The sequence below is a fragment of the Salvia hispanica genome, chromosome 4 (genome assembly GCF_029641045.1).
Source record: "Salvia hispanica isolate PSC_SH4W2 chromosome 4, Shi_PSC_v1, whole genome shotgun sequence".
Classification (NCBI taxonomy): Eukaryota; Viridiplantae; Streptophyta; class Magnoliopsida; order Lamiales; family Lamiaceae; genus Salvia; species Salvia hispanica.
The window spans coordinates 44,800,623-45,087,026 of NC_142695.1; the positions used below are offsets into that span (position 1 = coordinate 44,800,623).

At 35.5% G+C, this 286,404-nt stretch overlaps 29 protein-coding genes and 4 pseudogenes across 48 annotated transcripts; 18 read left to right on the forward strand and 15 right to left on the reverse strand.

Annotated features, from left to right (window-relative positions):
* Nucleotides 1–8,618: 8,618 nt before the first annotated feature.
* LOC148929265 (uncharacterized) lies at nt 8,619–11,821 on the forward strand. The gene is made up of 8 exons (XM_089070015.1): nt 8,619–8,699; nt 8,785–8,868; nt 9,741–9,875; nt 10,001–10,167; nt 10,254–10,434; nt 10,504–10,626; nt 11,214–11,357; nt 11,444–11,821. The coding sequence occupies exons 1-8, from the start codon at nt 8,619–8,621 to the stop codon at nt 11,819–11,821; spliced, it is 1,293 nt and encodes a 430-aa protein (XP_088926141.1).
* A 4,823-nt stretch (nt 11,822–16,644) lies between these two features.
* Nucleotides 16,645–21,666, forward strand: LOC125196444 (ubiquinol-cytochrome C chaperone family protein). Its single transcript, XM_048094959.2, has 8 exons — nt 16,645–16,739; nt 16,866–17,049; nt 17,672–17,885; nt 18,141–18,307; nt 18,595–18,710; nt 18,979–19,039; nt 20,556–20,604; nt 21,433–21,666. Exons 2-8 carry the CDS (start codon nt 16,882–16,884, stop codon nt 21,498–21,500), a joined length of 843 nt encoding a protein of 280 aa, XP_047950916.1. The 5' UTR covers nt 16,645–16,739; nt 16,866–16,881; the 3' UTR covers nt 21,501–21,666.
* A 1,317-nt stretch (nt 21,667–22,983) lies between these two features.
* Nucleotides 22,984–23,635, forward strand: LOC125196737 (receptor-interacting protein). The gene is made up of 2 exons (XM_048095350.2): nt 22,984–23,307; nt 23,371–23,635. Exons 1-2 carry the CDS (start codon nt 23,062–23,064, stop codon nt 23,533–23,535), a joined length of 411 nt encoding a protein of 136 aa, XP_047951307.1. The 5' UTR covers nt 22,984–23,061; the 3' UTR covers nt 23,536–23,635.
* Nucleotides 23,636–24,465: 830 nt separating this feature from the next.
* LOC125192298 (PapD-like superfamily protein) lies at nt 24,466–27,108 on the forward strand. Its single transcript, XM_048089835.2, has 7 exons — nt 24,466–24,874; nt 25,636–25,706; nt 25,844–25,925; nt 26,020–26,141; nt 26,459–26,536; nt 26,624–26,743; nt 26,829–27,108. The coding sequence occupies exons 1-7, from the start codon at nt 24,595–24,597 to the stop codon at nt 26,886–26,888; spliced, it is 813 nt and encodes a 270-aa protein (XP_047945792.1). The 5' UTR covers nt 24,466–24,594; the 3' UTR covers nt 26,889–27,108.
* A 1,150-nt stretch (nt 27,109–28,258) lies between these two features.
* Nucleotides 28,259–31,036, reverse strand: LOC125192297 (sugar carrier protein C-like). The gene is made up of 3 exons (XM_048089834.2): nt 30,493–31,036; nt 29,061–29,690; nt 28,259–28,938 (listed from the first exon to the last, which is right to left on the reverse strand). The coding sequence occupies exons 1-3, from the start codon at nt 30,949–30,951 to the stop codon at nt 28,447–28,449; spliced, it is 1,581 nt and encodes a 526-aa protein (XP_047945791.2). The 5' UTR covers nt 30,952–31,036; the 3' UTR covers nt 28,259–28,446.
* Nucleotides 31,037–48,985: 17,949 nt separating this feature from the next.
* On the reverse strand, nt 48,986–50,285 carry LOC148929266 (uncharacterized; annotated as a pseudogene).
* A 15,917-nt stretch (nt 50,286–66,202) lies between these two features.
* LOC125196552 (uncharacterized) lies at nt 66,203–68,070 on the reverse strand. The gene has a single exon (XM_048095114.2). It carries the CDS (start codon nt 67,966–67,968, stop codon nt 66,235–66,237), a length of 1,734 nt encoding a protein of 577 aa, XP_047951071.2. The 5' UTR covers nt 67,969–68,070; the 3' UTR covers nt 66,203–66,234.
* Nucleotides 68,071–73,738: 5,668 nt separating this feature from the next.
* LOC125193293 (sugar carrier protein C-like) lies at nt 73,739–76,699 on the reverse strand. Its single transcript, XM_048091065.2, has 4 exons — nt 76,459–76,699; nt 75,949–76,277; nt 74,984–75,595; nt 73,739–74,277 (listed from the first exon to the last, which is right to left on the reverse strand). The coding sequence occupies exons 1-4, from the start codon at nt 76,634–76,636 to the stop codon at nt 73,858–73,860; spliced, it is 1,539 nt and encodes a 512-aa protein (XP_047947022.2). The 5' UTR covers nt 76,637–76,699; the 3' UTR covers nt 73,739–73,857.
* A 1,282-nt stretch (nt 76,700–77,981) lies between these two features.
* Nucleotides 77,982–79,616, reverse strand: LOC125195209 (heat stress transcription factor A-7a-like). Its single transcript, XM_089056775.1, has 3 exons — nt 79,350–79,616; nt 78,369–79,006; nt 77,982–78,241 (listed from the first exon to the last, which is right to left on the reverse strand). Exons 1-2 carry the CDS (start codon nt 79,614–79,616, stop codon nt 78,377–78,379), a joined length of 897 nt encoding a protein of 298 aa, XP_088912901.1. The 3' UTR covers nt 77,982–78,241; nt 78,369–78,376.
* Nucleotides 79,617–80,696: 1,080 nt separating this feature from the next.
* LOC125196202 (external alternative NAD(P)H-ubiquinone oxidoreductase B2, mitochondrial-like) lies at nt 80,697–85,967 on the reverse strand. Its single transcript, XM_048094619.2, has 11 exons — nt 85,807–85,967; nt 85,586–85,699; nt 84,633–84,915; nt 84,163–84,369; nt 83,647–83,897; nt 82,857–83,079; nt 82,636–82,740; nt 81,773–82,045; nt 81,555–81,676; nt 81,207–81,326; nt 80,697–81,104 (listed from the first exon to the last, which is right to left on the reverse strand). The coding sequence occupies exons 2-11, from the start codon at nt 85,672–85,674 to the stop codon at nt 81,017–81,019; spliced, it is 1,761 nt and encodes a 586-aa protein (XP_047950576.2). The 5' UTR covers nt 85,675–85,699; nt 85,807–85,967; the 3' UTR covers nt 80,697–81,016.
* A 2,858-nt stretch (nt 85,968–88,825) lies between these two features.
* On the forward strand, nt 88,826–97,739 carry APC4 (Transducin/WD40 repeat-like superfamily protein). Its single transcript, XM_048089743.2, has 19 exons — nt 88,826–88,986; nt 89,068–89,179; nt 89,414–89,505; nt 89,591–89,674; nt 89,869–90,108; nt 90,217–90,297; nt 90,953–91,104; nt 91,848–92,008; nt 92,093–92,193; nt 92,390–92,464; nt 92,847–93,026; nt 93,691–93,773; nt 93,856–93,954; nt 94,609–94,713; nt 95,057–95,195; nt 96,065–96,271; nt 96,343–96,489; nt 97,322–97,403; nt 97,549–97,739. The coding sequence occupies exons 1-19, from the start codon at nt 88,918–88,920 to the stop codon at nt 97,644–97,646; spliced, it is 2,307 nt and encodes a 768-aa protein (XP_047945700.2). The 5' UTR covers nt 88,826–88,917; the 3' UTR covers nt 97,647–97,739.
* Nucleotides 97,740–98,185: 446 nt separating this feature from the next.
* LOC125192729 (ribosomal RNA-processing protein) lies at nt 98,186–100,166 on the reverse strand. Its single transcript, XM_048090358.2, has 4 exons — nt 99,940–100,166; nt 99,730–99,835; nt 99,052–99,184; nt 98,186–98,626 (listed from the first exon to the last, which is right to left on the reverse strand). Exons 1-4 carry the CDS (start codon nt 100,056–100,058, stop codon nt 98,373–98,375), a joined length of 612 nt encoding a protein of 203 aa, XP_047946315.2. The 5' UTR covers nt 100,059–100,166; the 3' UTR covers nt 98,186–98,372.
* Nucleotides 100,167–102,900: 2,734 nt separating this feature from the next.
* Nucleotides 102,901–103,353, forward strand: LOC125195210 (uncharacterized). Its single transcript, XM_048093393.2, has one exon. The coding sequence runs from the start codon at nt 102,901–102,903 to the stop codon at nt 103,351–103,353; it is 453 nt and encodes a 150-aa protein (XP_047949350.2).
* An 11,620-nt stretch (nt 103,354–114,973) lies between these two features.
* Nucleotides 114,974–118,671, forward strand: LOC125192035 (GDSL esterase/lipase WDL1-like). 2 transcript variants are annotated; one of them, XM_048089488.2, is made up of 7 exons: nt 114,974–115,148; nt 115,695–116,548; nt 116,811–116,888; nt 117,184–117,324; nt 117,883–117,959; nt 118,050–118,199; nt 118,290–118,671. In XM_048089488.2, the coding sequence occupies exons 2-7, from the start codon at nt 116,438–116,440 to the stop codon at nt 118,528–118,530; spliced, it is 798 nt and encodes a 265-aa protein (XP_047945445.1). In that variant the 5' UTR covers nt 114,974–115,148; nt 115,695–116,437; the 3' UTR covers nt 118,531–118,671. The 2 variants fall into 2 exon arrangements, with proteins under 2 accessions (XP_047945445.1, XP_047945446.1); XM_048089489.2 differs by having other exon boundaries at nt 114,975–115,148; nt 116,400–116,548.
* A 700-nt stretch (nt 118,672–119,371) lies between these two features.
* LOC125196706 (uncharacterized) lies at nt 119,372–121,747 on the reverse strand. Of its 2 annotated transcripts, none has more exons than XM_048095318.2 (3): nt 121,201–121,747; nt 120,408–120,599; nt 119,372–119,891 (listed from the first exon to the last, which is right to left on the reverse strand). In XM_048095318.2, exons 1-3 carry the CDS (start codon nt 121,694–121,696, stop codon nt 119,650–119,652), a joined length of 930 nt encoding a protein of 309 aa, XP_047951275.1. In that variant the 5' UTR covers nt 121,697–121,747; the 3' UTR covers nt 119,372–119,649. The 2 variants fall into 2 exon arrangements, with proteins under 2 accessions (XP_047951275.1, XP_047951274.1); XM_048095317.2 differs by having other exon boundaries at nt 119,372–119,894.
* A 10,820-nt stretch (nt 121,748–132,567) lies between these two features.
* LOC125196771 (E3 ubiquitin-protein ligase AIRP2-like) lies at nt 132,568–135,461 on the reverse strand. 4 transcript variants are annotated; one of them, XM_089070236.1, is made up of 7 exons: nt 135,115–135,461; nt 134,238–134,388; nt 134,046–134,112; nt 133,735–133,969; nt 133,013–133,219; nt 132,886–132,922; nt 132,568–132,789 (listed from the first exon to the last, which is right to left on the reverse strand). In XM_089070236.1, exons 1-7 carry the CDS (start codon nt 135,207–135,209, stop codon nt 132,739–132,741), a joined length of 843 nt encoding a protein of 280 aa, XP_088926362.1. In that variant the 5' UTR covers nt 135,210–135,461; the 3' UTR covers nt 132,568–132,738. The 4 variants fall into 4 exon arrangements, 3 of the variants coding, with proteins under 3 accessions (XP_088926362.1, XP_047951348.2, XP_088926363.1); XM_048095391.2 differs by having other exon boundaries at nt 132,568–132,922; nt 135,115–135,459; XR_016137835.1 differs by having other exon boundaries at nt 132,676–132,789; nt 132,886–133,219; nt 135,115–135,459.
* Nucleotides 135,462–136,134: 673 nt separating this feature from the next.
* LOC125196769 (splicing factor U2af large subunit A-like) lies at nt 136,135–144,835 on the forward strand. 4 transcript variants are annotated; one of them, XM_048095387.2, is made up of 18 exons: nt 136,137–136,326; nt 137,010–137,179; nt 137,333–137,410; nt 137,840–137,901; nt 139,557–139,636; nt 139,749–139,784; nt 139,871–139,930; nt 140,176–140,236; nt 140,324–140,436; nt 141,272–141,387; nt 141,792–141,890; nt 142,020–142,095; nt 142,365–142,453; nt 142,908–142,977; nt 143,081–143,179; nt 143,253–143,334; nt 143,900–143,967; nt 144,527–144,835. In XM_048095387.2, the coding sequence occupies exons 1-18, from the start codon at nt 136,240–136,242 to the stop codon at nt 144,662–144,664; spliced, it is 1,584 nt and encodes a 527-aa protein (XP_047951344.1). In that variant the 5' UTR covers nt 136,137–136,239; the 3' UTR covers nt 144,665–144,835. The 4 variants fall into 4 exon arrangements, 2 of the variants coding, with proteins under 2 accessions (XP_047951344.1, XP_047951345.1); XM_048095388.2 differs by having other exon boundaries at nt 142,908–142,971; XR_007171943.2 differs by lacking the exon at nt 143,253–143,334 and having other exon boundaries at nt 136,135–136,326; nt 144,527–144,607.
* A 1,283-nt stretch (nt 144,836–146,118) lies between these two features.
* On the reverse strand, nt 146,119–151,995 carry LOC125196770 (trafficking protein particle complex subunit-like protein). Its single transcript, XM_048095390.2, has 12 exons — nt 151,577–151,995; nt 151,308–151,392; nt 150,333–150,463; nt 150,126–150,228; nt 149,561–149,575; nt 148,944–149,089; nt 148,618–148,813; nt 148,218–148,292; nt 147,597–147,713; nt 147,264–147,308; nt 146,828–146,926; nt 146,119–146,443 (listed from the first exon to the last, which is right to left on the reverse strand). The coding sequence occupies exons 1-12, from the start codon at nt 151,891–151,893 to the stop codon at nt 146,423–146,425; spliced, it is 1,350 nt and encodes a 449-aa protein (XP_047951347.1). The 5' UTR covers nt 151,894–151,995; the 3' UTR covers nt 146,119–146,422.
* Nucleotides 151,996–160,308: 8,313 nt separating this feature from the next.
* Nucleotides 160,309–163,553, forward strand: LOC125193109 (cold-responsive protein kinase 1-like). Of its 2 annotated transcripts, XM_048090851.2 has the most exons (7): nt 160,311–160,598; nt 161,012–161,216; nt 161,697–161,809; nt 161,959–162,169; nt 162,251–162,485; nt 162,701–162,851; nt 162,994–163,553. In XM_048090851.2, exons 2-7 carry the CDS (start codon nt 161,123–161,125, stop codon nt 163,318–163,320), a joined length of 1,131 nt encoding a protein of 376 aa, XP_047946808.1. In that variant the 5' UTR covers nt 160,311–160,598; nt 161,012–161,122; the 3' UTR covers nt 163,321–163,553. The 2 variants fall into 2 exon arrangements, with proteins under 2 accessions (XP_088925873.1, XP_047946808.1); XM_089069747.1 differs by lacking the exon at nt 161,697–161,809 and having other exon boundaries at nt 160,309–160,598; nt 161,035–161,216.
* Nucleotides 163,554–163,886: 333 nt separating this feature from the next.
* LOC125196121 (clathrin light chain 2-like) lies at nt 163,887–166,766 on the reverse strand. The gene is made up of 3 exons (XM_048094501.2): nt 166,318–166,766; nt 164,653–164,806; nt 163,887–164,551 (listed from the first exon to the last, which is right to left on the reverse strand). Exons 1-3 carry the CDS (start codon nt 166,680–166,682, stop codon nt 164,117–164,119), a joined length of 954 nt encoding a protein of 317 aa, XP_047950458.2. The 5' UTR covers nt 166,683–166,766; the 3' UTR covers nt 163,887–164,116.
* Nucleotides 166,767–167,342: 576 nt separating this feature from the next.
* LOC148929267 (wings apart-like protein 2) lies at nt 167,343–187,630 on the forward strand (annotated as a pseudogene).
* On the reverse strand, nt 170,083–171,011 carry LOC148929268 (uncharacterized protein At2g29880-like). Its single transcript, XM_089070145.1, has 2 exons — nt 170,667–171,011; nt 170,083–170,568 (listed from the first exon to the last, which is right to left on the reverse strand). The coding sequence occupies exons 1-2, from the start codon at nt 171,009–171,011 to the stop codon at nt 170,083–170,085; spliced, it is 831 nt and encodes a 276-aa protein (XP_088926271.1).
* Nucleotides 184,989–186,636, reverse strand: LOC125192969 (uncharacterized). Its single transcript, XM_048090654.2, has one exon. The coding sequence runs from the start codon at nt 186,478–186,480 to the stop codon at nt 185,221–185,223; it is 1,260 nt and encodes a 419-aa protein (XP_047946611.1). The 5' UTR covers nt 186,481–186,636; the 3' UTR covers nt 184,989–185,220.
* A 22,601-nt stretch (nt 187,631–210,231) lies between the features above and the next one.
* LOC125193669 (uncharacterized) lies at nt 210,232–211,150 on the forward strand. The gene has a single exon (XM_048091510.2). The coding sequence runs from the start codon at nt 210,376–210,378 to the stop codon at nt 211,000–211,002; it is 627 nt and encodes a 208-aa protein (XP_047947467.1). The 5' UTR covers nt 210,232–210,375; the 3' UTR covers nt 211,003–211,150.
* Nucleotides 211,151–217,672: 6,522 nt separating this feature from the next.
* ATNUG2 (GTP-binding family protein) lies at nt 217,673–222,708 on the reverse strand. Its single transcript, XM_048093891.2, has 11 exons — nt 222,403–222,708; nt 221,748–221,881; nt 221,490–221,619; nt 221,201–221,358; nt 220,545–220,646; nt 220,333–220,437; nt 219,843–219,971; nt 219,474–219,614; nt 218,741–218,841; nt 218,536–218,593; nt 217,673–218,118 (listed from the first exon to the last, which is right to left on the reverse strand). The coding sequence occupies exons 1-11, from the start codon at nt 222,641–222,643 to the stop codon at nt 217,843–217,845; spliced, it is 1,575 nt and encodes a 524-aa protein (XP_047949848.1). The 5' UTR covers nt 222,644–222,708; the 3' UTR covers nt 217,673–217,842.
* Nucleotides 222,709–224,776: 2,068 nt separating this feature from the next.
* On the reverse strand, nt 224,777–233,648 carry LOC125193905 (helicase-like transcription factor CHR28). Of its 3 annotated transcripts, none has more exons than XM_048091842.2 (11): nt 233,115–233,648; nt 232,432–232,474; nt 230,857–232,175; nt 229,461–229,532; nt 228,623–228,700; nt 227,634–228,534; nt 227,223–227,353; nt 226,914–227,135; nt 225,766–226,368; nt 225,477–225,686; nt 224,777–225,185 (listed from the first exon to the last, which is right to left on the reverse strand). In XM_048091842.2, the coding sequence occupies exons 1-11, from the start codon at nt 233,253–233,255 to the stop codon at nt 225,078–225,080; spliced, it is 3,828 nt and encodes a 1,275-aa protein (XP_047947799.1). In that variant the 5' UTR covers nt 233,256–233,648; the 3' UTR covers nt 224,777–225,077. The 3 variants fall into 3 exon arrangements, with proteins under 3 accessions (XP_047947799.1, XP_047947802.1, XP_047947801.1); XM_048091845.2 differs by having other exon boundaries at nt 230,857–232,167; nt 233,115–233,200; XM_048091844.2 differs by having other exon boundaries at nt 232,428–232,474; nt 233,115–233,188.
* A 1,638-nt stretch (nt 233,649–235,286) lies between these two features.
* Nucleotides 235,287–237,820, forward strand: LOC125192817 (pentatricopeptide repeat-containing protein At4g21190-like). 3 transcript variants are annotated; one of them, XM_048090475.2, is made up of 6 exons: nt 235,287–235,304; nt 235,390–235,441; nt 235,565–235,655; nt 236,780–236,878; nt 236,961–237,317; nt 237,437–237,820. In XM_048090475.2, the coding sequence occupies exons 3-6, from the start codon at nt 235,566–235,568 to the stop codon at nt 237,773–237,775; spliced, it is 885 nt and encodes a 294-aa protein (XP_047946432.2). In that variant the 5' UTR covers nt 235,287–235,304; nt 235,390–235,441; nt 235,565; the 3' UTR covers nt 237,776–237,820. The 3 variants fall into 3 exon arrangements, with proteins under 3 accessions (XP_047946432.2, XP_047946434.1, XP_088926140.1); XM_048090477.2 differs by lacking the exon at nt 235,390–235,441 and having other exon boundaries at nt 235,559–235,655; XM_089070014.1 differs by lacking the exon at nt 235,287–235,304 and having other exon boundaries at nt 235,311–235,441; nt 235,559–235,655.
* A 9,309-nt stretch (nt 237,821–247,129) lies between these two features.
* Nucleotides 247,130–248,723, forward strand: LOC125197317 (uncharacterized). The gene is made up of 2 exons (XM_048096052.2): nt 247,130–247,604; nt 248,415–248,723. Exons 1-2 carry the CDS (start codon nt 247,332–247,334, stop codon nt 248,529–248,531), a joined length of 390 nt encoding a protein of 129 aa, XP_047952009.1. The 5' UTR covers nt 247,130–247,331; the 3' UTR covers nt 248,532–248,723.
* Nucleotides 248,724–255,434: 6,711 nt separating this feature from the next.
* Nucleotides 255,435–259,605, forward strand: LOC125196348 (putative hexosyltransferase MUCI70). 3 transcript variants are annotated; one of them, XM_048094841.2, is made up of 10 exons: nt 255,435–255,655; nt 255,916–256,325; nt 256,868–257,119; nt 257,220–257,430; nt 257,551–257,660; nt 257,740–257,939; nt 258,251–258,354; nt 258,433–258,620; nt 258,716–258,915; nt 259,135–259,605. In XM_048094841.2, exons 2-10 carry the CDS (start codon nt 256,076–256,078, stop codon nt 259,393–259,395), a joined length of 1,776 nt encoding a protein of 591 aa, XP_047950798.2. In that variant the 5' UTR covers nt 255,435–255,655; nt 255,916–256,075; the 3' UTR covers nt 259,396–259,605. The 3 variants fall into 3 exon arrangements, with proteins under 3 accessions (XP_047950798.2, XP_047950799.2, XP_047950797.2); XM_048094842.2 differs by having other exon boundaries at nt 255,991–256,325; XM_048094840.2 differs by having other exon boundaries at nt 255,435–256,325.
* Nucleotides 259,606–261,156: 1,551 nt separating this feature from the next.
* On the forward strand, nt 261,157–267,756 carry LOC125193484 (uncharacterized). The gene is made up of 4 exons (XM_048091278.2): nt 261,157–261,237; nt 261,784–261,940; nt 262,131–262,181; nt 267,138–267,756. Exons 2-4 carry the CDS (start codon nt 261,837–261,839, stop codon nt 267,550–267,552), a joined length of 570 nt encoding a protein of 189 aa, XP_047947235.2. The 5' UTR covers nt 261,157–261,237; nt 261,784–261,836; the 3' UTR covers nt 267,553–267,756.
* An 876-nt stretch (nt 267,757–268,632) lies between these two features.
* On the forward strand, nt 268,633–269,283 carry LOC148929269 (uncharacterized; annotated as a pseudogene).
* A 962-nt stretch (nt 269,284–270,245) lies between these two features.
* Nucleotides 270,246–270,891, forward strand: LOC148929270 (uncharacterized; annotated as a pseudogene).
* Nucleotides 270,892–276,571: 5,680 nt separating this feature from the next.
* On the forward strand, nt 276,572–280,825 carry LOC125196778 (pentatricopeptide repeat-containing protein At1g77170, mitochondrial-like). 5 transcript variants are annotated; one of them, XM_048095401.2, is made up of 5 exons: nt 276,572–278,955; nt 279,616–279,797; nt 279,955–279,993; nt 280,082–280,172; nt 280,574–280,825. In XM_048095401.2, the coding sequence occupies exon 1, from the start codon at nt 276,757–276,759 to the stop codon at nt 278,143–278,145; it is 1,389 nt and encodes a 462-aa protein (XP_047951358.2). In that variant the 5' UTR covers nt 276,572–276,756; the 3' UTR covers nt 278,146–278,955; nt 279,616–279,797; nt 279,955–279,993; nt 280,082–280,172; nt 280,574–280,825. The 5 variants fall into 5 exon arrangements, with proteins under 5 accessions (XP_047951358.2, XP_047951357.2, XP_047951354.2 ...); XM_048095400.2 differs by having other exon boundaries at nt 279,616–279,794; XM_048095397.2 differs by having other exon boundaries at nt 279,955–280,172.
* The last annotated feature ends 5,579 nt before the right edge of the window (nt 280,826–286,404 follow it).

The following is a 286,404-nucleotide window of genomic DNA, read 5'->3' on the forward strand; positions in this document are numbered from 1 at the left end:
AACTTCACCGCCAACGACTGTTTCTCTCCACCACGATATCATCTCCCGTCTCCTCCCCCATTACATCCTCTGGTCCAAAACATACAGTATATATATATGTACCACATCATTCATTCATTCATTCATTTATTCATTTAGAAAAACGCTTCATATTTTGGAACGGAGTGTAGCCACGACTGTGCCTCACCGAATCACACATCATCAAAGAGCTTCTGTCCAAATATAGCAGCCTCTCCGTGAAATCCTGGCTCCAGCAGCAGGGCTCCAAGCATTTCACCGGCCGCGGCCTCTTGATGACTAACGGCAATGACTGGTACCACCAGCGCCATATCAACAGCCAACAATCAATTAGTGAAATCGATCATGTTTATAATGTGAATATAACTATGTCAACGGTCATTCAAACAAGCATACACTATGTCAATATCCTGTTTATAATGCACAGTCTAATTAGTGAAATTGATCCTGTTTATAATGTGAATATAACTATGTCAACAGCCATTCAAACAAACATACACTATGTCAACAATATACAATATCATGTTAAAAGATGTATACTTTTATAGCTATGTCAATAGCTATTGAATAAAATGTCAATAATCTTAAAAATTTAAACAAATCCTTAACTGGAAGGTGATGCTTGATGTTCTCTGATGTTCAATTGCGCTTCTTCAATTGCTAATCAACAAAAAAAAATCATCAGAAATTGAATTCATAAGAAAACTGATTATTCTAGTATTAATCACATCAAAATCATAATACTAATGAAATCGAAGAAGGAAAATCCCCCCAAAATCAAGGAAAATCAGAGAAATCATCCACAATTCCACATCAATGTCACAACCAGATCGGCCCCAAATTCTGGGAGGTAAATTGTGACGAATTTATTTTTGTCAAATTTAGCAGGAATGTCAAATTCTCAATCATCCACAACTTCCGATTCTACTATCACTAATCAACAAAAAAATTAGCAGGATTCGAATTCATAAAAAACGAAATTCAGATGTGTTTTAATACACCAAAATCGAAGCAATATACTTAAAATTTGAATCAATTTCTTAACATGAAGAAGTCGCTTCAACCGTCGCCGATTTGGAATGCCTATTCTCTTCAATCGCTGCTTCAGCCAATTCAGCTTCAATCGACGTTTCAACCGATTCTTTTCGATTTTGCTCTTCTATCGTCATTGTAGAAAACTCTGTTTGAATGTTTACAGTTTGAATTTTGAAGATCAGCGAGATTTTGCAGATTTTGAAGGGGTTCGAATTGTATGAATTGTATGAAGATTTGAAGATTTTTCAGCAGAGAGGTTTTAAGAAATTGGATTGAAATACGTTTTTATGTTTTAAGTTTTTTTATTAATGAAATTACTATTATACCCCCTTGTTGACATAATGTGGTATTTGTTGACATTTTGTTAATCTTGTGGATTAGTGGCCCATATTGCATCTCATTTCTCAATTTAGCTAAATAATCTCAACCTAACAAGACCCTATATATATATATATATATATAGGGATGTGATCATATCATAACCCATATTTATGGTGATAACCTAATAACTCTCATTTTATGGACGAAAAATATCATTTTATGGTACAGAATATCATTTTATGGAATAAAAGTATCATTTTATGTTTGCTGAAAAAATATCATTTTATCGTGTATAAATATCATTTTTAGTAAAAATGATACTTTTGACCCATAAAATGATAGGGTTATTAGGTTATCACATAAATATGAGTTATGATATGATCGCACCCCTATATATATATATATAGAGTTGTGATAATTGTCGAACCAATTTTAAAGACCGAACTAGAGACCAAATCTGGGCTATTAGATCTAGTTTTTTTGATGAGATGTGTTGCTGTGAAAAAAATTTCGGCTCATTACAAGCCCATTTTACTTCATTATATAGGTTTATTACTTCATTCTGTACGTAATACCTTGAAACTACAACATGTTTTTACTTGCTTCCAGTAGGTTTTAAAATAATTCAACATATGCTTCATTCAAATTCATTGACGTGGGTTTTTGCTTGATTAACATTTAAAAATGTAATTTATTCAAGTGAGTTTATTACTTCATTCAGAAACATTATTACTTCATTGGATAAGATTTTTACTTCATTCCAGTAGGACTTCAAATGCTTCTACACATACTTCATTCCAATAATTTATTACATTATTCCATGTGTTTATTAAACCATATTAGCGCCATGGCGTTGGTGATAGATATTGTAGAGAGAAAGAACGGCACGCGACGGCGAAACCACATTTACGTACTGGAATGAAGTAAAAACCTACTGGAATGAAGTAAAATGAAGTAAAAACCTACTGGAATGAAGTAAAAACCTACTAGAATGAAGTAATATATTCTGGAACGAATTTAAATCTTCGTAACATGTTAGTATGACTTATTTACCTTCAGATGAATTAAAATAGGCTCGTGATGAAGGCGAAAATAATTTGTAAATTTCTATATCTTATCCATAAAAAACTAGATCTAAAAGCCTTAATTTGGTAGGGTTCGGTGGTTCGGTCTTTAAGAGTGGATTTGTGGATAATGGGACTCTATATAGATATATATAGAGTCCTATTAACCACAACTCCACTCTTAAAGACCGAACTAGAGACCGAATCTTGACCACATAATCTTGAATTTGATGGAGTAGATTAGATAATCAAAGGTTAATTTTCGCACTTCATTATATACTCAATTTACTACAACTCGGGGGGCATTTTTGTAATCATAATTAGGGTAAAAATTCAAAAATTTACCATATCTCCTCTCACGCGTTTTTCGCCGCATCTTCTTCTCTCCTCTCAAAACTTCTCTGAAAAGATAGTTCATCTTCATCTTCCATCGATCATCGATCATCGCCGGCAATATACGATTTCATCGCCGGCAATATACCACTGAAATCGACTATAAGTTCAACATTTAATCGGTAGATTAAGTTGCAAAATGGTCGATACTCGGAAAACTTCTACTGATACTTCTGGACGCCAGTTGAGTTCTGGCCATATTTCTGATGAAGGTAATACACTTTGAAGGTTTGAAAACTTCTTACTCTTAAGTTAATTCATCTAATTTCTGACCTAGATTCTTATTTTCGTCAAAATAGTAAGGAAATATAGTCGCAAGCAGCCGGCTAAATCAGAGACGATCAAAAAATCAAATCGGAAGCCGAATGCAGATCCTGGAAAAAAAGTTACAGATACAGAAGGTAAAACCTAGGAATGCTTGTTGACTGTTGGATTCTTGTTGCTAGAGGATCTGTTCATTAGTATTCGAACATGAAGTTTCATCAGAGAATGTAGGATTAAACTTAACTGTTATAGGTAAATCTTCCTTGAATGAGTTTAGGATTTTAGAATAAAAATTAACTGCTGCATTGTTTGATGTTTTTGAAATAAGAATTGGTTATAACTGAGATCGAGCTTGTTTTTATTTGATTCTGTTGCTTATGATTGTTCTTGATCATGAACCAGTTGGAGTTGTAAAAGTTTGAGTTCTTTTTTATGTTGGGATTTGGAGCAAATTGCTTGAATATTTTGATCTATGTCTAGGTTTGCTCTGTATTTGACTTTGCCTAAAATGCTTTTGATTATGAATATCTGATGTTATCATGTAAATGAAGTAATAAAACCTTATACTGAAGTAAATTCCTGAGGAAGAAGGTGTAAAAAATATTTGTTATGAATTACTCCCTGCGTCCACGAAAATTCGTCCCGGTTTGACCGGGCACGGGTTTTAAGAAATGTAATGGAAAGTGAGTTGAAATCCTACTTTCATATATTAGTTTTATAATAAAATGTGAGTAGGAATGAGTTAGTGGAATATGGGGTCCACTACCAAAAATGGTAAAAGTGAAATGGGACAAATTTTGGGGGACGGACGGAAATGAAAAACTGAGACAAATTTTCGTGGACGGAGGGAGTAGTAATTTGATAAAATGAAGTTAAAGCCCTAATATAAAAACTATCTTGCTTAGAATGTGTGGCTGGGTATGTTGAGATGCATCTAGTTTTTCCAACATCCAACTGTAGCATGTGTCATCTCTTGCTAAAATGATCTATTACTAAAATGAAGTAATAAAACATTATAATGAAGTAAATGACACTAAAAATGAAGTAACGGAACATTATAATGAATTAACATCTTTTACTGATGTGTTGTTTGTACATTAAAATAAACTACATATTCTTTTTTATGAAGTAGTAAATTGATATAATGAAGTTAGTTTTGTCTTTAATGAAGTAATATAAATTGAAAATCACATTAAATGAAGTAACATAGTATTCTAAGTGAACTATATGTTGTAAATTTATTCTATATTCTTATGTATAGGTGAAAATACGTCTCAAAAGAAGAAGAATGCAAGAATTTCTTTAGACATCCTCTCAATGTTCATATGCAAGTACTTCATTCATACACTTAATTACTTAATTCATGTTAATGCACACATTAATGAAAATAGAAACTGTGCTATATGCAACCGACAATAAATTGAAGCCTCCAGAGCAGAGTATTATAACCACAGAGAAACTTAAAGGTTTAATTCATAAACTCACATTATATTTTGATTTAATACAACATGTCATTTAATAAATTGAAAAGATGAAGTAATAAATTAATATAATGAAGTTATCAATCTACTAAATGAAGTAATATACACTGACTTGATGTATGTAATTAGAAATAATCTAAGCTATTGTCTATTTACTGTGTTGCATGGGTTTAGGGTTTTAGGATTAAACTCAGCTACTGTGTTGTTTGCACATTTAAATGAGCTATATGTTCTAATAGTTGCAGTAGTAAATTGGTAAGGTGAAGTAATAAATTGATATAATGAAGTAATCTATCTACTAAATGAAGTTATCATGTAAAAGACTTAGAAATAATTCTGTGCCAGAAAGTAAAAAGTGAAATCTAAGCTATATAATGAAGTTAATTGTGTATTTAATGAAGTAACATAGTGTTCATTGAGAACTATCTGTAATAGTGGATGATATGTATATTTATTCTGTAATCTTGTGTATAGGTGAAAGTTCCTTACAAAAGAAGAAGAATGCAAGTATTTCTCTACAAATCCTCTCTAAATACTTATACAAGTACCTCATTCATACACTTTATTACTTCATTAATGTTGTCTGTTACTTCATTTATACACTTTATTACTACATTCATGTTAATGCACACATCAATAAACATACAAACTGCTATATGCAGCTGACAATAAATTGAAGGCTCTAGAGAAGAGTATTACACCAACAGAAAAACTACAAGGTTTAATTCATAAACTCATATTATATTTTGATTTAATACAACATGTCATTTTATCCATTGACTAAAATAGTCCTCTTTTTTTTCCAGAAATGTTGAATATGAAGAATGTAGCTGGTGGTGATAATACTTCAAAACAGCTTGCTAATGAAGAATATGAAATCAATGATGAACATGACAAGCATCCAGCAGAAGGCCATAAAAACAGAGGTATATCAAATGAATATTGGATTTTTGTTTCATATTTAATACTCCCTCCGTCCCATTTTAGGAGTCCCGGTCACTTTTACACACCCATTTTGTAAAAATCATAATAAATAGTTAAAGTGGAGAAATGGTAAAGTAAGAGAGAGAATAATGTAGATAAGAGTCTTATTTACATTATTCTCTCTCTTACTTTACCATTTCTCCACTTTAACTATTTATTATGCTTTTTACAAAACGGGTGTGCAAAAGTGACCGGGACTCCCAAAGTGGGACGGAGGGAGTATCTCATTTGATGTTCTATTAAAATTAACTGATAAATCTATAATGGAATTGTGTAATACCATATTGAAGTTCTATAGTGCTCTCTTTTTTTCCAGAAATGTTGAATATGAAGAAATTATCTGGTGGTAATAGCTCTTCAAAACAGCTTGCTACTGAAAATCCGGATAAAACAAAACAACCATCAGGTTTGCAGCATATGTAAACAAGTTTTAATTATTCAATAAAAAATAATAATATAGGTGACTAACATAGATAAACTGACATGTTTTAATGAAGTTATTGATGAATTGAGAACGAAGAAAAGACATGACAAACAACCAGTAGAAGAACCTCAAAACAGAGGTACTATACAAGTGTTTTCAAATATGATGTTATAAACTATGATCTACTACCCTTCTGTGTGCTTCACTTCCTTGTATCTGGAATTTCTTTACTCGACACTGATTATATTGTAGTGCAGAAAGAGCATTTAAAAATGTGCATTATTGGCATCTCTTTTGACATCATTATTGGATACTATTGAACTATACTCACTAAATATGAACTAAATTAAGTATGTTATGAAGTATTTTTGACATGTTATTGAAATAGCTTAATGATACAACAAATTTTAGTGTTAAACCTTAAGCGGTAGTAATGAACTATATTTAATAAATAATGAACCAAATGACCATCAGTAATGAAGTAAATATCATATTTTATTGAAATATAATGTTAACTTACTTCATTAAGTCATGTGATTGCTTCATTACATTAGTTTATTACTTCATTTAGTCATGTTATTACTTCATTCAGTCATGCAATTTAGTATCAAATATGATGTTAACTTTTATACATTTTATATCATTATCATTATTAATTATAAACATATGTTAGGTATGAAGAGGAGAAGGGGAAGTGAACCAACTTCACCTAGTGGGAAAGATGGTAAAGAATGCTAAGAAAGCGTCTAAGAATGTTGATAAAGTTGCTGCAATTAAGGGCACAGGAGTTTCTGACAGAGTTCTGTGTCTTAAAAGAGGTCCCACAAAGTTTGTTGAAGCAATAAAATCTCTTAATGAGGAACAACGAAAGGCAGTAGAAGATATGGGTTTTGGGAGTCTTCTTCATTTCAATTTGACCTTTATTCCAGTAAAACTTGCATATGAGATACTAGATAATTTTGATAAAGATACATGCGGAGTAAAGTTCAAACGAGGAATACTACATATCGGCGATGATGATGTCCATGCCACGCTTGGTTTACCAAATGGTCATTTGAAATTTGAAAGGAATGGACATCAAAAGTTGGACAAATTCATCAACGAGATTGTTGAATCTTGTAACCGAGCTAGAAAAAATATGGGCCCTGATATGTTTATGAAAAAAATGTTAAGTGATGCTGAAGGTGGGGAAATGTTCAGGAAGATATTCTTGATTTTATTCGACACAATCTTGATTAACCCCTCTGGAGACGGATACTTGACAACACAGATTGAAGAGGTAATCGATGACATTGATAATGTCAAAGATTATAATTGGTGCGGTTATGTGATTGATTCTCTCCTTCATGCCCACAAGGTTTGGGCTAAAGACAAGAGCAAACCATTCATTGGGCCAGTTTCATTTCTGGTGGTAAGTAACTAAAATATATGGCCTTGAATTAATCTGTTTTAAATATGAAGTATTATTTAGAAGTGATGAACTAATGCTAAGTTTCATCTTGTAGCCATGTTATGTTGATAGGATTGTTCTTCAATCACGGCTCGTCACAAGAACATTCCCAACAATCAAGGGCTGGACAAGCAAACTGCTAAACAAAAGACAGAAAATGGAGCTTGAGCCTGGGCCATTTGGAAGAGGCATTAAGGAGGGTACTTTCAATCATCAAAGAAGTAATCTGTTTCAAGGGGGTATAAAGCATGACATTGGCACCTTATCTTGCATAAAAGGAAGTGATATCTCTGCTGCTGCAAAACGTAGAAAGCACTTTATCAAAGTTATGGGAATTGCAGCTGATGCACTAAGTGAACTTATGAAGAATATAGAAGAAGAAGCAGAAGAGGTCAAGAAAGATGGCTGCTCTAAAGTTGCAGCTAAATGCTCATTGAAAATGATGGGCGTGCAAGAGATGGGACAAGAAGAAGATGGCACTGAAATCCAAAACATGTCTCAAACAATGTCTCAAGCAATGCAAGATGACGACATTGATGATCCAGAATTTATCGCTGTAGTTGAGAAAGTAATGAAGGTGGCAGAGCAAAGAAAAAGATGGGAAACTGAAGGTCCTTCGTTTGATTTAGGATTTGAGGTTGGTGGAAGGAACGTAAGTGGATGAATGGCTTCTTGGTTGAAAACTTGGATGTTGTAGTATGAGAACTTTGTTGTGTTGTAATTCATATAAACAATGGCATGTAACTAACTGACTTATTTTGATTTGTATTTGGGGATGAACTAAACTTATTTTGTTGTAAAATATGAAATGGTTTTTGGAACTAACTTGTTGTATTTAGGCAATGGAGAACATTTGTTCATTGGGTTTTGTTTGTATTGCTGTTTATAATTGAAAAGTTGATAGTACACCGTCAAGGGACATATATCCCGGGAACTATATCTTCGAGGCTGTACAATCCATGCATGTAGATGATGTGAATAAGGTAAAATATTACCTTGCTTTTTATTAAGTCTGTTTGAAGTAATATTTCAGTATAATGAAGTAAATATCGTACTGAATGAACTATTTATTACCTTGCCCTTTATTAACTCAATTTGAAGTAATATTTCAATATAATGAAGTAACTATCATACTGAATGAACTGTTTGTTATATAATACTACTGGCAGAGTCTTAATGTACAAATGACAGATGTTACATTGCCATCAAACTTCAATGCTGACGCATGCCTTATGGATAACTTAAATGCTAATATAATGGAAAAGGTAAAATCTGAATTTTCATAAGTATACATCTCAAACAATGAAATAGCTTGTCCTTGGAATAAATAATTTTCTAAATCAATACTAGAATTTGAATACATTATGTGTTGTTCAACATGGATCAAATGTGAGATTGCATATAGATGATGAGCCAAAGGATGATGGAACCAAGGTATAAATCTAAATACATGATTAAAAATCTTTATCACCCTACTACACACAACATACAACAATGTGACATGATCCCTTTACTTGTTTGATCCATGTTTACAAATGGCAAATCTAACAAGCACTGATATTTTTTTACTTCATTATATTAATAATTTGATTCATTATGTAGAAGATCCAGTTCATTATAAATTAACTATCTTATTTAATGAAGTATTTTGTTATGTTATTCTACTTCCAGTATCTTAGTATACAAATGGCAGATGTTACACAGCCATCAAAGTTCAGTGTTACCTTGCCTTTTATTAACTCTATTTGAAGTAATATTTCGTTATTATGAAGTAATTGTCGTACTGAATGAACTATTTTCTACCTTGCATTTTATTAACTCTGTTTGAAGTAATATTTCAGTATGATGAAGTAACTGTCATACTGAATGAACTATTTTTTATATAATACTACTGGCAGGGTCTTAATGTACAAATGGCAGATGTTACACACCCATCAAACTTCAGTGTTGATGCTAGACTTATGGAAAACTTAAGAGTTAATCTAACGGAGAAGGTAAAATAACAATTTTAGAAGTATACATCTTAAATAATGAAGTATATTGTCCCTAAAATGGATCATTTTCTGAACCACTACCAGGATTTGAATACACCGTGTGTTGATCAGCATAGATTCAATGTGAGGTTTCATAGAGACGATGGAACCAAGGTACAAATATAATTTACATAATTCAAAATATTTATCCCTCTACACACAACATAAAACTATTGAAATGATCTTTTTTCTTTATTAATCTATGTTTATGAATATCAAACAACAGTGCATACTTTGTACTTCATTATATTTACAATTTAGTTTATTATGTAGAATATTAATGTAGATGCGGAAATTGAGTCAGTGTTGAATGCTTATAAGGATATAGACATGGATGATGATTTCATGGAAAGTGGTTTGGTTGGTAAGCCAGTGTCAACTGAGCTCATTGTTTACAACGCCAATAAGGTATAATAATTGATTTATTTATTTCATTAATTATTGCATCCATTAATTGGTTGGTAAGCCAGTGTCAACTGAGCTCATTGTTTACTGGAAGCTATAATAATTGATTTATTTATTGTAAACAATAGATCAAAACTTTGAAGGAACGAATGGATGTACGTACTAGAAATGAGAAAACTGTGTCTCATGCATTGAGATCTCCATTCAATGAACGACCAGTTAAGATTACAAACAAGCTCAGTAAAGATGAAAAAGAATCATATTACTGGATTCTTACAACACATAAAACAGAAAAGTATGATTTCTAAATTGTTTTCTAACAGTGTATCACATTATTTTTACTGGTATGTGAAATTCTAACATATATTAAAAAATATGCAGACTTGAACTTGTTTATGACGATGACGTTGTAAAAGTTACAAAGATGGAAATGTGTTCCTTGATACTTAGGGGATTAATTGTGGTTGGCGTTATAGATGCATGGGCTTCCTACCTCAACAATATGGAAGAATTCAGATCACTGTACTCATCAAGATGCCTATTTTTCACCACTTATCCATGTGTAAGTACATATTATTTAAATTTAAATAATATTAATTGTTGTGAAAATCCTAACTATGTTAATATACAGTTGTATACAATTGTTACAAAGCCTCAAAACATGGATGTCAGCAAAATCATTGCAAACTTCTGCAGCAACTTGGATAGAGAGTTGAAGGAAATACCAAATTTCAAACGGGAACATGTGGACACGGTGCAAGCATCATTCTGCTGCATCTTAATTTTTTATGATGTATTAATTTGAAAAAATGAAGTTAAAGCTATACTGTATAAACCTATGAAGTAATTAATTGGCAAAATGAAGTAATAAATCTTAATAGTGAAGTAATACACTCTAAATATGAACTATCTATTTACTGTTTTGTATGAGTTTAGGGTTTTAGAAATAAACTAAGCTGTTGTGTTTTTTCATATTCTTCAGATATTTAACAATACTTCATTCTCCCAGTTTTTTACTTCATTCGTGTGATCTTTTACTTCATTACATAGGTCTTTTTCCCCATAGGTCTTAATTTTTTATGATGTATTAATTTGAAAAAATGAAGTTAAAGATATACTGTATAAACCTATGAAGTAATTAATTGGCAAAATGAAGTAATAAATCTTAATAGTGAAGTAATACACTTTAAATATGAACTATCTATTTACTGTTTTGTATGAGTTTAGGGTTTTAGAAATAAACTAAACTGCTGTGTTTTTTCATATTCTTCAGATATTTAACAATACTTCATTCTCCCAGTTTTTTACTTCATTCGTGTGATCTTTTACTTCATTACATAGGTCTTTTTCCCCATATGTGCGAATGAGCATTATTATGGTATTTGTTTTTGCTTCAAAAGAAATGGAATTGTTGTACTAGATAACTCTGAAAATGGCGATGACAATGATCTCACAACCAATTATAGTGACATTCCGGAGACGCTGGTTTGTATTCTTCACATATTATTTAATTTTATTACACTTATATATGATACACAACTAAAATAACATATATATTATTATAAATGCAGAGATCATATTTTTGTCACTTTCTCACCAACATTGGTCTTCACAAACAGTGCAAGACAATATCCAATGCTAAAATACAGAGATTCAAAATGCCATGGAGAACTTCTGAAAATGTTGAAGACTGTGGAGTATTTCTAATGCGCCACATGGAAACATACAAGGGTGAGCGCGAAGGTTGCTGGAACTGTGGCTTAAAAAAATCAAGTTCAGGTGTGCTCCAGAGCTTGAGGGCCAAATATTGCTCAGCGTTGATGTTAGCAAATAACAGCCATACAAACTTCAGCAACAAACAAGTTACAGTAGCATACTATGAGAAGGAAAGCAATAGCCATGACATAGATGTTGAGAAAATGATTGCAACATATTTAAAGAAAAAATAAAGATCTTAGCAGATTAAGTTTTGAAATATACATATATCTGTTTTGAGCAATTCAAAATAAAGTACTTCGCCTTTTAATATTGTTCTATATTAGATTTAAATGTCGCATTGAATAATAGATATAGTTCATTGGGTAGTTAATTTGTAGAATGAAGTAATAAATTGTAATAATGAAGTGGAAATCTATAATAATGAAGTATCAGACTTTTATTATGAAGTATCTATTTACTGCGTTGTATGGGTTTATGTTTTAAATTTAACTGTTGTGTTATTTGAAGATAAAAATGAACTAAATATAGCCATTGAATGATATAATAACCTAATGTCAATTAATAAGCTAATGATGTGTTTTCATAATAAGCTAAACTATAAAATTATAAAATATTTTCAGCATAAAAGAATATATATATCACAATAAAGAATAACATAAGCCATTATAAAAAACAATTCAGTCTATACTCTTTAAGATTGCAAAAAGTTTAAACTAATTCAAATTCAAAGTGTAAATGAAATAAGAAACTAATGGTCTGAAGTACAGAACTTAAAAACTGAAGAAAAAAACATATACCACTGAAGTAATAAACTACGGAACAGAACTACTGTTAGAGAACGGAACAACAAGCATCAACATTGTTGTTTCCTCTTTTCCTTCTTCTTCAACTCTTGTATCTTGTCACAATTCCTTGAATCATGCTGACCAATCTCGCCACATTTGCCACATTTCCTTCCAGGCTTCGACAACTCTCTTATTTCTTTCTCAAGGCGTGAAAGACGTCGACCAGAACCCTTGGTGCTGACAACATCAGGTGGATGAACTTCTATTTCACTAGGGACTTCTGAGCCATCAAAATTCTCAATCATCTGTCTCTTTTCACTTATAGACAATACATTTCCCTCACCAAGTACTTCTTTTTTCCCTTCAGCCATAATATGTCTAAATGCACGAATTTTATCACCATCTCCCTCTATACGCCGTGCGATATCATACAAATTTGCATGCATATCCCTATATTCTTGCTTCGTCTCAATTGGAAAAAGTCATGAACCTTCAACTGTGGTATTATCTGATTCTGGCTCTAAATCTGAATCAGAATCCGTATCAAAAAGAGATCCTCCTGGATTAGTAAGATCATCCATAATCGATCCATCATTGATCGATGTAGATCCAGTTGAAGTAGATCCTAATCCGTCTTCAACCGCGGAATTTGTTGATGTAGATCCTAATCTGTCGATATTCTCCATGAGAGTCAGAATATTGCCAAATTGAAGCAAAACGCGATGGTGAATCAAAGGCAGATCGTGAATTAAAGTAAAACGCGATCGTGAATTGAAGATTTGTAGAAGGAGGATCGTGAATTGAAGAATCGTGGAAGGAAGATTGAGGAAGATTGTAGAAGAACTTGATTGAAGAATTGAACGCGATCGACGAATTGAAGAACTTGATTGAAGATCGTGGATGGCAGATCGTGAATTGAACGAGAATTGAAGGAGAACGACGAATTGCGATTGAGATGAAGAGAATAGGTTTTGCATGTTAAAAATTAATTTCCTAAAATACCCCTCATCAAGTTTTAATTGAATAAAATTAAAAATAAATTGTAAATTAATCCTAGCCACAAGATTAAGAAAATGGAAGGCCCTAATTTGGTCTCTAGTTCGGCCCTTAAGAATGGTTCGACATTGATCACAACTCTCTCTCTCTCTCTCTCTCTATATATATATATATATATATATAGGGATGTATTCAAATCCTTTTCATATCTTTTGTCCTTTTTCCTTCTTAATCCTAGCCCCATGATTTTATCATCTGACGGTTAGATTAATGCCACGTGTCATTTAATAATGCACATTTTCATTCTAATAATGCACAGCGGCTAATAATGCAACATTATAGACTAATAATGCACATTTTCATTCTAATAATGCACAACGGCTAATAATGCAACATTATAGACTAATAATGCATTGATCACAACCATCCAATTCAAGGATCCAAGGGCTGAGATTAAGAAGGAAATATGATACTTAGGGTGCAAAGGAGCCTAACGCACCCCTAACGCACCCCTATATTATATATATATATATATATATATATATATAGGGGAGTGATCAATTGCTAACTACAACTAATTTAAGGCCATAGGATTTTAGAAAACGTGTGGTCTACAATTTGCCACGTGTAATTTTCGTTTTTATTAATAAAATAAAAAAAGATAAAAAAAGCCAAATTAGGGTTTTAGATGAAAATGTCAATATAGTGTTTCGGAAATATCAACACAATCCTTTGAGAATGTTAACACGATGCTTTAAGAATGTTAACCCATTGCTTATATTGACATTCTACATGTATTATATTGACATATTTTATATAGTATGTTGACATTTCTGCTTTACGAAAAAATTGAAAAATTTTTGAATTTTTTTTCAAATTTTGACGTCGGAACATATGCATATATGTTATCGTTGGAATCCTTATAAAATTATCTTTGATTTGATTTATGTTATATGAATTTAAAGTTTTGGGATTTCTTTTAGAAGTTAGTTATAACTAAACATGTAGTTAATTGACATTAATACCCCTATTGATATTTTATGGAATTAATCCTATGGTTTTATTGACGTTTTTTGTTGATCGTATTGATATTTCTTGGTTGATGATCTAGACCCTTAATTTGAATATCTAATGGCTATTATTTAGTTGTAGTTAGCAATTAGGTATTGAGTTAGCAATATAACACTCCCCTATATATATATATATATATATATATATATATATATATATAAGAATGTGATCAAATGAAAACTCTAAATATTGCACAAACTCAAAACTATAATCTTGACCATTGAAAAATGTCAACAGATCACAAAAAACATCAACAAGAAAAATGTTAACAGAATTTCAACGATAGTTCTGTGTTGATATTGTGTTGACATTAAATCTTGAAATTTTATACTGTGTATTGAAACCGTGTTGAAGCTGTGTTGAGGAGTTTTGAGTTCGTACAATATATAAGTTTTTATTTTATTACTATCCGGCATTGCAATATACGAATATGTGGCCCATAACAAATCATTAGCCCACAGCCCCACACTTTATAAAGAAGTGTTGGTTTTAGAAAAAAGAGTGAAATGCAAAAACTATTACCCAATATTACGCTTATAATTTTTTCAGTGATATACTAAGAGAGTTATCAGATTTGAGGTTTATTTTGTATTATATGTGACTTTTTGTTCATTTTGAAAAATTTAATTAAGTTCAGATCCATTTTTGTCTATTGGCTAGATCCATTAAGAGCATCTGTAATAGTGCCAACAATTCAGCCTTGCCGGTGCTATTGTAAGAGGAAAGTAGGTGGGGGCGCCGGGCGGATGCGCTCGCCCGTGCGGCGGGTATCGACGGATTCCGCAACGCTTTTGTGTGCAGTTTCCGCCACAAGATTTCAAATTTTAAAATAATTTATTTATAAATACTGACATTCTTCTCCTCATTTTAGCATCCCTATTTCCATTTTTTCTATCTTTCCACTCTCTACCACTACAAATGAATTGTGAAGATGATTTTTCAAATTTCGAAGATGAGTTCATGTTGAACTATGGTCAGCAATATCACGAGAAAGTCCTACATCAATGGCAACAACCTGTACCTAGGGAAATCCAACATCGGGAGCCGGTGTTCCGAGAGCATGTCGTGGCTGGTCGAACGGCTAGTTGCGGACTTTGCTGGCAAACCACGGTGGGGTGTAACATTTTTTCGCTGTTGTTTCATAATGTGTCGTCGTGTTTTCTTACGCATAGCAAACATGTTAGCGGGACATGATGCTTACTTCTAGGAACGTCCCAATGCATCCGACAGATCAAGTTTTGCAGAAGTGCATGGCTGCAATTTGGCAGTTGGCGTATGGAGGTAGGACATATCAATTTGATGAGTCTCCACATCAAGCGAGAAAGAGCGGTAAGGATCACCTACGGCAAACCCTAATCCATCTCCGAGAAAGAGATGTTTAGTGTGTTAAGAAGATGAAGAAAAATGTAAGAGAGTTAAAAAAAATTAGAAAGAATAGAGTAGAAAGTGAATAAAAATTTGTTAATTATTACTCCCTCCATCCCTAAAAAGTAGAGAGAATAAAGTAGAAAGCAAAGTAAGAGTGAGAAAAAGTGTTTTACTCTCTCCGTCTCTCAAAATTTGTCACTTGTTTTCATATTCATCCGCCCTAAAAATTTGTCACTGTTCACTTTTATCATTTTTGGTAACGGACCCCATATTCCACTAACTCATTCACACTTACGTTTTATTATGAAATTAATATACAAAAACATGATCATTCACTTTCTATTACATTTCTTAAAACTCATGTCGGGTCAAATGATAACAAAATTATAAGGGACGGAGGAAGTACTACAAATGAAAATGACTCAACTATGAGAGAAATTTCTAAAATAGAAAAATAATTCAATTATGACAGAACTCGAGTTTAAGTAATTGATTATACGAAGAAATACAATTAAGACCGTCTACAAGAATACACTAAAATCTAAAATAGAATAGGCAAATAGCTCCCATAGTACTCCAAAACAATTCCCATTTAGTTTTTGGAAAAAAAAATATTTTATCTTTTGGTTTATTATTAAAACCAAACCCAATTTTTAAAAAAATTTGTGATTAATAAAAATATACTATTATATTAAAACCAAACACAATTTTTTAAAAAATTTGTGATTAATAAAAATATATTATAGAGAATATGTTTTTAAATTTAAGTTTAACTTAAATAATTGTAGTAAAATTATATAAATAAGTGAAAATGAAGAAAAAATGAGCTTAAATCATCCACTGAGAAACCAAAACATAACGTCGCGCAATTTTCGAGTTGTGAATCAGACGACGATTTTCGGCACTTGCAAATCACATCATTTGTGAGGTATTCTGCATAAATTGCTACTATTACTTTTTCTTTTTACTAGGGTTTATGAAACTTAATTCATCCCCATATTTTTCTTCTCCATTTTTTGCTCTTTTTTTTTCTTTTCTGAATACATCACATCAGATAAGCCCAAACGAAAATGTTGCCGAGGTGGGGAAGAGTTTTGAGCCGTATAAACAGTATTAATAGATTCCAGAAAAACAGTGAATTTGTGAAGAGAGAATCATCACTTTTTCTATTTCGAGATTATGCAAAGGTTGCTGCCGCTGTTGAGCCAGATGCTAAGACCGACATCAGTAAGCCCGAGGTATGGGGATCGCTTATTGATTTAGCTCCTTCAGTCATATGCTAAAAATTAGTAATAGAGTAGTACATGATTTATTTTTATTTTTTTTCTATTTTGGCAAGCATTTGTTTGGATCGGTTGAATTATTTTGGGATTGGGATAGTTTGGGGCACTGTCAGTTAATGGATTGTTATTATATAAAGGGAAATTCTTCTAACAGTTTGGTAGATTTAGGGGTTTAAAGTATTAGTGAGAAATGAATCAAATGATGAAATGTATGTATTGCTTCTGTCTGGATGTGCCTAAATTTTTTTAGAGAATTGGAGTGCCACCCAACAAAGTGAAACGTGCTCATAAAAAGCATCTGCTTTTCTTTTGAGGACTTCTAAACTTATTGTGTGTAATACTACTTGTTTGTAAGCTGAAAGATGAAGGATATAATTGGCACCTCTGTCATGGTGGATGGGTTTGATTCATTACAGAAAGTTTTCATTGGGTGAAGGCTGGTGTGGTAGAAAGCAAATTAAAGTGAAGTGATAATGTAAATATAGTTTATGTGAATTCATGTTGGCTTGGCTAATAGTATGAGATTTTGTTGCTATTCAGATTTCCTTGCCTGACTTACAATTACGTGCATCAATAGGTGAATCTTAACAACTTGTTTTGGTCGAAGCCACGTTCATTGGCATTGGCAGCTGACTCACCATATAGAATTGATGAACCCCAGTATGTGGGTATTAAACGATTTATTATGAAGTTGATGCTGTTCTACAGCAAGCAGAGTCAGTTCATCCGTCGGGCTAATGCTATTTACACTCGTGTACGATATCAAGTTGATAGGCCTGCTATATACGATGGTCAGTTTTTTTGTTTTTGTAGCTTGTTAGACACTTTAATGCGATCTATTTGTTCTTTCTGCTTGACATTTGTTGAGTTCATGTAAAACTAGATGTGATAGAATATGTCCAGTCCCTGTTGTCCGTATTAGTTGCTAGTTTTTGTGATGAGATGTCATTTAAGTTCCATGTATACAAGAACAAGATTTGTTTTGTGATTTTTTAACTATCGTCTCATTGTTACTTTAATTATATATTTACCATATTGTCATGCAGTGTTTTGCTTGGAGCAGACTTTCAAAACAACTTTTTCCTTGCTTGTACTCCATATGTGGCTTTGTCTGCGTCGTTTAAAGGAGGAGGGGAAGGACGGTGTTGAGTTGGGTCAATACTTATCTGAGATTTACAATCATGATCTTGAACTGAGGGTCTCCAAGGCTGGGGTGAGTTACCTTCAAGTTCTGTTGGTAGTAACCTGCTATTGGTTATTTCTACATCGTCTTTCACGATTTGATAGGTTAATACTTAAGATTATATTTACTAGTATATTAGTTGATCAGTTACTGCATTGTAGATTATTGTTAGCATGATAGGGTTCATAATTCAATAGGATGTTGTCAGAGTTCAATTGAGCAACTTTATGTAAAAACCCTGGAAGTGATTTGGGAACTATATCTCTTGACACTACAGTTTTCTGATGCTGTTATTTTAAATTATCCTTTATATGCAGGTAAATTTACTGTTATCCAAGTGGATGAAAGAATTGGAGAAAATATTTTACGGAAATATTGTTGCGTACGATGCTGCAATTGGAAAACATGATGAGCTGCAAAATGTTATCTGGAGGTATGGGATTTTCACAAAATACACAACTACACAGTGGTTGTGCATGCTTTCCCTTCTTTCATCTGTATATAGAATATTACAGTAGCTAGCTAGCTTTTGGCGTCAAGCCGGCAATTTTTCCTAAGCTAGAGCCTTGATGAATCTGAATAACTTATCATATGTGGCGAAATTGGTGGAGGCCAAGGTTATGCTGAATTATCCACCATGAAGGATTGAGATGTAGAATGTATTGATGTTTAATGCCTTTGGTCTTTTGACTACAATGCAGGAATGTGTATTCAGATGATGGTAAATCAAAACCAACCGAAGGTGCCTTACTTTCTGTCCAGGCAAGTTCCCATATCTTACTTAGTTGCATAGATTGGCTTAGTAATTTCTTTTCATACAAATTTATATCTTGAGTGAATTGCACATGGGTTTTATGGCTATCATTGAATATCTATTGATCAAACAATTGTACTTTTTAAATACCAACTGTTTTGTTTTACATACAAGATTCTCACAATAAGAAAAGGAGAATAAAACAGGAAAAAGCATTAGAAAAGAGCAGTTTTCTGAGAAGAGGCACAGTTTTTTTTTGGGGTGGGGGGGTGTCTGTGGGGTGGGGGTGGGGGGGTGTAGAAGGGTTACGCAAGATTTGGAATGTGTAGAATTTCACTTGTTTGGATGAATGATGTAATTATTAATTGTTTGAGTTCCTCACTGAATTATGACTGCAGTAAGGTATACTGTTTCTTCTTTTCTTATACATTTGTGGTGCTTCTGTTTTTCTTCTTATATATTTCTTCAGCTTCAGATTCTTGTTAGAACATGAAATTTACCTCCATAGTCATGTGGACGATATTTGCACCAAATTCCTACTTCAGTAACTTCAGTTGGGTTTATGTTACCATAGTTTCAATCATTATTTCCTTTTAAAGAAGGAAATCACAAAAAGGGATAATTGTCATTTGAAGCATAACTCTTCGTTGAATTCTGGTCAATCCCATAACTTTTGAAAATGGAATTTAAAATCATAACTCTTTAATTTTTCACAGTTGTCCCACAATGGTCAGAATTGAAACTAATATGACAAATTCAAATATGATGTGACAACAAAACAACATTATTTTTGGACAACGACGCCATTTTATTTTGAGTGTTGCTTAATCCAATGTAAATTCATCAGAAAAGATGTGGTTTTGTTGCTACATCGTATTTTATTTTGGCCCATCAGTTTTGACTTCGACTGCCATTGAAAAATTGGAACAAATTGAAAATTATGATTTTATATTCCAATTAAAACTTATGGGATTGACCGGGAGTCAACGAAAAGGTGTAATTTAAATGGCAATCACCCCTTCCAAAAATATCATTTTATTGAGCATTAGAGACCCCCCCCTATGGTTCATAGATGGGAAACCATAGGCTGATTAGATTGTCACTTCGTTTGCTATACATATTCCCATTTTCAGGCATGAAATAGAACCTTACAGTTAATGCAAAGTCCAAATATTTGCCTTTCTTTCTAGCCAAAGTCCTTAGAAAACAAATCATGTGTTGAGTGATTCATATGCTTGATTATAGGAGGCAACATATTATTTGGATCATGTGATACTTCTTATGTGATAGGTGCAATGTATCTCTGTACTTGCAGCATGCTTTTGATCTCTTTGCTTGTTTGTTACCTCTGGTAAAATTTTGATGTCTCTGACTAGTTACGGCTCAGCTTTTTTTTTCTTGTATTTGATTCAGTCTGTCGTGTTCTTGAGTTACACTTTTTTCCCTGATGCAATGCTTGAATTACATTGTAGCTGAAGTTCAATAATTAGGCTGCCATATTCATCTTTTCTTTACTGCTTTTAGGCATTCACAAGATATGTTCGCCATGAAGCAAGTGCTCTCTCATTAACAGGTATGTCCAGTTCGCATGTGTGTGAAAGACATTAAGCATTGCTACTTGCTTGGATTGCACTTTCAGATTATCTTCCCATCTGTCCAGGAATTCATAATTTGATGGGAGAAAGTAATTAAGTGAAGACATTATGCCTATAGTAGTATTATATAAAAGCCTATAGTAGAAGATTTAGACATTTAGTAGTATTATAAAAAAGCCTACAGTATTAACAACTAATGAGGTGAAGGCTAGGGTTCATACCCCATGTTCCCCAACATCCAAGTCAATAAAAATTTATACTGCTATATATTGATTCATTTTAAGAAGCTTGGATCTTCTAGTAAATCGAGAGACTTTTCAAGTCAAATGGCGTAGTATTTTTATTTAATACTTAGTACATTGATTTGAGTACACCCAAGTCCTTACCACATGATTTAGCCGTCCCCAACTCATGACTTATGTTCTACCGAACTGTCTCCATTTAGCATTATGGAGTATTTTTTTTATCTGGGTACTATGTGAAGGCACTCACATACCATATATAAACAGAATAGGTTTGGGTTGTGTGAGTTGGCCAAGCACTAGAGAGGTTAATGCCAAAGGTCTCAGGTTCAAGTCCTCCGTGGTGTGACCTTTAAATTTAAATTTATTCACTTCACAAAAAAAAAAGGTTTGGGTTGATAGAACCCCTCAGTGCAGTGGAAAATGTGATCCTCTACATATCATAGTCTTCCATATACCTTTCGTTGAAACCTTTTTATTAGTGTTGGCTTGTGGAATCAAAACTTGTACATCTTGTGCTTTTAAGAATTTTCAAGTGACTAATTGTGGGAACTTTTTGTGTAGACAAAGAAGCCGTACTTACAGGCAACTTCAAATTCACATCGTTGGAGGATGGAGGGAGGAGGGACTGATGATAGTGATAAAGTAGGGAAATAGTGCAGATGATTATAAGAATAATCTATGTATTGTACCAAAACAAATTTCAGAGTCAATTTTTCCCTCCTAAATTGGAGTCCAAAATCTCCAGTGACTGTTCAGCATTTCAGATTCAGTTAAAGAGACCGATTTGTTTCTTAATTTTTGCTTTTCTTTTTCCTTTTCTTATAGTAATAAGCAGAGAGTCAAAAGGCAGTTGGTTATTTATTTTTCCTTTAGCTCGTATACACTTCAATTCGGTCGTGATAATATTGTTCGCAATTGATACTTATATACTCCCTTGAGTTCTAGTATTTACGTTTGTCGTAATTGTAAACTTGTTTTTTGGGTTGATGTATGTAAACTTTGTAAATTTGGACCTCTTTCATTCTCTTTAATGCTACAAGGTGAGTTAGTTGAGTGGATTATTGTTATTATTGTTTTATTAACATTAATTAACATAATCGATATTATGCCTTATAGTAGGAAAAATTAAACATACTTATAAATAGAATATGTGAGAGTGAGACCAAGTTTTGACCAATGAGCCCCTGGTTTTCATCGAAACCTACAAACCTTTCTCTTTCAGAGCCTCTTGTTTTCTCAAAATCCATCAAACTTAATCTATATATATTGTGGTTTTATGGAAAGAAAGTTGTAAAAGAGAGTTTTGGATATAGTGTGGCGTAGATGAGGTCGATGAAAGAAGTTACCGTGAAACCTCTCAAGGATTCTGCTTTGCCTTTGCAACTTTCCGGCAAGTTTTCCGGCGCGGAGTCGATGGCTGTTGCCGTGAAATCTGATAAATTCAGACAGGCTGAAGACTCTCTCCGCATTGTCATGTACTTGAGCTGCTGGGGTCCCAATTGACATCTCCCACTCGCTCTCTCCATGTATATACACAATTACTACTAGGAAATCGAAACATACGAGTATTTTACATGATTTAGTTGTTTATATAGTCTCATTTTAAGTTTTCCGTTTGGTAATATCGCATACATGATTCTGTTCCACGGTTTGTTATTTCCCTCCCACTATCTGTTTTATAATCCTAAAATCATTTAATATGAAAATTGAAATGAAAAAGTGATAACCCTTAATCAGATTATCTTAATAGCTAAATTGAAACTAAAACTAAACTAACACAAGAATGATGCTCCCTCCTTATCAAGATAAATGAGCATAAACTTTTCGGCACGAGATTTAAGGAAAGGGGTTTGGTTAGTAAAGTGGAAAGTGAATAAAGTAATAGAGTTAATAAAGTAGAGAGAAAAGGCAAGAGAGAGAATACCAAAAAAAAGGAAATGACACGTGAGTCGCTTATCTTGGGACGGAGGGAATATTAGAAACTTACAAGGAGTTCATAAAATAAGAAAGGGCTAAAGCCCAATTATCTGAAGACAATAAAAAGCCCAAGAGCAAGCCCAATGCAGAAAGGATAATAGTAGTAGGAGTACTAGTAAAGTATGAATTGGATTTTTAACCACACAACCACAAAAACTTATCATGATCATATAATCATATCAATAGCTGCACCTCTTGAATTCCATGTAAACGATGAATGCAATCAAACCACACGCCCTACGCTGCTGCCAATCAACTCCACCCTTCAAATCTGGCATTTTCACCGAAATTAATGGGATTAACATCTCCGGCGGCAGGGGGCGGAGGCTTGCGGTGAAAGCCAGCGGCGACGGCGCAGAGAAGAAAACCGAAAGGCGGAGTTTCCTGACGCTGGAAGAGGCTGGTTTGGTCGAGATCTCGGGCCTCAGCACGCACGAGCGCTTTCTATGCCGATTAACGGTACAATCCGACTATCCAATCTCTCTAAATTATAAATTGAATTGTATTTGTATGTGGTTTCAGATATCATCGTTGAATCTGCTTCGAGTGATTTCGGAGCAGGAAGGGTGCGAAATGGAGGAGCTGAATGCGGGGAAGGTATGCGATTGGTTCATCAAAGATAAGCTCAAAAGAGAGCAAAATTTGGATGCAGTTCTGCAATGGGATGATTCTGAATTCATGTTATGATTTTTCACTCTTAATTTTGTTGTATACTTACATTTCATCTTCTCCTTATACTTCTTTATCCACATACATCTCCTTAATTTGTTACTCCACTTTATGTGCATCGTGTTGCAATCTTGTTATTACAGTATTTGTTTGGTTTAGGATTAACAAATTTTAATTGTTTAGCACAATCAAACAATTATTTGAATTATTTTGATAACAACCACTACATACATAAAACAACGTGTGGACTTATAAAGAATTTAAATGCATAATACTCTTGACAGTATTTGAATTATTTTGATATTTAATGATGCAATCAGATCCGAAATGACTACAGGAGTAGGAGTATAACTTATCACGGCCAGCGGATCCAACTCTAGATTAAAAATAAATAAAGTCGAAAATACTTTTCATAGAGCTATCACGTGCATAAATTAATTCCACCATTCAAAATGAGTCGTTTAACCAATCTAACCACGCTACACATTATTGGGAATAATTTATTCCTCTAACTTTTTTTCATATTGTTCATTAATTTATTCTCATCCCCACGGCCCCTCCATGAACTTAATTTTGTCGATATCAACACTAAAAAATATTAATACTACTTTCTTAATAATATTTTTATACCAAACCACAAGAGTCTATTGCCTTTCTATAAGCCCTAAAAAATATTTAACTCACCATCCTTGGTAATATGAGTCAAATAAATCATCCTTCCTCTGCAGTTTTTTAATCATACAAAGAAACTTCGCATTCAATTTCAGCCCAACTCATTTCTTTTCAACCACTGCGGTCTACGGTGGTTACAATTTTCAATTAAAAAATAATAAATAATGAGTATTAATAATTTTATAATGTTAGTTAGCAATCACGTAGTATCTTTTTATTCTGTATTTAGAAAACTCAATTATTAGTAAATAAAAAGCAGGGCGAAAAAAGAGAGTAAATATAGTGTTGTGAAGTTTCCAAAAGCACAAGTTGCAGGAGGCACCATTCCAACACCACCTGTTCAAAAAGTAACTCTTCCAACTCCAAAACCCAAAGTGACGTCGACGCTCACCGGCGGAATCGGCCATGGCGCTCGTCGAGGAGCGATCGTCTTCCTCCGATGGCAAAGTCTGGGGGCTCTTCAAGCTCCCTTTCCGTAATTCGCATCATACGACGTCCTCCTCCTCTTCCGCCTCCGCAAATTTCGCTCATTATCAGCAGAATTACGGCCACGGAAACGGCAACGCCCAGTTTCCGGTTGAAGGATCAGCTGCGCAGGCCACCTCGGTCTCTTCAGTTGCCAGATCGCTGCTCCCCGGACGCCGTCGTCTCAAGCTCGATCCCTCTAAGAAGCTTTATTTCCCCTGTATGGACGACCTCTGCTCTCGCTAATTTGCTTGATTTTTGGATTTTTTGTTTGTTTGTTTGGATAATTGGTAATTTTGTTTGATTGTTACGTTTTGCTTGCGCAATTGATTGATTGATGGTAATTCTTTCGGTATGAGTTTGTTTTTTCTTTATTTAGTTTGGTTGAGCTTGATCTGCGATCATGTAGTCTGAATTTCTACTTTAATTGATTTATATGGCTGACACAATTGAAAATTTGGTTTTAGGGAGGATTGGCGAAAATTATCATATTGCTTTACTTGGAACCCCTTTTATCCTTATCTTATGTTTGAAAACTGTAATTCGATACTCAGAGTTCTGTGAAAATTGACAAATCAGTTATGTGAGATTTCTCCAATGGCAGAAGTTGTGAGTTTGACATTAATATTTCTTAGTGTCGTGCTACATTTTTTTTGTGCTTTGAGGGGAGATTGATCTTCTGTGATAACTACATATTGCTTGCTATCTGACTTGATGAAGGCTTACTAGAACAGAAGTTTGGTTAGCTTCGTTTCTTGTCTTCCATATATCCATTGTGCTGTCAATGTTTTCACATCTTACTTGTTGGGGTTCATTTGAGAGGAGCCTTACTTGTTTGGTTTGGACATGCATGGAAGTGCCTTATCTGAATATCGGTCTTTGTATAGCTTGTGTGTCGGGACAAGCAAGAGCTAATTGAATCGGTTGGACGCAAGGATGTCATATATTCATTGATTTACATCAATTTTGATATTCCTGCAGATGAACCAGGTAAGCAAGTCCGAAGTGCTATCAAAATAAAAAATACAAGCAAGTCTCATGTAGCTTTCAAGGTATGCCGAGTTGCATTTTCTTTTTGATTCTCTCTTAGCAGTAGTTTTTAAGCTCTGTACTGACTTTTTTTATTTTCATTTTTAAATTTCATATTTATATTTCTCTTTCTGATTAATGTACGAATGTTGTTACTTAGTTTCAAACGACTGCGCCAAAGAGCTGTTTCATGCGTCCACCTGGCTCCATTCTTGCTCCTGGCGAGAGTATCATAGCAACTGGTAACCAATTGTTGCAATCCCTAGATGAATTTGGTGCTCTTAATATTTGCTTCCTGATTGAAATTTTGCCTTTTATCCTTCTTGGTCATGTCAGTATTCAAGTTTGTCGAGCCTCCAGAGAACAATGAGAAGCCGATGGATCAGAAAAGCACAGTGAAGTTTAAAATCATGAGCCTAAAAGTGAAAGGGCCACCAACTGACTACATACCTGAACTGGCATGTCTCATTCTAATTTCATTCCTAATCAAAATATCTGTTCTTAAGTTCGTTAAGCACGTTTCGAGTATTGTTATAGTCTTAACTCAGATGAAGCTTGTAACTATCTTTATAACAATCTCGGTATACTATCGTTAGAAGAATAAGCTATAATTGTTTTAAAATATTAGCATAACTCACCCTACACTGGACCTTATCGCATGTGCTAGTTATAGAGGTCATGCTATTTATTGATTCTAGACTTACGAATCACTAAAGAAATAAATTCTGTGTTTGTTTCTTTGCATTCTGATCTCTTCCATCTTTTCTTGAATCAGTTTGATGAGCAAAAGGATGAAGTGGCTGTGGAGCAGATACTTCGGGTTGTTTTTCTAGATGCAGAACGTCCTAGCCCTGTAAGTGGATATTTCACCGTTTCTTTATCCGTATGTATTTCTTATAGAAATGATCGCATCTGATCCATGTGCATGTGATCGTTGAAGGCACTAGACAAATTAAAGCGCCAGTTGGCTGAAGCAGAGGCTGAGCTCGAGGCTCGCAAGAAGCCTTCAGAAGACACGGGACCAAAGTTTATCGGAGAAGGACTTGTGATCGATGAATGGGTAAGCCGCCCGACCTTCAAATTTCCTTTTCTTGAGCGGTTCTATGCATTTCGTCATTACTATCTCTGCCCTCGACATTTTGCAGAAAGAAAGAAGAGAGAGATACTTGGCTCGTCAACAAGTGGAAGGGGTAGACTCCATATGACTGGAGTTTTTTTTGTGAGTTTTCTGCACTATGGTTTGATGAATGTATTTAAATGACGTTTAATGAATATGCTAAGTTGTGGACTTTGTTGTATTCTGTCAATATGAGTTGTCAGTTGTATCTGTGACATGTTGTAATACTGATTATTGGCTTAACGCCATATGTACCTGTAGATATGTTACTTTTCTTCTTCAAATGAGAGAAACCATTTCCCATTGCATGCTCTCCTTTCTCTCTCTATAGTCTAAAACAGAGGCAGTTCTATTTTATTTTTCTTAGCGTGGATGGCATCACTTTTCCTTATGAAGACCGTTATTGAATTGATGATACATATTCATTTTTATTTTAGTATTTCTCTTTTCCGTAAAGAATACTAGGAGTAAAAGATATGGATAATGTTTCATTATCATGAAAAAGGTTGGTCTCATTATTTTTTGAGATTATGTTAGAGTTGACATTGGGGCAGCATGTGAATTGGATTCTTTCTTCTACTAAAGGAGTGAATATTAAGGTTGGTCTGTGTTAAAATGACAACCCCTCTTCAAGTGATACAGTGACTCACTTATGCAGCAATATTATAAACGCTACACAACAATATTATAAATGCTACACAACAATCTATAGATTGCTGTATAGCGTGTTGGATATTGCTGGCCAAGAAAAATTGTTGTATAGTGTACAAAATATTGCTGGCCGTCTTTTTCTGAATTTTTTTTGCCACGTGGCATAAGCATTATTCGTCCACGTGTACAAATGATTGGCTAGGAATGGGGTATGGTGTTATTTTAAGAAGTGGTGACACCCTAACACTTCCCTATTAAGGTTTTCTTATTTATTAATGCCAACAAGAAAAATCTAAAGTTCCTTTAATTTGCGAGGTTTACTTAATAAAAATATTAATGACCAAAAAAAAAACATTTTAGTTATGATCTGGAATAAGTAGCCCGTTGCCCGCTTTTGTGTATATCTCAATATTAAGTAAAGTAACTGTACAGAAATTACATACTAGTACTTATATTGTCACACTTTTGTGTATATCTCATTATTAATTTAATCATTGTGTTTAGTTCGGTTTGCAGATCAGCTCCCTAGTGCAAATTATCAGAATTTTTACTCCTTTTTTTAATTTACTAATGACTCTCTGCTTTGAAAACGCCGATTTAATAATTTATACTCCACTTCTTTAAATCAAACATAATCCACATGCCACACACAACATAGTTTAGTCGTGTCGCATAAATATGTACATTACAAATTCTATTCGATTTCTCCTTATCTTCTCTAATTTGATCTGTATTAAAATTATATTCAGTTTTAAGTTTATAACCAATTAATCAAATACTTTTCGTAATTCGAAATTCATCTCTCGATTATAACATAAACCAAAATATAATTCATGAATTACTTCAGACAGACAGTAGATTAAATTACATCAACAACACATCTTCTGGTATAAAAAACCTCTAGGCACAAGAGTAATCTACAACATTGCCTTTTGAAACGTGTTACTATTTTTTTGTTGATAAATAAGCAAACTAAATTGAAAGCCCTCCAATCATCATACTTTATTATAGGTATCTCCTCTCCCATTCTTCAACTCAACACTTCTTCCATGACCATTCCCATACTCAACATCAGTCATAAACCTAGACCAGAACCAATGCTGCTTCCACACGATCACCATCTCCTCGATCGGAATGTTCTTTGTCTCTGGCAGGAAGAAGTATATGAAGATCGTCATCACCATCACAAAGAAGCCGAAGAACAGAAACAGCCCGAACTTGAGGTGGCAGAGCATATTCAAGAAGACCTGCGCCACGATGAAGGTGAACACCATGTTCACCGACACGTTCAGGCTCTGCGCGGCCGACCTTATCTCCAAGGGGAAGATCTCACTCGGCACAAGCCACCCCAGTGGGCCCCACGACCACGCGAACCCAGCCACATAGATGCATATGAAGAGCACCACCACGATGGCATACCACTTGGGCAGATCGCCGGGATGCCCGTCCACCCCAAACTTGATGGCAATGAAGATCGCCACACACACCTGTCCAAACAACAAGATAGTTACATCTGTTAGGATCGCCGACTACACATTAATTTGATCTTGAATTACTTCAAAAAGACCTTAAACTAATTGAGGTTGGACAACACTTATATATGACGTACCTGACAAATAAGCATCTGAATGCCACCCTGGATGAAAAGGAACCGCCTCCCCAACTTATCGACGTAATAAATGGAGACGACAGTGGCGAGGACATTGACACCACCGGTGATGACAGCAGACATCAAGGCGGCATCGTCCCCAAACCCGATGGTCTTAAACAAGACAGGGGCGTAGAACATGATGACATTGATGCCGGTGAGCTGCTGGAAGAAGGGGATGGCGATGGCCATCGTCAAATGGGGGCGGTACTTCCTCTGAAGGAGGTTACGCCACGGGTGCTCCACCTTGCTCGAGGCCTCGCTGGCTGCCACAAGGTCGTTGAACTCCTCGTCCACGTTGTCTATGCCGCGGATCCTCATGAGCTTATGGCGGGCCTTCTCGCTCTGCCCCCGCTCGATCATCGAGTTGGGAGTCTCAGGGAGGATCAGGGAGCCCACCGTGATGATCAGCGCCGGCACCATTGCGCCGCCCAAGCTCAGGCGCCAGCCCCACCCGCCCTTGATCTTGGAGAACCCGTAGTTGAGCACATTGGCTGCTAAGATGCCTATTGTGATTGAGAGTTGGAAGCCAATGTTGAGAGCTCCTCTGTATTTGTATGGCGCCATTTCAGATAGGTATAGTGGCACTGACTGCAATGCAATCAAACAACAAACGCATTTTACATCTTTAACTATTATTTTGAGATTGTGTAACTCCAAAGTTAAAAGGTAAATATGACAAATATTGGTGGATGATTGAAAAGAAAACTTGAGATAATTGTTAAAAGATTAGATATTAATTGAATTAAAGGAGGATAGTTATTAAGTGGGGTAGTGATGTTTGGGAATTTCACGTCATTGTAACAATTTCGTCAATCAATGGATAACGATAGTATAGTGGAAATTAAATAAAGGAGGGGAGCTATTAAGTCAATGTCTCCGGCTTTGTTTGTATTCAACGCCGTAGTTTTTGGAGTGCCAACCAAAGAAAAATTGGGTATTTAATATTGAAGAATTGTCATACACTTGATTTCTATCACACAAAAAGGTAGATCTATAGAGTTTTTAAAACACTTGATGAACTACTACAAAGCGTTGACCCACAACTTGAGTATATTTTAAACTTATGAAAATAACAAGGGATGGAATAACCAAGAAACAGAGACGAAACAAAAAATTTACTCACGAAGAGACAAACCAAAATTCAAGAAAAAAAAAAAGCATTTTGGCATTGTTCTTGTGAGGGTTTGTTGCTTTAACCCCATAATCATAGGTCAGGTCATGATCTTGATCGAACTCACACAGAGCCCGACCCAAATCACCAGAGTGAGGGTTCAGTAGTGCACACACGAATTCTACATTAATATACTAATGAAATATGGATTGCAGTTGCATATTTTGTAATTAACACTAACAATTTCTTGGCAAAAATAAAAGAAAATGTAAAGGAAACCTGATTGGCGAATCCGATTCCGAAACCGAGGAAAATCCGGCCGACGATGAGCATCCAAACAGCCTTAGCGAAGCCGTTGATCAAGGCGCCGACGCAGAAGAGCACGCCTCCGCACAGCATCGAGAGCTTCCGGCCCAGCTTCCTGGTGACGGTGGACGCCACCAGCGAGGAGCAGAGCGCCGCCAAGTAGAGCGACGACGTGAAGAGCGTGAGCGTCTCGCTGTCGAACTTGCAGTACTGGTTGGTCGATTTATCGGCCTCCTGCTTCCTAAAAACCGACGGGAAGAACTTCTCCAGAAACGAATCCATCGACGTCACTCCGCCTGAGATTCCAATGTCGTAGCCGAAGATCAGCCCGCCCATGGCCGCGATGACGCACGTCATAACCACGTACGGCGTCAGGTTGCCGGGATATTGCTTTCCGCCGCCGGGGCCGGGCCCGAAACCGCCTCCCGCCATTGTTTTTGTTGTTGCTCGAGAGCTTAAATGATGGAAAGTTAGATAGAATTAGATGGAGAATGGGAACGATGGAGAGTATATATACATACAAAATTGTTGACTTGCTATATAATGAGTAGATTTTAGCTGTCAATACTCCCATAATGGACAAGATTATGTAGTTTAAGCTAGCCTTCTTTTCACATAATAGTACTGTATGAATCAATATTTAATTAATTAATTACAAACCAATGATTTCTTATCTCAAACCATGATTTATTGCTAATATTATGGGCTGCATACATTTTTTGACATCAGTACAATTATATTCATATATAGGTCGGTGTTCGCTATCTGTGTCCATATTTTTATATACAATGAATTAAACGCTGGTATTTATGTTTTACTATATAGTACTACTACATGTTTATGTATGGCTAATATGCCTTACTAAAACCTATGAAATCTGCTATACTTATTTAGATAATCGTATGCACCAACAGTTAATTGGATATATAGCATTAAATTGATCTAATACACAATTGGAAAATATCTTTGTGAACAAATTTAATGATCTTAACTACCGCTTTATCTTTATTATTAATTATTCATTATTAGTTCTCGAAAAATTGTACAGAAGCAATAATGCAACGTATTTTTAAAGTAATATACAAATGAACTGGACCTTGTAGTCAACACCGATAAAATGATGATATACTATCAAGTGATATAAATAATTTGGCAATTATAATAACTTTATAATTATTTCATACGTCTTCACATGTTAATTTGACCTCAAGTGGGAGGTATGCATTTAATACATATTGGTGGAATATATTACATTCAATCCCAAAAGTCTTTTTCATTCATATTTACTACTCAATAACGGCTATGATAGACCGTGGGAAACAAATTCGAGTTTCAAAGTAGTTTGACGACTAAAGTCGATATCTTTGGATAGATAGTCACTCTTGGTAATTCATAAAGAATAAATTAAAATCGAATACTTTTGGATAATTAGTCAACTTTGGAAACCAGCCATCTACTTAAATTTTGTGTTAATAATTAAAGGCCCAATAATCCCATCTAAAAGCATTACAATTTATAACTGAAGTTTTGTACTATTAAGATTCCACAACCGCGCCTAATAGGTCTCAATGTGTGAATCAGAGTAAAGTTGTTGTTGCAGTAGGGATTTTTTTGGAACTATCCAGAAAAATGAAAGCAATAGTTTACCTAAGAAAATGATAGCAATAGTTTACCTTACAAATTATATAATCACATGATGCATGGTGTAAAAAACAAATGCGCCGCAGATAATCAAACCCATCTTGTGTGCCATGATAAAATAGCATTTTATTACTTCACTAGACTATTGATATGTCTTTGTTAAAAAAGAATTTAAATATATTTTAGTCGATTCATGAGCTACGGCCTACGATGAATCACGAATAGTTAGTTAAATTTTGTAGGGAAGGTTTACTTTTTAGGACTAATAGAAATCTATAAAATATATAAAAAGGGAGTTTCGGGTATTTAGGAAAATAAAATAAATTTTAGGAGTATTTAGGTAAATAATTTATAATTCAATCATAATCCATTTTAAAGAATAATAATGGTAATATTTTTAAATAATTCATTATAAAGCATTATTCATGCTTGGTACGAAAGTAATTAACATGTAATCTAAAATAAGATATATTAATAGTTCAACCAATATTTATAAATTACTATGAATATATTAATCTGAAAGAATTTTGAAGATAACAAAAGTAAAGTATTTTTATTAGCTTTTTTTTTTTTTTTTACATCAAACTCAAATTCATTTTTGAGTATACGTCACACCAAAAAGTAGTTTTACTCCAACCATTTACACCAAATTTAAAATTTACACCATTTTTGGGTTTTTGTCTCACAAAATTTTTACAGTAACACCATATTTGGTGTTATTTCACAAAAAACACCAAAAATGAGTTTGAGTTTAGTGTATGATTTAAGAAGATTTCTACACCAAAACTCATTTATGGAGTACAGTTGGAGATGGTCTAAGCGGAATTCATCGGCTTATTACTTACATCAGTGAAAACACAAAAATACAATTTATGTAAATCAATTTACGCAACTTCTATTTTAGTGGGAGTAGTGGCTCTTAATTAGTGGGAGTAGTGATTCTTAATTAGTTGGCATCCCACATTTACTTAGTTTTATTCAATCCAAAGTCATTTTTTTCAAAACTCAATGGAAAGTTTGCTACCATCTACACAGTCGAAGACGGGCTTTGGCTATGACGAACTTGCAATGTCGATATTGTTGTGATCCGGGAGAATACGGAGGGAGAGTATGCTGGCCTCGAGCATGAGGTTGTTCCTGGGGTCGTTGAGAGCTTGAAGGTGTTTTTTTTTATTGAATTGTTTGCTATGTTCATTTCTTTTGTTGATGCAATTTACTGAATTTAGGAAATAGCTTTGAAATGTTTAATTTTACTTGGCAGAAGACGGATCGGATTGGATTTCATGATAATATGAATAATTTGGTAATATATGTTCCCTTTAGTGAATGTAGAAATTAAAATTTTCCTGAGTTCTGCAGTTGCTCACATAGTGTTAGAATCAATCTTGTGCTACATAGTACTTGCACAAGTAACACTTATTTTCTTGAAAAAAAGATTTTTAAGTAATTAAATTAAAATTATTGCACAAGTAACACTTATTTTCTAGAAAAAAAAGGATTTTTAAGTAATTAAACTAAAATTATTTCTCTTTCATTTCATCATTGCACACCTATAAATGTAGCGTGTTCATTATGCTTATGTAAGCTTACACTTATCCTATTTCTAAATAGTGTATCACATATTCACATTTAACATATTGTTCAATACTATCATTGTTTAAATGAATAATTGTCATGAGACATTGTTTGACCATATACACATTTTTTTAGATGAAGATCTTGGGGATAAATATTTCACATGCTTTATTTAAAAAAAAAACCTCAAGATATTATGTTATCTATTATGAATCACATTATTTTTTCTACGTATTGGCAATGCTGATGTAGAGTTTGAACTAGACATTTGTGATAGATTTAGAGTAATGTGATTATTAAATTAATATTGAATGATAACAAATGGAGTACCTTTTTCCATTAGAAACTAAATTTTTTAAAACTTCGATAGCTATGATTATTGTTTAAGTATTTTATCTAATTATTGATTTTATATATTGCAAATTAATCTTGTTACTTTTTTTAGTTATGGTATGACATTTTTATTAATTACATATATTTATTTATTGTAGTTTTAGGTGGAATGACTTTAAACAAGACAAATGAGTTATTATACCTTTGGGTTTTGTTTGGAGAGTGACAAGTTGTGTAGAAAAGTGAAGGTTTTAGTTTATAATGATGAAGTTAATGATTTTTTTTTTATTTTAAAATTAATGTAGTGTATAAATAATATTTTTTAAAATAATTATGAGTAATCACAAAAATTTGTTACTCATTTTTTTTCATAGTACATTTTTGTTTACAACTTTAATATAATAGATTAATATTAATTCTAATTTTATTTAATTAAATTATAGTAATTGGAAATTAATGTGTTAAAATATTATAGTCTGTGTATAGTATACGTGTGATAATAGTAAATAAATAAAATGTGACTTAGTCCTTGTTCAGTTGAAGGATTATAGTTTTGCATTATGTCAAGACCAGTGATAATGCCTATCATTAAAATTAATTTCGTTCAGACCTAGCTAGTAAGTAGTTAATCTGTTTGCGGATGTTATATAATTTTTGTAGAAATCCTAATTAATGGGGATAAAATTAGTCAATCTTTTTCTATATCTTATCAATCTTGAGAATTGATCTTGACATAGTCGGATTAGTCTTGATTCTGGCATTAATTCAGTTAAACATGAATCAGGTCCAAATAGCCTCATACTTATAAATGTGAATATGTGATCTTCAAACCTATAGAAATACTTCGTGGGCTTAAGAGCACTCCCAATGGTGCCGGCTAAAAGTCGGCGTTTTTTCGCCGTCTATCGTCGAGTTATCGCCGACCAATGGGAGAGGTCGGCGATAATTCGACGATTTTTCCTCCCGTTTTATCGCTAACCGGCGAAAAATCGCCGGATTATCGCCGAATTATCACCGACCACTGTGGGCGATAATTCGGCGATAAATATATTTTTTGTTTTTTTTTTAATTTCCCCCCTATAAATACACACCTTCTCTTCATTCTCTCCCCATCATCATCCCTTTTCTCTCTTCATTCTCTCCTCATTCTCATCCCTTTTCTCTCTTCATTTATTTTCTCTCTCTCCATCTATATTTAATGAATTCTGAATCGTTTTCTCATTCTCGGTCCGACGAGGAGATATACACAAATAAAACAATTAAATTAGTGATGATGTAAAAATGAAATGTTGAGTTAGGGAGAAATAAGGGAGAAACCATTGGAGCAGTTGGCTAAAAGTTGATTAAAAACTGGGGATAAATTATGGTGCTGATGTGGCGCTGATGTGGCAGAAGTTAGGGAGAAATAAGGGAGGTTTTAGGGAAACTGTTGGGAATGCTCTAAGCATTGTTTTGAATATCAGTGTCCACATATGTTGTATTAAGGCAATTAATGTAGGATTTTATAGACTAAATGTGATCTTTCCTAAGTACTACTTATTAGATTAGTTTTTTGGGATGAAAGCTCAAGTTCGGTTTGTAATATCTGTGTATTTGTTGAGTGGAGCCCAACGATCCAAATCAATGACCTAGGAAAGAAGCCAACCAGTACCAGTGTGGTTGTGACCTGAGAGTAAACTCAGGGCATGATTGGTAGCAATCTTGGGCTTATATTCATTTCCCAGATAACGTCATTTCCCTCAAATATAGATAGTTATTATGGGCTTTAATGGTGTTTGGTAGCAACCTTTTTAGGCTTAATCCATTGTTTGGTAGTTCAAAGTCAGTTTACTGGATCCTCACACTAAACATTGTGATGCCCAATTTGGCCTTCCTTTTACAAGACAAATGACCCCCTTGTCCTCCTTCAACCTTGCGTTTCTGCACAATTGGCGCAGAGTATTTGCCCATTTCGCAGTTATAGAACCACATAGAATGCAATCGCAGTTACAGAATCACATCAGATCGCAGGAGTGAACTATCAATATTCATCACCTAACCCTCCATCATCCTCTACAAAATCAGAAAATGGCGCCGACCCTCCATCATCCTCGACAAAATCAGAAAATGGCGCCTACTTTACTCTGATTCGCGCCAGCTTCCTTTTCATCTAAACTAACGCCAATTTCTCTATCCATAACAGTCAAATCTTGCAATCTCCATCGAATTTTGACTCTCCAATTCAACAAGAGCAGCAAACAACCCCCAACCAATCAATATTCCAATTTCTATCCCTTTTTTTTTCTACGATGACGACTAAACTAGAATGAAATGCTTCCACTTCACCACCGCCGGAGGGGACGACGACGAGCAGGTCTCGTGGGCGCGCTCCCTCAGCGTGGCGTCCACCAGGCGATCCGAGTTCGACACTGAGTCGCGCCGCGACTGGGCCGACTCGTCCGACTTGTTCCAGGATTTCCTAACTCAGGGCCGCGCTAATCATCTGCAGGTATTCTCCTTCGCCGACCTCAAATCGGCTACCCGTGGCTTGAGCCTCTCTCTCGTCATCAGCAAGGGCGGCTTCGGCAGCGTCTACCGGGGCCTTCTGGGCTTGTTGTTTCTGGCTAGCTGCGTCTACAGAGTGGAGTCGTTGGAGGGCAAAATAGGTACACATATGCATTTCACTTTATCGGAGATCTTGGCAAAAACTAATACCACAAATCTTTGAAGATAAGGAATTGCCAATATCGCAGAAATCAGTACGAATTTGTCGAAGATCCAACATTTTTCTTCCGGGTTTGCTGACTAATTGAAGATCTACCAAACATGAGAGAAGTTAGTAAAAAAGGATGTCTTTTTGGGCTTTTTTGGAGTTTTATGGCTTAATAAGAGCTACCAATCATGCCCTCAAAGTAAATAGCCTGGTAAAAAGTTTGATCAACGTGGTCATGTCCAATGAAGACATTAGTCCTTAACGGGAGTTGATTACTACGGACCATAGTGTCCCACATCGGTTAAGTAAGGGAACTGATGTGTGATTTATCGATCACATGAACTCTCTAGTATGTCGAGATTATATATGGAAATTGGTGTCTTTTGATTCACCAATTTTGAAATGTGTTTTCTTATTTGGTTTGTAACAAACATTAAAAAAATTCTGCATTTCGTCCGTGAAAAAATGTCTCATTTTATCATTTCGGATGTCCACGATTTAAAAGTCTTATTTACTTTTTTCAATTTTAGGATTATAAGTGGACCTCGTCGTCATTCAACTAAATCATTAAACTTGCATTTTATTCTAAAACTAATACTCTACGGTCTACATAAAAGTGAGGTCTATATTTCACTAACTTATTTTTCCAATTTTTTACAAAGTTAAACAATTTTTTAAAACTCATATTGAGTTAAAATGAGGCTATAACTAACGGGCGTGCGGAGTATCTGCGTGCGGAGTATCTGTTTGTCGTTGGCAGTACATTTAGTCGTTTATTGTTTTCCTTATATAAATACCGATGTATACGAAACTTAGGGAGATTTTCAGCAATACGAAATCTAAATTACTGAAATGAATCACACGTGTTTCTGTGAGAAACGACTCAAAATTTATGGATAAGGAAGGATAGGCAATACATGGATATGGGTGATTCAACAACTACGTGTTTCTTCCATTGGCGCCAATAATAATTAAAACGGTTTACGCAACTTGATTTCTAAGTTCTTTCTAATCCCATTAAACACAAATAAAATATCATCAAAGTTATAAATTGTACTCAAAAGAGGAAATCACATAGGATAATTTAAAGGAAGAAAAATAATGTGAACGTAGTTTTTGTCGATGGTGTATTAAATTTCAATACGTCTTCGCTACATAGAAATGCAATTTGACGATGACAAAGTCTTTCAACGCCTATCTCATTTTTTGTGGAAATTTTAGAAATATTTAATATAGCATGACTTTGAGTAAACGTTGTTGCTATGTTAACATTAATTTTGAAAGTGATAATTAATGGATAATCTTTATCTGATCAACTTAAGAAATGTAGCACGAACTCATTCAGTTCAACTTAATCTTGATTCAATAAGTACTTATTTCTAAAGAATAATACACTATGGAAAAAGAAATGCTACGACGACATAATATATTTCACCAAAGAAATTGATGATCCCCAAATCAACATCTTAATCGTACTTTAACTTATAAAAAGTACTCCAGATATCTGTATTAAATGAATAAATACACGAATTGTATTACTCTATTAATCACAAAATGAAAATTTTATGCATTTTGAAAGTTCAAACAAGAGGGCTTGACTGAAAACAACCAAAATTCGACAACTGGAGTTATGACCCGCCCCCGGCCCACATACTACTTGACCCGATGAAAGCGGCTTGCAAGTTGGAATGTGATATTTTACGTTGAGGAATATAAATATTCAATTGTGAATGGGTGGATTTAAAAATAATTAAAAAAAAAAAAACTGGTTTCCAAAAATGGGTATTTTTTTTAAAGTATAGTTTTAATATCTTCAATTTTACTCTAATTGTATCAATTTAATAAATAATGATAATATGAATTGCGATTTGCGGCCCATATTTATGGGAGGTTGCCTAGTTTTCAAGAGTCAAGCCTACATATATCATTTAGCTTAAGTCAACTCCTCCATGAAACTTTACTAATCAAATTGACAGCCGACCCTATTATTTCCCAATAAGTGAGCATTAATTAAATAAAAGAATCATACAAGACCAATTGTTTTGCAGAATAAAATAGATAAATAATTGATAAACAACCAAACAAATTTTATAATGTTATGCCGGTAATAGACCGGAAATTTGGACCGATATTCAAGCCCTGTGAGTCCAACATTTTGAGAAACAATTTTTGGTTATAGACTTATAGAGAGTGACCATTTTCCAGCAAGGTGCCTCACAATTTAGGAAAGCATGGTCCATTCGATCAATGAAAATTTATATTTAGATATAAAAAATTGTGTCTTGTGCTATATAATAGTAGCTTCAAATAGAACAACATAATAAGATTTCGAATCATTATATTAACCACAAATTCATCTACTATACCTTTAAAGGTCGAAAGGAGATAAAAAAAAAAGAGTATCTAAAATTCTAAATTACAAGTAATCCTACTACTTAAGTGGCTAGTTTTGATTCAAATCATATTAGGCATTTTACCGTACCACAGCTTAACCAAATCATATTTTTATGGTTGAGTTTTTCATTAACTCTCCACAACTTAGTTAGGAAGCTATCTAATATATAAAAAGGTTGAATGAAAATGTTTGTGTCTTTTATTAGATAAAATGTGAAAGTTAAAGCAAAAAAGCAAAAGAAAAAGCCATTTCTAAAACATTTGTTGGTATTCATATGATCAAGGGTTCACACTTGACACAGTGTATAGTTTCGCAGTCAATCAATTAAAGCGCGTGGAAAAATGGGGTGGGACTGTGGGATAAAATGACAAAAAAATAATAAAAATAAAATAATAATAATAATAATAATAACAATAATAATAATAATAATAATAATAATAATAATAATAATAATAATAATAATAATAATGCATTAGAAAACTGCATATCATTATTACTGCTAGATTAAAATTAAAGACTAGAACATATAGTAATTGTTTTCTTTTTTATTTACAATTAATTTTAGATGTCTTATACTTTTCTCATCTCAATTTTACCGATTAATTCGTATTTTTCAATGTTTTTTCTACAATTTTATTTTATGTGCTCCTTATTTTGGTCAAAACCAGTAGTTGACTTGATGAAAAGCTCAAAAATATTGAAACCATAATTGAACGGTTAGAACCAAATATAAGTTGATTCTGACTGAGCCCGTGTCATGGGCTTGTTTTGGTTCGAAAAGCAAAAACCATTGATTCGTTTATGGATGAACCAATTATTCTGATCTAAGCATGCTCATCACTAAGATACTGCAAAGAAAAAGAACATAAGAAGTTAAGGATCTAAGAAAAATTTATGACAATTTAGATCCTTTTGTGCCATGTTTAAATAACTTATCATTGTTTTTCAAATGTGGGGTGATAAACATAATCGATAATGTAGATGAGGTAATTATGTTGTTTTATTCAAACATCAATTTAAGATTACGTAGAAGCCAATAGTCTGTTTTAATAGACATGGTATTGCGTAGTGACAGGAATTAATTACTCCGACATTAAATCCTTTTACACTGGAAAATAAAGACCTCGTGATAAATATTAAAGGGCCATAAAATAGACTAAAGTAGGACCCAGTTTCCAAATTTCCACACTAGACAATGAATGATGAACCGTAATAAACATTAGTAAACAGAGTGGTAATTGATTAGGTAACGAAAGCAACATTTTTCTTCTTTATGTTTTTTTATTAATATATATTCACTATTCAGGAATCACTATCAGTATTCAGGACCATGAAAGCATGTTCCAGTGTGAGCAAATATCTTCAATTATAGTATAGTATTTAAGACTAATGTTCTACCATATATTACTACAGTAGTAGTGAGATTGAGACAGTGAAGAAATAATGATTTTGACATTATCGGAAGCTTAGTTAAATTGTGGTTGCATCAGCCATCAAACATGGGCAGAAAACTCAATTACTACTTAGCTAGCTTGATAATACTTCAAAATACGCCATTGTGTTTGCAGGCACAATAAAGGGGGAAATAATACTCAAATTTTAATTGAAATAAAATTGCAGAGAGTGACAGCTGAGATATTGCGGAAAAAGTAGTGATGATGAAGAAGCATCCATTTTTCTTAGACTTACGATTGAGAGAGACTGATCATTTCTTTATGCTTTTATACGCACAAGATGGTGATATAACATCGGTGAAATGGGCTTAAAATGTTGAGAATTTAATGTTGTTCATTAATATATGTCAGTTATAATTTTTTACTATCTTTATTTATGTTGCACTATTTGTTGAGCTGTAGCAATCGCAGTAAAGACTTGGATAGTTTAAGGATCTTTCCGGGAATATCTTGGAAATTTAATTAAGTTTTTCTCTAGAGGATAGATGTTTTACATATACTTTTATAATAAAATAAAACGTGAATGCAATTATTTAGTATATTATAAAATGTAAATAAGATTTTAAAATTTGAATATCATACAAAATGCGACTTATGATATGGGCTCTGAGTCGAGCCTTTTAACAATAGTAGTATCCATTCCCATGTCATCTGGGTAGGCCCATTTCAAATTGTAAATCATCACATAGTACTCCCTCCGTCCATTAATAGGAGTCCCATTTTTCTATTTTGGTCTGTCCATGAATAGGAGTCCCGGTTCATAATTACCATAAATAGTAAAAAGACCCCACATTCCACTAACTCTTTTCACTCACATATCATTTAAAACTAATATATACAAGTGGACCCATATTCCACTAACTTTCTTCCACTCACTTTTCCTAACATTTCTTAAAATCCGTGCCAGATAGAAATGAGACTCTTATTCGTGGACGGAGGGAGTATTATATTGTGGGTTATATTATTTGAATAAAGTGGAACACAAAAGATTTAACGTATAGCCCTTATTATTCACAAAACTTCAACAAAGTATAATATAACAAACCCATAAATCAATTCTCGTCGTTACTCCATGAAGCTCCTATTTTGGTTTGACTGTATGCACAGTAAGGAATAACAAGTCTCCTAGGTCCAGTGAATCTACTAGATCACAAGGTCTAGGAACTCACGAATCGTTGGAAGATTTCGATCGTCGGACACACAAAATACCTCTTCAAAAACCCTCAACCACATACTAAAATTTAGCACAGGGAAATAGGGATCGATCCCACAGAGACAGATGCGAAATGAACATGCTCAAGGATTCGGGAACTATTTTTTGGGTTGGCTGCTGGCACGCATTTTTTTTGGGTTGAGAAAATTAGACTAAACTTGGAATTGAAATCTGCTACGCTAACAGGTAGATCTAGGCAAAACGAAAATCATGCATGTAAACTGGAAACTGAGACTATTCTAAATTACCTAGACCTGGGAAATAAACTGACGGTGGGGACCATGGCTGAAAAAGCAGAGTACGGACGAAAAGCCGGAAAACAACTAACTAAATTACTAACTAACAGCGACATCATTTTCTTCAAATCAAATTGCATAAAAACTCAGTAGAAACAGAGATGAAACGTGACCGGAAAATAAAACAGACTGGATTTAAGCAATTTAACGAAGAACAATAAAAAAAACTAACCAGATCTACGGCTACTAGACGGAGTAAATTGCAAAAAGAGCGAAAGAGTCTGAAATCCATGCACAACATGAATCCCCTGTTCAGATCCAACCTCAGATACTAAATCCACTTCGGATCCAAGCATCCGACACAAACCCACGGCCAAAAAACATACCCATAGCTACAGAATCGCCAAACAACCTTCGATCAACAACAACAACACAGATCCACAGCCGAATTCCCCAGATCAAGCACAAAATTGTCCAAAACAGAGATTAACATGTAACTGCCGAAATAAAACTTCAATACAGAATCAACGTAGATCAACACAAGATAAACACCATCATGACAGAAGCTAAATGCATAGATAAATCGGTAAGTAGCAACAACCAAATCGACTTCCAGAACGTGAAGTTCGACGAAATAAAGTGCTAAAACAGAATGTAAAATAGATTGTATCTTCGCCCTTCGCAAGGACGGTGTTACGACTGACTTCCCTCGAAGACGAAACCCTTAGAACCCTAAACTACCCCAGAACTCCCATTTCCCAAGTGTGTGTTTTTTGTATGTGAGCTAAGAGCAAAATCGTATATGGCGTGTGATGCATGCTCATTTATTTATAGGCGTTGAAGTGGGCCCAGCGAGGTATAGATAGTCTTTGTTGCCCTCAGCTATTGACTCCCTTCTTCTAGCCATTCTTTTCCCTTCAGTTCTTCTCACTTTCCTTTATTTCCTTCGCTAGTCCATTTCCTCCGGCTTTTCCTGGATCTAGCGATTTCGTCACACACCTGGCTTAAAAACTGTGTTAGACCCAGTAAAATATAGTGTTTTTCACCACATAACCGATGCATGAAATTAGTCTTATCACTCCAGCTTTTTTAACTAATAAAATGGAACTATCGAATTCGACAATTAACTTAAACTCAATTACTTAATGGAGAAATAATTATTAGGTGACTATGCAGGCTGTTTCTTTATTGTTATTTTATTGGTATTTTGTGAAAATATAAAAACATGTGGTTATAAAGATTAATGAGTAAGCATTTTCGTATCTGATAAATCTCCAATCCATCAACTGCAATAATGGTATGTAGTTGCAAAGCCTGTTTATTCCAACACACTAGGCCCATTTAATTGTTTCCTAAACCAAATTATTTGAATAATTTTGGCCCAATTAGACGAGAAATATCTTATTTTTGCAATATTAATAACTTTTCATTAAATCTAGTTATTCTTGTTTTTTTGTTAATGTTTGAGAATTTTGAATCACGGAACTTATGGACTTTGATCTTTGTCCTAATTATAAATATGGAATATATTTTTTGAGAAATAAATTAAGTGCTACCTCCGGTCGCCATTAGCTGTCTCATATTTGAGAGTGCACGGTTTAAAAAATTATTTGACTTAAAGGAAAATGAGTTGAAAAAGTTAGTGGAGAGACCTAGTTTGAAAGGAAGTGATTAGAATATATTAATGGGATACGAGACTCACTTACTAGAAATAATAAAAGTGTATTTATTAACTTTGTCTAAACAAGGAAAGATGAGACATTTAATGAGAATTAGATGAGATAGAAGTTACGAACAAATAAAAAGAAGATCGTTGAAAGTGACCTAATTTTGGAGATGAATAATAGAGCAACTTTAAGATACAAATTAGAAACACGGTCCAATGCTACAATTTCGTTATTTAGTTGAGTAGTTAGCTTCATACAAATTTCTTGAGTTGCTTTTGTAAACATACTAAACAATTTTCACACCTGTTAAATTAAAATATTATTTCATTCTCAATTTTATTTTTGGAATTCAAATTAAAATTTTGTTCTTACTCCATTTCTACTTTGTGGAGACCTATGCTACATACATTCTACCAATACAGTTTGCACCTCTCAATTCAATTCATTATTCTAAATGAAGTTCATTTTCAGTGCAGAATTATTCTAAGGGTGTGTTTGATAGTCTGACAGTTTTCGTGGCCCGCATACATACGATCCAGACTTTGACCAAGAAAATGCAATTAATATTCCCAATGTCTTATGTTTGATAGGTCAATTTCATAGTCCATTTTTTCGTCAAGTGTTTGATACGCAGACCACACTCCTACAGATTCATTAAGGTTATGGAATTTTTGCCCTCGGTTTGAATTTTATTTACAACCCGTGCCCCTGCTGAAACCCTAATTTTGAAGATGTATCTATTAGCTCAGCCAAAAATATTTGGTCTCCCGCCTACCTTTTCCCGCTCCAGCAGTAGAGGTGTTGTTATTATCTATGAGGCCCCCGCTCATATTTGAGCATCTGAGTTGAAGAAGAAGATCTCCAAGTAAGCCACTATTCAGTAATTGAATGTTTTTTTTATTTGTAGTGGGTTTTATTATTTTTTCGATTAGTACTTATTTCTTGACATAAACCGAAGAGTATTTCCGACATTGTGATCTACCATAATTATTCAATACTTTAATCGTTTGGTTATGAAGTTGCAGCTATGTTTAGGTCCACATTTATAAGCAAATTTTGGTAGCATTAAGAAAAAAGAGTGTTCGAAATTAACTCCTCATTTGTGTTTCCAATATTTAATTTCATATTGGGGCCAGATTATTGTTTTCTTTGTTTCACAGCTTGGATGTGCTATTAATTTGCTGCATTTTATAAAACATTTGTCTGTGTATTATTCTCTTCAGTAGCTTGAACCATGACCGACAACTACCACTCAATGAACTCCTTCGAGATGAACATAGGTTCCCAAGGTCAGTAAACTTAACATCGTTGGAAGTATTTTATGGTAAATACATTTATGCGTTCATTGGATTTGTTGTAACTAATACATATTCTCATACTCAGCCAGCAGTGGCCTAGGCCGTGGCCCAAGGCCCCAGGTTGATCGCACAAGAAGAAGTTGGACAGCTTGCAAAGAGGAAATACTTTTGTCTACTCTGAAGGATCTTGTCACAAATGGCTGGAAAAGTGACAATGGGTTTCGCGGGGGATATCTGCAGCGGATCGAAGAGGCTCTGAATCTGGAGTTCCCAAGATGCGGCTTGAAGGTTGCTCCTCATATCAATTCGAAGATTAGCCAGTGGAAGAAGAGCTACTCTTCTCTAAGTATGATACTCGATCGAAGTGGTGTAGGTTTCAATATGAATGGAGATTACAAAATTGATTGTAACGACAACCAATGGGATCAGATTGTTAAGGTTCGACATGTCAAACTCTGTATAGTTCTTGAATTGCTATGTATTTTGTGTTTTGTTGTGTTGGTAAATGCTTTTTTACATGAAAATATAACTACAGAGTTGGTTGTTTAATGCTTCTTCTGTATAGCGTGATGGCAATGCTCGCGATATGAGACACAAGACATGGCCTCTATGGGATGATTGGAAGGTGCTGCTTGGAAAAGATCGTGTTGTTGGGACCGTTGCAAAAGACACCTATGATGATATGCCAGTTATGGTAGGCGAACTCAATCATATCAACAAGATGTCGGACTGGATTCCCCCGTTGATGTTGGTGATTATTCAGCAGCCAACCCAAGCCCTCAGCAGAGGCCTGTGGCCACTCCGGATGAAAGCACCGACCAGTGCATAGGAGACTCACTACAAACAAATAAATCTGGATAAAAAAGAAAGGCCTCCAATACACCAGTGGGTTTGATTGAGATGCTTGGACGGATGCAAGATGATACCAATGACCGGCTTGACAAACTGACCAATTAGATTGATTTTGAGTTCGATCTTAGCGAAGCACGTAAGGAAGTTATCGATATACTGAATGGTATACCGGATCTAACGTTTGTGCAACAAATTGATGCCTCCGAGATCATCATCGACAAGGTGGAGCGTGTTGAGTTGTTTATGCATCTTTCGAAGGAATCACGTCTTACCTACGTGATGCGCGTTTTGCGCACCTTGTAGACGTGTTCTACATCTTGCTTTGGTGCTTTTATATATTAATGTGTCAAACTCTATTCTACAGATGATTACTTTTTGTCGCACTCTTGTGGTTGTATGAATTGGGGCAAACTCTTGAACTTAGTCGGCAAATACCCCTTATTTGTTTTTGGGTAATGTTCATGATACATGGGGATTGTATTTCGGAAATGTGTACAACTCCATCTCATAACGTTACATAACATACATTTGCTACATTTTCAACAAACAAAGAGTTATAGACGACTAATAAAGGAAATTGTATAACCTTGTTGTTAACGCGGCCGACACACTCGCTTTAGCAAAATGTGAACCTGCAATCTACCATCAAAATAACAAAAGTTTTTTTTTTAACCTTATTGCCTCTATATGATAATTTTGGAAATGTCAGATTCATATAACCACAGCCAACCTCCACATTTTGAATCAGAATCAAAAGAAATGAATGCTCTAGGTGCAAAATTTCCTTCTTCCACCTTCTCTTCTATGTGAAGGCTGCCGACGAGAAATCAATGGAAAAGAAGTACAAACATGGGAGATACAAGTGCAAGAATTTGGAATGTCCACTATATCTCTGATGCCACAACGCACATCCAATAAAAATTCACTGGAAGAAGATTCATGGAGTCGTGAGCAACAACGACCATGATTTTTGCCAGCATTGTGGAAATTATAAGCATTCAGATGATCCTTGCAATTTCCTCAACCCATGTCCACTGAGAGAAATCAGTCGAAAGATGAAGTTTTAGAAAGATTGAAGGCACTATACTATGAAGAACAGGAAGCAAAAGAGAAGGATTGGAATGAGAAGGCGAAGAATGGGAAGAAAAAAAAGTAACTGATATGTTTAGACCTCGTTTTTTTAGCTTCTAATTTGATGTTCTTTGTTAATTTCTACCTATTTGGATACTTAGGGCTCGCTCACTTACCCATTTTTGAAAATGCGTGAAACAAAAACGGCTGTAATTAAATGTTGGTGGTCCCACCACCTGTTATTTAATTTTTGGTGTTTGGTTAATACACAATTGAGGTCCGGCTGGAGATAGAAATGAGTGTACTTTGACCATATTGTCCTCCATGTTTGAGTTTAGTACCTAATATACCCTCATGCTTCAAGCGGCAAAATCGAAACGGATTGATTGCAACCAGTGGGACAGTTTTGTCTGAGATGACTATGACCTCGTTCCCCTATTCTTGCCTCACCTCCTTCGCCCAAACATGTTGTATAATAGGTAGTAGGCTGGCTCTCCAGCTAGTAGGCTGGATTTCCAGTTTTAACCTAAATATGGAGAGTAGGAACTCACTGCTTGCTTGGTTGACAAATTAAGAGAACTCGACGCCGATTGACTGAGATCCAAGACATAGAAAAAGAGTGAGATTTAGAAGAATAGCAAGAAAAGTCGACGGAGAAACAAAAATGAAAAAAGAGCTACCTGCCACTTGACGAAGAGCAAGAAATGAGGAAGAAGAAGATAATATAGAGAGAGTGAGTTTTAAAAGAAGAGCAAGAAAAATTGACGGAGAAACAAAAATTGAAAAAAGAGCTACCTGCCACTTGACGAAGAGCAAGAAATGAGGAAGACGAAGATAATGGAGAGTGTCTACTTCATTTTACGTGCTTCATTCCTAAAGAAATTCAAACTTTGGTCTCATGGCACTGTTATTTCTCTCTCTTGAAAATTTTTAAGTTTGACTATGGTCTATGAGATGACTACTAAGGAATTATAATTGTAATTTGTTTTCCTGTAATAGATACCTTTTGGGTGTGAATCATTACACAACTGAGGTCAAAAAATGGAAATTGGAAATTGACTCTCCATTTACTAGAGTAAGGTTAAAGCCAATTCAAACTCACCCTTGTTTTTTAAGTAATATCTAACTAGGATTTGGGTTTAAGAACATCTCTACAATTTAGAATCACGATTAAAACTTAAAAAGACTTCACCATGAGGATTCACCCATACCATATTCAATGCTTCCATAAAAAAGGTCATGAAAAAGCGCATCAAATCCATGTTTCAATTGTATCTTTGTATGGCTTTTCTCTATTAATATTTTCGTGTATGGTACATTCCACAGTCTACTATTTGAATTGCGTATGAATCATGTCAACTATAAGTTACAATCCCCTCAACTACCTGCAATTAATGAAACTGTAATGGAGTTTAAAATTAATGAGTGCATATGTTGAGATTATTATACCGATGCACGACCTCAACAAACCAAATCAGCGATTTATGGAGGTAATTAGCTGGAAATAACTACTTTGAGCACATTAACAATTATGCACATCAACATACCTATCACAACACTAAAAATATGAGTTATGGAGGTAATTAGCTGGAAATAACTACTTTGAGCACATTAACAATTATGCACATCAACATACCTATCACAACACTAAAAATATGAGTTTGTCAGAAGGGTAGGTTTTTGGAAATTTTGATGACCAATTAATACAAAATTTATACCATTCTATACATAACACCATTGTAATGTTCCGCATTATAAATGCAAACTTATGACAACTAAACGAAGTAATAATTTAGTTAAAACTAAGTAATCAATTTGACTTTTTATATCCACTGAACAAAAATCTAAATTAACACAACACATTGTTACACTTGTGATACGTTATAACATCACACAATTCGATAAACAAACACCAAACCACAATACTTGCATAATTTGAATACATTACAAAACAAACATACAATTTAAATACATCATCTTCATCAGCTTCGACATTCAAATCCATTTGCAGTAGCTATTGTATCCCAAGGGCCTCGGCTTCAATCTGAAATGAAGCAAAATGGCATGTTGAAAACCAAAGAAGACTTAAGACAAGTACGTCTGTGTAAATGAAAACATTGTAATTTAGTACCTTCATGAAGCCACATAGCTTCGGCTAGTTGATCACGTTTATTATTCCACGCCGGCGTTGCCTCAGCCGTGTCGACATAAACATTTTCCTCTGCCAGCTCCTTCTACAAACCTATGTCAATGTGATCACCATCCAACTCTATCTCTATTCGATCCACTGTCATTTGGCCTCGTATAAATTTGTGAAGGAGAAAGCAAGACATGATCAACTCGACTTGTGTGTTGAGTGGGTAGTACGACGCGCTACGCAATATACCCCATCTCATCTTCACAAAGGCAGACACACGCTCTATTACATTTATCGCTTTAGTGTGACGCATGTTGTACATTTTTCGTGGATTATGAGGCATCAACGCATGAGGGCCCCATTCCTTGAGATGATAACGGACGCCCTTGAACAGTGTAAGGAATTCTTCACTATTTGCATAGTTGTGTCGCATAAGTAATATTGGCCTAAAACAAACAATTTGATTACATAAAACCTTATTCAGACCCCGATAAACCATGAACATGCTTACAACAATTGACTCACCTCTAGGTATTTTGAAACCATGTTCATGTGTGACTGCATCACGTAACACCCTAGCGTCTCCGGCAGATCCCTCCTAACCTGTGAGTACGTAAACAAAGTGCATGTCCCTAGTACAAACAACCATTGTATTTGTTGCAATCTAGCCCTTCTTACTCCGGTAGCATGGTTTATCTTCGGTATCAACTAATACGTTGATATATGTCCCGTCCAATGCTCCTAAGCAACCCTACAACATCTCAGCAACCACAAACACAAGATCAAACATGATATGCCATTCTTGTAGGTCACACAAAAACAAATTGGATATCAAAATATGTGAGGATGCGTTCGGTAACACATAATTGGGGCTGCGGAATTGGAATTGGAGCCTTCAATTCCAATTCCACCGTTCGGCAATACAACAATATGTAAAATTGGAATTGAATTATAATTCCACCAATTTCAATTCCACCAATTTCAATTCCATATTTTAAGAAAAGAATTCGAAATCAATTCCACATGAAAGCGGGTCAGAATTGAAAAAAGGCGCGGATCCTTACCGGGTCAAAAGTTAAACGGGTCATATAAAAGGTAAAATATTTTGCGCTTTTCATTTTCCCCTTCTCTCTCTTCGCGTGCCCTAGCTTTCTCTCCGCAAATGTGTAGCTTTCTCTCTGCAAATCTGTTTTGCGCTTCATCTCTACGATTATTTGATGGATAATCAGGTATGATCCAAACTTTTTACTATCAATGCGATCTGTTGTGTTACTGCTGTTAGTTTTCCTTTACTCATCTTTTAATTTTTACTTTATTTTTGATTTATTTGTTGTGTTTGTATTCTGTAGCTAAAGAGAGTTTATTTGAATGAAAAGAGTTCAACATTTTTTATGATTATGTATGTGAATTACCAAAGGATTTGAATCTTCTTAACCCTATATCTTTAATCAAAAGTCCTCAGCTTCAAAATTAGTTTTTGGCGTTCTGTATTCTTTCAATCCTACAAATAAATTATATTTATAAAAATATTAAAATAATCCAACTAAAAGTTTTCATAGTTTAAGATTTGATACCTGTCACGCCCGTATTTTCTAAGGATAGAAAACACGATTTATCTCGACTAGGGGAGGGTTTAAGAAGCGGGAAAGAAACAAACATATTGGTCCAAAATATTTTAATAACTGAAAACTTAGAAAAACAAAGTACTATCATTTCAACAAAGTACCAACTCTAAGGAAATAAAGACCGGAACGTAAACAATTTGAAAAGTGGTTGACTCTCAATGCTAAAAGAATTTTAAAGAAAAGACACACTGCGGAAGCGTTCAAGACACGGAAAATGCCGAGTATGAAGATACGACATATCCAACGATACTAAGCAAGCCATAAATAATCCATGAATTCTGTTCAACATCCTCCCCGTCCGTCGCCGCTCAATCTGCACATTTAGAAAACAAATATCCAGGGCTGAGTACTTGATGCACTCAGTGGACACATACCAAATCAGTTTGTCAAGCCATACCCGAGAGATCTTTGGGGTTTTAAATGAAAAGAACCCAAATCACTAAAAGCATTTTCACATAAATTTCGGTTGCAACCATTTTCCATCCACATCACCATCACCATATCTGAACATACATGACAAGGAACGTGGCCACGAACCAAGTCACTAGACCGGCCAACTCCAAAGAGATAGCGCACGATCTACTGGGTGTACACTAGTCCGAGCAGGGTTTGCGGCCCTACTGGGACCCGAATTCGATTAAACATACTTGGCATAGCCACTTCAAATAGGTTCATTCAAACACAAAACATGGCAAGACAAACAATTTTCACCTCCTTTCACATAAAAATAGTATTTAGGACATAGTCCTTATTTAAAACAAAAGTCCACCTCAAAGCTTAGCTCCTCCACAAACTTCCTGTCCAAACCTCAACAACGCCTCAACAACGTGCACAATTTCACCCTTTTCGAAATAACATGATATGCAAAAATCAGACTTTGCAAAATAATTTACTAATTTAAAAAAAAAAATGCATGCATCCTATGTGTGTGCACAATTTATCTTTTTATCTTATCTTAGAAACACCTCACATAAAGCAACTTGGTCCAACAACAAATGTGGAATTAGTAAATCAAATTAATTACAACAATCCCAACCAATACGTATTTTCTCGGTTCCAACTAAACTAGAATAGGCCAAGAGATTCAATTCTAAACACCATGAATTCGATTAATAAGTAAACTGGTTCAGCCCGAATTAAACAAACACTAAAGAGAAAAGAGTCAGTAGACAAAAATATGCTCCCAGCCACGATACATGTACATACAAATAAAAACTCCCTCAACATACATATACCTATTAAAAGTAAAAGTGAAGTATTTAAAACTATACTCTCATCCATCACAAAATGTACAAAATTACAATTCAATGAGATTGTCCTACACAATACTCCCAGCCCAACTCACGTACACACACATATATATTTATTAGGCCCACATACTAAATTTCATATTGGGTCCATTAGTTAAAATAAAAATAGTAGTGGCAAACAACAATTTAAATACCCAACACTTAACAAAAAAAAAAAAAAAAAAAACAGCCGCCTATATACTCCCAAATCCCAAACATCACACGCCTCTCTCTCTCAAATTTTTTTTTTTTTTTTAAACAACATCGTTCTCTCTCTGTCTAACTCCTATAATACAGTAGCTCCCATTTCCTTTCAAAGATCAAACACAGAAGAAAAATTTGTTAAATTTCTCTCGTCCCTAATGCGTCTACTTTCCCAAAATCGACTATATTATTTTTATTTATTTATTCCTTTTCTGAAGCAGTTTCTCTCTCTCGCCATTTTTTTTAAATTCTCAACACAGCAACCTCGTCTCCCTCGTTCCAAAATCGGCGCCGCTACTCCGACAACAGGTCCGTCCTTCTCCCTTGATCCCCATTCTAAACTTTTATTAAGTTATCTAATTATTCAAATTTCAAATATTAATGGGCAGACAAAAATATAGAGAAAACAAAAATATAAAGAAAACAAAGTGAAGATCTACATTTCTTCCCATACAATGCTTCATACGGGGCCATGTTAATAGTCGCCTGATAACTATTGTTGTAAGCGAACTCTATTAGTGGCAATACTTCCTCCCAACTTACCCCTCGATCTAGCACTACGGCTCTTAACATGTCCTCCAAAGTCTGTATCGTCCTCTATGTTTGTCCATCAGTCTATGGGTGGAATGCAGTACTGAAATTCAACTTAGTGCCTAACTCTCGCTGCAGGCTCATCCAAAATCTAGATGTAAACTTCGAATCACGATCGCATGTGATGGTCACTGTTACTCCATGTAAACGTATGATCTCTCGCACATACATCTTAGACAACTTATTAGCTCCATAGGTATCACGAATCGACACAAAGTGGACAGATTTGGTGAGACGATCAATAATCACCCAAATAACCGTGTTCCCTCGTTGAGATCTCGGTAATCCTGTCATGAAGTCCATTGCGATGTGCTCTCATTTCCATTCCGGAATCTCAAGTGGTTGCAGTCTTCCATAGGGTCGTTGATGTAGGGCTTTCACTTGTTGACATGCTAGACACCTATCCACAAATGCCGCAACATGCTTTTTCATGCCATTCCACCAAAACTGTCTCTTCAAATCTTGATACATCTTGGTACTCTCCGGATGCGCAGTATATGGTGTTTCATGCGCTTCCCTCATGGTTTCATTTCTAAGTCCTTCGTCTTTAGGCACACTCAACCTTCCCTTGTAGGTGAGAGCATTATCCGCCTCCTTGTGAAAATTTTCTTGCTCTCCTGCCCTCACTCCCGAACGGATTTTCTCTAGTAAAGTATCGCGTCTTTGAGCCTCGAAAATTCTAGCTCTTAGGTCAGGTTCCATCACCAAGGTGGCAATCCTTCCTTGCACTGTCTCGGGCCCCCTCACGACTTCCAATCGCATCCTGCCAAACTCTCGTATCAAGTGCTCTTCATTTGTGAGAAAAGTGGCTAATTGAGGTTGAGACTTTCTACTTAGAGCATCAGCCACTACGTTCGCCTTTCCTGGGTGGTAGTTTATGCTACAATCGTAATCCTTCACTAACTTGAGCCATCTACGTTGGCGCATGTTCAAATCCTTCTGTTCGAAGAAGTACTTGAAGCTTTTGTGGTCCATGTATATCTCACTGCGAACTCCATAAAGATGATGTCTCCAAATCTTCAAGGCATGTACTACTGCTGCCAACTTCAAGTCATGCGTCGGGTAGTTCAACTCATGTGGCCTCAACTGCCTTGATGCGTACGCGATCACTTTCCCATTCTGCATAAGTACACATCTCAGTCCAACCTTCGATGCATCAGTACACCACATAGTTAGTGTCCGGCTCTGGCACAACGAGAATCGGTGCGGTGGTCAACTTCTTCTTCCACAACTGGAAACTCGCATCACATTCCGGTGTCCAATCCACTTTGACTCCTTTCTTCAATTGTTGGGTCATTGGCCTTGCTATCTTTGAAAATCCCTCGATGAATCTCCGATAATATCCCGCCAGTCCTAAGAAACTCCGAATCTCATTTGGTGTAGTCGGTGACTTCCATTGTTGTACCGCTTCCACCTTTGCAGGGTCCACTCGAATTCCATCCGCGGTTACTATGTGTCCAAGGAAATTCACTTCCTTAAGCCAAAATTTGCAATTGCTGAACTTAGCATAGAGTATCTCGGCCCTTAGCATCTCCAAGGTGGTCCTCAAATGTTCTTCATGTTCCTCCTCGTTCTTTGAGTAGATAAGTACATTGTCTATGAAGACTAGGACGAACTTGTCCAAGTATGGATAGAACACGTGATTCATAAGGTCCATAAATACAACCAGAGCATTTGTTAATCCGAAAGGCATCACTATAAACTCATAGTGGCCGTACCTAGTTCGGAAAGCCGTCTTGGGTACATTTTCTTGCTGGACTCTTAGTTGATGGTAGATCTCAAATCCATTTTCGAGAATACTCCAGCTCCTCGGAGTTGATCAAACAAATCATCTATCCTTGGTAGTGGGTACTTGTTCTTGAGTGTTAACTTGTTCAACTCTCGATATATATATGCACATCCTCAATGTTCCATCCTTCTTTTTCACGAATAACACTGGCACTCCCCACGGCGACACACTGGGTCTAATGAAACCCAAGTTGAGCAATTCTTGCAGTTGTATCTTAAGCTCTTCCAATTCCTTAGGTGCCATGCGGTATGGTGCCTTAGATATTGATGCTGATCCTAGCTCCAAATCAGTTGTAAACTACGACTTTCCATAACGATCCTAAAGATAAACTTATTTTGTCATTTCCACTTTCGGTCTACTTCATCTGGTTGTGAACATATCATTGAATACTTCTCCCAACATTCCATCCATTTTCTTCCTATGCGAAAATTCTTATAATAATATTCATAACTCTCTACTTTGGTTGAGGAGGTGATGGGGCTACCACGCGTTCTTTCTTTCGATTGCTTTTCCTACTTGACATATCTCGTCCCCAACGTTCCTCTTTTTGTTGATGGTGTTGCTACCTTGTTAACACACTCGTATTTTCTCTGCAATTGTCGTATTGTAGCAGTGATCTTTAAATACTCCATTCCTTGTGGTTCACCTAGTTTTATTTATCATCCTCGTATCGATCGAGCAACTATTTTTACATATATCTCTACACCATAAAAGACAATTAGGCCTATGTGCCTAAAATTTTTTCATAATATTTCTTTTCTTCAATCTCATTATCTATGTCCATAACACGACATTCAATTTCTTAGCAACTCGTTACAAGCGGTTCGTAAATGCGATATATTCTAGATCTTGTTCTATTGGTCATGTCTACACTTCTGGTTGGTGTATCATTTCGGCGCGTGTCCATCTGTTAGATTTATTTCTCATGTGTATCTTAAAAGATCAAGCTTTTGCCTTGCATTAAAACTCACAATATGTATCAAGAACTCAAAAATTAATCAAACAGTCTTAACTTGGATACGGGCCAATTTTCAAATTATAACAACACTACAAAAATGTCTTTAAATTGGAAGAGTTCCAACATCACTCAAGGGAACAAGAATCACAATTTCAGCTTGAGTTTTGTTTTGAATCTCAACACTATCTCGCAACAATTGGTTTGGATCATCAAGACAAAGCTTAAAAGAAAATAAGATAGGTCATGAAAACAGGATGGAATTCAATTAAATCTCAATTCCCATAGTAGGCTACCAAACAAGATAATTTAGTTGTCCGACCAAATTTAAAAGGTCCAGACATCATTGGATAATTATTCAAACATGTCATGGCCAGAAATGATCATTTGCACGAGGATTTAGAAACATAGGCAGTTGCCAAGAAGCAGCACTAATTATGGTTCAGTGAAAATGGAACAATGACATCACACCAATGAGCTCATAAGTTTGTGAAGGACAACCAAAGTCAAGGGGACTAATGAAAAAAAAAATCAAATGGATTAAATATGTTAAGGAAAGTACAAAATGTAGGCCTTAACTTCGTTTTGTAGAAAGAAGTATTCTAATATGGAAACGATACATGTAGTGGAACTGAACAAAAAGGATTCCACTTCTACAAGAAAGAACTTGCCACATACACCAAAAAAAATGCAAAGCTGAACAAAAGTTCGAAGAGGAATATTCCATAGAAAACATGTCTAGGAGACATGCTTATGTTGAAGGACAATACTGCAAGAAACTTTAGGAATGAAGATCAATGGCGAAGGCTCACAAAGTAAAAATATTGTTCTTACGAATGATGAGTCAAAGAGGATTACAACCAATCAAGGTGTCCGAAGCTATAAGGGCAAACCCCAATTTCCGAGAACTAAAAGTGAGTCATGACTTGATGTTGGAAAAAGAAATAATGGGAATTACTTGCAAAGTGTGAATCAAGTTGTAAATAGAGAAAGTCTCGCATTTGGTCCAGAAAAAGAATTCCTTAAAATCTAAGTAAGTACTGTTGATTAAAATTGTCCATTCTAGCAAATAAAATGATACTTTCTCGTTCGCCTTTCGCGAGCTCAAACATGGTAAGATCGCTCTAGGAAACTCTAGGTTCCCCATTGAGATTTCCTAAATTGTTACAATCAATAACCGTAGTAGATGGCCATATCTGCATAGTGTTCCCGCACATTATAACAATCATTATCATAAAAGATTGTAATCATCCCCGTGTTCTCAACATGTTATAACAGTCGTTTTCGTCACATCACCACATTTGACATAAGATTGGGTTTAACTTATTAGATCGCGGACATGATCTATCGTCGTTGAGGGTACATAATACATCTCTTCTTGTCTCGAATCATTTGTCGTTTGAAACTTCTTTTCGTTTTGCACCTCTTCTCTTCATAATATATGTTTTTTTTTATTCACCACGTTTTTTTTTGTATCCTCATTGCCTCATATTTTTGTTTGTCCAATCACTTGAGAAAGTGATATTGCAGTCATCATCTTACAACTAAGTTCAAGCGCGTTCAACCTAGTCTACTTCTTAGGCACTCTATATCCGCAAACATAGCTCATAGTCTCATACCGCAACGTCTATCAATCATTACCTAAATGTCATTCGGAGTACATAGGCCTTCTATATTCTCACACAATTCATTCCCTCTTACTTCAACTTTCATAAACAACGTCGTTATATACCTCATACCTCAACATCTATAAACTATCACTTAAAACGTCATTCATATCTCACATAATTAAACTTGCATAAACATGTAACACTAGACATATCATAACAATGTCATATTTCTCATTCATTGCAAAAATCTCAATTTCCCAAAAGAATTGAACTAGCATGCTTTCATTTAAAGTTCAAATATTTCCAAAATTTTCAACTATTTTTCCACAACATCAATATTTCTGCCAATCAAACCTCATCATGCACATATAGTCATTTTCATTTCCAAGACATTTACCTCAAAACCACTTACAAATATTTTCGGGTTACCTCTTTTCAGGTTGAGCGCGGCGGTCGGATGTTGAGTCTTAGACACTTTTAAAAAAAATTATTTATTTATCCACTTATTTATTTATTTTGATCCAGGGATACAAATCTAGATCAAGACAGAAAAAGACTCTTGGGTCCAGAGCGGAAGGAAAAATTGCTCTGATACCACTTTGTCATGCCCGTATTTTCTAAGGATAGAAAACACGGTTTATCGCGACTAGGGGAGGGTTTAAGAAGTGGGAAAGAAAAGGGGAAACAAATATATTGGTCCAAAATATTTTAATAACTGAAAACATAGAAAAACAAAGTACTATCATTTCAACAAAGTACCAACTCTAAGGAAATAAAGACCGGAACGTAAACAATTTGAAAAGTGGTTGACTCTCAATGCTAAAAGAATTTTAAAGAAAAGACACACTGCGGAAGCGTTCAAGACACGGAAAATGCCGAGTATGAAGACACGACATATCCAACGATACTAAGCAAGCCATAAATAATCCATGAATTCTGTTCAACATCCTCCCCGTCCGTCGCCACTCAATCTGCACATTTAGAAAACAAATATGCAGGGCTGAGGACTTGATGCACTAAGTGGACACATACCAAATCAGTTTGTCAAGCCATACCCGAGTGATATTGGGGGTTTTAAATGAAAAGAACCCAAATCACTAAAAGCATTTTCACATAAATTTCGGTTGCAACCATTTTCCATCCACATCACCATCACCATATCTGAACATACATGACAAGGAACGTGGCCACGAACCAAGTCACTAGACCGGCCAACTCCAAAGAGATAGCGCACGATCTACTGGGTGTACACTAGTCCGAGCAGGGTTTGCGGCCCTACTGGGACCCGAATTCGATTAAACATACATGGCATAATCACTTCAGATAGGTTCATTCAAACACAAAACATGGCAAGACAAACAATTTTCACCTCCTTTCACATAAAAGTAGTATTTAGGACATAGTCCTTATTTAAAACGAAAGTCCACCTCAAAGCTTAGCTCCTCCACAAACTTCCTGTCCCAACCTCAACAACGCCTCAACAACGTGCACAATTTCACCCTTTTTGAAATAACATGATATGCAAAAAGCAGACTTTGCAAAATAATTTATTAATTTTTAAAAAAAAGTGCATGCATCCTATGTGTGTGCACAATTTATCCTTTTATCTTATCTTAGAAACACCTCACATAAAGCAACTTGGTCCAACAACAAATCTGGAATTAGTAGATCAAATTAATTACAACAATCCCAACCAATACGTATTTTCTCGGTTCCAACTAAACTAGAATAGGCCAAGAGATTCAATTCTAAACACCATGAATTCGATTAATAAGTAAACTGGTTCAGCCCGAATTAAACAAACACTAAAGAGAAAAGAGTCAGTAGACAAAAATATGCTCCCAGCCACGATACATGTACATACAAATAAAAACTCCCTCAACATTCATATACCTATCTATACTAATATAAAATGCGAGTTTTGGGCCATATTTAAATATTTAAAAGTTTTTGGTATGATATAAGGTGTGTCCAATATATAAAATTTGTGATTGATATCATAAGCTAAGCTGCCGTTACACTCAAGATTATGCATTTGTGTATAAATGTAGATCTTATATGTAAATATTGATGAGGCCGTTTTCTATCTAAAAATTGATGACATTTATTATTTGCTAGAAATTTATGTTATATTTCAATAGATATAATGAAGGATTATAAATTTTCTCACATCATGAGCATGTTATCCACCACAATAATATGATCCAGTCGAAAGCTATATTCATGCACATTATTGAATTTCAATCATTGTGTCATTACATTAAAACTAAAAGGTTTTAAAAATTTATTATACATAATTGGAGAAATGAAAGGTTTTTTTTCAACTATAAATATATGATATGTGTTGGCTCTAAATCCACAAACTCATTACGTTATTTCTTATTTCTATGGTATTTGTCACTGAATTTCTAATAAACTTTATTATATTTGGTTTCATTTTCCTATAAACTTTATTCTACGGTCTCCTATAAATGTGATTTGATTAGCTCTCATTGTTTATATAATTGCAGGAATTATATACACTACGTGAATTGTGCTGTTGGAGGCAATTGCTTATGCATAAAATTAAAACTTTTTTATTTAAGTATGAGATTCGTAGTTTACATCCTCTCACTCACTACGTTATTTCGTATTTCTATGGCATTTATCACTGAATGTCTAATAAACATTATTCTTTGGTTTCATCTTCCGATAATCTTTATTCTTTATTCTATGGTTTTCTATAAATGTGATTGCATAAATTTGATCCAACTCATTGTAGGAATTATAATACACTACGTGAGTTGTGGTGTTGAAAACAATAGTTTAAGCAAAAAATTAGGACTTTTTTTTATGAAAGTATGAGATTTGTAGTTTATTTCGAGAATTGATATTGAAATGTAACCTTTCCTTCATTCAATTACAAATGTAAATATTAATATAATATGCCTCTAATACAATAAAATTGGATGTCGAATTATCAGTTGACCGCAAATAAGGAGGAAATGGGTTGAGGCATGTAAATATTAATATAATATGCCTCTAATATAATAAAATTGGATGTCGAATTATCAGTTGACCGCAAATAAGGAGGAAATGGGTTGAGGCGTAAGTATATTTATTTAATGTGTAATTATTTTTAGACTTTGCCTTGGAAATAATTACATGCACAATTATTGTAACAAATATATCTTTTTTCCAAAACATAATTGTGTGACATTTTTTGAAAATTTTAATTTGTATCAACGAGGTTGATTGTACTTGTGATTCCACGGTTGATAATGTATACAATTTTTTTTTTCAAAACTTATAAACTAATATGTTATTTATAAAAATTTTATATGTACCACGTACTTAATTACTCATCTTTACATTTTAAAGTCTCCTTAGTATTGATGATTATTGCTGTGTATTAATTTTTTTATGTGAATGGTATTCAAGTGTTTATGTTCCATTGATAAAATACAAAATTATGATTGTTGTTTTGTGATAGAGATAAAAAATTGGTCATTGGAACTTTGAATAATTTTATAAATAATGCAGATTCCATATCGTTATCTTAAATATGTGTATGCACTTGGTTGATTTCTAAATTTGTTGGAATGTTTTTGGGGTTGTACATTTTAAATTATTTTATGTGTTTGTGATTTTTAATCCTTAAATAAATAGTTGTATCGGATTTAAAAATAATTAATTTCAAATATAAATTTATTTTTCGAAATTAAATTGATTCGTGCATCGCACGGGTGTGATACTAGTTAAAAGTAAAAGTGAAGTATTTAAAACTATACTCTCATCCATCACAAAATGTACAAAATAACAATTCAATGAGATTGTCCTACACAAATACTCCCAGCCCAACTCACGTACACACACATATATATTTATTAGGCCCACATACTAAATTTCATATTGGGTCCATTAGTTAAAATAAAAATAGTAGTGGCACACAACCATTTAAATACCCAACACTTAACAAAAAAAAAAAAAAAAAAAAAAAAAACAGCCGCCTATATACTCCCAAATCCCAAACATCACACGCCTCCCTCTTTCAAATTTCTTTTTTTTTTTAAACAGCATCATTCTCTCTCTGTCTAACTCCTATAATACAGTAGCTCCCATTTCCGTTCAAAGATCAAACACAGAAGAAAAATTTGTTAAATTTCTCTCGTCCCTAATGCGTCTACTTTTCCAAAATCGACTCTATTATTTTTATTTATTTATTCCTTTTCTGAAGCAGTTTCTCTCTCTCGCCATTTTTTTTAAATTCTCAACACAGCAACCTCGTCTCCCTCGTTCCAAAATCGGCGCCGCTACTCCGACAACAGGTCCGTCCTCTCCCTTGATCCCCATTCTAAACTTTTATTAAGTTATCTAATTATTCGACTTTCAAATATTAATGGGCAGACAAAAATATAGAGAAAACAAAATGGCAATTTCTAATTGCAATAAAAAGATCGAGGCTTTATGAAATCGCTAATTTTTCAGGAGTTTTTTAATCGAAGGAGCTACTGTGAACATGTGAACTATGTCATGAAATTGAATGCAGAAACTTTCAGAATTTGTGTGTATACCTTCAGGAAGAAGCCAAACTTGCAGAAGAGAAGGTATTGAAACAAAAGATCACAACTCTTGGTTTCTCTTTCAAACTGTGATATTGAGAATTTGAAATCAACAAATAGGGAGATTTTCGTATACATGAACTTGAGGAGAAAAGAAAATACCTCTTTGCTGGAAGGAATAAGATAACGACAGCTTCATAAAAAGATGATGAAGTTGCGTTGGGGAGAAATATATATATGAAAGGGAATGGATTTTGGTTGGAGATTTTTAAGGGAGATGGGGATATGGAAGAAACCGTATGGTTATGGGATTGGAAGAGATTTATTTGAGTAAGATTTGACTGCAGGAATTAAATAGGGATTATGAATTAATGGCTATATTAAAGTATCCCAATTGAATTAGGATAAATGGCGTAGGAGAGAACTCACTTAAACCTTTGCTATGATTCTGAACTCACTTAAACTCAGCAATAATAAGAGAGTGGTGGTAGTTGTGGCTCCCACATTGTGTTGCTAGTATGGATTTTCTAATCCACGTATATTGAACTGAATCTCTGCTTCCTTTGTCAAAGAACAGAATTTTTTTTGACATGATTTAGAGTAGAACAAATTTAGAAACTGAATTATCTATGAGGTAATGATATGGAATAATGGAATATGGAATGAGATCATGATTGTCCGATACTAGTATTTGTTTTGATATGTGACGAATACACATTTCACCGATAGGATCACAATAACAGAGAATGAAGAAATTAGTTCGAATTTTAAAACCAAGATCTTCCTACAAATGGAGTTATTTGCTTGGGACACTAGCCTCATATAGATAGATGTTTACTGCTTAATTACAAGTCTTTCATACCAAATTGGACCGTAGCTTTGCTTATGCACAACTTTACTCAAATTTGACATCTCTATGTTATTATAATTAGTCACTTATTTGGACTAGTTGAATTTGATACACCATAATATTTGTGTGTTAAACTGAAAGTGTATGTCTAATACTCATCATTTTTAATGTTGTTTTTCTAGTGGATGTCTTTGGAAAATTTTCAATTAGTTGCTGATTTTTTGTTTTGGTTTTGGTTTTGGTTTTGGTTTTGCAGAAGTATATACTATATAGCAAGAGGAGATTCTGAAGTATCTAACCAAGTGATAAATATATAAAGATAGTGATATGGGCATGGACAAAAAGAACTCTGGTTTAATGGAGTGAAGACTCTAAAGATGGAGAAAGTTAGGACTATATTCATGTATAAGTAGATGGAGTGTCTTTTATTTAAATTATAGTGTAGGTTGAGTAGAAATTAATTATCATTGCTTATTATTTTATTAATAGGATTTATTTTTATGATATAATTGTAATTAATGAAAAATATTGAATTTTATAGCATGAGAAAAAGTAAAAATGTGATAGTTATTAGTAATTATTTTACAAAAATGAATTTTGAATTGAATTCTAATTCAATTCCAAAATCTTTATTTTGAGCTACCAAACAAAGGATTTGGAATTATAATGCAATTCCATACCAATTCTATAATTATACCAAACAAAGGATTTGGAATTGAATTATAATTCAATTCCTTCTAATTCAATTCCATAATTCAATTCCTTCTAATTCAATTCCATAAAATTCCAATTCCAATTCCGGGTACCGAACGAACCCTGAGTATCATTGTTAGAATCAATTACTTAATGGAGAAATAATACTTAGGGGACTATGCAGGCTTTCAGCCATCGCAACGACAGTGCGCCTTCTCTTTATTGTTATATTATATGGAGTACTACTATTTTGTAAAAATATGCATGTGGTAATTAATGATTAATGAGAGAACATTTTCGCAGCTGATAATTTTCCAATCAACCAAGTGCAATAATGGAAAGTAGATGCAAGGCCTGTTTATTCCAACATATTATGCCCATTTAATTACCATTATCCTACACCAAATTATTTGAATCATTTAGGCTGACGAGAAATGCACTTTTACTACAATAGCCAATAGCACATTTACTTCTCTGATTGATTCATCATATGGTCTTGTATTTGCAATATTAATAACATTTCATTAAATCTATTCTTGTTTTATTATTGTTTCAGAATTTATGAACTTCGATATTTGTCCTAATTATAAATATGGAATATATTTTTCGAGGAATAAATTATGTACAGGTCCCTATTAAATTTTCGTTAAAAACTGTTTGACTTTATGAAAGAAAATAGGTGAAAAAAATTAATGGCGTATGAGACCTACTTCATGAATGAAAGTAAGTAGAATAAGGTAGTGAAATTCACTTACTAAAAATTACTCTCTCTGTTTCATAAAAATAAGTCATTTAGGGTTGATACAAGTTTTAATGCGTAATTGGTAAAGTAAGAGAGAAGGAAATAGTTGAAATTATGTAATGATGACCCATAAATGATCAAGTAAAAGAGAATGAGAAAAAAATTGCTCTAAATAGATATGAACTATTTTTATGGGGCAAATGAAAGAGGAAATATGGTCATTTCTATGGTCTAGGTGGAGTATAAAAGTGAAATGGATATTTATCGAGGTTTTTCAAATGAGAAAATATGAGACATTTGATGGGTGGGACTCGATGGAGTAGAAGTTACAACAAGTAAAAAGAACGGTGGAATATAGCACTTCCTCCATCCCACAATATGAATCATATTTGGTGTGAGCACGAATTTTAAGAAATGTAAAGAATAGTAGGTTGAAAAAGTTAGTGGAATATGAGACTCACTTATTTATATTAATTTTGTAATAAATATGAATGAAGTAAGTTAGTAGAATGTGAGACCTATTTATCGTTTATATTTTGAGACAAAATAAAATAATAAACTGTGACTCTGTAGGAGTAAAGCGTAACTTTTTTGGAGACGAAGAATAAGCTACTTTAAATAGTACGGAGTACAAATCAATGCTTCAATTTGGTTATTCATACCAATTTCTTGAGTTGCTTTTGTAAATATAGTAAACAATTTTCTCACCTGTAAGAATAAAATATTATTTCATTCTTAATTTTATTTTTGGAGCTCATAATAAAATTTAATCTCACTCCGTTTCTACTTGTGTAGACCTATGCTACTGTCTACCAATCAAGTTTGCACCTTTCACCTAATACATTATGCTAAATGGAGTTCATTTTTAGGGCAGTATTGTGCTATAGAAACAAATATGCCCAATACATATTTTAACCTTATTTCTAATTCATACAAAACCTGCCGAGGTCATATTTTAGGCAGAGCACATTTAACCCAAATTTATACTTAAAAGACAAAATAATGCAGAAGCAACAAAAAAATGAAAAGTGGCCAAGAGAGGAAGAGTGAAAGACAAAAAGGGGCAGATCATCCATCACATTATTCATTTGTATATGTCTATCGCTAATACAGTATATACTTCACATGACCTTCTCCCAACTTCATATAATTATCATGTGCATATGCTCACACACTAGCTAATTGTTCACATGCCTCGCTTAGTTTAGCCAACAAACGCCCACACCTATACACCGGATCCTCTAATATACTTAGAAGGATATATACGACGTATAATATGTTTCGATAGGATCTGAATAATTTATAGTATAGTATATTTCGTATTCCAAAGGGGCATGTTAGGGTGTCACCACCCCTTAAAATAACACCATACCACCATTCTTAGCCAATCATTTGTACACGTGGGCGGATAATAAACTGCCACGTGGCAAAAAAAATCTGAAAAAAGACGGTCAACAATTTGTTGTTCTTTATACAGCAATTTTTCTTATCCAGCAATATCCGACACACTATACAGTAATCTATAGATTGTTGTGTAGTGTTTGTAATATTGCTGTGTAGCGTTTATAATATTGTTTTATAAGTGGTGTCACGATGTCACTTTAAAAGGAGTTGTCATTTTAACACAAACCGTATTCCAAACGTTGAAAGGAGCATTTTCTTATTAATCAATATAAAAATACTACTATCAAGGAGTATATTTTTTGAACATTTTTTCGTAGAGACTTAAGTCTCTTGTGGAGCTCACTTTGTTTTCAACATTAATCCATCATATATATATGTAACATAAACGGTCTCAAATGAAAAATGAAATTTATTCAAAACTTGAAAAAAGAAGTAAGACTAAAATAAATAAATTAAATAACTAAAAACAAATTTCTGAACTAGAGAATTTATTTAGGCTCGAAAATCCATATAACACTTTGAGAGTTAGTTGACAAAACAACCACTTGATTCATATACGACTTGTACTAGACCACATTCAAATATCACGTGACTTCTCACGAGCAGCGATGGATGACAACACACTGTACAACCAACAAACACAATTACACAAAAGCAATGAATATGAAGTTACGGACGTCCCAAACAAGCTATTATAATCAGTAGTAGTATTGATATTGATGGTAAAGATGGATTTTGAAAGGCCATTGCCACTACTAATAATCAACAAACTCTCTAATAATATGGATTTACAGAACAAAAATCTTGAACCAAACATTAATACAAATAAAACAAAAGGTGAAGTGTAATGTAGAATTTTCAAGATTGCCGGAAAACATTGAATACATTACGAAATCTAGAGGAACACAATTTCCTGACAATCTTCTTCGCATCCGAAGTCTCATCCTCACCCTCGTCCTCGGCTAGCTTCTCGATGTTTTTAAGGTATCCCGAACTCAACATTTTCTTCCTCGCACTATTACTCCTTGCCAACGACATCAAAATCGAAAGCAGAAGCTTCTTATTCCCCGAGCCCCCTTGCTCGGGGTCAAGCATTTGCATCAAAACGACGACGTTTTTATTATCCTGCACGAACCTCTTTCTATTCTTAGGCACCACTAGCATGCTCGACAGCGTCTCGGCTGCAATTTCCCTTATCTCGAACGACTTGGAATCGAGAAACTTTACGATTACAGGCATGAACCCTGCGTCCCCCATCGCCTTTTTGGCGTACTCGGACGCTCCACACAGCCAGAAACTGGCCTTTAAGGCCAGTTCCTGGACTGGACCCTCCCCGAACCGGAGGAAATGTAGTATGTGATCCGCTAAACCCGAGCTCAACATCGACCTCTCGCACGACAAGCATATCATCGCCATGCTTCGAAACGCAACCTCTCTCGTTTTCGTGGAAACTGCCCGAGCCGGATCCATGATCCCGACAAGCATCGGAATTCCACCGTGTGTAATGATCGTTTCTCGAATTGATTCATCTCTATAAGCCATTGTCTGCAAAAGATCAAGAGCGCTGATCTGCGCGGCCTCGTCTCCCCTGCTTCCGGCCAGGTCGACGAGGCCAGCTACAGCGCCGTCTTCCACCATGAACCGCTTGATCTCCTCCACCGCCGCGAGGTTTTTCAGCACTCCACAAGCCAAGCAAACCAGCTCACTCCCACTGGCGCCGTTGCCGCAACAGATTTTTAACAGAGCAGGGACGCCGCCGTGGGCGGAAACCGCCCACACGTTATCGGAATTCTCCGTCATTTTGATCAAGCACCTCGCCGCGAACTCCTTGCTCAGCTCGGTGCCGCTCTCCACCACTCTGATCAGCGGCGCAATCGCGCCGGCGGCGATGAGCGCGGATTTCCCCGGCGGGAATCCGGTGATGGAGGAGACCGCCGCGGCGGCCTCCTCCACCACCTCCTCCTCGTGAAAATCAAACAAATTGACAAGTAGGTTAACGAAGCCATCAATCTCTATAGCGATCTTGACGAATCTATCATCTTCTCGAATCACTTCGTTGAAGGCGATTAGGGCTTCCAATTTCATAATTTTACCCCCAATTTTGAGCCTGGAAACGACGTCGTTGAGGTAGAAACGCACGTCGTCCTTGGAGGCGGAGGAGCAGCTCGGCCTCGACACGACGAGCGCGTGGCTCTGCTCGAGCAGCCCCGCGGCGTAGATATCGCGGAGGCTGCCGGTGTGGGCGTCGAGCCTGGCCGTGAGCATGTCGAGATCGCTCTGCATGAGGAGCTTCCCGCTGTAGGAGGATTCCGAGCACCGCCGCGCTAGCTCGCCGTAATTTGCCAGCGTGGCGAGAATCTCCTCCACCGCCGCGGACAGCGGCTCATTTTGGCCGCCCAATCCGCAGTTCTCGATGGCGGCGAGGTGAGAGAAGAGCTCCTCGAGCTTGATCCTCGCCGCCTGCCATTTCGCGGTGAAGACCTTGATTGAATGGGAAACTGAAATTAAAGAGGAAATTTGAAGAATTGCTTGCTTTAATTGTTGTTTCTCTGTTACAGATGAGGACGAGGGGGCGGTTTCTTCCTCTCCCATTTCTTTATTGGATTTGGAAGGAACCCATTGCAGCGGAGATTCAAGATTCCGGCGGGCGGTGAGATTGAGAGGTGTGGGTTTTTGTGGGAATCTTATCTGTTGTGAAGAAATGGTCTATTAAAATTTGTAATACAGTTTGCGACAGAACCGCAATTTTGTGTGGAGTTACAAAAATAGGCATGGCTGTATGCGAATAATGACGCCGAGGGTAGGGGTACCTTGGTAATTGCGGTCGGCTACAGGTCTAGTCAGTTGGGACGTCGCACATTTTTTCGTATTTCATTTTCATATAGTTAGATGATTTACTTTAATTTTTTAACGTTTTCAATAATTTTAATAAAAAAATGAAATTGTTTTGAGCACAATCGTATTCATTTCTTGACTTTGTGGGCTCATATTACGCGGTTAACTGTAGTTTTAAATCTTGCGGTTTTAAGTAATTTATTTACCTATATTTTGAGTTTACTTTCTATACTATCATCAGAGTTCATCCTAATATATTCCTATGCCCAATTTGATCAATTAGAGCGAATTCACGAGACATGCTAGTAAAGCAAATTTATTTTAATCCAGTATAACGTGCATTTTGGCAAAGTATATTTTTCCAACCCTTTAGATAGAGCTCAAAGAGCCAATTCAACTTAACAAAAAACTCCAAAAAAGTAGTCACATAAAATGTTGTCTTTTCAGATAATATAGTGTCTTATTCGAAGATAAGCTGAGTCATTATACTGACATGCATAATATGTTTTTGTCACATCTCATAGAATAAAAACTACGCTGCATTTGTTAAAAAGTGAGCTCGTTTTGACTTTTTTTTTATTTGTATGTTTCTACTCATTAACTTGTGTAGCATAGTGGTGCAGTAAATTGTGAGCATGGTAATTAAGAGGGATGCAGATACAGTGGGTTAAATATATGGAAAATGGACCACAGAATATAGCCTTTTTTTAAAATAAGGTGAAATGGATACAACAGATAAAAGAGTAGCTTTCGATATGCATTCTCCTCAACCCCCACCACCACGTGTGAGATTCTTGCTTTTGAGGTCAGTCTTTTCTATACTACAATAAAATTCAGTTAACATTATTTATCACTTTTATTAATGACAAAAAATAAATAATGTCACAGTCCTTTGGCTGAAATAGTATAGTACTCCACCTATTTAATTATTATGCGTCTTAGCTGCGAAAATAGAACTAGGGGGTTTAAATGATTTGGAAATCACAAGATTGAAAGTCGATCCCTTCAATCATGTTGATTGCATTTGCACTCTTTTAATTCTTGGGATTGTTATTTGTTCCTGACTCTCCAAAATGTAATAAATCTTTAATTATGATCTAGGAAGGTCATCTTATAGAGTAGAGGACGCTGAGTTGGGATTAGAATCCAAAAATATTATGTTGGCCAATAAATCATGGGTCTCATAGTTTGATGTGTTACGCACCACATGACCGCGTGGCGTGTCCTAGCTCGATGAACTCGATTATGTGACTTATCCTACAATCAATGCAACCAAGTATAGCTCTATGGTACAAGAGATAGCGCTTGGCGCGGATTGCATGAATCGTCCTACAAACCACGTAGCCACGTCATTTATTCTATTTTGGAGGACGACGGTATGCCCAGGTCGTATCCCTTGCCAACCAAGTGCACGATCCACACTTCTAGTACAAGTCCTTGTCTCATCATCTTTTTTCTTCGAACTTTGTCTTTTTTTATATATATTTTAGTCTTGAGTCACGACCTACGTATTTATTTATCAAATTATCGCAGTAAAAGTGAATCTAAAAACAATGGTCTCATGACAGATTTATGCTCCATATAATAGCGGAAGGTGAAGTATGACTGTTTTGTAAATCAAATTTTGAAATAATGCATTTTCGAAAAGCAATATTCCTACATACGATATTTCGACACGAAGCAACTCCTTTATGTAGCTAGGTGTTACTGGTTGTTAAATAGAAAACGATTTTGTAACAATGAATTTAACGGAAAATGGGGAAACATGGCATCAAAGGCAAATATTTTCTTATCAAGATTTTGGAAAGTTGGGAAACAAAATTTAGTAAAATAAAAGGGACCACAAAAAAGTAGGCTAAATGTCTAAGTAAGGCCAATCCGTTTCATAACAAGACAAAAATGACCATAATTTGGTTTGTGGCGGTTTCTTATTTAATATTTCCACTTTGTTGTAATGCCAGCCTTTAGATTATTATTATAAATATGCGTCAGCTTTGTAGTTTATAAAATTAACTATGAGTTAAAAATTATGTTCATATTTTAGAGTTAACATTTTTAAATTTTTAAAGTGATATTGAATGGGGGCGGTGCCTTGTAGTAATATTTTGGAGTGTACATGTATAGATAATTAGATATGGACTCGAAGCCGAGAGGCTAAATAAATTCATCACATTATTAGTAGAGCAAATGTCACCAACACCTAGAATTAATTAATATATAGACGATTATTCGGCATGAGGGATAATATCATTGTAATGGTGAATTATGTATATGGACTTGTTTGCTTGACAACAGTGTATGGAATCATGAGACTTGACAATTTGGCTAAAATGATTTAAATTATACTAGTACTAAAAAATATGCTCCCTCACTCTTTCTCACAATTCTATATAGCTATATCTACATACAATTTCCATACTATTATCACATATATTAATACAAAATAATGATGAATTGAAGTTCTAGAAATATTAAGATAATTAACATAGACGGAAGTATATTTGTTTCATATATGTATGCTGTATTGTTAAGCCCCAAAAGTTTGTTTCGTCCAGGAATACTTTTCCCTTCACTGGCATGCACTATTTATCAGTAATACACTCATTTCGTTAACCATACTATATTATTGCTATTAATAAATAAATAAATACTAGCTAGGAAACCAAGAATCACTTCTACTCCAATCAATTTTAGTTTTCCTTTTTCCATATATATATGTTTAGCTAGCTATCTGTGTCACGAAATCACTTATAAAATCTTATTATTCTAACAGACTTGCGTATGTTGATAGGCAGGATCGAATTGGTAAAGACTTGCAAAGAATTTCATCAAATAAACACCAACACTCAAGTATATGTTATATTTACGATTCAAATAGATAGTATAATTATATAAACAGTATATTTAAAAAATCCATTTAGTACTTTTAAAAAAAAATTAAAGGTTTAAGTATATAGTGAACTTAAATCTTTTTCATTAAAATCCTTAAATCCCTTCGTAATAATATTGCTTTAAGCTGCTCAAAACGACTTCATATGATCTGGAAAGGAAAAATAAATCCCCTGGGGCTAGAATTAATTAAATAAATAAAATCTCTAGCAACGCTCCAAAATAGCCAACTAATTATTTCAAATCCGTACAATCAAGTGGAGTAGTTAATTAATTTCTAAGATTCCAATAGTTTTGCTTTAAAACGGATAATCCCTTTCCTGTTTAAATTTCTATCACTAGGAGTTAACATATACTATCATCATCATCATAATAATCTCATTCAAACAAAAAACCTATTAATAGGTAATTGTTGATTAATTATGAATAGATTAATTAGATACTCTATACCAATAATTAGAACTGATTATCAATTACATTTTAAATAATTTATGTATGTCTATTATCAAGATAGGGACTACGAAAGGAAGAAACACAAAGACAAAATAATGGTTTGTTGGAATATAGTTTGTAGAGTGAAATGGCTGCCACATGCCTATAAAAGAAGCATATAGATAAGTAAGTGGTGTGTAATTGTTTTAAGGTTTAGTCTAATGTTTGGTAGAAAGGAAAAATTGCTCAAAAATGTTCATCATAATATTTGATTATTTGAAAAGACTTTGAGTGAGGAGCAAGTGAAATTTCAAACATGAACTAGACTTAGCTTCCAAGTGAATAGGTCCAATGTAATAAGATCATATGTATATCACTAAGGTTTATCATAATTTGCAAGATATTCTAATCATATTCATACATTTGCAATCAAAATGATTGTTATTGTGTCTTTCCTCAAACCATTATTTTTTGATTTATTGTGTCAACAATGATTTCGGCATAATGATACAAATGCGAGTTAGCTATATATAGTGCCCTAAAGAAGCAAATTGATGCTCTAATAATGGAATTAAATCTATTATAGTTGGCTATGTCTTGGTTAAGTCATGTTAAATACTAATAGCTAGAATCCAATGTGTAAATAATCGAAAATCTCCACTAACTAGTTGTTCTAGGACTTCAAAACTTAAAAAAAAAAAAAAAAAAAAAAAAAAAAAGACATATATTTGGACCTAATTTTATCGGTGTGACTTATAGGCATGCCGCATGCATGCCACATTTGAATTTCTAAATGTGATTTACCCCTTATTTGTGGTTTGCGCGACATACATAATAACATAAATTGGTTTACCACATCCAAAAAAAATTGTGTCGAATTTTACTTAATTAAAAAAAGATACCAAACTAATAAATAATAGTACTCGGTAGGATTGATTTCAGAGCAACCTTAAATTCTTGAAATAGTTATTCCACAATTCAAGTTGCTTATAAATTAGCATGAGAAATAATCAATGATTTTGCCAAAGCATAACTTTGGTCTAATAAAATTTAAAAAAGTATTATGTGTGCATTAACAATAGTATTATGTGTGCATTAACAATAATTACATATATCAAATAAAGATTCTACACATCAAGAATAAAATCAAAAGAGTGAATGTATCAACGTTATAGCAGTCTGCATTACACGTAATTTTATCACAAAAGTAAAGGCTGAATCTATATATAGCGAGTCAAGTTTATTGTTCAATAAATTAATACGTCCAGAGCTCGAGTTTGGAGTGGTACATAAAAAGTACCTTGATTTTCAATCATTGGAATCGGAAAATTAATGTTTAAAAATTTCAAATGCGAAATGTCAAATAAGAAAACTAGCTCGATTTTCAATCATCGGAACATTAATGTTATATTTTTATGAAATTTAGGTATCGATATGTGATCATAATTAGACTTGACGGGTATATGTATGGGGCTATGGGCTATATGGCTAATATTTGATAGTAGTACTTAACTTTTCAAAATTCTAGCTCGGTGATATGTTGAATTCGATAAAATTTCAAATGTTCAGCAATTTTCACATACGTTCTATATGTTAGCTATTGACAAATGACAAGGCATCATAATAATTTTGATGGTGTATGAGTAAAGCTTTGTTGTTGGTGTATGAGTAAAGCTTTGTTGTTGTTTTTTCATATGAAATTTTATACTCCTTCTTTCCCTTAAAAATATTATTCCGTATCTATTTTCTTTTTAGTCTATCCCTTAAAATTATAAACTTTCTATTTTAGATAACTTTTTACTCACTTATGGGGTATAAGTTCATTCTTAAGTAACAATACTTTAATCACTATTTTCTCAACTTTGTTAATGCTTTCTTACTTTACCAATCATACATTAAAACACGTACATTTTTAAAAGCTCATATTTTTAAAGGACGGAGGAAGTAAATTAAATTACTATATTCAATATTGTACTAAAAGATATAGTCGTATAAATGAAATTAATGAATGACTATAACTCATATGGGCCTATATATGGGCTGGGCACCCAAGCCCAAAACATGATTCGTGTGCATAAGCATAATTAGTCATTACGTTGATTGGTCTCTTTAATTAGAAAAAACTTGATGATTATATGTAAAAGAAATAATTTGATCTTTTGTATTCATCCCATGAAATTAAATTGCCTGAAAATTAAAACCAAAATAGAAAATGACGTGACATAAGTTTTGATTGAAGTCTATAATGTAAAACAAAAATAATTTTTAGACTATAGCTCATTTGGTGTAGCAAAGGAATTGTAAAGAGAAAATAATTAGACACAATTAAGACCTGACAGATGACAGAACTCGGACAATAGCAATTTGCATAGGCATTTCTTGGATGGGAATATTGTTGGTCTCTGGCAAGACCAAGTATATGAAGATAGTCATAGCCAAGGTAAAGAAGCCAAAGAGGAAGAAGAAGCCAGATTTAAAGTGACAAAGCATGGTGAAGAAGGTTTGAGCGATAAGAAAGGTGCAGCCCATGTTGACCGAGACATTCAAGCTCTGAGCCGCAGACCGAATTTCGAGTGGAAATATTTCACTAGGCACCAGCCAAGCTAGAGGCCCCCATGACCAGGCAAATCCACCCACGAATATGCATATAAACACCACTATCACAATTGCATACCACTTGGGTATCTCCCCTCTTACCGCTCCATCCACCCCGAATATCACGCCGATGCATATTCCCACCACAATCTGATCAATATTCATCAAAGTAACATGTCATGACCAAAATAGAGCTGTCAAACATGCCAAACTAGGTTGGCCCGACTGTTTGACATTTGCAATCAAAAGACTTACGTATATAGTATGGTCAATCGCTGATAAATACATCAACCATATCCAATTAAGGTATTGTTTGGTTCTATTTTCTTGGTCAAAAGAACATGAGCTTTTAATTTTAAAGAATTTTGTACTAGTCCAAATGTTTGAAGTTTTGATTGGCAAGAGTTAGTGTTGAAAATATCTCGACTAGCTTCCTAATGATGATACCCATAGACCATAGTGTTGTGTTTTGGCACTATGAATGAACATAAGATCGCCTTAAAATATACTCTCCTAGTCCAACATTTAAAGAGACATTTTGACTCAGCACAAGTTTTAAAAAATTGTTTGATTTCGAGTCAAAGTAAATGGAGAAATTAAGTGGAATGTGAGACTCATTTTTTTATATTAATTTTATAATAGGTTATGAGTATAAAAAGTAAGTGGAATGTGAAGTCTGTATACCAAAAGTGGAAAAAAAAGTTAATGCTTCTTTAAATGATGGACAACCAAAAATGGCAAATGGAAAAAAAAGTTAATGCTTCTTTAAATGATGGACAACCAAAAATGGCAAATGGTTCTTTAAATGTGGACAGAGGATTACATCTGGGTGAGACATGAGAGAGGAGTTATTTACCTGAGAAATGAGCATTTGGATGCCTCCTTCAATGAAAAGGAACCTTCTTCCCCACCTATCCACTCCATAAATGGAGACCACAGTGGCCAAGACATTCACCCCACCGGTGATCACGGCCGACATCAACGCTGCGTTGTAGTTAAAGCCAACGGAGTGGAGCAGGACGGGCATGTAAAATATGATGATATTGATTCCAGTAAGCCCTTGAAACAGGGGAATGGAAAACCTATACTTCTTCTTGAAAAGGTTCCTCCATGGATTTTCCACCTTCTTGGACGCCTCGCACGCTGAAACGATGTCGTTGAACTCCTGATCCACATCATCTACGCCGCGAAGCCTCCTGAGCTTGGCTCTGGCCTCGTCGTGCTTGCCTCGCTCGATCATGAAATTCGGTGTCTCCGGAAGGGCTAAGGCGCCTATGGTAACGATAGCGGCAGGGACGGCGGCGCCTCCTAGGCTCAGCCGCCACCCGAAGCCATCGTTGATTTTGGAAAATCCATAGTTTAATACATTAGCCGCTAAGATGCCTAGAGTGATGCATAATTGAAATCCAATGTTGAGTCCACCTCTGTACTTGTAAGGAGCCATCTCAGAAAGGTATAATGGAACAGACTGCACAAACACAAGTTATTTTTAATCACTATTATAAACGCTTATTTTCTTACGAAATTTACTTTGAAATTGATCGATCTCTGCCTATTTTAACCAAATTTATCCAATTATTGTCAGTGAAGATGAAGCCCACTATATAAGAGATAAAAACTTACTAAAAATGGAAGATAACTATTTTTGTGGTACAAATATGAAAATATTGGGCTATCATATGGTTGTGATTAAATCCATAGATTGTCACATCTAAAGTTCAGATTATACTATATAAAGATATGATTAAGTTGATAACAACACTATATAAAGTTGTGATTAAGTTGATAACAATACTGATCAAGTTGGGATAGCAAAAAAACCTGGATAGAAAATCCAACTCCAAATCCCTGAAGAATACGGCCAAGAATGAGCATCCATAGAGCATGAGAAGGGGCCAACGCATTGATCAAAGCTCCGACGAAGAAGAGCACACCACCGCCCACCATCGTTGTCTTTCTGCCCACTTTTCTTGTCAACGTCGATGCGACGACTGACGAGGAAAGTGCAGCTAAATACAAGGACGATGTAAACATAGAGAGCAAATGGCTATCAAATAGGCAATATTGATTCACACTCGATGCCTCCATCAACTTCTTCAGCACTGACGGGAAATAACTCTTCAAGAATGCATCCATCGACGTAACTCCACCTATTATATGTTTTTAATTTATTACTATATAAATAAATTTTGGTAACAATTCAACAATTCATAGCTTATGGAGTACAAATATGAATTGCGAATAACTTCTCAAAATTAAGATTTTAATCATTTAAAGTAAAAAATCCTAATCCTTCAAAGAAATAGGAAATGTACATTAAAAAAGAAATACCTGAAATTCCAATATCATAACCGAAAGTGAGACCGCCTGTGGCTGCAATAACGCAGGTTATAATAGCGTAAGGTGTCAAGTTGCCTGGATATTCTTTCTCTTCGCCCATTATCTCTCTCTCCTTCAAAAATCCACCATTATTATTTAATACTGAAAATCGAGGAAATAGTATTATCATCTACAAAGACTAATAGAAACAAAACAAACACGGAAATTTCTGACGAATTCCGAGTCGTGAACAGTTTTTGGGTCCCAACCAAAGATATTTTTCTCCCAAATGGAGTATTAATCAATTAGAATTTTGAGTGATAAGTCATTACATTTACCTCCACTCAACGGCACCATGGTGATGGTGTGCATTAATCACATTCATGCTACTTCATCCGACCCATGATAGATGTTACGTAACAGCACGCAAGATTTGTTTTATGTGTTAAGTCTAATGTGAAATTCATAGTATTAATGTGTAAGATATAACTTTTTTCGAAAAAGGAAATGTAATACTATCTTTTATGGAACAAATTAGAAAGGAAAGTATGATACTCTATTATGGGATGGATGAATGAGAGTCTCGTTTTTTTCATTTTGGCCCGTCAGCGAATAGTAGTCCCAATTCATTTTTATTATAAATGGTAATAAGTTTCACATTCCATTCACATTTCATTTAAAACTAATATATATAATTAGTGGGACTCATGTACTACTAACTTTTTTTCACTTACTTTTCTTAATATTTTTTATAATCCGTTTTGAAAAAAATTGAGACTCATGTTCGCGGATGGATGGAGTATAATATTAGTAGTATTACTCTACCAATGTCGTGGCCCGATCATCACCGTTAGTCATTTCAGGTTTAATTTCATATAACCACCGTTTACTTGACACTATTACATACTACTCCATGGCACTAGCTATTTTCACAAATTTGACTAACTTTTGCTGCTTGAATTTGACGAAAATATAAAATTTACATTATTATACGATTTTCACGACATGTAAATCTTGTAAAATCGTATAAAATCATGTAAGAGTACATTGTTATTTTTTTTATTGAAATTCCGATTTTCAACCCACAAGCAAATCTTGAAATGATGGCTATTAGTTCCACGTTTTATGCAGATGGAACGAGGGAGTATGTAATATAATTGAATTTCAAATAGTATGATGTATGTTTCTCTCGAGTTAATTGATTACCAATTGTTTTTCTTAAGTACAATAACATACGACTCCCTTCATCTCCCATTCTGTATCCCATCTTAATCTGATACGGGTTTTAAGAAATATAAAAAATTGGATAAAAAAAGTTAGTAAAAATGTGGATCATCCATTTATATACTATCATTAATTTCAAAATAAAATGTAAGTAAAATAAGTTAGTGGAGTGTGAGATCCATTACCAAAAATATAAAAAGAGAAAATAGGACAGTTAATAAGGAACATGTCAAGATGAAAAAATAGGACACATAATTGGGAACAGAACATAGAATACATCTATTTGGATTAAAATGCTAGTGATATTTCGAGAAATTATGCCGTAATATATTGAGAAATTAAGCACCGCCGGTTCAGTATCGAAGTTAGCAATAACATGATTAAACTACCATGAAGATCAGTAACTAATCATAATCAAATGTACCTTAACTCACATAACCATAACCACAACGCATATATAGATATACTAATTAATGCACCAAACAAAGCTTAAATTATGGATATCATAATTTCCTCCTTGGGTTCTTCCATTCCAGTAACAGATCAATCCAGCATCTACTCCTTCGAAACACTCAAGAAAATAAAAATATAAACCTCATCAAATAACAAGAAAACCATATATGTAAATGTGCAAGATTGATTGAAATATCCAATCTTTAAATAAATAGTACTAGTATATGTGAAAAAAGGGCACTTACCATTTTGATTACCAAAGATCAGTAGTAGAACTCTGGATGAGCCATTCTTCAAAATCTTGAGCCATAGCATTCCTATTTGCAGCTTCATCTTCACACACCTCATCATCTTCAAACAGCCTCTTCTTCACATTTTCAAACACAACGGAGTACTCTCCGATCATGGCTGCTGATTCTGATTCATGATCACCCGAAGATAAAACTACCGGCTGCTTTTCCGCCTCTTCTTTCACCACCTCATTTGCATGATCCTCTTCATTTTCTTGAGGTGGGATTTCTTCAATGACGGCGGGATTCTCGCTCCTCTCCTTCTCTCTCATGACGATGATCTCGCATGCTTTGGCCCATTGCGCCACGAGTTTGTTGGACGTGGCCTCAAGGGTGGTGGCCTTTTGTCTGACCGTGGCGATGTGGAGCTCTATGTCTGATTGATGCTTCTTTAGCTTCTTGATTTCTTGTGTCGATTCGTCGATGGATTTGTTTAGGGCATCGAGGGTGCGGGAGAGGGTGTCTTTTTGGCGCCGAGGAGTTGAGCTTTGGAGTGATCGTCTCTTCATGTTGTAGAGGAGATGGGGTTTCCCTTCTTGAAAATCTGGACTTATATACTCCCATTGATTCTCCACTCCAATTTTACGAAAACCCTATATTAAATCATCATCATCAAATAAAAAATTAGCTTTGATACCTTACTATATTAGTCAACTAAGTTATATATGGGCAATAAATTAAAAGTTAAGGAAGAAGGGGAAAATCTAGATCATACACATAAACATATCTGTATAAATAAATGAGGTAGGAGTATAAAGCATCATCATCATCAAATCAAACACTTATTAGTTAGCTACTACAAAAAATTCTTATTGATCAACCAATAACCATAATCAGTGAAAATTGCATATCTTGATCATCATCATCGTCATCTAAATAAACACTATTTTTAATTAACTAAAAAAGACATGATTGTGTGTAAGTATGTATACTTACGTAGTTGTTGAGCTGGTAGACAAAGCTAGAAAAATTGTTGTGTCTGAAATAGTTGGGAAGTATTTCAACAGAGAACTTGATGTGATCCCAAATAATGAAGCTGTCACCTAATTTACCCCAAGAAATTATGGAATTTGAGCTTGGATCATTGACCATGTGGAAGGTCTTGGTCAAGAAGGCAGGAGGTGGCCCAAACCCCTTCCCCGCATTTCTACGGCTGTCGCTGCTGCCATCTCCACTGCTCGGACCACCGATCTCTATAGTCATTTTCTTCTGTTACTTGAAACTGATTTTTAAATCAATTCTTTCTTGTTTCTTCCCTTAATACTTTTCTTAAGTACTCATGCATGCATATATATTATTGTCTGTGAGCACCTTTTTCAGATAAATCAAGGCTGTTGATTTTTTCTGTGAAACTTACACCTGTGATTAGAATATTCTCAAGCATAATTGATTAGTTGATCTGTACTAATTATTTGGCGTGATCCTTGTGCTTCACTAAATTGTACAGCGAGGTACCATTTCATGCTACGGATGTGCTAAAATGTATAATGCCGTTATTTTAGAATAAAATCAAATTCATGATTATAAACTATATTATGGTAAACATTTAGAATATCTCCGGTACCTTTTTTAGAAGGTAATATTTGTGTTGGTACTTTTTTTAGGGAAATTGTGTTGTACTGCTACTTAAAATTATGAATGCAGTTTTTTTTCAACAAACTATGTGCTTTCGCGTTTTCCGTTGTGAAATTTGCTAAATGAAGTTCTTTCTTGAGATACTATTTTAGTTCAACGAACAGATACATCAGTCATTAAGTCCGAGTCGGTCGTTAATTATAAGTCACAATCGTCTATTCTATGACCGCTCATTTAGTTATCGTAATATGCATGGAGTATAAATTAACGACTAATGATAGTTTTGAAGCAGCCGAGTATATTACGGCCGTTATTCCAATGGGTTTTTCTAGTGTTGGGACTACAAATACTTATTCCTAAGTGGAAAGTATTCTTTAATATAGGTTTAACAGAACTTTCCATTTTTTTAAAACATAATTAAATGCATGCAAAACTCATAAATTTAACAAGCTAATAGTCATTCGCAAATTCAATGATGTGATCAAAGCATAAAAAATTATATTTATGTTACATACAAGAAGAAATATAAATGATCTCAAGTTGAGACTGAATTTTGGATCCGGAAAAATCTGAATTGTGACAATTGATAAGTTAATTAATCGTCTCAAGTGTAGACTATTACTAATATTCAATCAGGGAATTTTTCTCTAAAATCATCGAAAATGGAAATTTCGCCATATAAAGCCATTGAATAAAGCTACCCCAAAATCACCCAAAACGTAATTTCGCCATATAAAGTCGTGGAATATTGTTCAAATAACTGCTGGTATACAACACCAGAAAATTCACATATATATGCATATATGGACGGAGTACAACCGTTATTTCTCAAGCAAAAAAGCCAAGCCATTGTATCTCACATCTAGCTGCAAAATTTGGCATGGTGGATTTATGTAAATCAGCTGCAAAGGTATTCATCGTCATCTGCCTAGACGATAGAAACGACTCAAGATGTAGGTATGTACCATTAACCAAATAAAGAGATGTAGCACCATTTATTGTGAGAAGAGTTAGATCATTCTGAATGATTAGATGCCGCTAGAGTCCCTGCCAAAGATGAAACGCCTACCCCAGTCGGATATCACCAGCGCTCTAGTACGCCAACTTACTAGCTTGCTGAAACACACACAAATGCAAAGCAATCAAATAAATGCATGAAAAGAAGGGCTGCTGCTAAACCAATCAATCCAACAGAAGAAATGAATAATCCAAACACACCTTGCATATACAGAATACCAAAGCCACTGAGTGCTGTGACCAATTGAAACCCAATCTCCAGGAAGCTGTGCTGCCGTTTGCTCCCCTCCCAAAGGAGCAAATTGCCCGAGATGCTTGTACCTAGAAGACCATATTATATAGGTACACCTTACATTAGAATGAAACTCATATCTTCTGCCCCTACACTCTGATTTTTAATTACTGTTGCTGCTGAATGGTTTTGATTTTTTGTTGGATTAACTAAATTTAAGGAAAGTGAAGGAGTGTTCGGCTATCTGGTTTATATTATAGGAAATATCTAGGGAGCAGGGGTATGGAGCATTAGAATATAAGGACATGAGCTCAGACCTGAAAGGACGAAACCTGTGACGTCCTTCACCCCTGAACCGCAGAGGGCCTTCTGGATTTTCCTCGCAGTATTCCATGCGGTTGAAACAGTCAGCTAGATAGGAACCTTGCTGTGCTGCAACCTGAAATGTCATCAATTGAGTGTTGGAATGCCGTCATAATTTTTGCAATAGAGGGAGAGATTAAATTCACCATGATGTATCATTGGAGAGACGAACCTGGGCAGTTGCTGGAAGATTCTTCATCTGAGAATCGACCTGAGAAAGAGCTGCCTTGAACTCTTCCAGATTCACTTCAACTGATTCCTTAGCAGAATCCCCTTTTGAATCTTTCAGAAGATCAACAAGGCTACTCAACTGTTTATTTTTCAAATATAGTTCAACTTGGGGGTATCTTTCACAGATATCCTTGAGTGTTTCTTGAAATTCCTTGACAGTAAGTGTCTTGGAGTCGTCTTTATCTGCCTTTTGAAATATAGCCCAAATATCTTCCTGGCGTGATAAAAAAATAGGGTTTTACTTTGTCAGAAACTAAACTGAAACAGAACCATATCTAAAACTGATTGCAAGATATGACTATCACAACTTAACAAACGTGAAAATAGCCTTGAAAACATCATTCGGAGAAAGAGTTTCAAATAGTCAATGTGGCTTGTTTTCTTTAGACAAACATCTACAACTTAACCTCAATGTCTGTGCATGCAAGTATATGGTATTTTAAGTATAAAACAAGAACAGAGACTAGCGCGGTACTTAAGATACAAGACCTGAGCTCAAAATCAGGTAACGAGATCTGAAGCAACATGAATCATAAATTTGCAGCAAGTTACTCTTTCAGTAGTAAAACTATTTAGGAAAAGATTTTGTAAGCCTGCATATAATAGTCCTGTGTATCTACATATGATGCTGGTTCATTTTGACTAATCTAGTAGCATACTGGAAGACAAAAATCATTTTCCTACCACCCAGTGAAGCAGAAAGAAAATGAAAGGATATTATGACAAACTAACAAGCCAAGGTTCTTATTAAGGATGAGAAGTAAGAGTCTTTATGACAAAATTAGGTCTATAAGGCAATAATACCATGACTTTGCGCTGATTGATTGTGGCACAGTCTCCCAGTGCATAAATGTCACTCGTCCCTTCTACTCGTAGCCACTCATCAGTTGCTAGTACACGTCTATTACCCTGGATAACAAAAAAGACCAAGTCTTAAAACAACTACGTTTGGATTCATAAACCATGAAAAAACAGCAAATATAACAATAGATAAAACGTAAATAAAGCCCCCATTGCGTTTCTACCTGACCAACTTGCTTCATGAATTCCATTATAACAGGGCGAGTTCCAATTCCAGTTGACCACACAACCATGCCATATGGCATATTGGATATTTCACCACCATTCTTTACTTGTTTAGTGGAAATTTCTTTATCTGTTACCTTCACAACCATTGCCCCGGTTTTTAAATCAATTCCATCTCTCTGAAATTTTTCCTCAGCAAAAGTAGTAATTCTTTTGTCAAACCTGCACAGATCATTGTGCATGAAACAATAGGTCATCAGTAAGTGGTCAAACATGAAATATTTCATCTTGAGTCCATGATTCATCTCCACTAGAAGTAAACTATGCATATGAGAAACCCAGATACTAAGAAAGAAACCTAAGTGTGGGTGGCACAAAAAAAAAAAACAAAGTCAATGAACCTGAAGAAGACATGCCCTGTTACCCATCTCTGCCAAAAGTACTGTTATAGGCAAGCATGTTATAGAATAAAAATGCTATTTCTATCAAGAAAATGATAATGCATGGTCTATTTATGAGCCAATACAAGGGAAGCATAGTGAACATGTCTATTAGGACATCATAAATATCTCGAATAATGATGTTCCAAGGTTGTGATACCTATATCAATGTACTACAAGTTGAAAAGACTACAGTACTTTTCAGATTTATGTTACAATATGCCCAATACATACATATTTAGATGGCTAACAGCAGCGACAGAAGGATAGTTTAAAACGTTTCTAATCAAAATATTGAAGCAGAGTAGCTTAATCATAAGAAATTAGAGTCAAACAAGTAATTACTTACATGTTCAGAATATGGTCTGTAGCTTCAAGAAGTGTTATCTTAACAGCATCTTTCACCTTGGGATATAGTTTTACTAGATCTTCAGTCACATAATCATGAAGCTCTGCTGCAAACTCCACACCAGTTGGACCTCCACCAACAACAACAAAATGAAGAATTTTTTTCCTTTCTTCATCACTTAGATTAGGCAAGCTCGCCCTCTCAAAACAATCAACAATCTTCCTGCGGATCTTCTGAGCATCTTCTATTTCCTGCAGATCATACAGTATCAAATCCAAGTCAAAAATAACAAGAAGAGAATAACAACTTTCATGCCAACAAACCTACAAAAATAGGATATATAGGTATGAAGTTCATGCACCAAAATTCTGTGATCATATTTTTACTCTGATCAATGGTTAATGGAATCACTCACTTTTAGCAATGTTGGGAGAAGCTATTGATCCAGTCCAAGAAGTTTATAGTATGCAACAAAGAATCCCAAATTTCTATGGTAAGACAAGTTTTCAATGTTACCTTCAGGAAATGGCAATTTTCTGCCACACCAGGGATATTGAATGTATTAGAACGGGCCCCGACAGAAACCACAAGGTAGTCATAATCTACAACAATCTCCTCTATCTGATTCGGATCACCAGCCAGATTAGATCGACAGTAGACTTTCTTATTTTTTGCATCAATCCTGTAGCACTCTGCTTCCCAGTAGTGAACATTTACATTTTTCTGCACAAACCTTCCACTAAGTAAGCAATAAAATAATAGCAACCACAATGCAAAAATAAAAGTCATGCTGACAATTGTTTCATAGGAAAAAAAAAACTGCATAACTTCAGTAAGATGGCTTTACAAAGCTCAATAGAGTATAAAAAGAATCATGTAAATTGTAAAGTACTGATGAAGTGTGCAAAGTTAAATAAAATGACAGATAAGTTGTACAGTATTCAAGAATAGAACAGGATTGCAACTCAATTGCTAAAACTGAATACCTTTCTGACAATATTGCGGATGGGTTCAACAATGCTGCGAGCTTCCACAGTGCCAACTGTCACACTTGGTAGCAATGGGGTGAATGCAAAAAAATTACGTGGTGATATCACCTGGACATCATAGGATGGATCTTTCAGGTTTTTCAAGAAACTTGTTCCAGCCCAACCAGTTCCAAGTACCACTACTCTCTTTTTCTTGTTCTTGTCATCAGCCTCGGATGGATTGACAATACTTATTCCATCGTCTGATTTAGCATCAGAAAATGCCACAAGTCCCCCACCACTGCCATCAATGCGCAAAAAGTTTGGAGTTCAGTAAGGTTTTCAAATCGTGTAGAGACAATGATGAGTCCAACATATTTCTCTCCCAAATGAGAACTGAATTCTCGAAAATTATGCAAAGTCACACATCAAACACTCTACCTAGAATATGGTTCGACTATCAAACATTTGTACGGAATTAAGCAAACCAACAAGGAAATGCATTATTTGTTACTACAGCTTATCTTACTGCACACATCTATTGTTACAAAAACATGAGAAATACAGAGAAAGTCTCCAAAACTAACATTCATGCAGTTCAGATCTTCAGAATCTATCCATCTAATCGTTGCGCAATAATCATGAATTCATATCATATAATCATATTAACAGCCGTTCTTAACCGATGCTAAAAACACAAACCAAAATAAAATGAAACTCAGCTTTCCGTACACACCACAGTTAAGGCATCTTAAAACCGAGGGCCATAATTTTCATCAATCAATCAATCAATCACTCTCCGCCAACAATACTCCACGGAGACGTCGTGCAACGGTAAAACCGCGCAGAAATGTACAAATAAGACACAATTTCCATGCCAACTCTCCAAGCACAAATGTTCCAACTAAACAGAAATAGCAGAGAATTCCAACAGCGAAATAAAAGTCTAGCAAAACGCAAAAGTGAATTACCCGACGGTGAAAACAATCAGCATTTTAGCAAGCGACGATTTCTCTCGGAAAGTTCTCGAAAGCCTCTGAATCGCCGTCATGTTTTGCATTTGTTAAACTTCAACGGGAGATCACCTGAAAACAAATCATAACAGAAGCAAATCAATGAAACTAAGCCATACATACACAAAGCCTGCGGAGCTAAAAGGAAAAGGTAAAGAGAAGTGTCGTCCAAGGCTCACTTGTAGAGAGAGAAACGACGGAGATGGAGAGTCTTAGCTGGTCACAATAGTCAGTTATGATGTAGGGCGAATCAAAACTAGAGCCCAAAAAGGTTGGAGGAGGGAGCACGGAAACGTGGTGCGGTGCAGTTGAACCTTCCTCCGCTGGCTTTGCGCACAAGAAAATTAGGACACGTGTCGCCCGGAATTCGGTGACGGTCAAGGTAGGTGAGAAACGCGTGTGGGTGCCCACATGCCAACTTGCGTCTTCACCATTGTACAAATTCGGATTCCCATGGTACAATACAACAAGGCATGCATGTGGTGATACGGACGTCTTTCCGTTGAAAATTAATTAACAAATGGAGTACTATATTTTTATCATTTTAAATTTTTTGTTGATCCGATCCGACATGCTGTTGCTCTCTAATTACTCTTCTCATTTGAAGTTTTGACTTTCCAACGTGTCTAACGTCACGAGAATATTCATTTATTTGTAGGTGGCATAAATTGATGTCATCAAAGATTTGAAGTTTATGCTTCGTGATTTAGGGTGTAAAATTAGAATTTTGGAATCGAAACGTTTTCTTGTTTTTGATATCACTACTAGTGGGAAATAAAAACATACAAAAGCATATGAGAAAGGAAAAGGGAAAAGCATTTCGAGTTGTCATCTAGCATTGCTTCAACGGCGGCTAATTTAATTCAAGAAATACAGAGGTCCATTGCCTGGTCTGTTTTTATTATTGTCATGGACTTATGATAGATGGGAAGGGGCATTTCGTGCTTCTAGCCTTTTGAATTTATGAAGTTTTTCCGCTTATACATAATGTCAACATTCTCAAGAATGATAAATTAAATGTAGTTTTACTTCGACTTAGCTTAAAGAGATTATCAATATTCAAACAGAGTTCAACTAGTTCGAACCCAATTTTATACTACTACCACTCAAAATATTAGCCATTTGTACAAAGTTTAGAATATCACACTTCCGCTAAAGATGATAAAACTAAATATTGGAACTCGAATAACTAAAGTTAATAAATTGAATTCAAATGAGTTAGTTTGATGTATTTTTCACTTTTATATAAAAAATGACCCAATTCTTGTGTTCCTATACTATATAGGCGTACTATTTAAATGGCAGATGGAATGTATATTGACACTCAGTTCATTAATTGACTAGAAATTGGGTCAAATCATGGCAATAAAGTTGGTTCGGTGTTCATTTGATGTTTGTGCATGGCCCTCGATTTTCGCTCCAGCCCGCACTGTTCATGGAGACTTTTCGCACGAGATGTTTCACAATTCCCACTTGATATTGGAATTCTCTCCCGCGCTACAGTGGACAAGAATTGGTGGGCAGTTTACCAAAGTATCCCTCAAAATTTTGGGTTTCCCCTCATTCACACATTGCGTCTGCATTTTGAGTTTGCCTTTTCGGGATACTCTCTCTCACTACACTGCACTCCTTGGAAGCTGTTGAAGAGGCGGTGGCGAAGATCCACATATTTATGCCGCTTACAACAACGTTTACGCATACAAAAGTTGATTGGTATCCTTGATTCTGCGTGTATACCCCTTCTACTATTATTGAATAAGCTTGGATCTAACAAGTGCAATTTGTCTGTGCAGTCTCAGATCCGGCTGCTAAGCGGAGGGGCCATACTCCGGCGAGGACATAATCTTGGGTAGTCGAATTTTTTCGAAAGGGATTGAAGAAAGAATTACGAATAAATGATAGGGACATATTCATCTGAATGCATGGAAGGGGCTTGCGTGTTGTCAGCCAAATATAGAACACCAAACTCCCTAAACTATTTCCTGCTTGGTGGGACCTGTTTTAATTAAGTCAACATTCATTTCTTACATTTCCAAATAGGAAGAAGCAAACGAGCCCTTATATTATTCGGCTCGACTTTAAGAAACAATTAAGCTTTTCGGGCGGTTCGGAAGGCCTGTAAAAGATGGACCTCACCCTCCCTAAATCTCCCGGTGTCCGCCATTGAACACATATCTGTTTCTTTTCTAAATAATGGACAAGAACATCTTTCCAATTAGTTAACCTTTTTTTAGTCAAATAGGAGGATTGTGTTTTTAAAAAAGCTAATTTGAAAGAAGGATCTAGCAACGCTAAGTGTGATAGAGCGGGCTGGGCTATATACGGGCCCTTGACCCAGACGAGGATCAAAAAACCTGACCCTTTTTCTCCGATTCGGAGTCAATGATTCAATTCGAATAAATCATAAGAGAAGAGGGGAAGGATCCCCTGCTCTGGGAAAAACACAACACTTGGTGTTGTGGTACGAAGCGGCGTAGTTTTACTTTCAATTACATCAATGTCCGTCACCAATAATTTCATACTCTTGACTTAATTCATGCGATTTTTGTAATTATTAATTTTTCCCCTTTCCTTCATCTTATCTGGACATATTAGGAGTACGTGAAATATCTTTTTCTTCATATTTAGCTACTACTCCGACGACCAACTCAACATGTTCCATCAGATTAAAAATGAAAGTTCAAAAACAGTACTATTACCCAATTAATAGTTGACACTAAATATAAAATAATACTCGTAATTCAATTAGTGCCTAAATTAAAAAAAAATTACAATTGAAGCACAATTAAAATATGCCCCATCAATAAAATACTTTTTCGTCCCATTAAAAATGAAATATTTGATTTTGACACAAAATTTTATATAGTAATATTATTTTGTGAGATGACGAGGAGATAATAAAATAAAAGAGATGAAAAAGTAGACATGCTTTTGTTTTCATTTTACTAATATTTCATTTTTAAATGGAACAATGCAAAAAGAGGATAAAATTTGATCAAATGGTACCTAGAAAAGAAAAATATAAATCATAATTAATTACAAATAATTTCAACAAGATTTACTAAATTTGTTTCTTTAACAAAGTAAATTAGGTGGAAAAGGTTATAAAAGAGTAAAACTATAATACTAATAGAAAAAGTTAATTATGATAAAATCGCACCAATTGAGAACAAAATTGTTAACTATACGATGTTTCATAGCACAGCAGATCCTCCCCAAAGAGAAAAGCCCGCCTCTCAACTCTTCACCTCACTCCCAAAACTCCGCTATTCTTTGCCTCACACCAATCCATGGAAACTGACGAATCTCAAAGAGTGGTTCCATTTCAACTTCAATTCGACAAACCTATCGCCTCGCAGGTCTCTCTCTCTCCCTCTCAAGTGGAGAAGGTATATTGTATGCTTGTTTTTGGCGTAATTGGCGCCATTTTACTTTTGCAGATTAAGATTGCCGAATGGAACCCGGAGAAGGATTTACTTGCGATGGTGACCGAGGATTCGAAGCTTCTTCTCCATCGCTTCAATTGGCAGCGACTGTGGACGACATCCCCTGGTCAGCAGCATTTTCACTACTATATTTTTCGAAACTGATGCTTACTTTTAGGCCTACTTTTTCTGGTTCGAATATGAGTAGTTGGTGGCGAAATATTGAGTTACACATTTGTGTTCAAATTGCTTTGTTGATTCCTTCCTGTCAGCATTGAGACACTGTCAATTTTGAGCTCTAGTGGCAGTGTGTTTTTGTTTTGATGTTTCATTAGGTTAAATTTTTCAATACTATGTCCAGGGAAATGCATAACATCCATATGCTGGCGCCCTGACGGCAAAGCAATTGCAGTGGGACTTGAAGACGGGACTATGTCCCTGCATGATGTTGAAGTGAGTTAGTTTAAACATTTCTGTTTGCTGAATTTTGAATATCATGTGACAGTTGACCCCAGGCTTGGTGTGTTTATGAGAGCAGAATGGGAAGCTACTAAGAAGTATGAAGTTCCATTGTGCTTCTATTGTCTGTCTCAACTGGGTGGAAGATACGAAAAAGACAATGGTTTGTAACCTTTTAAACTTTCCTGTATGAGGTTATTAGAGACTAGAGAGCTTACATCTGTATAATTTGGCTGTAGAATGTGATGTAAAAGTATACCACTTGAGATTAGATTGTGTGTTTGGGAAAGTCAAATGCTCTGGAGTGTTCTCAATGATATTCATATTAAACTCATAACTTTCATCCTTTGGATTTAGGATGTTAACAATGGAAATTCACCATATGAAGATAGGACTGCTCGCTTTTTTCCACCTGCTCCACGAGTTCCTAGGACCGCTGGACTTGTCCCTGGAGATAGTAGTGGCACAGATGAAAGTGACGATTCTTTCCGGGAACTATTTGATTCATCACGCCAACAGTTTGACATCCTATGCAGTGGGGACAAAGATGGAAATATTTATTTTAATATATTTGGCATATTCCCAATAGGAAAAGTTGTAAGTCCAATTTTCATATTTGTATGGTTGTTGTAAGTTTATCTTCGCCAGTCTGACATATCCTAATGCTATTTCACATGTGACTTTGATGATGCATGGATGTTCCAGAACCTACGCGAAATTGCTTTCCATAGTCCACTACTTGCGAACCATGGCTCCTTTCGGCTCATGGATGCTTCTATTTGTAAGGTAGATGCACTATTATACTGATTAATTTGGCATCGATACATGAACATAGAACAGTCCAATTGTGACATGCTATGTCTGGTTATGTTACACATACAATGGTACATTAAGCAGTTACACCAATTTCAGATACAGTCGATATATATGAAAAAAGCAATGGTACTTCCTCCTCCATGTTTGTTTTGATTCATTGTCGGATTTGCCTTATATACACTAGAATGCTGCTAAGTAGGTCCTTATCCACTTCATTCCCATAATACTCCTAATATAATAATGTCTGAGTTAAGCTTCTTGTCTCTATATCTGATGTGATTCCAGATGGAATATAGAATGTGGTGTATACAGAGTCCCTGTCTCACTATGATAACTATGATTTGGACAAGGGTTTTGATGCTATAGATAAGATTAGGCAATCACATGGGAGCCTGAGATAAATTGAAATTGAAATTGAATAACACTTTGTGAATTAGCATAATGGGAGCTCCAATACTGTATAAAAATACTTGAAAGTCAACATTTAAGGATGAACAGATATTTGCGAATAAAGATCCTTTTTTGCGAAAGCATGTGAATCCACGATTTGTTCTGACCGTCATCTACTTCATGATTGAATTAATCCCTCTGAGGAATCTAACCTTTATTATTTGCGCCTCTTCAGATGGCATTGTCTAGCGATCTCTGTCATATCACAGTGCTGTGCTCTGGCATGCTCACTGAAACTGGATTGGGATCATGTGATAATCAGTTATCTGGATGCCATTTAGATGGGCTCCACTGCTTAGTCCTAGACAGCACAATGTTTCAGAAAAGGTAATTGTAATTTGATGAAATATACGATAATAGATCCCAGACTCTATGATTGTATCTGGTTGATTTGTTATCCAAAAATTCCATTTTTCTCCATAAACTATTTGGTGATTTTCATTAACTTAAGGGATTATTAGGATTGGCCTATCCAGGGCACTAGTCCACCAGATTGCTAATCAGTGGTAAATGAAAAAGATTCTACATGATGGGTCTGTATCCTGATAAAACATCAATGCTTATGTTGATTATGGAAAGCTAGACTACCTATGTTGTAAAGCTATTTTATAACACATTATTATTCCTCCTCATTATATTTTTCCACCTTTGTATTATTAATTTCATACTTTTTAAGATGTCCCGTGACTACAAAATAAAGTTTTTTTTTTCTAGTGACTTCTGAATGACCTGCATCTTTGGTGCCAAAAACTGCTGGCCATTTATTTGTTTGCTTTTATAGTGGAATACATTGCCAATTTTCTGGTAGCTAGTTTTGGTGGAGAGGTGGTTATAAATTTTGATATAAGGGTTCATGATGGATGATATGTATGTTTGACAATGTTGATCAAGTTAATACTTCAAAAAACAAGAGATTTTGTGATCACTTTCACTGTGATTTGGAGTAGATTGTATTTAACTATTAGTTTATCTATTTGGCACGATGCGTATTTCCTAAGAATCAGCATAATTTCAATTTGCCGCAGTGACTGATTGTTCATATTTCCTGTACTTTTCACCATCTATGATAGGAAAAATGAACTTCATCAGGTGGCTCTGCAAGCTTCCAATGTGGAGCATCTTATTGAAGTCATTCGCAAATCAATAGCTATCATGTATAAGCAGTGGTCAGATGCAATGCACGTGTACCAGGAAAAGTTCAATGCTTTATCCTCCCTGATTGTTGACCATGGTAACTATTAAGAAGAAAACAACAATTCTGTAATAAGCATTATTTTATCTTTCTATTTAAATCTTTATACCATAAAAACTGCAGGACTTGACTCCAGTCCTCAAGAAGAGTTTCTAAGCCTGTTGGGTGGTGCAAGGACAAGTCCGCCGGTTCATCAATTTTTAGTTAGCTCCCTTGGTGAAGCAGTATGTTCTACCTCTAAAGTGTTGAATAATTAAGTCACCGAATTGTTTGAATATGGCTTGTATGTGACCCTAGTTGCCCCTAGGGGTCCCACCTAAGGCTGTTTGTGGGTCTTGCACAGTTAATACTTTCCCATTTATTTGATTATGAATTATATGTACAAATTTTTTGCAAGTAACTTGGCCTATTGGTTCTTAGGGGCTCAAACGGGTAGCGAAGTCTGTTTCTGGGGCTGGCAAGGAGCTCCAAACAATTGTGCTTGACCATCTGCAGGTGCGTCTTATGCTTAACAGCAACATATCACCAAATCACTGATAGATCTTTTTTCAAATGCATTTACTAGACTGAAATAGTTTATGATAGAATATATTGTTCTGACTCCAAAAACTGCTATGAACTTGGATATTATTCTACTATCTGAATTACAAAGGTGCTATTCATCTAATGCGGTTGTGTGTTCGTCTAATTGATAATTTTTTTGGTAATATCTTGCAGCATTCACAAAGTTTCCCTTACCCTGGTTTACTTCATATTAAATTTCTTTCACGAATCATAATATCTCTATATTAGTATCAGTGTGTTTATATGTTACTTGGAGATTGTTTATTAGGAACATAGTTTCCTTAAAAGCTGAATCTAAACATCTGATTCTCAGCCTGCTGCAGAAATTATTGGATTTAGAATGGGAGAACTAAGAGGGCTTTCCAAGTGGCGTGCACGGTTTCAGGGTATTGGATTGGAGGAGAGGTTAATTGATAATGCTACAGAAAAAGCTGGAATGTTGCTTGTTCAGATTGAAAGATTCATTAGGATTTTATCTTCAGTGGTGCAGCAGGTATGGTACAATTAGATGAAACTGTTGTACCCCTTCAATAAAATTACTTTAGCTGTATGATTTTGAAACGTGTCCTCCCTTGATAATAAACATACATGATGTTTCTGTAGTAGGGATACTTAAACTGAAGGAAACCTTAAAACTCTGTTGGATCAAAAACTTTGAAATTGTGATTATTTATTGGATACTAGTTTGTGGCTGGTAAATAATGGGATCTTCAACTTGATTTTGAACATGAAATAAATAAAATAACTTATTTGTACTTTGTAAGTTGATGCAAACATGCACATAGAAATGTGTTCCTTATTAATCTTTTGCTCGTGTATGATTGACCTTGGGTGACATGTGAATTTAGATTCAATATCTTCAACTAAAATGTTGTCTTAATTACGTATGTTTCAAGAAAGTGCAATCATTTTTTATTTGGAACCAGTGCCTAGTTCTAATTCTAGTATCTCAAGTCCGTTCTTTGTTTTTTTTTTTCTAATGTTAAATGACTGGTGTTTCGTGAAAATTATTGTATGAAGAAACTAGCTATACAACGACATCTATATGGAGCAAATAGGCATGCCAGTGTTACAATTTCTCGAATTTTTGGCTATGCAAGCAATCCTTATTTTCTTCTCATCTGACAATGCAATTCTATTACTTGCTTCTGTTGCAGTTTTCAAATTTTTTCAACTGGCTTCTCAAATGTGTGAAGGTTCTAATGTCCGAACCAAGCGATCAACTTCTCCCGTTTAGTAGGTTTGGCAACTAGCTTTTCTTTGCTGTTCTTGCAAATTTGTGGGATTCTTCAAAACCCAGCTGATATTTCCATCTCTGGCAGTGAACTTGTTATCCTTTTCCTAAAGTTTTTATACGACCAAGATCCTGTTGGTATGTTGCTGCAGGATACCCAGCTTGATCATAACGTTGAAGTTGACTTGTAAGTATATTTGATGAATTGACTCTGTGACCTAAACTTGGTTTCATGGCTGTTATTGATGTAAATGGATTAGGTTTACCATAATTGTCAAATTGTACGTCTTTTAGAGTTTAATATATTTCGCAATACATGTATACTATGGAAAGGGACTAGTAAGTAGTAACTGACATTCATTATGAAAGAGTTCACTAATCCCCATGCAGGTATCGTCAATTCTATATATGGAACTAGCTTTCATTGTTAGTTACGTACTCAGGTATATTAATTAACTAAAAAAAGCTAGCATCTGTGTGAACTGGAAGCTTACTTTCTGATGATGTAAGGTTTAACTTCAAGTTCACTATATAATCTGAGCTGGTATTTCAGTAAATGGGTGCGTGATATCCATGCAAATAGTTCAGTTTTGGAACTTTTGTTATAATAGTCAAGAGATCCACAGGACAATGAACAGCTATGAGTAATATGGTGTAAATTGTAATGAACATTTAACGACAGAAGCTATTGATAAAATGCTGTATTTTCTGAAGTATGATAAAATGCTATATTTTCTGAAGTATGATAAAATGCTGTATCTTCTGAAGTAAACTTAGCCAGTTGTCTTAAGTGGATATCTGTGAACATCAATTCCAACATTAATTTTTTTTGTACTGCAAGGGAAACTAAGCAACGAGTCACAGAATTAGCTCATTTTGGAGGTTTCTCGGAATCTGAATACTTGAAAAGAACATTGGCGAAAGAATTTCAACAAATGGAATCCTGGTATGCAATACACCTCAGTGCTTATTTACATATGATGCATATGATGTAGGTACAACCTTTTTTTGGTATAGGGCTAGTAAGTGATTTTATTTTGAACCAGCATCTTCTTAAGAGACTAATCTGTTAAATTTAGGCCAAGGCTCTGTAGCTTGCCCTCTACCTATTGCTTTTAGAAAAAGAAGAAATTGATGGCATGGTGAATATAGTTTCTGGGTTTATCTGAATTTGTGCAGAAAAGCTTACTCCATACAATACTTTTTTTATACTAATATAATAATATCAATGCCTTGAATTTCGTAAATGTAAATCCTCAATTGCTGGATCTAATGAGACAAAATTGTAGTTTCAAGGAGGCTCTAGGGATGCCACTGACCACAGTTTCCAGAAGGATACTTTGTAAAGACATTTTGCCACTTTTCCCAGTTTTATCTGTACCGAATTTGAAGTCAGCTTATTTTCCAGTATCGATATCATACTACCAGGTAAATTTTGTTTCTCTTGCTAACTGACTAACTGTTAATACACCCTACAAACATATTGGTTTATGATGCGCTTGTTTGTGGTTTTGTCCAATTCTGTTTGCATCAGCGATATCAATAGTCATGTGTTCAGTATGTTAATTTAATGCCTAAAATGCTTCAAATTAGTGCTCCTTGTAACTATACACCTGTAATAATATTAATGTATTCATCACAATCATGAATATCAGGTCCAATAGCATATAAGCATTTTGCATTGGTATCTCATCTGTTTCTAGAGAGACTCAGGACAACCTAGATAATTCTACTAAAGATTTTAAAGCTCACTCAGATTAAAGATCCATGGTGGTTATGCAGAATGCCTAACCTATCTTGCAGTAATATTGATAAATTCGTCAAACACTTCGACAATAGGTCTGCGCTTCAATTCAAATCTTACAATAGTAAATCACTTGTTAGTTAAAAGCCTAACCTGAATTATAATTCTAAACGAGACCTTGAAACGTAAAAGAACTAGCAAAAACAAAGTCCATTTTGATGATTTTTGTGAGAACTACGGGAGCACCATGTTAGTTTACTGCTTAGGTCCGAGCAGAAGAGTCATTATGTATGTAATTGCTTGCATCCCTTAATGCTGAAGTCCAGACTCTAAAGGTCCTCATTATCCACACATAACTGGAAAACAGCTCCAAATTAATTATGGTCTACAATGACATGAAGCAAAAATTTGTTCTCAAAAACAGTAACTCTAAATACTTACACCAGGACATTACTTGATTATTACTATCAATAATAACCAAGTTTGTTTAGCCATGTAATTGAGTAGCCAGCTGATTTAGCATTGCTATAACTTTAATAATCACATTGGCCAGGAAGCTCCCCATGGAACCACACATCAGAGGCTTACTGATTATACCTCTTTTATGGTACCTGATGAGACTTTTCCAAACATCACAAATTGCATTGGTGTAGCAAGGGGGCTCGTACATGACAACTTGAAGACGGGCCTTAACTCACTTGAGGTTGCTCTGTTATGCATCCCTGATTGTTATCGCTGTGTAGATCTGTCTCAATACAAAGTAAGTATGAAAAAGTTACCGTGTTTATTTTGTTTTTCGGGCCTCAAACTCTCACCTCTTCTCTAAAACAGGACGGACAAATTGTGTTGCTGCTAAATGATGTAAACACAGACTCTGACAGCTCAGGTAATGCTTGTATGATGATGGTACAAACAGATGACCTCACATTTGTTTCCATATCAAGATCGTCCCCCTCTTGGAATCTTCATGAACTTAAGGTATGCATGTGTGTGTGTCTAATATGTATATATTCTACAACATATGAATAAACATACACCTCTGTACATGTTGCTGTGGCTTTGTATTTCTGCCTTGTTATTCCCAGAAAGTCATCCCCAGTTTATAACTTCAGTAGCAGACAAAAATATTACTCCCTCCGTCCCCAAAGAATATGCACTTTGGGGACGGCACGGGTTTTAATGTAAAATTGGTAAAGAGAGATGTAGAGAGAAATAATAAGTAAAGTATTGTTAGTGGAGAATGGGTCCCACCTTATTTGAGAGAAGAGACTTTTCAAAATTAGAAAGTACATATTCTTGTGGGGCGGACTAAAAAGGAAAGAGTGCATATTCTCGTGGGACGGAGGGAGTACTATGTAAACTGAAATAAATGCTGGGAAAGAAACTGTCCTCCGAAAAAAATGGAAAAGGGTGTTATCTTGAAAAGAATGTCGTCCTTGATGCAAACAACTACTCCCTCCGTTCCAGCCTAAGTGAGACGTTTCTATTTTGGCACAGGAATTTTGGTAGAGGTATTTAGTGAATTAACTTGTAAATTGTAAAGTGGGAGAGGGAATAAAGTAAGAAAGAGAAAGAGGGAATAAAGTAAGAGAGATAAGGGGATAATGCAAAAGAGAGAGGTGAGTTAATTATTGCCAAAAAAGGTAATGTCTCACTTAGGTTGGGACATCCCAAAAAGGAATACTTGAGATGTGATGGTGAGAGTGAGATGTTATCTCTCTGTCTCTGTTATAGTAAAAGATAATTGGCCTAGCAGGATGTGTCCCTCTGAGAATACTGTAAGCATATAACTGGTGTGACTTGTTTTCAGGATTTTATTACATGCCTGCACTTGGAGAATGAAAAGGCTCGAGAAATTCCTCACTCTTTGGTTGCTCCTTTGGCAGTTAGTGGTGAGTTTTTCATGCAGTTATTTTTCCTTCAGTAACAGTTACACAATATATGCATGATGAAGCAGTGCCTCTGACATTTTGGCCGTTAGAAGTAGACTAGTAGTTCGAAGTTGAACTGATATTTCTGCCTAACCCTCCTGTTCAGCATCCAGAGGCGTCGCTTGTGTTTTTGGTGCGAGGAAACGAGCCTTGGTGTATATTCTAGAGGAAGATGAAGATGAAGAAGTTACAGATTCAGAATAAGTTACTGTTGAGCTAGTACTTGTTGTTTGTTATACTTCTAGTTCTGTTGCTTGTAATTTAATTTTGAATCTGATTTAATTTTATTAGCCTACATATGTCAATTCTTCAGTAGACATAATATTTCAGCTGTCCATACCAATTGAAACTTCATAAATTACCAAAATTTCAAGATGCAATATGCAAAATTACTTGACACTGTCTAATTCTTTGCATTTTAAAACTACTAATTTTATTACGCTTATATGCAATAATGTGGTGTGACTAAACATTTCCAAGTTCTAACTAATGTCCTCCATGCAAGTAATTCCACCTCAATAAAATAAAATATATGTGCCGTTGCAGCGTGAATCATATTTTATGTATAAGTTTTTAATTGAAACATTTCACACGTTTTGATACAGGAACTAGATGTGCGCTGAGACTACGGTCGATTATAGATTTAGTATCGGTATCCAAACACAAGAACGATAAGTATTCTCACGTGAATCTTATATCCCATTTCCACAAGTTAATAATTCTAGGATTCAGAAGTCTCATCCTATAGCAACTTCGCCTTTTCATTCAATTTGTTCCAAATTCGGTTTGATTAACACAAGAAATAATCATTTCTGCAACAAAAATTGCCACTCATGCAATGCAATACTGTTAACCACTAGTTGGGGCAAATTGGAAGATCATTCACCGAAGACTAATTCGATACAGAAGGTCGAGTCTAGATCATAAGTACTAGCGCCTTTTCTCCTTGTTGTTTCCCTTCCTCTTCTCTCTTTTCCTTTGTATCTTCGGGCGGGACCTCTTCATTGGTGCCTTCTTCAGTTGCTTCTTCCTAACAACAGGGGTTTTCTGCTTGCCTGTCTCAGATGCATGCACAGATGGAGCATGTTCTACTTCATACTTATCAACTGGCAGCACTTCCTCCCGGGAAATTTCACTTGTAGTCACTATGACTTGGACATCATCATTGTCATACATCATGGTCCCTTGCGGAAAGAAAATAAGAGATAAGATTAGAAGAGGCCAGAATCGAGCATCAGGCACACATATGAAGCATTTTACTGCATTTCTTGTTGATCGACCTACATAGAATAAGAGGTACAACAAGGAGACTGCACAAATCTCATATTGCCCTATCAAACATTGTAACCCAGAACAAATGCAAGCTACCAACACTATAGATACTATTCTAACATGTAAATCATATCAACTATAGCATTTTTCTGATCTTTGTAGATATACATGTTCATATGTGTTGATTAAAGTAGCATATTTTTCTTATGAATCAAGTGTAAGCAAACCCAGAGTAACCCCATACTAAGAACTCGACCTAGAAAGAATCAATGGGGTTCAGACTTCATTATACACACGCCAGAGAATATGTCAGTGGATGGAGATGAGTATATAGTACCTGAAACTGATACAACTGGTTCACTATCCTCATCTTGCTCGTCTTGCTCGTCCTCCTCGTCAGATTTTGCAGTAACAGCAGATGGATCCACTGGAACTCCACCAGACATAACAAATTCTCTTTCCAACTTTCTCTGGAATAAGATTGTATGCATAAACATTACCACAGACTCCCAAAAGGAAAACTGAAGACAAAGTTATGATCATCACACATTGATACAATTTCCAAATAACCCAGCCCAGTAATACTCTAAAAACTAGTATGCCACAAGATTTTTAAAACGATACGGTGTTGATTCACCAAATTACAACTATCATAGTATAATCTAGTCAAGTACACATTAAAGTCAACTATCATATAAATTCCACTGAAGACCATATTTATCAATACAAAACCATCCATTTTATCTATTCCTAGCCTGAGGTTGAGTTTACTGGCCATTTGATCGCCACATAAATCAATCTTCCAAACATCAATTACAAGCTGTGCAATACCTAGCACTTAATCACTGCATCCACACAATAATTTTTTTCCTAATTATAATCAAATATCGTAATTTTATAGATTACGGAGTACTACATGTTAGAATGCAAGATAAAGCAAAATAACAAAAATAGAGAAACTGTCGACTTAGTAATTGAATCAAGAAAAAATTGCATCAAAAAGTAAATTTGAAACCTTTTTGCGTAGCTCAATGCGCTTACGGCGTCCAGCTTCTTCTTGCTGCTGCAATGCCTCTTTTCTCCTCTTCTTCTTCCTCTTGTGAAAACCACCTACGAAATCTCTGCACCGTATGAATAATCAGAATCAAACCATGGATATAATCAATTTCAGTTAATTAATCGTATTCGCTAACCAGATAAGGAAAAGTAAGAAAATCAAACGTACTTGAGATCTTTTTCGTCGAAAGAAACAGAGAGTGATTTGTTCCTGAGAGCTCTCTTTTTAATATGGCGAGTCCAGAGCGGTGCTCCGCCTTCCTCAGCCGTTGCTGCCGCCATATCCATGGCTGTGGCGGAGATTGTTAAACCCTAAACCTGGTTTTTGTTTAAGGGGGTTTTGGCTTTAGCAGGGAAAAAGAGTGGCCGCTTATCAGAGATGGTACCGCACGCTTCTCTTCTTGTCCTTCCATCTTATTTATTGTACTACGCCAAATACTATTTAAATAATTTATTTTTTATTAAATTTTGTAAAAATTTTAAAAATAAAAATTAAATTCATTTTGTTGTTTAGTTACATTATTGCAAAACCGAATATAATTAGTGTTATTATGCTTGTATAGTTACACACATTATAAGTAACACGTTTAATCTTCTTTTGATTCTCAATAAGTACATTCTTTCAATACTTCTGCGTCGATTCATTTTAGTACTTCCTCCATCCCATTAAACATAAAATATTTATTTTTTGGTACATGATTTCATGTAATGTTATTTTGTGAATTATATAAAAAGAGGATAAAATAAGAGAGATGAAAAATAAAGATGAAGATATGTATATTTTATGAAATGCTTTATTTTTAATAGGACAACCTAAAAAGAAAAACGTTTCATTTTTATTGAGACAATGAGATTCGATTGTGTTGAAAAGAGAGAAAATCTCACTATTCATCCCACTCAAAATAATGCTCATTTATATTCTAAAAAGTGTACATGCGATCATACGGTAGAGTGATAATGTTTGAGACAAAGGTCTTTAATTCAATTCCATCGTGACAAGACATGTAAATTAATAAGTACTCTTCATTTGACTAATTTGTACTCTTTTTGTTCAAAAAAATAGATTAGATTTATCATATTAGACGATCTACAATATTTGATCAATTTCTAAATATGGAAAATTTAAACAATTAAATACAGTAATACTACTAAGATGTGAACCTTACAGTATATTAATATTACTTCCACCATCTTTTCTTTTCTTCCGTCTCTTACTTTATCAAATATACGTTAAAAGCCATGTTATTTGTGGATGGAGAGAGTATGTGGCTACTCCCTCCGTCTTATATTTTTTGTCTATTTTGCCATTTTTATCTATTTGCATTTATTGTTCGTATTCACTTTTTAGCCAACAAAGACAATATTTTGGTGAATAGCATTTGTTTTATCAGAAAAATTACTTGAAAAAACGTCAATTTTAAAAAATTACAACACACATAAAGCTATTGGTCAGATGGCACAAATATCGACCTATTATTTGAGGAAGACGTTTTGTTAACTGATTTGCGTTAAGTCGTCAACATTATTACTATTATACAAATGAAATAGGAAGCTCAATTATATACAAATACAGCGGCCCAACTCTAGAAATAAATCCATAGGTTAACAATAAGCCCACCCATAATAAAAATCTAATTTTCCACCTAATTTCAAATCATTTGACAATTCACATTTCACACACCCACACCCACACTATTCCATGAATTTCATAATTCGAAAGGCTAACGAATTTAATTCTAAATTTCGAAAGGCCTATTGAGACCTTTTTTTCTGAAATCTCTCGTTTATAATCATGTGTGTATTATCATCGTTGCTATTATTATTTTTATGAATGACGTGGTTAATGATATAATCAATGTCATGTATAGGATATAGTAGTATTATTGAAATAGAAACAACAAATTATAAACGCATTACATTTTTGTATATGAAATTTAATAGTACTTGCATTAAACTTATATAAAAACACTTAGTTAATGAAATACATTATACTATTATTTATATAAATTTTTATTACATACATTCATGTATATTTTTATTATTTAAATACCTAAATTATTCCTCATCTCAATTGCTTAATTTACCATTTAAAAATATCATAAAGAAAATAAAATTTAATACTAATAAATTATTAATACAAAGTTTATTTACCAAATCTTCTAAGAAATACTAGTACTAATAAAGATTAAAATATACTACTACAATTTAGTAAAATTGTTATATACTCACAGTCACTATACTCTATTTCTCTATTTATTTCATTTTCATTCCTTTTTCCTTTGACAATTTTTAATTCAATCCTCATTCCATCCACACCGATCTACCATTATCTCTTCCATTTTATTGTTCAATTTTTATAAAAGCGGTGCATTCAAAATTTTTTTACCACTAGCTACTAAAAACTAATCGGCTTTATTACGTAAAATTTGACTAAATGCCTATTATTTCATCTCCTTAAATTGCTAATTGATTCAATGGAATCCCATATATATACCATGATTATACTGGTTGTTTTTTTTTATCACAAGAATTTCATCATTTATACTTTTTTAGTAAGACTATTGCACAATTTATCATGTAGAAATTGTTGTATTTTAAAAGCAACTTGACTTATAAATATTTGGTTCCGGCAAACTGTACCGACTATCGTTAGAAATGGTTCAAGGTCATTCACCTTTACCAAATCACTGATTAGCTTGCTCTGTTAGATGAATTACTACTAATTCTCAAATGTTTTTGGTTGTTAGGGATGTCTTAGTGCATTGGACGGTACCCACATCAATGTTTTGGTCAGTAGTACAAACAAGCCTCGCCATAGAACTCGAAAGGGTCAAATAGCTACCAACACTTTGGTTGTCTGCGACCGGAACATTCAGTTTGTGTACGTACTGCCTGGATGGGAGGGTTCGGCGGGGGATTCTAGGGTGCTACATGGCGCAGTGGACCATAACGACGGCCTGAAAGTCCCCCAAGGTTAGTATTCATAACAAACCATTTGTCGTTTTATTATTCAAATGTCCAATATTTGTCTCCTTCATCTTGTTTGCCGTTTTTTCGTGTCACATGCTATTACTATCTTTGTGGCACTGATTACGCCAATAGCAATGGTTTCTTAACACCTTATAAGGGTATGCGCTACCATTTGAAAGAGTGGGGACCCGGTAATGCAGCGCCGCAAAACGCCCGAGAGCTGTTCAACATGAGACACACAAAAGCTCGAAAGATCATCGAGCGCGCGTTCGCCGTATTGAAAATGCGATGGGGTATCCTACGTAGTGCATCTTATGATCCAATCCAAACACATATACGGTTAATAATGACATGTTTCTTATTGCATAATTTCATCCGGAGGAAGATGCCAAATGATCCTATTGAAGCACATCTAGATGGGTTTGTTGATCAAAACCCTAATGGACCCGATGCAGATGGAGCTCAGTTTGTTGATCACGTCGAGCCTACGAATGAGTGGACAGAGTTTCGGGACAACTTAGAACGACAATGTGGAACCATAGGCATTTTGCTTGATGTTTTTGTTTTGTTATATTGCGTTGAATGTGTAACTCGTACAATGCTAATCGGGTGATGAGTACAATGTATACATTGATGGTGATTACATATTGTTTTTGGGTGTTTACCATTGGATAAATGTCTATGTTGCAGTGTTTGACGTTCAACCATGCAAGACGGAGTGCCGACACCAAAATGTCCTTGCGGACATGGTATGATGGTCATGAAATGCGCCGGTAAAGCAGCCAAATATGCCGACCGATTCAACTACAAATGCCCACTAAATCGTGATCACCCCGGGTCTTTCAAGTGGTTCGATGAGCACGCACATGCTTTCGAGCAAACAGGTTCTAGAAGTGACCCATATCCACGCAACAACCATCTTATTTTCCATGGTGTCATGGAGGCCAAATACAACAAATCTGATCGATGCGCGCGTTGTTGTGTTGTAAAGCGTAGTGCCGAATTTTCAACGTTTATCTTAGTTAGTTTTATGTCGGTTATGCTAGTTCTATTTGGTATTGTAATTGGAAAATTACTGTAACATTTACATGCAATGCAACGACTATATATTCATCACCAAATCGGCCACGAAACAAACGTCCATTAAACAAACATCAATAGTCGCAGACCTAAATAACAAGTGCGCTTCACGATCAACATACGACCAAACACAAAACATACATATACATGGAACGCACAAACAACGCGCAAATCACACGTATTAACTCCATACACCTTTTCAATATACATGTAGAAGGTTATCTCCATGGGATTGACTAACATGAAGTTTAGACGATCACCAACCACTAATCGATTGCCTCGACGGAAGCTTTTCCACCTATAGTGGACCTAAAGTTTTGAATTATTATGCTTAAGGGTGAGCATCCACGTATTCTCAGCGGTGAGGATGTAAATGGGAGCGATTTGTGAAACCCTAAGCCCAGATCCAAAGTATTAGGCAGAAATTAACAGAGAACAAATTAGAAAGCTTAAAAAATAGGCCTAAACATATTAGTTCTTCTTTTTCTTCTCGTTCTTCGCCTTCCCATGCTTCTCCTTCCATTCCTTCTCTTTTACTTCCTTTTCTTCATGGTACAGTGCCGGATGGTAAGACTAACGCCTTTGAGGATAGGCTGCTTGGACTGGACGATGACAGCGGAGAGGTCTTTGACTTGAAGCAGTAGGTCAGTGGTCGAGGATAAGGGGCTGAGAGGACCGCACAATACAACGGCTGCGAAGCTGCTTTGATAAATTGAAGGTCGGAGTGAAGAAAGCCGTCGCCATTATTCTGATTACAATAGAGTTCTGGAATCCGTACAATTGATTTTATACTAAAAATTGCTTGGTCCAGTGAAAAACCAACTGGCGATCCAATCTGAATTAATTGGGAGCAAAATGTTCAATCATCAAAATAGCAAAGGTTATTTTTTTAACCTTATTGTCTCTATTGATAATTTAGAAAATGGCAAATTCATAAAACCAATGTCAACCCCCACATTTTGAATCAGAATCATTCCAATCAAAATCAAAAGAAACAGAATGAATGCTCTAGGTCTTCTTCCTTTTTCTTCCACCTTTCTTCCTTCTTCTTCCACCTCCTCTTTCTCCGTCAAGACTACCGACAAGAAATCTATAGAAAAAAAAGATCAACCATGAGAGGTACAAGTGCAAGAACTTGGAGTGTCCACTCTAACCCAATGCCACAACGCCCGTCCAATAAATATCCACTGGAAGAAATTTCATGGGGTCGTGAGCAACAACGGCTTTGACTTTTGCCCGCATTATGGAAATTACAAGGATTCTTGCAATTTCCTGAATCCATGTCCACTGAAGAGGCAAGAGACGAAAGATGAAGTTTTTAAAAGATTGAAGGCCTTGTACTATGAAGAAAAAGAAGCAAAAGAAAAGGAATGGAAGGAGAAGGAATGGAAAGAGAAGAATGAGAAGGCGAAGAAGGAGAAGAAAAAGAAGAACTAACGTGTTTTTGCCTGTTTTTTTAGATTTCTAATTTGCCTGTTTTTTTTAGATTTCTAATTTTCCCGTTTTTTTAGATTTCTAATTTTGGCTTAGGGTTTCTGTTTTTTTAGATTTCTAATCTGGGCTTAGGGTTTCTATTTTTTTAGATTTCTAATTTGGAAGAAACGCATGAGGGTCATGCGCCACCTTTTTCATAAAACGCGCTATAGTCATGTGTGTTACTGAAAGACGCATGAAGGTCATGCGTTTTTCAATTTTTTAATTTTATTTATAAATGGAAACATGAAGGTCATGTGTTTTTCAATAAAACGCATGACTGTGGTGCGTTTCATTAAAAGGTGACGCATGACCCTCATGCGTCTCTCCCAAAGCCGAAATTTAAAAAAATCCCAAAAGACTTATGGAACTTAAGGTTTAGCCTAGAACTAAAAAAGAAATACCCCGCACACTGACCGAGGGGAGAAATCAGTTATGGGCTGATTGAGTTTTGTGTGGTTTTACTTTTATGCACAAATCGTTGTGGTCTTTGTTAGTTAGTTAAGAATGGAACAGTTGTTTCATAATTATAGTAATGAATTTATTGTGGTCGAGAATTAAATTTTAACAATAAAGTCATTGTAACTGTAAATTCGATTTGTATGCGTGCACATGTTGATTTATGAAGAATTGCATATTTTGGTGAATTTACAAAATCTAGGATTGTGCTTTGTGGATTTCTTTGGTTGTTTTGATGTTGTTTTGGCTAATTATGTTCGATGATTTCGTTATTGGAAACATCAAAATTCAGTTTTTTTGTCGATTTTAGTGAAGAATCGAATTTGGAAAAATTATATGAAATTCCATTAGGAGTCAGCAATTTGCGATTTGCTGGGGAGCTATTGGAGTTGCTGTCGGGATTTAGCGACTTGCTGAGTTTGCAAGGTATGCGAATCCAGTGACTCGTTGGCTAGCCACCATATTCCAGACAGTTATCAACGACTCGCTTGCGAGCGTCTGTATTCAGTTTTAAATTTTTAAATTCAAATTTTGTTTGGTGCATCTCATGTTCCCTTATTGATGTGTGTGTATTTTAATGCGAATATTAGTCGGCTCACAAGATGATTAATATTTGGCACGAGATACACACATACCTTTGGTGATAAATACGTGACAATTATTCAGTTTTCGTGTAAGTAATGTGTGATGCCCACAGGTGGACACTACTTATCATGATCTTATTGTCAATGTTTCATCACTATAAAGAGACTACCACTTACAAATTCACATTACTGTCAAAGGACTTATTGTGAATGTTGTGCTCGGTACCTCGATATGTTATACTAATGTTCAAAATATATTAGTCGAAATAAGACGTTGCAACAGTAACCTCTCTTGTCTAGATTTTTTTACCACGAATGTTAGGACCGTAAGTGTGTGTGTATTTTAATGCGGATATTAGTCAGTGATACATTCGGATTTTGCACGGTTTTAAGGCCATTATTTGGTCCGTTTTGAGTGTCAAAGTTGCATTACATGTCCATTATTTGCATATTTTATCCATTTTGGTATACAGTGTAAAAATCTCAGCCCTTTCTCTTATTTCTTGAATGCTAATAAGTGTATTGTTGGTCTTTCAGCTCCTTGGTGCGGAATTTGCTATATTAGATGAAATTGATTCTGGTTTATACGTGGATGCTCTTCAAGATGTGGCCAAAGCAGTTAATGGAATCCTCACCCCAGAGAATTCAGTTCTGATGATCACCCACTATTTACGTCTTCTAGAATTCATAAAGCCAACATACATCCACGTAATGGTAAGAAAGCCTTGCTTGTTTGCAACCCCACCCATGTGTGTGTGGAGGGTAGTTTTCTTTCAAGTTTGGATTTTCCTAGTATCATGCTGTTGGGACTACCGCAGCGGAAGACACGGAAAACAAACAGGTCCTAGACGGATTTATTTAGGTGATTATGCATTCGACTCCAATTTCATGCAATAAACATAGATCTATAGATATAACATCAAATAAACACATAATCATGCATATTCGATGTAGATTCGATTGTTACCTCTTCTTGATCCATCATAGGATCGAAGTTGCTAGCTGCACCACCCGGAGATCCTTGGTTTATCGACCGTGAATCTTCCAACCAATTCCCTTGTCCTTGATCATCCATCCGTGTGGGCGGATCTTGAATAATCAATAATAGTCTTGAAGAGATCTAGGGAAACCCAATCACAAACTCGATATTGTCTTGATCTAATCCTATGAATTAGGATAGAACAAGAACAAAAACAAAACCTAATTCTCCCACGTGCCAAGACACGAAAACCGAGGCAAGGAGAGAGAGAGAGAGAGCCGACGACGGCTACTAGGGTTTAGGGGGAGGAGTGTTGTGTTGAATGGTGTGCTAGGGTTTCCACACCTCATCACTATTTATAATGGACTTGTTGGGCTAGGATGGGGATCCATGGAATGACTTAAGTGTTGGGCTCACCCATTAGATAAATTACTAATTAAATCAAATGACCCATGATTTAATATATTATCAATGGAATATTATTTTGTTCCACTAAAGAATAATATTGCACTCCCACTTAAATCACCAAATTACAAATAACTTGGGTCCATTTTATTTTATAATATTTCCCGCATTTAAGATTATCTTGATCCGTCAATTTAATTCTTTTGTCTGCTATGTGACTAGAATTAAATTAATTCTCCAAAGAGTTTTTCTAGTTTGAAACTTTATTTATTATTCGTGGAATAAATTCCAACTGCGCAGATTTCTGAATAATAAATTCTTCTCTCAAATACCTCATTGGGGATCACCCTTTTAGGGATTTAATCATACCACACTGGGTACGCGAATTCTATGAAATAATATTCCAATACCTTCATGTTATTCAATTACTACCACCCAAGATATCATGAACTTGAGTTACGTACAAACTCTCACATATTGATAAGTCAAAGTGGCGTTTGATTGAATAAACAATATTGATATTAATATCATAGACTAGAAAATACTAAACTTTCTGAAATATATTCTTTCAGTAGATAGCAATAAATAATACATTTCGGATTAGATCCTTTCAGTGCTTTACCACATCGGTGTTACTAATCTCTTCTTAGGTAAGAGAGAATTATCACAAACACCGCAACCGTACCAATAGGTAGCCAAAGCCTATCTAGGTTGTGAATACGTTTTTCTTCTTACTAGATCTGGCCAAGTCCCCTACTGGAAAACTCATGAAGAGATTCATCGAATTTCCCTACTTGACCTTCTTAGTAAAAAGCCTTAGACTTGTTTATCATATTTCAATAATAAACCATTATATTATATTATTTATTCTCATAATTAGGTAAACAAGTGGACGTGGCGTTTCTCGTATACATGCACAAGCTGACTGTACAAAGGCATGTACGCTCGAAGCATCTTTTAGTTTACAAACCCCAACACATGCTTCAATATTATTATGATTGCAGGAGAATGGCAGGATCGTGAAAATTGAGGATATCACCATTGCTGAAGTTCTTGAAAAAGAAGGTTACAAAGCAATTTCTTGAGCGTAATTGGGATCTGTTGAAACAATGAGGATCTTGTATAGCTTTCAGGAGCTGCTGGTTCTACAGAGGCTTATTTCAACGGCTTGACCGCGTCTTTCAGCAATAGGGCAGTTTGTCGAAACATGTGTTGGGAAATATACATATTTATATTTAGTAATAGGCCAGTTTGTCAAAAAATTATGAAGTTTGGTCATCTCTGCCCAACTGTAAAAATTATCAGGAAAACTACGAAGTTTGACTTTGTTTGATATTAACCCACCATTGAGAAATATCTTGTTGTCCATGTGTAGTATATATTATCAGACGAACGGCGTTGATTTTTTGTATGAATAGACAATAACGTTTAATTCATCGACGGTCGCATCTACAATTTCATAAAAATTTTGGTCGTGGGGGATAATCTTTAAATGTTTAAATAAAATTAAAGAATAAGGCCGTGTATAATATTACTGCATAATTAAGGAGTAGTATTTATCCATTTTTTTCTGCGTCCAACCTGCCTATAAAGTTTAGAGAACTTGGTTATTGGGGTATTTCAAGTAGAAATTTATCTGTATGAAATATACATAACGCTATAATAAGATTTTGAAATAATGGTTTTTTATAATCCTGCAGGCTTTGAAAGGAGGAATGAAGGAAAAAGTGCAACTTGCTTCCAAGTTTGCTGTATTCCATCAGGATGGCAAGTGGGAGATTCGTGGCGACCCTGCCTATGTTAGGCCGGCGTGCGAGTCCAACTTATTTTGGTTCTTGGATGAAAATTTTAAATTTAGGAAGACAAACCTTTATAGAAGGAGCTTCAACTTCAAATTATTACTTCATAAACGGGGTTTTGCTATAGTTGTGTTATTTGGGAAATTTATAACAAATAATCTTCACTAAGGGTTTGTTTGGTAGGTCATACGAATTGATACAAACCCATAATATCCCCACAAAGGTGCCTTTATTTCATCTTCTCGGGCATTTGGTAGCGGCAGAATTTCATCCCAGAACCCGGCAAATGAATTTCGGATCTCCTACAAATCCAGAAACTATTCAGCGATGTTAGCATAACATTATCGGAGGACCTTTGTGGTATAACCTTTTCTCCACTTCACCGACTTCATGTTCGCCTGTAGGATGCCCAAATTGCCCCCGTGGTTTTCAAATTAAAGGCAACGTAATTGATACGCCCGGATTTTGCACTGTTTTAAGGCCATTATTTGGTCCGTTTTTGTTATCAAAATCACTCTACATGTCCATTATTTGCATATTCTATACATTTTGGTATTTTGACGTGTTTTGTGAGAAATGTGCATATTTGAGCCGAAAAGGGGAGTAAAAACGCATAGTCTGGAAATCTGGAGTCAGACGGCGACCAGCGACCGCCGCGAAGTTGTACGGCGACCGCCGGCGCCCGGCGGTCAGAGCTATGTGGCGGCCCGCCTCGGAAATTTACGCTAGGAGAAGAGTCTCGCCCGGCGACCGCCGGAGGACATGTGGCGGTCCGCCACCGAAGGGTCAGAGTCTCTGGACTCCAACGCGGCGACCGCCGGCCAAGGTGCGGCGGCCCGCCGGAGAAAGGCGGCGAATCCGACCAGCCCTAGATTTGCTCCAAGATTTACCAAATTTTGAAGATCTTTTCCTTCTATGATGAGGAATAATCTTCCCCTATAAATAGGACCTCAAGCTTCATCAAAAAAAGTTTCACACAACAAGAACACATTCATAGAGAAAAAGAGTGACTACTTGCAACATTCATAGAGATCAAAAGCTAGAGTACTTCAATTGTGCAATGAGTTGGAGAAGGATTTCAATAACATCAAGAACGACAAGGATTCAACCTACGGGTTTTATTTGCTTTAGTTTTATGTTCAAATTGTTTTCCCTTCAATCTATGTTTTTAGTTTATTCAGTCATGTGTAACTAAACTCATAGGATTCTAGGGATGTGTTAGTAGCAACTTTGGTTATACAATTCCGTTTTCTATTTAATATTCGTTTTGTTTTTACTTTGTTTCTTCCCTAAGTTAATCATGATGCTTCATAATTGAGTGACACAATTATGTATGATTCAATACAACTTGCTTCATAACTGTGACAGAGTTCTAGCGAGTTAGATCCACTTAGTAGACACTACAGTTAGCTTCCTTTAAAACGGCACTGTTAATTGAGAGTGAGGACTTTTCAAGGGTCTTAGGAGCTTTTTGGAGTTACGTGTTAGGATTGACAACCCTAATGTTAGTAATCAACGTTTGTATCGCATGAGCATAAGCTAGGTGACTCGTCCTTTCAAAGTATTAACTGTGCTAGGGTATTGTAGTTTGGAATTTGTATAACCATAAAAGTGAAAGCACATCCCTGGAATTCCCCTTATCTCTATACTTTTCTCTCCGTGATTTGCTTGCATTTAGTTGTTTACTGTTTTTAATATTTACTGTTTTCAAAAGTTTCCAAAAATTCTTGTTTCTCCAGATAGTAATTGAGTTCTAGTAGAAGATAGACACTTTGTGTACATCTTCCCCGTGTTCGATACCCGGTACTAACCTTTTGCTATACTATACCTACTCTGTATACTTGCAGGTATTTATAGTGCAAATAAAAAGTGCATCAGTAATTCATACCCTTCACAAGAGGCGTCTGCGCGGAGGAAGATCCGGCGTCCGTTGTTGACTAGGTAAGTCGTTGCATGAAGCTTGAATTAAACCCCCAATTTCATTTTTTTTGGCTGTTAACATCTGGTGAATAGACGATTATTTCAGATCCACTCAAATTGAAGAAATTTATTTGATCTCTGACTTCAATTTGTTTGTTCAATTTCAATTTTTTGTAAGGATTTGCACTATCAGGCGTACTACCGACTTCACCGACTGCAGCAGGTATGCCCTCTTTCGTTAACTACGATAATTTACCCTATTTCAGGGAAATCTTCCCTGCCTTAATCCGGATTATATTTTATTGATGTCGACGTAACGACTGTGGTGTGAAATTTTTAGTTTTTGGGTGCTATGGTTTTCTTTTGCCCAATAATCGTGGCCTAAGGAAAATTGATGGTGGATTTTGAATAGTTTGTGAAGTTGTACCGTTTTCATCTAAACCGCAACTGCTCCTGAGTCGAAGAGGAATGAATACAGCTCGTAGCCTTGTTCCTTCTTGTCTAGCCTAAACTACTTCAGTGTACAAACAGTCACAGTCACATAATTCTTTGGTGTTGTGTGGGCGTATTGTGTTCATGAGTAGATACCTTGTGTCCAATTTGGTGTTTAGATGTTTATATGGTTTGATTGTTGATGTTATGGTGATTAGATGCTACCTTTACCATAAACTTGTTGGTGTCTTCTTCTAAACCAAACGAACTGCTCATGAAGCTTTTGGTTATTAATGAGGTTTGTTAAATTATTTTGGTAGGATGGTTAACGACAGACAGAAAAAAAGGAAGGAGACGGAGGCAGTGGTCCTGTTGACCGCGGTTCGTGGCCCTGTTGTCCGAACCCAGCAACAAGATTTGCTGGCCCTGTTGACCGCGGTTCGTGGCATGATTTCTTCACAGAACAGGAGATGGGGTGGTCGTGCAGCCGTCGTATACCACATGAACACAAAAGTGTCCAGCCAAGTACAACGTCTGGACAGACTATACAAGCTAACTGACCACGAACTGCATCAACAATCTCAGAATGGACCGCAACACATTTGGGTGGTTGTGTCGTATTCTCTGAGAAAGGTCCGGACTAGTAGACCAGAGATATGTCAGCGTCGAGGAGCAGGTTGTCATGTTTTTTTAGCACCCTTGCGCACCACAAGAAAAATTGGATTGTTGGATTTGAATTCATAAGGTCTGGATACACTGTCAGCCGTTACGTTCACCAAGTATTGCGTGCTATTATCCATCTACACAGTGTCCTATTAGTGAAACCGAGTCCAATTGATCATACGTGCGACGATCCACGCTGGAAATGGTTTAAGGTAAACGTAAACCATTTAGAAATATGTTCAGCATTTTGAGCTATGTTTTTTTCATAAGTTACTCATGAATCCGGTATACGAACGATGCAGGGATGCCTTGGTGCTTTAGACGGCACATACATCAACGTACGTGTGAGCCTGTCTAACGCACCTCGGTATCGATCACGCAAAGGGAAGATATCTACAAACACGCTTGCGGTGTGTGATAGGTTCCTACGTTTCGTTTACGTCTTGCCGGGATGAGAGGGTTTAGTTGCTGATTCCCGCATTCTTCGTGATGTTGTGTCTCGTCCCAACGGACTCAAAGTCCCTTGAGGTATTACTTTAAAAGTTTGTATTTGGTCGGTTTTTACAATTGTTAACAGTTGCTCTTAAATCTAAGTATTTATTGGCATCATAAAGTTTGTATGTTCCACATACAGTTTGTTAGAAAACATACTACTTAAGCCGATATAGTGTTCATTGGAGCACCGTTTATTGGAGCATTGTTTAAACCTTGCAGGAACATACTACTTGTGCGACTAACGGTTATGCCAACAGTGAAGACTTCCTTACACCTTTTAAGGGAGTCAGGTACCATCTAAAGGAATGGGGTCCACAAAATCAGAGGCCGAGTAGTCCACGAGAACTCTACAACATGCGGCATACCATGGCACGAAATGTGATTGAGCGGGCATTTGCTATCTTGAAGATGCGCTGGGCCATATTGCGCAACGCTAGCTTTTACCCCGTTCGGACTCAGGGCCGTCTGATCATGACATGATTCCTCCTGCACAACTACATATGAGGGGAGATGTCTGAGGACCCTGTCGAGCATGAATTGGATGCAACTGGGGTTGGAGGGGAGCTAGCCGATGGCATGGAAGAATAAGGGGGGCAGGCTGGTGAAGAAGTTGACTATATTGACACGATTGATTCCACCCCGGAATGGAACCCTGCTCCTCACGTTTACTCCATGAGCGTCGCGTTCGTTCACCCTTCACCTTGTCGTTGTGTCCACGAGTCGCAGTACTTGAAAAATAGCTTATCATATAATCGCGCCAACCTAAACCGTTACAAAGCGAGCGACAACAGATGGGTAAACGGAAACACTATACCCGACGGACTTCCATCGTAGGTGAGCTTGCGCTTCCCCTTCGAAGCCATCAAAGCAGATGCAATTCGACAGTGAGGTATAGAGTGCAGTGGCGATGGCAAAGGGTATGCGAAACTGTGCTTATATGGTAGGAAGGAGCTGGATATGGCGGCAAATTCGCATATGATACGCGCCAACTGTGAGAATCTATTTTGCAGAGGGGGGTGCTGAGGTAATCTCATCTCCAAAAGTATTGACAATTATGTCTTCATAATATTTGTTAATGTTTTTCATGAACATGTAAGCATTCTACCAAATGATAGAGTAGCCAATATTAAGTAATAGTAATCAATATGTCTTTGTCTACCAAATGAGGAATTAACACACATAACATTGTTCGTAATATCTGGAAAAGGAGTTATCAGGTTACTCCGGAAAAACCCTTAATTTGAACCAAACTAATTATGAGTGTTTTAAAACTGTTTGTTTTTAAAGAAAGGGTATCAAACTTAGTTTTTAAATAAAAACACTAACCTAATAGCAATGTTTTAAACGGTGTTAAAAAAGAACTTTAATAGATGTATTAATTTAATATATTAATCAAATTTTTTGTATGATTCATATAAATTTAAAATTTTTTTAACTAATTTGAAACATTGATGAAACATTTTGAATATATAGTATAATTTCCCCAAAAAATCAAGCTGTATATATACATGTAGTTACTTTTAATTATAGCGCGTGATTTTATTACAATGACAAAATTTATGTCCATTTAATTAGTCATTTGAAAGTTTGATTACGAAGTATCTTACAAAGTGTCGAGAAAGTGAAAAAAAAATGGAGTAATGTTTTTCGGATAATTTTATGAAGAAGAGTATTAATGTATAATAAATTCATCCTTTGTTTTATTAGCTACGTATAATTATATAGCTATCCATTTGAATGATTACTCATTTTCTTAAATCTGCAAATTTAAATTTCAGAATTTACTAAACTATTATAAAAAGGTGAAACATATAAGGTAGAGTGTATGTGTGTTTATCTTTATTCTAATAGAATACTTTCTTCATTGTCGAATACCACGTCTTTCCCAACAAAAAAGAAACATATTCCTACAAGGTGGTTCACGTTTTTCCCCCAATCAAATGAAAATATAAAAAGCCCCAACCCCAAACCCAAAACTTATGAAAAACCCATTTAAAACAAATTGGGTTGGTTGCTTTGAAGATAATCAAACACCACGCAACCTCCATTATTTTTATCTACTCCTGCTCTGCTCAACGCCTCCACTCCAGTGAGGCAGTGACTCAATCTATCTTCAAAGGTTTGTGTATTTATTTTAGTTTTATTGATTGGGGAAAAGCTGCTTCAATCATACGTACTACATGATTCCATACTCATTTATTCTACTGTGATACTGATACATGAATATGCTCAAAATTCTACATCTCCGACTTCGATTCGATTAATTGCTTACCTTTGTTTGATTAACCCAATTTTTTGGGGAAAGTATCCACTATCCAATTCGTGTTGTTATATATGAATGCTTTTGTCTCTTCTTTCATTTGGGCTTAATATAATCGAGATAGTGTTTGCAAAATTTCATTTTTGATTTACAAAGTCCCATCCTCAGTGACTACCTAATTCGAGTGTTCTAGTATTATTTCAGTTGTAAAAATTGAACTTGGGACCTAAGTTCATTAGAGTTGGAATGATAATTGTTTGTAATATTTGAATTACTACTATATGATTCGATTAAGTTATTTAAATGTGGCTCATCCCAATTAAACGTTGAAGTTTAATCTGTAAACGTTGAAGTTTAATGTTCTTGCTTAGTTAATTTGTTTCATTTATATACTTTCTTTTTCAGGTATTGCAACTTCATTATCTCAAGCCTTAACCAATTAATAAATCACCATTACTTATTGTCACTTGGAAGATATTGAAGAAGATTTCCATATTTAAAAGTACTATGGACATTGACACATTATTACGTAATATTTAAAATTAAAAGCTAGTTTATTTGTTGATTTATTTTTTATAATTCTTGGAGATTTAGTGGATATTATGAAAAATATATTTTTTCAAGCCTTGGATGATGTTATATTTGTTTAGGTTGATGGATGCTAAACTTGTTATGGCTTTTTCAGTTTTTTGGTTATTCGGTTTTTCAGTTTTTCTGAATATTTATGTAATTTCGTTTTTTTTTTGTTTTGTTTAGTTTTTATGTTTATCAGTTTAGGGTTTTTGATTAATTTAGTTCTGTTTGGTTTTGATTTTATAAAAATTTTGAGTTTTCGGTTCGATTCTGTTCGATTTGAAAAAAAAATTAACAGAAAACCGAACACTCATCCCTAGATATTCCATAAAAACCAGAGCTGGTGTGGGAATATTTTTATATTAGTACTACATAGTAGTTGTCTCTTGATAATAAACTTGCACTCCCTTGACATTCCATAAAAAGCAGAGCTGGTGTGGGAATATTTTTTACTATATTAGTACTACATAGTAGTTGTCTCTTGATAATAAACTTGCACTCTCCCTGTTTCTCCCTCACACACTCACTCCCACTCAGTCTCTCTCCTGTGATTACACTCACGGAGGAGAGAAGATATGGTTGGGCCGGGACGACCACAATTTGTGCTATTTGGATCATCGATAGTTCAGCAAAGTTTCTCCAATGGAGGATGGGGAGCTATTCTTACTGATCTCTATGACCGTAAGGTATTTATTTCCATCTTCTTCTTTTTCAATTTTCAGAAAGGAATTTTCTCAGCTGCTGAGATTTTGTATGTAGTATTTTCTTAGAGATTTGAAGTTGAATTTTATGTCGGATGATGGAAAACAAAATAGATAGTAATAGCTACTCAAAATGTGCGAGGCTAAGTTTTTTATGTCATTTTTTTTTTTGCAAAAGGATACGAGATTGTAGATTCAGTTAATTTGATTGTTTTAGTTATTGTCCTTATTTTTGTGAATTTTTTAGGCAGACATAGTTCTGCGAGGATATTCTGGCTGGAATTCGAGGCGCGCTGTTCAAGTATTGGACCTAGTTTTCCCAAAGGTATCTTCTCGAATGATGGTTGAATATGCCACATATTTTTATTTCTGTATATCTATTTTTATGCGTATTTTTGACTGTTTGTATGTAAGCACGTATGCATGTACGTATGTATAAGTTGAGATAGATCCGTGTGATCTATTGGTAATAAGAATGAGATTCATTGGCTACGATGATGAAATTATATCTTAATTAATCAATTAAACTTAGCAGCATTGATTTTTTTCAAATTGTTTGTGACCTTTATGCTTCTATCGGTTTGCATCTTATGTTTTTCTGTAATTCAAACTTTGTTCAGGATGCAGAGGTTCAGCCTTCATTGGTTATAGTGTATTTTGGTGGGAATGATGCAGTGCACCCTCATCCTAGTGGCTTAGGTGTTCATGTTCCTCTTCCTGAATATATTGACAACATGAAGAAGATCTATTTTCATCTCAAGGTAAGCCAATGCTTCTTTCATCTACTCTTCTTTGTAGAAATGTATTCTCTATGGGTTACAGGTTTGTACCAGATGTATGAACTGATTACCGGATGTTCAAATGGTTTCGTTGTACAATATGATCTGCAGGAATTGTCATAACCAAGCAACTTTTTGTTATTAATGGTTTTACTTTTTGATCAAGATAAAATGATTGATGAAGGCTATGTATTTGTATGGAAAAGAAAGCTTAAGTTCAAAACTAGGCATGTGGAATGTCTTTCAACTAGGCCTGTTATTTCGAATAGGGACAAAAAGGTCTAGTGAGCTTGCACTTCATCTTGATGCAACCTTAGAACGCTTGTTAATTAATGGTTGAGATGTAGGATCTTTAAACAACAAGATTATTCTAGTTATGATATGGATGTGAATATGCCGTAGTGTTGTCTTTAAAGTTCTGTAGTATTTAATACTATGTTGTCAGTAGTTTGAAACGACCTGCAATATATAAGTTTATTTACTGATTTCAAACTACATCAATGTCATGCGTTCTCAATTAACAATTGGCACTATTTACAGAGTCTTACAGATAAGGTCCGAGTAATTTTTCTTACTTCGCCTCCCATCAATGAAGCACTGATTCGTGAACATTTTGGGTGATTTGCACTTCCTTTATCTATTTTCCTCATATTTGTCTTACCACGCCATAAATCTAATGTTGCTCTTCCCTGTCTCTCTAAAAACAGTATTTTACATGACAAACAAGTCCGGAAAAATGAAACATGCCGTAGATATGCTGATGCTTTAGTGGACTCTTGCAAGCAGTTAGACGTTAAAGTTGTCAACCTTTGGACTGCCCTTCAGCAACGAGAAGATTGGGCAACAACTTGCTTAACGTAAGTTTGTGCTCCACGATTTACACTTTCCTATGTATCTGCAATTTTGTCCTTGTATACAGCGTTCAAACAATCAATTGGTACGTGCAGAGATGGAATCCATTTTACATCGGAAGGGAGCCAAATTGTGGTGAAGGAGATTCTGAAGGTTATAAAAGAGGCTGACTGGGAACCTAACCTCTTTTGGGAGTCGATGCCGATTGAATTTTCTGAAGATTCGCCTTATTACATGGTTCATCCTTACAATAATGGTAAGACCACGAACGCCTCTTTTGGCATCTCTAGTTGGAAAATCAAGTGGACTGCTGATAATATTCGCTCAAAGCTTTGAAACATTAAGGGCTTTTAGTACTAATCCATCATAAACTCTTATGTATTATACGATTGATTGCTCACTCAACTATTTATGATTTCATGGAATGTAATCCAACATATGTTGCATTGTGTATGATAAGATTATAATTTTGATAAATTGAGTGTAAGTTTGGTGGTTTGGTAATTCAAGAGGAAACAAATTCGAGAAAATCAAGGTTGCATGTAACTGAGGGAATATTATGTGATAAAATCATTGTGTTTCTGTAAATAATTACTAGATTATTGGCAGAAATACGAGGAAACAAAGAAACAAAATTTAACAACAAAAATTGGAAATCAAATTTAATACTATTAAAGGAGTTTAAGTTGAGTAGAGGAGAACACTCTTCCCACAAAACAATAAACTCCAGAATGCTCTCTTAATGGTGCATTTGTCTTTTAATGAAAAACGAGTTCCTTTGGCGAATAAGGTGTCTCAAACCCACTAGACACCAATTAACTTGACGGAGTTTTGAGAATAAGATGAGTATGCACCTTAAGAAGCTAAGTTTGAAAGACATGAAGATATGTTGTGTTGTATTATGTTGTTTGTATTCTTTTCTCTCGAAATCCCACGCCTAGGAAAACATTGAAGGTCTCACCATCAAGTCTTATAGCAGTTACGACTATAACCGAAAGGCCAAAGGCCTTATCAACGATAATTTCCAAAATAGTTGAACTAATTCAAGCATGAAACATGAAAACGATTTTGACGAAATTCTTGCTTCATCAATTTATATATAGTCATGCATATAAAGGCTGTCACATGATAAATTACAATGATCAAATTAACATCTATGATTTGATTAGATGAGGGAAAAGAAAAAGGAAATGAGTTCTAATATTTCACAATACTCAAAATTCCAAATTCATAGCCAAATACACTGGGTGAACAAAACAACATAGTACAACATAGCTACTACATGTCTACGTCTGTCCAAAAAAGAAAAACCTCATTTACATATACACAAATAGAATAAAAGAAACAGTTCATAACTTACCTACTTGTGTTGGATTGTATCCTATAATGTTGCAGCAAATTATCTAAGATTTTTTTTTTATCTTTTGAAGGTTTGAAAAAAAAATAATATGGGGACTAGGCTGCACTATTAAGTTGTATATACTGATTGGACGAATTTTGCCTATGCAATCTAATTTCGTTGTTCACCTTCTTGATGAATGCCTCGACTCGCTGGTGCAACTCGTCCACACTTGGCGATACCGCTTTCTCAATCATCAACATCGACGTTGATTCAATCTGTGTCTGGCTTGCATTTTCCGTTATCCTCTTCCACGCACTCTCTAGCGTCTCGTATTCTTCCTCCCTCGCCTCAACTCCTGCTAAATGATCACTACTACTGTTATTTTACTTTCCTAATGAAATGAATTGGAATTTTATGATTATAACATAAGATTCCAATTGCATTGAATTGGATGGAATAAGATCTCGAAAAAGCATGTCCTACTCTGCAAACTCCCATTTGACATAACAATATTTATTTTTATTGGATAAATAACTATTTTCTCTGTTTGCCAATATTCATCTTTTTTATGTGGCTCAGATTTTAAGCATTGTGAAGATTTTTAAAGTAAAATTTGGTAAAATATAACTTTCAGTTTTATGGATTATGAGTTAATGAAATGTAACTTTAAAATACACCAAATTGTTTAATTGTAAAGTAAGAAGACAGTAACTATTTATTGTGATCGATTGTATGAAAAGAATAAAGCGACTTTTTTTTTTATCATAGATAAACATATCGAACGTCGCCGTCACTCTTAACAATAATAAATCTTCAACAACATCAACATTAATTAGGACGTGAATGAGTATATGATGCGAAATAGACTTACTTGGTGGAATGTTTCCGATTTGATTCTGCGGCGATAGTGAGTTGCACGTCAACGATCGATCCAGGTACGCCTCAATTCGCCGGTTCGAGTTTCTCCGACTCCGCGGCGACTCACGCTCTCTGAAGCTCTTCGATTTCCGCGTGTGTCGATAAGGCGCCAGCCGTTCCGGAACTTCATCGAGAGCGGCCTTTCCTGTCACAATCGCCTCCATAAATCACTTTTTTTTTTTTTTTTGTAAAGCAAATTACACTCTTCTTTGTTTATGCATAAATGTTGGAAAATGGCGCGCCAAGTAATTTAAATACCAGAGATAAATTGATGAAATTCAAGCTAAAAAATCCGAATTCGACAAATAAGATACGAAATTTTCGGAGATGATGAAAAATCAATATACGATCAATTCTTCAAATTTTCATTTGGTCCTGAGATGGAAATAACACGTAGTTAAGAACTATACAAAATTAAACCAATCGTTACACTGTATTCAAATATAGATCTATAACCTCAAGTAATACTTTAAAGCGAATGATCATATTTAAGGAGTAAATAACGATTCATTTAGTGGATAATTTTACAATTTACTTATAATATCTTATCGGATAAAACACGTATACGGTGGAAATATTTCGAATTATGGTGCATGCGTAATTACTTAGAAGAACCTAAACGGCGTCGTTGACTCCGAATAATAAATTAGTAATATTCGGGGTAATATAAAATATTAAATTCTGGATTCAAGGAATTTTCTGAAAATAAAAATAATAAAAAGCAGAAAATGAAAAAATCAACTTACTCTCAGGAACGTTTCCTGTTGGATCCACCGGCGAGAATTTCTCTGGCAACGGGTGATTGTACGTCAAAGTACTGCCGTCCAATGCGTTGTCCTCGCCTTCATCTTCTTCCGCATCGGCGCCGACTTCCAAACCATTCACCATCACCGGTTTCAGGTCCATAACCGCATCTTCACTCTCGTACGCCTCCGGTACCTCCGCCACATCCCTGACCTCCGGCGGAGGTGAGTAATCCGCATAATACGCCGGCGGAGGAGTTTTGACAGAAATCAGGTGCTGCGATCGAGTCGCCGGCGGAGGCGTCTGGCTCCGGCAGAATCGCGACGCGGTGGCGATGGCGATGATGATGCCGTTGATTAGGATGTGCAAATACGGCGGCCTCAGCCATGGCAGAACCAACGACCATATCGCCGGAATTACATTCACTGCCATAGCTATGGAAATTATAGCGCCAGCTGAAACTAAAACCGCCAAAATCATGATAATTGTGGATTTCATTTGAATATGAATTTCTTGTTTTGAATTTGTGTGGGAATGTACTGAATAGTGAATATAGGTTGCTTGAAGTCAAGCGCAGAAGGGAGATATATAGGCAGTGTATTTGGGCCGTTTTTCTAAATGGGCCTAAAATTAGTATATGGGCCAATTGCTAATTGGTCAATAGTGTTACTGGGAGAGCGATAATAGTGGTAGACTCTGAGAACTGAATATCACAGCCTCACAGCACACGTCATGTTTTTGCTCACCTTAATTAACATAGGATAATATCTAAAAAAATTGAAATTAAAATAAATATAGGTTCACATATTTACACACGTACTGAGTGGATTTGGTGGAAATTATGGTTAACTACTGACTTTGGATATTGTTCTAGGATCAGAGAGTAATTAATATCACCTTTATCAAATTACTTCAACATCTTGTATAGTAGGCTAAATTAAAATAAAAATAGATGGATTTGTAGTTCAATTTAGCTGTGTTTGCCGTTTGAGAATGTGCACAATTTTTTGACGTACAAGTATTACATGACATATTATATTACTGAAGTTCAACGATGTGTGATGTGTTCTATTGAAAAAAATACGAGGTGTGACGTCAATGGGAAGTGCTCGTGTACTAAAGAAACATAGAAACAACATATACATTAATGGGTGGGTGACTTTGTGTGACTAAGAAGATCTATATAAATTTTGATAATATAGTGAAATTAATTCCTTGGAAAATTGACTGGGCAGTTAATATTGTGATTTAGGTTTATAGTGTTACATATTATCATGAGTGGTTGGTTTTAATTTGAAAATTTATAATTTGGTTTATGACCTGACAAGTAATATCAAAATCACAAAATCGATATGGGTCACTATTGGCTAAGTGATTTAGATTTGTATAGTTGAATATTATCCGTAGTTAGTTTTAGTTTGATAGTATGCTTGATCAATCAAAATCACAAAATTGATAGGCCACTAACGGTTGAGTGATTTAGATTTGTAGTGTAACATAATTATGAGTAGTTATTTTTATTTGATAATTCGTGTTTGGTATGCATCTGACATATTCAATCAATTATAGAACACCAGATATGCATATGTTAAGTTTTATAAAACCGAAGAACATGCATAGTGCACGGGTAATTAATGAATATAAGATTTTTGTTAACATGGAGTTATGCATGTCTGCATACGTGTTCACATGGAGAAAGAGATGTAAGATTTTTGTTTTTCAGTTGTTTCGTTTATTGATCAATTCATTTGTTTAGCATGTAATCTAATTTTAACGTGACAATAGTTGGTTTGGCTATAATTTTTCGAGGTGATTTGGCAAAGTTAATACAAACGTACAGAGAAAATGTATTAGTGCATTTGTGCTGGATATGTACTAGTAATAGAAAATAGTAATAAAAAGATAGTAGGATATTTTGTAATTGCGGTATATTTATTATACTGGTAATATGGGATGCGTATTTTTTCTAATCACCGCATAAGTTTATTTTACTGATAAAATTAATAGCCTTGGAAGAAATCGGCAAATACTCTAATTAATAATCATTATACTTTGAAATTATTTTGCAATTGCGCCATGATCTTGTAATTGTAGTTTGGCCATGTTGAATTACATGATCTTGTAATTCAATTAAAACTTGGCCAGCTAGTTTAAACTTTAAGGGGCTTCTTGGAATGGTGGAATAGAATGTGATTCCTACTTCCATTCTATTCATTTGCTTGGTTTGATGGAATGAAGGAGTGAATGGATGAAAATGCAAAGGAAATCCAAGAAAATTGACATTCCATTCATATCTTCATTCCATTCCACCCTCGCTCCATTCCATCATACCAAGCATGTCAAACCATCTTCGATAATTTTTAGACAGCATTGTTTCAGAGGTTTGAATGAATGAAATAGTTGGCTGCGGATATGCAAAGAATTAAGAGAGAAATTTTAAACTATACTTTTGGTTTGAAAAAGGAAATATAATATACCAAGGTTGAAAAAGGAAAATATTGGTATATCCAATCCAGGATAGAATCTGGGAAATGGACCCGCCATATTTTGTGGCGTTACAGAGTTGGTTGAAACAATATTTGGGACCATAGCACTTAAATGAAATGGGTTTATTTGAAATTTGGCGTAACCACGTAACCCACCTATTATTAAATGATCAAATTTAGTGCTCTAAGATTTAGGTTGATTTTTAATTCATTTTCTGCCTTTTCCTTTATCTGGATTTGACTTATGTTAGATTGATGATGGAGGTTGATTGGCAGTGACCACCGACTAACATAAAGTATGGAGGTGTTTTGTGTGTGAGGTAAGTTATAACTCAAGATATTGTAAAAGTACATTCTTTAAATTTAGTTATTCCATATTGTTGAATGCATATTTTGGCAAACTTCTACGTACATAATGTATAGTAGTATTTTTTATCATTGTCCCGAAGCATTTATAAGTAGTACTGTATTTTTTTACAATCCATGATACTCTGCACTCTATATGAGATTTAAAGCAGTGATAACTTTTTCAATAACTTGAGTTACAACTTACCTCACACACGAAACACCTCCATTCCATACCTTATACTAGTCCCGAAGCCTTGAACCAATTAATTGGATATTGATAACCGCCCACCGCCACAGTGTGAGCCACCAATGTACTTTACAATTTTCCATGACCAAATCACTCAAGCATAATATTCTCACTCTCATGTTGATGTGTATTTATATTAATGTAATATTAAATTAACATTACAAATTTAATTATTGTTCCTAAAACTACTATGACAAGAATGTAGTAGAATTATACTCCCTTCATCCACAAATATAACCTATTTATAAATGATATGGATTTTAAAGTGTAAATAGTAAAATAAGAGAAGGAGGAGAAAAAGATGGTGAAAACTGAAAATAAGGTTAGTGGATTGTAGGATCCACACTATTAGTATTTAAAACTTTTTATTTTGAATTAGTCTAATTTTGGTGGACGGCTCAAAATGGTTAAATTAGTCTTCTTTGGTTACGGGGTGAGTAGTATTTTTGAGTCAACCCATAGGGTGAAAGAATGTCAAAAAATCGTCCATAATTATATGGTTTCCCCCAAAATTTTATTTTTCTCTTATTTCGTGGGTATAAGAATATAAAAAATCACCCAAAATTTTCCCATTAAAAGGTAGTTTTTGCATAATCAATTTACAACATCTGGTCGAATGGAATGTGGTGACAAAATCACCTAGCCGAGTATCGCGTGTAACTCATTACACACCAAAAACTCTCATCTCTTGTTCCAAACTTTGCCCCAACTCTATTTCACTTTGATTCTCGGTCTACAAAGGAAATTTAAACCAAATATGAGTAAAAAACATATATGAAACCTAATGGACAAATTAAAATATTTGATTCACATATAACCAAAACGTTATGTTTACTAATGATTCGCATGCATATATAGCATAAGGCTATCCGCAACGCTATCTCTTATCTGTCTCTTAACCGTCTCATCTCTTCACTATTCATGGGCCCCACTGTACTTTTCAGCTCATCTATTAACTAAGAGACAACACCTGCATTCCTCCATCTCTTAACCATCTCTTAACTATTCATTCAATTTTATTTTTTATTTTTAATTCCAACAAATTCAATTAATGAAAACACACTTCATTAAGATAAAATAAATATTACAATTTAAAAGCATAAAAAATAAAAAAAATACATAATTTAAAATCCTAAAAAATAAAAAAAAATACATAATTAAAATACTCTAAATTAAACTATAAAAGCTACTCCGCTGGCGAATCATCATCCCCCGAAGTCGGCGGTGCACCTATACCAAGTTGAGCTCTCATATACTCAATTCCGGCCATATGGGCTGAAACTTGGCCAGGAGTCATGTTTGAAAGGTCCGCCATCATGGCGACCAGGTACATGGACATTCGGGTGTGCGAGCCCATGCCCGTGCCGGAGCCCGAGCCCGAGCCCGATCCCGCCTGGCTTGATTCGCCGCGGCCCCTCCATCTCCCCCTCGCTCTAGCCGCCTTCGCCGGAAGAAGACCCCTCTGCATCATCGGTTGGCGTGCCCTCACGTGAGGTGTTGCCTTTGCCGCCATCACTAGACAAGTAGTGGCCACGCGCCGTGCGCTTCGTGCGTTTCGAGCCCGACTCGACACCGCCAACCCACCTTTCAAGGTGGTGGACTTGCGACCAAACACGACAAGCTTGAAATCTTTGCCGACGTCGTCTTTGAAGACCCACAACGCCGCTCTCATAATGTCGGCTCCACTGGCTCCGCTCTGATAATTCGCCTCTTCTCCCCTGTATATCGCGCAAAATTTTTTGACATCTCTGTCGCATCGGTCCCAATGACTGCGGAGCATCTTCACGTTGCGAGCAACGGTATTCTTCGGCCTTCGTGCGTTGTAAACTTTGGTGACTTTTAGCCAAAAACACTTGTGGGTTTGTTGATTCCTGAAGACAGGATCGCACGAGACGCTGATCTAAGCGTCGTACAGAGCCAACGTCTCATCTTGGCTGTATGGATGACGGGTGTCGTCTCCCACAAGCCACAACCTCTGCCTCCGCTTCCTCCTGTTCCTCCTCTTCCTCCTCAGCATTGACGCCGAGCCTGAGCTGATCCTACTGGAGCCGGAGCCTCCACCTATTGGCCAGTCGGGCAAACTGCGTTCAGGCGCCAAAAAATTCTCCGTAATTTGGGATAATCCCGGCGATTGCCCGTACCTCTGGGGGGGAGGGACGATAGTATGCATCCACATCAAAATGTGGTGTTTGGTACGCCGGCGGGGTGGTCGAGCCTTGGGTGCCCGACGACGAACCGGGAGTACCCAAACAGTTGTACATGCTCGCCCAATCGTTGAACGAGTTCAAGTCGAACCCGCCGGAGCGCCGCCTGTTGGAGCCGCCACTGCTGGAGTTTCCATCGCCGGACATTTTTTCAACAATTTGAGAGTAGTGTTTGTGTGTAAAATGGAAGAGGAATGAGAGTAGTGTTTATTTGTAAAATGGTGAATGGAGTATGGAGTATATTTATAGAATAATAAAAGAAAAAAAAATTTAAAAATTCGACCGTTTGATTTTTTTTTATTATTATTAAATTTGAATTTTTTGAAGTTATATATATAAAAAAAATTATTACGCCATAATTCCGACGCCCACCCGCGGGCCGGCGAGTGGGCGTCACGCAATGCTCCAGCGCGCGCCACGTGGGCGCGCGCATCGTCTCACCAGTTCGAGGCCGGCCTCGCCGGCACGCGTCGCGCGACGAGATGTCTCGTCTCGTCGAGACGAGACGAGCCGAGCCTCGCAACGCTGTCTCAATGCTGGCTCGTCTCGTCGAGACGAGACCGAGCCCGCATCAAGTCAGCGATGCGGATGCTCTAAACTTAAATATTAAAATTCATTCAATTTGACTTAATCTTTGTCACTTAAGACTTCCATAATCGAAGAACTACTGATCTTATAATTTTTAGTACTAACACATACAATGTGACATGAAGGTCAAGTCAAGCTAGCTAACGAATTTATTTCACTTTGTCTCATATTGAAGTTTCTTCTAACTTCTTTGTTTCAATTTTTCGAGCTTTCAATTTGTTCACACTTACACAAAGATTACTGGTCCACATATTTGATAAGGGTAGCTATAGATAATTTGCCGACAATTATTATTATTATTTTTTTATTTGTTATTATTATCTCATCTGATCCTTTTTTTCTCTGATTACCGCTAAAAGTGGGCACCTACTCTTTAGTCAAATTAACTGGAAGTGTCTGTTTGGTTAACTATAAAAGCCAAGCTTCGTAGAAATGGAATTCAATTTTGAAAAAAATATATAAAAATAAAACCATTTAGTGTGTCCAGTTTCATAATAGTATTAATTATATCATGAGGTTTAAATATATCTTAGAATGAATAAAAGAAACCATTATAGTTTACAATCTTTGTTTCTTAAAAATAAAAACTATTTATATTTTGATTATTTACTTAAAAATATAAACTTTCTAAAATTTCTTTTCGAGGAAATTTTTAAACCACATATTACTCATGCACATCAATTATATAGTACGTACAATTTATGCCAATTAAACATCGTAATAATGTAGATTCCACAATTCACTAACATTCATGTCATTTCAAATATTTTTATTTTTTAAAAACGAAGACATTCATGTCATTTATGTTGATCTTATATATATATTACGGTGGGCAGTGTTTTAGCTTAAAATTTTGAACCTTTGCAACTCCCACTAATTATATGCATTTCATTTTCTTAACTTTGAGTAATATTGTTCGTTAAATTGATATGTGTGATGAATGTTAATTACTCTATTTTCTCTATTAATATCAGGTATCCAAACAAACAGTACTAAAATTTCTAATGTAAAAAATACAATTTGATTAGGTGTTGTTAAACAAACCATGCATGATAAAGAATATATCGTGTAAATGCATATTGTATTCAAAATTTGATCACTAGGTGATGAACTGATGCACTCCTTTTTTTAGCAAAATTCATCGGTTTAAATTTATCGAGAAAATTAAACAAAAAAATTGATTTTAAAGTTAAAACAGACGGATGTCGCATAAATCAAATTCAAAAATTCATCACACGTGATAGACTGAGAAGTGAGAACTCATTATATCTGCAACTTGCAATAGAAATAGAATAGTATAGTAAGAAATTTAAGCTTATTACGACAAAGATATTCTAAGTCTTTAACTTACTCTATAAGAATTATGATCAAGACATGTTTGTAACGAAAATTTAGGTAGTTAATGAGAGGGACCCACTATATTTGGATAGGAGCAGTGGGGCCCACAGTCGTTAGTTATCACCGTTTCAAATTTGTAACTGCCATAGACTGAAATTTGGATGCGAGGACGGTGGTGGCAGTGGCAAGTGGCAAAACAAACGGGATGAAAAGAAAAGAATGATACCGCGTTTTTAGGGCACAATATCTTTAATTAAATTAATAATAAAAAAATATTGAAAATGCATATTCTACAAAATCATGGTTGATAATGATGGTCACTCTCCCTCTCTTTAAAGTTTTATAATATGCACTTTTTTCTTGTTATTTACATAAATTTTCTTCTCTCTCCACGTCCGCGCGTAATTAAAATCCTTCTGATTTTGCACGCCAACGACCACTCTTTCAATTACTGAATTATCATCGAATATGATTAAAGATTACGAATTTACAATTGCATACACTTTGGTTCAGAACTTAAATCATAATTAAAAATTAGTGAACTGTAATATAACACACCACCAATTGATTGCTAATTAATCATAAATTCATTAAAAACGAGCGTGTAACCCGCGACAAAAAATTGTCCCATGTATGATTTGCAACCATTTGCGATATTTTTATAGTAATGCCATATGACATTATTTTTGTATAAACTTACACCTTTGAGAGTGCACCGAAACTTTGTCGAATAAATCAATATTTGGAATACATTTAATTAATTTAATTTTTTACAAAGGGTAATTTTTAGTTTCATTGACTATTATGGATTACCTACTTTGACTTCATATTCGATTTAATAGTTACGTACGTGTAAACTTTGGGAAGTGGTTTCAGAATTAACCACCATGTGTATACGCAATTACGTCATACAGTTAGATAATACTTATAAACAATATACATGATGTCACAGTATAATCATACTGTATTGTCAAAAATATATGTTAAAATATTGCTGAACCGATACTGCATTTTTAAAAATTAATGCTAGAATATAATACTACTAGTAGTTTTGAGAAAAACATTTGGACAATCAGTGCAAACTTTGAAGGATGTGTGTGCATGGGCCGGCAACTCTTTAAGCCCAAAATCGCAAACAAGTCCAACATTGTATTACAGTACATTTTTAATTTTTTAAAATTATTGTTTTTTCTCTACCTAAACTAGTATAGCATTATTAGCATTCCATCTTCTGATAAAATGTTTACCTCACAACAAAATATATTTAAAAGAATAGTGTTTCATATTTTATGATGTTGCATCGACCTTACAGCATTAACTCATTATTCAGTCATGTCTCATAATATCGCTTTAGGCCTTGTTTCATTGTTAGGTCTAAAAAAGCCCAGTAACAGCAATTGTTATGCAACTCTTCTTCTTAAGGCTGGCCATCTATAACTATCTAATGGGGCAGATTGCAGAAATGCCATTCAAGATGGTTTAAGCGGGAAATGAAAAAGATTGAGGTGAGTGGAATCTGACAGCCTAGAGCCATGTGCACATTTTAGAAATCTGTCAAAATAGATTGCTTGCAAGAAAACAGAAGTCATTGGGAAGATGTAAAAGCAATGACTCTCAATAAGATTCAAAAATTTGTATAAGTACAATTCAAAAAGAAAACCAGAAAGCTCAATTTTTATTAGATGAACCAAGAAAAATGCCACAAGCGGGGCTGGTGAAGGAGGGGTGACCGGTGAGGCAACGCGGTGGATCCGCGAGGGAATGCAATAGAGCAGCGTGGTAGGCAGAATGAAGGTAATCTTGCGCATTACCATAGCATAAGAAACAAAGTATTGAAACAAAACAAGATAATCTCATATTGCTACACGTGACATAACCATCGCAGGTTGGGAGTTGGGAGTTTGAAGAGGGGTTGTGGGGCGGTCTCTCCATTACCAGTCTTGGTCTCCCATAACAACCCAACGGCTGATTTCACCATAGGCTTGAAGTTTTTTCTCTTGATTTGCCCTCTTCCAAACATAATTTGGGGCGTTGTGTTCCCGATGGCAGATGAAGCAGGGTGAAAGGAAACTATTTTGACAGCGCGATGGAGGACCGGCAAGGGAAGGTGGAAGGCGATGGCGAGGAAGAGCGGTGGATGAGCGGCGAGGAAGGGCAGTGGGCGTGGCGGCGTGACGGCGAGTTCCGCCGATTCAAATAAAGAGAAGAGGAGAGGGAGAGATTGTGAATAAAAAAATCTATAATTAATTTTCGTATAGAGTTCTAAATTAAAATTGGGTGTACAATATTATTGTGGCTTATAAATTTCTAATTTCTGTATAGAGTTCTAAAATAAAATTGAGTATACTACGATATTATTTTGTTTATAAAGTTCTAAATTGGGTGTTACTATATAATTATGTCTTAAAAGTTAGATTTTAATTTTGACTATTAATTTATTAGAACTTTTATAATATATAGTATTTTTAAAGTTAAATCCTTTTTAAACTAAGTAATTAATTTATATACTCCGTAGTACTACTCCATATTGTTTTTGCCTTCTATTTGTGTCAAAATGGAATTCTACTAGAGAATTTAATTTGTCTTCGGTTTGGGTCAAAATTGAAATAATATGCATTTATTGCAAGCTTCTTTTCCGCATAAATTCACAAGCTAAATTCACTAAGTTAATAGTATAAATTATGGAATTAGATGAAATTATATATATTTAAAATTAATCTTAACTTATAAAGTCTGTATGACTTCTTATGATATAAAGAGTGGTGCAAATTGTCACATTATTCAAAACAAACAAGATGTATAATATGATATCGATATTGTAATTAATAAGTAGTTTACTTTTGTATATATATGGCAACAAATAAGAAATTTATCTTTTTTTCAACATTAATAATGGATGTAGTATTTGGCTATGCATGTCAAGTTATGCTATGATCTAAAATTAAACAGTAAAAAAAGTAGTCAACTAAGATGTGATTATTAGGTGATCCAAATTTTCTAACTTGAGAAGTCGAGATCTCAAGTTATTGATTAGTAGTATAGTTTCTTAACATGAATTTATTTTTAAGTTTTATTATATTTGAAGTAAAAATAAAGTAGTAATAATAATATTTATAAAATAATACATTGTATAATATGTGAAGAAAATGGATAAAAACACGATCAAAACAACAAAATAATAACATCTTGGTTGATTATATTATCACTGACAAATAACATACGTAAACATAATATATTTGGAATAAGTAGCGTGAAAAGAAATTCTTAATTTGAATGTGGTTATATCATTTCCAAATAATAGTCATGTAATATAAATTATTTTGGTGTTGTTATTATGGATAACAATGATATTTTAAAAATCATTATTTGAAATATGGTTTGGATTAATGGACATTAAGTTTTATTCTAAAAATATTTTTAGGGTATCCACAACCAATGAAAAGGTTGTGGAGAGTCATGAAAAGGTTGTGGAGCCGTGACTCTGATGTTGTGGGCTGGAGGAGTTAGCGTGATTGGAGGTGGTTGTCGCCGGGGGTACGGGTGAGATAACTCAATTAACAATAACAAAAATCAAGACCAATCGCTTACTCATATTGGATTACTATTTTTAAAATACTATCTTTCGTTCTTCACTTATGAAATTTTGTTTAGTTGAATATTATAAGCTGTGATCAAATTTGTATTGATTAAAGTATGATTGCTAATACTTTAAGGTGTACTAATCTATGGATTTTTTTAAAATTTATATTTAATTATAATATTATGTTATTTATCTAATAAAATGTTATTGTATATACTTTTTATTTTTCAACTTACTCAATGATATCAGTTCTTTCCATCGACTTATTATAAATATGTGATTATTACATGAAAATTATAGGAGCCGTGCATAGCACGGACGATAATACTAGTTACAATATAAAATGTTAGTACTATTATAATTGATAATACTAGTTACAATATAAAGTGGTAGTACTATTATAATTGTCGTTACCGTTATAGTTGGCATATTTTAAAATTAGATCAATTTTGCAATTTGACCCAAAAAAGCATGTCATAAAATGTAATCAACCCAGACCAAAATATTACATTTCTTATAAGTGGGTAAAAGGCCAGTTGTGAACACCCACAAACAAGAAATAATTAGACAGGAAAGAAGGTAACAAACAAAAAGAAAATTATAGACAATATCTCTGAAAGAAACAACTACGTATGCAGTGCTTCGATACACGAATCAAACTGCAATGACACATCTGTCAACCAAGATTGACCTAAAACACTAATTTATTTTCGCAAACATAAGTAGACAAGAATAAGAAGAGTTGTGGACTAATACGAGTAAGACGAGTCCTGCCTAAAGATGCATTCAGAAAGTCCAACCTAGAAGCATTCACTAGTTATTGATACATGAAATGGATACAATCATTCACATTTTCTTTCTCCAATTCTCACATAAAGCAAGGTTGGGTCCATTACCAGTAGTATGATGAACCACTTAAGCTTCCAAATCGAGCTGTATACATGAGCAATCATCGCATAACAATGGTTAAGCATCAGAATACTTGAACTGTATCCAGCCTCAAATAGCAAGCCAGTTAATCACCTTATATGTTTGTTGTAAGCGTTGAATAGTGTATCAGGGATGATCAGAGGCAATTTATCTACATAAGTGAACAACCTCTTCAAATTCTCACTTGTAATAGCTGACATGTCTATTACATCCCTTCCATTCAGAAAGATCCACAGATCACCCGAGTTTACCCTCTTTAGGCTATCACGGCAAAATGGGCATGACTGTGATCTTGAACGCCTGCAATGCAATTAAAACCATTGTAAACTAGCATACAAGAATCTTTTGAAATCATAATCTAATGTTAAACAGTAATGCTTAAAATCCCACATAAGTGAAAATCAAGAAATTCACTCTATCAAGCAGTAGTGGACTAGTGGTGCACCAATAAGCTTACAACAACGTTTGTCTAGAGAAAGGACCAACGGTACTGCACCCTTCAGCATTTAGATGACATGCAGAAGATCCTAATTATTAATTTCCTTTATCATGTGTTAGATAGTATGACACAACTGATTAAAAAGTGCATCGAGGGCTGGAGAGATCGGAAGACACACAACAAGAAATTGTAACAAAAAACAGTGCTAGTTGTTTAGAAACCGAGCAGAACGTGAAATTCTCAATAGATGGTGGAAAGAAGCATGCTACTCCTAATAGTATTTTCTTACAGATCTGTAATCAAAGGCAAACATTGTAGCAATATACTTATCAACATCTAGATACATGAGAGAGAGAGAGAGAGAGAGAGAGAGTACCATTCTCTGTAGCACTTGAGGCACATCTCATGGTTACAGTTTGGCAAAAGTACTTTACTTTTCATCTCCATGCAAATCCCACATTCTTCCTCCCCTTGAAGATTTACTTCTGAGCAATGCTCATGCTTTTCCTCATCTCGTCTCCTGTATCTCTCCATCCATACAGCTTTCTGCCTCTCATCTTCTGAATCAGTAACACCGCTCTGAAGTTGAAGTAAAGAGGGATAAATAACAGCTGGATACAAGATACCACCATCAACTACAAGTCTCATAGGTAAGAACTGTAATCAGCATCAGACCATGAAGCTTACCATAGAATTCCCTAATGCTAGCTTTTCTCTCGTGGGTAGACATAGTGCTGGCGCCATCAACATACACCTATATACCATGATTTCATCACCAACTGGGCGAAATAATCGGGGATGATGTGCATCAAGCAGAAGAAGCACTGAGGATTGAATTCCATTCATGTAATGATCATTACAGGAATCACAATAACTGACCTTGTAAATCAGGATTCTCAACAATCCAAGAGCGCCAGCAAGACGGCAGTCACTCCATTGTACTAGAAAAAGAAAGAAATGCGCTGCAGGGCTGTACGACATTCTCATCTGCAAGCATGCACCGTCATACTCACGTGGAAAATCCGATGCTCTGGAATCACAGGTGGAAAATAATCAAATTCCATGTAAATATATCGAAGTACTTCTACTCTTAACCACACCATCAATGGCCCCAAGAACCCCATCAGATCCAGCTCTATAATCTAACAAATTGATTCACTCAATAATTTCATAAGAAGCACATCCATAACTAGATTAGTTTAATATTACGGGCAAGCTTTTGTTGCATATGTGTGCAGAGACGTTCAAACAGAGAGTCTACAGCCGTTCCAACTTCCAAGGAACGGCTATAAAATAGTTTTGTTTAAACATGAAATGTTACAACAAATGCTTATCCACTAAAATCACAAAGAATATCCAAATCAATAGGCAAAACAAGAGTTTCTATAACCAGAACCACCAAAAATCACCCCTATCAACACAAAAGGCCAATGAGTAACTACAAACCCCAGTAGTTACTCACCTCAGCTATCACATAATGCGTTTAGATTTTGAAATATTCTGAATCTTAGCTGTTGTAACGCATTACACACGATATACGCTGAAAACCAGTCAATATTCACTAATTCCAAACAGAATGAAGGCATAAACAACAATATTCCAGATCACTCCCAAGTCCTAATTCTATCATAAAAATCACAAATACCTCAAATAACTAAAGCAAGTAAAGCAAAAATTATACTCCTACGTGAAACTAAATAGAGCGGTCGAAAAACAAAAATCACGCAATAAAAATTGGGAAAAAGAAACAACTGACAGAGTATTAGCATGCTGGATATCAGCTTCGAGCAGTTTGATCGAATCCCTAAACGAGCGCCGACGCACTGAAGCTCCGCCGCTCACATGCATCATTTCCAATCCCAACAATTTCTCCGCCGATATCAGTATCGATGATCGCCACTCAAAATTCCACAAAAATAGAAATCAGAGCCGAAATGCACAAGAGTAATTTCCGAGATATATTTATCGGTGGTAGCTCTAGAAAGTTTGATTGATTGAGGAACTAGTAAATCGGTGTGCATAAATTTGATAGAATTTTGTCTTAGAGTTCCCTTCTCACTTCTTCGGTGCAATTGCAGACAAAGCTATGAGAGAAGAAGAGGGCACGTGGAGCTTCATTCATATTATTGTATACTCCACTATTTTCATTATATATATTTCATCATTGAAGCGTTTCTTTGTGCACATTCAAAAAAGTGGAGATACGAAATTGATTAAAAAGAGTCAAATTTATATTTAGTCGCTACACAATAAGATTTGCATTTTTATAGGTCTAAACTTTAAAAAATCATGTTCCATAGGTCTGAATTGCAAAATATCATAAGAGTTGACAATTTATTAAATTTGATTGTTTTGTAGTCACTATATTAATTTGATGTTTATATACTACCAGTAGCAGTAAGAGAAAAGAGAGTGACGCGAGAGAGAGTGGAAATAAGTTCCCACTTACACAGCTTTCAACTGGAATCCGAACTTCTATAATCAAATGAATTAATTAGTGCATACTTAGCCGATTGATTACCCATCAAAAAATGAAATCTATAACATGAGAATTTGCAAGCGTACGTGTGATATAGAGTATAATTGGCTTTACGCCATGCAAACCGAGCAAATCCTTAAATCCAGATGTGTGGATAGTCTAATTAAAGTTAATACTACTATTACTTAATTAGGATTAGTAAAATAATAATAATAATAATAATAATATAGTATAGTATACTACTAGTATAGTACTCCGTATTATTTAAGATGTGTTGGACGTTATATTTTCCAATCTAGTTATCCGTAAGGTAACTAGAAAGGAGTTTATTAATCAGAACACGCGATAATTTACGAGTGTATATTCGATCTTTTCAATTAGATTGGGAATTAGGGTTCAGAGATGCCTCGTCACAGTAGAGAAGACGATCGCAGGAGATCGTTGCCTTATGATGATTCGTCCAGAGATCGGCGTTCCCATCATCACAAGGTGTACTACTGTGTTATACTCCACCATTTAGTTTTGATTTTTTCTATCGCCAGAAATCGGTGCATTTTTATTTATATGAATTTTGTAACTATACAATCTCCCGCAATTGCTCTGTATTGTATGAGCTAGAAGAGTATGAAATTTGTTTTCGGAAATATCAAATTTGGATTAGTTTGACGTCTGTCAAAGTGTCAATGTTTTCGTTTTAGAAACGTGGTGTTCTCCGTTAGTGCTTAATTTGTTAGAAAAGCGACCAAAAATGTTTTCTGTCGATATCATTCATTTCAGCTCCATACTTGCCAAGTGAATCACGTTGTTGATGTAGCTGGGAAAGAACAATTCTGGCAGATACAAATGAATGATAATATACAGTTTAGTGGCTTTTATAAAATATGAGGCGATTGAGCTCAAAACATCGTTTATGCACTTGTGATATAGACAACACTTTTATTTTTCATACTGATTTTATGGACAAGTGTAGCTTCATTAGTTGGTTTTGGATGTTTGAAATTAATAGTACAAGATTTCATACCTTTATTAGTTCTTATCTTTCTGATGGTTGGTCCCGTCCGGTTATCATACAACTATGCGTACATATGCCTACTTTAACGTTCCATTCTCCTTGAGGATTTAGCAATATGTATGCTGTATCAAGTAAGCAACTCAAATTTTCTGTCTTGTAGCACAAAGATCACGGTTCAGACGACAAGGGATTCAAGAGAACAGACTGGAATCGGGATGGGGAGTCGAGAGATCGATACCCTAAGGAAGATGGGCAGAGATCTGCGAGATCTTATGGGGGAAGAAGTAGAAATGAGGATTATGGAGATAGGCGACATAAGGAATCTAGCAGGTCCTGGTAGTGATGGATTTAGTTTTCGTTTGGAACTTAGTGTTATATTTGTAGCAACATCAGTAAACACGACACTCCACTATTCAATCTTGACTTTTTCTCCTTTCCGCAATTGATTATCATGTTCTTATGCTATGTTGTATGAATGCACAGATACTATAAGCATGGTGGGGATGGAGAAAAACAACAAAGGCAGAGGTCACCCAACCAATTAGATGATAAATCTCACAGGTAATCTATGTTTTAAATATTCTACTGTTTTTTTTTCCCCATATATCTTGAAGTTCTACATTCACCCTATATTCTATTCTGTGATGTTTATGTTTTGCCTATCAGGCTGTAGTTTGTCCATGTTGTGTCTGCCATGTGGACAATGTGAAAACGATAATGCTCCCGTCAAATACGTGCCATGGTTCTCCGCATAGTTTTTATAGTCCTGTTAATACTGTTATATTTCCCCGTTCCTTAGCTTTACTTTATCAGCTGGACTGTTGATATTCTTCACATTGGCCACTGTTGTTAGAAATAAATTTCTCTTTGCTTCAATATTTGATGGATATTATTGATGTTTAACCCCCAAAATCATGCTGAAAAATCAAGTTTCTCTTGTTCATCTCTGTAATTTTTCAAGCAATTCATCAATTTTATTTTATCTAACAGCAAGCGAACAAGTGGCTTTGATGTGGCTCCTCCTGCTAATGGTGCTTTGCCAAGTCCTTCAGGTTAGCTTGTATACATGTTCTCTAATGCCTTGCTAATACCAGTCTTGGTTTGAATTGTTTATGTTTTTGTTTTAATTTGTGGAATGCATGTATTCTAGTTTTCCATTTATTTCACTGATCCTTGAGTATGTACTAAAACCATCATTATGTTGTTGGCTGTTGTGTGTGGTTTCTTGTTTATGAATTGTCACCATTACGTTAAGAAGGAAAAATTGCGCTATGCTTCTCATGGGTGTGAGGGATGTAGAATATATGCCACCAAGGAATCGATGCTCCAGTAGCAGGGTCTTTTCATCTTCAACTGCAACTGTTGTTATTTGGTAGACTTGAACTGTACGGCAGATGCTGTGGTGAATATTATTTCATATTATAGAATCTGAATGGTACACAGACCTGGGTAAGAATAGGCTTTCTCTCCACTTTTGATTAGCTGATCTTTTAATCACTACCAATGTTACACCCGTGCGATGCACGGAGATTTATTTGTTTTTTTTTTCAAATTTTCATTTATGAATTAATTATTTGAGATGAATAATTTTACTTTAAAAATGATACTATTGATAGATCTACATAACAACACTTAAGTATGGAACAAAAAATATGAATTCAGTAAATTGGAAATAAAAAACAATTCAATACACATGCATGTTTGTGATAAATATTACCACCCTTCAAATTAAAGTAGAAAACTGAATACGATTCACGGTTCAAAGAGAGTGAAACTCATAATAACAAAAAAGTATAAAATTAATGCATTTGATCACAATAATACATTATATTATTTGGAAAATTTCTGTATACAACGTTGACAGCGAAATTTTTTTGTATACAAATATCTTTGTAAATCTTCAGGCTTAGATCCACAAAGCCAAACTTAATGTGTGCAGATATTTATATTTGCATAATCATTGTGGTTGATATCATTTATCAATTATCTTCATGGACAGATACATGTCCGCTGTAGTAGGTTAGAGACATGCAAGTTCCCTCCCCCCCCCCACCCCTCCTTTTTTCAAATACAATACGTAATTTGTTGCTCCAAAGTCTGAATATTTTTTCCCCTACCAATATTCAATCAACCAAAAGTTCTCCACTCATCCTCAATCTATAATGGCAAGAGTAAATCCCCTATTTTCCCTGTCTGACTGAAAATCAGTGCACCATGCATTACAGTGGCTCTGCTGACTTCTGTCTGCTCCAATTTATGCACTGCTGTTCTTTCTTCATTCATTAATTAGAATAAGATCAAGTTGAGAGAATGTTGCTAGCTGTATATCTACTAAATTTCCTAATATTAGTTAAATTGCTCTTATTTTGTAGCATAAGGAAAAGTTCGAGCATAATTGTTTTACATTATGCTAACCAATTCTCCATTTCTATGGAAATAATTGAACACACATTTTGTAGCAATGGAACATGCAAAGTAACGTGGTACTAATACATGAGATGATTTCTTTTAAAACATTTACATCAAATAAGAACAACTTATATAGATTATATTGTTTTGAAATGAGATCTCATCACGTTCTTCTTTCAAGACTCAAGATGATCACTTTTCTTATTATATATGATAATATTTCGTTGAAAATATTATATATTATGCCCACCCTACCATCAATGTCTGGATCATCCACTGATTATCTCTAACAATACAGAGCATGTTGCTGGAGTGTCCATGGCTTCTCAAGCGATTCCGGGAATGTTGCCAAACATGCTTACTTCTGATACATCTCAGGTATGTTGGATCATTGGATGGTGGTGATTGATATCATAATACTTGTGCTATCATTTCTTTATAATGTTTATATCAAGTGTTGAACATTTCTGTGTTTTATTTGGTTAATCAGTTAGGATTGTTCCCAATTCAAGTTATGACTCAGCAGGTAACTTGGTGGTGCTTGATATATTCTCGCATTCTCATGTCCTCTAGACACAGCTAACTTTTTTTATGGCATTTCACGTATTATAGGCTACAAGGCATGCACGTAGAGTGTATGTTGGTGGCCTTCCACCTTTGTCTAATGAGCAGGTACACGTGTTCCAATTCCATACAGCTGCATATTTGGAAAATTATATTACTTTTTTATTTCTCCTTTATGTTCCATCTAATAGCATACTGCATACTATAATGGGAAATTCTACAAAATCTAGAAAAGTGCCCCATGAATATTTTGGTGTTAGTTACTCTCACTTTGCTTGTTCAACACGTGTTAGTGTACATCATTTTGTGACTCTTCAGTTGAGTTTGTTACTGATTTGCTTCACTTTATGCAGACTATCTCAACATTTTTCAGCCATGTTATGAATGCAATTGGGGGAAACATTGCCGGTCCTGGTCTGTGGTCTTTTGAAGTTTAAGACATAATGTCAATACATTTTAAGCTTTTCATCCTATTACACTAAGCATGATTGTGAATTTAAGGTGATGCGGTTGTCAATGTTTACATTAATCACGAAAAGAAATTTGCATTTGTGGAGATGAGAACTGTAGAAGAGGCCAGTAATGCAATGGCACTTGATGGAATTATTTTCGAGGTATGCTGAACTCTCCTCTCTCATGTTGTTTTCAATTGCTTTTGATCACTTCTACATTTCTAAAACTCAATTGTATAACTTTCTCAGTGAGACATAATGAGTTTTTTTCACTTTTAAGTTTTTAAGAACGGATAGAAATTTTGAGGCGCTTGAATGCTGCAGTTCCCTGCACTTTCTTACAATCAACCAACATAATAATGAAGCTATAAATGAGCTTGATTTTTGTTCTCAGCTAGCAAGAAATTTCTCTGCCTATTCCTCCCCTCTCACTTTACTTAATTGATAATTTGACATATGCTCTGAATGTAAATTTTAGTAATTTTGTGCTAGCCAATAATTGAAATACGCGCTTCAGCGCTTGCACCTAAAACTTGCAGAACTTTTCACTAGTGTACATGTAAAAACAGTGTAAAATATGCTTCCCACTATTTTCTCAGCAGGTCAAGATTTACACCTGTTAGTTTTCTCTATCTAATTGATGGTTGATCATTATTTGTCTTGCATTGTCCGATATGACCTGTAACTGTCACAGTTATACTTCCTAATCTTAATACTCCCTCCATCCCCTAAAAATAGAAACTCTTTCCTCTTTGGCCCGTCCCCTAAAAATAGAAACTTTCTATTTTTGGTAGTTTCTTTCTCTCTAATGAGGCGGGACTCATTTTGCACTAACATTCTTTTCTTTCTATCTCTCTCTTACTTTACCAATTTTGCATTAAAACCCGTGCTGTTTAAGAAGTTTCTATTTTTGGGAGACGGAGGGAGTATATTACTTCAATGGATATCTCTGTTCCAGCTATTTCTCTCTCTCACTGTTCCCCTTGCTTGTTACTAGGGTGTTTCTGTGAGAGTTCGCAGACCTACAGATTACAATCCATCTCTTGCAGCACCACTTGGTCCTAGTCAACCTGGTCCTTATCTCAATTTAGCTGCAGCTGGACTGACACCTGGGTGAGTGGCTACCTGGCTCTTTTTCTTTTTTTTTTCCACTTAGCAGTTCATCGTGTTTGTGTTTGCAGCTTATTAACTCTGTTGAGTTGATGCTGACTGCTGAGCTAACCTTGATACTGGCAGATATATATGAAAATTAAAATGAAAGCTTCTATTTTAACTATGAACCAGCCTCTTTGTAGCAGTGTGCTCCTGCCATATTACTGGTCATAGTTGTGTGGAGTAATGCACCTTAGTGATAGCTAATTGCACTCTTAACCTCTGCTTAGAAGGAATTTTACTTGTTAAACAATTGCTTGTTACTTCGATAGTCTTGTTCTGTCCATCTTAGCTTGTTACTCATCGTTGACAATCCTTAATAATTATTTCGTAATTATTTCTTCTCACTAGTGTTTTATTGATAGCATGCATGGTGAATCTGATGGAGCTGATCGCATATTTATTGGCGGGGTGCCATACTATTTCTCAGAAGCTCAAATGAAAGAGTTGTTAGAGAGTTTTGGGTATGTTACTCCACAATTTGTTTGTTTGAATGACAACAATGAATGATTGACTTGTATGATTTAGTGAACAGTTAGTTTTCTATTTAGCATCTTATCTTATCTCACAGCTTTCTAATATATCAACTGCAGACCTCTGCGTGGATTTGATCTTGTCAAAGATAGAGATACTGGAAACTCTAAAGGATATGGTTTCTGCTTCTACCAGGTGTACCCAGCTGTTTCTAGAAAGCCTATTCAGCTTTTGAAGTTGAATTTTGTTGTGGACTTATTTTATGGGAATTGCATTTGCATTTTCTCAATTGTGATTGTCCTTGTCATACTTATGTTATTATATGTCCAGTTTCTTGATTATGTAACTGTACATACTTTGAATCTGCGACTCATAAGACATTCAATATGAATCCCCTTTCTTGCCCATAATAATTGCTAGTATGCGCTGATTGATTATCTAACTGTTGCCTTTGTTCGATTTAGGATCCATCTGTCACAGATGTTGCTTGTGCTGCTTTGAATGGTCTAAAAGTGGGTGATAAAACACTTACTGTTAGACGTGCTACTGTTAGGTGAATTTTCTTGGCATACATGCCCCCTTTTTTATAATTACCATCAGTGGCTACTTCGCCGTCGCATTACTCCTGTTCTGTTTTGTGTTGTTTCCATTTATTATAGTTTGTGATCATGTGCTTGTTTTCTGGATTTTGTATTTTTCAACTACATTGAACTTCTCTTCATTTGGCTGGTACTGGAAGCGAAAAGTGTACTAGTTTTTGTTTGCAACACTTATCAATATCTGTTGTCGGAACTGGGAATAGTTTATGTTGGATCATGTTTGCATGTTGGGGGAGTGGGGAGAGAGATGAAAACAAACAAAAATTTACATTAGAAGATCCTTTTTATGATCAATTCATATGGTTTTATGATAGAGCATATCATTAACGGTGGACGTAATATCTAGCTTCTCTCTCATGATGATGTTAAAGGCAAGACTCTGACTTAATCCATTGCCATAATCTACAGTGGGCAGTTAAAACCGGAACAGGAGTATGTATTAGCTCAGGCACAGCAACATATAGCAGTGCAGGTTGAGGTCTATTAAAGTCTTAACTACTTCTGATTCATTCATAATGTTAAATTAGTCCCATTTTGAGCTTACTTTTGGATGTTTGACAAATTGATGCTTTGGATTCAAGAAAATGGTTTCAGCAGCTGAAGCTGGAGCTTTAAATATTCCCAGTGGACAGCCCCCTACAAGTGTGGAAATTCCAACAAAAGTTTTGTGCTTGACTGAGGTATTTCTGTCTTGCTCCTCTTTATGCCATTTGTTTGAAGCTGTTAGGTCTAACTCTCTTTGGAATAATCGAGGTTGTTACTACTGATGAATTGATGGATGACGGAGAGTATGAAGAAATTCTTGAAGATATGAGAGACGAATGCCAGAAATTTGGTATATAATATATAATTCTCAGCTATATCATGCTATTTCTCTCTCTGTTAGTTTATTTCGCTTATGAAAAGATGGAGCCTTATGCCCCCTAGAAGACTACTGTAAATGTAGAATTGTTGTTTAACTTCAGTATCAGTTAGTGGAACTCTCTAAGATCGTGGAGATATGTTGCAACTTGCTAGTACAATTAAGTGATTTTGAAAGACTAAATGAAACAATTTATAAATCCATGCAGTTTCCATCACCTGTAAGGTTAATGAATACGACTAGTTTCTGATACATCTATACTCTGCAATGTTTAGTTTTATTGAGATTATGAACTATACATTGTTTACCAGAATTTTTCTAAGAAAATAGGAAATGGAACACTGATATCATGGGGATTGGTTGTTGTAGTACCACCCTGGAACTTTCTGTGTCCAAGATATGCATCTGTGTATAGAAATATTGACTTATATGCATCTAAATCTGCTATCTTATATAGTTATATTGCCCTTGTGGTCCTCATTCTTCATTTGACATTCTACCTGTGGTAATGTGGAAATACCGTCTTCTGAAATTTCAGGGGAGTTGATTGAAGTTGTCATTCCTCGTCCTGTTCCAGATTCCGCTCCTAGCAACGGTGTTGGAAAGGTACAACTTCTCCTACCTTCTTGTTGAGTGAAATATACTGATTTCAATTTAACTAACAAAAAGCATAGTTAAAGGATACTGGAGAATGGGATGCTAATGTTTTCACTCTCACACTCTCTCTAAATAAAGACTAGTGGATGAGCCCTATAACTAGTTTGTTGAAGTAAATATTTCGTAGTTTGGAGAATCTTAAGTTTTTTTATAGCGCATAGTGTTGTTCTTTTACTTTTCTTCAACTAATTTTTTTCTTTAATTTGACCCCACAACACAATGAGACCCAGTCCCTGATGTGCATATCAACATTTTGCCATAACAGCAGACACCAGATTTAAAAGGGTCTGTGTTCAGTACAATCACCAAGTATCGGCTTTGGTAATTTGAGTGGCAATATTTTCTGTAAGCTGAGTGCTAAAAATTTCATACAATTGCACTCAAAGCTCCAGGGATCCTAAAGCTAGATATAGGAAAAGCATTATGAAGTTGGCATGAATAAAGCCAATTGTTCATTTTATCTTGTCAGTTTACATATTCTGGAGATTCTTGATGAAACCCATGACAGGTATTCTTGGAGTACTCTGATACTACTGGTTGTATGAAGGCGAAATCCGCACTTAGTGGCCGGAAATTTGGAGGCAATAGCGTGACTGCTTTGTATTATCCGGAAGACAAATATTACGACAAGGATTTCACTGCCTGACTTTTCATTTCATGTCGTAGTAAACCTTGAACAATCATCAGATGTTATCACCACATTTGTTAATTTCTGGAAATATTATGCTTAATCTCAGATTTCATTTTATGTTTTTCATATGTATAATGGATTGTTATATTGATGTATAGTGAATTAGTGAGTGGTGTCAACGGCTTATCTAGCGTCAGTGCAAAATATGCATCTTTTGTTGCAAACATCGACTAGCTTGTGTCTTTGGAGTTTGTAACTTGCCCCATATTTACGCTTTTATGTTTTATTTTTAAAGGATTTGTGTTTGCATTTCTGAATTTACATATATGAAATTGAATAATCGAAACTAAAATTGCATAACTAAAACTAATATGTGTTGCATTAAGTTACGTCTTTTTATAAATTTGCCATAAGCATGGAATGGTTGAAGTGATTTGCATCTGTCATAAAAAAAATGTGTTATGCATTGATATTTGCCTTGATCATAAAAAGTTTGTAACGATCTGCATCTTTTAGTTTACTCTATTCTCCATTCTTTAGTGCCATTTTTGTAATTTGTTTTACCTACTTGAACATTCAATAGCTTTATCTTAGTTTTCCGTATGTTGTTCCATTGGACAAACTTCGAACTTCTGAATCTGTTGAAGTATGACTCCGATTTGTATGTTCTAGTCTTCTTGTTAGTGTATGTTCTTGCCTTCTTGTTAGCATGACGAACTATTTGTTTGAGTCCATTTCTCTAAGATCAATTTGGTTGATTTTGAAGAAAAATGATGAAAAGGAGTTGATGATTGAGGATATGTGAAAGTGATGTGATCCCAATATTGCCTCGAAGCTATAGAAGACGCAAGAAGAGGGACTTGAGTTCACTACTTCAAGAAACATTACCATTTAGGGTGTTTGAAGAGGTGTTGTGCCCACGGTTGTATGGTTTGAGTTCCTGTCACTATGATTTGTTAAGCCGCTCCTTAACCTATCCGGAGGAACTCCAGGATGAATTCTGCTCAATCCAGTGTGTGAGCGATTCTGCACGCCAACTGTTCAGTAGAAGTCCCAAGCTGCAGTAAAAAATCTGCTGCATCAGAGCAAGTGTAGGTTGTCAAACTGCCGCCCATCGACGTTCCAGAGCTATTTTCGACGATGGACAACCCAGCTACTCCTCCAACGCGAGTAATTATAATGTCTTCAAGACACATCAAATCTAGGCTGAATTCGTTTGGGAATCATCTCACTCAAGGAGTGACACCACCTGCCCGGGTGTCTTGCACTGGAGGCACATGAGGCTGGGGAGCTGCACCCAGGCTAATTAGTAAGATTCAAATCAAAGCTAGTAGTAGTACATATTTGTACCCATAGACAACTGAAAATGGAAGTGCAGCTCTAAAGAAGAATTCATGTGAAGGTAAAAACTGTAGGGAATAACATTGACCAGCAATATAAACATTTGGAAAAAACTAGTCCAGCGAGGATGAATAGGAAGAGATATAATTATATGCTAAAATTATTAAAATTATATTTTACAACATCTTCACGAAAAAACTGATGCCCATGAGATGAAGTATGAAATGTTACGCGCTGTAGAGAAAGCAATCTATCTGATTCTTCAACTGTTCTTGCAAGCTAGTTCCATTGCAGGGACACAAAAAAAGTTCAGTTGCTGCCATTCTGTCTCGTTCAAATGCAGTAATTAAGTTCTCTTGGAAAAGTTCTCGCAACAGATCACAAACCAACCTCAAAATATTATGGCGGTCAGAGTCTTGACCAGTTAACCACTCACTCCAAGTCAACGTATATCTGCAGATTGCAAGGTCAAGAGCTCATGGTTACGGATAACTTAATACAAAATGAACGCATAGTAAACAGGAAGTGAAGTTGGCCTCAACAAATCAGACAAGAATGCAGTAAGCTAAATTCATCTTAAAACCTCCTATATTATGTACTACTAGGATTTTAATAATTACTACTATGAAATTACTAGTCTTGATAAAAATGAATGTGTGATGAGTATAAAATAAATGCCAGTAGAGAACATGCATAATTCTTAGTTTGCTTTAAGATGTTCAAGCCAACAATTGAAACAATCTTTGAAGACACTAAAAATGACCAGGCACATCTGGGTCTCCTAGTAAATATCTACATAAACATATAGTATAGCAGGTCTTCTTTGAACCAACTAACCTCCATTTCGAAGAGTGATTCATAAGTCTTCTTCTCTACTGTGTCATACACTGTAATGCCACTGATTTTCTGTATCCCATGCTTGACAGCAATCAAATTCTGCATAGAAAAAGTTCAGAGATAAACACAAAGCTCAAACATAACCCAGTGTCCAGCATGCTAAAAATCTCTTAAGAATGTCACTCGAATTAAACTTTACGGATAAAAAGGAACACAAGAAAGCCCACCATACTAATCACTCTCCAAACTAGACTAACCTCATTTTCTCTTGGAGATAGAATTATTTTAATGTTGCTACTTTTACCAGGGTTGGAAATATAAGTAACAATACCTTTGGTATCAGCTAACAACATGATTTCCCCATAGGAAAGATTCTAAGTACAAGCCCTTGCATGATAATATGCAGTAAGATGTTAAAACCGGCCAAAGAACTTACCAACTGAAACTTTAACGAGCTATGTGGTTGTACCTCTCCAAGAGTCTGCAACAAGTTTACGAAAAATCTGTTAAAAAAATATTGCCGCTTTTCATATGTAGAAAAGGTTCTAAGATTTTAATAGTGTTCAACAAAGCTTCCATTATCCAGACGAGTAAATTTCCAAAGTTAGGATGGAATATGCCATAGTAAATATATAAGGCATTTGAGAATATATAAACCAACGTCATGTCATAAATGCAGCATTGATAGTTTTATGTATGTCTCCGGTTCTCCATCAAATGACATATATCTAGTGAAAGTGGTTATTAAGGTATATTTTGGATAGGTTACCATTGTCTGAAGACCATTGACCACAACAGCCTTCTCATCAGGTGAACCACCTTCTGATACCCATACTTGAAACGGCCCCAATACACGATCTGTCAAATTTATGAGATTCAAACCCACCTACAGAAAATAAAAATTGTCAACTTTAAGACACATAGGAGTAATTTATAAATGCATAAAATAACCAACACATTTCTCATATTTTGGTTCTGCCTTCATGGTTTAAGAAATCAGTATTTTCCTACATATTACAATGTTTTTCGATCTTGGATTATATATGCTTGATATCCTATGTAAGCATTCATAACCATAAAACCATTTAACAGACGATTCATATGTGGATGTCTATCCGGCACCTAAGCTAATGGAATACACTTATAGAGAAGCAGACAACAGTGGAAGATTCAGCAGGAAATGGAAATATATACAACTTTCAAGCAGTAATAAATATACACGTTAGTCAACTTTTTGAAAATAAAAGCAACTTAGGGCAGGACCAAAATATCAATTAATAGTGCCATGAAATGACCACGATCATTTTACAGGTACCACCATGATACAGTTGAAATTATAGATTAAAAAAATTGAAGCCATATGATACAATCTCACTGATCTTGGATTTACCAGGAACGATTTCTCCAACATAATCACAGATGGCATCTCCACTGCATGCAACTCAATGTCCTTCCGGGTAACAGGCTGCAAAGGGAATTGAATGCAATCATAATAATATTGAGGTGAGGTGACAATGCAAATGAGTAATTGACTCCTTCCACATGTGATCTACTTAATGGTACAGGTTTTAATGATACCAGTTCGTAACATCCAAACTGAACGGCAATTACAAAGAGGATACCATCATGTTAAGTTTAGTTTTTCGTGATGCTCACACCAGCAATCAGCATAGAGTTAAAACTAAAATCACAAGATTTTTCTTTGATACACTATCCTAGTTGTCGACAATAGGAAGCGTTAATGCAGGCCAAAATTTTAATGAGAAGCTGAAGGGAGAAAATCAACTTACATTACCAAGTATATGTTGAGTTTGCAAGCGACCTGGCTCACCCAAATTTGTACGCCATGTTATCTGAAGCTTGCCAAGAATCTTGCTGCTCTCAGCTTTAAATTGTGTATTATCAGGTGATGAGAATTTTAATTGGTAGAGATAATTATAGATTCCTCCTCCGGATTTGATGAGAATGGGTTCCTTAAAAGTCTCACTGTATAAGCAAAATAGAAGCTAACGATTATGCAGAGAAGACTACCTATACCAAGTAAGACAAGTTAAAGACAAAATGTTCAAAAAGAAAACATTGACTGTTCACTAATGAAAAGATCTATCCGAACCACCTCAGTACTGAGCTAGGCTCTGAAGAATGATATTCAGCTCTGAGGACTGTTGCATTCCAATATTGTGCCGGCTCAAACTCAACTTGATCCATGTAAAGGTCAGATTTCGTATGGTTTTCTATACAGGCTTCCAGAAATGTTGTGTCCTGAGAGAAGATGGACTTGATCATCACAAAATAGGAAAGCTTGTTTAATGAATAAAGTATATTCACAGAAGAGACAGGCCTCAAATTGCTTTTCATCAGCATAACCTGATAACTGTTGCAGCACCATTACTAACAGTCTGAAGATCAGAAAGCTGGTAAATTATGACTAAAATTTTACAGGACCTCCATCAGTGTTGTGCGAACCCTATATGCTAACCAAATAGCATATTACATGTAGCTGGGTTACTTGGGTACAAACTGAATCTCATGGTAACCTCTGTAATGACCCATTGTCACAAAGGACACTAACATGATAGTAATGTGGACTACGGACACCCATCTAACCATATCCTAATATCTATAAAACAACTGCAGATTCTGCATTATCCTGAAGATGCATATTTCTCCACAATCATAATGACTTCGGAAGATCCAAACTAAAATCAAAAGCTTTAACCAGTCCTGACGTACCTTCACATTGCGAACCTGCAAGAATAGGAGATTAACTATTACATTGACAAAATCTAACAAATATGGTGGTGTGACATGAAATAGGAACTAAGAGTAGTGTATGCGGAACTGGACTAATGATCAAACCATGAAACCAAACATACTACTCCACTAATACGAAATATATGGAGAACAGAAGATAATTTATCAACAATCTTCAGAAATTTCAAGCAAGTTCGCCTTGCTTTTCCATTTTCACTTCCAAGTTCCAACAAATGTCACTTCAGTCAGTTCTCATATCGCGCTTATATTTCACCACCAAGCAGCTAAATTTTTAATTGAAGAGAGTTCTCACTTCAAGCCTTATGGATCTATTGAAACCCCAGACTAGGTAGTTTCATTCTTATATAGCCATGTGTGTGCTTCAAGGTGTTTAATGGTTAAGGTTTCAATAGCTTAATTTCAAGCACTGAATCTTTGTTTGAAGGAACCACTACAGACAGTTCATGAAATAGGAAGAACAGAGAATGAAGGAATCCTTTAGACATGACAATTACATGGCATGAGAAACTTCACCAAGGAGTACCTTAGTTCGGACTGAGAGGGGGTTTGAAACCATAAACTTGAAAAATTGGGGGAGATACTTCCTCTCATTGTCACCATCGGTATAAAGTGCTGTACACACCAATCTGTTGATGCAAGAAAAACATCATGCAATACAGAACAAAAACTATCAAAGCACATAACATTTAATCAAAATTATTCCTGATGCTCTTTTTCCAAGTGAGCTTACGTGTGCGCACCCAGCTCTTTGACATCATGTTCCACAATGAAATCATAACGGCCACCAGCACGTATTGATTCAACAGGTGATTTTGATGTATCCAACAGCAGTAATCTTTGTCTTTCTGTTTGAATTTCAGCCTATTGTCAACCATATTGAAGTTAAAATTACGGATCCTCAATTGCAGTCGGCACATAAGATGGAAAAGGAGATTGGCATCCCCAAAACAAGCCAGCTTATGTTTATAATCCTACAAATAATTAATCATGGATTTGCTTCTCTCATTCATATATCCCTCTATGTAACTTTATTGGTTTGCCTGTGTGCTTTCTACCGGCTGTCTTTTCTAATTCCTATATTTTTTCGACTTGCATAGCAAAGAGTGCAACATAAAGTGAATATTGACACAAATTAAGAGGAGAACACACTCTCAACTCAGGGAAATTCCATTAACTGATTAGTACAACAAACCAAAAGTAGTGGGAAAATACATCTCTAACCTGGACTTGAAATACACACACAGCACTGAACTGTAGAGACTGACTACTCCAGTCATCGTAATTTAAACTCAAAAATTACTGGCAAAGTGATCTATGAACCTACAGTCTACATAATGAAGTTGCAACTTGAAATTTTTATTCAAGGTGAAAGGAAGATAACTAATTCAAGAAGAACTCCTATGGAGTACATAATTGTCATAGCATGCTAAATAATTGAAATATAATTGAATTATAAAGAATCATCTCTCTATTTCTCTAAATATATGAACGTAAATACATAAAAGTATACAGCTTTTGTGTGTGTGAGAGCATAATTCAACAGATCAATGTCCTCAAAGTTCAACTCAACTCTAGTGTCTCCAGACGACAAAGGCCAAAATTCACAAACCATTATGCATGATCTGAACCACTCAAAAGCGATTCCCGAGCCAAACGTATTCAGATAAAAATTCACAATGTAGTATCAAATGAATGTGATATTCACCTTAATCACAACGTCTCGGACTTCAAAATTGGAACTGTTGTTGATGCTTATATAACTGCAGAACGTCTCCCCCAAATATATCGCCCTAATTTCAACAAAGAGGAAACAAAAAGACGAAAAATTACAAACAGATAATTGCATAAATCCAGCAATCAAGTGCTGAGGAAGAGAGCATTAACTATTCGTGTCCCAGACAAAATGCACAACCTGAACCGGCAAATAACCAACGGCATAAACAGATATAAAAGCATGTGTATGCGTGTAAATACCCAAAGGCTTGGGGGAGAACGAGGAGGCCGGGGAGGCCGAGCGAATCGGTGGGTTGCTGAAGGAGGAATCTGCCGCGGTAGCTGAGGTCGGCTGGATCTACGGCCGCGGCGCTCGATTGACCGCCGAGGAGGCGAGGAAGGTGCGACGCCGCGATTGGATCGTCGAAGAGGTCCTCGCCAAAGAGGAGATCGCAGGGGTCGAATTTGAGAGGGGAATTGTCCACGTGGAGCGTCGGGCGGCAAAGACGCATCACTCTGAACGCCAATGAGTGCGCCGCCGGCTGCCCTCCGGCGCCTCCGCTGCTGCCGCTACTCATCGGATTTTGTACGTTGAGTTACCGGAGCTGCGTTTAATGATAGTCGGAAGCAGTGTAGAAGCGGAGGACAAGAAGAAATGGTCCGAGTAGACTGTTGACTAGAAAGCGTGCTTATTCTTCACCCGCTTTATGGCTTCTCTTTTTTATTTTTGGAATTTGTAGATCCATAGTGGAGGCATTTCTTTCTGGCACGAAAATTAAGAAAAACGTGCATAATGTAGTATTAAATGGAGTATAAAAGTGAACTAAAAATTAGCCTCTATGTATGTATGGCTAATCAAACGCTGGAGTTACAAATATTTCAAAAAATGCACCAGACGCCTTTATGTATGGGTATAATATAATTTGAAGGTACCTTTTTATTATTTATGGTCTTCCATGCCCTTCTCACCCCTTTTTTTTTTTCCAAAATGGCCTTTCCAATAGAGTTAAGGTCACAAATGGTCCCTAACATATGACTGTTTTACCAATTTGGTCCTGAACATTATCTTTTTTATTATTTGGTCTCTCACAAATGAACTCTGACCCGAATTGGTCCCAACTTGACGGAACCATCAATAATAGACGGCGAAGCTCTGCCAACCCCCTCGCCCGCCGCCACGACCGTCTCCTCGTCTCCCCCTTCTACGACGCCGCCGCCGCCACGACCACGCCACCTGCGACGCCCACCGACGCCGCCGCTATCTGCGCCACTTGCGACGCCGAGAGCAGTAGCTTATTACTTGGTGTTGGAGTGCAGTAGTTTAGTAGTTTCTTCTTGTATATTGTAGTGCAGTAGCTTATTACTTGGTGTTGGAGTGCAAGTGGTGGGAAGATTTCAAAATTGGGGGTTATGAGCTTTAGGTTACTGAAATGAAGAATGTTGAAATACCCAAATGGCTGGAGAGGTTGCCTTTGGAGCCTGAATTTTACCCCACTGATACTGAATTCGCCGACCCAATTGCTTATATATCTAAGATAGAGAAAGAAGCGAGTGCTTTTGGCGCAGTCGTGGCGGCGGGCGTCGTAGAAGGGGGAGACGGGCTGCGTCGGCGGGCGGCGTCGGCGTCGTAGAAGGGGGTGACGGGGAGGCGGTCGTGGTGGCGGGCGAGGGGGTTGGCAGAGCTTCGCCGTCTATTATTGACGGTTCCGTCAAGTTGGGACCAATTCGGGCCAGAGTTAATTTGTGAGGGACCAAATAATCAAAAAGATAATGTTCGGGACCAAATTGGTAAAACAGCCATATGTTGAGGACCATTTGTGGCCTTTACTCTTTCCAATATTTCATCATTACATTTCATTAATATAAATAAATTTAAATTTTAAAAATATTGTAAAATAAATTATTAAACTATTAGTTTTTATATAAACATAATACCAATAAATTATAAATACTAGAAATTATAATACACATATTATAATAGATTGTTTTAATGGTATTAAATACTCCCTCCGTCCCACTTTAAGAGTCCCGGTTTACCATTTTTGGGTGTCCCACTTTAGGAGTCTCGGTTGCAATATTCCATAAATGGTATTAGGTCTCACATTTCACTAACTTTTTTCCACTCACATTTTATTATAAAACTATTATAATAAAGTAGGACCCACATTCCACTATCTTTTTTCACCAACTTTCCTTTACATTTCTTAAAACTCGTGCCGAACTTAATCGGGACTCCTAAAGTGGGACGGAGGGAGTATATTTTATTCTCCAATTATTTTCTTAAGAAATACTAATAAAGATTAAAATATACTAATAATATATAAAAATTATTTTCCCCACACACTTAAAACAAATTTATACTAGGAATATGTGAAATAATGGAATGACATTAATGCCCTTGAAGTGGCATTTTGGAAATAAATTGAGGATGAACATGGCATGAAAGACCGTAAATAGCAAAAAAATGACTTCAAATGATATTATACCCATACGTAGTGGCGTTTGGTGCATTTTTTTGAAATATGAGTACCTCCAACGTTCGATTAACTATACATAGGACTAATTTTGTAGCTCATTCTAAATAAAAAAGATATAAAAAGTAGAGAGAATAAAGTACGAGAGAATGAAAAGTAGGTAAGAAGAAATGTGTTGGTTGTTACTAAAAAAAAGGGAAATGACTCCATTACTGTAAAACGGATGGAATTTGTAGTAGTACTTCATTACATACTCCACATAGTAAAAAAGTTTACTCTCTCCATCCTTAATAATTTGTCATTGTTTAGCTCGATACGAGTTTTAAAAAATAAGTGAAAATGAGTTAATAGAATATAGAGTCCATTAATAAAAATAATAAAAATAAAAAGTGACAAATTTTATACAACGTGGATGAATTACTCGATTCTTCAATTTGATACGTTTACAGAAATTTGTCATTTAGAGAACTTTAGTCACACTCTAACAATGTAAATATATCTATTATATTCACTATAATTTATACAGCGATTATATTTGATTGTTAAAAATGATAATATTATTTTTTTCCACAAATTATAGCTCAGTTGTTTTAAACAATAAGATTAAAATATACTCAAAACTTATAATACTTACTTTGATTTTGTGTGTTGTGTTATGGCATAATTAATGTATCATGAGATATATCTCAGGATACGAGACATTAGAATTTAGAAACCCTATATAACATATTAACATCCACCATTTTCATCCAAATAATAAATTCAAGTGATATCATAATCAAGAAGACTTAAGTCAATGCATATTTCCTTTGCCGTGGGCAAACCTTCGATGTCCATTTCTTGTCGATTCAATTTCATCCCTTGTCCTTTCATTTATTTTATTTTAAAATAAAATATCCCAAGTTACAAATAAATTTACAAAGTGTTAGTATTAAATTATTATTGAATTTACTAATTAAAAATATATTGTAAAAACATCTAAAGTTCAGTATTAAAATCAACATATACTCCTACCTAATCTAAAGTTCTATGGCTATCTTAGTGATGGGATCGTTTCGTAAAGTTAAGAGGGCGTTTGCATACTTTTTATTCTATTTTCTTTTTCTTTTCTTGTTTTTTGTTTTGTTCATATTTTTCTTCACCTTTTCTTGTTTTTCTTTTAAATAACTTAAATTAAGGTAACCTAGTATTTTACCCCTTCCGTCCGCCATTACAAGACTAATTTTGACTAGACACGAGTTTTAAGAAATATGTAATAGAAAGTGAATGGAAAATATTAGTGGAAGGTGAGTCATACTTCTATATATTGATTTTATATCGAAATGTGAGTGAAATAAAGTTAGAAAAATATGATGTCCATTACCAAAAGTAGTAAAAAAATAAATGAGATATTTATTGATATATAGACGAAAATAGCAAAATACTACTCCCTCCGTCCCACTTTAGAAATCCCGATTTACCATTTATAGGTGTCTCACTTTAAGAGTTCCGCTTAGAATATTCCATAAATAATAATATAATTCAAATGAGGCTCTTAAAGTGGAACGGAGGAAGTAATATTTATTGGCATAAGGAAGGAGTAGTTATTTCTTTTGGTAAACCTAATAGAATAATCCTATAGTATTTATTAAAAAAAAACTAGTAGTTGTCTATATTTTATACTGTTCGACTCTTTTTTGCATTTTTTGAATAAACTAATAAAGAAAGTTTAAAGTGGAACTTGCATGCTTGACTCTATTATATTAATTAAATAAAAGTATGATATTGAATACTCCCTCCTCCGTCCAAAAAAAATAGACTCATTTTGTCATTTTGGGACGTCCACAAAAAATAGTCCCATTTCTAAAAATAGAAAGTTTATTTCTCATATTTTTTCCACTTTTTCTTCCCTCTCTCATACTTTACTCACTTTTTCTCTCAATCTTTCTTACTTTACCTACTTTTTCTCCTCCTCTCTTTTACTTTATCAATTCTACATTAAAACCCGTGCCATATATAAAGTGATCTATTTTTTTTACATGGATGGAGTATAATAGAAAAATGCACGGATAAAACTCTTATTCGAGAGTGTTAAATGCTAAATTTTCATTTGTCTTCTGGTGAGGATTATTTATGTCAGAGAATATCATACTACAGTTCCTTGTTATGTATTCTGGTGTAGAATTTCTTTATTCTGTTGACTTGTTTGTTGAGGAAGGCTTGAAGTACGCTAATTAAATGACTCATAATGGAGTAATTGACTATATAATGTCTTGCCTCATATTAATATTATCTCTATCCCTAAAAAAATATAAATAATGAATTTGACATGAATTTTACTCATTCCGTCTCGGATTAAGAGTCACACTTTTCCATTTTGGTCCGTTCCTAATTAAGAGTCACACTTCATTTTTACCATAAATAGTAAGTAGGTCCCACGTTCCACTAACTTAATTCACTCACATTTTATTATAAAACCAATATAAAACAATGGGTCTCACATTCCACTAACTTTTTCAACCAACTTTTCTTTACATTTCTTAAAACCCATGCCCGGTCAAAGTGTGACTCCTAATCGGGGACGGAGGGAGTGACAAATAAGAGGAGAAGTAGGAGAGAGAGAAAGGCTATTGGAAATTAGTGGAGAGTGAAGTCCACATTATTGTAATCATATGAGTATTAATGGTAATTGTAATATGATATAAGTTGTAAATAAAATGATGTGTAGGGATGATACGTTGTTTGAATATTTCAAAATTAGAAAGTTCATACCCTTTAGGGACAGACGAAAAAAGAAATAGTAGTTCATACTTTTTGGGGTTGGAGAGAGTAATGTAGAATGTTATTTATTACGTTGACATACTATAATTTTGCATGGTTTCAGAAAGTAGTCTAGAACAATTTTGATTATATTTTGTTTTTGTTTAACATGATTATGGCTACATTGCTATATTTTGGTATTTTGACATTGTTTGTTTTTATTTTATACTCCATCTTTTGTTTGATTTTATACATTAAAAAATGTTGTTGACAATTTTAATTTTATAAAATTCATAAAAATCAAAGCTCGATTTGTTCGTTTTCTCTTTAACCTTAAGTAAATGAATAAAATAACAAATCAAATATTATTTTTTTTTATAAATTTTGCAAAATTAAAATATTAATATTATTATTTTTATATATTAAAGTCAAACTAAACTAAATACATATAAAAAAGTAACAACGTTAAACATGCATAAGAGCATCCGCAATGGTCGGCTAGCGACCGGCTAGCCGATTCGTCGCGCTGGCCGATCGGCTAGCCGAACCATTGCAGTCGGCCAGCGCAAAATTGGCGAGCGGATCGGCGTGGGCTCGCCGATCGCTCGTCGCTGGCCGAAACGCTAGCCGATCGGCTAGCCGCCATTGTGGAGGCCCGATCGGCCAGCGATCGGCCAACGCCGATTTTCGTTTTTTTTTTTTTTTTTTTTTAAAATCATATATAAACGCGATTTTCGTTTCATTTTCATTTGCACCACTTGTTTTAACAGGTTTTCTCTCTCTCTAACTTTCTGTTCAAGAGCATCATCGAGCGATGGATCACGCAGGTGGTAGCGGTAGCGGTAGTGGTGGGGATCCTGAGGAGTACGAACGGAGGATGAACGAGGCTATGGAGGCCTACATGAACCGCGGGATGGAGCGGTACATGCGTATGGTGGAACAGCAGGCGATACCTCGCCCTCCACGAGTTGTCCACCACCGAGCAGTGATTGATCGGGATCACGTAGCTGCACATCAGCGGATGTACGAGGACTACTTTGCAGAGTACCCGCGGTTTCCCGCCAACATGTTCCGGCGGCGTTTCAGAATGCGCAGGGAGTTGTTTATGCGCATCGTTAGGGCATTGGAGCGTCAATATATGTGTTTCCGCTTCAGGCACGATGCGGCTGGCAGACCCGGCCACACCCCTATCCAAAAGTGCACGGTGGCAATCAGGCAGTTGGCCTACGGAGGCGCGGCAGACATATGGGATGAGTACCTCCACATCGGTGAGTCGTCAGCCCTGAAATGTCTGAAGGAGTTCTGTGGGGGCGTGATCAGCATTTTCGGTGAGCAGTACCTTCGAAGCCCTACTCCCGAAGATTGTCAGAATTTGATGCAGATGCACGGGGAGAAGCATGGGTTCCCCGGGATGTTAGGCAGCATAGACTGTATGCATTGGGAGTGGAAGAACTGTCCGACTGCCTGGAAGGGGGCCTACACGACCGGCTACAAGTCAAAGAACCCCACAATAATCCTCGAGGCCGTAGCTGATTACCGGCTGTGGATCTGGCATGCGTATTTTGGGGTAGCCGGGTCGAACAACGACCTCAACGTCCTGAACTCGTCTCCCCTCTTCAATGAGAAGTGCCAGGGCGTCGGTCCAGCCGTCTCATTCGTGGCCAATGGCAACCGGCATGATATGGGCTACTACTTGACGGATGGGATATACCCTCGGTGGCCGGTCTTTGTGAAGACGATCCGACAAACAAGTGATGAAAAGAAGGCCTACTTTGCGCAACGACAGGAGTCGGCGCGCAAGGACGTGGAGCGCGCATTTGGTGTGCTCCAGTCTCGATGGGCGGCAATCAAGGGCCCAACGCGTTTGTGGGATGTCGGATGCGTTTCCGGATAATGTACGCCTGCATTATCCTGCACAACATGATCGTCGAAGACGAAGGCGTACAACTGACTAGTTGGGTCAGTGACGATGAAGCCGGTCCAAGCCACGGAACGGCCACCCCTAGTGTACGACAGGGGGTACCCCTCGATGAAGCCGGCCGACTCAAGGAATTTGCCAGCATGCGCCAAGTGGATGCTCATATTCAACTCCAAAAGGATATAATTGAAGAGTTGTGGGCACGGAGGACTGCACGACGATAATTTTTTTCTTTATTATGCATGTACTTTTTTTTTATCTATGTAACTTTTTTAAATGCAATTAATGAATTTTCACGTACACGTGTCTAAATTTAATTCCGTATTTTAATCGTAATTTTAATTCCGTAAATGTAGTATATTTTGAATTGTTTTTATTGCGGCTGGCCTATGGCTGGCCTAAATCTGACGTGGCAGGTGGTTTTTTTAGTGTTGCTGACGTGGCAGAGGAGAGAATGGCTGGCCTATGGCTGGCCTAAGCACCATTGCGGATGCTCTGAAATGATGCTCATGTAAAGTACTCCCTCTGTTCCATAGTACTAGAGTCATTTTAATATTTTGGTACGTTCCATAGTAATATTTTGGTACGTTCCATAGTAATATTTTGGTACGTTCCATAGTAAAAGTCAACACATATTTCCACACCTACTTTACTCTCTCTTACTTTTTTCTCTCTTCATCTCTCTACCTTTTTCATTTTCCACTTTATTCTACATTTACTTAACTCACCTAACACAATTTTTCTTAATCTCCGTGCCGAAAAGAAACGCCTCAATTACTATGGAACGGAGGGAGTATGTATATCTAATACTCCCTTCATCCCACAATAAGAGTCACTCTTATTGCGGGCACGAGTTTTAAGGAATGTACAGAATAATAAGTTGAAAAAGTTAGTGTAATATATGACCCACTTTTTTATATTGGTTTTATAATAAAATGTGAGTGAAGTGATTTAGTGAAATGTAAGAGTGTCCACAATAGGGGAGCCCTGACGGCCGCTGCGGAGTCGGCTGCACCGCGGCTCCCTATAGTGGAGGACACAAGGGCTGCGGTGATCGGGGGCGGACAACCCTGAGCCGAGTACTCGGTGTGGACGGGGGGTGTGGACAGCCACAGTGGTGCCCGCGGAGGGCTATTGCGGGCCCGTGCGCCGTGGCGCCGACCGATTTTTATTTTTTTTTAATTTCGTGTATTTTTTATAATTACTCCCTCCCACTCCATTTTCACCCCACACATATCTACACGCGGCGGCGGCGGCAGCGAGGAAGATGGAGAACAAGCGGCAGATTCCAATGACACCACCGAGTAGACGGCCAGCGAGGAAGATGGAGAACAAGTGGTAGATTCCAATGACACCACCGAGTAGACGGTGACGGTGTTTTTAAATTATTTTTTTTATAAAATGTTTGTTGTATAATTTTCCCGTATCTATAATACAACGGATATTTTGGCCCAATTTTTTTTTAATTTTGTTTTCCAATTATTCTCCTTTCGATAATTTTTATTCTAATTGAATTAAAATATACAAACAATTGAAAAATAATGTGATTTATGATCAAAAAGTGTCCACTATGGCTATTGACACTTTTTTTTGGTTGTGAAAGAAAAAAATGGCATTTCCACCATATTCTTCCTAATGTGGACATTCTAAAACTAACAGTACTTGTAACTCCTAGTATAAGACATAAAAAATGACAAAATGTAACTTTCTTATCGTAAGACAGACGGAGTAACATGTCACATTTGTATATATATTCATACGGAGTAGTACTTCATCAGTCTATATATTTGGATGTTTATTCGATTTTTGCGCAATTTAATTAGAAGTGTTATAATTGAGTATTCTGAAAACAGAAGAATTATAGAGGTAGTATTGACAAGTGTGAGAAGCATCCGAGAATTGGAAAAAGACAAAAGCTGCTGCAAATCGCTGTCGATATTTCACATAAAAGGGTTGGACTTCCAGCCAGGCTCTTGCTCTTGTCATGACTACTGACTCCTATTTCTTCGCATTCCACACGGAGCCTATGCATCCACACACTTCTCTTCCAATCTCTCAATCTCATCATCCGATCCTCTCGCCGTCGCGCATTTCGTTCTCGGCGCCGATTGATTTCTCACTGTTCATCTTCGTTTTCCCCCTACCTGAACTGGTTGTGTAATTCGTCCCTCTCTCTCTCCTGGTTGCTTTTTATATTATGCAGTTTGGAATTCTGTGAAATTTTCTTTGGATTGTGATTTGGATGATGTGTATCTCGAATGTAGATGATCTCGTCTTCTACGACGCGATCGAGAGTTTTTATTTCCACTTCGCACTCAAATTAATTCTACCTGTTTGATATTCTCTGTTTGCTTATCGGAGAGTGAGCAATCTCGCATTTCCACCATCACTGTAAAATTGTCATGTTTCCAACGGCATACATCATCATTTTTCTGGTAATTCAAAATATTTGAAACACTTACGATTGCATAAACCGGCGAAATTCGTGGTGAATAAATCTGAGATTTGTGGTGCCTTGTATGCTGTTACTTTTTTAATTTATAATTGCATCAAAATTGTGGACAGGTATTAAAAGTTGAACCATGCAGAAATGTTAATACAAAAAAGCAGGCGAGGTGATAGCTAGTGGAGACAATTTGATTAGCTTTTCTGGAGTAATTGTAGCTGACTGAAAACATGAGCTGTGGATGCTTTGGTGCGTCATCCTTGCTCCGGAAGAGTAGCGAGTCTAGCGACAAAAACGTTCATAACTCCAAACAAGATCAAGAAGGTGCTTGGTGGAGTCCTTGTGGAATTAATTCATACTACTATACTCTTTAAAGCTCTTGATTAATCCAGGATTATGTTTTTATCTCATGTTACATTATGTCATCAGTGGTCCAATGTGCTATTGGTGTGTGCTCTCATTATGCCAGTAGAAAGTACCATTCTGAACACACGAGCTCGTGATCATTCGTAAATATGGTTGCTGATGATTCAGATTATTGATGTATTAATCTTTATCTTTGGTAAAGTTGCCACATAAATATCTTATTTGAACAAGGGTTTTTAGATCTGCAAACATAGTAAGATTGTCACACTCTAAACTAGTTGTAACTGTATCTGTTACCCTAATTAATTGGTAGTACATTGAAAGAAGGAGCACTTTAGTCATGAATCATGATGCCTTATTTCCTTTCCTTATTTTGCTTTACATTTTTTTTTCTCTTTTTTTGCTTTCTTTATAGCTTGTAATTTTTTCACTAAACAGCAATCATCGTCACAAGGACGAGAACTTTCTCATTTGATGAATTGCGTGTAGCAACAAACAACTTCAATATGAGTAACAAAATAGGACGAGGAGGTTTTGGTATAGTTTACAAGGTATTACATAATTCTACAGCTCCCTTTCCTCCTCATCAGCAACTTAACATTATATTTCCAGTGATTACTTTTTGTAGGTACTGTTCTCAGCTTCATCTTATCATTAGATTTTACTAACATTTTCTCCCTCCTCTCCTGGTTTTGCTTAGGGAATTCTGAAAAATGGAATGGTAGTTGCAGTGAAGATGCTCTCTGCTGAGTCAAAGCAGGGAGAGCGTGAATTTTTAACAGAGATTGAGACTATTTCTAATGTCAAACACCCGAACCTAGTTCAGTTACTTGGGTGCTGTGTTCATGGACGTGACCAGATTTTGGTGTATGAATATTTAGTAAATAACAGTATTGATCGTGCATTGCTAGGTAAGTGGTATGTTGGTTTTGAAAAATGAAACAGTTCAAATTTTCTTTGCTATACAAAGTACTAAGCTTTAAATATTGCAGGTCCAACGAGATCTGTAAAACTTGATTGGGGGAGAAGGTCTGCCATCTGCTTGGGTACCGCCAGAGGGCTTGAATTCCTTCACGAACAACTCGTGCCTCGCATCGTGCATAGAGACATCAAAGGTAGCAATATTCTTTTGGACGCGGACTTCCAACCAAAAATTGGAGACTTTGGATTGGCTAAACTTTTCCCGGACAATATATCCCACATTACCACAAAAATAGCAGGAACGACGTACGTCCCTTTTGTATAATTTCATACTGTTCCCAATTCCCAAATGCAAAAACTAGGGCACAAACTTGTCTTTGGAATGCTACCTTTTGTTTTGTTCATGACATTGTATTAACACTCATACTGGTATTTTGATGCTGACATGCTGTCATCATTTTTAGAATTCATGTTCCTTTGTTTAGGTAGACTGACTTCTTCCTTTGGTTTGTGCTGAACAGAGGTTACCTTGCTCCTGAATATGCATTAGGTGGTCGTTTGACAGTGAAGGCCGATGTCTATAGCTATGGGATTCTTACACTCGAAGTTGTAAGTGGCAGAACTTGGGAGAATGCTGATCACGGAGGCGCTCAAAAGTTGCTAGCTGAATGGGTACGCGATTCATTCCAATTTACATGTGATCGAACTTCATGGATCTCTCAACTTCAGTTCATACTTTAACTTTTGCTAGCTAATGTTGTTCCATATTTTCTGTTGACTGTTATACTTTCTTTCTCAACGGATTGCTCCATAGGCATGGGAGCTATATCAAGAAGCGAAACTGCTGGATCTGGTTGACCCCGAACTGGAAGAATTTCCGGAGAAGGAGGTTCTGAGGTACGTGAAAGTTGCCCTCTTCTGTACCCAAGCAGCCGCAAGCAGAAGGCCATTGATGAGCCAGGTGATAGAGATGCTCTCAAGAAATGTTCGACTCAATGTGAATGAACTCACACCTCCGGGTTTCTTCGATGATTCAGCAAGTCTTAATGGTGGATCAGCAAAGGTTAAGTTATCTGGCGCTTCAACCAGTTATCAGATGAACTCTTTTGCCTCCACAATCACTCAGGTGACCCCAAGATGAGGTTGGATTCTACTTCCTTCAATACACCTTCTCCTTCATTTTCTTATTTGTAAAGTGACCCAATACCAATATATGTTGATTCGTTTCTACTCTATTACAAAATAAAATATGCCAGTATATGGGCTTCAAATTCGGTATCTAATTGGATATGTAGACCATCTGATGAATCTCAACCAACGGAGATGATTTGTGTGTAAACTGTGTAAAGTAAAGTTTTTTATGTTCCTCTATTAGTAGGGTTGTAAATGAGCAGAGCCAAATATGTCTCAGAGCTCTATCTAAGCCACCCTTTTCCTCCTGCTTCCTGCTTGAGCTTGGCTAGTCAGTTACATGGCAACATCTTTTTCAAGCTCGATTTTAGCTCATCAAAAATTTTGATAATATATTACACGAGCCCGAGTGTGAATCTGTTTAGGGTCGAGCTGGAGCTCAGGTTTAGCCATACTTCAAAAAGGTCACGACTAACTGGTTCATTTATAAGGGACTATTTATGAGACAGGTAATATATTTCTCGAATGCATGTTACAGCATCAACAGCTACCCAAATCATGAGAAAACAAGAGAAATTAAGCAAAGATTACAACAACAAAATATGTTCATACAATTATACTACAAAAACAAGAATGTTCTATGGTAATAAGCTCAAAACACAGTACTGCGTGGTTCAGTCATATTTTCTTGGTTCGTCAATTTCAAGAAAGGGAAACATAAGGATTAGTAAATTGCAAATTTAATATAAAATACAAATTTCTGGATTCACGGTGCCAAAGAGCATCCTCTCAAATACTCAGCAGAATCAGCTACTTGGCTGGTCTTCGGTTGGAGCAGCAGCAGGTTCTTCCGATGCCTGAGCACCAGCAGCACCATTAGGCGCAGACTCTTCCACGGCTTCTTTAGCTGAAGTTGGTTTATCGCTCGTTTCCTTTACATCTTTCTTGCCTTTCCCATCCTTGCTATCTTTCGCATCCTTAGCTGGAGCAGGTGGGGGTGGAAGCATGTGTGGTGGGGGATTGTGTTTCAGCTTGATCAATATCCCGCGCATCCTTGAAAGGTCAGTTGGTTTGCCGGGCTTGGGGCCTTGGACGACTGTGATGGACGGCTTCTTATCTTGGTCCTTCTTCTTTCCTCTCTTCTCGATGTGGGCCACTTCGTTAGGGACGAGCTCTGCTATGGATTTCCAGTAGTGTTTATCAGCCTCTTTGTGGAATTTTTCTTGACTGGCTAGGGATAACTGTTTCCAAAATTGTAAATAAAGCATCAGGGTAAAGATTGCAGTTGTATATTAGTATAAATTAAGTGATGATCTTCATTCTTCAAGATGAAAACGCAAACCTTCTCTTTTTCTCTGTTAGTGTTCTTGTTAGTCTCCACATTAAGCTTTGTCTTCTCATAGAAAGCTTTTATAAACTCTTCACCTTCTATAATAATTTGGATCCGCATCTCCTTTTCCTTCTTTTCCTTCTCTTCCAGACGAATGGTGTTTAGCCTGCAAACAAAAATCAGGAAAAAATTATTATCAGCAGATTCTTATACCCTTTGTCATTTAAATTGTTGAACTTAAAATTAAAACTAAAATTTGATACTACTACATTGACAGCCATAAAAGGTATCCTCATTTTCTAAAAGTTTTAAAACTAGCCTTATGGTTTCACGGACTAGACATTCTCTTATTTGGCAAGCATTTCATCAATTAATATTGAACCAAACAAAACCTTACAAGTTACAACCAACATCCAATTAATTTAAAGTCAGGCAAATTTATTTATGTTCATGTCAAAACGATGGATCTTTCATAAAATTGAACACACTGTGATTATCATATTGTTCACATGACACAAATATGCTATACCCAAAATATTTCTTCACGCAGACAATTAATAATCCAAACCTTTCATGCTCTCTACTTTTACTAAGTAAAACCACACAATTATGTGAGCTAACCGGATCATCAAATAAGACTAAGGATATGGAAGTAGTTAGGAACATGCTACAAAAGACCTGCTTTTTATGTCAAACTAATAAATATCTATCACCGAGACAAATTAGGAATCTAACTTAACACGATCAATAAAAGAAAAGGTGCAACTTCGTGAAATTAAGTGTTCAGTCAGCCTCTAGCTTGGTTATTTTAGTGCGATTTAGTATTTTGCTGATACTGACGAAGTGAATTCTATTTGGAAAACAATGCCCCTATCGAAGTTATTTCAGCCACGCCTCGAATCGCCACTAAATACTAGTACTAATTTAGTAAGAAATCAGGGTACTCCCAAAGACTTAATTTAATATAACCCAAGTCGCTGCCTAGAAAATCAATCTTCATGAACATGTGAACATCCTTATTTATCTTCACCTACCTATTCTTTGATTACCATAGATGTCTTGCTTTACTAAGCTCGTATGAACTACTCTGATCACGTAAAACATTGAAATCAAGTTGACAAGCATATAGTTTAGGATTAAGGTGATATCGTGGTGTCTCTGAAAATTAATTATCCGGTTGTTCTCATCTAGATTGAGATGTTAAACAAAGCTGCCTAAATAACTACATCTTGATCCTTCCTATTGACCTCAAGTCCCCAACCAATTGATCTAGCAACTACCAGGTTGCAGAGAGCTATAATCAGTCTTAGAGAACTGAATCTACATATGTGCTGAAATATAGGGATGGTTGTATATATTTACTAATATACTACTCCTACTATCCAGGTTTACCCATGCCAATTAACAAATCAAATAAGTAGATTGTCCAAGTTCTAAGATCCATTGATACAAATCAATTATGCCGACAATCTCCCTAAATTATATAAGTACTTCCTCTCACCGCTCCTTTTCACCGAACTAAAATCCAGCAATAGATCTCCACAAATTAGTAAAATTGATAATTAACAAGCTTCAATAAACTTGACCGAAGCACTATGAAGCAGATCCGACGATGTGTACGAGCAGAAAACAAAAAATCAACAACTTAATTACTGAACAGAAGTGCAGAAACCTCACCTCCGCCATTCGCGAAGGGCGAATCCTTCTTCCTGCATCTCATTAGGAGGCGGCAGGATCGGTCCGTCCGAGGTGAATAAGCCCTCGGAGTCCTGGCCAAGATCGTACGGCGAGCTGCCGTTGCCGTTCGAGATCGGAACCGAAGCGTCGTGGTCGAAAGGCTCAGCATTGGAGTCGAATCCGAATGGATCGGAGGAGTTTGGCAGGTCTACTGGAACTTGGTCGGATTCCGAGTATTCAGGCGAGAAGGCGGAGCCTGAGTAGGGCGGTGCGTCGGCGGAGGAGAAGGCAGAATAGGAATCGGCGTAGCTGGTGTGTCCTTCGTAGTCAAATGGAGGAGCTGCCGCGTCGTCGAAGGATGCCATCTCTCTCTCTCTCTCAATTTTCTCTCACCGATTTTCGTATTGCTTCTCTCTTTTTTAGGCTTCTAGCTGAAAATAATATGGCGTATGTTAGTGATTATTCATTTAATACACTACCATACATTTATTTATGTTATCATATCCCTTACCCCAATTTTAAAGCAACTCATTCATTTTCCTTATCATATCATCATTAACATAAATTTATACACCTTATGTTAGACCATTATCTTATACAATCTCATACTACCTTTTCTCATTTCTTTTCTCTTAGTAAATCTTTTTTAATTATCATTCAATTTGTAAAATTTGATACCACTATAAGTAACAAAATTATTTTATTATAGTATTAAAATTACAAGAACTAAGATTAAAAATTAATGAAGTAGTTTAGTACTTCCTCCCTCCCAACTAAGTTGAATAGAGTATTATTTATTGGAATATTTCAATTAAGTTGAGTCATTTTCTACTTTTACAAATAAAAATAAAACATTTAATCACTATTACTTTATTTTATTATTTATTTATTTTATCTTTTTTTTTTCTATTTTTAACATAATTTTTTTGTATTTCTGTGTTAAAGTTTTTACTTATTTTAGTGACGGAGGGAGTACTAAATTTTTTTTAGAGAAATTATGTTAGATTTGTGAATTGTGATTGAATTATGCCACATTCCTCAGCAATGATAATCAGGTATCAGGTTCTGTACTTTTCCTTGTGTCATACTTCAAGCATACTCCATCCGTCCCACATTTATAGTCACATTTAGTTAGGGCACGAGTTTTAAGGAATTGGTGAAGTGTGTAATTAATGAAGTGAGATGATGGAGTGTGTAATAAATGAAGTGAGATGGAATAGTGAGATGATGAAGTGTGTAATAAATGAAGTGAGATGAAGGAATGTGTAATAAATTAAGTGAGTTGGTTGAAGGTGGGTCCCTTGTTGACTTTTTGGTTTTTAATTTTTGTTTTGGTTTATTTTTACAATAAGTCTATGCAACCAAATTTTGTACAACCAAAAATTGATTTATTTGAGGGAAAAAGTAATTTATATATACATTTAATTAAAAAGTATAGACATACATATAGTATAGGGAATGTGCATTATATTATGGTATTTGTGTATAATTTCTAAAAATTTTTTGAACCATAAAATGTAATTAATGCATACTTTAATTCAAATTTGAAAAATAATAGAGAAATAATTCAAATATAAAAATAAAAAATTGAAAATGAGGCCAAAGACTATTAAATTGTTTTTAATTTGTTAACTAACTATATTTATTATTTTAATATTTAATTAACACATCAAAATAGCTAATATAATCTTGTTTTGGTTGTACAAAATTTTGTTGATAATGGCATTTGGGTGTAATTTTAGTGAATAATGAGGTAAAATTTTATGTCCAAGTATGGAAAATTCTAAATGTGACTATAAATGTGGGACGGACTTTTATGGCAAAATGTGACTATAAAACTGGGACGGAGGGAGTATTATTTTTGTTTTAACTTTTTTTAAGTGAATTAATGTGGTGGTTTCCCCCCTCACTACATTGTCTGAACTCCCTTCTCTAAAATGGATTATGAATTTCAGTGCCATTTGCTTGGGATGAAAGGAAGCATTGGTGGCCAACAAGCTCCACGATCTTTCACAAAGCTCATTCTGAGTGTCATTAAAATTCTCTCAGGTACCTTGTGTAGGTACATTTGATATTTCCATTTTGATATACCCTCTGTGGTAGTATGTCATAAAGTGTCTTTTCCTTACCTGGTTCTAATTTCAACTACTGTTATTTTGTTGATGAACTTGTCAGTGCTATTTAGATGTACAACTAAGACTTCTTTTCTGTCATCTGATAGATTTTTAATTGTTGTATAGGTGTTTCCTTGCTCCGGTGTTTTATTTCTCATGGAAGCAATCTCTCGGGAGGGCATAGTAGCATGGAACGTACTTCTCATGAAAGCTTTGATCAGTGTGATCTACACATGATATCTGGTCAGCCAAGGTCTACCTACTCAAGTGTGGAAGCCACTCAGGCGTCTTCACAAAAATGGAGAGTTAAATCTTCTCAGGCACTGGAACATCTTGTAATTCAAATCATGCAACACATGTAAGCAGAGCTGATTCTGGAGTGGAATCTAGTACTTAAAGCAGAAAGCCAAGGTCTGCCAACTCTGGAATTGCAGATCCTTTCGTATTTCATAACAATGATTCTGAACCCTCAAAGTGGGAATCACGAGATGCTAGCGCAGTTATGATTGGACATACAGATACAAGTGATTTTGTATCAATAAGCCAACAAGAATCAAACAATGTGGAATATCATCATTCCCAGGAGACCTCTTGTTCTTCGGTTGGTGATGAAGATAAGTCCAACCTCTTGGCATAATGTCTTCTCACGGCTATTAAGGTATTTGAATATTGTTGAATCAGTGAATCTTTTCTTCAGTTTCTGGTGACATGATATGATGTATCTAACCATGTCACTTGCTGATAAGAATATTGATATGCTCTTCCCATTATATATTTTAAAGACAATGTTGTTTGCTTCCTCTACATTTATGCCGATCTGATTGTTGTATAAATCTTACTTGAACTTGATATGTCTCCCTGCATCAAACATTTCGGCATTGTTGTGTGATGCATTGTTATCAAATTTTCAGGTTCTTATGAACTTATCAAATGACAACCCGAGGGCTGTCGGCAAATTGCAAGCTGTGGGGGTTTAGAAATATTGTCCTCTCTGATTACTGGTCACTTTCCAGCATTTAGCTTTCCTTTGCCTTACTCAAGTCATGCGAGGAATGACAGTTTGCTATCTAAATCAAGCCTCACTATCTACCATTGCACCAATACACCTCTCACTGACCAAGAGCTAGATTTTCTTGTCGCCATATTGGGCTTGCTCGTGAATTTGGTGGAGAAGGATGGTGATACCCTAACAGGTACGCTTTTTCAGTTACACCTTAGGCCCCGTTTGTTTGCCAGGAAAGTAAAGTTAACTGGGAAAATGATTCCTAGGAAAATGATTACTGGGAATATGATTCCTGATGACATTACTTTCCTGTGTTTGGGAACATACCAATATTTTAAATTTTATATTTCAATTTAAAATTTAAAGTAAGAATATAATAGTTAGTTTACTTTTAAGTATATAAAAAAATATATACTATCGACATTATTTTCATAAATACTTCAATATATTTCAATAATTTAATTAAACAATGATCTAAATAATTAATAAAATATATAATATCAAAGATTATGTATAGAAAAATATAAAGATGCATATCTAAAAGAGCTTTGAAACTAAACAATAAATAATTCTTAAATAGTCCATCCTAGAAATAAAAGTTAAGAACTACCCAAAATAAAGCGAACTAAATTCATCCTAATAATTGTTTCAGAAATATCTCTTTTGCATCCTCGTCATGAAGAGTGAAAAAGCTGTTTGTCTATCATAAGCTGATAAGCCTTCAATCTCTTCCAATTTCTGATTAAGCTTATGACGATTATCTTTTTTCTCTTTGTCACCTGCGTTAAAACTTTCAATAATCTTACCCATTTGATCATTCGACTTTTCCATTTGCTCATTAAACACATTAGTCATGCGCTCCAAACTTAATATCAAACCATCAGAACTTCTCTTTCTTTTCCGCTCATGTTTTTTGGAAGTTCCTTCGCCTCGAGTTGTATTTATTGAAGGTGCACCATCTTCACCAGATTCTTCATCTCCTTGATTGACATTTTGCTCTCTATCTATATCCTCAACCATATCTGGCACGGCTTCAGAATTTGGTCCATCGGCTCTATCTTTGCCCCAAACAAATGATAGTTGATCATAGTAAGGAAAAGGTTTGTTTCTCATGAAAGTGCAATCTGGATGGCTCTACACAAATACAAAAACATAATTTAATGATACCAATGTGCAGTATGTAAGCAACAAATGAATAAATAAAAAATGAATAAGGAATATATTTATTTTACCTTTAAGTAATCATCCCACACGTCTGCACTTGCAGTAACACATTTTCTTTCATCATCCCAGCCAAATCCACTTAATTCTCCATTGGTACGCACATCGTAGATAGCATGATATTGTTTTTTCAATAACTTACAGCGAGATTCAATATGTGGTTTTTCTTTAAGACCATGGCCTGGCAATTTTTCTTGCAATATCTTCTCCAACTCCTTTTGATAACCTTTTTTTAACCCACTTCCACTTTCACCATCCCAATTCCTACTTCTCTTCAACTCAACAATTGTTTCTACAAGTTTTGCATCTTCTTCAATAGTCCATACATGATTAGCTCCCTTGCCGCGACGAGCCATCTGAAAAATATTAAAGCTCAACAAATCACTATAGCATTATCAGGTAATATAATGGAGTTAATGCTAAAAAACTAACAACTTTCATGAATCTAATAATAGAAAACTTATATGAATCATAAAAAAGTATTAAGCATTGCAATTCAAAATGTCATAACCATCCTAAACTATTACATAAAAAAGCTAGAGGATCATCATGACAAATATAGTTCAAATACTGTGAAAAGGTACAATAATAATATCAAGCAACATGTCTACTTTGCATCCAATCATTAAACATTTGGTTAGCTAAATTGTATCTCCAATCTGTCCATTCTTGAGTTGGTTCAACAGATGTGATTGGCTCTCCATCTAATCCATTAACCTCTTCTTCATTTTGAGAATTATCACCGTAGACATTTTCAATGGGATCAACAGACATATTTTCTCTAATGTGATTTTGAAGAAGAAAACACGCCATAATAATTCTGCCTTGTTGCTTGATTGGATAAAAATTCGAATTTCTAATGATTCCCCAACGCATCTTTAGCATTCCAAAACACCTCTCAATAACATTTCTAGCAGATGCGTGCTTCATATTAAAAAATTCTTCTGGAGTTGTTGGTTGACGTCCATTCCTCCATTCACTAAGATGATACCGTTGACCTCTAAAAGGACCTCTAAAAGGGGCAAGAAAGCCTTTACCGTTCGTGTAGCCCGCATCAACTAAATAGTAGTAACCTAATTTTAAAAAAATTTATTTATTATGGTATTCATGTCAATTTAACGAAATTATTAAAATCATATAGTTTACTTACCATCCTGTATTGGTAATCCATTTCTTCTACTTAAAGCATCTCGAAGAACTCTACCATCTGCCGCGGAGCCTTCCCAACCCGCAAGTACATATATAATTTTCATATCTTGTGAACATACTCCTAAAACATTTGTATAAGTATAACCTTTTCTATTTCGATATCTAGGTTTATCAACCTCTGATACTTTCACTTCAAAATGGGTACCATCCAGAGCTCCTATGCAATTCTACAATTTTAATTCAATCAATATTCAAGATTTATGTATATAAGATAAATATAAACTAAGGTGTTTTTATGATACATTAAAGTATTTCCATTTCGCATCAGTGGAATTCTCAGTCACAGGAGAAGGAGCTTTTAGTAAATGACCATGAATTCTAAGAACCGCATTTAGTACAAGCTTGAAATACCTACTAATTGTTTCTCCTGGCCGCATGAAATTAGTTTTCATTGTACGATTCTTTTGATGATGCGCTAGAATGTACAAGAAAATAGCAACTTGCTCATCAACAGTTAGATTACTAGTAGGCCTTAGTCTTCCAATCGTTTCAAGTAAGATAACTAATTTTCTAAATGAAAATCTATCCATACGTAATTCTTCATAACATATGCGATCACTCTCATAGATCAATCTATGAATGTATCGTGATCGGTCAATCTCATTCAAAGAACGTGGGGCCTTTAAATAATATTTTCGAAGATGATTAATAGTGATAGGAACAATCACACGCATCATTAGCTTCAACATATTCATTTGCTTCAATTGCAAACAAGCTATAAGAAAAAGAAATTTCTTCGAATTTGATTCTGTTTCTGTCATCTTTCTAAGACACCCTGAGAAAGTAAAAGTAAATATAATATTGATCTCAAACATAATCCAACTTAAAAGAAAAACAAGGTATAAAAGCTTAAACAAGAAAACTCAATAGCATATATATAAATACATACAGTTAATAAGACTGCAAGAGTCTTTAGAGAGTATGATCAGGTCATATCAAAACAAATTCCAGTTTATTCTGCCTAATATAATCAAATAACAAGGCAGATGATTGTCATTGCCAAACTTGTTTTCTACAAATTTATTTAATTGAAAGTTAATGTTACAGCTTTCTAGTTATTGTCACCATCATTGCAATAAATAGATGTATCATATATCTGAAACCAATTGTAGTAATTTGTGGACATCCAAACAAACGGGTCAACAAAAACACTAAAACTAGAGGAAAGCTCCAACAAAATTATCAAATAAAATGACTTTTTGTTTGAGCACAGCCTAAAACACACACAAGTACAGAAAAAGTAGCAGAATAAGTAAATGAAAAAAAATAAAAGAAGAGCAGAGTAATCGTTTTTTCCATGTGGAGCTAAAATCAAAGAAGAGATTTTTAGTACAAATTATACCTAAAATGGAGATGGAAAACTGGATGATTCCAAAATTGTTAGATGCACCCACCTACACATATAAAATCATTGATCATTATTCACTCACTTTGCAACACATCAAAGAGAGAAAATCAATCCAATTGCAAAATCAGATAGAATAAAAAACACAGGAGATAATGTAAAGAACTATAAAAATATGAACAAATTTGACAGAAAATAGAAACTTACTTGTTGATGAAGGATTGGAATGAAATTCTGAAGAGTTGCAGATTGAAAAATGAGCAGAATGACATGGAGAAGACGCGAATAAATAGAGCAGAAGAAGAGAGGGTTTTTTCTGTTCTTTTTTTCCGTCTTTTTTAAAATCCCCAAGTTTAGGAAAAAGAATAACAGGGTTTTGCTGAGGAATCGGAATCCGGTATTTTGACCCTACTTTCCCCAATTTTAGGAATTATATTACTTTTCCTATTTTTTATTATTGAACCAAACATAGGATTTTAATAATGGGGAATTAGATTACTTTCCCAGGCCACAATCCTTGACAAACAAACGGGGCCTTAGTTCTTTCTTAATACCTTAGTTCTTTCTTAATAGATAAAAATTGCATCCACCTCACAACCTTTAGGTAACACTTTTTGTGAAATTGTCATACTGTGTTGGCTTTGGATCCTAATTTACCTCGTAGAAATTGTTAATGAGGAAATCTGCATTTTATTCTGTTGCAGATCTCGGCTTGCCGCAGTTAGTGTTGTTGGGAATTCTTGTATTCATCTAATGAGTGCAGCGGAAATTTGCATACAAGAATAAAGATCTAGATTCATAATCATATTGCAAGTTGAGCATGTAAAACACAACGGAACTAAATCTTACTTGTTGTGTTGTTTTCTTCTGCGATTGAATCCTGCAAGTTGAATCCACTACTATCGAGGTCCACGTGCAATCCAATCCGATGCAGGAACTATCCCCGTACAATTGCTCCGTAGAAGAATGCTAGGAATTCTCTCTACAAAGCTTTACGTATTTTCTCTCTAATGTTACGCTATTTCTCATGCCCCACAATGGAGAATAAATAACCATTATATAGATGTGGAGTCACTAGGGTTCCATGATTGTTGGGCTTATGGACTAATATAATTATAGCCCAACTATAATTAATTAATCCATATTAATCTAATTCTAGCCCATTTCCTTTCAATCTCCCACTTGGACTAGCATTAGATATAATACGCAGTTCCAACTTTGTACCCTTGAGCGGATCAAAATACACTTATAGTGTGACCCTTTAGGCCCTCATTATCGACGACGATCTAATCGAAGTCTGCACAAAACTCCTAGACTGCGTTGGCAGCGTAGCTCGATATATGAAGGACGTTTACGTGAATTCGGTAAACAAGCCTCTACATAAAGTTTATAATAATATCCTTTCATTCACGAACCACCCGATTGAGCCTAAGATTTGCTATGTGTCATCCAAATAGCTCAATCACTTTATCTCATCTTTATTAAATGACCCATTCGATCATATTCAATTACTTTAATCGAATATATCTTTGCATTGACCAATGACTTAATGGTCAAGTAATATAGAGAATTTGAGTGTTCTCTCGAAATTCTAATCGAGGAATGAATCTCATTCTTGGCTCAACTACCATTTTCATTTATCTTATGATATACCCAACACAGGTCCGTGTCTCAATCCTCCTTTGGGAGGCAAAGCGTTGGACAAGATCAAAGCACACCACTCAACAAACAAAATGTGTAATGACCTCAGATCCAAGGACTATTACATACTTCATGCACTAATAAACTGTAGACACTTAACAAAACAGTTTAATAGTAGGGTATACCAATATTCTCCAAAGTATACCATGTGTCCATCACGAGTATCTAATATCTCATAGTTGTGAGAACAACTACATTCTCGAAGAATGTGATGCAAACCCCATGCTAACCTGTAACATATCATCAATATCCCATTCTTGATGATCATTGGTTAGGGCTATTTTAGAATTATACTACATCATTAATGTCTCACTCCATTAACGACAGTCATAATTCAAGGGAACAAATATTTAGAATAAAGACAAACATTTAAAACAATTATTCCAATAAGTGCACAAAACCCATAGAAAATTAAATTTTCATAGAATGTGATCAAGTAATATTGTCTCAACACAAAATGTTTCTAAGGCATATAAAACTTTTAACTCCCACTGATTCAAAGCCATCTACCAACATGCTTAACACCTAAGCTCTTAAAGTGCTTGTTGTGTTTTGCTATACATAACGGTTTAGTGAAAGGATCAGCTAAATTATCATCAGTAGGTACTCTTTCTAATTTTATGTCGCCTCTTTCAATTATTTCTCTGATCAGATGATATCTTCTAGGAACATGCTTGTTCATGTTCGTAGCTCTGGGTTCTTTTGCTTGCGCAACAGCACCAGTGTTGTCACAGTACAAAGGTATTGCACTACTGGCACTCGGAACGACACCCAGTTCCTTAACGAACTCTAACAAAGCAACAGCTTCTTTGGCAGCTTCAGATGCAGCAATATACTCGGCTTCGGTGGTGGAATCAGCAGTTGTACCTTGTTTGGAACTATTCCAACTCACTGCTCCACCATTGAGGATAAAAACATATCTAGGCTGAGACTTATAGTCGTCATGGTCTGTTTGGAAACTAGCATCAGTATACCCAGTAACTGATAACTCTGGTTGTCCACCATAGACTAAGAAATATTCTTTAGTCCTTCTAAGGTACTTAAGAATAGTCTTAACAGTTTTCCAATGTTCCTCACCGGGATTTTGCTGAAATCTGCCTGTCATGCTAAGCGCATAGGCCACATCTGGCCTAGTTGATATCATGGCATACATAATAGATCCTATAGCCGAAGCATATGGGATCCTCTTCATGTTGTCTCTTTGTTTGTCATTAGAAGGACAATCCTTCTTTGACAATACAATGTCATGTCCCATAGGAAGAAAACCTTTCTTAGAATTCTCCATTGAGAAGCGCCTTAGCAACTTGTCTATGTAAGTGGATTGATAATCCTAACATCCTATTCGGTCTATCTCGATAGATCTTGATTCCAAGGATGTAGGAAGCATCACCCAGATCCTTCATCATAAAGGAACTAGACAACCATTCTTTCACGGATTGCATCATGGAACGATCGCTTCCCATAATCAAGATGTCATCGACATATATGATAAGGTATACGATGTTTCCATTTTCGCGTTTACTATAAACACATGGATCCTCTTTGCTTCTGACAAAACCAAACGATTTGATTGTTCTGTCAAAACAAATATTCCAACTCCTCGAAGCTTGCTTAAGTCCATAAATGGACTTCTTTAGCTTGCACACTGCATTCGACCTTTCTTTCGATACAAAACCTTCAGGTTGTGTCATATAGACATCGCCTTCTAATTCTCCATTGAGAAATGCGGTTTTGACATCCATTTGCCAAATATCAAAGTTGTAGTATGCAGCTATTGCAAGTAATATCCTAATGGACTTGATCTTAGCCACTGGCGAAAAGGTTTCATCATAGTCAATGCCTTCGCGTTGACTATAACCCTTTGCCACTAACCTAGCCTTGTAGGTTTGTACTTTGCCATTTGCATCTCTCTTCTTTTTGAAGATCCATTTGCAGCCTATAGGGTAAACCCCTTCTGGCAAGTCAACTAGTTCCCAGACCAAGTTGAAGTACATCGAGTCCATTTCAGATATCAAGGCTTCAAGCCACTTCTCTCGATCGGTGTCTGACACCGCCTCGGTATAGGTCTTAGGCTCATCGTCATCTAAATCGACTTCATCATCTTGGTTCTCAACCATTAGATTCAGTCTCTCAGGTGGACGACGAATCCTTCTAGGCCTATTGAGTTGGTTTTCTTCTGGCTCGGGCTGTTCATTCTGAATGTGAGTAGGTTCAGGAATATCACTATGATCTTCTTGAAGTAAAGGTGATGCAACTATTGTATCATCTTGTCTTTGATGCATCTCATTGTCTTGAGGAGGTTATTCGAGAGTCCCTCTAAGGTCTCCTCTAATAGTAATTTCCCCTCCCAATAGATCATCAAAAACTCCCACTGAGTTATTGTTCAAACCATTTGACAATACCTCATTCTCAATGTTATCTTGTGGTTCTTGAATTTCTTCAAGATCTACAATGTTGTGACCTTGTTCCTTTAAGACATAATTGTCTTCAAGAAACGTCACATTCCTAGAGATTATCACCTTGTGATCTCCACGGCAGTAGAATTCATATCCTCTAGTTTGTTTAGGATATCCCACGAAGTAACACTTCTCACTTTTAGATTCCAACTTATCAGTCTTTTGTTTCTTAACAAAAGCTGGACAACCCCAGGTCCGCATATAGTTAAGACAAGGCTTTTTGCCATACCATAACTCATATGGTGTTTTCTCAACTGATTTAGATGGAACTCTATTCAGAATGTAAATAGCAGTCAATAAAGCATGACCTCAGAGAAATAAAGGGAGACTAGCTAAACTCATCATGGATTGAACCATATCTAACAATGTTTGATTTCTCCTAACAGATACTCCATTCATTTGTGGTGTACCAGGAGGTGTCCAGTCTGACTGAATTCCATGTGATTTCAAGTAATCAAGAAATTCTCGGCTCAAGTATTCCCCTCCTCGATCTGATCGAAGAGTTTTGATACTTTTCCCAAGTTGTTTCTCAACTTCACACTTAAACTCTTTAAATTTCTCAAAGGCCTCAGATTTGTGTTTCATAAGATACACATATCCATACCTTGTCAAATCATCAGTGAAAGTAATAAAGTACGAATAACCACCTTTTGCTTGAGTTGGAAACGGTTCGCACACATCTGTATGGATCAACTCTAGCACATCATTAGCACGCACCCCTTTCCCAGAATGTGGCTTATTGGTCATCTTTCCTTTGAGACAGAATTCACAAGCACCATATGATTCAAAATCAAATGAATTTTGATAGTCTAACTTTCTCAATTTCGCTATCCTTTTCTCATTGATATGACCAAGTCTACAATGCCAAAGATAAGTAGCATTATTCGTATTACTTAGCTTAAGTCTTTTATTTTGCACATTGAGAATATTCCGTTTGCATTCAAGCATATATAATCCATTCTCTAAAGAGGCATTTCCATAAAACAATCCATTATTAGAAAACGAGCATCTGCTGTTTGCAAAATGGAAGGAGAAACCCTCGATGTCCAACATCGGAATGGAAATAATATTCTTTGAAATAACTGGAACAAAATAACAATTATGTAAATCTAGTCTATGTCCTGAGGGAAGATCTAATCTATAAGTTCCCACGCGTTCGGCAGCAACTCTTGCTCCCTTTCCAACACGTAGGTCTACTTCCCCAGACCTCACTTTCCTGCTGTCTATTAGACCTTCCACATTATTACAAATGTGTGAACCACAAGCGGTATCCAATACCCAGGATTGAGAGTTATTCATAGACATATTTATCTCAATGACAAACATAGCTGAGCTCCCACTCATTGCACCTTGTGCCTTGAGTTTTGGCCAGTCTCTCTGCCACTCCGTGAAATTTGACCTAGTCAATTTGTTTGTTTCCATCATACACTCATAAGATAAGTTTGACATGTTATCTGAATAGAAAATAAAACGAAAAGCAAATTAGAAAAGCATACAAAGATCACATTCGCATCACTAATCAAACAAGAGTTTATTGTATTGATTAGCTCCCACTAATTTTAATATATATTATGCCCCCCAAACATAAAATACGAATTTATATCAAATATAAATTTTAGTGGTCCAAGATCCAAAAGTCTATATAGTTGTAGCCTCTGCGAGGGCTGATGACTACAATAATATCACTAGGTAGGCCTCCAAGCCAATTGTAACAACAATTTACAATTCTTGGTCTATTAATCTAATTAATATACGTCCATAAATTATTTTGGTTGCGAGGGCTACACAAAATAATTTAAGCAAGTCAACCCCATCACACAATGCCAACCATGCATCTATGAATGAGCCTAAACCTTGTGGATTTAGAGTAAACGCAAGGGCATAAAACTCGTGGTCGAAAAGGCTAGGAACATCAGACAATTATGATGGACGACGCGTTTGTTTCAAAACAAGACTTATATTTTATGGGGAAAAGTGTGATACTAGTTATGTAAATATAATATCCAATATTAAATTTCAAACAATTACTGGGTGCCGCCTACCCAGACATAGTATACACATACTGGGCGCCGCGTACCCAGACAATAAAACGGTCTCTAACTACTATAGTTAAAATAAATAAGCATAAATCAAATAGCATGCTTATCATATAGGATATCAAATAATGCTCAACAAATAAATTTATTAATCCAATTAATATTTCATTACAAATTAGCTGTGGACTAACAATTCATATTAATTCTAAATTAATATATTAAATATTCAATATGTAGTATTAATTCCAAATCAATATTATATATTATTTCCAAAATATATATCAGACATTGTTGATATAGTAACATATCTATTCTCGAATTAATAGAAAAATATGCTATTATTATTTCAATAAATAATGAATCTAATCATTATATTGGGATTTATCACTTTTATTAGTTCCAAAATAATGACATAGTGATCAGATGGACCAATGCATCCAATAACACAACAATTGCTAAAACACGACCAATTATTGAAACAATTTGTGTGATTAATAATTTATTGATCAAATCAAGTGATGTAATTGGGAATTTATCAAGTTAGACATTTTGAATTTCAATTTCCAAAATTAACGTAACCCAGCCATTACTCTGCACCATTAATTCTCCAAAATTATTAGGTACCACCGCTTCGGTTCCTCACTGTGAAAGGTTGAATCGGAACTAGTGTTTCTCCAAAGCAGAAACCAGCCATCGCCTCCAAGGTGACGCCGATGATAGAGAAGCGAAGAAGAATTGTGACCGGAGCAGTGTCGAGAGCAAGAAATAAAATAATGGCAGCCCTTCATCTTCCTCCTTTCCACGATTCATCTGCTGTTCACCATGTACAGCTCTTCCAATTCTCTTGAACTGTTTGACAACGCAGCCGCCGTCTCCGGTAAAGGAGAGACAAAGAAGAGGAGAATCGCGGTCTGATTTTCATCAATAATGAGAACATGACACTGATCAGAATAAAAGCCTAGCCTCGTGCTCCCTCCATTTATGCACCTCCTCCGGCAGCACACCGCAAAGGAGGCAACCGGTAGATAGTTTTTTAAATTTTCAAAGTCACTTCTTTAAAACAGTTTAAGAAACAATTTAGCAATTTGAATAACTAAACCCAATTTTCAAAATCCACAGTTCAAAATTTCTTTCGATTGCAGGAGGTTTCGAAATTGTTGTAAAGAATTTTCTAAAGACAATGGAACTTTTGCTGAACTTTCAGAAAAATGAAATCTAATTTCGATATTCAAAACATATGCGTAATCCAATTTCCACAAGTTCCAGAGAGGCGGAGAGAGCTGTTCAAATCAATTTTCGAAAGCATTAACCTTTCTCGTAAAGTTTTGGAATCAGATTCCAAAGTATACCCAATTACATATGATTTTAATTTCCAGAATTATTCCACGAACTAATTAGAGGACAAAATCAATTATGAATCAAGCCCTCACTGTTGGGAATTCTTGTATTCATCTAATGAGCGCAGCGGAAATTTGCATACAAGAATAAAGATCTAGATTCATAATCATAGTGCAAGTTGAGCATGTAAAACACAACGTAACTAAATCTTACTTGTTGTGTTGTTTTCTTCTGCGATTGAATCCTGCAAGTTGAATCCACTACTATCGGAATCCACTACTATCGAGGTCCACGTGCAATCCAATCCGATGCAGGAACTATACCCGTACAATTGCTCCGTAGAAGAATTCTAGGAATTCTCTCTACAAAGCTTAGCTTTACGTATTTTCTCTCTAATGTTACGCTATTTCTCATGCCCCACAATGGAGAATAAATAACCATTATATAGATGTGGAGTAACTAGGGTTCCATGATTGTTGGGCTTATGGACTAATATAATTATAGCCCAACTATAATTAATTAATCCATATTAATCTAATTCTAGCCCATTTCCTTTCAAGTGTTTCACTGCCCCGCCTAGTAGGTCTTGACTTGAAGAAGCAAAGCAATATGATTCCAATTCTGTGGTCAGTCTTTTTGGCTAATCAAGGCACTGAGGATGCTGCCGGAGAGGGAAAATGTTTGTCCTGGATGAGAAATTTGTTAAAGCTCACCTAATCCTCTATTTGAAAAACTTCCAATATGGTGTTTAAGGGTAAATGCAAATGTAGAAGTAGAATTCATTTAAATATATGATATGATTGCTGAAGATGAGCTAGTTTCTGTGTACTCAATTTGACCCCTAGTGAGGGTGATGCCAATGAGATTTTGTATCTAAATATTCGTGTATAGGTAGGTATATACATTATTCATAATGCAGTTTATTTCCTTTTATGTTGTAGGAGGAAGAAGAATCCATATTACAAGGAGAGAAGGAAGCTGAGAAAATGATTGTTGAAGCTTATGCTGCTCTTCTTCTTGCTTTTCTTTCAATGGAAAGGTAGATATGCTCTTGTGGGCTCACCCGTATATTTTCTGTAACATCTTAGACTATCATCAACTATTTTATATGCATAACCAGCAAGAAAGTGCGCAACACCTTGCAGAAAGCCTTCCCGGTCGCAACATGAAAATTCTTGTGCTGGAGAGATTTGTGGTATGTATTTCTTCATGAAACATTCACAAAGTTGATTCATTGCATATGCATAATGTTAGTTAATCAATGGACATGCAATATTCTAGTCTATTCAGTTTCAAAAGATGATCTTGGTCGAAGCATTGGAGCGTGCTACCTTTCCATTAGATGAGCCTTATTTCGGTAGGAATGCTCAGTGGCCTGTGGGATTTGCTGATAGGTTTCGTACTACAATCACATTTCACCTCATAAATTGTACACATGACGTGTATTGACAACGTTAAATAACAAATTGTAACATAGGGAAACTAGGGAGGTAAAATTGACTTGATGGTTGCAAGATGTTAAAGATCAAACTAATTACGCTGATTTTGCACTAAATTGCACTGTTTTAAAGCAGCACCAAATCATGAACTATTTTGGTACAGTATGGAGCAATGAGATTCATCCGTATTTCCATGCACCAGGCATACCAAGGTGGAAATGTTACGTGGTGTGTCCTACCACTAGTTCATTGACAAATGGAATTTTAGGAGGGCCCACTTCCAGCTATGAGATTATATGTTCACGCTGCTAAAGGAACAAAATTTTTATTATGGAAATTATAATTATCCCATATATACTACTCCACTAGTATACAAAACCATATATACACACCATGATATATTAATATGACTTAAATCTCCCACTATTGTTTACATCTAACTGAAAAATTGTTCTGCAATTGTAAACTATAAAACTATTTTATTATATACGTATAATATATGTATATATATAAACACATAATAGAGTTTAATCACGGTTCACGTGAATATGCATTAAAATTATGTAAAATTCAATATGAACTTATACAATTAAAATTCTACAATTTATAGTATTAGATTTATATTAAAAATTTACAATCTTTTTTTTATGCTATTAAAATTTGCATTATGATGAGTAGAAACTATCGATCATAAAACAAAAAGATAAAATTTTAGCAGACTATTTAAAATTATATTACAAAGAAGAAATATAAAATAATGAAAACAAAGATAAAAGACCATTCGATTAATAATAGTGCTAAATTTTTCTTGATCAAGAAGATTAAATTTTAGTTCATACGATATACATGGTTATGTAATGAAGTTTAAAAGAATATTTAGAATTTTAGATAAATAAATGTATAGTGGGTTATAAGAAAAGATATAAAAGAATGAAAGAATTCTTTTAATTGATTAAATGACGATAGGAGATATAAATCACAGAGAGATATTGTGTATATATAGTATGCATGGGTGTGTATATAGTTATGGAGTAATTTATAATTTCCATAATAAAAATTTTGTTCCTTTAGCAAAGTGAACATGTAATCTCACAGCTAGAAGTGGACCCCCCAAATTTTCATTTGTCAATATATTAGTGGTAGGACATACCATATAATATTTCCATCTTGGTATGCCCAGTCTATGGAATTTTTTCTCCCCAAGCGTAGAATCATCATTGAAACGTGTCAAAAGAGGTGTCCAGGTTTAATTGACAAGTACCTCTAGCATCTATACCATAAATTTATTAAGATGACATTATGATGTATGCACACTATTTCATTATTATTACATTCTGCTGGGCCTATCTCTCTTACCAACAATTGGTAAGCCCAAACGATTGCAGAAGCGCCAACATATCCGAATCCGATCAAATGTGCCTTCACTATTGATGGGCCAGGCCAATTGAGCCTGTCCACTAAGCATTTTCCAAAGTAAATGATAAGCACATTGGGTATAATTATATAGTATACGTATAACAAAATGTTAATAATATACCAATTATTTACTCAATTATAATTCAACCACCGCAAAAGGACATAAAGGAGTACAAATCATATGTTCCAAAGGGGTGGTTGTTTGTTTTTCTACTTTGTCGTATAAATAGGAGGTAGAATCTTATATGAGATGGTTCAAACTTATATACAATCATATTGATTCAAATCGATAGTCACTATATTTACTAATTCAAATATGAGTTTGGATGAGAAAGTGTGATTCTTCAAACCTATACAATCTCGCACAAATTTTTGTAAAGTAAAAGAATAATATAGTAAGGTTTAATTAAGTGAATAGTGGAGTTAAAATCAATTAGGTTGGACACAGATTGAGCAGCCAAACGTGAAGAAAACGTGTATTCATTTCATACTCAATTCACCTCTTACCTGCACTTACATTAATATAGAATGACTTGCCTAATCACTATAGGAGGCTGAATCTTGGCACAATTTGTTGCAAGAAAGCGAAATGCGTTAAAGAATAGCACATGCATGGAAAAGACACCACGAGAGTGAAAGCAAGCTCCTAAAACTATCTCACACACTATTCATAAATGCCAAAGTTGGTGGTAGTTGCATTTCAATTTCAGATTTTTATTCTTATTCTCTGTGACTTGCTTTTCTATTTTGAAATAATCAATTTTATACTATAAAAAAAAGTCTCGTAACAAAAAGCCAAAAATGATAGTAGTAATTGACAGTGTGCTAATATCTGAGGCCAAATATCTCGGATTTCAGTCGATTGTGATACAACCTTTAAATTTATGTTTATTTGCCTTTTTGGAAAAAATGATAATTAACATGGATAATTTATTTTTACAAGCATTATCTGGGTAGAGTTTTATCTTGGAGGATTTTAAAGAGGCTACCTATATTCGGTATATTTCAAGTGTATATCATTAATGAAATTCTCAATGTTTGATGCCAAAAACTTACTCTTGTTTTCTATATAGAGCTTAGGTTAGGTCTCTCTTTCTCTCTGAGAGTCTTATTTAGGGAAAAGGCAGTTGTATAGCAAACTCTAGCCTACAACAGTACAACATAATTGCATTTTACCAAATTGCATAAGCAGATATGATAATGTAGGGCAAGAAATCAGGAGTTTGCATCTCTGGAAATGCACTAAGCAACTCTCTATTCACATCTCCATTAAACAACTTTCCATATTTTCAAATTTTCCTATTCATTCAAATTCAAACAGTTTGTAATAAAAAACTCAAAAACATATCCATCACTAACTCAAGAATGCAACAACACAACATCATCTATCAACTGCTCTGAGAAATTTGCATTTTGCATTTCAAATTCAGACCAATACACACAACACAATAACCACCTATATATCATATGTAACTGATCTACAATTCCAGAAAAGAAAAAAAAAAAAACTTTGGCTTCTCCAAGCTACTATCAATTCATATTGCCCCCCTCCCACAAACCTGGATTGAGATAATCCAAATACACCACCTAAAAAAAATCTTAACTTAAAAAAAAAATCCAAACTTTTACTCAACACAACAACCAAACATGAGGTGTTGGATCACACTCCCCTTCTCAACCTCAAACCCCCTGCTCTGCTTGTTCCACAGATGCACCGCAAAGCTCTCGTTCCGTATCTGCCTAAGCTTAGCGAGCAGCCACTTGGAGTGGCTCAGGCTCTGCGGCCCTTCAAACAGGCCCCGGACCTTGCTCCAATCCACGGGGTAAAACGCCATCGGTGGCATCACCGTGAAGTTGTACCCCGGCCGCCCCCCAACCCTCGACACCACCCTCGACACCAGGTAGGGCCCGTTGTGGCCCCACTTGTTCCCATCAAAGGTGAGTGCAAATTCTTGGATGAACTTGAACACAAGTGGATGCCCCTCATCAAATATCATCACTGCATTGTTCAATCTGGTCCAATTCCCTGACTCAAGATCAATAGCTTGAGCACCAATGACATTTCTCAAACCCCCAAAACTCTTCAAGATTATCACATCAGTGTCTAAGTAAATCCCACCAAATCTATACAGCAATCCAAGCCTAAGCAGATTGGAGAGATTCTGCCCTAATGCAACTTCACCAGTATCCACATTTCCCTGCATCAATTGGTTGTACCACACCTCTGCTGGAGTGCCCTTGAACAAGAAATCGAAATTGGGGGAAATTGGCATCAATCTAAAACCCTTTCTCAGTAAGGGTTTCAAGATTTGCATCCCAATTGCTGAATCGAGTGAATTCGAGGCTATGATTAGGCACCCATTTGGATGCGTCTTGAACAAACTGGTGATGGCAAACATCTCCCTCTCCCCAAAGGACTCCGCCGATGAGATCCACGTCATGAAAAAGCGAGATTCGCAGGTAGAATGTGATGAATTCTTGTTGAAGAAGTTCCTCACCCGAACTTGAAAAGGCTTCACCTTTGCGAATTTCTGCCTTTTCCGCCGCTTTGGGTAGAAGTCGTCGATTTCTTTAGCAAAATTAGGATTCTTGTGCAAAAGGGGCAAATGGGATTTGAGCTCCGGTGGGAAAGGCGGCTGCTTTGCGGAGAAGGAGATGGAGAAGAACCTTCTTGATTTAGCGGCGACATTTTCCGGCAAGAAGAGAGCGGGCTCCGGCGAGGTTTTGGGCGGGAAGGGGACTTTGGCGCAGAAAACGGAGGCGCTGTTGTAGGCTAAGAGGCAGAGAGAGAGGAGAGACACCAAAGCGTAGAAAGATTTCTTGCCTCTCTGCAAATGGGAAAGAAGCTCAGACAAGAAAGTATCAGTGATTTTCTCAATTGTCATTTCTGAAAAAGATATAGTTGCGGCTGCTATTATGAGCTCAAGAAGTAGAGAGAGAGGGAGTGGTTTTGAGGTGCAGTAGAATTCCAAGTGTGGTGGTTTGGTTTTTGGTGGTGATGAAGCTTTTTGGGAAGTGAAATTCCAGAAAGGAAAATGTTGTGTGCTAATTTTGGCTTTTGTATTTATATGATTTTCTTCCAAAACTGAATGTAGTTATTCATCGCCGTACAATTTCATAGAATAGACGAATACGATGGTCGAGCACTAATTTTTATGTAGGACTGTCACACTAAGCAAATCATTTTAATTGAAAAATGAAATATTTTTCTCAGTATTGTTTTAAATGTATAAATATAATTTTGCTGGGCCAAATTTATTTCTAAGGGGAACAAGCCGTTCATTAAGAATGGAATCTGTAATAACACCCCATGAATAAGTGTGTGTATCAAGTAGTACAATGTTTGTATACTCGCAAAAGTACACCCAATATGGTACCTAAAAGTATATTTGTACGTAAATTTAAGAGTGAAGGCCAAAATTGGTCCTGAACATATGATCATTTTATGATTTTGGTCTTAAATTTTATCTTATTTTATTTTTTGGTCTTGCACATTTTAAATCGGATCACAATTGGTCCCCCGTCAATAGTTTCGTTAATTTTATAATAGTCAACATGTTTAGCCCAATTTTGACCAAATTAGACTTTTAATTTTATTTTTTTACTCCCTAATTAGACTAGGTCCCGGAGCTCCCGTCGGCGGAGCTAGAGGGCTCGTTTGTGATGGAGATGGAGATGGAGCAGGAGAAGTCGGTTTCGACAGAGCCGGGGTTGGAACCGAAGCCGGAGGGGAAGCAACCGGAGCCGGCATAGGTGCAGCCGGTGGAGGAGGAGATGGCACCGGAGGCGGGAGGAGAAACTGCTGGCGGATGTGACGCTGGCGGTGGTGTGCTAACTGGAGGAGGAGCGGCGACGGGAGTAGCAGCAGGTGGCGGAAATAGAGCACAGCTCCAATTTGAGATCACTTTGTTTCTTCTTTATTTCTCTACATCTTCACTCTCTCTCTCTCTCATCTCTCAAATCCTAAAGCACCCTACATTTTTCAACCTCCGGCAAACCTTTCACCTTCTCTCTCTTAGAGAGAATCTAATTTGAGTAGTAGTGTTGGGTGGTGCTTTCAATTAAAAGTCTGGTGCTTTAATTTGTCGTGCTTTAATGGCACGACAAAAAGCCGCCTCCAACAGCGACGCCGCCTCCGGTTTCAACAGTCTGCACCTACGCCGCCTCCGGTTGCTTCCCCTCCAGCTTCGGTTCCAGCCCCAGCTCTGTCGAAGCCGACATCTCCTGCTCCATCTCCATCTCCATCACAAACGAGCCCTCTGGCTCTGCCGACGGGAGCTCTGGGACCTAGTCTAATTAGGGAGTAAAAAAATAAAATTAAAAGTCTAATTTGGTCAAAATTGGGCTAAACATGTTGACTGTTATAAAATTAACGGAACTATTGACGGAGGACCAATTGTGATTCGATTTGAAATGTGCAGGACAAAAAAATCAAAAAGATAAAGTTTAGGACCAAAATCGTAAAATGACCATATGTTCAAGACCAGTTTTGGCCTTTACTCTAAATTTAACAATGGTGAAAAATATAATAAAAAAGTTAAATCTTGAGGTGGGGAGGAAAATGAAAGTATATTTTCAGTCAGTGGAATTTTGCAGAGAGAAGCTAATGGATGGGGGACTGGGGGAGTTTAGAGCATCCACTATAGGGGAGCCGCGGCCGGGCCACCAGAGAGCCGCAAGCCGCGCCTCCCTATAGTGACTGGGGTGGGCAGTCGCGGCGGGGGGGGGGGGGGGTGAGGGTATTGCATTGGCCACGAGCCGCGGCTCCCATATTTTCGAATTTTTTTTTTTAATTTTCGAAATTTTTCTATATATACCTAAAATTCATATCTTATTTTTACTCTACTCTCACACACAATTTACCCTATTCCCTTCAATTTGAATTTTTGTGAAATGCAAGGCGGAGACGATCCCGGTTATGGAGATTCGGGACAGGGGAGCTTTCCACCCCCCCAATGCTGGAGATCGAGTCCCAACCCTCCTCCATCCCAGATGTGGAGTCCGCCATCGCCGGCGCCGTGGCAACAAACACCCCAAAACCGGGGTCAGTCCCCGACTTATCAGCAGAGATATGCGGGTCGTACCCAACCGGGGACGGGCGACTACCGACCCAACATGGACGTGATAAACTTCTCGTCCCAATTTCAATCCTCCTCATTCCAGAGCAGTCAATCTCCGCTTGATGAATCTGATATATTCACATGGGAACAATTGATGGGGTCACCTGATACCCGGACGCCGACGCCCGGTCGTGTAGAGACGGGGAGAGGAGGCGGTGGAAGAAGCGGCGGCGGGCGAAGTGGCGGCGGCAACGGCGGGCGAAGGGGCGGCGGCGGCGAGGTGGCGGCAACGGCAACGGCGACAGCGGGCAGCAAGGCGGCCGCGGTAGTCGCGGACAAGGCGATGGCGGCGGCGGGCAGGAAGGCGGCGGTGGTGGTCACGGAGATGGCAATGGCGGTCGTGGTCGACGAGGGTTTCTGTAAACAGACACCGAGTCCATTGCTATTGCTAGGGCATGGGACGCGGTGACGACAGATGCCATAGTTAGCACGGATCAGACCGACTTATGCTTCTGGCGGAAAGTCTTGGTGGTGTACAATGAATTCAAACCGCCGGGGAGCGTCGACCGTACACCCGATCAGATTCGGAAGAAGTTCGACAGGATCACTATAGCTATTCGGAAGTTCATTGGTATATACGAGAACCAAATGCGCACTGCTCAGAGTGGCCGCAGCGAAGCCGACATAAAATCCTTGTCGATGCAGTTGTTCAATGTGCAAGTAGGCAAGAAGTTTACCTACTAGGCAGAATTCCTCGTTCTGCGGGACTCCCCAAAATTCAGAGCCATCTGCGAGAACGCGTCTGATTCTGGGCCGAGCCGTACAAGATGGGGCAGGGGCGGCAACTGCAGCAGTAGTAGCGGCGGTTCAAGGACCTTCGACCTCAACGACGAGGTTATGGAGGAGCCCCCCCCCCGTCACTATCCCGGCGTCCACGGCTCCTTGGTCAAAGTCCGCAATCCGAGCCGCTAGATCCGCCTCCACCGCTGCCTCCCAACACTCTGTTGCGGGCCCGTCTGCACCCTCCCCCCCCCCGGATCGGCCCGAGCGGCGTTGAACAACACCCTAGCGGTGCAGATGATAAAGGAACTCAAGGACACTCTGGCCTTGTATGAGAAGTCGACCGACCCGACTACCAAGATGATGTACTACGACCTTATAGTGAGGCTGAGGTCGTTGTTGGGGTGGGAGGACACGGCGACGGCGGCGGCGGGACCTCAGAGCGGTGGCGGTGGTGGTGACGGTGATGGCGGTGGTGGTGACGGTGATGGCGGTGGTGGTGACGGTGATGGCGTTGGCAGTGACGATGCAACGGGTGAAGATGAAGCGGCGGATTCTGATGATGACACCGAGTAGTCGGCGATGACGGTGTTTTTTTATGTTTTTGTTTGCATGTTCTAAAACAATTTTCGTTGTATAATTTTACCCCGTTCTATAATGCAACGAAAAATTGGTTTTCGATTTAGTTTTCATTAAATTATGCATTTTATTTAATTATTGTAGTCTAACAATTTTTATTGTAGTAGAATTAAAATATAAACAAAATGGAAAAAATAAATTTGTTGGTGGCTTGGCCGTGTCTACTATAGCGGGAAACATGGGCATTGGTGGCCCGGCTACAATTTTGTGGCCTGACCACACTTTGTGGCTTGACCCGATGAACTATAGTGGACACTCTTTTTGCCTCTCCATAAATACTTTCCATTTTAGTAGTACTTGTAAAAAACTGGAGTATTTATTTTTGGCGTTTTGTGGAGGTTGGGCACTCGAGCTTATTTTAAATTTTTTTAGTGTTTTTTATTTAAATCAAAAAGTCTCAAAGGACTGGTCACTGGTGGACTGGTGGTGAGTGAAAATCCACAAGACAATTAAATTTTTATATACTTGTATAATGGAGTAATCTATGTCGATTCAAAACTTCTACTATTACTAGTAGTAGTAAAAAGGAATATCATCCTATTGTAGGAAGATGAATCGTTTTATTAACTTGGTTGACTACATAGTAGTTGAAGAGTTGATTTTCTGCTTGCTGTATCCTTTCAATTTCTAATTACACACTTCCTAGATCCAGTAAATCAACTAGATCACAAGGTCTAGAGACTCACAAGACTGGAAGTCTGGTCGTTGGTACGCAAACAATCCTTCAAAACCCTCAACCACAGATACTAAACTAGCACAGGGAAGTAGGGATCGATCCCACAAGGATGGACTCGTATAGTACATGCATAGAGATTTGGAAGCTATTTTTGGGTTGGCTGCTGCCACGCATATTTTGGGTTGAGGAATTTAACTAAGTGAAATTGGAAAATAAAGTACGCTATGCTAACTGCTAGATCTAGGCAAAAAATGAATTATGTATAAGAACTAAATCAAATCAACTACTAGATCTGGGACTTCTACGAACATCTCTAGACCAAGGAGATTAAAACAAGTGGGGACCAAACTCTGAAAAAGGTAAGTACGGACAGAATCGAATCTGCAGCCTAACTAACTAAAGCATCAACTGAAAATGACTTCATCTTCTTCAACGAACACAAATAAATGCAGAGATCGAGAAAAACAAACTCAGATGTAGATTGGAAACATAATTTTAACGGTAAACGAAACAACGACGGAAATCACACTACTAGACGAAGCAAACCAAGCAGAACAAAATCCCCATAATCTCATGCACAAATTTCACCTCCCCTGTTCAGATCCACACTTCGGATGCTAAATCCACTCCGGATCCAAGCATCCGAACAAAAATCCAACCGAACACAACTTCAATACCACGATTCTCGAATCTATTAAGATATTCAGCAACAAATTCAAGATAGCATCTCAAATAAACACTCCGAAATAGCAAGCATCATAATAATCAACACGAAATCTAACTTCATCAAAGCAAATCAAATGTAAACAGAACGGATAAACTGATTCAGCAACAAAACAACAAGCTCGACTTCCAAACGTGAAGTTCGAGACTGAACTGAGTACCAAACAGAAATTTTAAAAGAACAATTGTTTCTTCGCCCTCAAGGGACGGTGGTGCACTGATACGTAATTCACGAAAACGAAAACCACCCCAAATTTCCCATATCCCTAGTGTGTGTGCTAAGAGCGTGACTGTGTGTGGAGTGTAACCGATCTGCCATTCTTGTTGCGCACTCCTTTATTTATAAGCTTCGAGGTGGGGCCCAGCGAGGTATTGATTGACTTGATTGCCCTCAGCTTTTGGCTTCCTTCCTCTAGCTTTTCCTCGTGATTCCGTTCCTGCTCCTCGCTAGATATCCTCCTCCAGCATCTCCTGGATCTAGCGCTACACACACACCTGGCTTAACAAAACTTGTTAGATCCAGCAGAAATGTGATGTTTTTCACTACATAACCAATGCATGAAATTAGCCTTATCAAACTGCTCACACTTAAACCATACTTGTCCTCAAGTATAAAGGCAAGAAGAAAAGAAGAATAAGGCGAATTTCAAGCATGGTTATCCCCTTGACCGACTCTACAGACTCTAGACAAAACTCCTACACCTAGACACAACTGAGGCAAAGCTAGACACTAAAACAAAGAGTACATAATCACATAGGATGAAAACATATAAACACATATGCATGAACTGGTTTCAACTTTTAGGCAACCGTCCCCACAAGATTAAGATCAATCCAACAGGCTGCACTCCTCCAAATAGGCCTTTTTCTCCCCTCTACCTAGCCAATCTGTCAGCTCGTCAAGATAGCCTGTTACTTCCCCAATTGTTAGATTCACTCGATCGCTCATTCCTTACCAGGGATGTTAGGACCGATTCTCTCTTAAGTTATTGCCAAACCACTGAAACCTCGGGTTATGAGAATTTCCTCCTTCTATCCTCCGTCACTATCCCCCTTTTTTTTCTTTTTTTTTTTTTTTTTTTTTTCTTTCTGGACTTCGTCCAGCTTATACCTCCTTGATTTCCTGGACTTCGTCCAGCTTATACCTCCTTGATTTCCTGGACTTCGTCCAGCTTATACCTCCTTGATTTTTTTCTCTCTTTTTATTTCCTCCTCTGGACTTCGTCCAGCTTATACCTCCAGATTTTATGATTATATATTTTCTCCTTTCCCCCTTTTTTATTTATATTTTTTTTTTTTTTTTTCTTCTCTTTTCCTTCAGCATTCAGTGGCAGACTTTTGACATATGTTAGCTCTAAGTGTTATCACAGGCTTATAACTCACCTCTAGAGTAGGGCTTCACAACTGAGCAAGTAAAGGCATTTACTATCGTTCTCGCTTCATTCAGATTGGTTCGGCTTACTAAAGAATCAGGCTTCTAAGTTGGAATACCTCCTATTTTCAATTGCTCTCCCTAAGGGAATCTGCCGTATTATATCCACTAGTTCATGCGACACACCCCTAGACCTACGACTCCTCAAAGCATAATAACACTGCATTGACTCCTCTCCCCCTCCCGCTTCACTCAAGCTTGGCCTCAAGCCATCGTCGTGAAGGGGGGAAAACAGAGAATTCAATGCAGAAATAAACAACAATTCTAAAAAAAAACAACTTCTCACACTTAGACCGAGCAACGGGCTAAGTGGGAGAAGAACAAACCAACAGAAAACATAGAACTTCTCACACTTAGACCAAGCATTGGGCTAAGTGGGAGAAGATAGCATAAAACACAGCAACGCATGGAAATAAAACACAGAAAAAGAAACACAAAAACTAAAATTTACTTGGTCTGGGGAAATTGCTCATTTCTGGGGCTGGCTCCCGCGAGAGCCAGACGGTGGTGGAACACTGGGGCGGTTTGTTTTCACTTTCTTCTTCGCTGGTTGCTCCAGCTCTTCCTTTCCTTCTGCAGCTTGATCGAGTCCTGGTTTCCTCATTAGCATTTTCGTCCTCGGTGGATTTGGAACTTTCTCGGGAATAGTCGGGGTGGTCAACTGCTGGAATGGCTTGATCGAGGGACTGCTGTGGATGATCTTCTGTGCCTCGCCACTTCGGCCGATTTGGTTAGGGTTTGTAAGCTTAGAGAGAGAATGACAGTAGAGAGAGGGAGGAGCAAGTTGTGAAATTATTATGTGGAGAGAGAAGGTCGGTTCGCATCTTTTACACAGAAGAGAGAGACGGTTGCAGGCATGACATCAGCGACCGTACTCCTCCATAATTGTCGGCATTTTGAATTTCAAATTATAACTTCCCTCCTCAACTGCTCCTTCATGCACTCTTCCTCTAATTGATTCCCTTGACCGCGACCTAAAAAAATATGAAGACCCCAGACTCCTGGGTCAAGGTTAAAGTACGAGACATAAATCCCCTTTGAGTTTGGGTCTTCGAAAATATTTTTGGAAATTTTTGAATTTTTATTTTGTTTGGATTTTCTTTGTCTTCTAAAGCAATTAAACTATGTACAATTACCTTTGAATATTCTCGAATCCCCTGGATCAGTGTGTAAAAACATAACATTTCCCTTGACCCAGGAGTTCATCGAGAATATTCCTTTGTCTGGCTAAGTGATAACTGAGAGCGCACGTAGTGGTATTTCCTCCACTACGCATAGCTCAGAATTATCCCTATAGACTTTCAATCTATGGCCATTAACAAGAAAAGGGACCGAGTTAGGAGCACTTCCCTGGATTTCCACTGCTCCGTGTGCGCGGAGGCCAACGATGGTATATGGACCTACCCACTTTGACTTCAACTTCCCTGGCATTAGCTTGAGTCTGGACTGAAATAGAAGTACTTTCTGCCCCACCTGAAGTTCCTTGACCCGGAGGTTCTTGTCGTGCCAGAGCTTCGTTCTTTCCTTGTACCACATTGCTGAATCGAATGCCTCTAGCCGTAGTTCCTCCAGCTCCTGTAATTGCAGCTTCCTTTCTTCTTCACATGCCACAGACTTCATATTCATTTCCTTAATGGCCCAGTATGCCTTGTGCTCCACTTCCACGGGTAAGTGACACATTTTCCCAAACACCAACCTATAAGGTGACATTCCGATTGGTGTCTTGTAAGCAGTTCTATACGCCCACAAAGCATCGTCAAGGCGTTTACTCCAATCCTTCCTTGTGGTGTTAACTGATTTTTCCAAAATACTCTTTATCTCCCTATTAGAGACTTCAGCTTGCCCATTCGATTGGGGGTGATATGGTGTAGACAATCTATGATGCACGCCGTATTTCCTCATGAGCGCTTCTATAGTGCGGTTGCAGAAGTGTGTTCCTTGATCTGAGATAATCGCTCTAGGAACTCCATATCTGCTGAAAATGTTTGACTTCAGAAACTTGGCCACCTCTTTAGACTCACAAGTGGGCGTAGCCTTCGCCTCTATCCATTTGGAAACGTAGTCTACAGCGACCAATATGTAAGCATTTCCGTACGACGACGGAAATGGGCCCATAAAATCCATCCCCCAAACATCGAAAATTTCGCAGATCACTATGGGCACTTGGGGCATCTCATCTCGTCTCGAGATTCCCCCTGTCTGTTGACACCTTTCGCAGCATTGACAGTATTCAAAGGCATCCTTGTTCAATGTAGGCCAGTAGAATCCACTGTCTAGAACTTTCCTTGCGGTTCTCCTTGGTCCGAAATGCCCTCCACACGCCAAGGAGTGACAATGATGGAGTACATCTCTTTGTTCCCATTCAGGAATGCAACGTCGAATTATCTGATCTGCACACATCTTCCAAAGATAAGGATCATCCCAGAAGTAATATTTGGCTTCGCTTTTAAGCTTCATCTTCTGGGCCCGGGAGGCTTCCTCTGAACTTGGCACCTCTCCCGTGACCAAGTAATTTGCCAGGTCTGCGTACCATGGTTCTGCGTTACGTACGCGCTTTCCTCGATCAGATTCTCCTGGACCGGTTAAAACTAAGACAGATTCCCAGCTTATCGGTCTAGGTGGTTCGTCCATATAGTACAAATGCTCTTCGGGAAAAACATCGGGAATAGCCTCGTCCGTATCTCCTTGATGAATTCTACTCAAGTGGTCAGCCACTCGATTCTCTGTTCCTCTTTTGTCTCTTACTTCCCAATCAAACTCCTGTAGAAGTAGGACCCATCGAATTAGCCTTGGCTTTGATTCTTTCTTAGCTAGCAAGTACTTTATTGCTGCATGATCAGTGAAAACAATAACCTTTGACCCAAGAAGATAAGGGCGGAATTTTTCGAACGAGTAGACGACAGCCAACATTTCCTTCTCCGTAGTATCGTAATTCTTCTGAGCTTGATTTAGTGTCTTGGACGCATAGAAAATTACGTAGTTTTTCCCATCTATCTTCTGCCCTAGGACGGCTCCCACAGCGAAATCGCTCGCGTCGCACATTATCTCAAAAGGGTGATTCCAGTCCGGTGCCCTGATAATTGGTGCGGACACTAGTCTCTCCTTGAGCAATTGAAATGCCCTCTTGCATCCCTCATCAAACTCGAACTCCACATCGTTGTGCAGCAAATGAGTGAGTGGTTGCGCAATTTTTGCAAAGTCCTTGATAAACCTTCGATAAAACCCTGCGTGACCGAGGAATCCTCTAACTTCCTTTTGATTTGTAGGGTAAGGTAGCTTTGCAATCACTTCCACCTTTGCCTTGTCCACTTGTATTCCTCTTTCAGAGACCACATGACCTAAAACAATCCCCTCAGTTACCATGAAGTGACATTTTTCAAAATTCAGAACTAGATGTTTCTCTTGACATCTTTGCAGCACTAGGTCAAGGCTGGCTAAACAAGTGTCAAATGAGCCTCCATATACAGTGAAATCATCCATGAATATCTCGATGCACACCTCTAGTAGATCCGAAAAAATACTCATCATACAACGTTGGAATGTCCCTGGTGCATTACATAGACCAAATGGCATCCTTCGGTAGGCATAAGTTCCAAAAGGGCATGTAAATGTGGTCTTTTCCTGGTCCTCTGGGTTCACGAAAATCTGGAAATAACCGCTATATCCGTCGAGGAAACAGAAATACTGTTTGCCAGCCAGCCTCTCTAGCATCTGGTCAATGAATGGTAAAGGAAAATGATCCTTTTTGGTGGCTTCATTTAGTTTCCTATAGTCGATGCACATCCTCCATCCAGTGACCAGTCGAGTAGGCACCAACTCGTTCTTGTCATTCTTCACCACTTGTATTCCAGATTTCTTCGGTACCATGTGAACCGGACTGACCCACTCGCTATCTGGAATAGAGTATATGATTCCAAGGGACAGTAGTTTCAGAACTTCCTTGAGCACTTCCTCCCTCATGTTTGGATTCAGTTTCCTTTGTGGATCACGCCGAGCCTTTGCCCCTTCCTCTAGTCTGATGTGGTGCATGCAAAGATCAGGGCTAATTCCAACTAGGTCAGAAAGTGTCCACCCTATGGCCTTCTTGTTCCTCCTTATTACTTCCAGCAGCGCACTCTCTTGGTCTTCAGTCAAGCGGCTGTTAATTATCACTGGACAAGTTTCTCCTTCCTCCAGGTATGCATACTTTAAATTTTCAGGCAAAGTTTTCAACTCCTTCTTCGGTGTGATGGCTTCCTGAGGTAAAGGGTTCTCCGCCTTACTTCTTGGCGCCATTTCCTCTAGATTCGCTCCCTCGTCTGGGCTCTTCTCCTGAACAGATCTGGCTGATTGGAATGATAGTGGCTGGTGGCAGAATGCCATGATCGCTTCATTGATCTGATCATCTGTCAAGTCCTGTGTGAAAAAAGTTTCACACCATCCTGTCACCTCCTTTTCTACAGTCTGGCTCAGCTCCGAATTGTCAAACTGTTCCTGCATTAGTTCAGTCTCAAGATATTCTTGGACTAGGGGGTTAATTACATCTACAACATGCAAGTTTTCAACATCAAGCGGTTTTTTCATAGCTTCTTCAATGTTGAAGGTGTATTTCTCCCCATGATAGTCCAGGCATATGGTTCCATCAAACACATCAATAACAGTCTTCGCGGTGCGAAGGAAAGGTCTCCCCAGTAACACCCCACTAGACTCAGTAGATTCATTTCCCCTCATTTTTATCACATGAAAATCAGCTGGGTATAGGAAATCATGCACTCTAACTATAACATTTTCCAATACTCCCTCAGGAGAGATGCATGTTCTATCGGCCAACTGAATCACTACTTTAGTATCAACCAAACTGACTCCCACCAATTTTTTATATATTGACAGCGGTAGGACATTTATCGAAGCACCTAGATCACACATGGCATGCTCAATTTTAATATCACCTATAGAAATAGGAAGAGTGAATATACCTGGATCTGTACACTTTGACGGCATCCTCCTCTTTTGTATCACGGCGGATACATTTTCTCCTATAACAATCTTCCCATCAGGTTTGGTTTTTCCTGCTATGAATTCCTTGATGAACTTGCTGAAGGTGGGTATTTTCAGAGCCTGCAAAAAGGGTAGGTTAATCTCCAGCTTACTAAATATTTCCACAAGGTCCTCAGTATCATCTTTCTTTTTCTTGGCTTCTCCTCGATATGGGAATGGTTTGGGTCGCTTTACTGCATTCGTGGAACTCCCTGCTGGGGCTGCACCTGTCTCCCTGCTTCCCTCTTTAAGTTCCAACTCAGGTTCTGGATCAAGGAAAAATGGGTCACTTAGTCGAGGCATAGATCCCCTTAAATCTCCCTCCTGGAGGTCATCCTGTATAGGAATTTCTCTGAGTCCAGGATCATCTCCTCGAGACTTCTGATTCCCCTTTTCTCCGTTCATCTGTGAGGGTGTCTCCTCGTTTATCACTTGCTTCGGTCCTTCATAGCCTTTCCCCGATCTCAAGGTAATTTGACTAATATTTGCTCGGTCTGGTGGTTTGACAGTGGCAGGCAATTTCCCTTCATTTCCCCGCATTTCGTTCAGCGACGTGGCCAACTGGGACATCTGCTTTGCCAACATGTCCATGGCAGACTTCTGCTCCTGCTGGGCATCTTGAATTTTGTGCACCACGTCATTATTAGCCTGCATGTTATTCTGCATGTGTTGTTGGAAATTTACCAGGTCATGCACCATGTCATCAAGATTCCGCTGTGGTCGGAAACCTTGAATTGAACTGGGATTAAATCCTTGATTTTGATTGGTTCCAACCACCTGGTTCTGGCGAAAATTTCCCTGACCTCCTTGATTATTGTTGTACTGGGTTGCTGGACCTGGGTGACTCTGTTGGAAATTTTGATTGTTTCCTGAATTGTTCCTCTGATGCGGTGGCACATAAGAATTCCCTTGGTTGCTCTGGTTCCTGTTGTTCCAGTTATGCTGATCCCCTTGGTTACGGAAATTCCAGTTGTTCAGCCCCTCTTGCTGCTTCCCTGCCCAGTTAGAATTATGCTGTGGTCCTTCCTGATTCCGGCTGGGCCATGTCTGCTGGTTCTCCGCTGGACCTGGGTGTTGTGACTGTGGTTGTTGGTTCCCTTCAGCCCATCTGAAACAAGGATTGTCCCTCCATGGTGCCTCCTTAATCTTCCACTGGTTCCAGTTGGTATTTTGATTACTTTGATTCCAATTCCCCATTGCATTCACTTGAGCTTGGAAATCTCCATCGAGTGAGGGATTATTGTAAAATTGAAGCTGATGTTCCTCTTGACCTGGGTTTTTTTCCTTATCAGTCGACCCAGGGGTATTTTTCTTTTCAATGGCATTTAGCAGTGCCTTCTCCAGTCGATCTATTCTGTCTCTAACCTCTTCTCCTTCTCGTTCCTTAACTGTGTTCGCGGAGCTTCTCCTCATGATAGCACGCGGGCAGTCATACGCCTTCTTCGCGTCGATTAATCTTCCCAGAATCTCGCGTGCCTCGCTTGCCTTATTCTTGGTGAAATTCCCCCCGCTCGAGGAATTCATTAAGTCCTTGGACTCAGGATTTGCCCCTTCGTAGAATAGATAAAATGTTTCAGCCTCCGTCATCCTGTGATTTGGGCAAGCGTCAAGCAGGCCTTTAAACCGAGACCAATATTGGCTTAAAGATTCATCGTAGTCCTGCTTACACTCTTGAATTTCTTTTTTCAAAGCGTTTGTCTTATTGGACGGAAAGAAATAGTCCAGGAACTCCAATTTGAAATCCCTCCATGTGGTGATCGAGTCAGGTGGAAGCCTCAGCAACCAAGTGTTTGCCTCTCCTTTCAATGCAAATGGAATCGCTCGCAGGCGATAGTCCTCCTCGGTAGTTTCGTTAGGCCTTTTCTGGATGCTACATAGCTTACTAAACTCGTTCAAAAACTCATAAGGACACTCATTCCTCCGTCCAGAGAATGTAGGTAAAACGCCCAGCACATTCGTCTTGATCTCAATAGACCGCTGACGTTGATTTGACACTATGGCATGAGCTGGCTCTCCGTCGAGATGTGCAGTTAGCGAACCAATCTCTGGGTCTAGGTCCACTAAGTTTGCCATTACAGACTCCTCTTCCTCCCTTTCCGAATGCTCAGTTTCTGACGACGACCGTGAATCCTCTTTCCCCGATGAATTCCACTCTTCTTCACTCCCTGATTCAAACGGAAATGGATCTACAGTTGACAACCCCGATCTGGTAGTTATGGCGGATGTTGATTCCTTAACTTGCCACTTCAACTGCACGTTCCTTGACCAAGATGGGTTGCTCCAGATTCCTGACCTTGAGCCCTTGCTCATAAACTGCCAAAAGCGAAATTCAAAAGATTAAAACTATTTACACCAAATCTCTAAACACATAAACAAACTACGCCATCCATCCCCGGCAACGGCGCCATTTGAAGAGTTGATTTTCTGCTTGCTGTATCCTTTCAATTTCTAATTACACACTTCCTAGATCCAGTAAATCAACTAGATCACAAGGTCTAGAGACTCACAAGACTGGAAGTCTGGTCGTTGGTACGCAAACAATCCTTCAAAACCCTCAACCACAGATACTAAACTAGCACAGGGAAGTAGGGATCGATCCCACAAGGATGGACTCGTATAGTACATGCATAGAGATTTGGAAGCTATTTTTGGGTTGGCTGCTGCCACGCATATTTTGGGTTGAGGAATTTAACTAAGTGAAATTGGAAAATAAAGTACGCTATGCTAACTGCTAGATCTAGGCAAAAAATGAATTATGTATAAGAACTAAATCAAATCAACTACTAGATCTGGGACTTCTACGAACATCTCTAGACCAAGGAGATTAAAACAAGTGGGGACCAAACTCTGAAAAAGGTAAGTACGGACAGAATCGAATCTGCAGCCTAACTAACTAAAGCATCAACTGAAAATGACTTCATCTTCTTCAACGAACACAAATAAATGCAGAGATCGAGAAAAACAAACTCAGATGTAGATTGGAAACATAATTTTAACGGTAAACGAAACAACGACGGAAATCACACTACTAGACGAAGCAAACCAAGCAGAACAAAATCCCCATAATCTCATGCACAAATTTCACCTCCCCTGTTCAGATCCACACTTCGGATGCTAAATCCACTCCGGATCCAAGCATCCGAACAAAAATCCAACCGAACACAACTTCAATACCACGATTCTCGAATCTATTAAGATATTCAGCAACAAATTCAAGATAGCATCTCAAATAAACACTCCGAAATAGCAAGCATCATAATAATCAACACGAAATCTAACTTCATCAAAGCAAATCAAATGTAAACAGAACGGATAAACTGATTCAGCAACAAAACAACAAGCTCGACTTCCAAACGTGAAGTTCGAGACTGAACTGAGTACCAAACAGAAATTTTAAAAGAACAATTGTTTCTTCGCCCTCAAGGGACGGTGGTGCACTGATACGTAATTCACGAAAACGAAAACCACCCCAAATTTCCCATATCCCTAGTGTGTGTGCTAAGAGCGTGACTGTGTGTGGAGTGTAACCGATCTGCCATTCTTGTTGCGCACTCCTTTATTTATAAGCTTCGAGGTGGGGCCCAGCGAGGTATTGATTGACTTGATTGCCCTCAGCTTTTGGCTTCCTTCCTCTAGCTTTTCCTCGTGATTCCGTTCCTGCTCCTCGCTAGATATCCTCCTCCAGCATCTCCTGGATCTAGCGCTACACACACACCTGGCTTAACAAAACTTGTTAGATCCAGCAGAAATGTGATGTTTTTCACTACATAACCAATGCATGAAATTAGCCTTATCAGTAGTATTAGTTGATTTATTCTACACTTGCTGAACTACCCACTTATTAATATTATGAGGATAAATATTTATGTATATGTACTTGTTTTAATAGATATAATATAATACTTCCTTCGTCTTTAAAAATACTACATTTAATTCAACAAAATTTGAATGTATACTTAATGGATAAAGTAAAAGAGATATATAAACAAAAAAGTAATTAAATTATTATTAACTAAATAATGAGTCTCACCTTTTTAATGAAAAAAAAAATTCAAAATTAAAATATTTATATTTTTTAAAAATGGACTAAAAATGAAATTATTCCTGCTTTTCAGTTTTTGGGGAGAGAGGGAGTACTACCAATCGGCAGTATATATGCTCAAAAAATTAGACATACCGCCACAAATTATTTGGTCTACTTTTTCTGTTATGTAGACCGAGAATCATTTCTATTATATTATCTATATATATTAGTGAAGTTCGTGACTTCACAAAATACTTCACTTACATCATTCATGATACATTTTAAAATTTTAAGACAGTAAACGGCACAAATCTAAATTAGTACTACTATAGCAGAAATAGTATTAAAAGAGGCTCTCAGATGGAGAAATTATTTATTTTTTATAAGTTATGAATTTGAATTACACTTAATGTTTGTATGATTACAATATTTTCTAATCACGCATATAGTTAGAGTTGGCAGCAAGTCCAGGAATAATTAATATTCATCATATCTATTTAAAGATAACAATTCCATCATAATGATTGTAGGTAACTAGGTATAGTACATCAGTTACTAGTTAGGTAGTTCCACACTAATGTTTACAAATATTCGAACATTTTGAGATTGAGTAATGTGAATTGTTGGATTGCCTTATTAGAGCGAGATTTGAGTAAACGTGAATTGTTGGATTGCCTTAATAAGGTCCTTCGCAATAGGGCACTTAATTGCCGCAACCGTAAAATTAGACAGCCTAGGCTGCCAAGTGCGTGATTTATCGGCCCTATTGCAAGTGTTCCAGTTGCCAGAAATAATTTTCCTTTTTTTTTGCAAATGCAAATTATTTTTAATTTTATTACTCTCTAATTTAATTTGAATTGTTACATTGCTTTTTTTTTTTTTTTTCTAGTTGAGATAATTGTGAACTGAATTGTGATTGAAATGAGGCTATGGTGATTGGTGAGCATAGATAGGACTGGTCTTATTGCAAGTGTTGTGGGTAAAAAATTTTATTGACGTGACGTGATATAGAAAAATGGGGTTGTAGTTAAAAGTAGAGCTGAAATCGGCCTTATCAACTGATTTTTAGTAGTACTAAGTTTTGATTTACAGATAAAAGGAAATTTTTGATATAAACATATGATTATTTTATGATTTTGGTCTAGAATATTAATATATGTGATAGCTTCTGGTCCCAAAATATTATGATTTGGTCAGTTTTTAGTCCTAAAAGTGGCAATCGATGCTGCAAAAATATGATGGTCAAAGCGATTTTAACATAATTAACTTAAAGACATTAATCAAACAATTAAATACCGATTACTAGACTAAAGTAGCTTTTAGTCCTAAACGTTTGAACATTTTGCAAAATTTTGGTTCACAACATTATGTTTGCTAATTGTTGAATTGATACATTTATTGTCGAAAATTGACACAACCGTTAAATTATTACCGTAATAGAGTTTCACTCATGATGTAACCTACTCAAATTTTGGTCGATATTGATAGCGAAGGGAAGTGAACCTTTAGGTGTTTTAAAGGCGAATATCCAACCTTCAAAATCCCATGTATACTTGAGCATGAATAGCACATCTACAAAATTTCGAAGGCAAAAACCTAGCTCATGGTTTTGCGCATGTGATGGTGTTTGTCCTCAACATTGCTCTCGCCGCGCGACCTTGAATCAGTGCGTGGATGTCGAGAATCAACTGATCATATTAAGACGACTAAGACAAGTGAGGTGGCCACAAGTACACTTAGGTTGAAGCATGATTGGAAGTTATGGTTATGGGATGGAAATCATAAATTTGAAAATTTCTTACTTCAATTTTCTTGTAAAATAAATTTTTTTAAAAATTAGTCACTATTGTTTAAGTTTATAATCAAATATTAATATTATTATTTTTTAATAATGTTTAATTGTTTTAATTAATTGTATTGCAAATTTTGAGAAATGTAATTGCATGTGTGAACATATGTGCTAGATTTTCACAAAATAATCGCCACCAATGTGTTATTTCATGGTCGGGCATCAAATAGATTTCGAAGATTTGATGATTGATATTTGAAACTTTTAATGTTTCACTGCCCTTCGCTATCAATATATATATATAGGTTGAAACCATATTGCCAATAAAATCAACTACCGTCGCATTTTAACGATTCCGTCAATTTTTGGCAAAAATGGATCAATTCATAAATTTAGAACTTGAAACTAGCAAATATAATGTTACGAATCAAAATGAATTTTGGTACAGTGTTAAGTTACCAATTAAATCAAATAATAATGATGCTGTTGCTTTTAAGATTATAACATAATGTTAAAGACACAAAACTATTAAATAAATTGAAGTAAATCGCGAAAGGACGATACGATTAGGATAAAATATGTAGTAAACTTTAGTCCAACAAGAAATTTGTTTAAAATTCAATACTCAACCTGAGCCAAACCAAATTTAGAACAAATCAATGCTTCAAACATAATGAATCCCATATATGATATATGGAGTATTAAACAAAATCAATGCTTCAAACTATCTCATAGAGAATTATAACTCTAGATCAAATTTATGGTTGAATTAATGCATGTGGGCCCAACTAATAAAAATATAGAATTCAAGTAAAGTTGGTCCCCCATTTTTTAAAAAATTCTATAATCAATACACAAAAGTTCCCACATCATTGAGATATATCTCTCATTTTTCCATTTTCTTTCCTTTTTGCGCGTAATTATGATCTCGTGAAGGTATAATTAATGTTCTTAAATCAAAATAACCCTGCTTTATTAAAGTAAAATGAGAGGATATTACCAGTGATACAAATAGCCAAAATCAAACATTAAAACAAAAAGATGTACTTGAATTGACATTGAACTCATTCCTCCATTGAATATGAGAAGATGGATCTTCAAAACAACGAGTACATAACCCTTCTTATATTACAATAAATTATCCTTGATTCAAAATTTGTGGTCCCTCGACAAAGTTTGTCGCAGTATCAATGCGGTAACACATTTATTTCAATGACAATTAGATACATTTTAAATCCAAACTTACAAATTACTTAATAAACAACTCTAATTTAATTATTATAAGAATGCTATATAAATTAACACATGTTAGTTCAAAGTTAGAAATTTTCAACCATCTCCAACTTAGACGACCTCTATTTCGAGCAAATGCTACAAGTTCAAATTTTATTATTACATATAGTTATCTAGAAATATCTCATCCACTTATTATAGACATGTAAAGATTTATAGACGTTGTGTCACTTTATGCTTGTTGGACTAATTGACGTGAATCCAGATTTGAGCCATAGACATGAACCCAATGAAAGATTAGGAAGGACTGATGGGCTATGACTCACCAGATGCTGGAAGGAGCATCAACAAGGAAGAGGAGGACCGATTCGAAGAGGCACAGAGCTTGAAGATGGTGCTAAAGTTGAGGGCAAAGGAAAGAGTCGATAAGGCGCTTATGAGTTATGAAAGTGCCATCCGATTGCATTGATAATTTAAATATGAGTGATTAATTAATCAAATGGTTGCCTAGATTAATTGCAATTTTGCCATTAAACTTAGAGTGTTCAATATTGATTTTTATGGTGAACACACTAATTAGCCCAACTAAAGGATACTGGGCCCTTAACTTAGCCCAATAATAGTGAAGTATAGAAAAAGAGACAAACTTATTTTCTTCAGTAAAAATTAAGTGTGAACACGAATAAATAGTGTAGTAGGGTAGTATTTAAACGGGAACACACTAATTAGCATTGGATACAATTTATTATTTTGAGAAACAACCCTTCATTATTGATAATTTGATAGCATTACATTCGAAGTTTAAATAGAAACTTTATCCATTGAAAAATAATTTATTGCCGGTCAATTGCGATTATATACTACGAATGTAGTATCTTCTTTGGTAGTAGAGTAATGCATAATCAAGGTCGGAACTTTGAATAGGTGATAAAATATTATAAATATATAGTATAATATTTTTTCGTCAAGTCTTAAGTTGATGGTTTCAATTTAAAAGGCACACTACCGCTGGAAGAGTGTTAGTTACTTACTTCCATCTGACACTGTAGTTCTTAGTAAAATTAATAAAATTACTTCATTTACTATTATTCTTACTATGATATGGGACATCAAACGTAATTAATCATACTAAATCCACACGACTACATGAGGTGTAGTGCATGTAACATATTATTATTTTTCAAAAACCAAATAGAATAAGAAGAGATGAAGCATTGTATATTTGACTAGAATCTTATACTATAATATAGTAGTACTCTGTTTTACTACGTGAAGCTGTATGGAATGACACGTTTGAAAGACAGCGACTTGTATTAGATGCATTCTCTTTACTTAATATAAATATAACCATACCTAATTAATGTGAACTAACAAGATTCTTGTCAAAATGGTTCTAGATTTTATATCATTTTAATTTTAATAGTCGTGCTTTAATTAGTACTACAAAATCTATGTCGCAGAATAATAGTACTACTATTATGTCCACAACTTTCATTGCATTTCAAAATGTGCCATAATATTTTCAATTAAAAGCATTTCCTATAAAATACATGCAATACAAAACCGGTCATTTATATTTAAGCTAACTAATACTCGATCCGTCCTAATTAAAAACACGTTTCAACTCAGTATATATTATAAAAAAATATTTGATTTTATGAAAATGAAAACAAAAGAGTTAATGAATTATAGGTCTCACTTTCATATAGTTTTATTGTACTAAATGATAGTGAGGAATAATAATGTAATGGAGTGCAGGGTACATTTATTATAAATGAAAACAATGTAAATGTGATTTTAAACACCATATGTTAAAAAAAAAGTAAAATGATAACAGGTTTTGGCCGATGTAGGGAATATTATTAGAGTATGAAAAGACGTTGTGTTCGTAAGACATGAATATGTACTTTTGTAACCCCAAATTATATTTTATAAGAATTCAATAGTTCATTGTACTTTTATTAAATGTTCAATTGTGTTTAGATTACAAATTATAATTTTCTATAGTTAATTATGTAATTGTAAGATGTATATCGAAATTTAATGTTTTATGCGTAACAATATATACTCCATATAATACTATCAATAACAAAAAAATATATATATACAAACTGAAAATATATACTAGTCCATGTTATTGTTGGATACCACTATTTTATATTGCAAGTCTTACTATGCGTAGAATGAAAGCACAATCAAAAATTTAAAATTACTAAGAAAAAGTCTTAGACAAAAACAATCATGGAGGAATTGGTCTTAATTAATAATTAATTAAATACAACGCATGATTCTCATTAATAAATCAATTGCCAAGTCACATTCCACATCCGACATACATTCGATTCTACCGAATACTTATATTTAATAATTTCAGAAAGAATGATCACTACCTACCGTTATTAACTAATTTCCCCTCACATTGCATACTTCTTATTCTTAATTAATGTATTCAATCTTTGACCCTTTGAAAACAAGATTCACAAAGAAAATAGTGCCATTTTGACTACACCCTCAAACTCCTCAACGCACTAATCAAATAAAAAAATATAAATAATTTACTGTTTAAGCTTTATCAAAACTTTCTTCTTCAAATTTTCAACTTCCCATATGCTATGCAAAATCTATTTTTTTCTTGGGTAATATAATTTCTTCATGTCATGAGTAAGAGCATCCGCAGCGGTGAAGAGCCGCTGCTCGTCCGTCCGTGCCGCTGAGCACTGGCTCGTCCATCCGCAGATGGAGCTCGTCCGTCCGTGCCGCTGAGCAGCACACGTGGCGTCGCCTTATTCGCCAACGGCATAGTCGTTGGCTTATTTATTTATTTTTTTAAATGCAAAATTAATTAAAAAAATGTTTTTAAATAAAAAAAAAATTCCCACTTCCCAAAAAAATATATCCGTTTTCTCCCCACTTTTAATTTATTTTTCAATTTTTCCCCCCAAAATTCACATTTTCATCTATAAATACCCCTACTTCAATACAAAAAAATCACATTCTCATCTATTCTATCATCATCTACATTCTCTCATCTTTTTTCCCCATACTCTCTCATCTAAATTCCCACCACACTACACAATGTCCGGCTCCGGCGATCACCCATCCGGCAATCGCGGTTGGAACTACGATTGGTTCGACTCCGAGGCCGGATTTAGTCCGGAAACGCAATTTACGGCCCCCCCTCAAACCCAAGGTTCGCAAGCTCCGGGTGGCTACCGTCCTTACCCGGTGCACGACCTAAACGCCTCCGGGTTCGGGTGGGCACCCGAACCCGGATCGGGAGGGAGCAGCAGCTCTACTCCTACTCCTACTCCTACTCTTCCTGTTCGTGGCACCCGCACCCCATACACTTCGGGTGAGATGATGGCGATGTTCAAAGCCTACTTGGCAGTCTCCGAAGATCCGGACGTCGGCACGAACCAAACCGGGGATACGTATTGGTGGCGCATCACTCGCCTCTACAATGAAACCCGACCGGGGGGAACCATCTATCGCAATGATAGTATGGTGCGCAATTGCCTCTTCATATCCAACGAGGCAATCGGTAAGTTCCAGGGGTATTACCTCCAGGAAGAGCGGTCGGCAGGAAGCGGCACGAGCGAGCTCGACATCATCACTGCCGCCTTGGCGACCTACCAACGCATGGAGTTCAAAGCGTTCAAGTACCTCGATTGTTGGCAGGAGGGGCGCCTACATCCGAAGTATAAGGGGGGCATAGTAGCATCCTCCTCCAACTCCTCTAGCAAACGGTCGAGGTCGGTAGCCCTATCCGACGGCGCCTCCGATGATGTGGCTACCCAGCTTGCCGGAACTAACTTGGGTAGCCCCGACGCTGGCCCGAGCAGTTCCCGCCGACCGCAAGGAAGGAAGAAGGTGATGACCACCGGCCGTCGCGCCCCGACTCCAGCCGCCCCCGCCCCCGCTCTGGCTCCCTTTGTGCCTCCTCCACCCCCGAACAACACGTTGTGGACCCTCTTGGGTCAACTCTATTTGAACGATACGTCTAAGATGACTCCGGAGCAACTTGCAACACATGAGCAAATGATCTGGGGTCGCAAGAGGCAATTGGGGTTAGAGGACTAGTCTTCCACGTGTGTAATTTTTATTTTCTAGGATTTTAATTATGTATTTTTATTTTTTAGTATTTTAATTATGTAATTTTTATTTTTTAGGATTTTAATTATGTAAATTTTATTTTTTTAATGTATTTTTATAATGTAGAAATGTTTTTAATAACTGGAGTATTTAAATTGAATAATAGAATGGTGGGACCCTTGAGCTTGTCCTTAGCTAAGAGCACGGATGTGAGTGTTGTGCTCTTAGCTAAGGATAAAGAGTAAAAGTGGGTTCGGACCCACTTCCGTACTCTTATCTAAGAGCACGGATGGAGATGATCTAAGTCTTTTGTCCGTACCAAAAGAGAATGAAGTGAGCGGAAGCAATACTTTATTTTGATTTTTATACAATCACAATTATGTAAATATAATGGTGCAAAATACTCTTGCATTCTTCATTTCATACTATGCGAATTCACATTCACTTTTAATTTTTGACTTAGGAATGGAGCCACGATAGACACAGTTATTCTTTATTACTACTACATGATAATTCAAACAGTTTTTCTAAATATTCTCATTATTTCGACTTAATGTATATACATTTGAAAATTTTGCTTTGCTTTGATACTCGCTTCTTAATATAAATATGAAATGTGTCTGTAACACATTGCTTCCTCCGTCCCCCATTAAGAGTCACACTTTTCCATTTCGGTCCGTCCCCAATTAAGAGTCACACTTCATTTTTACCATAAATAGTAAGTAGGTCCCACATTCCACTAACTCAATTCACTCACATTTTATTATAAAACCAATATAAAAAAAATGGGTCCCACGTTCCACTAACTTTTTCAACCAACTTTTCTTCACATTTATTAAAACCCGTATCCGGTCAAAGAGTGACTCCTAATAGGGGACGGATGGAGCATTAGATAACGTACATTTCTGACTATCAATTTATATGTATGTTAAAGAAATTCATTTCCCATTTTAAAAAAGAATTTGGAACCATGCTCTTTCCTAAAACAATAGATAATATAATTACCTCACACGCATACACATTATAATATGATGAAACACAGAATTCAAAACTATACAAAACGTGACACAATATCCTAATTCGTCATCACCTTCCTCCCAATTTCATCATCTCCTTCACACACATTTCGTTGATTTATTATAATCATTTTATTTTCACTGTAACAACCCACTATCTCTCATTCTCCTCGTGCTTACTCAAACTTCACACATATATAAATCTCAAACTCCACTCAATTAATCGACAAAAATTCCATCACAACAATTAATTCCTCACCTAATTATTTAATCAATTCCACTCTTATCCAATTCTACAGCATGCCTTATTTGCTGACTCATCACTTTCCCCACGCCCAAACCGCCGCGCCGGATCTCTCCAAACCGCCGCGCTCGGACTGCCCGAGGTGCGGCTCCGCGAATACGAAATTCTGCTACTACAACAACTACAACAAATCGCAGCCGCGCCATTTCTGCAAGGCGTGCAAGAGGCATTGGACTAAAGGCGGCACCCTGCGTAACATCCCCGCCGGCCGCCGCAGCCGGAAAAAGCGCCCAATCCCTTCCGCGCCGCCGAAGCGGACGCATCTCCTGAATTCTCTCCCTGTCGCCATCGATCAGAGTGATATGTCAGATATTCTCTACCAAGCCCTAATTCGAACCTCGTCTCCAACCTCTGCTGCTCAGGGTACAATCCTGGAAAGCAATGGTACAAGCACAACATGCGGAGTACCTCAAAATTATACCAATACAGAAGAGTTTGCGCTCTCGAGTTTTAATTCCGCTCCGACCTCCGCTGAGAATGGCGACTCCGCGGAGGAGTCGGCCGTCGCGAATAGCGCGGCGGAGATATGGAATTGGAATGAGGTTGATTTTTCAGATAGTTTGTGGGATCATTCGATGATGGCAACGTACAAGTCTCATTTCGAAGGGTATTATCCACGTTGATTAATTTGATTTTTTATACTAATTAATGGATTGGTTTAACTATGGATATTGTTATTTTTTATGTATAGAATAGTGGTGTGTGCATTTGTATCATTGTATTTGTGAGCTATCAACAAAATTGTGCAATATAAGAATACGAATTGATCTATGGGTGAAGCTTGATCTTCACAACAATATGTTATCTGGTGTAATAGTAAGTACTCCAGGATTCACTCTTTGAAGAGGCTAAATACGTTAAATTGACAAATAATGGAATTTCAGATTGTATTATGTGTTGAATCCAACAATCTCCTGTCATCAAATGACCCATATTACATTTATAGAAATGTCATATATCCACACAATATCATTAAGTGATTATAATTATAGTTTCTTAAGCATATAAAATTATCATATGAAATCTTATCAATGTATTACTTTATACTTCCTCCGTTTAAAAAAAATAGGACACATTGTGAATGACACGAGTCTTAATGTGAAATTGATAAAGTAAGAGAGAAGGAAAAAAAAGTAAGAAATAAATAGTGTAAGTGAAATGTATAGTCCATATTATTAGTAAGAGAGAAGTAGAGTTAGTGAAATATGAGGTCCATATTATTAGTAAGAGAGAATGGAAAAAAAGTAAGAGAGAAGTGTGTTAGTGAAATATAAAATCCATATTATTAATAAGAGAGAAGTTGTAACATTTTTCTTTTTTAAATGTGCTATATTTTTCGTGGACTGAGGAAGTATAACGTATCAATCTCGACTACATTCAAAATTTTTTCTTATATTTTTTTTCCAAGATGTAAAAATAGATGGTTCCGAAATTTATCTTTAAAAATATGACGCATTCAAACCTCAATATTAGATGAATAATTATAAATCTTTTAAAATTTATTAGTTAGTTTATATACTTCTAGTTTTAAAAATACCACATCAATTCAAATGTCATCATCTACTAACAAGAGCAGAAGTTTTAGTACTTAAGGATGATGAATAAACAAACAAATACACATATAACCGATCTAATAACAATTACGTATGATTTTTATCAAATATGTATTCGATCCTCCTTATCTTGTCAAAACAATAGTAGTCACCAATTACTTTATCAAATGGTGCATGAACAATCATTCCATACAAAGTGTAAGTGACGAAAAAATACTTTTATGAAATAAGCATACTGATATACTACCAATTTACATTGTGAGGTAAGTTCAATGATAAAATCGTTGTTGATTTCCCTATAAAGTCGTTTGTGTCTAATGTAAAATAGTCGAGCAAAATAGAGAGGAGTGGAGGTAGTCTAGTCCAACTCAATTACACATTCTAAGTAAACAATACAGCTATACTCATCGCATGTATAACCAGCTACAGTTGTAACGTTATACCGTTCCAAATCTTCATAAACTGAACTGCTATTAGCCAATGTTAGTTGAAGGCCAAGATTTTCAAGTTTGTTCTTCTTAACATATTCGCATGTTGGACACTTGACCTACAATGAACAAGTTATAAGAAAACACTAACACGAGACAAAAGTGATAATCTAAAATGATATTCACCAAACACTCTCTTGATCATAGTGTCTGAAACTTCAATATCTAAGCCTTCGTGAGACTTATCACATACAACCAATTCGTTAGAAATATTTTTGAGAATCGTTCTTACGGACTCAATTCTCACATCGGTTGTGATAACAACTGTTGTCGGGTATATAGACTAAATGAGCTCTCTCTCTCTCCTAACATGCTAGTCTTTTGAGCCGAGTTCTCATGTTTGGTCTGTATCAATCGTGATCAAAACCCATGCGGAAGTTCTCATTAGAATGAATTGAAAGTATCTCTACATCAACTGTCTCATTTTTTTGTTTCAATCATCCGTTTGAATAGCACTTTCACATAACACCGGCTACATTCTTCTTCTTAATATTCAAATGCTACATTAAATGACATTGTGTATTAGAATACTATGAATTAGGTAATAACAAGGATTAGTAGTACTTGTACACTAGCCATAGCATTATTCGGTAGACATGATATCCCGGTGAAAAGACTCGGAGCGAATCAAGTTTTGAACAACATAATTGATTGCAGTGTCTAGCCACATTCGATAAACCTATAGCTGGAACAATGACAGGTGCAAAAGCATGTGCCAGACAAGAATCTTTGTTATCTACATCATAACTATCTTCAATATCATCATTGAATTAAAACAGAGAAGAACAACACATATAACCAATGATTACAAAGTTACAGGCAAATCAAAACTCTTACATATTCAAGAGCATCATGCAAGATCCCGACCTCATCTTCAAAATCACCCTGCAAAAGATGGTTAAACAATCATACAAAAAATCTCAACAATTGCAATTAATCAAATACAATCAATTCGAGTAGTTAAACGCACTCGTATATCGGAACACTTTCACAGCGCCCATTTCAAAACTCTCTTCAGGATTCATGGAAGCTAATTAGCTAAACAACCCGAAGAATCCGTATCCGGGGAAGCTACAATTCCCAACTTGCCGGTAATTTGTTAATCTATACAGCAAAAATAAAAACGGAAAGAATATTATAGAAAACTGTTTGTCATTTTTTATGAGAATTCTGCCCAATTTGCTCTGAAATATTGCGAAACTTTATTGTCACATGCTTAGGAGAATTCTCCTCAATCTACTCTGAAATATAGAGAACTTGTTTATCTTAATCTGCCCAATTTACTCTTTGGTGTTTAGGAGAATAGTGTTGGTTGCAGGATTCGTTTACATGGGCACAAGAGAGTATGTTAAAGGATAAAAGCATCAGATACGTTCTCACTTGGCTCTGGCACAAAGTGAATCCAACTGAAATTGTAGGAATGCTCAAACTGATAGGTGCACTGGATGAAGTTGGTCCATTTGGGCACATGCTTGATATTGACCCGACAAAAAAGTTCTCATAATCGGTCTTGGACGCTCTGATCTGTCGAGAGATTAAAAGTCCTAAAATCCCACAACCCGAACATTGGTTTCAGATATCTGGCCAACGAGTCAAGTTTACGGCTAGAGAGTATGCCCTCATCACAGGGCTCAGCTTTGGGGAAACCCAATCATAGCTGAACTTCAAAAATCCTACATTTCCTGAAAGTAGTGTTTTTCTTGAACTCCGAGGTCAATGGGTAAAAAATTAAAACTGGCGGATTTGAAAACAACCTTCTTGAATCAAGAATTAGGAGAAGTTGAAAACTATGTAAAAACAACAAATCTACATATTTGCTACGGTTGTCTCCTTTGCCGAGAGGATTGCACGGTCGAGTATTGGGCATTGGCCTTGGTTGAAGATCCAACGGCATGGCGTGGTGATACATGGCGTTGACAGTAGCGCGGGTTGCTGGCAACAATGGAATTGGTTCAAACGACAACAATCCTGGTAATTTAATTTTGCATACAATCTGCTTTCATTTAATTTAAAATTGTGTATATTAGATAACTGCACATTAAAATGTGGTGATACATGGCGTTGACAGTTGTGCGGGCTGCTGGCAACAATGGAATTGGTTCAAAGATCCAACTGCATGGCATCATGTTCCATGAGGAGCTTACACATTTCAGATGATTGAGGACTACATGAAAGACGCTGGAGCTAATGAAGGCCAAAACACATACGGTTTGAGTGGTCTCTTTTGGGCAATTCAATTTTGGGCTCTATAGACCTTTCCTAGTCTCCAATGTTTGTCTGGAAATAAAGTTAGCGATACCAAACTTCCGAGATGTTTGAGGTGGAAACAGGTTACACGAATTTGTCCACGGTTCTTTGTTTGATCAAACAGACGTAAGTTTTATGATTTTGCACCACATGAATTACCAGATTTACATTATTGGTAGGATTTGTTATCAAATCAACATCCATATGTCCTATTCTACGGCAAGGAGTTGCCACTGTAATAATCTTGGCGTTGCACAGCTTTGACGTGTGGCTTGTATCTATGATTTAATGGTTGCATTAGATTTTAGCTTATCCTTTGTCAAATGCAATAAGGGGTATATATATTTTTTATAAGAAAGATCTAATATACTCCTTCCGTCCGCCATTAGGAGTTCCGGTCACTTTTTCACTCATTTTATAAAAATAATAATAAATAGTTAAAGTGGAGAAATAGTAAAGTAAGAGAGAGAATAGTGTTGAGAAGATGCACCGACCTAACCCACCCGGTCAATTTACCGGCCCAACCCACTTGGTTTGGGGTCTGGCCCACTCGGGTTAGAAATTTCAAACTTTATGTTTGGTTGACGGAAAAGTAAATTTGGTAAAGAAAATGAATCCCGGAATATGATTCCTAGTAACTTTACTTTCCTGTATTTTGAAAATATCTAGATTTTAAATTTATATTTAATTTAAACATCAAACTAAAAATATACTTATTACTTTTTATAATATAAAAAAATAGTACTCCCTTCGTCCACGAAAAATAGGACACATTGTGAATGACATGGGTTTTAATGTGGAATTGACAAAATAACATAGAAGGGAAAAAAGTAAGATAATGTTAGTGGAATGTGGAGTCCATATTATTAGTAAGAGAAGGAATAAAAGTAAGAGAGAAGTAGTGTTAGTGAAATGTGGGGTCCATATTATTAGTAAGTGAGAAGAGAAAAAAGTAAGAGAGAAGTTGTTGAAAACTTTCATTTTTTTTTTAAATATGCTCTATTTTTTCATGGACAACCAAAAATGACAAATGTGCTCTATTTTTGGTGGACGGAGCGAGTACAAAATAAACAAATATTACTACTATCCACTAGCTAAATAAACTTCATAAAAGATTATATGCCAAATAGTGAACTACAAAAATGGTCCCTGCACTATAGGGTTATCTCATAAATGGTCCCTGCACTTTAAAAATATCACCAGCAGTCCCTGTACTAAGGGTTAATATCAAAAAAGGTCCTTTTGCACAGTTTCAAGACGAAAATGCCCTTTTGAGGGGTTTGGGCAATTTGGTCTTTTTACACTTTTAATATTTTAAATCTGATATTATTTCAGTTACGTACTAAATTTGATATTATTTCAAAATTATCATTCTTGTTCCCTTTTGTCATATTTCACTTTGTTTCTTTATTTCAATATTAGATTTAATTTTATAAAATTAAATATTAAATTTCAGTTTTTAAATATCAATAAATTTTTTTAATTATAAAATTTATTAAATAACAAAAAATAATAATATAATCAATATTTGATAGTGTCTAATATTTAATCAATAAGATATGACAACGTCTTAGTTTTAATCAATAGTTAATAGCTTTAATCATAAATAGATCATATTACACGATTTATTTTGAAATAAATATATATCTAATGTAAGACTAATATAATTTTCGTATATTAATTTGAAAACAATCAAAATTACTAGAAAATTTCAACAAAAATACTCGTATATAAAATTTTTAGTCAACTTCATAATATTCTATCACAAGCAATTATAACAACCGAACGAAGGCTAAATAGAATAGCTCTTATTTTTCCATCATGATTAATATTATTTTTTTGTACTTCTTCAATTTAGCTGAATATTATATTAAATAACAAAAATTAATAGTTGTAATCAACATTTATAGTGTCCATGAATTAATAGTTTTAATTAAAAAAATTTATTGATATTTAAAAATTAAAATATAATTTTATAAATTAAATCTAATATTGAAATAAAGAAACAAAGTGAAGGATGACAAAAGGGAAGAAGAATGATAATTTTGAAACAATATCAAATTTAGTAAATAACTGAAATAATATCAGATTTAAAATGTTAAAAGTGTAAAAAGACCAAATTGCCCAAACCCCCCAAAACCCCTCAAAAGGGCATTTTCGTCTCAAAACAGTGCAAAAGGACCGTTTTTTATATTAACCCTTAGTCCAGAGACTGCTGGTGATATTTTTAAAGTCCATAGACCATTTATGAGATAACCCCATAGTCCAGGGACCATTTTTGTAGTTCACTTTGTGCAAAAATACTTGAGTTGCTACTATTACTTGAGTTTGGTAAATTTATAAACTTTACAGACAAATTATATGCAAAATTAAAATTTTGAAGTTTAATAATTAAGAGAGAAATTTTCCAAAAATTGATCAAAACAAACAAATCAATCCCATTATAAAAACGCTGAACTGAGCATTGTTAGGTGATATAAAGGCCACTTACTTAGTTTTCAAGTCATTTTATAAAATTCGGATCGGAAAAGTACGGATGTCAACTTTAGATTATTTTAAGTCATTCATATAAAAAATGATCTTAGTATTGTGGTTTGGTATTTTACAATAAGATTGAGTGTTGCATGAATCACAACTGCCAAATAAAAAGTTACGAAAGTATTTTTCACCTTTAAGTTGTAGAGTTGCCCAGTATTCAATAACAAAACTTAAGTTTGCATCTTTTTTATCATGAAATTGTAAAATTGATAGCAAGCATAACATGTAGAAAGGCATACCAATTTTCACTAAAAGTGTTTAAAAAGTTCCCAAGTCATACCAATCTTGTTTTAAAGTGTTTTTGAAGTTAGGACAAGAAGTGAAACATCCCTTTACTCGGCACAGCAAACTCAAGCAAGCCAAAAAAATTGTACTAACTTTTCCCAAAATCGGGAGTTTGGTAATAGACAGTTTAGAGCACATGTAACATGAAAATTATGCATCAGAGATTCAGAGTGCTCAATGTATAGATAAAATCATACTCCTATTTCAATGTAACATGAAATTAAGTGCTCCAAAACTGATACATATTGAATGCCAAGTCATGTATAGATAAAATCATACCTCAATGTATATAAATAATAGTAAAAGGGACATAAGTAGAAGAAGAAACTAGGGAAAGCATTAAGCCTCTTAACTATGATTCCGACGCCGCGCCAGTCAACTCCTGCTCACTGAAAAGATCCTTTTGAATGACAAGTGTATCTATTTTCTGGGATGAAATAACTGCGTCAATTCCCTTTCTGGCAGCCGCCTCCTTGTCATCAGCAATGGTGTCAGCCTCAGCTTTGGTCTCAAGGTCATCTGATGCTTGATCCTCTTCCTTAGGTGGTGGAACGAAAAATGGTATTTTACCCCTTTGCCAATCATGGAGGATCATCTTCGCAGCAGTCATATAATCAGGTTCACCTCCCTAAATCAGGGAAGGAAAAATGGGATAATGTTTATTTCCAAGGCTGAGACTACTAATAAGAGATTGTTAATATTGCCTTTATTAAGATTATTCAGTCAGTTTTGAGATTTTTTTTGTAGAAAGAGATATACTCCCTCCATTCTCTCATAGTTGAGACATTTCCATTTTAGAAAGTTCCCTCAGTTGAGTCATTTCCATATATATAGTACTATTAATTAACACTTTTCCCCACTCTTACTTTACTCTCTCTTACTTTATTCTCTCTACTTTATTCACTTTCTACTCTATTCTCTCTACTTTTTTATCTATCTACTTAACACACTATACATCTCTTTCTTAAACTCCGTGAAAAGTTCCACCTCAATTATGAGGGAACGGAGAGAGTATATTTTAGATGTAGGGTATGAAAGAGATTACCTTTAGAAGTTTACCGGTCAACTTGCATAGCTGAATGAGGAAATCGTTCTCATCCTCCCTATAAATTAACAAGTGTTTTAGTCAGTTTTGCATAGTAATGTTTAGTAAGTATTCAACAAGAAAAGATCTCGATCCTAACTCCATTGAAAAATAATTTGGAAAAAATATTTCTACTACTGATTAAATCATAAAACATAAAGCTTACCAGTCTTTTATCCTATAAGCCCTGAATAGATGCTCCTTTTTGACACGTTTTAGAACTTCACCAATATGCTCGGCAGCATCCTCCAAATTAGTCACGCGTACCTGAGAACAAAGAAACGGACAAACTGTAATGTTTGCTAAGAGACAAATGGATAAAAAGCCATTGTCATTTGGATGATATTCAAATAACACTGATGATTGCTGCAAAACATGGGGATAAGAATAGAATGAAATTTGAGATTGGATAGAAGTAGGAGGTCTTGATGAAGCTTTAATTATGTTCTGTATCTTAACTTTTGGTCCGAGGAAATTACAAACTTTTATATTTTCATTTGCTTCAGTCTCAGTAGTCATTCATTCCCACTTGGCTTCTGATGATAATGAAGTTTAGTATCCATAGAACCATTCAACAATTAACTCCATTAACTCTATATCATAAACATTTAAATTAAATTAACAAATAAAATGCTAATCCCGTCTTATCTCCATTTTAAAAGGAGAAAACTGGATCAGTAGAAAGGTTGTCTGGAGAACCTAATCCAGTATGTTAGGTCAATGAAACAGATGAAACTATATATGTTAGCTTTGTTTTCAGAAAATATAACTGGGACGCAATTTTTAATGCAGATTAAATTATCTAGAAAATTTAACAAAACAGCCACGACTTTTGAAGCTTATCATAAATATAACATCAAGAAAGATTAAAAACATAGGATTAATTAAGTAACACATACCACACCCTTTAAGACAATATCAGTCTCAGAGTCACTGCTCTGATAAACAACTCCAGGGCAATCAATCAGAAAGATTCTCTTTGTGAGTGTTATATATTGCCATACTTTCGTCTCCCCAGGAATCGGTGCAACTTTACAAACCTGCTCATCAAGAGATATAGCAAGCATACGAGATTAAAGGGAGTACTTCTAGTTGGCGATTGACATAAGAAAAAATGGAAACCATGTAGGTCTTGTAAAAAACTAAAACAATTGAATCTAATATGAGCCAACCAAAGTAAAAAGATAGAAAGTTGAGGTTTTTATGCCATCCAGAAAGTGAATATAAGCCAAGTCAAAAGTAGAAACTTAGCTGGAAGAGTTCCTTACATTCTTTGTACGCAAAGTGTTGATAACTGACGACTTCCCAACATTGGGATATCCAACAAATCCGACAGATATAGCTTGCTTGTCACTTTTAAGACGGGAGAATTGTCTTAATACAGCCAGAAGAGAACCCTAAGAATACGAACATTACCAGAAACAAATATCAGCATGCTTTTACATTTAATTTACAGAACCAAAGCTTTTTGAGGTTTAAATTACAGGAACAATAGATTTGATGGCAAACTCTGTTCACAAAACTAAGATTGGTAAGTTATAGAGTTAGTCTTTTGAAAGCTATGGTATTTGCCCAGATTGTACGTCCCAGGGAATGATTTTATCAATGTCATGATTTCCACCAACAAATCATTTTACGACCAAGCAACCATGGCCCCCCGTGCCAACTTATAATGTAAAATTACTAGCGTGATAAGAGTATGAACCCATCAGAAATCGTTCTTCATTGCAGTTTTAAAGATGAGAAGCTTATTACTACCTTTCCAAATGATTTGTTCACGCTTGCATGAAAAGCCAGCGTAGGGTATTCCTTAGACAGTACCCGAAGCCATCCTTTGGTAGCCCAGGCAGGAACCAAATCACACTGTAGAAGGAAAGAGGGCGAACTTTTAATGAAATCAGAAAAAAGATAGTGCTCACTAAGGATTTAAGACCAATACTCTCAAAAACTTATGCAAGTATTGACCATACCTTATTTAGTAGAAGAACCATGTGCTTATGCTTGCAATTGGCCTTCAAATGCTTCTCTAAATGGTAGCATCGTGTACCTTGTGGGTCCCTGGCATCCAATACCTGACATAAAACACCAATAGTTGCCAACATAATGTCATTGCCAAAGTAGGGATATTAGGAAAAATCCATATAACTAAAGCATAATGACAACAACCAGAGCAAACGACAACCAACGAGTTCCAAATAGGAAGCCAACAAAAGTATCAGAATACTGGCCCAAACACTGTTTTGGACATTGCAGATAGTGAAAACAAGATACTTCACGACTTAGGAGAAGGGGAAGAACTGGTAAGAACAGTTAAAACTAGCAAAGATCGTTCCAATATCAAATGTTCTTTACATCATTCATTTATGTTAAATGTACAGATTTCGAGAATTTTCTTGCCATTTATGATTAGACCAAAAATCTGAAACACCATAAAGGCACCAACTCCCCAATCACCTCTCTGAAGTGTTACTAGCCAGGTCATCTTCATATCTCTTGGTCTCACTACTAGACACTAAAGCCATTCAATTCATTCCACAGAAATACTCTTTGTACCAGCAAAGTAATTTACAAAATTAGTCCAGTTACACAAGGATATACTAAAACCGTATTATTTTTAAAAATCTACCTGGACAACCACATCTGAAGAATCAATCACTTTGTAGAGCTCTCCCCATATACGCTTACTCTGACCTTTCTCAAACATTGTGTGGCGTACGAGATCCCTGAACCCATCTTCATCCCCTTCAGTGGATGTACTAGCACCATGTTTCTCTCCAAATTCATCTGCATGATATCATTAAAAGTTAAGAAGCATGTTTGAAAAAGGAGATAAAAAGGTTGAAGCATTAGCATACAATACATATTGACAAACAGGAAAATATGATACAGTAAATAATACTAGTAGTAATTTTTACCTTGAGAACCATCAGCCCTCTTGACTAATGATTCATAATCAGATGCCAGAAGTTTGGGCTTCTTCCTCTTCGTCTTAGGACCAAAAGTATCACTAAAAGGTTGTGTGTCAAGGAGATGGACTCTTGCTTGCTTAAAACACATTTAGAAGAACAGAATGAAAAGATCAGCAACCAAAAAGATGCAAGCAAGACAGTATATAGTTTGTGTAGATAGGTTGTCCTCAGTAATGCACAAGATTTATGTGTTGTCCTTCACACCTTTTGATGATCGTTCAAGAGGGACATGGGTAGCTTCCTTTCCTTCAAAAGGACATTATAGCTGCTTGAAAGACGGGTCTGAAGCTCCTCACGGAAGTATTCAAGCTCTTTCTGATTTACAACACGTGTGTTGCCTAGAAGTGTGACCAACAAAAATTGTTAGCTTCAGTCTGTTCTCTTTCATACCAAAATGTATAATATAGCAACGCCATATGCTGAGATAATGTATTACTAAATGTGAGTTCCAAACAACTAATCGGGAAATCTCAGGATTCTACACTCCGATTCTGACTAATAACAAAGCATTCTAACAATAGCAATGCAAGGCTGCATTCATCATTTACATTGATGACCAGACTGCTTAAACAAATAACATAATGATATAGATAAACATTTGTGTATGATTTTATTGTCAATAATATTATCAGCATACAATCATAACTTCATATAACATCGTGACCAGTCATATAGTCTCAAAACTTCAGCTCCTCAGCCTATGTATTAAAATTAAATCGAACTTGAATTATCAATATTCCATTAATATGTTAGCTCAGGAAAACAACAATAATCAAACACCACTGCATAGAATGACTAAGGAGCAATCAATCCCCAAACATAAATTCGGAAATAGAAATTGAGCAGCAAAATAACACACCGAACCAGCGACGATCAGGCATAATCCGAGTAGACGGCAATTCCTTCGACTGGAGGTCATGCTTGAGGATTTTTCCGCCGGCGTTGCGGACGGGGCGCGTGTTGTACATCTTGAGCCGCCGCACTGTGGCGGCGCTCCGTCCATTGCTACTAGATTTGCCTTTGTTGTTATCTCGATTAACATCGAGCGAGTGTTTCGGCTTCCCGGAAACGTTGACGGACCTCTCCTTCTTCTTTGCCATGGTTTTCGCTTGATTCAGCCGGAAATGATATCGCCGCAACAAACAGTGCGGAGATACGAGAGGAATGAGAGAAGCGGCGGTACCGCTATTTGTACTCTAGGTTAAAGAAAAAATATATGTATTGCTGACGTAATTAATGTATTTCATTTTTAGGTATTTTTTTATTGCATTCATGTCAAAATAAAATAAAATAAAATAAAATAAAGAAAGAGAAATAAAAATTCAAGAAGAAAATGCATTGAAAAAACTTACAGAAACGCAGATGTAACGACTGGCGATGGAAAGAAGAAGAAATACGATTTAATAACCTAATTAATTCTATTAATATTAGGTTAGTTAGTAGTTACTGTGTAGTGGGCTAGCCCATACTACATGTTTTTTTAGTTAAACTTTAACATTATTTATATAATAATAATAATAAGTAGATAACAAAGTTATAAGATAATTCATAATATAACTCAAAAGAGCACTTTTAAATTTTCATAGTATATTTTCACATAAACTTAGGTTAGTTATTGATTAGTGTACATTAGTAATATTTTCATAGAATATTAATGTAAGTATATTTTCTAAGTTGAATTTTTTTATTTAATAAATAATACCCTTTTCATATATAATTATATTAATGTAATAAATTTTATTATATTATTTTATTTTAATTTAAGATATTGACAAAGTGATTTTGAATATTCTTTTAGGTTTGAATTTAGAGTAAGTGGTTGGAGTAAAATTAATTAGTGTGATATTTTACACTAAAATGAGTTTGAGTTTAGTGTAATGGTTGGTGATGCTCTAAAAAGGGTTAATTATGACTTTTTATCTCTGGTAAACTCGATCTCCGACCTATTAGATAAATGAAAAATATCTTACCAATTGAGTTGCACTTCATTGTTTTTTTAATTAGCTGATTAAGTCTTAGGGCATTACCAACGAGAGGGAAGTCACGTTCTAAAAAAGGAACGTGTTGCGAGCCTAAACCGAATACAAAGCAACTGACGAATACAAGAAACACCTAATCTGTCATAGATCAACCAACTATTGAGCTCCGGCGGTGAATGACTCGAAAACATGAGTTCTTCTATGAAAACTATAAAGCTTTAGCAATTCTAGTATCCATCATCCCAAAAAACATAATGTCGTCCACAAAGAAAAGGTGAGTTAGTGGCGGCTCATTCTTGCAAATTTGAAAAGGAGTCCATTCACTTATCTATGCTCAATACCATATGCCAAATTCAAATTCCAAAGTACTTTGAGCGTATTAGGCAATCTAGCTTCATTCAAAGTATCAAATAAAAAAGCCCAACTCACCCAATCATAAGTAATTTCTAGATCTACCTTCAATGCCATCACACCATTCGTTCCTGTTCTTCTCTTCATAAAATGAATTGCCTCCTATGCTAGGATAATATTATCAACTACTCCATGTCTTCCAACAACAAAACTTGATTGAGTGGGCCAACGATGCGACACATGAAGTGATTAATTTGTTTATTAGAGTAATTTTGTGAATTCTTTAATTTAATAGCTAGGATGCAGATGCATTAAGTTAACTTTTTAATTTTTATAACCATATATGTAACAAATCCGCCTTCGGCAGAATTCGACTAATCTTGCTTGATTGAATTTGCGGATTAAGGTCGAAATTCTCCCATGAACTCGCCACCTCATCACTTTCTAAAGGATTATTTATCCATTTTTTTAAAAATAGAACATACTCGTAATTTCACACAATTTTTGAGTTGCCCATCCAAATGTAACCATTTGGTACGAAAAACTATTTACCTAATCTATAATTGTAATGAAAACATGATAGTATAAGTTAAGATCAGAAGTGGTCAGTTTTATTCTATCCCCAAGCCGTTGCCTATGAAGCCTCGATGTCTTGTTAGAAACATTGTTTTATTAGAAAGCAGTAATAGAAAAAAGGAAAAAAGAAATCACACATATCTACAACGTATAACGACATCGTTTGCTTTGTTCAGGAAGTATATAAGCCCCTTCCCAACCCAAAATTTCGAAATCAAGTTCATCTTGAACCTCCAGCAATGCCAAAAAAATCACTAAAACAGTTAGAAATGACAAGGCATAATATAAACCATCTGTATTTGAAATTCTGCTGCCACAGACACTATATAAAGAACAAAAAATGACTATACTTTCCAACATTTAATGTCTACAAAGAAGAGGAAGAGCCACTGATATATACAATAGAATATGTATCTAAGCTATTTGATATACATAATGATTTTAGCAAAGAGAAAGATCACTGGTCCAAAAAATCAGATCATGTCAAACCTGGGAAGATCTTTGAAAAGATTCCCAGAGATTTGCTGTATGCTAGAGCTTAATTACTCTTCGGCTAAGACGCTGCTGCTGTCGTTAGCTGATAAAGAATGGAGAAAGAATACGAGTGAAACAAACCTCTATAACATCCCTAATCCGCCCTGAACAGATACTTCAGATCTTCCACTGTGAGTCGACTCTGTCTGGTGCCTGTTTCGTCCTCTCCAAAGGCATATGCCACCATCTTCCTCTTTTTTTGCTGGAGCAGACCAAAATATTTACAGAAACATCGTCAAAGTGAGAAAACGAATAATAATCTAGATGATGGAATAAACTTGTCTACATCTAGATGCATGGTACAACCACTCCGATTGGGCTTTATATTAATCACAGTTGGGATCTAATAAAGTTGGATACATTGGAGTGTGCCTCATGAATGATTACATGATCAAACAAGCTTCATATTGTTCGAATCACCCAAATTAAACATCATATTATTAAAAGTTAAAGTTTGCAAATTTGCCATGAAAATCTTGAAAAGAAAATGTACCTGTAGGGCTAAAATGCGATCTTCCACTGTGTCCTTTACAGTTAACCGATAAACAGAAACTGGGCGTTTCTGACCAATACGATGCGCTCTATCTATAGCTTGATCTTCAGTCGTAGGGTTCCACCATAGGTCCAGAAGGAGCACATTGCAAGCTGCCACCATGTTCAGCCCGAGACTCGCAGCCTTCAGAGACATGATCATAACCGAAACCTGAAGATAAGCTTTTCACAATTAAAACCAATATGACACGAGGCGAATCTATTATCAAACTGTCAGTTGTCATACAAACCTCAGGCAGAAGATTAAAATCTTTAACGGCTCTGTCTCTAGCAGATATAGGCATCGTACCATCAAGCCTACGATACTGAATGTTATTACTTTTTAGACATGATTCAAGCAAATCCAACATCCCAGTCCACTGAGAGAACACTATGCTTTTCTGCCCCACAGCCTGGACCGAATTGTTGGAGTCACTGCATAAGTGTGATGTTCTGCTGTCATCCCCGGATTCAGAACACAACTTTTTTGAGCCATTGCCACCTCTGATATTCTCTGAGGAACTTGTTTCCGTGGCACAATCCTTTGGTTTAGAAAGGGACAGCAAGATGTTGAGAGCAGCCCTAATTTTTGAAGAATCTTGAGGACATCTCAGCAATTGAGGTTTGGAAGCTTCAGCGACTCCAGAACCAGGGCATTCAGCAGTACTCTCCGTACTCAGTTGACCGAACATAGCAGCCCGTAGTGTGGTTATAGAAAATATACTAGACATTTTAAGAGGAGTTTTGCATTGCTTGGTTGGACACTCGGTGTCATCACCTGATATATGCTCGGATATGCACTGATTGCAAAAAACGTGTCCACATACAGTAACAGCAGCATCTTCAGGTGGATCCTGTAAGGAGTAACGTTATAAACACAAAACTTACTCTAGTAATTATGAGAGGTAGAGTAGTTTACAAATATTGGAATTTTTAAGTTTAGAATGGATGATAAATTTGATTGGTTTCAATGTAAAAATTAACGAGAGAACCATATGCATTATGCAATACAATAATGTAGAGATCAGTCTTGAGGTTCATTGAAAAAAAATTCCAATTGTTAAATTGCAATTGTAAAATACAGAAAACTGAGATTTATGAGGATTTGTAACACTCACAAGCTACCAGAACCTTCCTAAACCAACAAAAATCTAACAAGAATTTTTAGCTGAGCATTCTAGACAATTTAGAAGAAGAAAATAAACTAAAAACTCAAATTAGTGCATCTGCATTTAGAAGCATAATGGACCTCTCAATGTGAAATACGAACCTCCACAATAGAAACTGAGAAACACGAAAGAGAAAAGCAAGCAATAGAAACAACTTATTTAATAGGGAAATAAAGAGAACCCCTAATGAGAGCAGCATTAATAACATGGCCACAAAAAGAACTGCTTACATTGCAAATTCCACAGATCGCCAAAGAACCTTCCAAACAATGCAAAAGAAAACTTTGTTTTTCCTGAGGAAGCTTCTTTACTGTCTCAATTGATGAAGCGATTTTTGCATTAGAATTATAGCCTTTAACAAGAAGAGGGTGATCACAAGCTTGTCGAAGCCGTAGAAGCATTAATAATATGTTGACATAATTCTGTTTCACAGTGCCAGCTGCTTGATATTCCTATTATATAAATAGAAAAAGAGGTTAATATTGAGATCAGCCTATATCCATGTATAACAAGTGATCTGACCGAAGCGAAAAACATACTGCAAATTGAGCACGCGAATCAGCCTCGAGCCTGCAGTAGAAATCACGTTCATCCTTGGAAAATTCAACCTTTTTCAGTTCAATAGTTTTTGGCGGGAGATCGATAATCGGTTCTCCATCAAGAAGTGTACCTGGATTAAAAAAATTCCACTCAAACAATGTTAAGCTCTAGAAGGAAGGATGCTCATTCGGTTAAACTGAAGAACTAATTTCCAAGCCATTAAAACTTTTCACTAAATGGCGAAATAAAGCTAGCACGGTTACCGCTTTTAAGTCAAGTCCTCTAGGTCAACAGGTAGAATATAGTCTATACTATGCAGGACAGCAGGAAGAGAAGCAATTTATTATAACTTCAAAGACTTACTAAAACTTCAGTAAAACAATAGAACTAAATCTAATGGTAACTTTTACCCTTTGTTCGACGCAACATTATAGTCTTCAGCACCGCTTGTAACTTTTTGTAGCCATTCCTCGGATTCTTATTGACTGGAACCTTTAGTTGCTCACAGAAATTCCTAAAGACGGCATATGGCTCATGTCTGAGAAATCTGAAATAGCTATAAAGATCATCTATTGCATTCTGGATAGGAGTCCCTGATAAGCACCATCTGCGTTTAGCACGAAGACCCCAGCAAGCCCTAGCTGCTTGAGTTCGATGATTCTTAATACTCTGAGCCTCATCCAATACAACCCTAAACCAACCAACCTGGGCAAGAGGACCAGATGCATTTTCAAGCGATTCATTGTCAATTCCTTTGCGAGTCTTCTTACTCTTAGATGATTTCTTGTCAAACATACTTTCTTGTAGCTTTCTTTTTCCACCAGATGAGAAGTCTTTATATGACGAGGAACCTATGAGATCATCATTTTCATTAACAACAGGCTGTTTTGGCACCTCCATGCTCACAATTGCATATGTTGTAACCACCACATCATATTTGGTCAGTTCTTGTGGATCCTTTGTCCGATTGCTTCCATAATATACTAGAACAGAGAGATCAGCTTCTTTAGTTACTTTGTTGTGCAACTCTTCCGACCATTGGCGGAGGACACTCGTTGGACATACAATAAGGGTGCCGCCAGAAGGCCTACCCTTTGCTTGCAAAGGTATCTTGCAGTTGTTGATAGGATATCCATTAGCCATAACATGTTCAGCTCCTTCCATAGCATGGCTTTTTTCAAGAATACCATCATCATCATCCAAATCTAACATCTCTGTCACACTTTGTTTTACATTAGTTTTAGAAGCTTTAGACAGAGGTGCCCTCTCCTTTAGAATGAGTGCAATTGTTGATATTGTCTTTCCAAGTCCCTGTCAAAAATTGAACATGAGAATGGTTTAACGGAAATCACCATGGAATATACACAAAAGAAGAAATAAGCAAAACCACCAAAAGAACCTGATCATCTGCAAGAATTCCACCAGAGCAACACGCACTCCTTGTTTCCTTGTTAGCCATCCAAGATAAAGCAATACGCTGCAAGGAAACTCAAATATAATCAGTTGAAATTTAAAGTATAATTAAGGAGATGCAGTAGTATTTTAACTGCAGGAGATATTCATGGTCCCCAGTATCTTTGGCAATCTAAAAATTGAGATTGTTCTACCACAAAGAATCAAACTTTAACTCAAATTCCTGACAGCCTGATGATTACAAACTGCTCTAGGGTCTCAACTAAAGTAACATTCGATGAAACGAAAGATTGTTTTAAACACGAGTTTTAAATAGACATAAACTAAAACAGATGCAATACAGAAGATATGGTGCAGCAGATTGTGAGTTATAATTTCAATTGTTATCTTTTACTAATAAGATAGGATTTGATATCCTTAATTTGTTAGTATTTGATAACTTTGATATGTTTAGTTTGGATAAGACTATGTCTACATATTGTGGAAGTCTCAATAGAGACAGTTATCTTTTGGAGAAGATCACTTTTGGGCGGAGGGAATCCATGTATGGAGAAATTTGTGGTCTCGCAAGAGGAGTGTTTCATTTTCTTTCCTTTTCAGTTTAATTTCTCCCATTCAGTTATTTCTCTCATACATCTTGTGCTATTACATGCTGTCAATTTTTATCAAACATTTGGAGTGCACTGCTGTTTCTGCTTTCCCTCCATATCAAACACGAAAGTATTCACAATAAGGATACCCACACAACACATTTACAAAATAGATAATTTACCATCAGATAAACATCAAAATCATTGTTCTCAAAATGAAGTGAACATATGTACCTGGTGTTTCAGCAGGGACACAGACAAAACTCCATCTGGTGGACAAGCTTCTGATTTCGGCTGAGAAAGATCCTGCAATGGATCAAAATCTAGTATTAAGTATTTTCTCCAAGTAATCAAGATCAAACACTCTCCAAGTAATGGCCTAACGTATATTTCAAGTACAGCAATTCTCCGCCTCAGTATGAAAACATGAAACCACAACCAGTAAAACATTATCGCTCCATTTGAAATTAATAATATAAGGAGCATTCAGAAAGTCCAAAAATAGTAAAAAATTTACAAAATGAGAGTTTGACAGAGTAAGTGTGTGTAAAACGAAACCCCTTGTGATAATAGGAATGTTCCTCACAACAATTTTTTAAAAACTGCAGCAAGTCTGTTTTCCTTTTTCTACCTGGAAAGGTTCTCACCCACTGGGCCATCCCCACCTCCAACTTGGTACACAAATTTGGAAAAGGGAAGCTGTGCATATTTTATGAGAAAAATACAAGAGGATTTGGTACTGTATCTAATATGAGGAGTTTCCATAAAATAATTGTTATCAGAGAATTTTCATGCATTTTAACCCATTAATTTTTGTATACGGAAAATAAATCAATAAATCAGCTTAAATATACATCCCAACCCCGAGGACCAAATAATAGCAATCTCCACCTACAACTAGATGATAAAGTTCAGAAGAGGACTGAACTTGAAGAAAAAATTTCTCCCTTCCGTCCACCAATAGTTGGCTCACTTTGACCAGGCACGGGTTTTAAGGAATGTGATGGAAAGTTAAAGGAAAATGATAGTGAAAGGTGAGTCTTACTTTTATAGTATATTAGTTTTATAATAAAATGTGAGTGAGATAAAGTTAGTGGAATGTGGGGTACATTACCAAAAGTAGTAAAAAGAGATATGAGACATATATTGGTGGACAGATGAAAATGGCAAAATGGGGCGATGACTTGTGGACGGAGGGAGAACGGAATATTTTTTCATAATCACTACTCCCTCCGTTCCATACTAATTGAGGCATTTCTTTTCGGCACGGGAATTAAGAAAAATTGTATTAGGTGAGTTAAGTAAAGAGATAATAAAGTGGAAAATGAAAAAGGTAGAGAGATGAAGAGAGAAAAAAAGTAAGAGAGAGTAAAGTAGATGTGGAAAAATGTGTTGACTTGTACTAAAAAAGGAAATGACTCTATTATTATGGAACGTATCAAAATGGCAAAATGACTCTATTACTATGGAACGGAGCCTAAGGTTGAAGTCACCAAAAGCTAAGTATCATTACATAAAAGTTAGTTTGTTGAGTTCAACTGCTGAGCTGGTCGAAGAATATGATTGATTGAACTGAACAACATACCTAGTTTAAAGCAGTAATACATACATAGGCTAATCAGAGATTCACCTGCAATGCAACTCGGAAAATGGCTCTTTCATCATTTGGTTTCCGCCTTGAATGTGTTGTTACTGTTTGGGTTCCGGGCTCCCTAGACATCATAACTTGTTTAGTGACGACTGACCTTTCACTCATTGCAACATGATTTGAACGGGCTGGAGCACTCATATCCTCAAGAATACACAAATCAGAATCATCCTCAGCATTGCCTTGATCGGATGTCTTACTCTGAGCCCCTTGGTAAGTGACATTTGAAATATGACGTTGGGAGAACTTTGGCACCTCATTTTCCATCTTTATGATATTACTCCCTGAGCTAACTGATGGGGGTGGCATAACTCCAGGATGCTCCGAAACCTGACGAAGAGGTTTCCAATTGTGAGCAGCAGCTGCAGAACTTTTAACAGAATTATCACCAGCCATACCAGGAGAAGGGTGAGTTCTCCTTGACTGAAAAAGTTCATCTTCTGTTTTAACCTTTGAATTGATACCATAATTCTTAGACGAAGACCAATCTGTGCCTTGACGCCCATTAATGGCATACTTGACTACTTCAGAAGCTCTGGAAGCTATGTCGGAGGATGGTGTTAAGATGTTCTTCTCAACCTTAACGTGACTTTGTATTCTGTGGTGCTCATTGGAAAAGGTATTAAAAAGATTTTCAGTCTCATTTCCACTGGCGGATTCTCTGGCAGGCATAACACCGTATTCCATTCGAAATGGATCTCTATCACGATTCAACTGTCGAAAATCTGAAGAGTCTTGCTTATGAATAACATTACTGAAACTACTGAAGGAAGACGATCCAGTGCAGTTGTGTTCCTCAAACAAAGCTAAGTTAGTGCCTTTTTCATCAGAAGACTGTTGAATAACAAGGTTAGCACTATCAAAATTAAATTGTTCTCTGTGACTAGGTGTCTCGAATGGAGCGTCCTCATAGTCATTGTTGTAGTAAGGAGAGGAATTATGGAAATCACCACCTATATCCATATAGGAAAAACTATCATCATGACTAATCTGTGATGATGAAGGCTCAGGCATTTCAGAATAAGTTAAGCTGGGACTCCAATCATGTTTCACTAAACTGTTGGCAGGTGCCCACCTAGATTCTGAGCATCCAATCTCTTCTTCTGCCCACAGCGTCTCAGACATATCGAAACGACCATTGTCTAGGCTAAGCTGGGGCGAAGATTCAAGCATTTCACCATCCGGATTGCAGGAATTCCTAGCAGATTCCACAAAACCATCTGAAAGCAACCGCTTTGATTCTGAGGCTTCAAAGTTGTTCTCTTCATTAACCAAGAAAAAGTCTTCAAGAGTCTGCATTCCTATCAAAGTAATATTTGACTATGATTGAAATGTGTTACATGAAGATAGAACTTTTAACCTTATTGATAAAAAAAACAAAGATAATCACTGCTCTCTTAATGAGGAATAATATAATCTGTCATATTGGAAGTTAATGAAACAAATGGTTACTACCAAATTGCCTGCCTCCAAACCACACCAATTCCAAGTATGATGACAAACATGCATTACTTCGAAACAAAAGAGGCTGAAACAAAAAATAAAATGCTTACCAACCTGTTAGGTCATTATCACGAGATAAATTATCCACCTTATTATCCTGCAAATTGGAAGTAACAATGTTAAAACTGAAACAACTTCCCATGTTCAAATTAAATCATAATCCATGTTCTACAAGAACACAGATGCACCACAAAAACTAATAGAACACTAGGGAGGCATAATGTGACAGTATCGCGAATACTCTCTCGACATGCCTATGAATGCGCCAATTCAGTAAGTAAATGTAAGACTCTATGCCCCTATATCTTGCAAGTGATATACGTCGTTCATTAGACCAGTTCAATAGTTCAATGACTACACACAGACAGCTATACACCTCCGAAGATCAACTCATCAAGTATCTAAAACCGGTAAACACAATATACATCTGGCAAATCAACTTCAAGAAAAAGGATATCCACAATCCTTCAAAATTATGTGGTATAAACATGCAAGAAGCCAGTACAACTCGGATCGAACAGAAAACATAATCTTGCATGAACTCATGGAACAAGAGCCCCTGCAACATTATACACAAAACTGCAACAAAACCAAATTTCACAGCAAGTTGTAGCTAGTAAACAAATACCCATCATGGAAACAAATCAATTCATCCTCTTACACCAAATCACTAGCCCCAAACCCATCAATTACAGTTCCCGATAAATATAAACGGAAAAATTGAAGAGAGAATTAACCTGTGGAGGATTAGAAGGCTCGTCCAAGAGTCTCCAAAGAACATCAATATCGATTACATCAAACTCGTCCGAAGCTAGTTCCTTCTCCGCTCTACAAAACTCAACCGCCGGCGATCCCTCTTCTGCCTCCACCATCATCATCACAAACTCAGCGCCACTAAAATTAACTTTCTTCTTCAGAATAAAAACCTACTGAATTTCCACCAAATATATTCTGTAGCAGAAACACAACACACAGAAACGCGGAATTGGGTAGAAAGAAAAGAGATAAATTCGGCGGCGATTTGGAGAATTCCAAAGAGCCGAGAAAAGGAATATGAATTCCGAGATTAAAAGGGGATCGGTGAGTCAATATGCGCGGCGGTAGGTGTTTCCCATTTGCAATAATAAAAAATTAGGAAAGGTAACTACTTTGGAGAAAAAAGAGTCATATAATTTGAACACCATTTCTTAGAAGAAGACTACATTGATTCAGCGTTGGCAACGCGTGAGTATTTTGTTATCTCTCTGCAATCTGACTCTCGTGATTCATCGTCAGCCCGATTTATTAGTGCCAAATCTTAAAAATTTACTGGATTCTATTGGAATTTATTACGTGGAGAGAGAATATGATAGTGATAACGTAATTTTAATTTTTTAAATTTTTTATAAAGAGGGAACATCATTTTTGGTCCACGAACTTTGTCAAAGTATCATTTTAGGTCCGTAAACTTTGAAAATATCATTTGAGGTCCATCAACTATGGAGTAATATCATTTGAAGTATTTTTTTACTATTTCCAAAAAATTTTGGACGAAAATACCCTCAATATTTTTAAGGGTATATATTTTTAATAAACTTATGATATACTCATATATAAATATCTTTACTATATATTTTTGATGAATTTTCTAAATATAATTTGACCTTCAATATTATCACTTAATTTTGTGACATGCAAGAAATAATCCTTATTCAATTTTTTTATTCTTAAAGAAGTTTTATATTCAATTTTAAAATTCTTTAATATAAATAATTGAAGAAGCAATTTAACTTGCATGTCACAAAATTAAGTGATAATATTGAAGGTCAAATTATATTTAGAAAAATCGTCAAAAATATATCGTAAAGATATTTATAAAAAATATGAGTATATGATAAGTTTATTAAAAATATATACCATTTAAGGTATTGAGTGTATTTTCGTCCAAAAAAACTTGGAAATAGTAAAAGAGTACTTGAAATGATATTATCCCATAGTTGATGGACCTCAAATGATATTTTCAAAGTTCACGGACCTAAAATGATACTTTGGCAAAGTTCGTGGAAAAAAAAAGAAGTTGCCTCTAATATAAAAAAGAAAATTGAATTAACTTTGGATAGAAGAAATAATTTAAAATATTTGGTTAACAAAATTTGCGATTGATTTGAGAATGGAAGGTATAGTTATAAACTTTTTTTTAACTTAAATTTAAAGTTTGTAGTAGTACATCATAGAAAGTCCTAATTTTTGCAATCGAAGTATAGGGACTATCTCGATGCTCATATAACTCCTTCAACTTTTTTATCTCAACTGGTAGCAAAAAATTGTAATGTGCAGAATTAAAATTTAGTTCAAGTTAGATTAAAATAGAAATTATTAGATTAAAATAGGAATTATTGTCCAAAATTAGTACTGTTGTCTGTTGAGGTGGCAAAATTTAACCATTTTCTATTTTTGAAAATTTCATAATAATTGAGTATTTTAGTCATTTATATTTTATTTATAAGGTAAATAAACCTCAAAAGCAGATGATTCAATTGCAACAAAGGAAAAAGATAAATTGAGTATATATATATTTTATTTATAAGGTAAATATAGCTTTTTAAAATAGTAAATTATAAGAAATTGAAAAAGGTGTTTTTACTTTTGCTCCATATGTAGATTTTAGAAGAAGATATATAGAAAGAATCATACAAAAAGTGTATGTGTGGAGAAATGGTAAATATATCTTTTAATAATTGAAAATATATAACAAATTTTCAAATATCCTTGTTATTAGAATAATTTTATGATTTTATCCTCATTCCGGAGGTGCTCTAACAAAAATATTTGGGGTCTAAAATGAGATTAATAGAAGTCATGTGTACTCCCAAGTAAATTGTGCTAGAAAAGAATGGTGTCAAAACCCACGACAGAGATTTATCAATTATCGCATTGCCCAATTTCAGGTATTTTATCTCTGAAATACACTCAACTGCGTGTTTCGTGTGCGTCTTTTCGATTGCTATCTAACTATAATTTCATATTTCAAAGCGTTTCAGCTTCTTCAATTGTTATTGGATTTTTTCAATCCTGTTTCGGAAAGGTGCTGAATTTTATCATTTTGCTCGTCTGCTTTTGGATTTTGATAGTTGAAATAGCTGAGTTATGATTTCTTTTATTCTATTGTTTAATTACTTATGAATATACTGTATATTGTTAGTTGTAGGATGCTCAGTTTGAGGCATTCTGTTGCAAGTATCAGCAGTATTGGATTGCAGTCAGTTGAATTTAGGAAGAATAGGTATCCATGTCTGGTGGTAAGTTTTTTGCTGACTAAATTTTCTTTTTCAACCTTTGCTTCACTAATATTATCCTTTGAGGTTTCTTGAATGCAAACAATATACCCTTGAATTCTCCCTTTTCACTGTATATAGGATCTAGCACACATTAGTATGTTTAATAGTATAGAGTTTTTCAATGCCAAGTGAATGTAAGAGGTTGTAGTTGGCCTAGTGCCAAATTTTAACCAACAATGGCACATGGAATTATCAGTAGGGGCAAAATCATGTTGATGATTCGGTCTGTGATCGTTAAACTGATCCAGAATTATGTTTGGCTCGGCAGCTCTGCTAGATATTTAAAATCACTGTATAGAGGTTGGACACAGTGAGAATTGAATTTAACGTTAGAAATGAGAAACATGCATAAACACGAGTTACACATTGTATAAAAACATGAATTCCGCAAATAAGATATGAACGATTGGATTCTAATCTCATGATTTGTTCATCTCATATTAATGGAAATTTTCATGTTTGTGTGCATGTGTAGTTCGTGTTTATGCATGCGATAGACAATGAGACAGGGAAAATCTTGAAAATTGAATTGTACTGAATGCGAACTCCTCTAATGAGGCCAGCGGTGAAATACAGTTCCAAAATCCAAGACCAAGGACACACTGCTCACTACTTGAGGAGCTATATATTACTACTACTATAGAAGTTAGAACTACTTATAAGCTCCGAGTCTGACTCTAACTTTAACTGATAAAAGTTAACTCTGACAAACTTCTAACAACTCGACTCCTCAATGAAACAAATAATTAATGATCAACCATCTCTATCATCATGTTTCCGATTTTTCATGTTAAATCCAATTCTCACTAGATATTTTCGCTCGTTGCATAAACATACAGCTACAGATTGTTTGTGGGCATATCTTGAAACTACTCACAGAAGAATTTAAAACCATAGTTACATTTCTGAGGTTGAAAATCTCCATTGCTTAGTAAGGGTTTGAAGGGAACAATGATACTATATATATCCAGAAGTGATGGAGCCGGTTAATTTTTATTGGTTTTAAATTTTTAGTCTAAATTATCCTTGATTATGATACAATCAAGAGTCATCTCACCTCACTAATGCATTAGTAATATTTTCAGGAATGTGCTGCTAAAGGTCCTCGGCCAAGGTATCCTCGCGTATGGAAAACCAAAAAAAAGATAGGCACCATTTCAAAGTCCATAAAGCTTGTTGAATGTGTAAGCTTTCGACCCACATGATCTCTAGTTATGGGTAATAGTAGTATCTGATTTTTTTTTTCTTTTACCCGCTTTGCTTCAGATCAAGGGATTATCAAATGTGAAAGAGGAAGTATATGGTGCTCTTGATGCCTTCATCGCCTGGGAACTAGAATTTCCCTTGATTACTGTGAAGAAAGCTTTGAAAAGTCTCGAGAATGAAAAGGAGTGGAAGAGGATAATTCAGGTTACAAAATGGATGCTAAGCAAAGGGCAAGGAAGAACTATGGGGAGCTATTACACTTTACTGAATGCTCTGGCCGAGGATGGAAGGCTCGAGGAGGCTGAAGAACTATGGCAAACGTTGTTTACTCGCAACATAGAAAGTATGCCACGCATGTTCTTTGAGAAGATGGTTTCCATCTACTATCACAGAGAAATGCATGAGAAGATGTTTGAGGTTCACTTCTCAATCTCTCTACACCAAGATTCGTGCCTTTTTCAAGTTGTTGTGAAACTTAGGGTGCTTTGCTCTTAAAATCACGATTTATGATGGCTAAATCGTCTTCCTCTATGCAGATATTTGCTGACATGGAAGAGCTCGGTATCAGGCCAAGCGTGGCAATTGTGACGATGGTGGGGGATGTTTTCAAGAAACTCGACATGCTGGACAAATACGAGAAATTGAACAGGAAGTATCCTCCACCAAAGTGGGAATACCAATATATTAAAGGTAAGCGTGTCAAGATAAGAAGCAAATATGCTGATGATCAGACTGAAAGCAACAGTGAAGTGAATAGAGCTGCAATAGAAGCTGGTAGTGATGCAGTTGAGCTGCATGACAATGCAGAGGTTAGTGGTGATAATTGCGATGAGAAAACTAACTTGTATCCAACTCAAACAACCCTTGAAGATTGATAACTGTATTTTGTTAATGGCTAGTTTTGGTAATCTTTTTCTGTAGTACATGATTCTTTGTGTGTGTGTGTGTGTGAGAGAGAGAGAGAGAGAGAGAGAACATACTATGAAACACCATTAATAAAATGATTAACATAATTAAATTACCACTCCATGCACTAGGATACCTATCCATAACAAAGGTAGATATAAGATTCAAATTTCATCCCATTTATATAAAAGCACTAATTAACAACAAAACAAATTGCCTCTAGCTAATTGATGCTAATTCACTACCACAACATAGACAAATATTCTTCTTTTTTCTACACATTCCTCACATTTAGCTTCCTCAAAGCCCTTCTCCCCACCTCTCATTTCCTTCTCAAATCCATCATCAAAATTCAAGGCATAACTATATGGATCATATTGGAACCTCACTTGTTGTTTGCTCGTCGTCTTCGTCGCCGCCTCTCGTATTCTCCAGCAGAGCCTTCTGCAGTGGCTTTGAATTCTTCCTAGTCTTTGTATGAACCCCATTTTTCACACAATATTCGAACTACTTTGTTTTTTTGGAGAGAGGAAAATGTGAATGAGTTGCATTGCAAAGAGATTTCGTGAATATATATAAGCCAGAAAATGAAGGGCCTCAATTATTCCATGAGAATTGGAAAGAAATGAAAGAGGATTGAGCTAAAGACAAGAGACAAGAAATGTTAAAAAAGTAAAGATTTTAAAAAATCCTTAAGGTTTTTACATTGGGGGACTCAAAATTCCAAGTATAATATTTGTACACACATTCACACAGTAGGCTCATTTCACTATCAAGGTGGTTACACAGTGACTGCCAAACACTCTTAACATTTTCTTAGATTTCTAACTTTGAAATAACTTACTATTCATTGCTATATAGTTAAAATGCTTCCACAAATGCTCAATTTATACTGTTGTAGTACAATTTTTAGCATAGATTTGCAGTAGGATACTCATATAGATATTCACTAATTTTGGTGTATAGTCAGAGGTTCAAATAATGTTAATAGTTTTTTTATATGATGCATCAATACCTATTCTTGTTCTTGGTTGTTTGAAAGCTAGGTTTCATTTTTTTTAGTTGGATGTATTCGAGAAGGTTAGTGTGGAGAAATGAGAATTGTGTTCTTTTTATTTTGGTTCAAAATCTAGTTTTACAAAGTTTAATATACTTACATTATTCTTACTTATTTTGTATCCTAAACAATACTCCGTTTGGTACGTATAATTGAATTCATTATGATATGTACTCGTATGTCTATATCATTCTACTCCTTATTTTGACTTCAAAAGAATAACTTAGTAAATAATTTAAAATATAACTGAATCCATAATTATATGTACTCATACATACCAATGAATGATACCATTCACCTCGTATAGAATATGATTGAAAAAACAAAATTTTACCCCTCAATGACAAATTACAGTAAGTCATTGAACAATTTTGTGATGAAATTTGCGTAGATATTATTCCATTCTATTTACAGCTGGTTGATATTGATTTGAAACTGTTCTCCAATATTCTCTTGGAGCTAATAAGACAGAGGGTGGAATTTATGTATACGTATAAAAATACAAACATGGTCCATATATATGTTTGATGTATTCATATGTTTCTGATACATCAAATCAACAAACCCTTTTTATGTGAAACTCCTTTTGTTTGCAACAAAAGTTGATAAAAAGTGGCCTTAAATAGAACTGGATTTTTCTTGCAGCAATATTTTTGTTTGTTTCTAAAAAACTACTTAGCCAATTATCCATACTCTCATTTTATTCTCTCTCGTCTCAATCAACACTCCCCTTCCTCCCATACTATTTTATTTAGATGTAAATGATACTAATATTAGTACTACTATATAACATAATTTAATGAAATGATATGCCCTGAAATAAAGAACTATGCAGCCTTAGGAGAAAATATTCAGTGGTCCTGGCATACCACGTGGAAAAATGATGTGGTATATCTTTCCAATAATATTATGACAAATAAACATATACAATGAGCCAACTTCCAACTAGAAGCATACATGGCTATGCAATATATGGAAGTTTTGCATATTACATATATAATAAATATAGCCATAAATAAAACACGTATCTATTTTTCCATGAGCTTAAAATTTTCACATCAATTAAAAAAGTCATTGTTGCTGCTATATATTGCGAAGATTTTTTTTCAAAAATTTTAATCAACAACTTGTGTGATAGAATTTGCTTTTATTTTTTATCGTTAGCACTTTTATAGCTAGTATTTCACACAATAAAATATAAAGATAGTTAATAGTATAATATTGAAAATGTTTAAAAAGTTCAAAAGGTTTATTTTTATGCAATTAAAAGGAAATTATATTGGTAAAAGGATATAAACTATAATACCAATAAGAAATAATTTTATAAAACGAAATATGTAGAATTTATAATTACTTAATCAAAAAAGAACAATTATAAAGCAAAGAAAATAAAACTACACAAATAACATACCGCACATATATATATGTATCTTGCACAAGAGATAATTTTTTTTAAAATACAACTCTTACTAGTAATATTTAACATATAATTTTTTTAAAAAGTTTCAGGTTTGCACATAATAACTACTCTACAAATTTATCTTGTTGAAAGACTGAAATAAACTTATATATGAACATATTATATCGCACTAGTAGTTAAAAACATATTTACTTGACTTAAAAAAATTAAATTTTGTTCATTGATTCTGCTAAATTGTATTATGAAGTAGTATGTTTTAATTTATATGTGTATATATTAGTATATATGGGACATGCAAAACTTCCAAATCCAATTAAATTTCTTCCGTTAGATAAGTTTATATATGGATATATGTATTATATGTGAAATATGCAAAACTTCCATATATTGCATAGCCATGTATGTTTCTAGTTGGAGGTTGGCTCATTGTATATGTTTATTTGTCACAATATTATTGGAAGGACATACCACGTCATCTTTCCACGTGGTATACCAGGACCACTGAATATTTTCTCCTTCAATAGGCCTTAGAGCATCCACAATAGTGGACTAGCACGCGGACTAGCGTGACCGGTGAGCGGCAGACAGACTAGCCAGACAGACGAGAGGTCGTTTGTCGGAATTGGCGCTAGTCCGTCCTCTATTGTGGGCTCCCGACGGACTAGCGCACAGACTAGCGGGTTTTTCGATATTTTTTTATTAATGTAATTTTTCTTTAATTATGTACTTTTTTAATTTATATAAAATGGTTGCATTTTCCCCGTATTCGTGTCAAAATTTTAATTTCGTATTTGTGAATTTGTGATTTTGTTTGTTGGCTGGTCCTAGTGCTAGTCCACACTATTGTGGATGCTCTTAAGTCTTAACCTCAATTGGCACTTTGCAAATTGAAGTTTGGTAGAATTATTTTTCAAAATTTGAAAATTATGAAATGTCTTATGATATCTTTAAAGAAATTTTAGTGCAATGACAAACCTCTAAAGGCTGTTTGCAATTTTGTACCTTTTCACCTTAACCTCAATTGGCTCTTTGCAAATTGGTATATTCAGAATTCAGACAAAAACAAGAAAAAAACATCTTTGTAAATAGACCAAATCTTGCGAATACTTTTAAAATTTCATCATTTCTATTTGTTTAGAACAAAATCAGACCTATACAACTAAGAGAATGTGATATACTATTACTTAGCCAAATGGCTAAACGATTTTCCTGTGTAGATTGAGTTATTTTTCTTGTAAATTCCCAAGAAAACAAATATTTTGGACTTTTGGAATAGAAAAAATGTAGATTGGTCCAATAATAGAGTGAAATAGTTAGTGGGCCTTAACTGGTTGGAATGAGATGGGTGTGATGTGGGCTAGTCAGTGTGGTTGGCATCTTATGACAGTGGCTCCAGTTTTATCAAACACAAATTTCATCCCCATCTTATTACTTTTTGGTCCATTTTATTCAGAAAGTGAGAGTTTTTTATGATTTTTTGTCTCATATGCAAATTGAATTCAACAACACAGAGTACAATATATAGAATATACATTTTATTCTAATTTTTTTTTCTTACATGGCAATTAAAAATGATGAGATTTGAATCCTAAAACCTTTGAAGTCCAAAATGCTCAAACTATCAAAATAAGTAAGTAGAGATTCACCAAGCCCTAGAAAACAAAGTTACCGTAAATATACTATTCATAAATGTTTCTCCCTTCGTCCCTAATAATTTATCACCATTGACTCAACACGAATTTTAAGAAATGTAATAAAAAGTGGGTTGAAAAAATTAGTGGAATATGAGTCTTACTTTTTTATATTAATTTTATAATAAAATATGAATGAATAAATTAGAGGAATGTGAGATCCACTACCAAAAATTAAAAAAAAAAAAGTGAAAGATTACAAATTTTTAGGAACAAATCAAAATGGATTAAATGACAAATTTTTAGAGACAGTTGGAATAAATAATTAGAGGCATCTCAGTATAACAAAAGCATTAAAGCAAGAGACCAACCAAAACTATAACAGAACCACGTAAGGACAAACAACATATCACGAACTAACCACCAAGTCAATCTAAAGGGAGGACTCGCCGGTCTAAATTGCATAGAGAAAGGAGAACATACACATGAAGTCGTGTTAGCCGTGCTAGTAGCCACAATTTAGATGAGTAAGCATGGTCAAGTATAGTTTGACAGTAACCTATTTATTAATTAATAGCGGAGTAAAGACAGTTCTTAACATATAGTCGTTTTATCAATTTGGTTTTAAATATTATTTTTTTAATTATTAGGTACCTCACAAGTGAACTCGGACCCAAATCGGTCCTAAATTAACAGAAGCGTCTAAAATAGACGTCAACGTCATTTAATCAAATACCAAAAATTAACCATTTTAATTGTAATTAGTTACGGCTGATTAAAATTCTTAATTTCTAATTCTATCAGCGCCTAATCCTCCATTTCATCATCAAAGCTCCTCTTCCTCCCCAATTTTATTCTTCTGCATCGTCAACGCTTGTCAAGCCCTCGTCGCTCTTCGAGCTTATAGCCCCCAAATTCTACAGCCTCGAGCTCTGCCGCAGCGCCGCCCTCTTCTGAAACAGAGTCGACTGCGCTCCCACCGGCGGCTGAACCTCGAGAGGCCTCAACAGCTTAGTCCTGTTGGGATTCAATCCCACTCCACAATCCACAGCTAGGGTCGAAAATTGAGAATTAAATCAGTCAAAACCCATCATCATAGGTGCAGAAACCGCGTTCGGAGCGCGGAACTAGCTCTGATCGCAGCTCAAATCGAAGCTGCCATTATCAAAATTAGCGGTGGAGAGAGGGCATTGCGGATTTAGGGGGTAAAAAAGCGGGTATCTGGAAGGGCTAGGAGGGAGAGCAGGAGGAAGAGGAATCCAAAGGATTGAATAAAAGGGAGTTGAATTCAGGGAGGTTGAACGGATTGGGGGAGGAAGATTTCGTCACTGAGCGTGGATTTGGGTGAATTCGGGATCGTATTGGAGGGGAAGAGGAAGCTGGGGCATTTTGTGGTTTGATGGGTTTTGATGATGGTTTTTTTTTTTAATCCGTATTGGTGGGAGGCCGAGGGACCGGAACTGGGAGAGACGTAGACGGTGGATTTGCTGGCGGAGGAAAGGAATAGGCTGGCGGCGGTGGCGGTGGTGGAGAGCGTAGAGGGTGAGGAGAGAGAGAGTGAGGAAGAAGATGAGAGTGTGTGGGAATTTTACCGGAAAACACCAATTTTTTAAATTTTTGATGATATAATTAAAATGGTTAATTTTTGGTCAAAACATAATTAACTGAGGTTGACCGTCTATTTTAGACAGTTTCTGTTAATTTAGGACTGATTCGGATTCGAGTTCATTTGAGAGGGACCAAATAATCAAAAAGATAATGTTTATGACCAAATTGATAAAACGGTCATATGTTAGGAACCACATTTGGCCTTTAGTCTTAACAGTGGAGTAGTATTTTGTAATTTAATTGTTTCTACCATATCAAATTTGGACACGTTTGCAAGATTAATGTTAAAAATATGTAACGAAGATGACAAAAAAGTACTAATTAAATGACCACCATATATTGGCACGCAATGGCACGGACGAAGTTTGGCTATCTCGAACGTGTCCACATACATATTAACACGTGATGCCTGTTTGGAACATTATGAGTATTAGGAATTTAAGAACTTAGTAGTGAATGGTAATATTATAACAGATTGGATACACATCATTAGACGAAGATAATTCGTCATTTTGGTTCATATCTAAGTTGTTATATGGAGTACAATAATCTTCTCTAATGTTTCATGTGCTGCACATAAGTTATAAATTGTATACTTTTTCATTAAAAAAATCAACACATTTAATCTCTCTTGTTTTATTAAATTTCTATTATTTTTCTTTAATAATCTACTTTATTGTTTAGTTTACTTTATTATTTATTCACTTATCTATTTTATTCTATATTGTTGTTAAGGGTCTTTTTAGTCTAAAAAATGAAGGATCTAAAACGAGCAAAATACAAAGTTCAAGAATGTTCCATAATGCTATTTTTAAGGATGGTAACTGTTTGAACCCTAAACTCACTCTACACATTTTGGAGAGTTATGTTGTGGGCTTCTGCTTCCTCCGTTTCAGTACATGTAAGACATTTCTTTTGGGAATAGGTTATTAGGTAGTATATACTCGTATTTAGTGAATAAATGAAAAGAGATAAAGTATATATGAAAGATGATAAATTAAGAGAGATAGAGTGTTGCTTTTGGCCATAAAAGAAAATGTGTCACTTATAATGTGACGGAGGGAGTATCATTCATCTCCATAATTAAATTGATGCCAATATCTAACAACAACGCACACCATCTCGATCAAAATGTTTTTCCTCTTTTGATAATTTGGTTGTCGTTGTCGAATTGCAGCTCGAACGATAAATTTATATTCTCTTAGCATTTTCGCAGATACCTTTCTAGAAGATAACGTCCTTTAGTCACTCTCATTTTTTTTTCTGATAATCAAAAGGCTCAACCGAAAAAACAGCGAGCAAGCAAACAAAAACAACTGAATCCAAAGTACCAGAAGTCTAAAGTCAAAGCTAAACTAACAACCAACCAAACAAAGACACACAAACCTCAAAAGAAGCACACAAACGCTAACCACAAGCAAGCCCGCACAACATAGCACAAAACAACAAGTCGAGTGAAAGAAGAAGGTCACCTCCTCAATGATCAAAATACTGAGCATACATTTGCCAAAGATATATGGAAGCCTTGATGTGATTCTGATTAAAATTTAAATAGATGGACACGAGCAGTCATGAAATAATTACAAACATGGTAAGATTAACATTATTAATTTGGCAAGATAAATTTGGATAATTTATACGAACGTCGAAAATTTGCAAGGTCTGACCAAATTTTGAGAAGAAAAACTTGAATTTTGTGATGTTGATTTGACTCACGTATAGGAATCAAACCAATTTGAAAAGCAATTCATAATATATAAATGTGACATTTTATTGGAATGGCGGTGATGAAAAAGATGTGAGAATTCGAACTGATGAAAAGAGTGAAATTAGAGAAATGATGGTGATGAATATTTATGTACATAAGCATAGTTGTTGAAATTGCGTTCTTTTTTGAAAATTGGTAACTTCAAAAAAAATAAAAATAAAACATTGAGGGAGAGAAAAGAAAAAAAGACAAGAGAAAAGAAGCGAAAACATGATAAAGTGAAAGTGTTGCACAACTGCACAAGTGCGGCTTGAAATCACCAAGTGTGGCTCGTGGTGTTCAGACATGTCCACTATGATCAATTCTGCTGAGATGCTTCCCAAAAAATCCCCCCATTTTAAATCATTTTATATATGCTTTGCATACCAGTGATTTGCAACTTGTTTATTATTCTAAAACTTTATCTACTTGAATTTTAAATAAACTTACATAAAATCAAATAGATGAAAATAATTTGGTACTAACATATTGATTAATTTAGAAAAACAATACTATTAAAATATAAAAAGTTTGGAGAAATATACATGTTGTAGACTTGTAGGTCATCTATCTTTACTTTATAAATGGGATCATATCAAAAGAATTGTTTGTCCAAAATAGGTAATACATCCAATTTATCCTAAATTTATGGTTGTCTTGTTTGGTTTTTTCCATCAATCCTAAAACTTTTATTGATGATGTTTCATAATCACTCATAAACCTATATAGGCTACTCCTATTATTTATAACCTAATGTTTTCTGTGACGATGAAATTCAAGCTACCCTCATTATTATGATTCTAAACTTTTACTTTTTTGTGACCAGTAAAAAAATAGTACTATATTTTCATTAAAATAATAAAGTGCTTACTTTTTTCATGCATCAATAGGTTGAGAACTGTGAGAGTTATTGAGTAAGTATTGTATTGAGTACTAAGATGAGAAAATTTAGAAATAAAAAAAAGTTGGAGTCAAAGATGTTTTTCCTCTGAAACTGTACAGTTATTTTAATACAGAACATACACCAAAATGATACTAAAATTAATTAGAAATATCCCAAGTAATTGAGTACTAATATTTTATAACTAAGAAATTATAATGTCAATCATCAGCAACAAGTATAAATGTACCGCACCATATGCAAATTTGTGGAGTATATGATGGAAAGAAGTAATGGGCCGGTTACTGGGCCTATATTCTTTGATTTTATGTTTGTATTGGATTTACAAATGTTCAATGCAAATAGATTATTCAACGATTTTTTTATACTACTAGTAGCATTTTTTTTTAAAAAAATTCACTATTGCTACATTCCACTCTAAGTAGTATCAACATAATACTCTTCGATTTTATTATATAGGCACCATTATTATTGATATACAAATGTCCTTTGCAAAATATACTTTTGTTAGTTTATTATGCCAAATATGTGATGTGAGCACATAAAGTTACTTGACTTTAACATTATGTGGAATCTAATGTATTGTATTGAACGCTCGCCTATGTGCTAGTGCGAAGCTTATCGAGTATTTTATGTGTGGGAGGATATATATTGATTTGTATTACTCCCACTTTAGGAGTCTCATTCACTTTTCTGCACCTGTTTTATAAAATTGATAGTAATAAATAGTGAAAGTGGAGAAATGGACAAGTAAGAGAGATAATAATGTTGAGAAGTCGCTTCACTACATTATCCTCTTTCTTACTTTATCATTTATCCGCTTTAACTATCTATTCTCATTTTTATAGAACGGGTGCAGAAAAGTGACTGAGACTCCTAAAGCACGACGGAAGGAGTAATAAATTGAAAGGCAAGTACATGAATTATGGTTAAAAAGTGGTTAGGACTAGAAATTGCACGTGAATGAAAATCACACAAGAGCAACGCAGACAAAGCTTGTCCCTTCAACCTTTCAACCTTCAACTGTCAAACAACAACAACATAGACGACCTTCTCTCTCTCTCCAAACTGATCATACAAACAAAAAGAGAGAAATTAATGTTTGTGATTATGTTGAGTTAAAGATCTCATCTTCAATTCCACCGAAAATCACATATATCTATGAGCGGCGAAGGAGAAGGATGGGGAGGATGGCCGGCGCCGCCGCCGATGTATCTAACAAAAGACGAGCAGTGGAGCCACTTTGACGACTCCGTGAATGCAGTCTCTTTCGGCTTCGTGGCCACCGCCATTCTCATCTCCATGTTTCTCCTCATGGCCATTTTCGAAAAGTTCCTCAGAACCACCTCGCCGGAGCTCTCTCCTCCCGCCTCCCGCCGCCCCGATCATCTTATTGCTGCCGATGCCAAACCACCCTACCACCCTTCTCCTAAAGTGAGTACTATATTTTTTCTTTTTCATTTATTTTGATAAAAAGACCTATTTAAACAAAAGATTTAAGTTTTAATCCCACTTATTTCTTTTTTTCATTATCATTTATTGTAGCATTTTTCTTGATTTAGAAAATTTCAACTTTGTTGTTTCTATTGCACTGAATTAATAAACTCAACTTTAATTATTCACTTTTTGTTTTTCCTGCTTGGCTTTCATATGGCAAGCAAATTTATATGCCTTTTGTTTTCCCTTTCTTTAGTGTTCTTTTTCTTAGTGGGGGAGGATGTGTGGTGGGGTTCTGATAATAATTTCTATAAAATAACATAGTTGAAAGCTTAAAGTATTACTACTAATAACCTACATACAATGCTGTTCTTCAACTTTCATTTTCATGCTAAAATGTCTTAATTAAATAAGAGGGGATTTAAAATTTTAAATCCACAAATTAAGATCCCTAATCACTAAGAATTAAACTGCGCAAATACTAATTAAACAAATGAACTTTGTGCTTTAGTTGTTGTCTTCCATGTCATAAAGCTCACATTTTCCTTAATATATAAATTAGATCATGTGATTGTAGTACAATGAGGATTCCTCTTTGTATTTAGAAAAGTATCGACCCCATCTACTAGTTAATTTGGTGGTTTATTGGTCCCTACATAGTCGTAAGCCTATGTGATGTGCAACCCGATCACAGTCATAAGCCTAGCTCTCATTAATTGGTTTATTACATAGAAAGTGAGAGTCTTAATTAATTAGCTAGGTGTTGTTGAGATAAGGATGAGTTGTGATGTGTGATGAATTTGTTAGGCAATGGAGGTTTATGTGGTGATGCCGGGTGAGGATGTGCCGACCTTCATTGCCCATCCAGCCCTCGACTGCGTGGCCCATGATGCAACCAACATTCTAGTTTCATCAACATCTTGAATTCAAGGCTACTTTTTGTGCCTTACTTTCACTGTTAGTGTGTGTGTGTTTCTTTTGTAATGGTATGCTTTTGCAGGAATTAATTTGGCAAAATAAGTAGGAGACTTTAGAGCATGTCGATAGATGAGATGAGGTCATCATCCAATTTAACATGTATAAACATCCAACCACTGAAAATGGGCTAATTTTTAAGCACTTGGAGTAATTATTTTCGAGTGTTTTTCATATCATCCATTTGTTTTCTTTTCAGGTTTTTAGGATATATACTGTACGTACAATTTTGTGGAATGCTTTTTAAAAAATATTACTACCTCCATGAAAAAATAGTCATTTTGTTCCATTTTTTACCGTTCAACAAAATTACTCGTTTTTATCTATTTAAAGTAAGTTTTTTTTTCTTTAGTGAGTCTCATTTTCTACTAACAATATTTCAACAATTTTTTTTCACTCTCTCTCTCTGATCTCTTTTGTGTTACCAATTTTGTGGTGTATTAAATTTCATGTAGTCTATAACTAAAATTATTATTTGTAGTAGTAGTAGTATATAATTAGTTGAAGACAAATATTATGCTAGGACTGACAATGAAAATGCACACTTTCGACATAATGTAAATGTGTTGACTGTTGTGTCGACCTAAATTCCCATAAAAAAAATTATTGTAACTATCCATATTATAAGCATTTTCTCATAACTTTGGCGTTTATCGAACAGACGATCCAACCCTTTTGTATTGTAGGAAATGATGATTACATCACTAGAGGATCATTATCCATACATTGTCGAAAAAATACTAGTAATAAAGTTTCACAATCTATATAGATAATTAATAGACGACCTATTCAATAGCAATCGTGGTGTCCAGAAATGACACCTAGTGTTTATGGATTGATGAATGATACTGGTGTGGTAAATGAAATGAAATTCACGATAAGAAGCGTCTTTCATATCGAAAGACAAAGGCTCAATAATTATTACTCCCTCCGTCTCCGAATACTTGACACGGTTTGACCCGGCACGGATTTTAAGAAATGTAATGGAAAGTGTGTTGAAAAAGTTGGTGGGATGTGAGTCCTACTTTTAAAGTATTAGTTTTATAATATATATGAGTAGAAATGAGTTAGTGGAATATGAGGTCCACTGCCAAAAATGGAAAAAGTGAACTGTGTCAAGTATTCGGGGACGGACCGATATGGCAAACTGTGTCAAGTATGCGGAGACGGAGGGAGTATTTCTCATTTTTAAAATTTTACTAGATATATATTTATAAGTACTGGAGTAACGGATCAAAGAAGAGTTATAATTCATTGAGGAATTATGTTTTAATTACTCCTTCCGTTTCACTTAAGATGTCCACATTTTTTAGTACACGAGATTTTAGAAAGAATTGTTAGATGGAGTAAGTAAAGAAAAAAATGTATTTGAATAAATGAATGAGGAGAGAAGAGAGGTGGATTTATTTTCAAATATAGGAAGTTACAGTTGAATGAGACAAACTTGAAAAGAAAATTGAATAAATAGAGGGAATACATTCTTTGAAGTTTATTAGTTTCCGAGTTTACCCAAAAGTTAGTCGCTTTTTTAATCAATCAACCCTATGCAAAGATGTACGGAGTAGTTATTAAAATATTTTTATGACTAATTCTCAAACTTTCTTCTCGACAAAAATCTACTACAATTTGTCCCTATACAAATATCCCTTTCGTCCCATTAGCCTACACTTGCTTTCAATGGTGGGTGCTGACATAGGGTGATTGATTGAATTAGCTAGCTATAAATCACATTATTATTCAAAATTAATTGTTTTTGGTCTAAGTTATCACTAATTAAACGATGGGTAGATATTAACAATTAATGTGACTGAAATTTTGACCAAATTAGAACTTTATATGAAAAAGACTATACTAAGTTACTCACGGTTGTATATGGGAGTACATGGGAGTTGGACCCCTAATATCACATACTCCATTAAATATATCATCACTATCATGTAAAAGTAAAACCATATTCAACTACCCTATCATACAAAATAATATCATACCAATCAAATGCACCCTAAACATGCAAATAAATTGGGAGTTATGTACTAATCCATGCCACAATTAACAACTCCCTGCAAGCCTATAGTAAATTAGAATTGGTAACAAATTAAATGTCATTAATATGTACTTTGTTGTAAATCTATTCATTAGACAGCTATAGATACCCAATAATATCATGGTTTTCCCCCAACAGAAAATAGTACCACTACTGTTCTAACTTTTAAGTAGTAGTACCAATTAAGATTACCAACTTAGCTTGAAAATTATATCATCATCTAATGCTATTATATATCTACCTTACATAAAATTGTCCCGTTCATAGAGATCAACAAATGTAGCAACTCATGTCATTCCCTTGTTAAGTTTGATTTGCCTTGTTCATGGCCGTGTTGCTAGACCGCTATTTTTACTAATTAATAAGCATTTTATGATTAAAAACATAATGTCTTCCTCCTCAAAAAAGAAAAAACGTTCTTGAATCTTGAATAGGATTGTCAATATACTTTATGATAAAGCCAACCAAAAACAGCGTTAGTAAATATTATAGTATTAATTGTGGTTATTATGGGGTGGTTGTGGAGAAATGAGGCCTTTCTCAAACAAATACTACTAGTGGTTGCTTCTGATTAAATATTTTTAACAGAAATCAATTAATTTGATTTCTGGACATCTCAACCCATAATGAACAAATATACTTACCAAAATACATCAGAGCTGCGAATATTCGGATTGGGCTGTTTGCTACACAAATGAATAATGAAATAAAACTTGAACACATTGTTAAGATATTAGGTTAGTATTAATATTAAAAAAGAAAAGGTTAGTACTTAGTATCAACATCAAACATTATGACAGTTAGGCAAAGTGTACGTGTCTAATTAGGTTACTATAAGTGAAATTAAAATAACAAATTTTATCCACTTAAAGTGAAGTTTAGCATTTATCTTTGACTTTAACATTAACATCATATATTAACAAAATATAAAATATAATCGGTTCTATTTAACATAATTTATTTATCTTTCTAGTCCAAGAATTGGGTGTATAGGGTATATAGTACGTAGATCGCAACCGTTAAATAAAAACATATTTCTAACAAATTAAATTATGTCAAATGAATAGTATATATATATTCTATTTACAAAACCTATTAATGCTCCTTTCTAAGGTATTAATGAGTGATTGGAGCATATACAATATTAAGAAAATTTGTAAACTAATTGCATTCATCACAATATATAGAGCCCACACTGGCTTCGAGCATTTCTAAACTGTATTATACACATTAAACGTCCAATATAAATATCTTCAGTGTCATTTTCAATCATTAATATATTGGAAATTACGGTTACATATATGTATTCAATATGAATATTTTGTAGGTGTAATTTATAATTTGATTATATTGGTCGATTTTTCTTTCTAATTTTTTTTGTATAGTAGTTTTTTAGTACGTAGTTTCTATTTTGTGATAAAAAAAAATATGCATTCTAATTCATCTAATTTATTTATATGTAAAGTACATATAGTGTTATTTTTATTATTTATTTTAGTATATTTGTTCAGACGGTGATATGTTTAGTTGTATTATTTATTTTTGAGTAAAGGCCAGAATTTGAACTACTAATTGTGTTACACATATGGTGGTCCTGAACATATGACCATTTTATGTTTTTTGTCATAAACATTATCTTTTGGACTTTGTGGTCCTGAACATATGAAAATTTGATCATTTTGGTCATCCGTCAACATTTCCGTTAAAAAATAACGGTCAACGAGTTTAATCCCGATTTTGACCAAATTAAACTTTTAATTCTGATTTTTTTAATCGCTAATTAATTCTCTAATTATTTTTACACTTCAATTTCATCTTCTTCATTCCTCTCATCTTTACTTCTTCCTTCCTTTTCCTCTCAAACCCTTCTTCCTTGAAACAGAAAAATATCATCTCTGCCACACTACAATTCGGAATCGGAATATCATCTTCTCTGCTATCATCCAGCTTCTTATCCCCTTTCTCAACTGCAACTGCAATTCACACTCCAACAATTTCAATGACCGCCTCCTCTCTCTCCGCCACATTCTCCGCCCTCTCCCTCAATTATTCTCCCACCGCCTCCTATTCTCCAATTCCAAAACCCCCCCTCTCTCCTCCTCAAATCCCCCCATCCCCTCCCGCTGGCAAAGGTTGCCTCCGGCGATTTCGAGATCCCCTTCCTCGAAGGCGAAGACGGCGAGGATACCGGCGCATTCAGCCCCCCGACGGCTTGGAGTCGTGGAGCTCCTGCGCGGCGTCGGCCAGCTGCGAGAGGGAGAAGTGGTTCGAATTCGCCGCCAGGATTGAGCTCGAAGCTGTTCGGAGCTCCAGCAGCAGTTTAACGGCGGAGGCTGAAGAAACAAGAACCCTAAACATATTATTTAATTCTAATTTTAAAAGAATATTTATAAAACTAATTAGGGAATTAATTATGGCGTAAAAAATCAGAATTATACGTTTATTTTGGTCAAAATCGGGATTAAACCCGTTGACCGTTAGTTTTTAACGGAAATGTTGACGGAGGACCAAAATGATCAAATTTTCATATGTTCAAGACCACAAAATCCAAAAGATAATATTTATGACCAAAAACATAAAATGACTATAGGTTCATGACCAATTTTGACCTTTACTCTTTATTTTTATATTAGGAGTATTAGATTTGACATCTGCTCTTCTCTACTTCTCTCTATTTAATACGGCCTTCTTTCCTTCATCCATAAACATGTTTTAGTCATAAGTAGCTAATTAATTTTGGATCAAATAATAATTATAAAATAATTATACAAAACTAATGATAACTTTTACTTTAAAATCTGATTATATATATTTGTTTAACTACATGAAAAAAAAAGAAATGGATCAAGTGTCTAATGTTTACTAACTAGAATTAAGCTTAGAAGATATTACACTTATCCTCCATTTAATAGGTGGGGGTTGAGTTATTTTCAAGATAAATGAGGAATTATAGTAGTAGTAATTATTTATCCTCTTTATACAAAAGTAAAAAACTTAAACATCGCTATAAGTTACTTAAAATACGAAGTCAAACATATGTAGCTATCTTTATGCGTTAATTAACTAGGCATTACGCTAAAACAAGATAATTAAATGTGTTAATAACTTTTAAACATAAATGTGTTACCAAAGAAAACGAATGCATTCGAATATAACAGGCAACCAATAATTTAATTATTGTTCCAGTCCATTTCCTCGATCTCTATTATAGCTATTCCAATATCTACTTATGATTGGCTAGCTCAAATTTCGAATCTATAATATTTCAGTCACGACGTGAGTCATACACCTATGTTTTAGTTTTAAATTTAATTTTATACTTAAACTATTGGTTAGTTTGATAAACAATTCTCAGGAACAATTGATAATCATAACAAAATACATGAACTGTTTGAAACTAATCAAAAATAGATTAAATTACTACTACAATAATAAGATATTTATAGTACTACTACATTTTCAAATATATTGCATATTTTACTAGATACTCCCTCCGTCCCAGTTTTATAGTCACATTTTGCCATAAAAGTCCATCCCACATTTATTGTCACATTTAGAATTTTCCATATTTGGATATAAAATTTTACCCTATTATTCACTAAAATTACACCCAAATGTCATTATCAACACAAAAATAAACCAAAACAAAAATCAAAAATCAAAAAGTCAAAAGGGACCCACCTTCAACCAGCTCACTTCATTTATTACACACTCCACCATCCACTTCATTTATTACCCACACCACCATCTCACTTCATTAATTACACACTCCACCAATTCCTTAAAACCCGTTGCCATAACTAAATGTGACTATAAATCTGGGACGGAGGAAGTATTTATATTAGGTGATGGTTCATTGATCAAAACTTTTTTTAAACTCATAACACAAAAGTATATCGATTCTTAAATACACTAGTTGACACTACAAACAATATCAATTCATGATCTAACATCAATTCGCTGATTCATAAATACCAATTTATGACTTAATATCAGCTTATGATTTAATTAATGAATTATACTGAATCAAGAATTGATACTCCTCTGTCACATGTTAATCGCACTTTTCTATTTCGAGTCGTCTCAAACTATTTACACTTTTCTATTTTTAGTAAGAATTAGAGTATTTAATAAATATATTAAAGTTAATTAAGTATTCCCAGATAGCTTATTAAACTTAAAATACTAATTTAATTACAGTAGAAAATTAATCTCAAATTTACAACCCTGAAATAAAAATTGCAAGTAACACGCGACAAATGAAAATGAAGTATGTTTTATAATGCCAACTAATATAAATATACTATCAAAAAACTAATATGATCTGCACTTCTGAAAGTATTAGTTTAAAAAAAAGTTCTCATTTATTTTAATTTAAAACAATTTTGCTTCCATTTTAGAAAACAGTTTTGTACTCCATTTGATTGTAATTATGAATATCTAACTAATAATATAGGACACAAACCAAATTTTCCTTCAAATTAAACATATACTACTACTTTCACATACGCAAACCTTGTTGAGTCAAAATTAAGACGAATTTATAAATAAAAAAATGTAAAGATTCAAACGTGTGATGAAATTGATATCGAAATGAAGCGATCTAAAATGTGGAAACACATTCTGCCGTCCAAAACTGTAGTGCACATGGCGCATGTTATCTCTCTTCAATCATTTTCCAACCGATTTAATTCATTATTAATCACTCTTCTAAATATAATCCAATAAATTATTAACCATTTTCTACGCATATAGTTATAGTTCAACAATTTTTATAAAAATAAATAAGGAAAATATATACCCCAATAATTAGTGCATATACATTCTTCTCCAATTTAAAAGAGGGCCTCGTAAATCTTGATCTCAATCGATTTCGCACAAACCCTAGGATTCGATCACCAACCAGCCCTCTAATTCAGGGCCATTCATTATTTTCCTCAACAAATTTTATCTCCTTTTTGTCGCCCATTGCAGCTCCACTCCGAGTTAAAATTTGTGGATTTTATCATTGTTGTTTCGTGTGATTAAGGTAGGTAGGTAGTGAATCTGGATTTGGGATCTAAGTGTTGTTCTTCAACTTTGTTTTCTCAGTCTTGGAATTATTGCTCAGTTCAGAAAATTTGGCAGCATTTTTTGTTGTACTTTTGTGCATTGATTTGCTAGATTGGAAACAATTCTGTTTGGGATTTCAATTGAACTGTAGTTGTATAGCTTTACCTGAGAATTTGTGCTGAGAAATTTAGGCGAATTCCGCATTATTTGATGCTAATTGGCATGATTGGGTTGTAGTTGAAGTTAATTTGTGCTGGTGAAGTGATAAAGATTGAATCTTTGAGCTCCAACTAGAGATTTTCTCTTTTTGAGGTGTGATTGGAGATTGGATTTGGAAGCAATTGGATGAGGGAAGGGGGGAGATGAGAGGTGAAGTTTGGGGGTTGAGGAGAAAACAATGACTACAGGGTCATTGGGTCTGCGATCTTCGGGAAGTTATGGATCGTTGCAGCAGATTCAGAATGCTGCATTCTGTTTGCCAATACAAAGTACGCCGCCCCTCTCAAGGAAGCCGCCTAAAATGCTCAAGGAGAAGGACAGATTCTTCCACTGGATCTTTAAATTCGCCCCCAGAAAGAAAATTGGAATGCTGCTACTGTGTTTCGTGTCCTTCGTTGTTTTCATGTGGGTCTTGATTGTTGGCAAAGGTTCGGCTTCCTATGCTCTGATTGTTATTGCTGTTGTTGTGTTTTTGGATCTGGACAGCCTAGAGATCATAGGATAGATTAGTTTTTAGAATGAATTGAGAAGCATATTTTTCTGGGTTGATACCTAAGGTTGTGAAGTCCCTGTCATACTACACTTAAACTATAGAAGTTAGGAGAATCATCCTTAAAAAATGTGTGTGGTTTGCATATGATTTTGCTCGCTTGAATATTGTTGCTGTTGTGTTTTGGTAGATCTGAACAACATATGTAACGAAGTATAGCGTTTTTATGTTTGTATTGTTTTCTTAGAGAAGTGAGATTCTGAAACCTGTGATGCTACATCAATGAAAGCTATGTGAAATAGCAGTGAAAATATTGTTCAGTTTGTATTTGATTTTGTTGCCTGATGATTTCACAGAGCTGCTGTAATATAAGTAGAGTGGTTCACTGATTGATAACACTTTTAATTTAAAATTTTGATTGTTAACCTGTTATGATTTGGATGATTTCTTTGCTAAATGAAAAAGGATGCTATCTTGCAGGTGATGAGGCCCGAGACAGCCTTCTTCCACGCATAAATATCGAGTCTGCACCAACATCCAATGATAAACTTATTATGATTCGAAGTTCCGATTCTCAAACTCTGGAAGTGCTGGGGAGTTTAAATGCCACTCTGCCACCTCCGCCTCCACCACCTGTCTATTTTACTGGGTATGAACTCCCACCTGGGAATCCATGTGAACATTTTGCGTTGCCTCCGCCTCCAGCCGATAAGAAGAGGACCGGGCCACGTCGTAAGTTTTCTTGTTTTTACAACTGGTGTGAAACCTTTAGCTAGTTATAATGCGAGGGCCTTACTCAGTTTGTGGATTCTCTTTTTGTTTCTCATTGCAGCATGCCCTGTATGCTACCTACCTTTGAAAGACGCCATTGCTCTGATGCCAAATGCATCTTCTGTTTCTCCAGTAATCAGGGATTTGACATACATTCACGAAGAAAATTTAACTAAATCTGAATTTGGAGGGTCAGAATTTGGTGGCTATCCTTCTCTGCGACAGAGGAGCGATTCCTATGATATAAGAGAGTCGATGAACATCCACTGTGGGTACGATAGTTTCTTTTTTGGGACATTTGGTGTGACTCTGTAGACTTATCAATCTGTTTCCTAACGAATAATATCTGGGTTTGACATTCTTTTTTCTTATTTTTGGTAAACTTGTACTAGGTTTGTCAGAGGAGTGAAACCAGGTCGTGGGACAGGTTTTGACGTTGATGATTCTGACCTTCTAGAAATGGAAAACTGTCGAGGAGTGGTAGTCGCATCAGCAATATTTGGTACTGGCCACCTACATGGTGTATATCTGATTTCTTGTAATCTTTTATTAATTAATGTAGGAGATATATTCTTGACCAGGGGCATTTGATTTGATACGGCAACCCAAGGAAATCAGCGAATATACCAAAACGAATGCCTGCTTTCACATGTTTGTGGATGAAGAGACAGCAGACTTTTTAAAGAATTCCACTGAGCTAGGCAGTGACAAGAAAGTCGGGCTGTGGAGGATTATAGTTGTCCATAACCTACCTTATTCTGATCCGAGACGCAATGGAAAGGTAAAGGCTAGAAAACCTTGCTCGTCACTCTTTTGAGCTGAATACAGATTTACGAGTTCTTTCCCTGGAAAAACAACCACTAATCACTTCTCTAGCTGTCGTTTGTAGTTCTGGTGAATTGAAATGGGGTCTGGCTAGTGGAAAAAATGCACTTTATCATGTACAATGATCCATCTTTTTGCTTGTTCTTGGCCTAGCTCCATATTATTCTGTAGTGCTTAATGCTTATCTAAGTTTGTTTTGTCCATTTGACTTTGTGGCAGTGCTATGATATTTGATATTCTAACCAATGTTTGCTTTTGCGATTATAGATTCCCAAACTTCTACTTCATCGGCTTTTCCCTAACGCTCGGTACTCACTGTGGATTGATGCTAAACTCGAGCTGGTTGTGGATCCCATTCAAATTCTAGAAAGGTTTGTCTAACTGTCTATCCACACTCTAGCTTATACCAAAATGTCATCTAAATGAAGCTTCTTCTTCTACTATTGTAGATTCTTGTGGAGGAAAAATGCAAGCTTTGCGATATCAAGGCATTATAAGCGTTTTGATGTGTTTCTTGAAGCAGAGGCTAATAAAGCCGCAGGGAAATACGATAATTCTTCTATTGATTTCCAGATTGAGTTTTACAAAAAGGAGGGTTTGACGCCATATTCATCTGCAAAATTGCCCATTACTAGTGGTAAGACACTTCCTCTCCAAACAATAGGTCGGGGTTCGAGTATGCTTAACGGGTTGTACTTGAATATGCTTAATGACATTTAATATCATTTGCAGATGTTCCAGAGGGGTGTGTTATTATCAAGGAGCATATTCCGATCACCAATCTCTTCACCTGTCTATGGTTTAACGAAGTGGACCGTTTCACTTCGAGGGACCAGATAAGTTTTTCCACTGTGAGGGATAAGATATCGTCAAAAACTAACTACACGATCAATATGTTCTTGGACTGTGAAAGACGTAACTTTGTCGTCCAGGTACTCTTATTTTTGAATTATGGGTATTATTGAGATATTTTTTGAGGCAGTTCTTAGTTTTGGGTTATTTTGGATAACTTGGCATTAATAACCAAAATCACATCAAAGTTTATGCCTTTTTTGGCCATGAACTTTTTCTAGATTAGTGGTACTGGTTCTCGTTCATTCTTTTATGTTGGTTTTGATGCACATTTTTGAGTTCTCCGGTTACCATGACAGGGTTACCACAGAGACGTGCTGGCGAGATGGTCTCCACCTCCGCCTCCTGTGGAAATCGCTCATGTTTATCCTCCGCCACCCATTATAACCATCAATCACAATAACGGAACCTCGGCTGCTGGAGTTGTAGCTGATGGCATCGCAAGCAGTCAAACTAAGAAGGTCCCAACGAGGCATGGGAGAGACAGACGATCGAGGCGCCATCGGAAAGTAGGCACCGGCAATAGTAGAAATGCCAACTCCAATTCAAATTTTGTCTAGACATGATTATTAGATTCATTCGTCTCCTATTTCAAGATGTGCAAGATAAGAATCATAGGTATATTTTTCCATATAAGTTTTATTATTTTTCTCCCTTTTCTCTATGTGTTGTACAATTCATTCTTACAGAATTTACACATTTTGATCCATTTTTTGATGTATATATGCACAATGATCCTGGAGTAATAATTATATCATTGGGTTATTTAATTATTTGGTTTATGATAGCTGTTGTTGGTTGGTGATGAGATAGTGGTGTCAGGTGTGTTTGATGTTTACAAAGAATGTGATCCAATATTGTGGAAGTGTTATTATTAAGTATTTGTGAAATTTTTGGAAGTTGGATGGTTATTTTCGTGGGCTTTGTTACCTGAAAATTTTTGGATGATAATACAATTGTGATTATTATCTTTTGAAAAAAAAACACAAGTTTGAATAAAAAAAACATTATGATGTTTACTTTTAGAAACATCTTTTTTTTTTCCAATAATCTTGACATCAATGTCGGACATAGGATTTTGAAGTTGGAGGTTCAATCTCTGGTAATAATTGTAAGGTACTTTTTGATCCGGTGTAGCTAAAAGTTGTGATATTATTACGATGTGAGGAGATGAGTAATAAGATAAAAATAATTAAATGATAATATAAACTAGATATATGTATATACTATTTAGTATTATTAATTATGTATTATTTTTGAAATAAGTTAAGGAAGTACTGCTATATAACATCAAAATTTGTGTATAATAATAATAAATAGCTAAAAGAAAAAAAAATATCAATTTTGAATAAATTTTGAAATTAGTTAATTAATGAAGTACTATAAAATGATTTTTTTTGTAATATAATCGTAAGAAAAATAATAATTATGAAATGTAAAAATACAGATTGAAATGATAAAAGTTCAAAATGAGCTTGATGAGAATCAATCATGGTCTAAGACGCTAGGCCTAGAAACTTAGCACTTGTGAAGTAAAACAATATACAGTGGGACATTTGAAATTGTTGGGGGCGAAGCCTCAATGCAGATCCATCATTGATTGACACTGTACCAATTTTGATGCACTCTTAATCAAAATTATATCATTCGTTGGCGCTGTTAGCTCATTTTTCTTTTTTCTGTTCAATGCATATCATTGTAGAGATCTGCTCACGGCTTATTTTTATATACACATAACATATAATATGATTATATTTTAATTTTGCCCACGACATTTGACCAATTTTTATTTTCTCCTTTATAAATAATCCAATTCCTACATCTCATTCACAACATCTATTTATTTTATTTACTTCCTCCATCTCATAAAAATAGCAAATTATGAAATGACACAAATTTTTAACTATGTAATTAATTAAATCTCATAACTACATATTATTAACAAACTTTAATTTATTATTTTTCAATTACAAGAATAATTTTAGAAAATAAATGAATTGACTATGATCATCTACTATGAAAATATACCAATTCTATATTTTCCATTTCATAAAATTAAATCTTTCATCATTCTATTTGGTCAAGCTGTATTGGTCAAGTTTTAGATTCAGTACTTACATATTGTTTTGATTATTCCCAATTTAATAGGAGTACTACATAAACTTATAATACCAATAATATTGATTACGCACTATACTAATATATATAAACCCATATCAGATTTAACTAAATAAAAACCAAAAAACGATTCAAAAACTAAAAATTAATACGAAGATCAAAATCAATATTGCTATAAATAGAATGAAACCCTAAAGGCCAAAAATCATTTACAACTGCGCAGCTTTTCTTCTTCAAGCAATCGTTTTCTCTTCATCTCAACAAAGCTTCTTCATTTCACTTCGGTATTTCTCTTCATTCTCTCTGTTTTTTATGTAGACAATCAAATTTATTAATTCAGCTCCAAGCAGAGTGGTATTTTAAACATTCTCTACATCTAAGATTAGATGCAGGTTATAAAGATTAATTAGCAGCAGAGATAAAACATATACTAGTACTATCTAGCGATGTACTAGTAGGTGGCGTTCGGTTACCATGACTAATTATCATGATATTATCCATCTAAGATTAAGTTGTAAGATTATTTTAGTTGGAGGGGAAGCTATGACTAATGAGACTATCCATCTAGGATTAAGTTGAGAGGGTCAATCTTATGAACCAAACATGATACATATTTAATCATGAGATTTAGTTTTGCCAACCGAACACACCCGTAGTATATATTGTTGATCCCCTTGTACTACCTTCGACCAAGTCGTTGGTAGGTTCTAATTTTTTAAAACTTATACGTACTAATTAAGATATTCTGGTTTGTTTTCATTTGTTTTAAATATTGATTTGTTTGAATAGAATACTTACTAATCGAGAACAAATCTGTTTGAACATTTTAGGTGAAAATAAAACAGCGGCTTTGACAGATATTCTTCAATTCGCCACTTCAAAGATGCTGGAAACATCTTTGATTTTGGGTTCGCTTGATTGGGATGGAGGACAATGGGATTATCATTCATCGTTTTGGTATAGGTGGTATTGGAAAAAAATTACAAGGTATGTTATATTTAATTTTTAATTGAAGTGTTTTATGTCAAAGTTCTTGTTTGGTTTTATTATAGAAATGTGCCTATGAGAGTTTTTCTTTTAAAAATAAATTGTATAAGCCTTATGCATTTCGTTAACAGAAGATGCATGTGCGTCTACGCATACCTTAAGCGAAAACACTTATCTTTTTTAATTTCAGCAGTTGCATAGGCAATTTTCGGCAGTTGGGCAACTTCCTGATAATTAAATGGTAAGTTGTGTTCTACTTTGATATATTATTGTCATTTATATGTCTATTGAATATTTGTTTGTTAGATTATGTAGTTTTTCCTAAGTTTTACTCCCTCCGTTCATTAAATATCGTCCAAGTTTGATTTGGAGAGAATTTTAAGATATATTGAGAAAGTGAGTTGCAAAAGTTAATGGAACAAGAGTCTCATATTTATATATTAGTTTTATAATAGAATGTGAGTTAAAAGAGTCAGTAGAAAGTGATGTCCATTTACTAAAAATAGAAAAGAAACAAAATGGTAATTCTTGATTTGTGAATATGTTGTTGGATTAGATGGCATGTTTAGAGGTGTGCATTTGGGTTTTGGTTTGGTTTTTTGCCCAAATCGAACCGAACCCAAAAAACCGAATTTAGGCTAAAATTGAAATTGAATCGAACTGAAAAACTGAAAATCGAACTTAAAAAATCGAATCAAACCGAAAAAAATCGAACTCTAAAAAAAAACCGAAAAATTAAAAAAAAAAGTTTATATTAATATATATATATATATATATAATTTATTTTATTTTATATGTACTAATAGAATGTAAATATATATAATATAAAATTAGTAGAATATATATGATACATATTATATAAAAATATATTAAAAGAATATATATTATATATATGATATAATAGAATAAATATATACTCCCTCCGTCCCGGGTTAGTCGCACGTTTATTTTTGGGCACGGAGATTAAGGAATGCGTAATTAGTGTTTTAAGTAGAGTGGATAATAAGATATGGAAAGTGATTAAATATTTTAGGAATGAGTTTTAATTTCAATTTTTATCCAAATTTTTTTTATCAGTAATTTTTTTATAACAGTATTCAAAATTATTTAAACTATTAATATTAAGAATACTTCAGTTAAACAAGTACTCCCTCCGTCCTGGATTAAGAGTCACTTATTGTTATGACTCGGGTTTTAAGAAAGAGTTGAAGTGTGTAATAAATGAAGTGAGATTGTGGAGTGTGTAATAAATGAAGTGAGTTGGTTGAAGATGAGTCCCTTTTGACTTTTTGGACTTTTATTTTTGTTTTGGTTTATTTTAATGTAGATAATGACATTTTGATGAACAATGAGGTAAAATTGTATGATCAAATATGGAAAATTCTAAATGTAACTCTTAAATTGGGACGGACTTTTATGGCAAAAAGTTACTCTTAATCTGGGACAGAGGGAGTAGATGGTAAATCTGGAAACAACAAAACGTGAACTAACACAATTGAAAAAAATTGCTTCAATTAAGCGGTATATTCCAAAAAATTCAAAAATAGGTTAACAATTCTTAGCGGCAGAATTAAAAAGTTAAGACACCGTCCCTCTCCCCCGTCGACAAAAGCGCCGTCGGAAGTAGAGGCCCTATAGCCTTGAGACCATCATTTCTCTCCGTCATCAACAGCCCTACTTCCACCCCAATTCTTCATATCGGCGTTTATCCCTACCACCTGCAAACCCACCGGAAGCAGAGGTCTTCGTGGTGAGCGTGACGTCGTCGACGGGGAAAGAGGTCGGGATTCAAGAGCGCCGTAGATTAATCCACCTACCATCTACATTTTCTGAGTTGGACATTGCAGATCTGCAAGGGAAGATCGTGGATTGAGAAGAACGGAGGTGGAATCGATCTAGGTTTTCAAGAGAGAGAGAATTAATTAGAGGTTTTTTCTTAGTGTTTGTAGAGAGAGAAATAGTTGGAGGCGCATTGAGAGAGAGAAACGTAACGTTTGCAAATGAACTGAGGGTTGGTGGGGTAGGTGCATAATTAATCAATTTCATTAAATTAGCATTAATTAAATGTAATAAGGGAAACTTAATTTTTTATTCAAAATGGAAATTGTGCAAGTAACTTGGGACGCCCAAAAAGGAATATAGTGCAAGTAGCATGGGACGGAGGAAGTATAATTTTATATTTAAAATATAATTCATTTTTTTGGTTTTTTTTTCGCCCGAACCAAACCGAAAAACCAAAATTTTTGTATTTTTAAAATCGAACCGAATTTCAAAATTTCGGTTCTGTTCGGTTCGGTTCAAGTTCCAGAAGACAGTTGTTATATGGACTTGAAGATCTATCAATGTTATATCTTCAGGAAAAAACAAATATCAAGTAAACTAATATCAAGTAATCTATTGACAGACGACACAACACATCTTTTCAAAGTTCGTCGGACGGAAAGTAAGATATGGGATGTGGATAGTATTGGCTTAACATGTTTGGCTTAACATGTTTGGTTTCCGAGGCGTGATGGATTGTGGGAAGTCGATGAAGGTCGACAATGAGCTTATCACTGCTTTGGTTGAGCGTTGGAGGCCGGAGAAGCACACTTTCCATCTACTGGTTAGAGAGGCGACAATGACCTTAGAAGATGTGCAAGTCCTGTGTGGCTTGAGAGCAGACGGTCGTGTTTTCATAGACCTTGATCATTATGTTGGATATACTGATTGGCCCAGCAAGTGCCGAGATTTGTTGGGATGGATACCCGATACAGAGACAAAGCAAGACGGTATGCTGATGACCGCTCCGACCAATCAAATGAGGATACCTTTGAGTGATGACTTATCTACTTATGTCTACATCCAAAGGGCGCGTATCCATGCCCTAATCTTGTTAGGACTCATTCTACCAGACACCACAGGGTGTAAGGTTCCTTTTATGTGTTTGGACGCACTTGATGATCCGGACGAGGTGCACAATATTAGTTTGGGAAGTGCAACTTTGTCGTATTTGTATCATTATCTGTGCGAGGCTTTCATGGATAAGAGTTAAGAGTTAGGTGGCCTGATGATACTTTTGCAGCTATGGTGTGAATGGGTGCTTGCGATACTTATTTGGTATGTTGGTCGTATGTCGAGGCGTATGAGACTGGATGAGTGCGCAAACAATTTAATCAGTACCAGGAGATTCCTCAATTTGTAGATAGGATGCTCAAAAACGCCGGTCATTTGGGTAAAAATGATCATCGTGGTAAGAAGGGTAATGATTGGAAAAACACACATCATTTCTACATTGGGGAGTGGGACATAAGGTATGAAAGGTTTCAGGTAACCGTAGATGCCGCAACTATGTCCATGAACATTCCATTGAGTTTGGGATATATGGCGGCCTGGGGGTATGAACAAGTCGGCTTCTTCGATGAGATTATTTGTAATTTTGTTATATTAAACTATATGCTTTCATGTGTTATAGATTGTTTCATATTGATATTTTTATGATTTTTTTTATATAGGTTGAGGCTCTTCAGCGGATTTGGCATTTGACTACTGAACAAGAAATGGACCTAAGAATGCGACAGGTTCGAGAAATTTCTAGGCAGACCCTTCCGTCTACGAATAGGGCCGGAAAAATATACCGAAATGTCGAAATACCGCACATTTCGTACCGAAAAAATATCGCAAACTGAATTCTCGGTATGCCACACTTTTCGGTACGGAATGATACCTTAACGACAGATTTAGTACGGCAAAGGTATGAATTTTGTATATACCGCATTATATCGTTAATAATTATATATATTGAACATATTTATTATTTATATTGTTATAATATTTTAAATTTTCAAATTCTTAAATCATTGATAAATGATGCTGAATTTTTATTAAATAATTAAATACTCCAAAATGAATAATGACCTATTTTTCTTTCCGAGATTTGAGTTTCAACAAATACAATGGATCATTAATATTTATTACTATTTGATTTAAATTTAGGTAATATTGTCAAAACTAAAACATAGCCCTAAATCAATCAAATTTAGTTAATATTGTCAAAACTAAAGCGTAACCCTAAATGTCAACTTAGTCGATTTCTCTCAATTTGTACCCACTCCACCGCCGTGCGCTGTGGCAGATTCACAACTTGTGGTTTCCAAATCTCTCTCTTTCTTGTGTAAACGTGATCGTGCTCCTACCTCCCAAGTCCGGAATTCTTGTATGTATTATCCTAATTGATAGTGAATTTAATTTGTATCTTTTTTGGCAATTTTGTCTAATTCATTGAGTTGTTTGTTAGGATTTAAGAATGAATTAATGGGTGTGAAATGGGTATGTATTGTTGGCTGATGATGTTATAAACTTGTGCATAAGTTGTCCTTTTGTAATGGTTTTAATGTTCTTCAGTTTCTGTAGACGAGGTTTATTGAATCGTAGAGCAAAAAGCATTTTTTTAGTTAATTTAATGATTTTGTAATTTTGTATATCCACACTTTGAGCACTACACTTTGATTGCTATGTAGGCTAGTTTTTAATTCTATTTTGCTTATTTTAGGATTTGATGATGAGAAAGCTTTTTGTGATGTGCAGAACAAAAAGGGCGTTGAACTTTCTGCTATAAATACAGTAATGTGGTTTTAACTATTTGATTGATGACTAGTGGTACCATTGCTTTTATTATGATTTTAAAATTTTTAATTTTTCTTATTTTTTGGAGGAATCTAAGAAATTGCCACTAAATAGTCAGGTGCATTGAGTAGTTAGTTAGTATGTGTATGTGGTCGTATGTGCTTTTTTAGAAAAAGTAATTTGATTTGTTGAAGACTAATGAGATTAGATATCTTTGCAATGTCTTAGGTCAGTGTGTGCTTTATATATTTTTTCTTCCATTTTTATTTGAATTGTTCATGATTTATTACCTGTAGATATTTGCCGTTATAAATGTGCATTATTGTGGACTTGGCAACAATAGAATGAGTTTTTCTTGTGAATTCATTTATGGTAAGATAAATTGAAAACTGGGATATACTTAGTGAAGTAACTAGTGATAATTTATAACTTCATTCGATCTATGTTTGCAGACTTTGCAAACACCAAGGGTTAATTAATTTTCTATTTAAAATTAACAATAGGTTAATTAATTCTATGTTATGATTCCCAATAATAAGTTAGTTTCTGTGATGATAAGTGGTCCTAATATTAAAATATATTGTCTTTTCAGGATGGAATCCGAAGCTTCACATACGCTCCAAAGTCCGCCTATTTCAGAATCACCAAATACTTCAACAATTGATGATGGTTTTAGTAAAAAACGATTGATAGAAGGTGTAGAAGTCAAACCTCCTCTACCTCCTACCAAAAGAAACAGAAGTCCATATTGGGAGCATTGCCAAAAAGAGACAAAGGATACGAGTGGCGGCAAGATACAAATAGGGGTATGCAATTACTGCAAAACTGAAATACTAGCTGTTCGTGGGAGTACTAGTGGCTTGAAAAATCACTTAATCAACATGTGCAAGTTAAGTCCATTGTATGTTGTGAGTAGTGAGAAAGGTCAAACGATGTTGACGAAAGAGACTATGAAACAAGGAAGTCGCATCGTTCCTTACTCTTTTAGTCAAGAGGGTGTGAACTGAAGATGACACAATATGTGATCAAAGATGAAGTGTGTTTTGAGTTGTTGAGAAATTGAGATTTGTTGCTCTTGTGAATAAGTTTGAACCAAGATTTCAAATGCCCAGTCGAAGGAAAGTGTCAAGTATGGTCTATACTCTATTTTTAGATGAGAAGAAAAAAATTCAAGCTATTCTTAATGGACAAAGATTCGGTATTACTATTGACACTTGGACGTCTCTTCAGAATATAAATTATATGGTTGTCACGGCACAGTTTTTTGGATAATGATTGGAAGTTGCACAAGAAAATAATCAATTTTACTAAAATCACAAGTCATGTAGGGGAAGAAATTGGAAAGTTGATTGAGATCTGTTTGAGGGAATGGGGAATAGAGAAATTGTTTTCAATCGTAGTTGATAACACATCTTCTAATGATACTGCGATTGAATACTTGAAAAGGAGAATGAGAATTGATAAAACTTTGATATTCGACGGGAAGTATTTGTTTTTAAGATGTGATTGCCATATACTTAACTTGATTGTTAAAGATGGTTTGAAAAAGCTTAAATCTTCAATTAAGCCTATAAGGAATGCTATTTTGTTTCTTCATTCTTCGCCTTGAAGATTGAACAAATCTAGGGAGTTTGCTATATTAACTAAGTTGTCTAGTACATCAATAGTGTCCATGGATGTGAAAACTAGGTGGAATTCTACCTATAAAATGCTTGATATTGCATTAAGGTATAGAATTGTGTTTGAGAGAATGACTGCAGAATGTGCTCCTTTAATAAAATACTTTCGGGAGAATGATGAAAAGGGTAGGGCGATGATACTTCTAAGTGCAGAAGATTGGGATAATGCAAAAGCTTTTGTACACTTTCTCAAAAGTTTCTATGATCTGACTTTACAGCCAAGTGCTTCAGAAACTCTTATGTCCCATTTGATTTGACTTTCAATGTTCGCTTTACAAATTAAGATTGAGAAAAATTGTATTGATTCAGATTTTACTCTCAAAGATTGCAATATATTGGGGCGATTGGAGTAAAATAAATCCACTGATTTTTATTGCTAATGTCTTGGATCCGAGGAACTAGCTTCAAATGCTGAAAGTTAGTGTCAAAAAACTGAAAGTCAGGAGCTTAACAAATGTTGATCAAGACCAACAGCTTCACCACTTGTGTTATCGATTTAAAGATGACTTGGTAAGTTTGTGGGTAGACTATAATGGAGTAAATGATACCGTGTTGAATCAGAGGCCACTTCTAGAATGCGAGGATGTTGGAGACAGTATTAGCCAAGATGAATTGCATCTTTGTGATGATTTGCACAATGGAGTGCAAGAGGAAATTGAACAAAACCAATTGAATCAAATATCAAATGAAGTGGATAAGTACCTAGCTGATGAGATGGAAAAGAGGTCTAATCCTACTTTTGATCTTTTGGAGTGGTGGAAATTAAATGCATCTAGGTATCCAATCCTTTCACTAATTGCGAAGGATATCTTTGCAATTCCAAGCTCAACGGTTGCAAGTGAGTATGCTTTTAGCTTAGGTAAAAGGGCTGTAGATCCTTTTAGAACGTGTTTGAGTCCAAAAATGGTATAGGCATTGGTGTGCACTAATGATTGGCTTAGAGCTGAAAATTTCAGCCTCTATAAGGATCCTATTTATGATGACCTTGAATTTTATAGAGAAATTGAAAAGAGTATGTCGCTTTACTCTTTAGTATCAATTATTAGCTTTATGTCCTAATAGATGCTTATTATCCTTTTGTGTTTCTTTTGTAGATCAAAACATGGGCCAAGATGTTTCTCAAGTAATCCTTCCTACTTGAGCTAACCCTTTGCCTATCACAATTCACAAGCACTTATGGTTTGTCAAGGTATTTCTGCAATTTTAAATCACAACTGAAATCTCTGATGATTCTGATTAGTAACTGAAATCAGACTGCAATGATGATGTGTGATGATCTGAAATCAGTTTTTGTGAAATCTGAAATCAGCCTTTGTGGGTTGTTACAATCTGATATCAACTTGTAATTAGATGTGTGAGGATATTTAGAAGCTAAGGAAAAATAATTGTGGAAATGAAGAGATAGGTCTTGAATGAGCTTGAGTAGTCTGTTATTGATGTCTAAATACTTAGTTGAAGTAAAGAGTAGTCTGTTATGCTTCATGTTTTCTATATATTCTTTGGTATTTATCTTTCTAATATGAGCTTTCCATGTTTGCTATTTTCGATCCCAGGTGTTGATGATGAATTGATGATTGATGCATAATGGAAGTGACATCTTCTTTGAAGCTCTAGCGTCACTTTCTCTGCCCAAACTATGTTACGGTTAACCTTTTGGAAGCTGCATGAATATTGATATAAACATGTCGTTACAACTTTATTATCCCTTTGGAAGTTATATAAATTTTGAATGTCATGAACTATGTTTGATTGTGATGGAATTTTATCATTTCAGACATTTTCTAGATAGATAAAATGTTATTTTCAATATTTTTTGTATCAAATAGGTATGACATGCGGTATACCGCATCACGTTACGATATACCGAAATGTCGGTAAGGTAAAGGTTTTCATATTTTGATATACCGACTTTTCGGTATACTGAAAAAATCGGCACGATACGGTATCGTGTTTTCTCAGACCGTACTTTCTGTACGGTATACCGTACCAATCCAACCATGTCTACGAACCACGCCGATGTCATGGAGTACCTGGCTTCCCAATACTAAGATGTGGTCATGCCTAATGAACCACAAGATATTCTACCACGTCATGGATTGAGGGGTGTTCGAACTGGTGGACACGGTGACATAAAACAGATTAGGGTGTTCCAGCCGTATCCCGATTATGTGCAATCAAAGCCTATAAATCCAGAGTATGACCTACCTCGGTGGTCTTTCTATCCAAGCCAGAAGTCTCAATCACAATGGGGTCGTCCCCTCAATCACAATGAGCCTGATTGGAGTTGTCGCCCCTATTCTCTAAACCAAAATGTACCGCAATGGAGTGGAGCCCGAGCATCAGTTGATTCATTGTTCCAAAATTATTAGTTTGTGGCTCTTGTACGAGTTGAAGAATAATAATAATAATAATAATAATAATAATAATAATAATAATAATAATAATAATAATAATAATAATAATAAGAAGAAGAAGAAGAAGAAAGAGAAGAAGAAAATGATGAAGGCAGAGGTTGTTCATAACACTCATGTCCAACCTCGACTAGTCGCGGAGGGTTCATCATGCACCGGGGTTTGGAAGTACGTGAACAAAATGATGAAGAGATTTTCAACCAGGAACAACAAGGGGATAATACCGTCGGTATACACACCATCTTCGTATAAGTAGCTCATTTTATAAGGTTGTAATCTTATGTATCTTTTGTGAACTTGTGTCCTTTTTCTATAAACTTTGTATTGGTGTTTGTGAACTTATTTTTCGTTATATTTGAACAGTTTTTTGGTGACATTTTAGGATGAATCCTTGCTAATTTCTTTTTAACTGAGAAAGTATATTATATAGTCAAGATATGTGTGTACTAGTAATAGAAAATTGAATTGAAAAGAATTAGAAATTATAATAAAAATTTACTTTACAATTGAATTACTTTTAATTTTAAAATAAAGAGAAGAAAATCTGCATTGTTTACATTTTAAAATAAGAAGAGAAGCCAATATGTGATAAAAGAAAACACTTTGCATTCACCCATAATTTTAATGTACACATATATGTATAAGACGTGTATGTGTATGGAAATGTCAAAATTCCAAAGTAGCTAATACGTATATGCATTTTTTTAATGCACGCATGAATCAAAATTAACTACTCCATAGTGAAAACAAAGAACTCGGATCCATTAAGAACTCATATCCATTAATAAACAAGTTGTAAAAAATGACTTGTTCCAACTTCCAACACATCGTTTATAAAACTACTAAATTACACACATCTATCAAGGCCACCTTTGTTGCCTGCCAATGAAACATGTCTTTACCAACAGGCCCTATTACAACATAAAGAAGTATGATTTCCCATTAGCGACCACAGTAACTAAATCAAGAAAAAATGGTTTAAATACTCAAAATAAATTATTTATGAATAGCTTCATCACTTGCAGTTGCATGTTCAATTTATTCAAAAATAGCATAATTTTATATCAAATATTCTTGGGAATTTAGGAAAACCAAAACTGGGAGGATCCTTCTGCAAATGTCAATAACTCCTACATAACACGACCGACTGAGCAATTTCTTCGGTCATGCCCCTCTTCGCCGCAATTCCTGCACCGGTAGGGAGCTCTCAGTTCATCTTTCTCGCGGACATTAATGTGTAATTTTCGAGTTCAAATATCAAGTGCAAGATCACACAAGTTTAATAAAAATACCTCAATTATAACAACAATACTACAGGAATACAACGTCGAATGTAGTACTTCAACTGTCGATCCAAGGGAAGGTAAAGATTATTTAACTCTAGAGCGAACAAAACACATAATAAAAGGTATTTTGATTTGAAGATTAAAGATAATGCAAAAACATTTAAAAGAAATAAAACGAGCAAGACGAATTAAGAGATTAGATTGTTACTCCAAACATTCATGGATAAATCTGTGATTTATTCTAAAATTCAATTCTATTTGCAAAGCATGGACAAAAAAATAAAAAAAGGAAAAAGAAAAGAAAAATGGATGTGATAAAGAGAGAATAATTGTTATATGGTGAGAAGGGTGAACTTGAAGATTTAAAAAGAAAGGTAGAAGCAAATGTGGAATGTTGATAGATGAGAAGAGTCTAGGTAAAACTAAGGACTAACTGAGATTTGAAATGAAAAATTGTGAAGTTGAAGAAGTCGTATCTTGTGGATTTTAGTCACTTAAGCCAAATGTTTTCTCACCTATCCAAATCTACAACCTTAAAAAAAAGGACCTTTTGGATCTTAAATCTTTAACAACAACAAGTGGAGAAAATTTCAATAATGAAATTATAAGAAAAGAGAAAGCGGGTGATCAAAAGCATAAGCAAATTGGAAGTAATTTAAAGTTGGTAGAATTTTTTTATTTTCTCTGAATAAAGGGTGTGAAAAATCAAGGTATTTTGTGAAATAAAATGGTTCACGTCTGAAATAGAGAGGGGTAGTGGCAGAGAGGGTGGATATTAACATTATTTTCAATGAATAATCATTAGTGATTAATACTTCCTCCGTCCTCGAATAAGAGTTACTAATTTCCATTTTGGTTCGTCGCCAATTAAGAGTAACACTTCATTTTTACCATAAATGGTAAGTATGACTCACATTCCACTAACTCATTTCACATCTATCCTAATCTAAAGTGACAGTTTGGTGAAAAGACATTTTTATTCTTTTTGGAGGAAAAATCTAAAGCTATTTTATTTACCCTTTTGGTCATTTTGAAAAATGACAACTATTGGACAGAAAAGAAACAAATATTATTGGACGAAAAAATGGTCTAATGAAACAGTGATTCTCAAACAAGATAAAACACCTATACATACACACACCTTAAATTGAATCTGCATTTTTATTGATTGATTTACTGATAATTATTTTTTATTGCAGCATAGCATGAATCTTGGAATCCGGCGACAGCTCCGACGATGGGTGACGAAGGCGGGATGGCTGGGTGACGAAGGTGGCATGGCTGATGGAGGCAGGGCAGTGGCGGCGACTGAATACGAGAAAGTGAGCCGCCACCTTCAAAGATCCGATCTTTACCGACAACGGCGGCAGCAAGATAGCGGAGGCGTGAAACAAGCGGCAGGGCAACCGGGTGAGGCGACGGCAATGGCGAGTAAAGCAGAGCAGCGCCGCGAGGGAGGAAGGCGTGACGGAGGAAGGAGAGAGCTTCGAGAAAGAGTGAGAGAGAAAGGAGGAGGACGCCGGAGGAAGGGTGGCGGCGGCGATGCCGACTGAGAGAGAAAGGGGAGATGGGAAGGGAGAGTGCAGCGCCGATTTGGATGAGAGAAAGAGGGAGGCGCCGCATTTTTGTGTAGGGTTTGTAGGAAATTTTATTTAATGTAGTATACTTTTATTTAGGTTTATTTGTGTTGAAATTTTAGTTTCTGGAATGTATTATTTGGGCTTATTTGTGTGGATTTTATGATTTTGAAAAAAATTATAAAAATGTAATTTAAATTGGGTTTTATATCTAATTATATGTAATAAGTGATGTTAGGGTTTTGAGTCATGGACTTGGCTTGGGCTTGGGCTGGAGAAAATTTCAAATTAGAAAAATCAAATTAAATATTCCATTCAATTAGGAATACTTATTTATGCACCAATTAGGAGTACTCTTTTACGGAAGAGACAATGACAAATACAAATTAGGAAAATCAAATCAAATCAATTATTCTTATATTATTGCAAGTTTTGTGGATATAGCCTATGACATAACTATTTTTTAGATTGAGACTATTTTACTAACATTAATAATACCATGAAATATGCACTATTTTGTTTCCATCATCAATATATCAAGATGTACACGTATTACTTTGTTTGTTTCCAAAAAATAAGATCATATTCCATAATTTTAGGAATTGTATAATACTGTGAAAATAATTGGATGAGACTCCTACTTACATTTTAAAATATTTTATTGTATCATATATTGTCAACTAATTGAGATTTAAAATTAAGAATATAAATAATCATAAACTCATTTTTATTAATATTATCTATATTTAAAGAGTTAGGAAGAAAATATTAAAATAGCTTTAAAATTTTAACAACATACGGTTATATGATCTGAGTTGTAACACTAAAAAAATTAAGAATTTAAAGAAATTAAAATTATAAAAATTTTAAAATCAAAACCGCAAATTCAACATATATTAATACTCCATATCATATACTATCAATTTTATGGGATATAATTTAAGGTTTTATTCTATTTTTATTTATTTAATTCTAAATAATTATAATCTAACAATAATTTAAATTAACTTAATACACTATGTATTATTAAAATTAAGAAAATCATAATATCATAATCAAATTTTGTTTGAAGGGGCTTTACACTTTTGAATCACTACTTTGTTTAAATTTTGTGCAAAAGTTCTTCAAGAACTTCAAGAAGCTATATAATTGATGTAACTTTTGGACTTTTTTTATTATCTTTGATTGAACTTTTGTTTTGTACAATGGACAATTTATTTTTTCATTATATATATATATATATAGAAGAACCCAAAATAATTATATTACTTTTTGTAAACATTTTCTGTCTTTTGCTTTGTCTCTATTTATACTTCATGTAGTCGTCTAACGTCTAACCATATTAATTAGTTTTGATGGTACTACTAAATTACATATACATTAACATCTATCAAATTTAATAGATTAATAGAAGATATGACAATATAGTCGCTCGGTTTATTTCAATTTTTCAAGTACATAAGGAAATGTAAATCGATTGCATCATTCTAATAAATTAATGAGAGTATATCTATTCTTTTTAATACACTAAATATTCCTTTCAAACACTGTGCCAAAAAAATTTTCCCCGACTATGAGGGAACGAAAAGAGTATTATATAAATAGTATTAATTTTTTATATTTTAGACATTAGATATTAATTTTTTGTTTATAAGCATTGTTTATTTAGAATCTTAAAATGATAGATTTTCAATTGTGCTAAATTGTGTGTTTTTATAAATTCAATTGCGCAATAAAGATGCGAAAATTAATTGAATTGTAATTTCATTTATGTTTGCTGCCAATATTCTCTCATATTCTCTCAATAAAGATACGAAAATGTTTGCTACTAATATTCTCTCATATATTTCGCCCATATTGTGATATGAAATTTAATTAAATTGTTATTTCATTATAATCTTATAATATGTAAGTGGAGCATAATTTTTTAATCCGAAAATATTATCTATGAGTAAAATTCCACATCATACGCATTCCATATTTTTTTTATTCCACATTATACGCATTCCATATTCTTAGCAAACAAAACAAACTCAAGGAATCTGGAGTAAAATTTGTGGCGTGAAAGAGGTAGAAACAACTAAGAAAGAGAGGCGCCGCTGGGAGGAATTGAAAAGTGCTATTGGGAGGAATTGAAAAATGTCGTTAGACCCTAAAAGTGAATTTGGGCTAAGCTAATATGTTTTGGACCAAAAATAACTAGGATTAAGTAAACCCTACTTCGTATTAACAAATGATAATTTAAAATTTAATTTATGGCCGTGTAGGAATATTGGTTTTAGTAAATTGAAGGTATTAGTTTTAGTAAATTTTAATTATAGTCGCGTAGGAATATTATTTTTAGTAAATTGAAAGTATTAGTTTTAGTAAAAATTTTAATTATGGCCATGTAGGTGTATTAGTTTTAAAATTTTAATTATGGCCATGTAGGAGTATTAGTTTTAGCAAATTTTATCACTCACTTAAGATGACACATTTTCCTTTTTAATTTGTCCCAAATAAAATGACACTTTTATCTTTTTTTAAAACTTTTCTTCTTCAATTAATACACTTAACCACATTTCTCATTCCAATGAAAATAGTATACAATCATCTACTAAAATATGAAATGGTTCATCGACAAATATCTTTTTGTTGTTGTTTATAATATCTTTAATTTTTTATAATATTACAAATACTTATTTTAATCAGTTTAAATCTGTAAATAATATTTCTATATTTATTTACTCTATATTCTTTATTTTAAGTTAATATATTTTCATTATTTAGAAATCTTTTGGCCAATGCATAGCACAAGTGTTAACACTAGTATATTTTATTATAAAATCAATATAAAAAGTGCGTTCCATTAACTTTTTCAACCAACTTTTCTTTACCTTTGTTAAACTAATAACATGTGCTTCCTCCGAAGAACTGAGCAAATTAGAGAATAGAAATTTAGAAGTTGGGTATTTCTTTTTTCAATATTTTCTTAGATAATAATTATAATTAATTAAGTGTCAAAATAATATTATAGGAGTAATTATTACTCCTTATAATTAGAGCCAATTTAGGGTACAGCTTGAAGATCAGTATACTTCCCAGTTCATATATTGAATCACCGTCGTCGACGGCGTTGCCGGAGGCGCCACAGCTGATTTCCCCCCTTCCGTTCTGGTACTCTTCCGGTGTTCTCCTTCCGTATACTGTTCATGAATTTATGAAGTATGCCATTATTTCAAACATTTTGTAGCATTTGATTTTGTCTCCTACGCCTCGATGCATAAGCATAAATTACTCACCAGAATCCATTTTTCTAGTTTCCGCAATTTCAGTCAGAATGTAAACAGTGTTTCCGCATGTGACGATTTTTCTAATTTGCACACATATTATCAAAAAATCATATCCAATCCCAAAGAATTAGCTACTCTAGTATCGAAGTGCTCCAATTTGAAGCAACTACGCCAAATTTTTGCCCAAATTATACAAATCCGTTTTCTAGAACTGTATCCAGCTTCCTTTCATTACAATAGCATCAGTAGAACGTATCTCCGGCTTCAATCGCCCAGAGAAGCATTGCTTGTTTATATTGCCATGCGTTGTGCTGGCGTCTCACCTGATGAATTTACGCTTCCAATTGTGTTGAAAGCGGCAAGTCGAAATTTGGATGTTGTGTTGGCAGGACAGGTTCATGGATTTTCTATTAAGTATGGAATGAAGAACGATATGTATTGTGTGAGTGGTTTGATTAGCTCGTATTCGAAAGGGGGAAAATTTGATATGGCTCAGAAAGTGTTTTGTAGTAGTGCTGTAAGAAAGGTGGGGCATTGGAATGCTATTATAGCAGGGCTGTCGCAGGGAGGGCGTGGCAGGGAAGCGCTGAATATGTTTGTAGAAATGATGAAAAGTGGGATTTGCCCCGATGATATGACTATGGTTTGTGTGACTTCGGCGTGTGGGAGTTTGGGTGACTTGAATTTGGCTCTTCAGTTGCACAAGTTTATCTTTCAGGTGAATAGATTGGAAAAACAGGATGTTCTCACAATGAATTCTGTGATTGATATGTATGGAAAGTGTGGTCGGATGGACTTGGCTTACAGGGTCTTTTGTGATATGGAGGAGAAGAATGTGTCTTCATGGACTTCCATGATTGTTGGTTATGCTGCGCACGGACATGTGGATGATGCGCTGAAGTGCTTCAGTTGTATGGTTGAAGCGGGCATTACGCCTAATCATGTCACTTTTGTTGGAGTGTTGACTGCATGTGTCCATGGGGGTATGGTGCAAGAAGGGAAATATTATTTCAACATGATGAAAAATGGATATGGAATCGAGCCAATGCTGCCCCATTATGGGTGCATGGTTGATTTGCTTGGTCGGGCAGGTATGCTGGATGAGGCTATCTTGATGGTGGAGGGGATGCCATTGAAACCTAATGCGGTCATATGGGGGTGCTTGATGGGCGCTTGTGAGAATTATGGGAATGTGAAACTAGGGGAACATGTTGCTAAGCACTTGATAGAGTTGGAACCAGGGAATTCCGGGGTATATGTGGTCTTGTCAAATATATACGCCAACAGTGGTATGTGGAAAGAATTAGAGAGAGTAAGAAAAAATTTAAGGGAAAGAGAGCTGGCCATAAATCCCTCTTATAGTGTGCTCAAGTGATAATCCATTTAGTTCTTTTATTGTTCTGCGGGGGCATGGTGAATTTCTTTAAAACACCTGATCCTGATAACAGTCCTGGATCTAGGAGTCGAGGAAGAAATTGCAGTTTATTGGCGCTCCTACACGACCTTGAGGCTTTTTCATTGTTATGGCCACCCATTGAAACTATAGCTGATTTCAAAAGCTTGCTTACAAGTTTTAAATTACTTAGCTGGATTTGGAGACTTAAACAAGGCTACGGAATATAAGTTGTTGGATGAATTTCAAAGGTGATCGGATCAGAATATGCTTCCTCCATTTTGACTGCTCTGAGATATTTCTATATTCAGTTGAGTTAATGATGAAATCAAATTGTTAAATCCGTCTAGATACCACTTTATGTTTATGTGGATCTAGAACTCTAGAAGTCCTCGCATATTGCAAATTCAAGAATTTCAACATTTGTTTTTCCAAATCAGAACCACCTGGGCTGTGTTGCCTGGATGTCTGATGATAGAAAAGTGTAATGGCAGATGCTCTGATCGTTTATATACATTTTGGGGAGTACTCCTTGGGAGGGCAAATTGGCCTTTCAGTGTTGTGCGTGAAAAGTTTTTATAGTAATTAATGTCCAAACTTCATGAAAGGGAAGAATGTTTCCATTGATGGTGATATAGCTGCTACTTTCAAACCACTGACTGTTATTTCTAACTTTCTGGTGATGCTGAAGAAGATGACGATGATACAAAATCTCCTACACATTGTTCTGTTTGTATGATTGTATAGCGTTTACAATGTTTCCATTCAGGCTCGAGATAAATCTTATAGAAGGTTAGCACCCTTTTTTCTTGTGAAAGTCACATCATGCACATGCTCGTAGATTCGGGTTTAAGATATGCATGTTTTATTCTTTGTGGCACCACATGAGAGGTGAAAACTTCCAGTCATCAAATTGAATATTTTTTGTAACTGCATCGATTTTGATGTAAACAATATGGAATTGATATATCTCAAAATATAGCTATACTCATTATTTGTCTTAGCATGAGGCCATTGATTGCGGTAGGGTACTAGGACTTATTCTTGGCCTTTTTTTGCTATAGAGAGAATGCCTTTATCTCATGTGACTGATCTTATTCTGTATAGTTATTTCATGTTTTCATACTGAGTACGGGAATGACAACAATATACTCTTAATGTGTCTAAGAAAACCTACTAGCATTGCCATTCATGTGCGCAGAATATGCGTTTCACTTATTCTTTGAAGAATGTTCATTTAGAAAGAGTTATCTACACTTATATCTGATGTTGATAGCTACTCCTTACCCAGTTCTCTGAGGATTGATCTCAACTAAGAATCTGAGCTAGAGTAGCTTAGGGTGGACGGGTATCAATAGTTTCTATAACCATGTAATTGCAGCTCCTCTTATGTAAGATTCAGCTGCTAAAGTGAATGCTGATCGACAAGTTTCACCTGATGTGGTTTTGCAGGCTGTTCCTTACCCTCTGCTTTAGTAGTTGAGCAAGTTGAGGTCCTTGAGGATTACTGTATACAAGAGTTCGAAAAGTCAAATAGACAGCACTAAAGTTTACATACAGAAGGAAGAGAAACTGTATTAGAATTCGGAAAGTCAAACTAGACCAAGTTGATTAATATGGACTTCTGCCAGGTGGTTGATATTTTTCTCAATCATCATTGTTTCAAAAATCTCCTTTTTGTGTTAATTTCTTCTCCTTCTTGATTATATGTTAGTACTACTATTTTACATTTGTACTCGTATCGTCTATTCTCATGAACTCTAGCCCCTAATTAGTTGTAAACTTGTGCAGCTGGAGGTGCAATGATGTGACGTCCATAGAACTTTACAGGTCCGGTTTAGTTCCATATGTGGGACTTGACCTGTTCCCCTTGTTCCCCTTCTCCTCATTACTGTTGAGAAGTTTATCCATATAACAGGGCACGGTGCAGACATATGGATAGAAACAACGAAAAGGGCTTTCTACACTCTGGAATGTTCAAGGACACACACAACAAACGCCTAAACAAAGTAAAGTGACTTTGTTGACTTGCAACTTGATTAACATGAATCATTCACTTTAGCCCACTCAAGCATGTTGCCTTTTGCTTTTCTCCTTTCACTACATCGTCATCGACCCAAGGATATGCTTAGTAATGTCGTTACTGTTTCACGACTTAATCCACTTATGTTTTGTGCATGTTTTTGTGGTGTGTGTTCCCCATCTTGTCAATTAGTTACATGCTTTAACACCAAAAAGTGACTATATATATTTATTTCAATCAAAGATTAAAGTTGTGAGCTAGTTATCTTTTTGTGAAGCATCCTCGTCATATTAATATGGCATTAGAAATTCGAGTTGACTATGAATCTGTCATCATTGAATGAAGTTGTTGATGGATTTAACTAAATCCTTATTTTATGTTTCATAGTTTGAGGAAATGGCGTCAAACAACACTTTGTTGTCGAGTATGTCGCACAAGATCTGTGAAGTGGGATCTATCTGCTATGCGTTGCTTTAAATTCATTTACCAGGAAATCTATGGCTGATGAAGTAATACTAGTATTTTATAGAGTACTAGTAGAAACACACATTTTTCTTTTATTTTTGAATGAAACGACATGTAATTTTAAGGTTGTGGACTTGTGGGTCTAATTCAATTTTCTAAATTGGAATCATTTTATTTATCGTGTGTAATATGTCTCTTTATGTGGATATATGCCGTGGCCCTTTACGACCAAAACATGTCTATCCGTTTAGGGTTTAGGGTTTAGAGTTGGGTTGGGTTGGGTTGGGTTTAGGGCTTATATGATTATAATTATAATCTTGTCCAAAACATGTCTATCCGTTTAGGGTTTAGGGTTTAGGGTTTACGGTTGGGTTGGGTTGGGTTGGGTTTAGGGTTTATATGATTTTAATTATAATCTTGTAAGTACTTCGCTTTGATTACATGTATTACATACAAATACTAGTACTACAATTTTCTTGCACTTGGATGTACGCTCTCTCATAAAAGGGAGTATTTACGTGATAAAGAAACATATTGTGAACAGATTATATTTAACCAGTATATATACATGATTCGCAATTTCTACTTACCTTATATGAGCATAACTCTTATTTGAGGCACGTTTAGCGTTGCTTTTTTGTTTTATACATAAAATTTATTAAAAAAAATATTATTGACATTTTTTATTTTACAAAATTCATCAAAAGGATATAATTTGATATTTTATTTATTTATTTGAACAATAAATTTTATGAAATTTATGAAATAAAAAATGTTAATAATATTTTTAATGCTATATTTAATTAAATTAAATATAAAAAACAAAATAAATAACGATTAACGTGTATCAAACTAAGGTAATGCTCAAATAATACTATATAGCACATTATTTCACCAAGTATACAAAAATGTGACACTAAAATGGCCAAAATCATTCGCATATCCCTTCCATTTAGGGTTTGCCTCTCATCTAAGTCTAATCATTCTTATCATTGCAATGTAGTCTATATATGGTGGTGGTTTGCAACATTTGATGTATTTAAAAACAATTCCACTTATGAAGAATATTTTGGCATAAATAAGTGCAATTTGTTGGACATCACTTTCCTCGCCACCTGCCTCCTAACTATTTCAAATAATCTCTCTTTTATAAAGCCCTTTTTGAGTGCTCCAACTTATACTAAAATAAAATTATGTTAATGGAATTCTTTGTCACACTAATAGTTTCCCCACTACTAATGAATAGTTTGGTCATATCATACATACCCCACACATGTATAATCTCCATTAATTACATGCTGGCTAATAGTACTTGGAAGACTCGTGAATATATTGCAAGTATATTGGTTTTTCCTTTTTTTCAAATTCTTTTTAGACGTGCTATCTTTTAGAGGCTCATAAATACTACAGTATTTAATTATAATCTACTTTGTTCTCATACTAATTAACGTTCTATAATAATATATGTACCAAGATCGAGCTAGCTAGTCTATCTTAATAATTTGTTCTTGTCTTTTTTTTCAACAATAATTTCCCCAGACGTAATTTAATCATTCTTCATCATCATTCGTCTAACAACCTTTTCAGAACTGCCGGAATTAAAGTTTTCTAATTTTATTAATGCAAGTAACATGGATGCGAATCGAATTGATGTGATGGACTTTGTGTCACATTTGTAAACAATTAGAAAATTTCTTTAATCTAATATTTTATGACAAGGAAAAGAAAGCATCACAATAATAGAGAACACCTAAATATCCTACAATGTGTTACTAGTAGTATATAGTGGAGTATGTATTTAGGAAAGAAGTCCTTTTAAAAGTTCGACAAAGGTTTCATATATACTCACTCTCCCACATTATTTGAGTCATTTCTTTTTTTCACTCGTTTTGAAAAAATAATACTAATAAATAGTAAAAATAGAGAGGAAAAAAAGTAAGAAAGAGAATAATGTAGAGAAGAATCTTAACTATGTTATTCTTTTTTAACTTTATTTTCTCTTTACTTTAATTATTTATTATTATTTTTTTAAAACGGGTGCAAAAAAGAAGTGACTCAAGTAACGTGGAGTATTTATTTTAAACGCTCAAAATATTTTTATCTGTCGTGGAGTATTTTTATCACAATCCATTTTAGAGTCATGGCACTGTGAGAGCGGTGAGAAATTTTGGCAATAAAATAGCCACAAACTTAATAATAATACTACTCGATATAAAATCTAATCACTTTTTTTGGGTGAAAATTAAGTTTGTTCTTTAAGTGAAATTTTACCATTTATAAGTTTAGAAAAATTACTACTCCTATGCACTGTGCGATTGAGATGATTATATAAACACTTATGACTATCTCTTTTTTTTTTCTCGATATGAAAAATTAAGTTTGTTCTTTAAGTGAAATTTTACCATTTATAAGTTCAGAAAAATTACTACTCCTATGCACCCTATATATATAGGGTCATGTTAGGTTGAGATTTTTGGGCCTAATTGAGAATTGAGATGCAATCTCAGCCACCCATTCACAATCTTAGCGCGATGTCAACAACCTCTGGTTTATGTCAACAGGGGGGTATTTTTGTCATTTCAGCTCTAAAATGTTTCAGCTGTATTCAAAACACGCCGGCAAAACTCTCGAACATTTCTCTGAGTTCTCTCCCAAATTTCTTCTACAATTCTGCATCTTCTCTTCCCTTCGTCGCAATTCATCTCCTAATCTTAGACTTCGTTCAGTTTTCTACATCAATTAATTTCCAAAAATGAGGATCGAAGAAGTAGTTGAAGTTGAAGCACCGATTGTAGCCAGAAAAAGGCATTCCAAATCGGCGGTCGTTGAAGTGAATTCTTCAGGTTAAGAAATTGATTCAAATTTTAAGTATATTGCTTCGATTTTAGTGTATTAAAACAGATCTGGATTTGTTTTCTTCTGAATTCGATTTCTGCTGATTTTTTTATTGTTAATTAGCGATGGTAGAATCGAAAGAGAGGAAAATCAACAAGGCTGCTGGAAAAAACGAAAGAGAACATGCATCTGCTTCCAGTTAAGGATTTGTTTAAATTTTTAAGATTATTGACATTTCATACAATTGCTATTGACATAGTTATGATAATAGACTTGTGTTTTCTATAAACAACATATACTTGTCATTGAGATGATATTGTATACTGTTGACATAGTGTATGCTTGTTTGGATTGTTGTTGACATTATAAACTTTAACAATTAATATAAAAGTAATAAGATAATTATGTTTGCTTTAAACATGATATACTTGTTATTGACATAGTGTATACTTATTAGAATCGCTGTTGACATAGTCAAATTGACATGATAGTAACCAGATAATTATGTTTGCTATATATGAGATATACTTGTTATTGACATTGATTTATTATGTACTTTATCTATTGACCTAATTTTAAGAATGTACATGCACTTGCTGTCGATAGGGTATACTTGTTATTGACATAGATTTATTATGTACTTTATCTATTGACATAATCGTAAAAACATGCATGCACTTGTTGTCAACATGGTATACTTCTTATTGACATGATATCGTGTATAATTGATATTGATTTATTCTGCTTGATTTTAAAAATTTTAAGATTATTGACATTTTATATACTAGCTATTGACATAGCTATAATAATATATTGTTGACAGTAGTAGTGTATGTTTGTTTGAATATGTGTTGACATAATTATATTGACATAGTGTATGCTTGTTTGAATGGCTGTAGAAAACATACAAATGTTTCTAGGTCATGTTGTTGCTCATGGACCTTTTAGGGAGGAACGGCTCCCCTGTTTTGGTGTTGGTCTTGGATGGCTCTTGTAAGTTTATCTAGCAGTCATTGTCTACTTAATTATTTCAAAATTGCTTTTCTTAAGAGATAATGTATGCGGTGCAGCTGATAGTTTCATGATAGTTGAATGATTTACCATCTTGTTCAGTGAAATAGGAACTTCTCTGATTTTGCTGCTTTTTTGCTAGGTTTATTACCAGTTTCTTTCTGGGTGCAATCCCTTGGTATATAGGAGCTTTTCTACTGCTATGTGTCTGTATGGATGACAGGGAGAAGCCTGGACTCATTGCATGTGGCATAGCTGTAAGTCTTTTCAATCTCTACTAGAATCTCAAGTGTCAATTCATGGATGTTCCCAACAATTAGGGTCTTAGGGATGATGTGTAATCATATTTTGGTGTTTTATGCCTGTTTTTATCCAGTGGATTTTGTAATTTTATTGTCCCTGAATAAATATCTGAGGTTTCTCTTGTCAATCAATACCCCCTCCCAGCAGTCATCATATGTGTTTTGCTTCTTGATGCAACTGCTTGAGTTGATCTGCACTTGAAAGCCAAACGACTTCACTTGAATCTATGGCCGACAAGTTTCTTCATTTGTCCAAGACGTTCCTTCAAGACAAGTCTGATACTTTTGATCACTGGAAAACAATATCTGAATCAATAGTTATTGCTGAAAAAGAAAAGGAAGTTCTTGAAGATTTGACTGAATTTCCAACTTTTAAATTTGGACATTTCTTTGATGAAGTAAGTACATCATTTTGTTTATATATGTTTCTCTGAGTTGACATTAGATTACTCTTACAGTTTATATACTAACATTGTAGAACTAATTTACAAGCAGTATGCAGAAGAAAGAAACAGATAAAATATCCCTACATCGCCAGGTTATGATCCTAAAGGTGTGAGCCAATGGATCAGCCTCTCCTATCTCACCACCAACCGCAAGCCCAATGGATGACGCACAAGTTGAAGCGAACAAAGAAATGCAACAGGAGAAAAGAAAATAGAAAGTAGAGAATATTGTTAAAATAAAATAACTAAAACTAAGATTAAATAGTATATTGTTTTTATAAAATGACTGAATTGTTGTTGACATGGCTTGAAAGTGTAGTTGACATTTGGTTATAATTGTTGTTGACATGATTTGTACGTGTTGTTGACATGACTTATAATTGTTGTTGACATGGTTTCTATGTGTAGTTGACATGGCTTATAATTGTTGTTGACATGGTTCTATGTCTAGTTGACATGGCTTATAATTGTTGTTAACATGACTTATAATTGTTGTTAACATGGTTCTATGTGTAGTTGACATAGTATGTAACATAGTTGACGTGGCTTGTACGTGTAGTTGACACGATATGTTCCGTAGTTGACATGACTTGTATGTGTCGTTGACACGATATGCACCATAGTTGACATAATTATATTAGTTGTTGACATGACTAGTAATCTAGTATATATAGTTGACATGATTTTTAATTGTAACTAACCTTAAAAACATGAATTATGATTGAGCATAATTAAATTATATGTTTAAGTAATCTTAAATTATATGACTACATCTCTATGTGTAAGTAATCTTAAATTATATAGTTGGATGGGTTTTAAAACTATTATTGTGGATTCTGAAGTTTGAACTTAGCAGTTATATCAAATGTTAATCAGTTCAACAAATTGTATTGAAATGTCAACAACCTATAACCAAATGTCAACAGCTTGTATAAAGTGTCAACAACTCAGAAAACAAATATTATAATTAATAAAGAAAATTATAAGATAGATGTCATTAGAGAGCAGAATCAAATATCAACAACTAATAAGATAATGCCAATAACTTTTAGTATATGTTAACAACTAAGAAACAACTCTGATTGTTGTTGACATGGCTTGTATGTGTAGATGGCATGCCTTATAATTGTTGTTGACATGGTTTCTATGTACAGTTGAC

Coding starts and splice junctions, on each gene's coding strand:
- LOC148929265 (XM_089070015.1), top strand. CDS start 8,619: ATGACAGATGTTACATTGCCATCAAACTTCAATGCTGACGCATGCCTT. Junction 10,168..10,253: donor ACAACACATAAAACAGAAAA/GTATGATTTCTA, acceptor AAAAATATGCAG/ACTTGAACTTGTTTATGACG. Junction 10,435..10,503: donor TTTTCACCACTTATCCATGT/GTAAGTACATAT, acceptor GTTAATATACAG/TTGTATACAATTGTTACAAA.
- LOC125196444 (XM_048094959.2), top strand. CDS start 16,882: ATGTTGCCGAGGTGGGGAAGAGTTTTGAGCCGTATAAACAGTATTAAT. Junction 17,886..18,140: donor TAGGCCTGCTATATACGATG/GTCAGTTTTTTT, acceptor ATTGTCATGCAG/TGTTTTGCTTGGAGCAGACT. Junction 19,040..20,555: donor GTGCCTTACTTTCTGTCCAG/GCAAGTTCCCAT, acceptor TACTGCTTTTAG/GCATTCACAAGATATGTTCG.
- LOC125196737 (XM_048095350.2), top strand. CDS start 23,062: ATGAATGCAATCAAACCACACGCCCTACGCTGCTGCCAATCAACTCCA. Junction 23,308..23,370: donor GCTTTCTATGCCGATTAACG/GTACAATCCGAC, acceptor ATGTGGTTTCAG/ATATCATCGTTGAATCTGCT.
- LOC125192298 (XM_048089835.2), top strand. CDS start 24,595: ATGGCGCTCGTCGAGGAGCGATCGTCTTCCTCCGATGGCAAAGTCTGG. Junction 24,875..25,635: donor TAAGAAGCTTTATTTCCCCT/GTATGGACGACC, acceptor ATATTCCTGCAG/ATGAACCAGGTAAGCAAGTC. Junction 25,926..26,019: donor CGAGAGTATCATAGCAACTG/GTAACCAATTGT, acceptor TGGTCATGTCAG/TATTCAAGTTTGTCGAGCCT.
- LOC125192297 (XM_048089834.2), bottom strand. CDS start 30,951: ATGGCGGGAGGCGGTTTCGGGCCCGGCCCCGGCGGCGGAAAGCAATAT. Junction 29,691..30,492: donor GAATCGGATTCGCCAATCAG/GTTTCCTTTACA, acceptor ATTGCATTGCAG/TCAGTGCCACTATACCTATC. Junction 28,939..29,060: donor TTCAGATGCTTATTTGTCAG/GTACGTCATATA, acceptor TTGTTTGGACAG/GTGTGTGTGGCGATCTTCAT.
- LOC125196552 (XM_048095114.2), bottom strand. CDS start 67,968: ATGGGAGAGGAAGAAACCGCCCCCTCGTCCTCATCTGTAACAGAGAAA.
- LOC125193293 (XM_048091065.2), bottom strand. CDS start 76,636: ATGATAATACTATTTCCTCGATTTTCAGTATTAAATAATAATGGTGGA. Junction 75,596..75,948: donor GAGTTGGATTTTCTATCCAG/GTTTTTTTGCTA, acceptor GTGTTTGTGCAG/TCTGTTCCATTATACCTTTC. Junction 74,278..74,983: donor TCCAAATGCTCATTTCTCAG/GTAAATAACTCC, acceptor AATATTGATCAG/ATTGTGGTGGGAATATGCAT.
- LOC125195209 (XM_089056775.1), bottom strand. CDS start 79,616: ATGACTATAGAGATCGGTGGTCCGAGCAGTGGAGATGGCAGCAGCGAC. Junction 79,007..79,349: donor TCTACCAGCTCAACAACTAC/GTAAGTATACAT, acceptor GATTTAATATAG/GGTTTTCGTAAAATTGGAGT.
- LOC125196202 (XM_048094619.2), bottom strand. CDS start 85,674: ATGCAAAACATGACGGCGATTCAGAGGCTTTCGAGAACTTTCCGAGAG. Junction 83,898..84,162: donor AAAATTGCCATTTCCTGAAG/GTAACATTGAAA, acceptor TATGATCTGCAG/GAAATAGAAGATGCTCAGAA. Junction 82,046..82,635: donor TCAATCAGCGCAAAGTCATG/GTATTATTGCCT, acceptor TTATCACGCCAG/GAAGATATTTGGGCTATATT.
- APC4 (XM_048089743.2), top strand. CDS start 88,918: ATGGAAACTGACGAATCTCAAAGAGTGGTTCCATTTCAACTTCAATTC. Junction 91,105..91,847: donor AGCACAATGTTTCAGAAAAG/GTAATTGTAATT, acceptor CATCTATGATAG/GAAAAATGAACTTCATCAGG. Junction 96,490..97,321: donor GGAATCTTCATGAACTTAAG/GTATGCATGTGT, acceptor ACTTGTTTTCAG/GATTTTATTACATGCCTGCA.
- LOC125192729 (XM_048090358.2), bottom strand. CDS start 100,058: ATGGATATGGCGGCAGCAACGGCTGAGGAAGGCGGAGCACCGCTCTGG. Junction 99,836..99,939: donor TTCGACGAAAAAGATCTCAA/GTACGTTTGATT, acceptor CATACGGTGCAG/AGATTTCGTAGGTGGTTTTC. Junction 99,185..99,729: donor GCATTGAGCTACGCAAAAAG/GTTTCAAATTTA, acceptor ATCTTATTCCAG/AGAAAGTTGGAAAGAGAATT.
- LOC125195210 (XM_048093393.2), top strand. CDS start 102,901: ATGCGCTACCATTTGAAAGAGTGGGGACCCGGTAATGCAGCGCCGCAA.
- LOC125192035 (XM_048089488.2), top strand. CDS start 116,438: ATGGTTGGGCCGGGACGACCACAATTTGTGCTATTTGGATCATCGATA. Junction 116,549..116,810: donor CTGATCTCTATGACCGTAAG/GTATTTATTTCC, acceptor TGAATTTTTTAG/GCAGACATAGTTCTGCGAGG. Junction 118,200..118,289: donor TGGGCAACAACTTGCTTAAC/GTAAGTTTGTGC, acceptor TGGTACGTGCAG/AGATGGAATCCATTTTACAT.
- LOC125196706 (XM_048095317.2), bottom strand. CDS start 121,696: ATGAAATCCACAATTATCATGATTTTGGCGGTTTTAGTTTCAGCTGGC. Junction 120,600..121,200: donor AACAGGAAACGTTCCTGAGA/GTAAGTTGATTT, acceptor CGATTGTGACAG/GAAAGGCCGCTCTCGATGAA. Junction 119,895..120,407: donor AATCGGAAACATTCCACCAA/GTAAGTCTATTT, acceptor GTGATCATTTAG/CAGGAGTTGAGGCGAGGGAG.
- LOC125196771 (XM_048095391.2), bottom strand. CDS start 135,209: ATGATGCATGTGAGCGGCGGAGCTTCAGTGCGTCGGCGCTCGTTTAGG. Junction 134,389..135,114: donor ATCCAGCATGCTAATACTCT/GTCAGTTGTTTC, acceptor CTGTGATTCCAG/AGCATCGGATTTTCCACGTG. Junction 132,923..133,012: donor GCTTACAACAAACATATAAG/GTGATTAACTGG, acceptor TCATGTATACAG/CTCGATTTGGAAGCTTAAGT.
- LOC125196769 (XM_048095387.2), top strand. CDS start 136,240: ATGCCTCGTCACAGTAGAGAAGACGATCGCAGGAGATCGTTGCCTTAT. Junction 139,931..140,175: donor CACCTTTGTCTAATGAGCAG/GTACACGTGTTC, acceptor CACTTTATGCAG/ACTATCTCAACATTTTTCAG. Junction 142,096..142,364: donor ATGGTTTCTGCTTCTACCAG/GTGTACCCAGCT, acceptor TGTTCGATTTAG/GATCCATCTGTCACAGATGT.
- LOC125196770 (XM_048095390.2), bottom strand. CDS start 151,893: ATGAGTAGCGGCAGCAGCGGAGGCGCCGGAGGGCAGCCGGCGGCGCAC. Junction 150,464..151,307: donor TCCGAGACGTTGTGATTAAG/GTGAATATCACA, acceptor GGTTGACAATAG/GCTGAAATTCAAACAGAAAG. Junction 148,814..148,943: donor GAGCCTAGCTCAGTACTGAG/GTGGTTCGGATA, acceptor TTGCTTATACAG/TGAGACTTTTAAGGAACCCA.
- LOC125193109 (XM_048090851.2), top strand. CDS start 161,123: ATGAGCTGTGGATGCTTTGGTGCGTCATCCTTGCTCCGGAAGAGTAGC. Junction 161,810..161,958: donor GTTTTGGTATAGTTTACAAG/GTATTACATAAT, acceptor GGTTTTGCTTAG/GGAATTCTGAAAAATGGAAT. Junction 162,486..162,700: donor ACAAAAATAGCAGGAACGAC/GTACGTCCCTTT, acceptor TGTGCTGAACAG/AGGTTACCTTGCTCCTGAAT.
- LOC125196121 (XM_048094501.2), bottom strand. CDS start 166,682: ATGGCATCCTTCGACGACGCGGCAGCTCCTCCATTTGACTACGAAGGA. Junction 164,807..166,317: donor GCCCTTCGCGAATGGCGGAG/GTGAGGTTTCTG, acceptor TTTTGTTTGCAG/GCTAAACACCATTCGTCTGG. Junction 164,552..164,652: donor CTAACAGAGAAAAAGAGAAG/GTTTGCGTTTTC, acceptor TTTTGGAAACAG/TTATCCCTAGCCAGTCAAGA.
- LOC148929268 (XM_089070145.1), bottom strand. CDS start 171,011: ATGGCTCGTCGCGGCAAGGGAGCTAATCATGTATGGACTATTGAAGAA. Junction 170,569..170,666: donor TGTGGGATGATTACTTAAAG/GTAAAATAAATA, acceptor GTATTTGTGTAG/AGCCATCCAGATTGCACTTT.
- LOC125192969 (XM_048090654.2), bottom strand. CDS start 186,480: ATGACAATTGAGAAAATCACTGATACTTTCTTGTCTGAGCTTCTTTCC.
- LOC125193669 (XM_048091510.2), top strand. CDS start 210,376: ATGCCTTATTTGCTGACTCATCACTTTCCCCACGCCCAAACCGCCGCG.
- ATNUG2 (XM_048093891.2), bottom strand. CDS start 222,643: ATGGCAAAGAAGAAGGAGAGGTCCGTCAACGTTTCCGGGAAGCCGAAA. Junction 218,594..218,740: donor GCTTATAGGATAAAAGACTG/GTAAGCTTTATG, acceptor GTTAATTTATAG/GGAGGATGAGAACGATTTCC. Junction 218,119..218,535: donor TGACCGGTAAACTTCTAAAG/GTAATCTCTTTC, acceptor TCCCTGATTTAG/GGAGGTGAACCTGATTATAT.
- LOC125193905 (XM_048091842.2), bottom strand. CDS start 233,255: ATGATGATGGTGGAGGCAGAAGAGGGATCGCCGGCGGTTGAGTTTTGT. Junction 228,535..228,622: donor GAATTCTTGCAGATGATCAG/GTTCTTTTGGTG, acceptor AATTTTTGACAG/GGACTTGGAAAGACAATATC. Junction 227,136..227,222: donor ATTCGCGTGCTCAATTTGCA/GTATGTTTTTCG, acceptor TTTATATAATAG/GAATATCAAGCAGCTGGCAC.
- LOC125192817 (XM_048090475.2), top strand. CDS start 235,566: ATGCTCAGTTTGAGGCATTCTGTTGCAAGTATCAGCAGTATTGGATTG. Junction 236,879..236,960: donor CCATAAAGCTTGTTGAATGT/GTAAGCTTTCGA, acceptor GCTTTGCTTCAG/ATCAAGGGATTATCAAATGT. Junction 237,318..237,436: donor TGCATGAGAAGATGTTTGAG/GTTCACTTCTCA, acceptor TCCTCTATGCAG/ATATTTGCTGACATGGAAGA.
- LOC125197317 (XM_048096052.2), top strand. CDS start 247,332: ATGAGCGGCGAAGGAGAAGGATGGGGAGGATGGCCGGCGCCGCCGCCG. Junction 247,605..248,414: donor CCTACCACCCTTCTCCTAAA/GTGAGTACTATA, acceptor TGAATTTGTTAG/GCAATGGAGGTTTATGTGGT.
- LOC125196348 (XM_048094840.2), top strand. CDS start 256,076: ATGACTACAGGGTCATTGGGTCTGCGATCTTCGGGAAGTTATGGATCG. Junction 257,120..257,219: donor GAAGAGGACCGGGCCACGTC/GTAAGTTTTCTT, acceptor TTCTCATTGCAG/CATGCCCTGTATGCTACCTA. Junction 258,621..258,715: donor AAAATTGCCCATTACTAGTG/GTAAGACACTTC, acceptor TATCATTTGCAG/ATGTTCCAGAGGGGTGTGTT.
- LOC125193484 (XM_048091278.2), top strand. CDS start 261,837: ATGCTGGAAACATCTTTGATTTTGGGTTCGCTTGATTGGGATGGAGGA. Junction 261,941..262,130: donor TATTGGAAAAAAATTACAAG/GTATGTTATATT, acceptor TTTTAATTTCAG/CAGTTGCATAGGCAATTTTC. Junction 262,182..267,137: donor AACTTCCTGATAATTAAATG/GTAAGTTGTGTT, acceptor TTGTCTTTTCAG/GATGGAATCCGAAGCTTCAC.
- LOC125196778 (XM_048095397.2), top strand. CDS start 276,757: ATGCATAAGCATAAATTACTCACCAGAATCCATTTTTCTAGTTTCCGC.